The sequence below is a fragment of the Staurois parvus genome, unplaced genomic scaffold (assembly GCF_062004578.1).
Source record: "Staurois parvus isolate SC_StPar_1 unplaced genomic scaffold, SC_StPar_1.0 ptg000438l, whole genome shotgun sequence".
Classification (NCBI taxonomy): domain Eukaryota; kingdom Metazoa; phylum Chordata; class Amphibia; order Anura; family Ranidae; genus Staurois; species Staurois parvus.
The window spans coordinates 4,744,854-5,002,500 of NW_028318234.1; the positions used below are offsets into that span (position 1 = coordinate 4,744,854).

Here is a 257,647-nt window from a genome sequence, read left to right on the forward strand (position 1 = left end):
GGGACAGACAGAATTGTTACTGAGTGCCAGAGAATTGTTACTCAGGGACAGACAGAATTGTTACTGAGTGCCAGAGAATTGTTACTCAGGGCCACAGAAACTTTACTTAGGGCCACAGAATTTTTACTCAGGGACAGACAGAATTGTTACTGAGTGCCAGAGAATTGTTACTCAGGGACAGACAGAATTGTTACTGAGTGCCAGAGAATTGTTATTCAGGGACAGACAGAATTGTTACGGAGTGCCAGAGAATTGTTACTCAGGGCCACAGAAACTTTACTTAGGGCCACAGAATTTTTACTCAGGGACAGACAGAATTGTTACTGAGTGCCAGAGAATTGTTACTCAGGGACAGACAGAATTGTTACGGAGTGCCAGAGAATTGTTACTCAGGGCCACAGAAACTTTACTTAGGGCCACAGAATTTTTACTCAGGGACAGACAGAATTGTTACTGAGTGCCAGAGAATTGTTTCTCAGGGACAGACAGAATTGTTACTGAGTGCCAGAGAATTGTTACTCAGGGCCACAGAAACTTTACTTAGGGCCACAGAATTTTTACTCAGGGACAGACAGAATTGTTACTGAGTGCCAGAGAATTGTTACTCAGGGACACATAATCGTTGAATTAAAGAGTATGTCAGACAACATGCAGAGGAGTGGCAGAGGAGGCAATTTTTTAGGAGCGAGCAGACGTGGCAGCAGAGGAAGGGGTCGAGGCAGCACTATTCGCAGCCAGAGGCCAGTGCTCCCGGTGTCATCCAGCGGTCGTGTCTCCACCGACAACCCTGCCGTCATTGATTGGTTGGCTCGGTCGTCTTCCTCTTCCCAGGTCACCTCTGACACCTACAGCCAACGGTCGGTGGGTACGTCAGACACAACCATTAGTTGGCATGGCCCGGGAGCAAGCCCACTGAAATCACATGTCCTCTACCTGCCCCTGTCCTTTGCTGTTCCCTCACCAAGCGAAGTATCGCATGCTGTGGGCTCAGCCCCACTGTACAGTGAGGAAGAGCTAACAGAGGGCGGTCAGGAACGGGGGGAGACATCGGCCTTTTCAGCAGCCAGGCGAAGAAGTACTGGCGAGGAGAGTGGCTCTGTAGCCGGTCTAGAGACAGGTCTGTCTCCTGACCCAGACGCAGCCGAGGGGGCTAGTAGTGAGGCGGAGACCGTACCTGATGATGAGGAGGTTGATCGCACTTGGCTGCCTCGTCGTCATCAGGCAATTTCTTCCGCATCATCAGGAGAAGAGGGTGCCAGCTTGGCAGCGAGCGAAACAGTCGGTGGGTTGCCCAGGAGGCAGCAGGGTCGCATCACTGTCAGTGGAGCCAAACGGCCACGGAGTAGAGCACCAGCTCCACTGCAGCCTACCACCACGGCCAGTAGTGGTGCCGGTGCGCACGGAGGAAGTAGCAGTCAGCCAGTGAGGAGTAGCGGGGGCAAAGTTTCCTACTCGGTGGTGTGGCAATTTTTCGTCAAGCCGCCCGAGGAAGTAAACGTAGCCGTATGTCGACTATGTGGCCAGAAATGCAAGCGTGGCCAGGGGGCCCATGTTGGGACTACAGCGTTGCGTCAGCATATGCAGCGTCACCATTCGTTGGCCTGGGAAAACCGTGATAAAGATACGGCGGTTCTGCCTGCCCCAGCCCCCGCTCCATCACCCGCTCCGTTACTTGCTCCGTCACCCGACGTCGTCAATCACCCTCTATCAGCCAGTCAAGGCTCCAACACCTCTGCTGAGGGGAGTTGTCGCTCGTTGGCATCTTCCGCTCGTTCAGATGCTCCTTCTCCTGCTACTCCTCTTCTCGGATTCCGTCAACAGTCTTTCTTGGAATCCGTTTCCAAGAGACAACAGTTTGCGAGCACGCACCCGACGGTGCAAAAGCTGAACGTCCTCCTGTCCAAGTTGCTGGTGCTGCAGTCCCTCCCTTTCCAAGTGGTGGACTCAGCACCTTTCCGAGAAATGATGGCTTGTGCCGCGCCGCGGTGGAGAGTGCCAAGCCGGCATTTCTTTGCCCAAAAGGCAGTGCCAGCCCTGCATTCACATGTAGAAGAGATGGTGGGCCAGTCTTTGAGCATGTCGGTCTCTGCCAAAGTGCACGGCAGCGCCGACGTGTGGAGCTGTAACTACGGTCAGGGACAGTACATGTCATTTACGGCCCACTGGGTGAACGTGGTGCCGGCACAGCCGCACCAGCAACTTGGACAGGTCACGACGCTTTTGTCTCCACGTTTGCACGTCCTTGGTCCAGCAAACATGTCCGCCTCTACCACCTCTTTTTCCGCCGTGTCCTCAGCCGCCACCCCCGTGCCAAGTCCCATTACCCGACCGGCATATCACATGTGCAGGGCGCAACGGTGTCACGCTGTGCTGCACCTGGTATGCCTTGGCGAACGTAGTCACACAGGGGAGGAACTGCTGAGTGTAATGAACAGAGAAATCGACAGATGGCTGTCTCCGCGCAAACTTAAAATCGGAACCATGTTGACCGACAACGGAAAGAACATGGTGTCTGCTCTGCGTCAAGGAAGGTTGTGCCATGCGCCATGCATGGTTCACGTGTTCAATCTGGTTGTCAAGCGGTTCCTAAAATCCACCATCCCACTGCAAGACATCCTTAAAATGTCACGTAAACTGTGCATGCATTTCAGCCATTCCTACACCGCAAAGAACACCCTCATTGAGCTGCAGCGGCAGAACGGAATTCCACAGCATCGCCTGATCTGCGACGTTGCAACAAGGTGGAATTCAACCCTACACATGTTAGACCGCCTTTACGAGCAGCGAAAGGCCATCACCGATTTCCTTATGTTACAAGCGGATAAAGGTACTCCCCTGTGTAACTTAGATGTCAGCCATTGGCAGCTCATGCGTGACACCTGCCGCTTGCTCAGGCCCTTTGAGGAGGCCACGCTATTCGTGAGTCGGCAGGACTATGGGATGAACGACGTCATTCCTCTGTTGCACGTCCTGGAACAAATGCTGTTAACAATGGCTGGTCAGGGTGCGGTAGACGTGGCGCACAGATCTCAACGCCACATGACCCCTGTGGGGGCAGGACAGGAAGAAGAGGAGGAGGTAGAGGAGGACATTTGTGCTCAGGAATTATTGAGTGAAATGGGTGGTTTTTCCACTCAGCGGACAGGAGTGGAGGAGCAGGAGCATCTGGTAGAGGAGGAGGAGGAGGAGACAGAGGACCCAGACGCACCGTGGCAGTATGCTGTGGAGATGGAGGCAGGGAGTCCCTCGCATTCCTTGGCACAAATGGCCCATAGCATGCTCGCTTGCTTGCGTAGCGACAGCCGAATAATAACCATCAGACAGAGGGATGACTTTTGGCTGTCCACCTTGTTGGACCCTCGCTACCGGTCCAAAATGGTGGCCTTTTTCACACCTGCTGAGAGGGAGGCCAAAATTACGTACTATAAAAACCACCTATGTAGTCAGTTGGTCTCTGCCTTTGTGCGCCAACGTCCATCCTCAGACACTGTGGGCCCTGTGCGCTCGCGTTCCGCTGGCATGGCAGCAGGGGAGGGGTGGGGTGGTAGGAGCAGTGGCAGCTCCACCAGCAGCGGCTGCCTCAGTCTGCAGTCGATGATGAGTAGCTTTCTTCACCAGCGCAGTGAGGAAACTACTAACCAGCCGCAGCAGCAGCAGCAGCATCAGGTGGACCTGGAGCAGGAGCTCAAACAACAGGCTTGGGCCTACTTGGACAGCACCCTGCCAACCGAGGTAGACAATCCCCTTGACTACTGGGCAACGAAACTTGACCTTTGGCCCCAACTAGCTGAATTTGCCCTTGAAAGGCTGTCATGCCCGGCCAGAAGCGTGGCATCGGAGCGCGTGTTTAGTGCGGCAGGAGGTATTGTAACTCCGCGGAGGACATGACTGTCCACCCAAAGTGTGGAGAGACTCACGTTTGTGAAAATGAATCAGGCGTGGATTAGTCTGGATTTCAAACCACCAGTTCCTGACACAACTGACTAAATCCGCCATGAATCATGCCTCAAACATGTGCCACTTTCAGGTCTCCTCACACACTGCTGGTGTGTTGAATTTTTTGACATAGGGTGCTGGCAGATTACGGACCTCCCATAGCTGCTGCCAGGCCCCTAATCTGCCATGGGCCCCTATATACCGCCTCCTCATGCTGCTGCCAAGTCCAGAGTCTCTCATGGGTCCCTATACGGCCTCCCATTGCTGCTGTCTCCATCGCCACACTCTGCCATGTGCCACTTTCAGGTCTCCTCACACACTGCTGGTGTGTTGAATTTTTTGACATAGGGTGCTGGCAGATTACGGGCCCCCTATAGCTGCTGCCAGGCCCCTAATCTGCCATGGGCCCCTATATACCGCCTCCTCATGCTGCTGCCAGTTCCAGAGTCTCTCATGGGTCCCTGTACGGCCTCCCATTGCTGCTGTCTCCATCGCCACACTCTGCCATGTGCCACTTTCAGGTCTCCTCACACACTGCTGGTGTGTTGAATTTTTTGACATAGGGTGCTGGCAGATTACGGGCCTCCCATAGCTGCTGCCAGGCCCCTAATCTGCCATGGGCCCCTATATACCGCCTCCTCATGCTGCTGCCAAGTCCAGAGTCTCTCATGGGTCCTTGTACGGCCTCCCATTGCTGCTGTCTCCATCGCCACACTCTGCCATGTGCCACTTTCAGGTCTCCTCACACACTGCTGTTGTGTTGAATTTTTTGACATAGGGTGCTGGCAGATTACGGGCCTCCCATAGCTGCTGCCAGGCCCCTAATCTGCCATGGGCCCCTATATACCGCCTCCTCATGCTGCTGCCAAGTCCAGAGTCTCTCATGGGTCCCTGTACGGCCTCCCATTGCTGCTGTCTCCATCGCCACACTCTGCCATGTGCCACATTCAGGTCTCTTCACACTGCTTGTGTTTTCAATTTTTTGACATAGGGTGCTGGCAGATTACGGGCCTCCCATAGCTGCTGCCAGGCCCCTAATCTGCCATGGGCCCCTATATACCGCCTCCTCATGCTGCTGCCAAGTCCAGAGTCTCTCATGGGTCCCTGTACGGCCTCCCATTGCTGCTGTCTCCATCGCCACACTCTGCCATGTGCCACATTCAGGTCTCTTCACACTGCTTGTGTTTTCAATTTTTTGACATAGGGTGCTGGCAGATTACGGGCCTCCCATAGCTGCTGCCAGGCCCCTAATCTGCCATGGGCCCCTATATACCGCCTCCTCATGCTGCTGCCAAGTCCAGAGTCTCTCATGGGTCCCTGTACGGCCTCCCATTGCTGCTGTCTCCATCGCCACACTCTGCCATGTGCCACTTTCAGGTCTCTTCACACACTGCTGTTGTGTTGAATTTTTTGACATAGGGTGCTGGCAGATTACGGGCCTTCCATAGCTGCTGCCAGGCCCCTAATCTGCCATGGGCCCCTATATACCGCCTCCTCATGCTGCTGCCAAGTCCAGAGTCTCTCATGGGTCCCTGTACGGCCTCCCATTGCTGCTGTCTCCATCGCCACACTCTGCCATGTGCCACTTTCAGGTCTCCTCACACACTGCTGTTGTGTTGAATTTTTTGACATAGGGTGCTGGCAGATTACGGGCCTCCCATAGCTGCTGCCAGGCCCCTAATCTGCCATGGGCCCCTATATACCGCCTCCTCATGCTGCTGCCAAGTCCAGAGTCTCTCATGGGTCCCTGTACGGCCTCCCATTGCTGCTGTCTCCATCGCCACACTCTGCCATGTGCCACTTTCAGGTCTCCTCACACACTGCTGGTGTGTTGAATTTTTTGACATAGGGTGCTGGCAGATTACGGGCCTCCCATAGCTGCTGCCAGGCCCCTAATCTGCCATGGGCCCCTATATACCGCCTCCTCATGCTGCTGCCAAGTCCAGAGTCTCTCATGGGTCCTTGTACGGCCTCCCATTGCTGCTGTCTCCATCGCCACACTCTGCCATGTGCCACTTTCAGGTCTCCTCACACACTGCTGTTGTGTTGAATTTTTTGACATAGGGTGCTGGCAGATTACGGGCCTCCCATAGCTGCTGCCAGGCCCCTAATCTGCCATGGGCCCCTATATACCGCCTCCTCATGCTGCTGCCAAGTCCAGAGTCTCTCATGGGTCCCTGTACGGCCTCCCATTGCTGCTGTCTCCATCGCCACACTCTGCCATGTGCCACATTCAGGTCTCTTCACACTGCTTGTGTTTTCAATTTTTTGACATAGGGTGCTGGCAGATTACGGGCCTCCCATAGCTGCTGCCAGGCCCCTAATCTGCCATGGGCCCCTATATACCGCCTCCTCATGCTGCTGCCAAGTCCAGAGTCTCTCATGGGTCCCTGTACGGCCTCCCATTGCTGCTGTCTCCATCGCCACACTCTGCCATGTGCCACTTTCAGGTCTCCTCACACACTGCTGTTGTGTTGAATTTTTTGACATAGGGTGCTGGCAGATTACGGGCCTCCCATAGCTGCTGCCAGGCCCCTAATCTGCCATGGGCCCCTATATATCGCCTCCTCATGCTGCTGCCAAGTCCAGAGTCTCTCATGGGTCCCTGTACGGCCTCCCATTGCTGCTGTCTTCATCGCCACACTCTGCCATGTGCCACTTTCAGGTCTCCTCACACACTGCTGTTGTGTTGAATTTTTTGACATAGGGTGCTGGCAGATTACGGGCCTCCCATAGCTGCTGCCAGGCCCCTAATCTGCCATGGGCCCCTATATACCGCCTCCTCATGCTGCTGCCAAGTCCAGAGTCTCTCATGGGTCCCTGTACGGCCTCCCATTGCTGCTGTCTCCATCGCCACACTCTGCCATGTGCCACATTCAGGTCTCTTCACACTGCTTGTGTTTTCAATTTTTTGACATAGGGTGCTGGCAGATTACGGGCCTCCCATAGCTGCTGCCAGGCCCCTAATCTGCCATGGGCCCCTATATACCGCCTCCTCATGCTGCTGCCAAGTCCAGAGTCTCTCATGGGTCCCTGTACGGCCTCCCATTGCTGCTGTCTCCATCGCCACACTCTGCCATGTGCCACATTCAGGTCTCTTCACACTGCTTGTGTTTTCAATTTTTTGACATAGGGTGCTGGCAGATTACGGGCCTCCCATAGCTGCTGCCAGGCCCCTAATCTGCCATGGGCCCCTATATACCGCCTCCTCATGCTGCTGCCAAGTCCAGAGTCTCTCATGGGTCCCTGTACGGCCTCCCATTGCTGCTGTCTCCATCGCCACACTCTGCCATGTGCCACATTCAGGTCTCTTCACACTGCTTGTGTTTTCAATTTTTTGACATAGGGTGCTGACAGATTACGGGCCTCCCATAGCTGCTGCCAGGCCCCTAATCTGCCATGGGCCCCTATATACCGCCTCCTCATGCTGCTGCCAAGTCCAGAGTCTCTCATGGGTCCCTGTACGGCCTCCCATTGCTGCTGTCTCCATCGCCACACTCTGCCATGTGCCACATTCAGGTCTCTTCACACTGCTTGTGTTTTCAATTTTTTGACATAGGGTGCTGGCAGATTACGGGCCTCCCATAGCTGCTGCCAGGCCCCTAATCTGCCATGGGCCCCTATATACCGCCTCCTCATGCTGCTGCCAAGTCCAGAGTCTCTCATGGGTCCCTGTACGGCCTCCCATTGCTGCTGTCTCCATCGCCACACTCTGCCATGTGCCACATTCAGGTCTCTTCACACTGCTTGTGTTTTCAATTTTTTGACATAGGGTGCTGGCAGATTACGGGCCTCCCATAGCTGCTGCCAGGCCCCTAATCTGCCATGGGCCCCTATATACCGCCTCCTCATGCTGCTGCCAAGTCCAGAGTCTCTCATGGGTCCCTGTACGGCCTCCCATTGCTGCTGTCTCCATCGCCACACTCTGCCATGTGCCACTTTCAGGTCTCCTCACACACTGCTGTTGTGTTGAATTTTTTGACATAGGGTGCTGGCAGATTACGGGCCTCCCATAGCTGCTGCCAGGCCCCTAATCTGCCATGGGCCCCTATATACCGCCTCCTCATGCTGCTGCCAAGTCCAGAGTCTCTCATGGGTCCCTGTACGGCCTCCCATTGCTGCTGTCTCCATCGCCACACTCTGCCATGTGCCACATTCAGGTCTCTTCACACTGCTTGTGTTTTCAATTTTTTGACATAGGGTGCTGGCAGATTACGGGCCTCCCATAGCTGCTGCCAGGCCCCTAATCTGCCATGGGCCCCTATATACCGCCTCCTCATGCTGCTGCCAAGTCCAGAGTCTCTCATGGGTCCCTGTACGGCCTCCCATTGCTGCTGTCTCCATCGCCACACTCTGCCATGTGCCACATTCAGGTCTCTTCACACTGCTTGTGTTTTCAATTTTTTGACATAGGGTGCTGGCAGATTACGGGCCTCCCATAGCTGCTGCCAGGCCCCTAATCTGCCATGGGCCCCTATATACCGCCTCCTCATGCTGCTGCCAAGTCCAGAGTCTCTCATGGGTCCCTGTACGGCCTCCCATTGCTGCTGTCTCCATCGCCACACTCTGCCATGTGCCACTTTCAGGTCTCCTCACACACTGCTGTTGTGTTGAATTTTTTGACATAGGGTGCTGGCAGATTACGGGCCTCCCATAGCTGCTGCCAGGCCCCTAATCTGCCATGGGCCCCTATATACCGCCTCCTCATGCTGCTGCCAAGTCCAGAGTCTCTCATGGGTCCCTGTACGGCCTCCCATTGCTGCTGTCTCCATCGCCACACTCTGCCATGTGCCACATTCAGGTCTCTTCACACTGCTTGTGTTTTCAATTTTTTGACATAGGGTGCTGGCAGATTACGGGCCTCCCATAGCTGCTGCCAGGCCCCTAATCTGCCATGGGCCCCTATATACCGCCTCCTCATGCTGCTGCCAAGTCCAGAGTCTCTCATGGGTCCCTGTACGGCCTCCCATTGCTGCTGTCTCCATCGCCACACTCTGCCATGTGCCACTTTCAGGTCTCCTCACACACTGCTGTTGTGTTGAATTTTTTGACATAGGGTGCTGGCAGATTACGGGCCTCCCATAGCTGCTGCCAGGCCCCTAATCTGCCATGGGCCCCTATATACCGCCTCCTCATGCTGCTGCCAAGTCCAGAGTCTCTCATGGGTCCCTGTACGGCCTCCCATTGCTGCTGTCTCCATCGCCACACTCTGCCATGTGCCACATTCAGGTCTCTTCACACTGCTTGTGTTTTCAATTTTTTGACATAGGGTGCTGGCAGATTACGGGCCTCCCATAGCTGCTGCCAGGCCCCTAATCTGCCATGGGCCCCTATATACCGCCTCCTCATGCTGCTGCCAAGTCCAGAGTCTCTCATGGGTCCCTGTACGGCCTCCCATTGCTGCTGTCTCCATCGCCACACTCTGCCATGTGCCACATTCAGGTCTCTTCACACTGCTTGTGTTTTCAATTTTTTGACATAGGGTGCTGGCAGATTACGGGCCTCCCATAGCTGCTGCCAGGCCCCTAATCTGCCATGGGCCCCTATATACCGCCTCCTCATGCTGCTGCCAAGTCCAGAGTCTCTCATGGGTCCCTGTACGGCCTCCCATTGCTGCTGTCTCCATCGCCACACTCTGCCATGTGCCACTTTCAGGTCTCCTCACACACTGCTGTTGTGTTGAATTTTTTGACATAGGGTGCTGGCAGATTACGGGCCTCCCATAGCTGCTGCCAGGCCCCTAATCTGCCATGGGCCCCTATATACCGCCTCCTCATGCTGCTGCCAAGTCCAGAGTCTCTCATGGGTCCCTGTACGGCCTCCCATTGCTGCTGTTTCCATCGCCACACTCTGCCATGTGCCACATTCAGGTCTCTTCACACTGCTGGTGTGTTGAATTTTTTGACATAGGGTGCTGGCAGATTACGGGCCTCTTATAGCTGCTGCCAGGCCCCTAATCTGCCATGGGCCCCTATATACCGCCTCCTCATGCTGCTGCCAAGTCCAGAGTCTCTCATGGGTCCCTGTACGGCCTCCCATTGCTGCTGCCAGGAGGCAGCAGGGTCGCAGCAGTGTCAGTGGAGGCAAACGGCCACGGAGTAGAGCACCAGCTCCACTGCAGCCTACCACCACGGCCAGTAGTGGTGCCGGTGTGCACGGAGGAAGTAGCAGTCAGCCAGTGAGGAGTAGCGGAGGCAAAGTTTCCTACTCGGCGGTGTGGCAATTTTTCGTCAAGCCGCCCGAGGAAGTAAACGTAGCCGTATGTCGACTATGTGGCCAGAAAGTCAAGCGTGGCCAGGGGGCCCATGTTGGGACTACAGCGTTGCGTCAGCATATGCAGCGTCGCCATTCGGTGGCCTGGGAAAACCGTGATAAAGATACGGCGGTTCTGCCTGCCCCAGCCCAGGGTTCCATTTTGTCATAGGGTGCTGGCAGATTACAGGCCTCCCATAGGTGCTGCCAGGCCCCAAATCTGCCATGGGCCCTCGTACCGCCTGGTCACGCTGCTGCTGGGCCCACAGTGTGACCTGGGTCCCTGTACCGCCTCCCATTGCTCCCACTCTGCCATGTGCCACTTTCAGGTCTCCTCACACTCCTGCTGGTTTCCATTTTGTCATAGGTTGCTGTATGGCCTCCCATTGCTGCTGCCTCCACCGCCACACTGTGGCTCCAAACACTGGTTTTGGCCCCGTGACTGGCCAAATGAGTGAAGTGTGCGGTGATTCTAAGATCGACGGCACTCATCTGCATGTCATACTGAGTGACAGTATTATTTCTCTTCCCCAGCAGACTCCAAGGGCATTTAAATTAAAGGTACAGTGTTCTGCACTAATATTAAGTCTCTCTGAAGCCTAGAAACACCCTTTTTTAAGTTAAATTCACAGCGAATTTATTCGACTCGAATCGAATATTGTCCACGAATTCGCCGAATCAGTCGAATCGAATTTTTCATTTCTTCGCTCATCTCTATTCTTTTTAATCAATTTATTTTTCATGTGAGGGAAGTTTATTATACTTCCTTCTGAGCAACAAGATCTAATACTCATCCAGTAAGGCATTATTTTCCCCAACAGACATGAAGTGAGCTCTCATTTTTCTTTTGCTCTGAAGACGCAGCCTGAGTAGAAGCAAATAAATCATTACAAATCTCACCGAATGCCTGAAATGTAGATCATTGCCCTCCTCATCTGAATTGCTGTGTACTCTACTGTACAGCATCATCCTGCTGACTCCTCACCTACTCACACGTATTAGGAAACATATAGGATTCCTGGGATGTTCGTTTTGCCATTTTGTCTACTTTTTACCCAGCCTTGGGATAAGGTGCCAGCTGAGTCTTTCCTTATCCCTGCTAGTTATTCATGCTATTGGAGAAAAATCTGCCAAAATCCCATTAACTTGTACCTAAAGGCAAAACATATTTTTTTTAGCTTTGATTAGAGTAATGATGGGTTTAAACCCCTCTTACATTTTTTATTGCGTTTAAAGTATGTGTAGAGGCACTATAAATTAAAAAAGCCTACATGCAGTTATTTTAAAGAGAGAGGATAACTAAGGATTTGTTTTGTCTTTTTACTGACCAAACATAAGTAACATGTATTCCTTTTAACCAAATAACTCAAAACATTTTCACTATGTGTTAGACAAAAAAAAAGAGAGAGAGAGGTTACTAATTAAGGTTACCATTAATTCCCTACTCCACCCCCACTTCCTCCACCACCAACTTATTTACTGAACAGGACATTGCCAGTCATTTCAAGAACAAGATCGACACAATTCGTGATGAGATCTCCAGTATCAAGCTTCCGCCTCCAACCAACATACCAGGCCCAACACCACACTCAACACTCTCCTCCTTCGACCCTGTTACCACCAAGGAAGTTACCAAACTCCTTTCCATGGCCCACTTCACCACCTGTCCCCTGGACCCTGTCCCCTCACGATTATTGCAGCCTCCTTCCTGCTCTATCCTAAACTCTCTAACCCACATATTCAACCTCTCACTCTCCATGGGCACCTTTCCCTCCCCGCTCAAACATGCACTGGTTACCCCCATACTCAAAAAACCCTTGCTGGACCCAACCTGTTTAAAAAACTTAAGACCCATCTCCCTGTTCCCATTTGCCTCCAAACTTCTCGAGCGCCTTGTTCACAACCGTATGAGCTGCTACCCCACTGACAACAACCTTCTTGATCCCCGACAGTCCGGCTTCCGCCCACAGCATTCCACTGAAACTGCCCTACTAAAACTCACTAACGACCTACTAACTGCTAAAACCAATGGCCATTACTCCATACTCATACTCCTAGACCTTACCGCTGCCTTTGATACAGTCGACCACCCGCTCCTCCTCAGTAAACGCTACTCCACCGGCCTCCGTGACTCTGTTCTCTCCTGGTTCTCTTCTTACCTTTCTCAGCACACTTTCAGCATCACATACAACTCCTCCTCCTCCGCTACTCTCCCTATTTCCTTTGGGGTATCCCAAGGTTCTGTCCTTGGGCCCCTCCTTTTCTCTCTCTACACCTCCTCCCTGGGCCAGTTAAAAACCTCCCATGGCTTCCAATACCATCCCTATGCTGATGACACCCAGATCTATCTCTCCACTACCAAGCTCACCCCCTCAATCTCCTCACGTATCACAAATCTACTACGCAACATATCAGCATGGATGTCACACCACTACCTTAAACTCAACCTTTCCAAAACCGAGCTTGTAATATTTCCTCCCCTCCGATCCCTCACACATGATTTTACCATTGAGATCAACAGCACAACCATTAGTCTCCCCTCATGCCAGGGTATTAGGCGTAATCCTAGACATTGACCTCTCCTTTGGGCCCAACATCCAATCACTGGCTAAATCCTGCCTCCAAAACATTTCCAAAATCCGCCCCTTTCTGACCAATGACACCAAAAAACAACTTATCCACGCCTTGGTTTTATCCCGCCTTGATTACTGCAACTCCAAAGGCTATACTCCCTTCAGTCTACAGGTGAAACTCGAAAAATTAGAATATCATGCAAAAGTTCATTTATTTCAGTAATGCAACTTAAAAGGTGAAACTAATATATGAGATAGACTCATTACAAGCAAAGCAAGATAGTTCAAGCCGTGATTTGTCATCATTGTGATGATTATGGCTTACAGCTCATGAAAACCCCAAATCCACAATCTCAGAAAATTAGAATATTGTGAAAAGGTGCAATATTCTCGGCTCAAAGTGTCCCACTCTAATCAGATAATTAAGCCATAACACCTGCAAAGGGTTGCTGAGCCTTTAAATGGTCTTTCAGTCTGGTTCAGTAGGAATCACAATCATGGGAAAGACTGCTGACCTGACAGTTGTGCAGAAAACCATCATTGACACCCTTCATAAGGAGGGAAAGCCTCAAAAGGTAATTGCAAAAGAAGTTGGATGTTCCCAAAGTGCTGTATCAAAGCACATTAATAGAAAGTTATGTGGAAGGGAAAAGTGTGGAAGAAAAAGGTGCACAAGCAGCAGGAATGACCGCAGCCTGGAGAGGATTGTTAGGAAAAGGCCATTCAAAAGTGTTGGGGACTTTCACAAGGAGTGGACTGAGGCTGGAGTCAGTGCATCAAGAGCCACCACACACAGACGGATCCTGGACATGGGCTTCAAATGTCGTATTCCTCTTGTCAAGCTGCTCCTGAACAACAAACAACGTCAGAAGTGTCTTACCTGGGCACGATATTCTAATTTTTCGAGTTTCACCTGTAAGTGCAAAAGAACATGGGAGGGTGGGTGGAGTTAAATACTGCTTTGATATGCAATATGTCTTATCTACTTCACACCACAAATACCGTTTTGCATGCACATTTAGATGCATTTTTGACATGTTTGACACTTGAAACACTCTGTGCATGCTCAGTTATGTGTGTATTGCTACAGAGGTTGTTTTTTTTTTACTTGGTAGAGTGCATGTGATCAACACAGGGCCAATCAGCACTGTCCAGACAGAGGTCAGGGGTCCTGCATCCTCCTAGAGCAGAAAGAAAACTCCGCCTACAAACTTTAACATGTGCTTGGCTGGACACTGTCAGGGATCCCCTCGGTCTCCGCCGCGATGGTCCCGGCGCAGGCGCAGTGTGCCGCCCTGTGCTGGGACTCGAGCATTAGGTCCGGGCCGGCCGCGGCGTTCGAGTTCGCGCATGCGCAGTAGAAGCCGCGGCCGCCCGCTGGGCACCAATGGCAGCGCAGGGCGGGATATTTAAATGGCCCTGAGCTGTCATTCAGTGCCTTCTGGTCTTACCTGTATCCTGTATCTGCGAACCTGTGAATAGTAAGTTGCTGACCCGGATTGTGCTTGACCTTGCTGTATTTCTCCTGCCCTGACCCTTGCTTTGCCTGACCTCTCTCTTGAATGCCCCCTATTGGATCTGACCTGCTGTTGCTGACCTGGCGTGTGACCCGACTATTCTCTGCCCGCTGCCTTGTACCATACCGTCCTCCCTGTTACCGACCCGGCTTGTCTGACCCCGCACCTGCTCAGCCATCCATCCATCCATCCCTCCCAGTGGGGTCTCCTGACCTCCTCATATCAGGCTCTTCCCCGCAGGAGCCCTCGGCGAATACCACTACCACTAACGGGTTTGCCTAGTAGCCACGACCTGGTCTCGGGGGGCTCCAAGTCCATCCCCACCATCAGGGGCCCTGGTGAACAAGCCCCCTGGGACTTAGACTCCGTGCTCTGGAAACACCTATTTAGTGGAGTGCTAGTGGTACCGCCGGGCGGTCCCTTACAGTACCAGAAGGCCATGACGGAGCCTCGAGGAGGACCCTCCCCGCTGGAGGAAGTTTGTAGGCACCTGGCTTCCTTGAGGCAAGCGGTAAATGTATTACAGGACAGGTGTTTGCAGATTGAAAATCGGTTCCAGGCCTGCACGATATCTGCCCCTGCACCACAGGCCCCGACCCCTGCACCTCCGCCCGTAGCGGCCCCTGGGCCTGCTTCAGGGGTTCCCGCATCACTTCCTATGACCGAACCCCGGGTACCCCTACCGGAGCGTTTTCACGGGGACCGCACACGCTTCAGGTCATTCCGTGAATCCTGCCTTCTCTATTTTGAGTTGCAACCTCGTACTTTTTTGACGGAATCGGTAAAGGTGGGGTTTGTCATCTCCCTCCTGCAGGGTGAACCCCAAGACTGGGCCCACCGACTGAGAGGGAACAATGACCCCCACCTAGCCTCAGTTAACATTTTTTTTGACGCAATGGCCATCTTATATGATGACCCACAGCGGGCAGCTTCGGCCGAAGCTACCATTTACACACTCCGGCAGGGCCGACGGGCGGCGGAGGAGTACGCCTCTGACTTTAGGCGTTGGATGGGGGACACACGCTGGAACGAGTTTGCCCTTGTGCACCAGTTCCGCATGGGCCTGTCAGAGGCCCTGAAAGACGAGCTCGCCCGGGTAGAAATGCCTGAGGCGCTTGAAGACTTAATTGCACTAACCATCAAGATTGACCGAAGACTGCGGGAACGCAGGTTTGAGAGGTCCGGTCAGGGTCGAGGAGGTTCCTGGGGGTCTTTCCAGGGTCACAGCCAATCCACTAGGCCACAGTTCCTGAACCCACCACCGGAGGATGCTCCTGAACCCATGCAGCTAGGCCTGGCGCGACCTAAGCTATCTCCAGAGGAACGCCAGCGCAGACGCTCCCAGAACCTATGCCTCTACTGTGGTGAAGCTGGTCACATGGTACGATCCTGCCCGCAGAAACTGAGTAAGTGCACCTCTTCTTCCTTATCTGTTGGCGATGTTCATTCTTCCCAATACTTAGTTGTACCCCTCTCCTTTCAGCTGGCAGAAAGGACCGTGGAAGTGACAGCCATTATTGACTCGGGGGCATGCAGCTGTTTTGTAGATATTAATTTTGCTCACCAGCAGGGTATTCCCCTCCAACCAAAAGAAAAGGGGTTCAACATATTTCTGGCCGATGGGTCCCGGATAAGATCAGGGGTGGTTAACCAGGAGACCCCTTCCATTTCTACCACCATTGCCAGCCAACACCAGGAACTCCTCCGCTTGGATGCCATTGCATCACCCCTTTTTCCAGTCATTCTGGGGCTTCCGTGGTTACGGGCTCATAACCCCCAGATTGACTGGGAAACCAGGGTAGTCTCGTTCCCTTCCTCATATTGTCGGGAACACTGCCGCACTTCGGGCCCGGGGGTTCCCCAGGTCCTTGTGTGCTCAGAGGGGGATGCCGACTTAAGGCAGGTCATTCCGGCAGCCTACCATGAATTCCTTGATGTATTCAGTAAACGGGGAGCAGATACTCTACCCCCCCACCACCCGTATGACTGTCCCATCGACCTGTTACCTGGCTCAGAGATCCCTTTCGGGCGGATCTTCCCCCTTTCGGAGCTCGAATTGGGGGCCCTTAGGGAATACATTGAGGACAGCCTGCAGAAGGGATTCATCCGCCCCTCTACCTCTCCAGCAGGGGCAGGGATTTTCTTTGTAGAAAAAAAGGACAAGACCTTGAGACCGTGTATTGATTACCGGGAATTGAATAGAGTTACAATCAAAAACCGTTACCCCCTGCCGTTGGTACCAGAATTATTCCAGAGTTTAAAGGCGGCAGTGGTGTTCACAAAACTGGACTTAAGGGGAGTGTACAACCTGGTTCGCATAAGGGAGGGGGACGAGTGGAAAACGGCATTCCGCACCCGCTTCGGCCACTTCGAGTATCTGGTCATGCCGTTCGGTCTGTGCAATGCACCCGCCACCTTCCAACACTTTGTGAACGACATTTTTAGGGATTTCCTGGATGTCTTTGTTATAGTCTACTTAGACGATATTTTGATTTTTTCACCTTCTCTGGGGGAGCACAGGGTTCACGTAGCAAAGGTATTAGGGCGGTTGCGGCAGCATGGCTTATACGCCAAAGCTGACAAATGTTGCTTTGAACAGTCTAGTATTACTTTTCTGGGTCTGATTATCTCCACCGCGGGGGTCGCGATGGACCCTCAGAAAGTCTCTGCAATACTGGATTGGCCTGAACTCACAGACAGGAAGGGTGTCCAACGGTTTGTCGGGTTCGCAAACTTTTACCGCAAGTTCATCAAGAACTTCTCGGGTCTGGTCTCCCCCATTACTCAGCTAACCAAGCTTGGAACTCGATTCAGGTGGACGCCAGAGGCGCAGGAAGCTTTTGAAGCTTTGAAGAAACTATTCACTTCGGCACCCATCCTGGGTCACCCCGATGCCGCCTTACCCTACATCTTGGAGGTAGATGCGTCAGAGAATGCGGTAGGTTCCATCCTGTCCCAGCGAAAGGGCACCAGGGAATTGCTCCACCCTGTGGCATTCTTCTCACGGAAACTCACCCCGGCGGAAAGGAACTACGATATCGGCGATCGTGAACTTCTGGCGATTAAGACAGCGTTAGAGGAATGGAGGTACCTGCTGGAAGGTGCCTCACACCCCATCTTAATATTTACGGATCATAAGAATCTGGAGTACCTGAGGACCGCCAAACGCTTACGCCCACGACAGGCGAGATGGGCACTGTTCTTCTCAAGATTCAATTTCTACATTACATACAGGCCGGGATCAAAGAATACGAAGCCAGATGCGTTGTCACGAATGTACGAGGACGCCAAGGAGGCCCCAGCGCCCGACACTATCCTGTCTTCAGGAAACTTCTTGGCGCTCCAGACGGACCTTCGTTCCAAGATAATGGAGGCGTCCACGGCCTTATCCATCCCAGCCGGGGTGCCCCTCCAGAACAAGGGGGGACTCCTGTGGAAGGAAGATCGGATTGTGGTGCCAGAGGGAATCCGAACTCTGGTCTTGGGCCATTGCCATGACCACCCGATGGCAGGGCACTTTGGGTCGGCCAAGACCTTAGAGCTCCTCCGACGCTCCTTCTGGTGGCCGGACATGGCAAAAGACTGCAAACACTACGTCAACTCCTGCATCACCTGCCAGAGGAACAAACCATCAAGGTGCAAGGCTTGGGGTCTTCTGCGGCCTTTACCAATTCCCGAACGGCCTTGGCAGAAAATTTCGATGGATTTCATAGTCGAGCTCCCACCTTCACGGGACCACACAGCAATTCTTGTGGCCGTGGACTGTTTATCTAAGATGGCCCACTTTATACCATTAAGGAAGACTCCGTCGGCAGCCGAAACTGCGCGAGTATTCATTCGAGAGATTGTAAGACTGCACGGGGTCCCTGAAGACATCGTCTCAGACCAAGGGGTTCAGTTTACCTCAAGATTTTGGAGGGCTCTGTGTAAAGCTCTGAACATCCAACTGTCCCTCTCTTCTGCATTTCACCCTCAGTCCAACGGACAGACCGAGAGAACCAACCAGACTCTGGAGCAGTACCTGCGCTGCTATACATCTTTTGCCCAGGATGACTGGATACCACTTCTACCTTTGGCGGAATTCGCGTACAACAACGCGTGCCATTCGGCAACGGGGCAGTCCCCGTTCTTCTCCAATTGTGGGTTTCACCCTACCTTCCTCCCGGACTTGGTCCCGGAATGCCCAATTCCGGCAACGCAGGATACATTGACGTTCTTCTCCTCGAACAACAAGAAGCTACAGGAAGCCCTAATTCGGGCCCAAGATGACTACAAGAGGGCATTCAACAAGAGACGAAGGGGAGATCTGGTGTTGCGACCCGGTGAGAAGGTTTGGTTGTCTACTTCTAACTTAAGGATGCTTTGCCCCTCAAAGAAATTAGGTCCTAAATTTATAGGACCCTTTTGCGTTAAGCGGATGGTCAACGAGGTGGCCTACGAACTTGTCCTCCCTGACACACTCAAGATCCACCCAGTCTTCCATGTGTCCCTGCTGAAGCCAGTAGTCCCAGATACCTTCCCTGAACGAGAATCTGGGCTTCCGCAGGCCATATCGGTAGAAGGGGAAGAGGAATTTGAGGTGGAATCAATCTTGAAGTGCCGAAGGAGGGGGGGCCAGACCCAATTCCTAATCAAATGGAAGGGCTATGGCCCTGAGGATAATTCTTGGGAACCTGCCCATAATGTCCATGCACCTAGACTTGTCCGGAGGTTCTTTCGCGATCACCCGTGGTGGAGAGATCGGGTGGGCATCCGGAGGTTGCCCGTAGGGGGGGGGCAATGTCAGGGATCCCCTCGGTCTCCGCCGCGATGGTCCCGGCGCAGGCGCAGTGTGCCGCCCTGTGCTGGGACTCGAGCATTAGGTCCGGGCCGGCCGCGGCGTTCGAGTTCGCGCATGCCCACTGGGCACCAATGGCAGTGCAGGGCGGGATATTTAAATGGCCCTGAGCTGTCATTCAGTGCCTTCTGGTCTTACCTGTATCCTGTATCTGCGAACCTGTGAATAGTAAGTTGCTGACCCGGATTGTGCTTGACCTTGCTGTATTTCTCCTGCCCTGACCCTTGCTTTGCCTGACCTCTCTCTTGAATGCCCCCTATTGGATCTGACCTGCTGTTGCTGACCTGGCGTGTGACCCGACTATTCTCTGCCCGCTGCCTTGTACCATACCGTCCTCCCTGTTACCGACCCGGCTTGTCTGACCCCGCACCTGCTCAGCCATCCATCCATCCATCCGTCCATCCCTCCCAGTGGGGTCTCCTGACCTCCTCATATCAGGCTCTTCCCCGCAGGAGCCCTCGGCGAATACCACTACCACTAACGGGTTTGCCCAGTAGCCACGACCTGGTCTCGGGGGGCTCCAAGTCCATCCCCACCATCAGGGGCCCTGATGAACAAGCCCCCTGGGACTTAGACTCCGTGCTCTGGAAACACCTATTTAGTGGAGTGCTAGTGGTACCGCCGGGCGGTCCCTTACAGACACTGACAGAAGTCACAAGACTACTCTAACTGCTGATGAGAAAAGGTATTTAGCAGTTTGTATTTACTAAAATAATTGCATTTCCATGTTCTGTGTACTGTGGTAGACCAGATATAGTGAATGCAGGGTCCTGGGTTTAGTTACACTTTAAATCTGCTAGAATTTCTCCCACTAATCCCCCCCCCCCCCCAAACTTGCAATGCCATTGTCCAAATCTGCCCCCTGTGCTCCTTCATCCAGAGTGGTGTCTGTATAATACAGGAGGTGTGGTATTGGCCAGATCACTAGGTGAAAACAGAGGGAAAACAAGCCTAAAAAAATTATAGCGAATGCACCCACCACATCTAATGATTGGTAACCTGAAATATATTTAATTTTGGTTTGGGGCTTAATACCACTTTAAGTTTTTAGATCAAGAAATTGGGCTCATTTTAGCTATCTGGGTGGAAAAAAACTATTTTCAAATACCAACAGTGCTAGCACCATTTTTTACAAACAACTGAATGGGTTACAGAGGTGACTATTCATATTCTGTTGTGTTTGGCAGAGGCGGCCAGCTGAAAAGGACCAAGATGGTGGCGCAGAACCCACTGTGTGACACCCAAATAGCAGATAGCAGTGAGACAATATTGGATGTGCTGTGCAGGTGTGTTTACAGCACTACATGTAAGTGCAGAAGAACACGAGCAGGTGGGGGGAGTTGAATACTGGTTTGATATGCAATAGGTCTTATCTACTTCACACCACAGATACAATTTTGCATGCACATTTAGATGAATTTTGATGTGTTTTTGACACTTGAAAAATAGAACAATAGTTTCTGATGTGCGTTTCAATGCGTTTACATGTGTTTTGATGTATTCCGGACTAAATAATGCAGCAGGTTATGTTGAAAGCCTTGGCGCTGACCTCATGGATGTAAGCTAGAGCCATTGGAAGATATGGCATTTATTGCATGTGTTCTGGATGCATTTTAAAAATGCACTGGAAAGCATCTGATGTGAACTAGCCGTTAACAAGTTTGGTTCTTTGGATGAATTACGTACGTCCAAAGAGTGAACCGTTAAGCACAAGTTGATGGTTGTAGTAGCAGTCATCAGCTTGTGCTGGTTTTCCTCAGCTGGTTCCTGGCTTGAAGGTGAAAGTGATCTGGTGTTTCCATAGCCACCGATCACTTTCACTGTGTGGGAGTCTCTGTGCCCCTCCCCCTCTGGTGCCTCCTCCTTATGGTTCCTTGGTTCTTCGACTCCCAGGACCACATCCAGCCACTTCATAGAATGCATGAAGGTAAAAAACCTTGAGCCTTTACAACCACTTTAAGAATGCTTTCAGAAACAGAAGTGTTAATATTTTATTTGTATTAATTAACAAAATTGAAAGTAAATGACGAGAAGACAAATCCAAATCAAATCAATATTTGGTGTGACCACTCTTTGCCTTTAAAACAGCATCAATTCTTCTAAGTACACTTGCACACAGTTTTTGAAGGAGCTCGGCAGGTAGGTTGTCCCAAACATCTTGGAGAACTGACCACAGATATTCTGTGGATGTAGGCTGCCTCAGATCCTTCTATCTCTGTATATCCTGCAGATATAAGGTCCAACGTAGTGTCAATCCCCCTCACTGGTGGCCAAAAGGTGCCGTAAGCAGCCTCCTCAAAGATGTCCCGGAAATGGTTGTCGCAAACGCGCATCAGAGATGGACGCCGTTCAACCATTTTGGCTTCATCCTCCATCTTGGCGTAGAGATTACCCGTCCTGAAATATCTTTTTCCTTCATCCTCCCCCTTCCTCTCTGTTCAGCCACCGTGACACCTGGTTGTGGGTCACTGGCAGGCTAGAGCAGCAGGGAGCCCAGAGCTACAAAGCCCCCCTCAGGAGAGCTGGAATCCCACTGTCCTGAGAACCTGTGTAATTTTACGCCTCGTAAAAAGGTAACAGAGCCTTCCCCGGAGTTCAAGGCATTCCCAAGAAGCCCACACCAGATAAATATATTTTTAAAAGATCAATTTTTCCCCTATGTTTCATATCTTGGAATATGAGAGACTTACATAAAAACCAGACATCCCCTCAGATTGTCTAGTAGCAGGCGAACAGTTTGATGGGTCATTCGAATTATCTCGGACCATCAGGGGAGCCAAAACATAGAACTTGTGAACCGTGAAACATATAATTCCATAATTCATATCTAGATAATCCTCAGACTTCTCTGCATAATAATATACCCGCGGGTGGAATGTCACTTGTGCAGCTGGAAAGTTATGGACCAGAATATGAATTACGAAAGATGTTGGCTCCAGTTTAGGGTTCCACCTGGCGATCCCTCGCTCAACTGGGATTGGTCTTTTTACTTCAGCACCACCCCCTGCTGGGAAACTTTAAAGCAGGCTGTCAAGCCTAAGGGGGTGGAGTTGAAGAATTCTCCCATTTTTCCATTGTAACATAGGGAGATCAAAGCACCTTCCTGCTCTGACTTGGATCTACTAAACCCAGGACTTTGGCAAGTACTTTAACCCTTTCACCTCTCTCTGATATCTCTTTACTGTGCTATGGTTCTCTGTATATTTATGTTTGTTTAAACCTCTGTATAACCGGCCTGCGGACCGTTTTATATAGACGATTATTTCAATCATTATAGTGTTATAACTGATAACGCCGGGTTTCCTCTTTCTCTGTACAAAAAGGAGGTGGTGGCAGTGTGGAGGGTTAGTTGCGTAATTAACCCGACCCAGTAACAATCGCTCAGGTTGCAGGTACATAGATTGTAGTCCATTAGTTGGAAAATCTTTGTGCAGGGTGCAGCTAGGCGTGGTACTGTTACGTACGTCACATCGTGTTTTGGATCGGCCAGTCCTTCAGTCACGAGTTTGGTGAGAAGGTCTGGGATCTGACGCCGCGATCGTGACAATGGTCCCTGCTTGGAAGAAGCTTTTGAAGTTTGAGTTCTGCACGTGTGCTAGAAGCTGAAAAAACAGCAGGAATTGGACTGTGCTAACTTTGGGACCAACTCGATCAGGCAGTGAAAAATCAAATCCTTCCAAAAGACACAGAGGTCCTCTGCCTTCTACCTTTCCCTCCTGAAATTATTTCAAAATTAGGTAAGCTTTCCATCCTTCGTCTGAGTGTAAGCTACTTACGGGTAAAAAGCTTCTTCCAAGGAGTGACCATTTCCGGGACATCTTTGAGGAGGCTGCTTACGGTACCTTTTGCCCACCAGTGAGGGGGATTGCAGGAGGGGGTCCAGGTTCCCGATCGGTGTGGTATTTTTCTAAAAGGCGTTTTGACCCTGTGGGGTCGCTTCATGGAGGTGAGGGGCCATTCCACATAGTGTTGGACTCCCATTACCCAGCTCTGCATATACATACATTTAAAGGACTACAGAATACCTCCACCATTTAGGGGGTTTTTGGACTCTTTTTAGTTTATTCTTCTGAAGTTAGATTTACTTTATTTATTGATTATTTATGCATATTTTTGGAGGTTTTTTGATCTTCTAATTGTGTCACGGATTCACGTGTACGCCATTCTTAATCCCCGCAATTGGGTTCACTTATCACCTCTTTTTTTATATAGGCGGCGCAGCCTATCATTTTTCTCACCTAATTGATTGTGTCACGGATTCACATGCTTATCCCCGTTACTGGGGGTCACATATCATTAGTATTTTTTTCTTTGCTATATTTATAGGCAGTGCCTATATTCCTTTTTTTTCACTATATACAGTTATATTGGTGTCACTTAGTCACTATATTTCTCTTTATCCCCATTTGGGATCACTATTATATGGTTCTTATTTTTTCTTTAGTTTACATCAGTTGGTTTGTGTTGATTTATATTAATTTATGGTAAATGTGTGGCTTTTCGCTTATAAGCACTGTATTAGTCACCTATGGGCACTTTGAGTGTCTTTTTTTGGTAGTTTTCTGGATTATACCAGGTTGGCACCTATATATCAGTGGATATATCCTCACATCAGTTGTCCATTTGTGCTATTTAGCACAACAGTGGGGGGATTTCATTTATCACCAATATTTTTAGTTTAGCAGGGTGTCCCCTTACATCAGAGTTTAGCAGAGTGCCCCCTTACATCAGAGTCCAGCAGATTGCCCCCTTACATCAGGGTCCAGCAGATTGCCCCCTTACATCAGGGTCCAGCAGATTGCCCCCTTACATCAGGGCCCAGCAGATTGCCCCCTTACATCAGGGCCCAGCAGATTGCCCCCTTACATCAGGGCCCAGCAGATTGCCCCCTTACATCAGGGTCCAGCAGATTGCCCCCTTACACCAGCGTCCAGCATAGTGCCCCCTTACATCAGAGACTGGCAGTCAGAGCCCATGACAAAGAGATTTTTTACGGGCACTTTTCTCCTGTCCATGAACATTTGCGGATAGGAGAAAAGTGTCTGTTTTATACACACTGTCTGTAAATTTATGGGTGGTTGGCAACACAGGGTTAGGGTGTACACATACTGCCACTGTGATGTTTTATGGCCGTAGAAGAAATTGTATCCTCTGTCGCTTTCTGTGGGCGCAGTGCCTGCCAATGTGACCCATGAATGAGGCTGCTCTGTAAGCACCCCACAACTACGTGCAATGCGCGTGGTTGAAGTGCACTAGTGTGGAGTTCCAGGAGTTAAAGCAGGTGGTGAGGAGGTTATACATCTCCTCACTGCCTGCCAACTGCTCTCTGAAGAGAGATCTGAATGCAGATTGCTCTTCAGAGACCAAAGTTTATGTGAACAATCCCCTAAAGGGATGATGGGGCTGAGCAGGAAGGGTTAAACAGAAGCATCACAAACTTGTGAGTAATAACTCCATCAGTTTATCCAGCCTTCAGATTGTCAGCCAGCTCCAATAATAAACTAGAGTTGTTCCTGAGTGTTAACATGAACAGGGAGGTGGGAGGAGACACATGGGGGAGAGAAGGGGGGAGACGGGGGGGGAGAAGGGAGGGATATAGAGGGGGAGAAAAGGGGTAGATGGGGGGGGGTGAAGGTGGGGAGATGGGGAAGTGAAGATGGGGAGATAGAGGGGGGGAAAGAAGGGGGTGACATAGAGGGAGAGGGAAGGGGGGATAGAGGGGAGAGAAGGGGGAGGGATAGAGAATGGGGGGAGATAGAGGTGGGGGAAAAGGTGGGGAGAAGGGGGAGGGGTTGAGATGGGGGAGAGAAGGGAGGGAGATGAGGAGAGTTCAGTTGTAGTGCAGAGCTCAGCTCACTCACCCAGGTTGGTCTCTGCAGGCTCAGACAGAGGAATTAATCCTGCAGCTAACATGTAGTTGACTGCAGTGCTTCAAATTACCCGCCCACATATCTTCTTAGGCACAGCAGTGGCCAGGAACTGGAGTGTGGGCGGGGCAGACAGGAGGAGTGACGGGAGGAGGCAGTGTACATGTATTTCCTCTCTCCTCTCTTGTCAGTGCAGGGAAGGGGAGAGGGAGTGTGCTGCCTGGGCTGTGTGAGCCGCTGTAGACAGCTTCTCTTGGTGGACAAAGTCAAAGGATTGCCTGGGGGAGTGCAGCCGGAATTTGGGGACATAGCCCACCCCAGCACCCACCTAGATCCAGCCTTGCCTAATTTGCAAGGAACCTTTACCATGTTTCATTGTTGTCTGCAGACACTCATTATTGTACCACTCTCCAGCCCTTCCTAAACAAACTATATTAAGCATAGTGAACCCAAAGACATACGTCATATGTTGCTGTGTAACCTGTAAAAATTATAGCATGTTGAGTTAGATGATTCAAGAGGAAAGTGCCATCACCCGATGCGTGTCTGGCTGATCCATCCCCTCAGAAATGTTTTTTTCTATTTTTCTTTTTGTTTTTTTTCTACTAATTTTGGCTATGAAGGATGTAGTTATTTCGTTATAAAGATATAGATAGTTGTTCTTCAGCATGGGTTGAATCATCTAACTCAATATGTGTCAAGGTCCTACCTTTCCTCAGACCTTGTGCTGCTCCATGTGCTGGCATCCATCTTAGGTGTCTGCAAAGCATTGTGGGATCCTTTATGCTTTCAGCCCTCTGCAGCTCCTCCCCCAGGAGGTGGCGGCTTATCACATATAAGTCTCCTGTTTGAGGCTGTCCATTACATTCGTGTCCTGTCTGTTGCACAACAGCAAGCTCCTGTTTAGCTACTCATTGTTTTCCTGGATACCGACCTGGCTTTGGCTAAGACTCCTCCTGGCTTCTGACCCCGGCTCTGGCGACCATTCTTCCTGACTCCTGATCCCGGCTCTGGCGACGATTCTTCCTGGCTCCTGATCCCGGCTCTGGCGACAATTCTTCCTGGCTCTTGACCCCGGCTTTAGCTACGATTTCTGCTTTTGGACTTACATAGACTCTTGTCTTATTTTTATATTAATAAACCTACCTTTAATTGCACCTCCTTGTGTGTCTGGCTCCTCGCTCCCTGACAATATGGTATAATTATTACATTTTACACAGCAATTTATGATGAAGGAAGGGGTCTTGCGGTTCACTATACTGAGTATATTTTGTGAAATATCATCCATACACTGTTTTTATGGGTATATCCCTTAATTGTAATAATTTTTTGTAATAAAACGTAATGTCTTTTATATAAATTTGTGTTCAAACTATTTTTCCTGAGGGTGAGAAAGCACCTTAAAAGTCCCACACATGTTGATTTTCTCTTTTTTCCTTGATACAAACTTAACGGGGATGTGGTGCTAATGGATCAACCATTCCTTTTGTTGGTTTAAAATAATTTAGAAAGCATTTTTTACTTTAGAGCATTTCTTCACACCTGCCTAAAACATTTGCACAGTACTGTATTTAGAATTTTTATTTAATTGAAAAGACAATATATTATCTGTCCATTTTTAACACTATTTTCCATTTGAAGGGCATCAGGAGAGATAGACCTTTACTCCACTCTGAATACAGCTATGACCAGCAAGGGTCACATCCTTCTTATCTCCAATCAGCTGCTTTAGTCCCCCACATGCACGGGTGAACATCTATGGCCCCATATACAGTATGACGTGCGATGTAGGGCATAGTTGGTCCATGTTGTTGCACTACATACATAGAGCAGCATACACAATTGGCTGCCCTGCATGTGACAAACCTGTAGGTGGGGTGCAGTGTGTGCGGGGGCAGTAATTCAATGGTCAGCAATTCCTCCTCACTCCTTCACTCTCTGTGGCCTGACCCAGCCTGGACCTCTAGCGTCCAGAACAGCCTTCTCCTCACACCTGCTCTCCAGCTCTCACTGTCCACTTCCTGTTCTTGGGTTTCTGGGCTTCCATATTTATTTGCCTCCACCCATCAGCCAGCTCCTCTGGGAAATGTAGTTTGTTAGCTCATTATTAAGCAGTGAAGTCCTGCCATCAGCCCACAAGTCCAATAAAGTTTATCTTCAACAGAGTCTGTGTAACTGAGCTGCAGACAACCAGTATTACTGCAGGGTGTTTCAGAAGTAATGTAGTGATGGCTTAATACAACCTGGAGGAATGCCTGCCCAGCCAGATACACTCACAATTTCTAACAATGTAAAGATGACAAGAATCAGCCAGGCTGACAGAGTCTGTTAAGAGAGAGGAATGTGGCCTGGCTGTCTACTGTCCAATTGGGAAGTTGTCCAAAGGAATTTTGTCCCTATGCTTTCCCTCCTTGCCAGGAACCTTTCCCTACTGCGTGTACTGTTCCTAACACACACTGTTGACTGGCGAAAAGCATGCCAACTCTGGCAGCCATAAAGGATAAGTTCACCTTTTGACCAAAAACAATAAATGCACATTATTTTGCAGCTAAAAAAATGTGCATGCATTATTTTTGGTTGCAGGAGCCTGTAAAGCATTGCACCAGCAATCAGCAGATCGCTGCTGTCATGCATATCACCTGCAGACCTGTCAGTATATCTGCTTGCCCGTATGGGATGGACAGGCAAGCAGATATATTGACAGGAAGATTCAAAGAACTAGCACGGCACTCCACAGCGTGATAGCAGTTCATTGAGAACTAAAAGCCAACAGCTGCTAAGGTTGTCGAAACTTGTAGTTCATTCATTTACAGAACACTGTGAATGAATGACGAAGCTGTGTTTGCGGAGCCCTGTATGACAGCTCTGTTTTTAAAAAAAGTGGCAGCTTGTACGGGGAACTTTTTCTTGTACTTCTGTCATGGGGGGGGGGGGTGGGCAGAGGGCAGCTGCTGTAACATTGGGACCGTGTTACATGTTCCACCATACAAAAGGGTGGAACATGTAACATATTTCCAAAGGTGGTGAACTTATCCTTTAAATAGTCTCTGCCTGTCACAAGATGGCAACCAGAGTCACATGGAGCGACAGCATCCAATTGGGTGTATCTCCAGTGACCCAGGAACTGTGTTCCTCTTGACTTCCTCTCCAGCTGAGGTGCCGCTATGGAAGAGCGCCACCTTGCAGTGGAGAAACTAGACTGCACCTGCCTACAGACACACCAAAGTACAGTAGCATATGTATCTTTTTGACCATTGAGCTTTGTGCATGTTTTGACTCATTTGTCATGCATTTTTCTACATGGAAAAAAAATGCATCTGCTTGCTACTTTTTGGGTGTCATTAACAATGAATGGCACCACAAGCACAACATACATTTCCTGTGAGTTTTGTGAACGTACCCCAAATCGTGCAATTTTGTGCACATTCACAAAACGCTCAGGTGTGAATGGGGCCACTGCAGATTTGGTCTTGGAAGTGCACTGAAAGCAGCTGTCCAGTACATGAAATGATTCACACTGAATAATCCTGAGCAACTCTCACTTCTGTAAACCATACGTTAGAGTCCCTCCATATATATACCAACCCTGTGCATGTGACTCAGAGGAAAAGCACGAGATCCTTATAAAGGAGATTAAACAATACAAAGATTAAGTAATATAGCTAAAGTAACAGATAAGAATTAAAAGAAAAATACACACCCAGCAGAAATCAACTACAGAAGATTGGAAAGAAGAAACTCACAAAACAAAACACCAGTTGAGTTGTCAAGTCACAAGTGTTCCCTAGATAGAGCGACCAAAGTCACAAGTGGGCTCCAGAGACAACTCTGCCTTCCTCCACTTTTCACATAAAATCAGAGTAGGACTGAGGACAGAAAACCTTGTGCAGCGTTAACCATTCTCTGATAAGACCTAATGAACCAAAAAAAAAAAAGAGGAAGTGTGTTCCGAGCTTTGACTACGTGCAAAGGATAATTATTAAGCTCTGTCACTACATTTTACAAACAGATCCTGTGCAGGAGCAGCAATGGTGAGTACAACCAATATATAGTAGAAAGAATGAATATACAGTAACTATCCACACAGGTGAATAGATAGATAGAAAGAATGAATGTAACTATGCAGACAGGTGAACAGATAGATAGAAAGAATGAATGTAACTACGCAGACAGGTGAATAGATAGAAAGAATGAATATAACTATACAGACAGCTGAATAGATAGAAAGAATGAATATAACTACACAGACAGGTGAATAGATAGAAAGAATGAATATAACTATACAGACAGGTGAATAGATAGAGAGAATGAATATAACTACACAGACAGGTGAATAGATAGAAAGAATGAATATAACTACACAGACAGGTGAATAGATAGAAAGAATGAATATAACTACACAGACAGGTGAATAGATAGAAAGAATGAATATAACTACACAGACAGGTGAATAGATAGAGAGAATGAATATAACTACATAGACAGGTGAACAGATAGATAGAAAGAATGAATGTAACTATACAGACAGGTGGATAGATAGATAGATAGATAGATAGATAGATAGATAGATAGATAGATAGATAGATAGATAGATAGATACATTCTGACAACAGTTCTCTAAGAAGTCAATGGGGCTGATCACTTTGCTAGGGAAATTGCACTTTGCCAGAGATTTTGTCCCCCAGAGCTTAATGAGTGTTGTTAACGTTCATTTGCAAAGAATACCCAATCACATGCAAAGAAAATACAATTTTGGCTTGCACATGATTGGAAGAAGGAAGTCAGCACAGCTCATTTATTAAGCTCCAGAGAAACTTCCATGCAATCTGAAAAGCCTATTTGCCTTTAATAAATTAACCCCTAAGACTTTTGCTGCACTGCTTAAAAAAAGGTTGGATGAGTGTAGGAAATTTAAATGGCTGATTCATTTTAAAGGTTTATGAGAAATAATACTTTGGAATGTTGATCCAATTGTTTTATAAAATCAGTAAGGTTTTTCTTTACTTGGACTAAATTGGACCATGGTTTAAAATGGTTTTATGGCTTTTTCTGAATCAACTGCGGGTTTGGTTGATGGAATACAAAAGTGTCTTTTTTAATGTCACTATGGGGGGTTATATACTAATACTGGAGAGTGCAAAATCTGGTGTAGCTCTGCATAGAAACCAATCAGCTTCCAGGTTTTATTGTCAAAGGTTAATTGAACAAGCTGAAGTTAGAAGCTGATTGGCTACCATGCACAACTGCACCAGATTTCGAGTGCTCCAGTTTTTATTAAATCAACCCCAATGTCACTGCAATGTTTTCTGCACCGCATGTTCTTATTAAGAGAAATCAGCTGCAAAGTTGAGCTGCAATATCAATCCTCTTCTGAAGATGCAAATTGTCTGACTAGTACACTGATAACCTGGGTCCAATAAGGGGTGGGTAGCTGACCTGGAACAGGATGTATGTCTGTGAAGTCCAAGTGAACTCAGACATCCTTATTTGCATGCTTATTGCAGGTAAGGGACACAAAGTATTGAAGGGAGAAGGTAAACATGACAATCAGGATACTAGTATATCCACTTCCAGACCAGCGACGTACCCATATGTCACTGGACTTTCAGTGGTCATACCGGAGTGATGCCTGCAGCTGAAGGCATCACCCCGGGTCTGTTTTTTAGAGCCGGAGGTCGGCTCTCTTGTACAAACAACCGGAGCAACTAACTAGCCGCTCAATTGCTTGTACAAGCAGCAGGAGGGGACATTTCCCAACCACCACCACCATCACCCACCTCCCACTACTGTCTCGCGAACTCCCATCCCACGGGAGTCCCGAGCAACCAGCCGGCAGACGGACAGCAAAACAAAGTCGGAATCATCTTTGATCATCTCTCCTTTATTGTAAACCAGAAGCGATGACCTGACATCCCTTCCGGTTTACTAAAAAACTTTTGGCACCATTTAAAAACACCAATATTGGTGATTTTAGTGATTTCAAATGCAGAGGAGGGATTTGGGGTCTTATAGAACCCAGATCCCTCCATAAAAAATACCTGTCACGTGTCTATTGCTGTCAGAGGGGATGTTTACGTCCCTTGTGACAGCAATAAAAGTGATTTAAAAAAAAATAAAATGACAGCGTAAAAAACCAAAAAGAATTAAAAAAAAATTAAAGTGCCCCCCTGTGGTTGTGCGCAAAGATGAACGCATGCTTTGGTCCCGCATGCATGCACACAGTGGTCGCCCCACATATGTGAGGTATCGCCGCAATCGTCAGATCATCTAAAGTTGTAACCTGTATGACTTTTAAAGTGTTGCCTATGAATAGTAAAGTTTATGTTGTTTGTCATCGTTGCAGGGGTGTGCAAGTTTTAAAGTGTGACATGTTTGGCATCTATTTACTTGACATAACATCATCTTTTATATTTTTAAAAAAATTGGATTATGTTTTGTGTTGCAATAAAATTCAAAAAAGTGTATTTTTTACTGTATGACATAAACAAAATGTAAAAAAGCCAATGTATTCTCTAGGGCCTCTGCTTTAAAATAAATATATATATATATATATATATAGTGTGTATATATATATATATAGTTCTAAGACATTTTCTAGCAATAAAATACTGATTTTAAAATGTAAACAAAAAGTGTCAGAAATAGCTTGGGGCTGAAGTGGATATACAGAATGAGAAGTAGTAATGGCAGTCTCCATATTTCTCTCTGGAAAGCTTTCCTTTAACCCTTTTACTGCCACCACCATTGGGGGGTTTACAAACACTACGGGCAGCTATAGCCACCAGCAGTATGTGTAAATCTGACAATCTGGCAGTCAGATGGAATTGATCCAACCGCTTCCACACACCCCTGTTATAGTCAGTACCCCTTTCCCTGCCTTGCCACCACCATGTTTCCTGAGTTCTGCATGCCCATTGATGAATACCGGACCACCATGGTGCTGCCAAGTAGAGGGAAGGGAGATCAGCGAATGTCCATTTGCTGATCTCCCCTTCCTGTTACTAACCTGGAAGTGACGTGTAAAATGTTGTCACTGCCAGTATGAAATGGAGCGATCTGCATTTCATTAGATTCACCCAAGGGCAGGTAAGTCATCAGGGGTCTTTTAGCCCCCTGATGTCTTATTAATAAAGAGAACCTGTCATTAAAAATGCATCACATAGGAGACTTCTTGCCCCCTAGGTGATCAAAAAAAAAAAGGTTTAGTAAAAAAAAAAAAAGTGTAAAAAATTAAAGTTACACCCAAGCACTTAACCTCCCTAACGGTATTCCCGAGTGTAGCTCGGGGTAAAATGTCAGTGCAAAAAGCGGTAACCATGAGCTACACTCGGGCTTACCATGCGGTGCTGCATAGGGAGTCCCGCGATGTGTCCCCTGCAGCGTCCCCGGCCATCTCCTCCGGCAGATGCCGGCATCCGGCATCTGTGTTCCGGTCCCTGTGACGTCGGGACGTATGGGCGCCGCCGGCGGCGGGAAATTTAAAAATTAAAAAAAAGTCATTTTTTTCAAAACACATTTTTCATAGTAAAACATTGCTGTTTCAACCCATTTCACATACATATTGTCCCAAGTGCTTTGTCCTGTGCCCTGCCTGTGTTTTGTCTGTTCTTTCTGCCTGGAAACTGAGAAATGTCCATGGCGTCCAAAAAGTGTCCCTTTAGGTCAAAAGCGGTTTTAGACCAGCTAGAGAACAGCGATAGTAAATCAGAACCACTTGCAGAATTGAGTGATAATGATTCGTGGGGAAATTCGTCATCAGACACTGAAAACGATTTTGCGACTTTGCTCAGCAATGTGCGAACTTGGCGCTATATTTCATATTTCAGTGTTTTCGGTTTGATTATATTATTGAATTAAATGTATTATTATTATATTATTATTTTTTATGATTATTTATTAAATTATAATTTATGATTTCGTGTTTCATATTTTATCATACCCGAGATGTTTATTAGACTCTTGTTCGGACAGATTTCAGTGAGTTATTCCTAAAAATTACAGGCCTACAATAAAAAAACTACTTATTTCCATGCAAAATAATGGTACCGCTTTCAGCACCAAAAATCTGAAATAATCATACCGCTAGGGAGATTAAAATTCCAACACACACCATTTTTATTAGTATGCCCCCACCCCCCCTTATGCACACACAATGTACAAATTTAAATGCATGCATCTTTGCTCTGTCCCCACCTACACCTGAAAATATTAATATATACTGCGTGCTACATATCAGCCCACATGCTGGAGTGACATCAGTAATTCTAAGTCCATTATTTGCAGTTAAATCTCAATTGATAACCTGTAGGGGTTTTTTAAAAATGGGGAAAATAAAGGGTGCTAAGTTCTGTTGCAGTTTCACAAGCGCACACAATTTTAAGGATGGTATGTTGACATGTTGGGTATCTATTTACTCAGTGCAACCTCATCTTTTATATTTTACAAAAAAAATGTTGTAATTGTTTGCATTTGTGTGCCCTGAAACTAAAGTAGAGCTATAGGCAAAACTTTTTTTTCATTTTGAATAGAGTAAGGAAGGGTTATAACCCCTGTAAACTTATTTTTTCCCTCTTTGTCCCACTGGTAGAGATTTACCTTCACTCTGGCCCGTAGCCAAAACAGGAAGAGAGAGGAAATCCCTACAAATTAAGGGAATTCCTTAGGGAACCTCCAGGTCACCAGAACTAGTGTGCACAGATTTCCCTTATATTACTTTTCTGGGGACAATCCAAAATTTGGGGTTTCTTATACTTTCACTTTTGCTTTCAATGATAATGGTAAACAGGACAAAAACTAGAAAAAAAGTTTTGTCTTTAGGTATACTTTAACTTTAGTGTATTTTACTGAAAATTAGCATTTCTTAAACCGTTGCACCAACATCACATGACATAAAAAATTTAAACTACCAATATTTTATTCTCTAGGGTGTCTGCATTCACAAAATATATATACTTTTTTATACAATCTTCAGGCCTTAAATGTTTTTTTAGAAATGTGAAAAAAGTGAAAAAACTGCTCTGACAGTGAAAGCAGAGTTCCTAAAACAATTTAGTTCTAGCAGCAAGCTATGAAGGAAGACTAAAGTTGGTTATACACAAGCAGAATTTCATTACAGAATATACTTTTGAATTTCTAATGGTCAGTGGGGTCAAATCGACTGTCATCTTTTTTGAATGCAGGAAATTCGAAGGAGCATGTTGGAAATTTTTTCTCATACCAACAAATTTCTAACAGTGCATGTGGTTTTCATTTGAGGAAGTCTATTCACTCCAAAATTAACTGTTAAAAATGTGATTGAAGAATTTGACACTTGTCGTGGCATATTTCTGCTTTGGAAGCAGTGATGGCAAGGAATGCCTAACAGTGCAACGCCACGCACCTCCCGAAAAAGATACCAATCTGGCAGCACCTAGTCTTCATTGATCATCATAACTCTAGAAGTAAATAACAGTGACAGTCATTCATGATTGGACCAGCAAACATCATGATTTCTGTAGAAGAGGGTGTCATGCTCACAACATTTTTTATATTGTGCTACGATATATGTACTATTTATATTTATATATATATATATATATATAACATTTTTTATGTATTTGTATAAATGTACATCAGCACCCTTTGCTGTGTCTCCACCGCAATCAGCATGGCCATCCTACTTTCCCATTGTGTACATGTTGCTATGGTAGCACATTTCACACAGGTAGAAACATTTTCCGGATTTATTGGGTTTCTTGGCACTCTGCTGTTATATAACTGTATATTGGTGTAGCACCTTCCTAGTCAGCTAGGGGGAGCTAGACCTCAATTGTTAGCTAGGAGGGCTGAGTGTGTTAGCTAGCAGGGGTAAAACTTTGATCAGAGCTGAGAGGTTCTGCAGACCAGCCCCCTGCAATTTCCCCCTGCTCTAGAACTTTGGAGAAAGGTCTAGAAGCAGTGGGCGGATCTGAAAAGTGGCTGATCTGCACGTTTGAGGGAACCTGGCCAATCCCCAATAGGAGGCTTGGCAAGGGGCCAGGACAACTTGTCAAAGTGAGAGAGCCTGCTTAGCTGCAGGAGAGTTAGAGTGGAAGATGTGAGAAAGGCAGAGATGTAGGAGCCTGGGAGGGGGCCCAGTGTGATGAGGACTACCTACAGGCTGGGAGCTTGGAAGGAAGAAAACTCATGGCTTCTCCGGCCCCCAGAGTGAGGACAATCTGTGCAGCAGGGAAGGAGCAGTCCAGCTAAAAGGCCTGGTAGCAGACACCAACCCACCAGTAGCACAGGAGAAGGACTGAGTGAGTACTCCTGCACCCTCTGCACCAAATAGGGGAAGGAGCATTCTGGTGGGAAACCTGACTAGCTCCATATCTGGGACTGTTAACCCTTTCAAGCAGCAGCCACTAGATCCTCTTGCCTAGGGATTCCTCCAGACAGCTGGATAAAGAAAAGGATTTATCTAGGGTCTGGGGTGGTACACCAAGAGAGGCTGGAGAGCTCTCCTAGGAGAGAATTCTTTCTCATGGACTTGTACATAGTTGCCTGGATTTTGTCCTCGGTTATTGTTCCTTGGGCATCCCATACACCCCTAGCCCCATCCAAGCTGAAATCCCCCTAATAAAACATCAAAACAAAGCTCAAGGAATGGTTACTGACTCCTGGATGCAAGTCTGTGTGAAAATGTGTGTTGTCTGGCTATGCAGGACTATAGGGGGACCCAAATTCTCAGAAATTCCTAAGGGGGTAGCTCTACATTGGTGCAAGCTTGTTACTCCAACAGAGTGTTAAGCTGGGTATACATTGGTAGAATTTAATTTGACATTTAAAGAACATTCATTTTTCGAATCATTAGTGGGGTCAAATCAATGTTCATTTTCAACCACAGTGATAACAAAATTCAAAGGAGCAGCATGGAAACTTTTTTCTCAAGTGAACACATTTCTAAAAGTGAATGTGGCCCATTCACTCTAAAATCGAATGTTAAAAGCAAACAAAATCCTGAACAACTTTAAAACAACATACTGAGAATTTTGTGCAAATTTTCCTAATAATTTTTGTGCAAATTTGCGTACAAAATTCTAGCACTGCAAGGGTTAAATGCTTGTTTTTGCCTAATATACTAGGGTGCCAGTAAAAAGCATATAATGGGTAGGGACTTCAAAGCATAGGTACCAAGGTACTCAACATGCTTCCTTTGAAGTAATCTTTCATCCACGAATCCGAATAGTAACACACTAAAATTTTTAAATTCCACTACAGAAGCAGTAAAGTAATTTAGCACATGCAGATTCTAAATCTTTACTTCTCACAAAAAGGAGACCAAGTATGCCTTACTTAAGCTCCAAAGTGTAACACTTTTCCTTGCAGAGGAAACCTCTACAATTACAGGAGTACAGTTACAGTTGTTCTGCCAGCACACCTTGCAGACAAGCCTTCAGAGAGGGAAACCGACACCTTGGCTTCCCAGAGTTATCCGGTCTCCAACCCAATCCCAACTGATGGGGCAAAACATTTTCCAGAGCCTACTGTGCCTGCTTAGTATGGAGCTCTTCCCATGTCTCCGCTTCCTAATCCAGGGACCCTTAATGATACAAATTATGCTATTTATTGCATAACTGCATCCAAAATGGCTGCCAAAATCTCCTGGGAGCCCTGTGTATAAATTTGACACAGGCTTCTTCAAGATGGCATCTGGCACTCATAGCAGAACACATTAGCCCTATGGTTTTTCTTAGTGACCACTTTTGCTACCAAAAAAGGTAAAGTGAGCCACCGATCAAAAGACCACTGTATCGCTTCCCAATACAGCCAACCTGAGGTTATCGTGGAAGGAAAGACTACACCCTTCACTGTTGATTAGAGGCCACTACCCAACCCTGCCTACTCTTTTTTTTTTTTTAAAAGAATCTTTATTGGGTTTTCAATTATACAAAACCTGAGCAGGTTAAATATTCCAAGGATGTATCTCAACAACATAGCATCTTTAGTAGTTGTACTGACATAATAACCAACACAGGCGATAGTAATAGATTTGTACAGATAATCTAAACAAAGAAATTCACCAAGTGTGTGATATCTCTGAAGAGTTTTCAGAATAGGAAGAGAAGTCAGTTGTTTGCAGCAGTATCATCAGGAAAATCTGAGCAGAGATCCTGTAAAAAAAAAAAAAACTGTTTAGAAAAAAGAAAAAGGAGAGGGGTGTTGTGAGTCAGAGATGTAGAAGGATGCGTAAAGGTATGCGAGAATGTACCCTGAGGTATATAGGTGATAGCAGGTTGTGGTGTAATGGCTATGTGCCGAAGAACTGAGACTATGATGAGTGTCATTTACTGTATATGGGCCCTGCCTACTCTTCCTTATTTTATACTCGAGGCCCTTGCGGCCACTGCTCACCTCTTCTCTCCAACACTCCAGGTTGTGGCCAGGCCCTCTGTGTCTTCAATTACAATGCAGGGTTGGTGGTCCTGTGTTGTGTGTGATGACATCACAGCTGCTGGAGTACTAAAGAAAAGAGCCTTTGGTGGACTGGCTGTACAGAAGGAGGAGCCTGTGAGAGCAAGGAATAAGTTAAGAACTTTTTTACTGGAATCCTAGACAAAAACATTTAACACTTGCAGTGTGTGTGTGTAGGGGGGGGGGGGCACAGCAAGGGTATTTTTGTCATATTCATGGTGTTCAGCTTTAATTATCAAGTGGTTGGTGCCTGGTAACTGTTTCACTGATGGAACAACAGACAGTGGAAAATGTGTAATGAAATTCAGAAGCCTGTTTTAGTATGGTGGAACAATTTTGAAAAATTTATTTAAAATAAAGTTGGGCTCACCAATGTCTTTGGACAGAGAATGGAATGGGCAAACCCTCTATCATTTTTTTTATTGGATTTGGCTTTAGATATGCAATACCAAAAGTATAACCAAGTTAATTCCTTTGTAAATGTTCATGGTATTAAATATCAGCTTCGTATAAAGGAAAAAAATACTTTTTGACTTTTAATGTCACCTTCCACCCTTATTTGTATAAGAGCTTTTTTTCAGCTATTATCTTTGCTGATAGGGATGCCCTTTTGTGAACATTATTAAATAGTGTCACCAGTGATTTAAATACAGGGGATTAAGAAAAGGCATGTAAATATATTTTACATACTGTATACATAAGGTGTTGGAAGACTTTAGTGGTTATAAGGTTGAGAACCACTGTATAAATCAGTGGTCTCCAAACTGTGGCCTGGGGGCCAGATGTGGCCTCTTGCTTGTGTTTATTCGGCACTTGGAGTATGATTGCTCCCACTGATACAAGGTACTAATCCTCCCACTGACACCAACAACAGGGCACTATTCCTCACTCTGACACCAGCAATATCTATTCTATCTACTGACACCAACAATGGGACAGTATTCCTTCCCTTGATACCAAAATTGGGACATTATTTCTCCCAATGATACCTATCATGGAAGCATTATTACTCCCATTGATGCCAGGCCATGTTATATTCACACTGATTACAGTCTGGCCCCTTCAAAGTCTAAAGAACAGTAAATGTTCCTTTGTTTAGAGCCACAGAAAGTGGCACATGTCATCAAAGGTGGTCTCTCCTTCCTGTTTCTTTTGGTGGACACCAGTGTAACCCTTTCCACACTTTTGAAATACATTTTTTGCAGTTTATTGTCCGTATGCAGTTTATTAAGTAAGTCTGAAAAACACAATTGAAGTTATTATAATCAACAGGGTTTTCTAAATGTATACACACATGAGACAAAGCTGCAGCTCAGCACTAAATACAGTCAGTTATTAAATATTTGTTTTAGACTTCTATGGATCTGATGGGTTTGTTTGACTTTGTCAAGGTTGTAACTGGCTGTGAGACCTGACTAGAGGTGTAACTAAAACCTACCTGGCACTTGTACAAAATATGAGCACAGATGCCTTATGTCAAGGTAAACTGGTTTCTGTTTCACTAATATACTGTGATGCCTTGGGGATTGTTTAGCTCATTGCTAGTGCTTTGCAGTGAGTTCAGTCCACATAAGATATGCCATTTCAGGATTTGTTGGCCCACTTTTATTTGGCTGGAATGAGAAAGGACTAAAGCTAAACTCCAGAAATATTTTTTAATGTAGGGGAGGAGTCCAGCAGGCTGCATGCTTGGATAAGGTTTCAGTATGTACTTACTTGTGTTGTTTTTTTTTTTTTTTTTGCATAGGGTTCCCCTAAACCTTCAGGTCAACAAACTAAAATGCTGGTGCTTTATCTCTTTCTCATGGCAGAGGACCTTCCCTCATTGAGACCTCCTTCTCTTTTACGTGGATGCCCTACAGCTTCTCCAACTTAGTTATCAACCTTACAAAACATACGAAAACCCTCTACTAGGCCAATTACGCACCTATGCTCCAAGAGTCAACAACATCTCTATCTCAGTGGTCTCCCTAACTTACCACCTGGCTTAGAAGAGTTGTCGCAATCAAAAGGACGTTACCAAAATTTTTAAATTGCTTTCGAGTCCTTCCAGCCATTTTTTAAAGATACTTCAGAGATGCGTATTTCATTGTGCTTGAGGCATTTTAAAACACAGGTTGCCAAAGAGTACTCTATTTCTACATAGGTTCAATGGCTGTCTGGGCCTTCCCCACTTTCTTATTTATTACTACACCTTGCAGTTGGCCCAGCTAGTTACTATCATGCCACATGGGAGACTCCACTCAGGGTGGGTCTTGAAGTAACGAACTGTGACCCCTTCACCATAAATAACATTCTATGGCTTAACTCTTCCAAGTGTCCATGCTTAAAAAAATCCTATAACACTTCATTCCCTGCAGCTGTGGGAGCGATTAAAAAATATGTTTTCTTTTCTGTCTCTGCACCACCCTATGCTATCTTTTCTACTACACGCACAATTTTAATCGAGGAACCAACACATGTATTCACTCCCTGGTCTGTGCTGAACCACACTCGATTAAATCAGCTAGCAGGCCCTATGGGAATTCTACCCTTCACTGCACTTCAACAGAATCAAAAACTCCCCCACTCCTAGGTGATTACGTATCTTTGAATTAAACATTTCTATCTCTCTATGGTCTAATCATAGGAGTCTATAGATCAACTTTTGCTCTATGAAGGCATGTGCTCTATCTAGGTTATACTTCCGACTCCTTACTACGATATATTCATATCCCCTTCATACATGGCATAAGTGGGCAGCTGATCTTACATAGTTACATAGTTAGTCTGGCTGAAAAAAAGACAAAAGTCTATCCAGTTCGGCCATTAAAAAAAAAAAAGTTAGAATCCTATACCCACAGTTGATTCATAGGAAGGCAAACCCAGCAAAACATGATCCAATTTGCTCCTGCTGGGAAAAAAATTCCTTCCTGATCCCCCGAGAAGCAATCAGATATTCCCTGGATAAACGTTACCTATAAATGTTAGTATCCAGTTATATTCTGTGTATCTAGGAAAGAATCCAGGCCTTTTATAAAGCAATCCACTGAGCTGGCCAGTACCAGCTCTTGAGGGAGTCTTTTTCACATTTTCACAGCTCTTACTGTGAAGAAATCTTTCCGTGTTTGGAGATTACATTTCTTTCCCTCCAGATGTAGAGTGTCCCCTTGTCCTCTGTGATGACCTCAGGGTGAATAACTCTACACCGAGTTTACTATATGAACCACTGATGTATTTATACATGTTGATCATATCTTCCCTTAATCTCCTCTTCTCAAGAGAGAATAAATTCAGTTCCTGTAATCTTTCCTCATAGCTGATCTCCTCCATGCCTCGTATCAGTTTGGTTGTCCTTCTCTGTACTTTCTCCAGTTCCCCAATGTTCTTTTTGTGAATTGGTGCCCAAAACTGAACTGCATATTCCAGATGAGGTGTTACTAATGATTTGTACCGGGGTAATATGATATCTCTCTCTCTGGAGTCTATACCTCTTTTAATACAAGAGAGGATTTTGCACGCTTTAGAAACCGCAGCTTGGCATTGCATGCCATTATTAAGCTTGTGATCTACCAGAACCCCCAGATCCTTCTCCACCATTGATTCCCCCAGTTGTACTCTTAATGTCACTTTAGAACCCGAGGAATGGGCAGAAATTTGGGAGGCCACCAAATCTCGTTCTTGTGCTAAGGCCGTTATTGAAAATTACTTTAAGGTACTTTCGCAGTGGTACTTGGTCCCCACGCGGATCAAGAAATATGTACTAACATATTCTCCTGCCTGTTTTAGTGGTTGTGGGGAGTCAGAAACCAATCTTCATATGTGGTGAACCTGCCTGAGCCCACTGTAGTGCTACTCAACAGGAATGCCTCCCTTCCCCACTCTTTCTCCTTCTTTCCCTTCCTTATTCATGCATAAACTCAGAATTTGTGCAAACAGCTTGACTATAAGATTACTGCTATAATGGTAAATGTTAGGTTCTCGACTTCGTAACAAAAAAAAAACTTTGGAACAAAATCCATACCAAAGCCTTTTCTTGGCATGCAGCCTAAGTGGTCAGGAAAGTGGGCAGCAGTGAGCATGCACCCCTTCCCAACACAACCACCACCACTACATACCTGAACCAAGCCAGGACACATGCCCTGAAGAAAAAGGAAAAAATAAAAACATAAACAAGAAGAAAGGTGTGGGGTTCCCCCTAAAAAATCTATATCAGACCATTAAAAAAAAACATGTTTGGGTTCCTTTCAAATTTTTTTTAGATTTTTCTAGCAGAGGGAAGTGTTAAAACTAAACTTCAGGCAACATGTTTTTGTTAGTCTAGGGAAGAGCTAAAATGTCTGTGAGCTTTAATGTGGTTCCATTCCAATGTTTCTCAACATTTTCAACACAGAGGAAGCCTTGAAATAACTTTCTGGTCTCAGGGAACCTCTGCTAAAGTTACTATATCTACAACTCATGATACATTAGTGTGATGGTCAATGAGAAGAATGCTTTCTACACTTGTGGTAGACCATTGGGAAGAATTCCCCCCTACAGAAAGCGAAAAATATCAATGGTGTCAGTGGGAACTTATCTGAGAGGCAGAAATTGCTCATTGCTCAAGGAACCCATAACAACCTCTGGAGGAACCCTGGAGTTCCATGGAACCCTGATTGAAAAACCCTGTTCTATTCTATGCATGAAGGAAAAAAACCTTCAGTGTGCAGCTCCCTTAGCTACCCTAATACTTATCTTACCGATCCAGATCCAGCGATGTGCACAAGAGCAGAAGCTCTCCTGGGTCTCTCTTCATTGGCTGAGACACATTGCCTCCCACTGCTGGTATTCACAGCCAGTGAGGAGTGAGTGGTGAGTTGAGCTGAGCCAAGAGGAAGATCAGGTCTGATCTGTGCAAAACCATTGCACAGAGCAGATAAGTATCACATATTTGTTGTTTTTTTAATCTAAACCTTTACAAACCTTTTTTTTTAAATCTAAACCTTTACAAACTCTTTAATTTTTAATACTACTGTAACACTGTATCCATATTTTTAGAATTTTTTCACACAAATAGAAGTTTATTTTGGTGGTATTTAATCACCACAGGGTTTTTTACTTTTTGATTAAAAAAAAAAGACCAAATATTTTGGAAAATTTTTTGTTTTTGTTATAAAATTTAGTAAATAAATAATCGTTCTTCATAAATCTAGGCCAAAATGTAAATTTCTTTAGTAAAAATAACCCAAAACAGTTTTTATTATTTAATCTGTAAGAAAAGTTATAGAGTCTACAAGCTATGGTACATATATTTGAAAATCGATCAATCCTAATGTACTGACAGCCGATCTCATTTCTTGAGTCCCCTTAAAATGCCAGAGCAGTACAAATATCCCCCAAACGACCCCTTTTTGGAAAGTAGAACAGTCTGAGGTATTTAGTAAGAGGCATGGTGAGTCACAATTTTTTGGAAACTGAAGAAATTAAATCTTTTTTTTCACATTTTTTTTACTATCACCAGAGCAGTACAGCATCATCATATGACTGGTGCATTGTTCATGGATATTGACTATGTGAAATAAATAAATACATAATTTTTAAATTTTTTTAACAATACTGTCTTTAGAGTAGTTCAGTGTCACCATTGTGGGGGGGGGTTGGTGATCAGGGGTTTGTTTTTTTTGGTGATTGCTTATAACAATGATGACCACTGTTATAAGCAATCATTTTAACTGTCATGAATGACTTTTATTTATGACAGCTTGCTTACTATTGTGATGCTATGATTGGCTCACAGCTATTACATGGTACAGGGTGCTGTGATTGGCCCAGATACCATGTCATAGCTGTGGGCCAATCAGAGCATCACAATAGAAAGCAAGCTAACATGAATAAAAGCAGTTGGTTAAATATAAACACAACCACACATATGCCAAGTGCCAAGGTAATTCATTGACCATGGTACTTTATTTGGGGTATAAATGAATAACAACATTTTAAATGTATCAACTTTGACTTATAACAAATACAGGCTCAACAGTTCCAGCTCAAATCTAACGAGTCTTTAACCAACAAAACAAATAACCAACGGCTTAGCCATTGAAGCACAAGTCCACTGAGCAAATATACCTGTGAACTGTTTAAGCAGAACTAAACTCTCAATCAACATTAACTAGTGTTAATCCTCATGCTGCTATCATTAGTAAATAGATGGGAATGTAGAATATAGTATTTACTTAAACTTGTTTTTACATTTCAATTGCTTCCTGATTTCTGGCTTCAACAAAAATTATGTCATACATCCCAAGAGTTTTCATTGCATTTTTTTTTTCATCTGGAGGAGGGGTGGAGAGGCTTTCTCAGCTAAGCACGCCCTCCTGCCTGCATGCCGGAGCTAAAGGCAGATGGATTTCAGGAAGTAAATGCTACATGAATCATCTGCCCTTACTCAAGATGGCCATGGCCTGAAATGCTAGGCCAGGGTTTTTCAAGATACAATCTCAGCAAAATAAAGCATGAGACATAGGTGGATGAAGCAGTTTGCTTTGAATATTAAAAATGAATTAAATAGCATTTTCAGATTGTGGCGCTCAGATACAGTTTACTTGTTCAGTAAGTTAAAGTGATACTAAACACACACTTTTTAATTGACATTATCCTTTTTTTTCTGTATGTAAATGATGGCACTGTAATTATTTTAATTAAGAAAAAAAAATCTAAGTATGTTTTTCCTAATTTATATACAGCTCTCATATGACTCTTTCTCAGTCTGTCTGCAAGGAAAAATAATCAGGAAGAGCTTCAAGTCCTCTGCTGCTGGTCACATTTAAATAAAAAAGCAGCCTTTGGGATTAAAAGTAAAAATAAATATTTAATATCAATAAACTGTTTTAAATTGTCTTACACAAATATATATTTAATCAAATTGTTATTTTTTTGGTGTGGGCAGATTTCTGCCAGTCACATGTTGTATCACGCCCTTCCAGCCTGTGTCTTAGAAAAACATGTAGGTGAAGCCTCCATCAATCAAGATGCCATATCCCATCCCTATTGTGTTTAACTGGTTAGTGGGTATGGAGAAGAAGGGAGGGAATGGGCTGTCATTTACCACTATCTACTATGTATTGTAACAGAGCGTCTCAGAAGGAGCCTGTAAAAGTCCTGTTTGGGGTTTATACATCTCCCTTGCTTCTCTCATATACATTTAGGGATCTCTGATCCTTAGTCCATTTTGGGTTTTACTCCTCTCCCCTGTGGCAATTTAGACTCACCTGAAACCTGCAGTCAGTGCTCTCAAATCTGGGCAGTAGACAAGTCGTGTCTGATAGAACTGCAAGGATGGTGTAACCTGTAAAACTACATATGTGGAGATTGACAAGCATTAGGCTTGCTCAGTATGATCATCAGAATTTGTGTAGTGAGTGCCGGGACACGGCTAGGATTTTGTTTTGAAGTTTTCGCCCTGTTTATTTCCTGGAACACTGTACAGCACCTGTAAATAGCACCAGTAAACACAGCACTGTTTGTCACTACCTCACTGGACTGGTATCTGGGCCTGAAAGTGTGCTCACCCCATGGAGCTTTGTACCTGCTACCTATCCCCAGCTTACAGTATACACCTACATGTAGTCACATGGGCTGCTCAGATGTGATAAGGAGGAAATGCTCAGCATAGAAACTCACTGAAAACTGAGCATGTGCAAAGTTGCCTCTACAGCTGCAAACTCCCAAGCTGAATTGGGACATGAACAGAAGGTGGAGACAGAGAGCAGCAGGATCAACCAGGTTTTTGCAGAGTACAGAAAACAAATCTCATAGTGACTGAATGAGTATAAACAGCATGTAATGCAGCATTTATTGCTAGGTTTTTATTAAGTGGGTTTAGTGACACTTTCTTCTAGGCAAAATGCCTCCAGGTCATGCAAAGTCTAAGGCTTTCTTGCTTGAACTGTACGTTAGAGATCTCCCCAGAGTGGCTTGATGATATTAAGGTCAGGAGGCTGTGATGGCCACTCCAGAATCTTCACCTTTTTTTGCTGCAACCACTGGAGGATCAGCTTGGCCTTGTGCTCAAAGTCATTGTCATGCTGGAAAGTCTAAGAACGTCCCATGCACAGTTTTGGTGCAGAATGCAAATTGTCTGCCAGTATATTCTGATAGCATGCTGCATTCCTCTTGCCATCAATTTTCACCAGATTCACTGTGCTTTTAGAGCTCACACACCCCGAAAACATCAGTAAGCCACCACCATGCTTCACAGTGGGGATGGTATTCTTGTATTTTATGGTATTTTTCAGAAAATTAAAAAATTAAAAAAATTATTTTCACTATTTTTACATATTGTCACCAGTGCAGTACAGCGTCATCATATAACTGGCATGGCGGTGATCAGGGACACTGACTGATGACAGTATGAAGAAAAAATCATAATTTTGTTTTTAATTTTTACATTTTATAATTAGTTTTAATTTTTTATTACATTTTTTTCTTTTTTTTAAGATTTATTTTTCCTATTTCACTATGACCAAAGTAGTATAATTTTACCATAGTAACATTGTACTACTTTGGGAAAGTGATCAGTATTTTTTTTTTTTAACACAATATGCTTATAGCAAAGAATTACTTTGCTATAAGAAAGCATTTACCTGAATGACATCGATTCATTCAGGGGTTTTTTTTTGTGCTTAGCTGTGATTTGGCCACAGCTAATCACATGACACAGCTGGGCTGTGATTGGCCCAGCTTGTGCATGTGATTGCTGTGACCATTCACAGCTAGACACACTAGTATACAATATATGGCATGAAAGGAAGCCATTCATTGTATACAACTGTCATGTGACTTGCTGTGATAGGTCACATGGTACCAGCAACGGGGCCGGTACTCAGATCTGTCATCGGCTGTGTCCGAGGTACACGGCCGGTGACAGATTGCGCTGCTGCGCGGCTCTGCGGGCATGCAAACTGCACATGCACGAAAGGACAACATATGGTGTCCACCCGGAGGGACGAAGGGTTTTGCAGGCCTCCATCTGGCTATAGGCTGGGCGGGAACCTGTTAATAAAGCCAAACCTATGACAACAGAAAAAAATTACACATTCAACATTACACACACAGAAAGGGTTAAATACTATTAATATTATACAGGATTTATATAGCACCAACAGTTTCACAGCTCTTTACAACATAAGTATAGACAGTACAGTTACACTACAACTGAATACAGGAGGAATCAGAGGGCCCTGCTCATTAGAACTTACAACCTAAGAGGGAGGGTCAAGAGATACAAAAGTTAATAATTGTGGGAGATGAACTGATGGAGAAAATAAAAGTACAGTTGTTAGGTGGAGGTGGGGTAGGCTTCTACGAAGAGAAGGGTTTTCAGGGATTGTTTAAAAATGAACAGAGTTGGAGATAGTCAGATAGATTGGGGTAGGGAGTTCCAGAGGATGAGAGAGGCTCAGGAGACGTCCTGGAGGTGAGCATAGGAGGAGGTGACATATTTATTTAGTCTAGGAATATGCAATAATACTTACTGTAGCACCCTCCTAGTTAGCTAGGGGGAGCTAGGTGATTATTTTTCAGTTAGAAAGGCTGAATAGCAGCATGGGCAACAGTCAGCTGGGTCAACGTTGGGTCAGGGCTGAGAGGCTCTGCATATCAATTCCTTGATATCTCCCCCTGCTCTAGCATCTTGGAAAAGAGTTTAAAAGCAGTGGGCGGGGGAGAGAGCTTGACCAATCCCCAAGCAGGAGGCTTAGCATGGGGTCAGGAGAGCCCTTAAAAATGATTGAGTCTGCTCAGTGGTGGGAGAGTTTGAGTGGAAGATGTGAGGAAACTGAGATGCAGGAGCCTGGGAGGGGACCCAGTGGGATGAAGCCTACCTACAGGCAGGGCACTGGAAAGGGGGATTGCTCAGCCTCCCCAGCCCCCACAGTGAGCACCACCTGTAGAGCCTGGAAAGGAGTAACCCCAGTAGAAGACCTGAAGACAGCCACTACACCCCCTGGGCCAGTTAAGGGAAAAAGAGCACTCTGGTGGGAAACCTGATTAGCTCCTTGCCCAGGACTGTTTCATTTACAGTGGCAGGCACTGGTTTCCCTAGCCCTGGGATTCCCTCAGGCAGCTGGATAAGAAGGATTATCTGAGGTCTAGGGAGGTACACCAAGAGAGGCTGGAGAGCTCTCCAAGAAGAGTTTTTGCTGTGTAAAGACTTGTCCATAGCTGCTAAGTTTGAATGGTGGCATGGGTAGGGCGCGCACACCCCCTACCTGGAAGTGCAAAATCATCTATATATTATATTTATATACGTGATTTTGCACACCCCTTGCCGACCTGTAGCAGTATATCTGCTATAGGGCAGTCGGGAAGCGGTTAATGAATAAAATATATTAAAAGGCCAATCTACTCATAAAAGAACAAAACCAAGTGCATATAATATTTCCCAACAAGCCATCGGAAGTATGTCCATGTCCAGGGTGCAGCTTACATGTTTCAAGGGCAATGCTCTCTTCCTTGACCCTACTGACCTATGAACTCCACCCCACTTACTACTGTCTTATGATTAAATGGATATTGCATAGCTGTGATGTCACAGGCCAATGGTTACTAATATGGAAGGGGGCCCCATCTAAAATCCATACCAGATTTGATCGGGTTTATTATCACTCTAAGCAACAGTCTGTGTCTATTCTTCTTTTAGTGCCATATTGTAATGCACTCAGCAAAAAAACAAACTTTTTGTATAAATTGTTTTCATAACATTAAGAGAAGATCAAATTGGGTTGTCAAGGACACAAATTATTATGACAGAGACATTTTTACAGATCTGAGAACATTACTTCTCAATGCATTTGTAATGCTAGGGTAAAGAGTAAGTAATAAAGGAGAAGATTAACCTCCAAGTAGAACTAAAGGGAAAACATTTTAATTTATTTTGGCTAGGCCCCTTTCACACTGACGGTCCAATCGGGTCCACCTGTAAGTTTTTCAGGTGGATCCGAATGGACCTTCCATAGCTCTCTATGTCTGCTGACACTCTCCGGCATCCGATTCTATCCTGTACACTAAAAACAAACAGCAAAGCGGACACAGACCTGACATCCGCTTGCTGATCCGGAATCAGCAGAGAGATCCCCTGCTGAGTAAGTGGATCCATTGACAGGTCTGCTCCTTCTGACAGGGGCCATAGCTTAAGGGAGGGTTATAACTCCTACTAGTTTTTTTTTTAGCCATCTGTATTCATTTGGGAAGAATTCCCTTCATTTCCTGTCCCAGAGCCACAAAAGGAAGTGAGGGAGAAATCCCTCCAAAGTGGGAAATCCCTGGTTGTCACCAAAACTAGTGTGCTTGTTGGAAGATTTCACCTCAATCTCTGTTCTGGTGACAACCCAAAGTTTTGGATTTTCTTTCACTTTGAGGGCCAAGTCACACTGACTTGCGCTAAAATGTATGAAAAATGAAACGTTCTATCCATTTTAGTCACGCACTGACAATCGTTGACATACATTTTGACATCCGTTGACATGCAATTTAGCACACGTTAAAGCGTACTGCATTTTCACATTATATTCTGGGCATTGCATTGACATCGGTTTACATCAGTTGCGTTGCGCTAGAATGCATTTTAGCGCAACGCCGATCAACGCAGCATTATGGTATGAATAGAACACATTGAAAATTATTGTTTTTCAGATGACCTTCCGTTGATCTGCAGTTTACAGCTGCGCTAAAACACAGATCAATGCACTGTGTGAATTGGCCCTCATTCTTGTTGATCACAGTAAACAGGACAAACAGAGAGGGTGAATCTCATTAACGGGGACACAGAGAAGAATAAAAACCCAACAGGTGTTCTAATTCTTCTCCAGTATCTTCAAGGAGGCTTCCCAGCTGCTTCCCACATCCATAACATAAGTGGGACAGAACACCTTGGCTATTAGCCTGGAAAATTGAGAAAATTGATTCGACAGTTTCGGCTCCCATTGACTTCAGTGGGGTTTGAAATTGGTATCCCAAACTTTTGATATCAGACAAACCAACCCTAGGTGTGTTCAGCTCATACCTAGTGAAGTCCATCTAAATCTCATCATTTTGACAATGCTACTATCGAAATGTGTCTCTGTTTCTTCTTAATCCAGAGTGGAGACTCCTTAACCCTTTGAGGACCAGGGGACATATTTGTCCCATGTTTTTAATTGCCTGTATCATCTGATTAAGAACTTAAAATACTTTTTTTTTTGGTTTATTGGAATATTAGTTCTTATCAACAAATGGATCTAGCTTTTTGCCAATTATTTCATGAAATGGCTTAGTTACAGCAACTGAAGTGTACGAACTTTAAAAACAAAAAATTGATTCTTTTGGCGTTCCGTAATCTTATGGTCCTCAAAGGGCTAAGGCTGGCCATACATTATACAATTTTCTGGAAAATTTTACTTTAGATTTACCAAAAACCATATAATTTGAGGTCAAACCTAAACAACACTTTCAATTGTATCCTGTTAGGCAGGCCCTTGCACTACCTAGTTGAAGGTAAATCTAAAGGAAATTGGAGAGAAAATTGTATAGTGTATGGCCCCCCTAAGACATGGATTGTATTATTGCCCAGATCAAAATAGAGGAAAAGCCGAAAATTAATGAAGCCACCACATGGACTGAAAAAATGCTGCTTTAACTACTTCCCACCCATGGGATGTATCTGCAGCTGATTCTAACAGCATCTGATCAAACTGATCTAGGTGTGATCAGATGCTTTTAAAGACAGAGGAGAGATCTGGGGTCTAATAGACTCCAGGGGGTTTATTTACTAAAGCTGGAGAGTCCAAAATCACACTCACTTCTGCATAGAAACCAATCAGCTTCCAGGTTTCATTGCCAAAGCTTCATTGAACAAGCTGAGGTTAGAAGCTGATTGGTTTCTATGCAGAAGGGAGTCTGATTTTGGACTCTCCAGCTTTAGTAAATAAACCCCCAGATGTCTCAGTAAGGAGGACCTGTTGTTCATCCCTTGTGGTAGCAATAAAAGGGAGAAAAAAATTAAAAGGGAAAGTGTGAAAAAATTAAAATAAAATAAATAATAAAATTAAATGTTTTTAAAGTGATCCTGCTTTGCCATGCTCATGTGCAAAGGCAAACGCATACATGGGTCCCACACACATATGTGAACATTGATCACACCACACATGTGAGGTATCAGCGAAAACGTTATAGTGAGAGCAATGATTCTAGGTCCAGACCTGTGTAACTCTAAACTGGTAACCTGTAAAAGCTTTAAAAGCATAGCCTATGGAGATTTTTAGAGTTTGTCACTATTCCATGGGTTCACAGAATTTGAAAGTGTGATATGTTAGGCATCTATTTACTTGGTGTAACAACATATTTTATATATAAATGGGTTTTGTGTTGTGATTTTGTGTATTAAATTGCATTAATGTGCGCTTTTAAAAAAAATTAATTTGAAAAACCGCTGCACAAATAACAAAAAAAATAAAATAAATTAAAAAAAAATTGGAACACCCATCATTTTATTCTCTAGGACCTCTGCCTAAAACAATATATAATGTTTGGGGGTTCTAAGTAATCTTCTAGCAAAAAAATGTAGATATTTACATGTGTGAGAGAAGTGTCAGAATTGTCCTGGAATTGAGGTAGTTAAAATGAATTTTCATTTTGTTATGCTTCTTAAGCACTTGCCGTCCAGAGGATTTACCCCCCTTCTTGACCAGGCCATTTTTCGCATTATGGCGCTGCGTTCCCTTAACTGACAATTGCGCGGTCATGCAACGCTGCCCCCAAATGAAATTTACATCATTTTCTCCCCACGAATAGAGCTTTCTTTCGGTGATATTTTATTGTCTGTGTATTTTTTAATTTTTGCGCTATAAAAAAAGACCAACAATTTTGAGAAAAAAAATATTTTTTAAATTTTGCTATTAACCAGTTCCCAACCACACTATAGCCGAAGGACGGCTACAGAGTGGTTGTATAATTCTTGGATGACATTCATGGACGTCATTCCAGAACACGCCCTCCTGCACGCCCCCAGCGGCGCACATGCAGCGCAGCTGATCACGTGATACGGTAAACAGCCAATCATGGTGACCTTTTACCACGTGATCAGCTGTTTCCAATGACACAGCAGATCACCAGGTAAATACAGTTGCCAGTTATCAGCTGCACTTTCCCACACGCTGTCACAGAGTGAGGAGAGTACTGCCGAGAACCGTCAATTGTCAGCGAAAGGATTGGCACTGATGATCAGTGCCCTGATGATCAGTGCCACCCACCTGTGCCCATCAGTGCCATCCACCTGTGCCCTGCAGTGCCACCTATCAGTGCTGCCCATCAGTGCTGCCCATTAGTTCCCAGCAATGCAACCCATCAGTGCTGCATCATCAGTGCTGCCCATCAGTGCCGCCTATCAGTGCAGCATCATCAGTGCCTCCTATCAATGCTTCCTATCAGTGCCTTCTATCAGTGCCCATCAGTGCTGCCTATCCGTGTCACCTAATCAGTGCTTCCTATCAGTGCCCATCAGCGCTGCCTATCAGTGCAGCCTAATCTACGCACATCAGTGATGGAGAAAAATTACCTGTTTGCAAAACTTTATAATAGAAACAAAAACACTTTTTTTTCCAAACTTTTTGCTATTTTTTTTGCGGCAAGTACATACCACCTAAAGAAAGCTCAATTTATGTTAAACAAATGATAAAAATTTCATATGGGTACAGTGTTGCATGACCACGCAATTGTCATTCAAAGTGCGACAGCATTGAAAGCTGAAAATTGGCCTGGACAGGAAGGGGGTATAAGTGCCCGGTAGGCAAGTGGTTAAACATGTCCAGTGAAAAAAATTAAAAAATCTAATTTCGTCATAAATTTAGGCCAATATGTATTCTGCTACATGTCTTTTCTAAGAAAAAAATCACAATACGTGTAAATTAATTGGTTTACTTGGAAATTGGAAAGTTATAGCGTCTACAAATGGCGGTTTACATACTGAGATTTTTAATTGTTTTTATTTTTACTAGTAATGGCAGCAATCAGCAATTTATAGCAGACTGCGAGACTCTGGCAGGCATTCTGACACTGGGGGGAACTGACTTGGTGTCACTGACATCTCCAGTGACACCAATACAGTGATCAGTGCTAATAAAAAGCACTGGCACTGTACTAATGGCACTGGGCAGGAAGGGGTTAACATGAGGAGCAATCAGAGGATTAACTGTAGGATGTTTTACTGTGTTCTGTGTGTGTGCTTTACTGTAAGCACACTTGTTTGCATGGCTCTGCTATGCAAAGCCATGCATAGCAATGTGCAGGAACTCACAGGGGAGACAACTGTATTGCTTACTTAGGCTACAAACACACTAGCGTTGTGTGCAGGCGGCAGAAAGGCGTTTGGGAAGCGTTTTTACTGCTTCCCAAACGCCTCGGACAATTCTGCACATTGCAGCACATGGTGCTGTTCTAACGGGAGCGTTAAACGGATGCCTCTGGTCCAGTCAGGAGGCGTGGAAGCCTGCTATTCTAGTCTATGGTGCCGCTCTGCATACGCCCGGCCGGCGTTTGTGGTGTGGTTGCGGGGCATTTGCGGAGCGGTAACACCATTCAAACTTCATTATAGGCATTTGTAGGACGTTTTAAACGCTCTGCAAATGCCTAGCAAGTGCCGCTGAACCGTGCATGCGGCGTTTGCGGAGCGTTTGTCGAGCGTTAAAAAATGTTCCGCAAACGCCGGTCCAACGCTTGCCAAACGCTATAAGGGCGTTTGGCAAGAGTTGGTAAAACAGTCAAGTGTGAACGAGTCCTTACAGTTCTCTCCCTCCATCGGTAATGCTCCTAGATCACTGGGTGTCGGTGAGTGATCACCAGCTAGGACCTGGTGATTTAATGTCATATTTAGCCTGGGTTCACATACATGCGGTGCAGTACATTGCATGTGATTCACACAGGAACCACACCGCCGGGGCGGACTGACCATTTGGAAACTCGGGCACTGCCCGAGGGCCCGGGGTCAGTAGGGGGCCCCATGAGATGCCCCTGGTACCTTTTTCATAGGCTTTTTTGAGTTTGGGCAAGGTCACAGGGGCCCCATGATCCCCTATTGCCCGGGGGCCCCATGAGTTGTCAGTCCGCCCCAGCACACGGAATTCCTGTGCAAATCACATGCGATTTGTGTGCGGTGCGATTGGAGCCATACATTTTGTAACGTGAAGGGCCCTTTTTTTGGTCCACACTAAAATCGGATTGCATGGGTATTCACACCTATGCGATCCAATTCTGCACATCGCACCGCGTTTTGCGGACCGCTTTCGGGGCGTTGTTAACTTAACATACACACCCGTAGCGGTTCGCATGAATGGGATGCGATTCTGATGCGGTGCGGAATTTGCACTGAAAATGCTGCGAATTCTGCACTGCATCAGTGTGAATCAGGGCTTAATGTCATTTTAGATGGGGTGACATGACAAAAGAATGTGTACTTCTTACTTACAGAGAACTGCCAAGTGCAGTAGTACACAGTAGCTATCTTCTTTGGCGCCACCTGTGATGGTACTACAAAATACTAACTGGAAATAAACACCCCATAAAAACAAACACCAATGTAAGGGAACACCAAAATGTAAAGGGACATTGATCATCAATGTAAGGGGACACGGACCACCAATGTGCACGCAGATCACCATTGTAAAAGGAGCACTATCTCACAAAACACCAAGGTCAGGGGGCCCACTGACCACCAATATGAGAGGAAATACTTACCAGACCATCAAGTTAAGGAGGTACACTTTACAGGCTATATTTCATTGAATATACTCCTCAGGTTTGTATTATAATACACATACAAAGATTTGCATATGAAGTAGGAGACAGTGAGTAGACCTTTGTTATCACTCTGCCTGAGTACTTATACAGATTAACTGAGTTTCTGCAAACGTTACACACAGAAATGTCTTTGTGCACTAAGTGGAACTACAGTAATGTAGTGTCTGTGTTTTATGCCATACCATGTACTGTACTGTAGTTGAGAATACCACAAAGAGGAAGCTCCTTCATAGTTGCTGACACCATTAGGCGTAATTCCACACTGCTGCCAAATTTGGGCTGCTGATCACTATCTAGAAACAGTGAAGATCAAACTCACAGTCACATATGGTCTAATACTTTCAAGCAACTAGGAAGCTGTGGAGGTGAAAGAGCAACCAGACTCAGAATCATTTCCCACATTTTGGGCGGAGTGGGTGGATCTTCATTGTTTTGAAATGTCCCATGGTCACCTTCATGGCCATGACATCCTGAAAGCTTGGTTAAGGGTTGAGCTACTGCTATCCCCATGACTTCCCATTGCTTTTGTAACACTAGGGTGAAGCACAGTCTATAAATAAAACAAGATATTTACCTTCAGCTTACTATAATGTGACTACATGGTGAATGTCCCAGGCCCACTTACTTGCCAAAACATTTTCCAGCTATATTCCTCTCAGGCAGTGATTCTTTTCTCTGGATGTTCAGTCACTTTGGTTGAGGTTTATATAGATTTTTTGCACATGTACATGGAGAAATAAGGAGAGTGGAGGATGTACACAACACTTACAGGTTCTATTCTGGTCTTCTGAATGTCATTCTAACCTTTTGGGTCCCTCTCACGTGGGTCTATACTGGCTGGACTCCTAAACTCAAATGCAGCTCCTTGAGAACTCAGGTCCTACTGGTATCTCAGTCTTTAGAATTCAAGGCAGGACAGTGCGGAAAGGTTCCTGCACTTTTCTACTCAAACACTCACTCACTCTTCACCTCCATGTGGATGACAACTAGAGATGAGCGAATTATTCAAAAATTCGATTCGACTGATTCGGCGAATTCGTGAAAAAAATTTTGATTCGAGTCGAATATATTCGCTGCGAATTTAACTTATAAAAGGCTGTTTCTAGGCTTCAGAGAGCCTTTATATTAGTGCAGAACACTGTACCTTTAATTTAAATGCCCTTGGAGTCTGCTGGGGAAGAGAAATAATACTATCAGTCAGTATGACATGCAGATGAGTGCCGTCGATCTTAGAATCACCGCACACTTCACTCATTTGGGCAGTCACGGGGCCAAAACCAGAGTGTGGAGCCACAGTGTGGCGGTGGAGGCAGCAGCAATGGGAGGCCATACAGCACCCTATGACAAAATGGAACCCACCAGCAGTGTGAGGAGACCTGAAAGTGGCACATGGCAGAGTGTGGCGATGGAGACAGCAGCAATGGGAGGCCGTACAGGGACCCATGAGACACTCTGGACCTGGCAGCAGCATGAGGAGGCGGTACGGGGGCCCATGGCAGATTACGGGCCTGGCAGCAGCAATGGGAGGCCGTACAGGGACCCATGACACACTCTGGACCTGGCAGCAGCATGAGGAGGCGGTACAGGGGCCCATGACAGATTACGGGCCTGGCAGCAGCATGAGGAGTCGGTACGGGGGCCCATGACACACTCTGGACCTGGCAGCAGCATGAGGAGGCGGTACAGGGGCGCATGACAGATTACGAGCCTGGCAGCAGCAACTTGGACAGGAGGACGTTCAGCTTCTGCACCGTCGGGTGAGTGCTCGCAAACTGTTGTCTCTTGGAAACGGATTCCAAGAAAGACTGCTGACGGAATCCGTGAAGAGGAGTAGCAGGAGAAGGAGCATCTGAACGAGCGGAATATGCCAACAAACGACAACAGGGGCCCATGACAGATTACGGGCCTGGCAGCAGCATGAGGAGTCGGTACGGGGGCCCATGGCAGATTACGGGCCTGGCAGCAGCAATGGGAGGCCATACAGCACCCTATGACAAAATGGAAACCCACCAGCAGTGTGAGGAGACCTGAAAGTGGCACATGGCAGAGTGTGGCGATGGAGACAGCAGCAATGGGAGGCGGTACAGGGACCCATGAGACACTGTGGACCTGGCAGCAGCATGAGGAGGCGGTACAGGGGCCCATGGCAGATTAAGGCCTGGCAGCAGCAATGGGAGGCCCGTAATCTGCCAGCACCCTATGACAAAATGGAACCCTGGGCTGGGGCAGGCAGAACCGCGGTATCTTTATCACGGTTTTCCCAGGCCACCGAATGGCGATGCTGCATATGCTGACGCAACGCTGTAGTCCCAACATGGGCCCCCTGGCCACGCTTGACTTTCTGGCCACATAGTCGACATATGGCTACGTTTACTTCCTCGGGCGGCTTGACGAAAAATTGCCACACCGCCGAGTAGGAAACTTTGCCCCCGCTACTCCTTACTGGCTGACTGCTACTTCCTCTGTGCACACCGGCACCACTACTGGCCGTGGTGGTAGGCTGCAGTGGAGCTGGTGCTCTACTCCGTGGCCGTTTGCCTCCACTGACACTGCTGCGACCCTGCTGCCTCCTGGCAGCAGCAATGGGGAGGAGGAGGCGGTACAGGGGCCCATGGCAGATTAGGGGCCTGGCAGCAGCAATGGGAGGCCCGTAATCTGCCAGCACCCTATGACAAAAAATGGAACACACCAGCAGTGTGAGGAGACCTGAAAGTGGCACATGGCAGAGTGTGGCGATGGAGACAGCAGCAATGGGAGGCCGTACAGGCACCCATGAGAGACTCTGGACCTGGCAGCAGCATGAGGAGGCGGTACGGGGGCCCATGGCAGATTACGGGCCTGGCAGCAGCAATGGGAGGCCCGTAATCTGCCAGCACCCTATGACAAAAAATGGAACACACCAGCAGTGTGAGGAGACCTGAAAGTGGCACATGGCAGAGTGTGGCGATGGAGACAGCAGCAATGGGAGGCCGTACAGGGACCCATGAGACACTGTGGACCTGGAAGCAGCATGAGCAGGCGGTACAGGGGCCCATGGCAGATTAGGGGCCTGGCAGCAGCAATGGGAGGCCCGTAATCTGCCAGCACTCTATGACAAAATGGAACACACCAGCAGTGTGAGGAGACCTGAAAGTGGCACATGGCATGACACACTGTGGACCTGGCAGCAGCATGAGGAGGCGGTACAGGGGCCCATGGCAGATTAGGAGCCTGGCAGCAGCAATGGGAGGCCCGTAATCTGCCAGCACCCTATGACAAAAAATGGAACACACCAGCAGTGTGAGGAGACCTGAAAGTGGCACATGGCAGAGTGTGGCGATGGAGACAGCAGCAATGGGAGGCCGTACAGGGACCCATGAGACACTCTGGACCTGGCAGCAGCATGAAGAGGCGGTACAGGGGCCCACGGCAGATTACGGGCCTGGCAGCAGCAATGGGAGGCCCGTAATCTACCAGCACCCTATGACAAAAAATGGAACACACCAGCAGTGTGTGAGGAGACCTGAAAGTGGCACATGGCAGAGTGTGGCGATGGAGACAGCAGCAATGGGAGGCCGTACAGGGACCCATGAGAGACTCTGGACCTGGCAGCAGCATGAGGAGGCGGTACAGGGGCCCATGGTAGATTAGGGGCCTGGCAGCAGCTATGGGAGGCCCGTAATCTGCCAGCACCCTATGACAAAAAATGGAACACACCAGCAGTGTGTGAAGAGACCTGAAAGTGGCACATGGCAGAGTGTGGCGATGGAGACAGCAGCAATGGGAGGCCGTACAGGGACCCATGAGAGACTCTGGACCTGGCAGCAGCATGAGGAGGTGGTACAGGGGCCCATGGCAGATTAGGGGCCTGGCAGCAGCTATGGGAGACCCGTAATCTGCCAGCACCCTATGACAAAAAATGGAACACACCAGCAGTGTGTGAGGAGACCTGAAAGTGGCACATGGCAGAGTGTGGCGATGGAGACAGCAGCAATGGGAGGCCGTACAGGGACCCATGAGACACTGTGGACCTGGCAGCAGCATGAGGAGGCGGTACAGGGGCCCATGGCAGATTAGGGGCCTGGCAGCAGCAATGGGAGGCCCGTAATCTGCCAGCACTCTATGACAAAATGGAACGCACCAGTAGTGTGAGGAGACCTGAAAGTGGCACATGGCATGACACACTGTGGACCTGGCAGCAGCATGAGGAGGCGGTACAGGGGCCCATGGCAGATTAGGGGCCTGGCAGCAGCTATGGGAGGCCCGTAATCTGCCAGCACCCTATGACAAAAAATGGAACACACCAGCAGTGTGTGAGGAGACCTGAAAGTGGGACATGGCAGAGTGTGGCGATGGAGACAGCAGCAATGGGAGGCCGTACAGGGACCCATGAGAGACTCTGGACCTGGCAGCAGCATGAGGAGGCGGTACAGGGGCCCATGGCAGATTAGGGGCCTGGCAGCAGCTATGGGAGGCCCGTAATCTGCCAGCACCCTATGACAAAAAATGGAACACACCAGCAGTGTGTGAGGAGACCTGAAAGTGGCACATGGCAGAGTGTGGCGATGGAGACAGCAGCAATGGGAGGCCGTACAGGGACCCATGAGAGACTCTGGACCTGGCAGCAGCATGAGGAGGCGGTACAGGGGCCCACGGCAGATTACGGGCCTGGCAGCAGCAATGGGAGGCCCGTAATCTGCCAGCACCCTATGACAAAAAATGGAACACACCAGCAGTGTGAGGAGACCTGAAAGTGGCACATGTTTGGGGCATGATTCATGGCGGATTTAGTCAGTTGTGTCAGGAACTGGTGGTTTGAAATCCAGACTAATCCACGCCTGATTCATTTTCACAAACGTGAGTCTCTCCACACTTTGGGTGGACAGTCGTGTCCTCCGCGGAGTTACAATACCTCCTGCCGCACTAAACACGCGCTCCGATGCCACGCTACTGGCCGGGCATGACAGCCTTTCAAGTGCAAATTCAGCTAGTTGGGGCCAAAGGTCAAGTTTCGTTGCCCAGTAGTCAAGGGATTGTCTACTTCGGTTGGCAGGGTGCTGTCCAAGTAGGCCCAAGCCTGTTGTTTGAGGTCCTGCTCCAGGTCCACCTGATGCTGCTGCGGCTGGTTAGTAGTTTCCTCACTGCGCTGGTGAAGAAAGCTACTCATCATCGACTGCAGACTGAGGCAGCCGCTGCTGGTGGAGCTGCCACTGCTCCTACCACCCCACCCCTCCCCTGCTGCCATGGCAGCGGAACGCGAGCGCACAGGGCCCACAGTGTCTGAGGATGGACGTTGGCGCACAAAGGCAGAGACCAACTGACTACATAGGTGGTTTTTATAGTACGTTATTTTGGCCTCCCTCTCAGCAGGTGTGAAAAAGGCCACCATTTTTGAACGGTAGCGAGGGTCCAACAAGGTGGACAGCCAAAAGTCATCCCTCTGTCTGATGGTTATTATTCGTCTGTCGCTACGCAAGCAAGCGAGCATGCTATGGGCCATTTGTGCCAAGGAATGCGAGGGACTCCCTGCCTCCATCTCCACAGCATACTGCCACGGTGCGTCTGGGTCCTCTGTCTCCTCCTCCTCTACCAGATGCTCCTGCTCCTCCACTCCTGTCCGCTGAGTGGAAAAACCACCCATTTCACTCAATAATTCCTGAGCACAAATGTCCTCCTCTACCTCCTCCTCTTCTTCCTGTCCTGCCCCCACAGGGGTCATGTGGCGTTGAGATCTGTGCGCCACGTCTACCGCACCCTGACCAGCCATTGTTAACAGCATTTGTTCCAGGACGTGCAACAGAGGAATGACGTCGTTCATCCCATAGTCCTGCCGACTCACGAATAGTATGGCCTCCTCAAAGGGCCGGAGCAAGCGGCAGGTGTCACGCATGAGCTGCCAATGGCTGACATCGAAGTTACACAGGGGAGTACCTTTATCCGCTTGTAACATCAGGAAATCGGTGATGGCCTTTCGCTGTTCGTAAAGGCGGTCTAACATGTGTAGGGTTGAATTCCACCTTGTTGCAACGTCACAGATCAGGCGATGCTGTGGAATTCCGTTCTGCCGCTGCAGCTCAAGGAGGGTGTGCTTTGCGGTGTAGGAATGGCTGAAATGCATGCAAAGTTTACGTGACATTTTAAGGATGTCTTGCAGTGGGATGGTGGATTTTAGGAACCGCTTGACAACCAGATTGAACACGTGAGCCATGCATGGCGCATGGCACAACCTTCCTTGACGCAGAGCAGACACCATGTTCTTTCCGTTGTCGGTCAACATGGTTCCGATTTTCAGTTTGCGCGGAGACAGCCATCTGTCGATTTCTCTGTTCATTACACTGAGAAGTTTCTCCCCTGTGTGACTACGTTCGCCAAGGCATACCAGGTGCAGCACAGCGTGACACCGTTGCGCCCTGCACATGTGATATGCCGGTCGGGTAATGGGACTTGGCACGGGGGTGGCGGCTGAGGACACGGCGGAAGAAGAGGTGGTAGAGGCGGACATCTTTTGTGGACCAAGGACGTGCAAACGTGGAGGCAAAAGCGGCGTGACCTGTCCAAGTTGCTGGTGCGGCTGTGCCGGCACCACGTTCACCCAGTGGGCCGTAAATGACATGTACTGTCCCTGACCGTAGTTACAGCTCCACACGTCGGCGCTGCCGTGCACTTTGGCAGAGACCGACATGCTCAAAGACTGGCCCACCATCTCTTCTACATGTGAATGCAGGGCTGGCACTGCCTTTTTGGCGAAGAAATGACGGCTTGGCACTCTCCACCGCGGCGCGGCACAAGCCATCATTTCTCGGAAAGGTGCTGAGTCCACCACTTGGAAAGGGAGGGACTGCAGCACCAGCAACTTGGACAGGAGGACGTTCAGCTTTTGCACCGTCGGGTGCGTGCTCGCAAACTGTTGTCTCTTGGAAACGGATTCCAAGAAAGACTGCTGACGGAATCCGTGAAGAGGAGTAGCAGGAGAAGGAGCATCTGAACGAGCGGAAGATGCCAACGAGCGACAACTCCCCTCAGCAGAGGTGTTGGAGCCTTGACTGGCTGATAGAGAGCGATTGACGTCGGGTGACGGAGCAAGTAACGGAGCGGGTGATGGAGCGGGGGCTGAGGCAGGCAGAACCGCCGTTTCTTTATCACGGTTTTCCCAGGCCACCAAATGGCGACGCTGCATATGCTGCCGCAACGCTGCAGTCCCAACATGGGCCCCCTGGCCACGCTTGACTTTCTGGCCACATAGTCGACATACGGCTACGTTTACTTCCTCGGGCGGCTTGACGAAAAATTGCCACACCGCCGAGTAGGAAACTTTGCCCCCGATACTCCTCACTGGCTGACTGCTACTTCCTCCGTGCACACCGGCACCACTACTGGCCGTGGTGGTAGGCTGCAGTGGAGCTGGTGCTCTACTCCGTGGCCGTTTGCCTCCACTGACACTGCTGCGACCCTGCTGCCTCCTGGGCAACCCACCGACTGTTTTGCTCGCTGCCAAGCTGCCACCCTCTTCTCCTGATGATGCGGAAGCAATAGCCTGATGACGACGAGGCTGCCAAGTGCGATCAGCCTCATCATCATCAATTAGGGTCTCCGCCTCACTACTAGCCCCCTCGGCTGCGTGTGGGTCAGGAGACAGACCTGTCTCTAGACCGGCTACCGAGCCACTCTCCTCGCCACTACTTCTTCGCCTGGCTGCTGAAGAGGCGGATGTCTCCCCCCGTTCCTGACCGCCCTCTGTTAGCTCTTCCACACTGTACAGTGGGGCTGAGCCCACAGCATGCGATACTTCGCTTGGTGAGGGAACACCAAAGGACAGGGGCAGGTCGAGGACACGTGATTTCAGTGGGCTTGCTCCCGGGCCATGCCAACTAACGGTTGTGTCTGACGTACCCACCGACCGTTGGCTGTAGGTGTCAGAGGTGACCTGGGAAGAGGAAGACGACCGAGCCAACCAATCGATGACGGCAGGGTTGTCGGTGGAGACACGACCGCTGGATGACACCGGGAGCAATGGCCTCTGGCTGCGACTAGTGCTGCCTCGACCCCTTCCTCTGCTGCCACGTCTGCTCGCTCCTAAAACATTGCCTCCTCTGCCACTCCTCTGCATGTTGTCTGACATACTCTTTAATTCAACGATTATGTGTCCCTGAGTAACAATTCTGTGTCCCTGAGTAACAATTCTGTGTCTGTCCCTGAGTAACAATTCTGTGTCCCTGAGTAACAATTCTGTGTCCCTCAGTAACACTTCTGTGTCCCTCAATAACAATTCTGTGTCCCTCAGTAACAATTCTGTGTCTGTCCCTGAGTAACAATTCTGTGTCCCTCAGTAACAATTCTGTGTCTGTCCCTGAGTAACAATTCTGTGTCTGTCCCAGAGTAACAATTCTGTGTCCCTCAGTAACAATTCTGTGTCCCTCAGTAACAATTCTGTGTCTGTCCCTGAGTAACAATTCTGTGTCCCTGAGTAACAATTCTGTGTCTGTCCCTGAGTAACAATTCTGTGTCCCTTAGTAACAATTCTGTGTCCCTCAGTAACAATTCTGTGTCCCTGAGTAACAATTCTGTGTCTGTCCCTGAGTAACAATTCTGTGTCCCTCAGTAACAATTCTGTGTCCCTGAGTAACAATTCTGTGTCCCTCAGTAACAATTCTGTGTCTGTCCCTGAGTAAACATTCTGTGTCCCTGAGTAACAATTCTGTGTCCCTCAGTAACAATTCTGTGTCCCTCAGTAACAATTCTGTGTCCCTGAGTAACAATTCTGTGTCCCTCAGTAACAATTCTGTGTCTGTCCCTGAGTAACAATTCTGTGTCCCTCAGTAACAATTCTGTGTCCCTCAGTAACAATTCTGTGTCCCTGAGTAACAATTCTGTGTCCCTCAGTAACAATTCTGTGTCCCTCAGTAACAATTCTGTGTCCCTCAGTAACAATTCTGTGTCTGTCCCTCAGTAACAATTCTGTGTCTGTCCCTGAGTAACAATTCTGTGTCCCTGAGTAACAATTCTGTGTCCCTCAGTAACAATTCTGTGTCCCTCAGTAACAATTCTGTGTCTGTCCCTGAGTAACAATTCTGTGTCCCTGAGTAACACTTCTGTGTCCCTGAGTAACAATTCTGTGTCCCTGAGTAACAATTCTGTGTCCCTCAGTAACAATTCTGTGTCCCTCAGTAACAATTCCGTGTCCCTCAGTAACAATTTTGTGTCTGTCCCTCAGTAACAATTCTGTGTCTGTCCCTGAGTAACAATTCTGTGTCCCTGAGTAACAATTCTGTGTCCCTGAGTAACAATTCTGTGTCCCTCAGTAACAATTCTGTGTCCCTCAGTAACAATTCTGTGTCTGTCCCTGAGTAACAATTCTGTGTCTGTCCCTGAGTAACAATTCTGTGTCCCTAAGTAACAATTCTGTGTCCCTCAGTAACAATTCTGTGTCCCTGAGTAACAATTCTGTGTCCCTCAGTAACAATTCTGTGTCCCTCAGTAACAATTCTGTGTCCCTCAGTAACAATTCTGTGTCTGTCCCTGAGTAACAATTATGTGTCCCAGAGTAACAATTCTGTGTCCCTCAGTAGCAATTCTGTGTCCCTGAGTAACAATTCTGTGTCCCTCAGTAACAATTCTGTGTCCCTCAGTAACAATTCTGTGTCCCTCAGTAACAATTCTGTGTCCCTCAGTAACAATTCTGTGTCTGTCCCTCAGTAACAATTCTGTGTCTATCCCTCAGTAACAATTCTGTGTCCCTGAGTAACAATTCTGTGTCCCTCAGTAACAATTCTGTGTCCCTCAGTAACAATTCTGTGTCCCTCAGTAACAATTCTGTGTCTGTCCCTCAGTAACAATTCTGTGTCTGTCCCTGAGTAACAATTCTGTGTCCCTGAGTAACAATTCTGTGTCCCTCAGTAACAATTCTGTGTCCCTCAGTAACAATTCTGTGTCTGTCCCTGAGTAACAATTCTGTGTCTGTCCCTGAGTAACAATTCTGTGTCCCTCAGTAACAATTCTGTGTCCCTCAGTAACAATTCTGTGTCCCTCAGTAACAATTCTGTGTACCTCAGTAACAATTCTGTGTCTGTCCCTGAGTAACAATTCTGTGTCTGTCCCTGAGTAACAATTCTGTGTCCCTCAGTAACAATTCTGTGTCCCTCAGTAACAATTCTGTGTCCCTCAGTAACAATTCTGTGTCTGTCCCTGAGTAACAATTCTGTGTCCCTCAGTAACAATTCTGCGTCCCTCAGTAACAATTCTGTGTCTGTCCCTCAGTAACAATTCTGTGTCTGTCCCTGAGTAACAATTCTGTGTCCCTCAGTAACAATTCTGTGTCCCTCAGTAACAATTCTGTGTCCCTCAGTAACAATTCTGTGTCCCTGAGTAACAATTCTGTGTCCCTCAGTAACAATTCTGTGTCCCTCAGTAACAATTCTGTGTCTGTCCCTGAGTAACAATTCTGTGTCCCTCAGTAACAATTCTGTGTCCCTCAGTAACAATTCTGTGTCCCTCAGTAACAATTCTGTGTCTGTCCCTCAGTAACAATTCTGTGTCAGTCCCTGAGTAACAATTCTGTGTCTGTCCCTGAGTAACAATTCTGTGTCCCTCAGTAACAATTCTGTGGCCCTAAGTAACGTTTCTGTGGCCCTAAGTAACGTTTCTGTGGCCCTAAGTAACGATTCTGTGGCCCTAAGTAAAGTTTCTGTGGCCCTAAGTAACGTTTCTGTGGCCCTAAGTAACGATTCTGTGGCCCTAAGTAACGTTTCTGTGGCCCTAAGTAACGTTTCTGTGGCCCTAAGTAACGATTCTGTGGCCCTAAGTAACGTTTCTGTGGCCCTAAGTAACGTTTCTGTGGCCCTAAGTAACGTTTCTGTGGCCCTAAGTAAAGTTTCTGTGGCCCTAAGTAATGTTTCTGTGGCCCTAAGTAACGATTCTGTGGCCCTAAGTAACGTTTCTGTGGCCCTAAGTAACGTTTCTGTGGCCCTAAGTAACGTTTCTCTGGCCCTAAGTAACGTTTCTCTGGCCCTAAGTAACGTTTCTCTGGCCCTAAGTAACGTTTCTGTGTCCCTAACTCTCTCCCTCAATACAGACAGCTCTGCCTCTCTTGAATGACTGGAGGCAAATGGAGAATTCTAAAATGGCTGCCATTTATAGCTCGACCATTACACAGTGCTGGCTGGCTGGCTGCTGATTGGCTAATGCGATCACATGTCATGAATGAATGCATTATGGGTCAGCGCGCCTTGTCTGCGCGCCTTCCCAGACATCCCCGCTCCGTCGCCGCACATGTCGCCGCCATTTTAGGAAAAATTTTCCTAATATTCGAAACGAATTCCACTTCGCCAAGTTCGATTCGCTCATCTCTAATGACAACTGAAGGCTTTCATCTCTAGGCCCAAAGAAGCACTCCATGGCAGCCAGTATTTTCAAGGAGGCCTTCAAAGAGCGGAGATTATTACAGCTTCTCACATCCCTGTGATGTGGGCCTAGGAACACAACAGATGTTACAGATGTTACAGTTTCACCCTCGCCCAGGAGGGAAGACCATGTGCCAGGAAGTGACACAGATATTTAGTAACACTCCCAGCATGCATCAGCAGCACTACTTTCCAAAGCCTGCTGATCGGCCAAGTATTAAAGCGATTCTAAAGGTTAATTTTTTTTTTTTTAAATAACAAACATGTCTATACTTACCTGCTGTGTGCAGAGGTTTTGCACAAAGCAGCCTGGATCCTCCTCTTCTTGGGTCCCCCACAGACTCTCCTGGCCCCTCCCTTTTGTCGAGTGCCCCCACAACAAGCAGTTTGCTATGGGGGCACCCGCTGTTCCTTGTGTCCAATCACACACAGAGAGAAGCAGCTTGGCCCCACCCCTCTCTCTCATTGGCTGACTGGCTGTGATTGACAGCAGTGGGAGCCAATGGCTCCTGCTTGCTGTGTAAGGTGATGGGGGGTATCCACAAGTGACAGAAATGCGCACTCACCTCCTTGCCTTGACCCACACAGGGTCAAAACACTTGTAGGATCACTAATCCTGGATCCTTTATGTAAGACAACTCCTCCAGAGCAGCGTCACTTTCTCCTTGGTAATCTCCCCCTCTCAGGTAGGTAAAATGGTGGCAGACCTCCTCTTTCCATAATAACATGAAATGCCGCCAATATGATCGTTATGAAATACAAGCAGAAGCTCCCAAAGTATAATACAATTTATTAAAATAAAGTGCAGCAATCAAACTTCCACAAATGCAAACTCACATTTTCCTCCATCTTCTATAAAGCACAGATAGGAAAAACCTCATGTTCTGGGTGTAGTTGCATGGGTGTACAAAGATGGCGTCCAAACCGGAAGTGCGTCACCGCATGCCCAGTTCAGACAGCTCTGTATAAAAGCAAATATGCTCTCTTCACAAAACCATAACTCTTTATGAATCCTGTGTCATGGATGCACCCTGTAATAATTGTTTATTTTTTTAAAACACAGATTTTACAGGGCAGCACAGTGGCTAAATGTCTGCCTAACAGCACTAGGGTCATCCATTTGGATCCCAATCACAGCACTACCTGCCAGGAGTTTATATATGTGTAAAAGCACTGCAGGTGTTACACAGTTGTATCACCTATCTTCACAAGTGATTTCGTCTATTGAATGTATGGTGGTTTATACCAATTTGGACATTTATATGTGCTTATACGTTTTTACGTTACTTTATGACATGTCTTGTGTGTGATTACTGTTTTTCACTGCATGTGATTTAATTTATGCACTTTAAGCATGTGGATATTAATTTGATATTTCCTTGCCTGTTTTAGGGGAGCATATTTTTTATTTTTGCATTTTGCATTAACAGGTTTACACTTTGTGCATTTGTCACTATTTGTGAGTTTGGAGCACATTAGCAATTATAGTCCTATTTAGTTGGTTGGTTCACTTAAACCTTTAGATCCTTTTAGGATCAATTGGGCACAATTAGTCCTTTTATTGGAGATTTCTAGTCTTTATCACTATTTATGTGCACACACACATTTGTGTGGAATAATTTATCACCTTTTTACTTGTGTATAATTATTTATATTATATTATATTTTTATGCGGCATCTTCCACTTTTAGGTAGTATTAGTTGTAGCAGCACCACATCATTTATTCTCTGTATGAGCACATCCTTTGTCTTCTGATTTCCTTCATGTAAACCTGAAACTAAGAATGTATTTGTGGTATTCCGCCAATAAAAAAACATTTATACCTAATGATATATCACTGATGTTTAATACACTGTCACATGTTGTTATTCAAATCCACCACTTAGCGGCAGAAGTACAAAGATGCTGCATACTGTATGTGGTTAGAAGAGAAAAAAGAAATACCACTTAACCAAACTAAGAACAAAGTGTGCACCTTCAGGCCATAAATGCTGTACATTAAACCATTGTGTTTTTTCATAAAATACTGTTTTTTTTCTGTTCTTGGAATAATGTCCGTATACTATACAGGTGTTTAAGTGTGCACCAACATGAACCTTAGTAGAGCCATACACAGTCATTCGTGTCAGTGGGTGGCTGTATGCAGCACCTGGGCCTCCCAGGCAGGGGAAATACGCTGGAATTTACGTTGCAAGGGCTCAGGCACCCATTTGCAAGAATCCTACCTTATAAACTAAAGAATAATTATATATAATATTTACCGTATATATCAAATCTAATATTTATATATCAAAAAACTCATTAAAATCCACAGAGAGCTAACAATTTTTCTGGGCTTACCGTGGGCTCTGCCAAGGTACATTTATAAACGGCATGGTAGACATGTTAAATCAAGCCCACAGATAATTCTGCAGCTGTGAGCTTGGCAGTGGCTTTAAGAGTCGGTGAAGGGCTTTCTGATAAATGTGATAACTTCTATGGGATTCTCAAATGGCGTCCTCTTTGAATAGCTGCAGGAGAGACATTGTGGGTCTAATAGACCCCCAATGTCTCCATAAAGAATACCTATCACCTGCCCTTGCTATGACATTGCTTTTGTCACACTCTGCCCTGGGCTCCCAACCCACACACACCTGCAACATCATCCCCCGAGCCCCCTATATGCAGGTTCCCAGGCTCACAGTGAGCTCCCCACGGGTCTCAGACAATTATCCATACAGGTTGAGTTTGATAGGTGGGGTTACAGTCCCTGGCTGTACATCAGCCAATTCAGATCTTTTCTGCCCATTGTCAGGGGTGGACTTGTCCTAGGTTGCAGCAGCAACCAATGAATGCCATATTAATTTTTTTCTATTATTATTATACAGGATTTATATAGCGCCAACAGTTTACACAGCGCTTTACAACACAAGGGCAGACAGTACAATTACAATACAAATTAATACAGGAGGATTCAGAGGGCCCTGCTCATTAGAGGTTACAATTTAAGAGGGAGGGTTGAGACATACAACAGATAGTAACTGTGGGGGATGGGCTCATGGACAAAATACATGTACAGCTGTTAGGTGGGGGCAGGATAGGCCTCTCTGTTCAGGAATCCTCTAAAAGTGGACAGAGATGGAGATAATCTCCTTCTGTGCCCCCCTCCCCATCTCTTTCAATGTACTCTGTCAGGGCAGGAATAGAGAACCAGTCTATGGTGGAAGATTGCTCTGCCTGGTGGCTTAAAGGGACCACTGGCAGGTGCTATACATATGTGCAGTGCATTATCGCAACACAACACTGTGAATTTGTCCCTAATGAAAATTGCAGATATAAACAGATTGGAAACAATTACTTAAAACTGGACATTCCATGTAAATATAAATGGAAGGTCCTCTTTTATTCACATTCCCTCACCCTACAAATAGTTTCTGTAGCACTTCTGCCAAATGTTTAAGACCATTCTCTTTGCCTATAAAGTATATCTAAAGCGACAACTTTTTTTAACATTTTTTATTTGGTAGGGAGAATTACAGAAACAATTGAGTACTGTCCGTGATACTTTTTTTTATTTGCACTAACATACAATTTTGAGGACAAGCTTTCGGGTATGTCCCCTTCTTCAAGGTCCAGGCAGTACTACTTCACAAAGTTTTAGCAGAATGTTAGAAGAAATGTTAAAAGGGGGAGAAAAAAAAAACACACAAAAGAGGGGGTCGTAAAACTGTTGGACAATGAGTAAGGAATCCCATGTCCAAATTAAGGCCGTTATCTCTTGTATCAAATAGAAATATCATTCTTAGTTCAAAAGTTTTCATTTCCTGAATAGTTTTGAAATTTCCTTTAAGAACTAAAATATTGAGGTGTTCCATAGTGTGGTCTAGTTGTGTGAAATGGTGTCCCACAGGTGTGCAGAAGTCATCTTCTTTATGTTCCTTGATGGTATGTCTGTGCAAATTCATCCTAGTTCGCAACTTTTGTCCTGTTTCGCCAATGAAAGATCCTTTGCTACATTTTCTGCACTGAATAAGGTACACAACATTACTGGAGGTGCAGCTGTATGATCCGGAGATATTGAAGATCCCTTTTGAGTGTCTGACACTTTTTGATGGATTAATTTAGTTGCACAGTTTGCAGCGATTTTTATTGCAGGGTTTGCTTCCATTATTTGTGACCTCATAATCAAAAGGAAGTTTCCTATTGATTAGTTTATTTCTGAGGTTCGGGGGTTGTCTAAAAAAGAGAAAAAAAACAAACAACCGTGTACCTCTAGTAGCTACATACAACCCAGCAGTAGAAGGAAGAAAAATAATCAAAGATTTACAACTCATCATAACAGAGGATGGAACTCTGAAAGAAATATTTCTGCAACCCCCAGTATTGGGTTTTAGACAACCCCCGAACCTCAGAAATAAACTAATCAGTAGGAAACTTCCTTCTGATTATGAGGTCACAAATAATGGAAGCAAACCCTGCAATAAAAAACGCTGCAAACTGTGCAACCAAATTAATCCATCAAAAAGTGTCAGACATTCAAAAGGGATCTTCAATATCTCCGGATCATACAGCTGCACCTCCAGTAATGTTGTGTACCTTACCCAGTGTAGAAAATGCAGCAAAGGATCTTATGTTGGTGAAACAGAACAGAAGTTACGAACTAGGATGAATTTGCACAGACATACCATCAAGGAACATAAAGAAGATGACTTCTGCACACCTGTGGGACACCATTTCGCACAATCGGACCACACTATGGAAGACCTCAATATTTTAGTTCTTAAAGGAAATTTCAAAACTATTCAGGAAAGGAAAACGTTTGAACTAAGAATGATATTTCTATTTGATACAAGAGATAACAGCCTGAATTTGGACATGGGATTCCTCACTCATTATCCAACAGTTTTACGACCCCCTCTGTGAGTGTTGTCCCTCCCTCCAGTCTTTGTTATTGCTCTATTTTATCTCTAGTCTAATCCTAGTTTTATAACCATTGGTATGTACATTTGTTTGTGTGTTTGTTTTTTTTTATCCCCCTTTTAACATTTCTTCAAACATTCTGCTAAAACTTTGTGAAGTAGTACTGCCTGGACCTTGAAGAAGGGGACATACCCCGAAAGCTTGTACTCAAATTTGCATATGGGGAGCAGAGCGGCTGGCCTGTGGGTAAAGTGGATCTTTTCATTTTAATGGAAGGTCTGCTTTAACATGTAAACCTAAAGCTGGGTACACACTGATTTTTTTTTTTCATTCAACCACAGATTCCTGCATCCACACAAGTGAGGTGGATGCAGGAGTCTTCTGCACTGTGCTATTGTATTCTGACAGTGGGGACTGTTGGAGGTTTGTGTGAAATGGGAATCCTTGTGGCTTGTAACAGGACCCACACAGGGGAGGTATCTTGGCTTCTCTAATACTGCAGTGCACAGGAATGTATTGGGCTTTAAAACTCAATGAGATTAAGAGACATGAATGAATGCAGTCTCACAAAGACTTTCAGGCACTCTAGCTAAATTATAGCTATTATAATATCCAATTTCTTTGAAAGAAATCATGTCTAAACACGAAAAATAAATCTGTTTAAAACTGTCCAAGCACATTACAGTCTCAATTTACAATCTGAATCAGTCACTAAAATGTACTGTATATATAGTAGTATGGGGCCTATATGTTGGGATAGATTGTTCAGGAATCACACTACAATTAGGTACTGTATAATCCATATGTAACATATGTGACCAGCATACTCTATAACGATGGCCTCCAATAGTTTCCATTCATACGAGAAACTATTACTTTTACTGTCACCAACCTTGGGTCATAATTACTCCCACCGATATGATGGAACACTATTCCTCCAAAGAACACCAATGATAGGGCAATATTCCTCCCACTGACACTAATGATGGGTCAATATTATTCACACTGACACCAATGATAGGGCAATATTTCTCCCATTGAAATCAATGATGGGGCAGACACCAACAGATGGGCACAATTCCTTCCCCTGACACCACCATAAGGGCTCTACTTCTTCCACTGACACCAACAATGGGGGCACTATTCTTTCTACTGACAACAATGAGACATTATTCCTCCCACTAACACCAATGATAGGGCACTATAACTCCTTCTACTGACCACAGGCTCTATGTATTTTTTTACTATCACTGACCATCAAGCCTGAGGCATTGTTTATTCCCATTGATGACAGGACATTTTCTACTTCCACTGGCTACAGTCAGCCCCCCCTCCCTAAAGTCTGAAGGACAGTAAACTAGTATTTCCAGAACACAAAAAGTCACCTCCTGCGCTCAGAGATCCAGATCGGGAATCAGTGGACTGACCATCCTCCATGAAAACATATCCACCATATGATCAAAAGCAGTGCAGCCCTTATGAAAGGCTGGCGAAGCCTAGGACAATATTGCAATAAAGAACAAAAAAAGCACACCATCCTAGAGCATTACCTCAGCGACAAGAATTTTATTGAAGGATAAAACAGATGTATACTCACAAACATCACAATTTCATAAACATGTGCTATCCAATACTGGACAATCAGACCGGAGTCATGTGCGAGTCCCAAATGAAGAAAGACCCTACAGAAATCTGATGCTTTTCGAACGGACATGATCCCCTCTTTCTCAAAGCCAGTTTGACCAAATGTCAGCCTCCCTTATATACAGAAATGGTTTAAGACACACTCCCATTATATTCCAATAAAATATGAGAGATGTATAAAAGATGGAGAGATGTACATACCATATCGCCAAATAATATTAGGACGATGTTGGTCAAGAAAGTAATTAAACCACTATATATGAAAATACCATCTAAATGCTTCATGACAAAAACGAAAGGATCACTATGTATGGCTTTTAGGGACCCAAGGTAACTCGCCTTGTGTCTGCGGAACGCACTATGAAGAGAAAAAACGGAAGTGCGGCTGCGCAGTGCATTCCAGCCACAACTTCCGATTTCCGTTATCGTCACTTCCGGTAAACATCACATCAGTATTGCATTCCAAGTCTCTCTAACATGTAATATATGCAGATCGGAGCGATTTATGGGGACAGAACACAGGAGGATAGAACTAGACAGGATGCCATGTGCAATACTTTCACACTCAATTATAGATGTAAAACAAATAGGAATCTCTCCCTACTGACCCCGGGCCCTTGGGCAATGCCTGAATGGTCAGTCCGCCCCTGGGTACTGAATTAAATTCATGGAGGTCCAGTTGGTAACATTTTCTGAGGTCTGAATCTCATTTTTCTGCTATTACTCAGGTCTTTCACATAACAGCCCCTAATTAATGTCCTCAGTCCCCCCTTTCCCATTACAGCCCCCCGTACATCACAACTCCCCTTCACGTTAGAGTCCTCCCAACATTATAGCCCCACTTATATCACATCCCCCCATCACATTACAGTCCCTCCTTGACATCACAGTCCCCGTTGCAATCACAACCCACCACATCACAGTTCCCCCCGCTGACATCACAGACCCTTCATATCACAGCTACCCCTCTAACATCACAGTTCCCCCATATCACAGCTCTCCTTCTCACATCACAGGCCGCCAGTATTACAACTCCCACCTATCACAGCCCCCCATTTCACAGCTCCCCCACCCTCACTTCACAGCCCCCCATATCACAGCTCCACCCTCAAAGCCCCCTATTTCACAGCCCACTCACACTTCGCAGCCCCCCATATCACAGCTCCCCCTTTCACTTCACAGCCCCCCATATCACTGCTCCCCCCTCTAACAGCCCCCCCATATCACAGCTTCCCCCTCTCACAGCCCCCCCCCCCACATCACAGCTCGCCTACATCACAGCTCCCCATATCACAGTTCCCTTTTTCACAGCGCCCCCCATATCAAAGATCCCCCCTCTGACATCACAACCCCTCCCTCCATATTCTTCCACCTACCTTAACTCAGCATTGTGGAGGGCGGGAGGAATGGAAGGAAGGACTCCTCTTCTGAATGTACCGACTTTCCGCTGAACTCAGAGCAGGGAGGAGGGCAGGAGGCACAGAAGATCTCCACTGAGTGCGTGAGCTGCCCAACTGTTCTTGTTAAAAGGGTAGTGACCCAATTGTTAATATGAAAGGTTGGCTCCCCTATCCAGCTCCCCCTGTAGACCTGCAGTGCCTCCCGCTCTCCTCTCTGCACTGAGCTCAGTGGCGGCGGCAGCAAGCCAGTACATTCAGAAGAGGAGTCATTTCTTCCATTCCTCTCACCCTCTTCCCTGCTGTGACTTCAACAGCAGCGGCAACTACAGTGGTGGCAGGCAAGTACATACAGAATAGGAGTCCACCCTGCCATTCCTCCCGATTTCAAACAGCTGCAGCGGCGGGAGGAGAGGAGTCCACTCAGGCTGCTAAGTGGTGTGGCCGCAATCCGGACAGGGCTGTCACCTGGTCCATATTCGGACCGCAGTCCACCATTTAGTGATGCTTGATCTATACGGACATAGTTTTGAAAAATAAATTCATAAAAGGTTCTAGCTTATAATTCATGAATAAACATAATGTGAAAGCATATCAGAATATGTATAATAAATAAAAATGAAAAAAAATTATATATACTGTATATATATGTATATATATAAAAGGGGGGGGGAATTATCATACATATATATATAGGAGCAATTGTAATATTATATCAATATATATATATATATATATATATATATATATATATATATATTTGTGTAAAAAACTATGTATAATATCCTCCTACTCTCTAGCTTCCTAGTCTCCTCCTCCCATGCCTGACTCCAGGACTTTTCCCATCCTCTGGAACTCCCTACCCCAATCCATCAGACTGTAACCTACCCTCCTCACCTTTAGGCGCACCCTGAAAACCCATCTCTTCAAGGAAGCCTACCCCGCCCTCACCTAACAGCCAATCTCCTCCACTCCTCCTACCACTCCATCCCCAACAGCCACTTCCTCCTGTACCACTACCCCCTCCCTCCTAGATTGTAAGCTCCAAAGAGCAGGGCCCTAGAACCCCTCGTGTATTGTATTGTCACTGTATTGTCTCATGTACACTATAATGTACAGTGCTGAGCAAACTTTTAGATAATGTAAAAATACTCCTGCGCTGAATGGAACACCTATTAATAAGCAGCTCACACTCGCCTCAACCACAAGGAAAAAACAAAAATATTACAGAAAAAATAGTGCAGCGCTAGCAACCTATACTTAAACATAAATTATATAAATGAAAATATCACACATAGAATGCACAATAAATAATATCACAATATCTGGTGTTATGTGCTCATAGAGTAAATACTATGTGCAACAGTCCATAAATTCAAATGGTGAGAAATCACAGCAAACTCCGTGAGGTGATCACAGTGCCACTCAATGTGCAGACAATCCACAAATGGCCAAGGTGGCCCCTCACCTCCTTAATGCGACCCAATGGGCCAATCAGCTATTTAGGTGACCTTATACACCAGGGTGACACCTGAGGAAGTCACGTGGATTGTGACATAAACGCGTCGGTACGCACTGACATCACATCCGGTGGCGTCACGATCCACGTGACTTCCTCAGGGTGACACCTGGGGAAGTCATGAGGATCGTGACGTAAACGCATCGGTACGCACTGACATCACTTCCGGTGGCGCGGTGACTTCACTTCCAGCGTCAGCGCCATTTCTGGAGGGATTGTGGAGCCAGTGGAGCTGTATGTATATCTTAGCATCAGAACCATGGATACACATTGAGTGGCACTGTGATCACCTCACGGAGTTTGCTGTGATTTCTCACCATCATATGAATTTATGGACTGTTGCACATAGTATTTACTCTATGAGCACATAACACCAGATATTGTGATATTATTTATTGTGCATTCTATGTGTGATATTTTCATTTATATAATTTGTGTTTAAGTATAGGTTGCTAGCGCTGCACTATTTTTTCTGTAATATTTTTGTTTTTTCCTTGTTGCTGAGCAAACTTTACTGTATAATAATAATACACATTCAAGTGTTGCAATGTAGGACAGATACAAGGATATTTTTGGGTGACATAGATTTTTTATGGGCACTGTAAATTGAGTGATATTTCTCGCAGCTATTGAGTGAATAACCTCTAAAAATGAATCAAGTATTAAACTAAAGTATGAATTTCTAAATCATCATTCAACCCATTTGGAATTAAAGTATCCAGCGTGAAAATCCAATAGCTTTCTCTCCTACAGAGCTTTTGGTGTCTTCTTCCATTATCCCAACCACAACACCATCCCCGGCCTGGAGTTCACATGTTCTCCCTGTGCCTGCGTGGGTTTCCTCCGGGTACTCCAGTTAAGTCCCACACTCCAAAGACATGCTGGTAGGTTAATTGGATCCTGTCTAAATTGGCCCTAGTATGTGTATGTGAATGTAGGTTAGGGACTGATGTGAATGTACAATATATATGTTAAGAGCTGTGTAAATTGACAACACTATATAAGAACCTGAAATAAATAAATAAATAATCTAAATTCTTTGGGATGGCTTAGATGCCGAGGACCTTAATCCCGAAGTGATTACCCTGGTGTACTTCCTTGAAATGGCGAGGAACAGAATGTTTATCTTTCTCATTATTAGCGCTACTTTTGTGTTCACTAATTTGAACTCTTAATGGATGAGAGGTGTGCCCTACATATACCAGGCTGCATTGGAAAAGTAGCCCATAAACCACAAAGGATGTGCCACAATTAATAAATTGCTGGATTTTGTGTTTTTTGCCACCCAAATTTTTTCCTGGGAAGCCTATGGACTTACGCGGTCTACTCGGGGCTACTATACTTCTCGATTCCCGAGGTTTCCTGAAAATGTGATTTGGTTTATCTGGAAGGGAGTCACCAAAAGAAGGGTCATTTTTAAAGATATTCCAGCTTTTAGAAAGAACAAGTTTTATCTCCCAAGATCTACTAATGAACCTAGTGCAGAAAGTTTTCCCTGTATCCCATGAACAGATTTGCATAACTAGGGGCAAATCTCGGGACTTAAGAAGTATAGTAGCCCTAAGTAGACTGCATAAGTCCATAGGAAAGTCTCAAGAAAAAATTTTGTGGGTGGTCATCTCTTTTTGACCAAAAAGGAAGTTACAGATGTGGGGTAAAAAATTGTAGCACATGTGGTATTATGTGGCATGGAAAACAAGAGATAATAGGTACCGATGGCAAAAAACACGTCATCAAGCATTTTATTAATTGTGGCACATCCTTTGTGATTTATGGGCTACTTTTCCCAAGCAGCCTGCTATATGTAGAGCAAACTTCTCGCCCATTAAGAGTTCGCATTAGTGAACACAAAAGTAGCATCAATAATGGAAAAGATAAATATTCTGTTCCTCGCCATTTCAAGGAAGTGCATCAGGGCAATCACTTTGGGATTAAGGTCTTCGGCATCAAGCCATCCCAAAGGATCTGGATAATGGAAGAAGACACCAAAAGCTCTGTATGAGAGAAAGCTATTGGATTTTCACGCTGGATACTTTAACTCCGAATGGGTTGAATAACAATTTAGAAATTCATACTTTGGTTTAATACTTGATTCATTTTTAGAGGATATTCACTCAATAGCTGTGAGAAATATCACTCATTTTACAGTGCCCATAACAAAACTATATCCCCCCAAAATATTCTTGTATCTGTCTTACATTGCAACACTTCCATGCATTGCATTGCACTTCAATTACTACATGAGTGTGTATCATATTATATTATACATGTTTTTTTTTACATGATTTTATAATATACATACATACACACACTATATTGATATAATTTTACAATTACTCCTATATACATGCATTTTTCCCCCATATATAAAGAGCTTCATTGTCTAACAAAGCTCTGTTTGCTGTTCTATTCATTTAGACAGCAATTGTGTCTGGTGAGTGTGCATTTATAATTTAAGTGTTACTAACCCCAGGACCCTGCATTCACTATATATAGTCTCCCACAGTACACACAACATGGAGATGCAATTATTGTAGTAAATATAAACTGCTACTGTAAATACCTTTTCTCATCAGCAGTTAGAGCAGTCTTGTGACTTCACCAGAACACTGGTTAAAGCTTGTAGGAGGAGTTTTCTTTCTGCTCTAGGAGGATGCAAAACCCCTGACCTCTGTCTGGACAGTGCTGATTGGCCCTGTGCTGATCACATGCACTCTCCCAAGAAAAAAAAACCTCTCTAGCAATACACACTAAACTGAGCATGTGCATGTGGCTACGGGTTCAGTCTGTCTTATCAGGTGGACATCTGAACAAGAGGAGGGGCAGAGAAGACAGTATCAAACAACCTTTTTACACAATGTGCAGGATTAACAGTTCCACAGTGAGTATAGCAAGCATAGTTTACTTCATATACAGACTGATTTTACTGTTGTGGGTTTAGTAACACTTTAAGGTGGATGTCAAGCACTGTCCAAGTCACTATATGAAGAAAAGTTACAGAGGAGAAGACTGACCTTAAATATTTTGATATTGCTGGACTTTTTATTCCTTTTTTGAATAACCAATTAAATCAGTTGATAAGGAGGATGTCAGTTGCCTGCACAGCATCCTTGTTTGACCCTCCCCTGCCCCTCTCCATCAGTGCTGGGGTCACACTAGCTCAGTAGTGGAGAAAGACTGAGGGAGAAGAGAAACAGTGGAATACTGGTCAGTACCAGTGTGCAAAGGTGTACTTGCTTTGGAAGAACAAATCATTTATAACGTTGGTTGTTCTACATGTGTGGATGTTGCCGTGTTGTACGTTATATAAAACTTTTAGAATGTTTTTTTACATTTTAGAATGGGGTGCCTTAAGACTGTCCATCATTTTAAAGGGTGCCTCGGGACTGTCCATAATTTTAAAGGGTTCCTCGGGACTGTCCATAATTTTAAAGGGTGCCTCGGGACTGTCCATAATTTTAAAGGGTGCATGGGGACTGTTCATAATTATAAAGGGTGCCTGGGGACTGTGCGTAATTTTAAAGGGTGCCTGAGGACTGTTCCTAATTTTAAAGGGTGCCCTGGGACCATCCATAATTTTAAAGGGTGCCTCGGGACTGTCCATAGTTTTAGAGGGTGCCTTTAAATTGTCCATAATTATAAAGGGTGCCTGGTTTAATGTATCTACTCAAGGATTAAATGTGGGGTACTCAGGGCAGGGTAGGAACATGTAGTGAAATATATGTTAGAGGAAGGGAACAAAATGTGAGATACAACTGGTCATTTTATCCTTGAGTGGTACAGAACCTTGTCCCAGAACCATAAGATGTTGTTAAATATACTATATTCTTTTAATGTCCTGTTCTGGTGCCAGACCTCCAAGAGATACCTGGTACTTCTGGGTATAGGGCACATGTGATACTACCCCTGCCTCCCTGAATTTAGTATGTGGTGTCTAGTTGGCCAAGTGCCAGGCTTGAGTGCCGTCACATAAGGACCAGGGAGAATTCTTTTGCCCTGTATATATTTCGACTATTTGAGGTTTGCACAGGAAACTGGGTATAGTCCACAGTCCACAGCCCACATTCGCCTATATTCCACTTCAAACGTAAGGCAGATTTCTACATTATCTCAGCCTGCTCTACAACACTGCTATGGCGCTTCACATGTGATTTCCTTTAGGTCCGCAGGAATTGTTGCAAGAACTTTAGTTTCCCTTTCAGCTTCCCTTTATTAAGCCAGTTCCTATTTAAACAATGCCACCTGATGAGAAGAGCAATTGTTTCTCACTTGGCAACCTGCTAGCATTGCTCTCAATAGAAAACAAACGGCTACCTGGAATACACCAAATAGGATCTTTCCTGTTACCTGCGTTTGCCTTCCACCATTACTGCACTTCAGAATCACTGCATGTGTAAGTAGCAAGACATCTAAGTTAGTAATGAGTGAGTTATTATACTATTTGTGACTCTTTGATTAATACATTGTAGCAGTGGCAAACCAGCCGCAAATGTTACCTATGTGGCTGCTGTTGGGCCAGATAGGTAGCATTGCTCAGGTCTTTCCTATTGTTATTGATCTTTAAAAAATGATTGATAAATGTGATTTGTACAGCGTGCCTCGCAGTATTAGACACATATACTGTACATTGTTATAGCAAGAATAGTTACAAGGAAGCTGGCAGTAATAAATACGGAGAAATGCCCCACAGGCATCTGACTAATAAAAGCTAGCTGGATTTACTGTATACTTCAGGGGTCATGGCTGCTGAAAGGGACTCCATCACATCGCAAAACACTGGTGTGATTATGCTATTAAGAAAACGAACAGCTCAGTTGCTATACAGTATTTCTGGAGTGGGATTGCTAAACCTAAAATGATGTTAAACCCTCAGTTTATTAAGCACTTTCAGCAGCTGCATGAGTTATCTTCTTAATCTTTTAGTCCTTGCCTGTGTTCCAGTTTAAGGCCCCCTTTACATGGGCAGGGACGGACTGACAACTCTTGGGGTCCCCAGGCAATAGGGGATCATGGGGCCCCTGTGTCCTCACCCACACCAAAAAAGCCTATGAAAAAGCCAATGAAAGATACCAGGGGCATCTCATGGGACCCCCTACTGACCCCGGGCCCTTGAGCAGTGCCCGAGTGCTCGAATGGTCAGTCTGCTCCTGTACACAGGACACTTCTGAATGATGGAAACTGACCGATGGAAACCGTAGGTTAAAAAACGTCTGTTTAGCTGCGTTTGCATACCGCGGTTATACGTGATTATGCGCGTTTGCGTTTAGAAGCGTTTTTTAAAGATAAGCACAGGAGAACCTCTCAAATGCCCAGAATGCACTGAAAAGTGGTAAACTATTAACTATTTCAGACTGTTTCAGAGAAATACAGAGAGTAGAAGCAGAGAGAGCAGTATGAGATTATATTAGGTGAGAGTTGCTCATTAACATTTCTTTTGTTTCCAAGGGTGGGAAAGGTGTCTGGTGGAGGGAGTCATTAAGGCCACCTGGCAGGGGGTCCTCATGAGGAATTTGAGGTGGGAATGGTTATTAACATATCTTTTGTTTCCAAGGGTGGGAGAGGTCTGAGGTGTGAATTGGTCATTACAATGTGACAAGCTTGGTAGGAACATCCTGTGTTCAGTGTTTTATACCTTGAAAATGCTTTGCATGCATTTTTCATGATGAAAAAAGGCTCTGGACAGCATCGGGAACTGGAAGAGTTAAAAAAAAATTTCAGACGCAAATGCTTATAAACACAATTTGCCGCGTGTACAAGCATTTACAAGCGTTTTGTGTTTGAAACGCTGATAAAATCGACTGCTGAACGCAAGTTTTCTGCATTCAAAAAAATGACTGTAAACTCAAATGCCTGTAAACGACTGTAAACGAAGATGTGTACATGGACACATAGGAAAACATTAGGGTGAGTTCTGGACAGCTGAACAGCTCCTAAACGTGAGTTTATTAGCTGCAGTGGACATGCGCCCTAAGGCTGGTGCCACAATCATAGCCCCAGGTTTCCTGTTTCAGGGTGGCTCCTTTCTCCTTCAGCATCCTATGGAGCCACCCTGGCATGCAGAGACTAAAGTTGTACCTCCCTACACTGTGTATATCAATAGAAATACACAGCCCCATAGCCTAAAACGGTAAGGAACTCCCTTGCTTCTCCCTCCTTTTTCCCTCTCCCTTCTCCAAGCTAACAGACAAGTTCCAGGTTGCACTGTCCACAGTTAACTCTTTCCTGTGAAGACTGGAAGTTCAGGGAAGCAGCACTGAGAGAGCAGGAGTGGGAAGCATTGGAAGTTATAAGCTGCACGTTCTGGGGTAAGAATTGTAACAAATAATTTACTGGGGAATGTTTATTTTTTTGTGCTTAAACACTGAGTGTTTAATACTACATTAATCAGCTAATCCGTGCCCTGGAACGTGCAAGTGCTTTAGCCGCTTCCTGACTGCCCTATAGCAGAAGTATTTCTACAGGGCGGCAGGGATGCACAAAATCACGTACTGTATATATACCTAATTTTGTATGTCCGGGTAGGGGGCACGCACTCATGCGCATGCGCTTCCTACCTGCGCCACTATTGGCTCCTCAGCATGTCAATCACCTGGTCCCAGCTGCCGATTCTCAGCCAGGACTCAGTGATGGTCGGCGGTGCTGACAGGGGGGAGGTTTGTATATAAACAAGGCTGTTCGATCCTGTCTTCTCTAATCCTCCCCATATTCTACTGTCCCAAATCCATCTGCTGATAGAACAGAGCCTTGGGGGCAAGCTTCGCTTGCTCACTAGTGATGGGCCCCAAACACCCCACTGTTCAGGTTGGTGGTCAAACATTCAAACCTAGCAAATGTTTGTCCGCGAACTTCAAACTTAATGTAAATCTATGGAACTTGAATTTGTAAATTCAAAAGTGCCCATTTAGAAGGCTTATATGCAAGGTTCTGGCCATAAAAGGGGTATGGGGACTCGGGTACTGCCCTGAGGAACATGAATCAGCGAGAAAAAAAAATTCCATAAGTACTGTTTTAAAAGGGGCAGTCATTTTTCATTGCTTTAAGTAAAAAAAAATATATATGATGCCTGGGGGCCCCTTTAAATAAATCAAAACATAAAAACAGCTTGGGTTCCCCACCACCCAATCCATACCAGATCCTTTAGGTTTGGTAGGAAGGTTAGGAGGGACCACACAGTAAAAAAAAAAAAAGTGCGTGGGGTTCCTCCTAAGACAGGTCAGGCCCTTTAGGCCTGGTAGGACTTTTAAAGAGAACCCCACCCCCAAAAATTACAGCTAAAAAATCATGGGGTCCCCCTTAAATTCCTACCAAACCCTTGATCTGAGCACAGGCCTGGCAGGTGTGAGCACCCCCCCCCCCTCCTGAACCATACCAGGCCACATGCCCTCAACAAGGGGGGTGCTTAAGCACCTTGTCCCCATGGTGACCTCTTGCCCACAACCCTGGGCTGTGGCTGAGGGAGTCTGCGGGGGGTGACTTATCATAATCTGGAAGCCCCCTCTAACAAGGGGGTCCCCAGATCCTACCCCCCATTGTGAATGAGTATGGTGTAAATAGTACCCCTACCCATTCACCAAAAAAGTATAAAATGTTCAAACAGTCTGCCAAACGCCCTTACCGTTTGTTCGCCGAACACATGAACGTCCAATGTTCGAGTCAAACTTAGGTTCGACTTGAACATCAAGGTCATCACTAATGCTCAGTTTGGTGTGCATTGCTTTTTTTTCTTGGGAGAGTGCTTGTGATCAACACAGGGCCAATTAGCACTGTCCACACAGAGGGTCAGGGGTCATGCAGCCTCATAGAACAATCAGAGGAGAATGAAAACTACTCCTACAAGCTTTAACTAGTGCTGTGCTGGACACTGATAGAAGTCACAAGACTGCTCTAACTGCTGATGAGAAAAGGTATTTAGCAGTTTATATTTACTACAATAATTGCATTTCCATGTTCTGTGTACTGTGGGAGACCAAATATAGTGAATGCAGGGTCCGGGGTTTAGTAACACTTTAAAAGGGAGTGGTGGGTTTTTTGGGTGTTTCGTTTTTTCGTATTTTGTATCTGTGAAAAAAACGTAAAGTAATGAGGCTAACAATGAACAATTCATTTTGTAAAGCGCTGCGCAAACTGTTGGAGCTGTATAAATCCTGTATAATAATAATCAGTTACTGTGAAACACTAGAAATACAATGTAACAATGCTGTTACATTGTATTTCTAGTGTATTTCTCCGCATTTCTCTGTATTTCTAGTGCATTTCTCTGTATTTCTGTGCGAACTGTTGGAGCTATATAAATCCTGTATAACAATAATTTACTGTGAAACTCTGTAAATACAATGTAACATTGTTGTTACATTGTATTTCTAAATGTAGCTTCTGAACAGTTTTCTGCAGCCATTGCTCTGATAGAGAACAAATCCTGGCTGTCACTTTGATTTTTATTTGCTGACCAAAGTAGTGGGGGAGCTTCACAATGGATATTTTGTTGAAGTTTTTCAGGGCATATGTCGCACACTCAAAATTTGCAAGTGATTGAACAGAAATGCATATTGGTTGCAATATAGCCCAACCTTCTGAAAGCACATGGCATCCTCTTATAAAGGGAGAGTGACACTTACACAAAGAAGTTCAATAGGAATAAAAATATATCCAATGCCAAGTCATTAATGGCATCATTAGTAGTGTCACATCCTGGCCAAAACCAAATGTAGTAAACAGTTGCATCACAATACATAATGACAATTACAACATGATAAATGTAAATGTAACAAAATAATTATTTCACATTTTCCCTGATCCTTCTTCATTCTATCATTAATCATGAATCCAGAGAAGTCCAAGTGTGCGTATGGGATCTGTGCAAACGTCAGGAGGGAGCAGTCCTACACAGAACAACAAAAAGAGCATGCTCTACTGCAAATTACCTGGGAGACAGGAAACTGGTTCTCTGGCACAGATATCTTTGAAATGTAGCCATAATCCTCTAATCCACGGGTGTCAAACTCATGGCCCTCCTGCTGTTGCAAAACTACAAGTCCCATGAGGCATTGCAAGATTGACAGTTACAAGCATGACTTCCAAAGGCAGAGGCATGATGGGACTTGTAGTTTCGCAACAGCTGGAGGGCCACCAGTTTGACACCCCTGCTCTAATCAATGAAGCCGGCTACTCGGTAACATTCATTGCAACAATTCTTTATTAGCTACAAGGCAGGATACAGCAGTAACACCCTAACATTTCGGCTGAAGTCTTACTTGCAATGCGTAGAGCTTCAGCCGAAACGCGTTAGGGTATTATTGCTGTATCCTGCCTCACAACTGACCCGCGCACAAAGTGCAGAGCTACAGCGGGGAGCCGAGTGATAGAGCGGTCCCTGCACTCCTCTTGCACCCGGTCAGAACTACTAGAAGACACACATACATTTCTCTCTCTGTCCCTACAGATGATTTCTAGTCCTGGCCTCTAACATGATGTCATTCAAAGGCTGGGACAGTACAGAGAGCGTACTGGCCACTGATGCATTATCGTGATCAATGGCCGTGTTAATGAACCCCTTTGTGTGGGGGGAGCAGGTTGCCGTTTTCACCCTGGGCACCAGAGGACCTTGCCCCCTTGCCTCCTAATTAAGTCTGTCAGTCACAGGAGAGGGGGTGTGGCGACGCCAATTTTTTAAAAATCTGTTGGATTTTTTTACTGTAGGAAACCGGGAAGGATTGTAGATGACTGGCTGCTCCTTTCCCAGCCAGACTGGGACACATGACTTCTGCTGCTTTGCTGAGTCAGGTAGAATGTTCTGTTTAACCCCTTGGCACCGGCGCCTCCCGGCCTTTCAGGGTTTCAGAAGCCGGAAGGCGGGGCAGGGTTTTAGGGTCATGTGACCGCCGTGATTCACTGTCACGGCAGTCACATGATCGGGAAAGGTCTCGATCACAAGAGGAGATCAGGACCTTTCCATGAGTACCAGACATGTGTGCTGGGAGCGTGCAGAGCGCGCGCTCTCAGCACATATTTTTTTAATTATACGCAAATGTGTGGCCGCTCAGTGTCAAGTCCCAGATGCCGAGAGGCTGCACATTTGTGTGCGTTCGGCGTGAAGAGGTTAACCACTTGCCCGTCACCCTATAGTAGACTTACTGCTACAGGGTGGCAGGGCTGTGCAAAATCATGTATATATACATGATTTGCAAATTCCGGGTAGGGGGGCATGCACATGTACATGCCACCCTACCTGCACCACCGTTGATGGCTAAGGATGCCAATCACCGGGTCCTGGATGGAGATTCCCTGCCCGGTGATCACCAAGTAACACTGACAGGGGAAGAAACCTGTGTGTAATCAAAACGGGTCTCTCTCCCGCCAGCAAGAACATGCTGCTTTGTATCTCCCTGCACAGTAGAGAAATACAAAGCAGCACGTTTCCCTCTTAAAACACACAGTTAACCCTTTGATCACCCCAGATGTTAACCCCTTCCTGCCCAGTGTCATTAGCGCAGTGTCAGTGCTTTTATTAGCACTGATCACAGTGTTAGTGTCATTAGGATGTCAGTGGCAGTTAGTCAGTCCCCCCGTGTCAGAAAGTCCCGCTATAATTCGCTGATCACCGCCATTACTAGCATAAAAAAAAAATTAAACTTCCAGTATATATACCACCATTTGTAGACACTATAACTTTCACATAAACAAATTAATTTACATGTATTGAGATTTTCTTTAGCAAAGACATGCAGCAGAATACATTCTGGCCTAAATTTAAGAAGAAATTCGATTTTTGAAATTTTTTCACTGGATATGTTTTATAGCAAAAAGTAAAAAAAATATTTTTTTTTTTTCAAAATTGTCGGGTTTTTTTGTTTATAGTGCAAAAAATAAAAACCGCAGGGGTGATCAAATACCACCAAAAGAAATCTCTATTTGTGGGGGGAAAAGGACATGAATTCAATTTATGTATAGTGTTGCATGATCGCGCAATTGTCAGTTAAAGTAACGCAGTGCCGTATCACAAAAAATGGCCTGGTCAGGAAGGGGGGGGTAAATCTTCTGTAGGGCAAGTGGTTAAATTAGATTTACAATCACTTTAAGGATATGTTAGACTTTAAATGGAAGCTTCTTTCACCTATTGCGGACCTGTTCCTGTGTTTATAGAGGGGTCATTTTATTTTTTTTGTAGATAGGGAAAAAAGTTAATAAAAAGGTTAAAGCAATAAACACACTAAAGACGCAGAAAAAAAGACAAATACAAAGAACACTGAATTAAATCAATTTAAATACCCCCACAAAAAAAGCCCACCCAATAGATCTTTCAGGCACATTTCACCTAAACACCAATTTCTGGGAAATCATTCAACTTATTCTTACTTTCTGTATTCCACTGCAACTTTTTGAAGTATTATCCATGAAGAAACAACCTTTTTTTTTACACAAACCAGAATATCCATTTTAGGAAATCATCTAGGGGCAGGTGTAGTTCCTCAATCAGCTGCTAATCATGGACTGTCCTTGAATCTTTGGTGGTTGTTAAAACAGGTTCCCCTGCTAATCCTCCTGCTAATAATAATAAAGATACTAAATGCAGTACAGGCACATAAAATGGGGAAGAAACATGAAAAAGGGAAGCACCAGAAGGCAAAGTGAACATGCAAGGCGACGCTTTGCTAACTGCAGACGACTTCCACATTCAGCCAACACTGTCCCTTCCTGGTCAGAGAACTTGCTACAATTTGTCTCTCCCTGGAGATGTCTGTACAGGAGAAACCAGACTGTCGATGTGTCTAGGGATGGGTGCACCCGGGTGATCATCAATAAAATTGCGTGAATACGTGATTTCATATATGCATGATTATATGTTATGGTTTAGGAGTCGAAAGCAATTTTTTTCAGAAAATGATCAAAAGCAAACGAAGAGTGACACAACCTATTTCCTGTTGTAGACATTTAATGCAGTTTAACCACTTGCCTACCGGGCACTTTTACCCCCTTCCTGCCCCGGCCAATTTTCAGCTTGCAGCGCTGTTGCACTTTGAATGACAATTGTGCGGTCATGCAACACTGTACCCAAACTAAGTTTTTAATAATTTCTTTTTTTGGTATTTAATCACCACTGGAGTTTTTCATTTTTTGCTAAATAAACTAAAAAAATACTGTACATTTTTTAAAATAAAAGTTTCTTAGTTTCTGTTATAAAATTTTGTAAATAAGTAATTTTTCTCCTTCACTGATGTGCGCTAATGAGACTAATGAGGCACTGATGGGCATTGACAGGTATCACTGGTGGATATTGACAGGAATCACTGATGGGTACTGAAAGGCAGCACTCATATATGGCATTGATAGGTGGCACTGATAGGCTGCACTGACTGTAAACCCAACATTTCAGATTGCTAATATATGCCTGCTGTACCATGTATTTGTATGAAAAAGTCTCCTGCTTCCTTTGTAAGAAATCCCTGACGTTCCTGCCAGTCCCTCTATTTTCCTATTAAAAACTGACCATACTAGGCATGAGAGCACAGTGTGCTCAGTTCTCTAGCTGTGCTGGGAACTCAGCCTGCTCTCTTCCAATTATCAGACTTCTGCTGACACCCCCTCCCTGCACAGCCATTCACTGGGAAGATCAGTGTGGTGCTGTTTCTCCTCCCCTAGCTCAGTGTTTTTCAACCTTTTTTGTGCAAAGGCACACTTTTTTCATGAAAAAAATCACGAGTCACACCACCATTAGAAAATGTTAAAAAAATTTATTGAAAAACTTTTTGACTTGAGGGCCGCAATGGGTTCATATATTGGACCCGGGGGCCGGACCAAGAGTAGATGAATGATGTGTATATGTCATCCATAGTAAGTATAGTAATATTCCCCCATAGTAAGCATAGTAATTAATCCCCCATATAGTAATTCATCCCCCATAGTAATTCATCCCCCATATAGTAATTCATCCCCCATAGTAATTCATCCCCCATATAGTAATTCATCCCCCATAGTAATTCATCCCCCATAGTAATTAATCCCCCATATAGTAATTCATCTCCCATAGTAATTCATCCCCCATAGTAATTCATCCCCCATAGTAATTCATCCCCCATATAGTAATTCATCCCCCATAGTAATTCATCCCCCATATAGTAATTCATCCCCCATAGTAATTCATCCCCCATATAGTAATTCATCCCCCATATAGTAATTCATCCCCCATAGTAATTCATCCCCCATAGTAATTCATCCCCCATATTAATTCATCCCCCATATTAAGTCCCCAAGCCCCCCCTGTGTCAATTCACTTACCTTTGCTCCGCGCGTTCCTCTCGCCGTTCCGGTGTAGCATGAAAATCTGTCTCCTATGAGGATCTGTCCCCCTCGACGTATCTGCGCATGTGCCAGTTTCAGGCATTAGCAGCCGATCGGCGATCTCCGGCACATGCGCAGATACGTCGAGGGGGACAGATCATCCTGACAGTATCACGCTCCGCGGGCTGGATTAAAGGGTCCACCGGGCCGTATACAGCCTGCGGGCTGTAGTTTGCCCATTGCTGTTCTAATGATTGGTCTATTTGTGAGCCGAGGCCACATGTTACGGATGAAATTGCAATTTTTCCCACGGCACACCAGACAATATCTCACGGCACACTAGTGTGCCACGGCACAGTGGTTGAAAAACGCTGCCCTAGCTCTTATGGAGCTGAGAACAATGGAATATGATCACTTATAAATAAGGGGAAAAATATATATTTATATATTTACTTTTATATCTATAAACAAATATTTTGCTTTTCATTTCTATTTTAAAATGAATGGGTTCTTTTACAGCGAGATGAGGGTTTACAATCACTTTAAACTGGTTAGGAAATTTTGCAAAGGGTGTGTACTTATGAGTGCAAAAAGCGAAAATGCAACCACAAAGCTGAAATATATGAATGTTTAGTTACTTTTTAGCTAAAAAGTATACTTAAAGGGTGACACCAATATTCAGAGCCTGATTCCTGTGTCACCACCTGTCTAAATTGTTACTAGTATGTGTATGTATGAATGTGAGTTAGGGACCTTAGATTGTACGCCGTTTGAGGGTTAGAGACTGATGTGAATGTACAATATACAGTTGTGGCCAAAATTATTCAACCCCCACTGAAATTGAGTGTTTTGGCCAGTTTGACATTGCTTTTGATCATTCAGTCATCTTGCTTACATTTACATTAAAGAGGCACTTGTAGGTCAGACAAATATAACATAACAGTTATAATGAAATAACCACAAATGTCTTTTCTGTGCTCACAGCATTATCAGTTTTATTCAACCCCCAAGTGACATTCAATCTTAGTACTTAGTACAGCATCCTTTTACAGTTATAACAGCTTTTAAACGTGAAGCATAGCTTGACACAAGTGTCTTGCAGCGATCTACGGGTATCTTCGCCCATTCTTCATGGGCAAAGGCCTCCAGTTCAGTCACATTCTTAGGCTTGCGCACTGCAACTGCTTTCTTTAAGTCCCACCAGAGGTTCTCAATCGGATTTAAGTCTGGTGACTGCGATGGCCACTCCAAAATGTTCCAGCCTTTCCTCTGCAACCATGCTCTAGTGGACTTGGAGGTATGCTTGGGATCATTGTCCTGTTGAAAGGTCCAACGTCTCCCAAGCCTCAGGTGTGTGACGGACTGCATCACGTTTCCATCCAATATCTCCTGGTACTGAAGAGAATTCATGGTACCTTGCACACGCTGAAGCTTCCCTGTACCTGCAGAAGCAAAACAGCCCCAAAGCATGATTGACCCTCCACCATGCTTCACAGTAGGCAAGGTGTTCTTTTCATCATAGGCCTTGTTCTTCCTCCTCCAAACATAGCGTTGATCCATGGGCCCAAACAGTTCTAATTTTGTTTCATCAGTCCACAGAACACTATCCCACAACTTTTGTGGTTTGTCCACATGGCTTTTGGCATACTGCAGTCGACTCTTCTTATTCTTTGGAGACAGCAAGGGGGTACGCCTGGGAGTTCTGGCACGGAGGCCTTCATTACGCAGTGTGCGTCTTATTGTCTGGGCTGAAACTTCTGTACCCACATCTGACAAATCTTTTCTCAGTTCCTCAGCAGTCACACGGGGACTTCTCTCCACTCTACGCTTCAGGTAGCGCACAGCAGTCGAAGTCAGCATCTTCTTTCTGCCACGACCAGGTAGCGTTTCAACAGTGCCCTTTGCCTTGAATTTGCGAATGATGCTTCCTAAGGTGTCTCTTGGTATGTTTAACATCTTTGCAATCTTCTTATAGCCATTGCCCTTCCTGTGAAGAGAAATCACCTCTTCTCTTGTCTTCCTGGACCATTCTCTTGCCTTCACCATGTTTGTAACCACACCAGTAAATGTCTAGAAGGAGCTGAGTATCACAGTCATTTTAAAGCTGCCTAATTGGTGCTTATTATGCTTGATTGCTGCTCGGTGACATCCACAGGTGTTTTCAATACCTGATGGAAAGCACCTGTATGAACCTCTGTTCTTCAGAGTGGTAGTCTTTAAGGGGTTGAATAATTGTGGCAATGAAGAAACCACATAAGAACCATTTACTACTGTATTACATAAACAATTGATGTCATTTTAGTTGCATTTGGGTAGTTACAACGTCCTTGTAGGATTTGATTCTGAATACAATTCCAAATGTACACTATAGTCCCTAAACCCCTTTACAGCATTGGGGGTTGAATAATTTTGGCCACAACTGTATATATATATATATATAGCGCTGTGTAAATTGACAGCACTAAATAAGTAACTGAAATAATAATAATTACCCCATAGCAGGCTAGGTGTCTCTATATGAGGAGTCCGAGATGATGATGGAGTAGCCTCTTGCACAATTTCCCCCTGAGCACCCCTGAAGCTAAGATAGGGTTTGCAAGGGTGATGGAAGTGCCTGGGTGCAGAAACTGAAGACTGGAACTTTGGAGTGCCAATGTGTTTTGGAGACGAGCAGAAGTACAGCTGGTGGTACACCCAAGATCCACAAAGTTCAATTACGAATGGTCAGTCAGGCCACAGGCTGGGTTCAGTGATAGCTGAGCAGGAAGGCAGAATCAAGGTAAGAGACAAGCAGAGGTTGGCAACATGCAGGTAACGAAGTATTGAGACAGAAGTCCAGGCCAAGGTCGGACACAGAGATGAACAGCAATCCAGCAGAAGGTCAGCAACAAGGTCAAGCACAGGTTTCAGGATCAGGAACCACAGGAATACAGACTGAAAGACTGTTCAGCAATGATCCTATGCAAAATTCTGGATTATATAGCCTGCTAGGCACCAGTATCCGTGGTAGACATGCCTGTAGGTTTGCATACCATGATGCGCATTGTATTTCATGTATGTGTCAGTCAGCACATCTACTTAGGCTTCTATGCACCTTACTCAAACACTTTCACTTATGCCCACGTGCATGAGCCTTACAGCTGGCACGATCCTGATGGCTGGCACAATGTTCCTGACACTAGGGCAAGACATAAACTTGGCTACATTTTTTAATTGTAGATTCGTCTGCATCGAGGTCTCAGGGAGTCAAGGATATGTCTATGCATCTTGGAGTTCAGCTTACTTGTTACAAGTCCAATTTCATTTTCCTATGACTACTGCATATGCACCTGTTTGCTGCTAAATGGCAGGATGTGGGACAGGAACCAGTACGCCTTTAGATCAAAATCTAGATGAGTCGAATCACTTGATCTGGTTGAACCAGCTTGGGACTCAGTGCAGTGTTTTTGCTTAGTTTTCCTTTAATTAAATCTTAGTATTTAAAAGGAAACTTTATTCTCTTTAATTTACTCATATCACATTATAAACTTACATTTGAGAATTATACTATTTTATTGATATCTTGAATTACGCACAAAATGCAGCTGTTGAAGCTCGCATGCAAAGTTCATTGAGAAATAATCAAAAATGATCATAAATTATTATCAATGTTAAAAACAATTAGTTGCTATGTACGACTTGCAATGATAAAAGTATATGAGGCATCTCATACGGAAAGTTAAGGTGGAAGTAAAGGCAAAACCTAACTAATTCTAAACCTACTCTCATCCACATTCTAAGCCTAATCTATCTTGTAGAGATGGGCTGTATGTCGGCCCGAACATCAGCTGTTTGCCAGCTGCGCCCTACAATGCACTGCACCCTGACACAGGTCAGCTGCAATGCTTTGGCCAATCACAGCGCATGATGATGTCACAAGGGAGCCCCCTTGTGATGTCATCACACTATTTAAGAACTGTCATCCCAGAGCAGTTGTCAGACGGTGGGAGACGGCGTCGAGAGCAGAGCGTTTTTTTTATCTTTTTATGGGCTGGTGGTGGCGGCAGGCACCATGATTGATGTTGGATCTACTTCGGGGGACTATTTTTATTTTTTGTTTTTAATAAAGGACTTGTCGAAGATTGTCTTCTGTCATTTTTACACTACACTTTTTTTTTTGTGAATGGGTAGTGGCATCGTGTACCCTATACTCATTCACATGGGGGGGATCTGGGGGGCTAAAAGTGTTAAAGGGTACTTCCAGATTCTGATAAGCCTCCCGCTCGCAGACCCCCCCAACCACCAGCCACGGTTGTGGGTATGAGACCCTAGTCTAGATGCTTTGGGTGGGAGCTCATCTGCCTCAAGGCACCCCCCCATGTTAATGGCATGTGGCCTGGTATGGTTCGGGGGGGGGGGTGCTTGCTTATCTCTTTTTAAATTTTGCCGTGCGGGTTACTCTCAAAATCTTACCAGACCTGAAGGGCTTGGTATGGATGAGGGGGACCCCACGCAGTTTTTTCATTGCCGGTCAATGCCAGCAATTCTTTTTACATGCAGCTATCGGTGGGAAGCCCTGCTGATAGCTGAAACAATAAAGAATGTGTTTAGTAGCTGTGCAGTATCTTACCACATACTCCGATATGGTAGGATACCGCTTAGTGAATTGTCCCCTCTGTTCAAAGTTCTCGGTTGAACTTTTGTTATGTTCGAGTGTTTGACTGTGAACCAAACAGGGGGGTGATCGGCCCATCACTACTATCTAGCCCTGGAAAGAAAAAAAATCCCTATACTTACCTATACTTATGTTCTGCAGCAGCTCCGGTCCGGTCTCCAGCGGTGTCCTCTGTGTGCAGGAGTCAGCAACAACAGGAAAAGCCTTTAAAGTGACGTCAACCATAGAGTTACTATGGGGCTCCTGTTGTCAGCTGCCTCTCCTGCACACTCGTACACGCTGAAGCCGCTGCTGACAGCTCGGCGTGGGACCGGACCGGAGTGGCTACAGAACAGTTAAGTATAATATAATTTCCTAATTAGTAGTGCTACACAATGGATGTTCTCATATCTCACTGCATGTCCATGAGGCAGTTACTGTCTGATTGCAAAAATTAGACTGCAATCTGATGATATGAAATACACACAAAACCTGGTAGCCAGAGACTATGTTATCATTGCCTGGCTTTAGGTCACACAAAAGAGCTTGGGAGTAGTTTTTTTTTTTACATCAAGAAGAAAATAAAAAATGTTTTTTACAGAAAATAATGTGATAATTCTGATGTGTGCCCTATTATTTCATGGAAAATCTTATCTTTCATAAAGGTTCCCTATGTCATTCATACTATCCTCCCAGAGTATAAGGGTGTGCTTTCCAGGCATTTGCAGGTATTTGCAATACATGATAAGCTGCTCCTGCATTGCAAGGATTAAAGGTTATCTTCAACTTCTGAAAAAAAAAATAAATGCACTTTTTTTTTTTGCAGGTAAATAAATTTGCATTTATTATTATTTTTTTCTAAGGAGCCTGCAGAGCATTGTACCTGCATTAGCGGATCGTAGGTGCAATGTCAGGCTCCTGCAGGATAGCTGTCTGCCTGTACCTCCCATATGGGTAGGCAGTTGCTTAAAAGCAGGAAAATCAAGGAACAGAGCACTCACTAGCATCCATCTGTAGTAGTTCATTGAGAACTACAGGCCACCAGCCTCAATGGGTGATGGCACTTGTAGTCTATTCATTCACAGGAAACTGAACACGTCAGTCTCATCACACCGCCCCCACCACCACGCTCGCTTTTTTTTTTCTCTCCCTTTACTGTTATCCTGGGTTGTCATTCAGATACTCACCTGCCCAAAAAATCCAGCATTGTCCTGCTGCAGTCCTCTACTGAGATCCCACAGCCCACAGGCCAGAGTCCATGTCATCATCTTTCTCACTGACTTGTTTGTGTTCCCGGATTCCTCGGTTTCTGGCATCCGGGCCCCGATGGCGCATGCCAGGCTCATTCACTGTCAGCTCTTAGCCCCTATTTGTGCCACCTCTTGGGATATTCAGAATACTTTATTAATCTGAACAGGGAAATTATTCAATGACATGCATATCCTAGAAAGCTGAGGGAACAGGTATACATCATTCGCAACAGGGGGTGGAGCCGCAATATAAGAAAAAAAAATTAAAGAATGTAAACGAGCAAAAATTAAAAAATCCATTTTAGATTGTGGAGGAGGCGGTTGCTGGGAGGAAAACTCCCTTTGGACTGAAGGTCCACTTTAAGAGGACATATCATCAGTTACTCATTACAATATGATCCATAAAATGACTTCCTTTCTCTGGCCGGCTGCACTCGTATGATATGCTTGATTTTGTATTCACGTTTCTAAGGAAATGCACTTGTCACTTTAGAATATACACTGGCACACTGAGGAAGCAATATCCTAGATAAAGAGGGTGCAAAAAGACACTGCCATACTCGTGTATCCTCTTTAGCTTCCTGTAAAGACGATATACAGTAAGAGAGACTTGCTTCTTAGAATATTTAAAGTGAACCTGTAAGTTGTTTTAAAGTTTGAAAAGTATACAGAAAGTTCTGCCTAAACATAAGCACCACAAGTAGCATCAGTTACATAAAACCTCTTTGTGTTCTCCTCTGTTTTAGTTTTACTTTGTTGGAAAATTCATCTGTGAGAGGAGCCAACCTTTATTTATCCATTTTAAAGAGTGAGGTTTCTAAATTTCAGGGACTTGCAAGGATCTAAGCAGATTCTGGTATTCATGCGTAGACAGGTCTGCAGAGCAAACCAACAGGTTCCCTTTAATGGCAGGTAATACCTTTCCTTTGCAAATATGTTTGTAAGAAAAAAGGGGTGCTGTTGCGCTTAGGAAAAAAAAATAATATATATGTGAAAAAATTAACTATATATAAGAAACCTATATAGCCGCAGCCCTAAATGTGAATTTCTAAACACAAAATCATATACTTCAAAAATGGACCGCGCTAAGGTCACAAATTGACAAAATAAACTTTGCAATCTTTAAAGTGATAACACTAATCAAAATACAAATAAAATATTAATATTCAGTCCCAACATGTGAATAATTGGTGCAATGATGCTGTATCTTTAACGGTGATACTCCATACTGCAATGACAAGTGCTTCACTGTGTTCACATTGGTACCCCACATAGATGTAAACTCACCGTCATTTCATGACCACCTATCTCTAGGTAAGCCTCACTCGCTTTTTGGGACTATCCCAGTATGCAATCCGGTCCTGATGGCCAATATTCCTTCGCCCTTATAACCGTAGTTGCTGGTGGTAAGCAATAACTTTCCACTAGGACTGCATCAATGTTAGGCAACTCCTCTCCTCCACAGGCAGTATTTCATATTTTCAGCCATCAAGCGATTTCTAGACTGCTTGATTCCCTAACTCTCAGACTTAGGGTTTCAATCATCAAGACGTGAAAGGCAGCTTGAAGCTGGATGGCAAAAAAATAAAAACATTCTTTGGGAACAGATGATCCTGATCCAGTAGATTCCTCTCGATCCCTCCCTCCAGAACAACTGTTGGGTGTTCCTTTACGTTGGCATACCACATCTGCCAGGGAATGTCTTTCAGCTCTCCAGACAGGACTTGTCTGATCCCCAGGCAGAGAGCCTGCTGTCAGGGCAGGGCTGTGGAACGGACAGGTAGGCCTAGTGGCAGGGTAACGCACTGGCTGACGACAACCACCACCAACAGACCGAAGTCCCTCAGGGCGCGGAGTCTAAGTCCCAGGCTGCCCTTCACCAGGGCCCCTGATGGTGGGGATGGACTTGACACAGCCAGGTACCAGGTCGCGGCCCCCGTGACACCCCGGCTGCGGTAATGACCGCCGCCAATGGCGTGTAGCTGGTGAGAATGACAATAGCGTAGTCAGGCAAGCTGGGTCGACAACAACGGGACAAAACGGTACAGAACAGTAGACAGAGAATCACAGGTCACGGGCCGGGTTCAGCAACGGAAGGTCAGATCAAAGGAAAACACAGAGAATGGTCTTAATCACAAGCCGAGTCAGAATACCAGAAGAGTCACGAGCGTATACACAGAGCTGTAGGAAGACACAAGTGCAAAGAGCATGTGCAGATCCCAGGCTTATATGTACTCAGCCACACCCCTCTGGGGGATGGACCTCAGAGACCCGAAGGCATAAAAGATTCCCATCATGCTCAGCAGAAATCCAAGATGGATGCCAGCACATGGAGTAATATAACCTCTGGGAAAAGGTAGGACCTTGACACCTGCTTACCCATGGTGCCATTTGGCCACCAGGAGTACAGAACAACACTTGGGATTTTGAGAAGGGGGCTGCATGTAACTAACTCTCCGTTCCACCTATAAGCTTGGAGATTGGTTACTCAACCACCCAGCGTGATCATATGAGGGCAGGGAGGGTGCACTCATTCTTGTTTAGGCTACAAATTGCAAGTTTGGGCTTACACAAGGTCCCCTCCTTTTCCTCTTCATGTCTGCTGAAAGAGGCAGATAGGTAGATATTACCAGTTGGTTGGTCCACCATTGAGATGAACCTGTGGCTTTGAACTGCATGGGCACAAATATACTTTAAGGGTCCATAAACACAGGTGTCAATTGCACCCCAAGAGCTTGGCCAAAAGGGTATATAGGGCTAAATGGAAAGAAAAAGAGTTCAAGTCTCTACTTCTGTATGTAGCGACCTTCTAGTTAGCTAGGGGGGAGCTAGGTAGGTTTTTTTTAGATAGAGGCTGAGTAGCAGCCTAAGATAAGTCAGCCAGGTTACTCTAGGTTAGGACTGAGGGCTCTGCAGGTTAGTTCCCTGATACCTCCCCCTGCTCTAGAAGCTTGAGAAATTTCTAGAAGGCAGTGGGTGGGGGTGAGGAGCATACTCAAGGGACTCAGGAGGCTTGGCATGGGGTCCGGACAGCCCTTAAGTATGAGAGAGCCTGGGAGGAGTGGGTCAGTGTCGGGAAGGGACCCAGGGAGGGGCCTACATGCAGGCAGGATCTGGGAAGGAGGATCTCTCAACCTCAACCATCCCCAGAGAGAGGACAGTCTGGGAAACAGGGAAGGAGCCAGGCCAATGTAAGGCCTGAAGGCAGCCACCAACCCACAAGCTTACAGGAGAGGACTGAGTGAGTAATCCTTGCTCAGGGATTCCCTCAGGCAGCTGGGCAAAGAGGAGGAATCATCTGGGGTCTGAGAAGGTACACCAGAAGGGCTGGAGAGCTCTTCAAGGAGAGACTGTCTATGGACTTGTACATATTTGCTAAGGAGATCTGTTCTCATGTTAACAGTTCTTTGGGAATCCCATATACCCCTCAATCCCATCCAGGTTCAATACCCCTGCTTGTTGCCTGGCTGTGCAGGGATAAAGGGGGATCGAAAAACTCAGAGACTCCTAAGGGGGTAGTGCTACATGTACTATGACACTTTTCCAAGTGTCCCCTGTAGTTGGATGTGTGACATCAGCTCAGCCACATGATCAAGTCCAGAGTCACGTGATAAAAAAAACTTCCCGCAAATATCCCGTAGCTTTCTTAAGCCCCTGTCCATCCACAGCAGGATAGTAAGGACAAGGGACAATGTCTACAAAGGTAGAGGCCACGGGTGAGAATTTGCAAATTTCAAAATAAGGGGCTTCTTTTAAAAGCTCTATTTATTTGGCTATGGGTATCACTAATACTTTTGAGTCATGTACCCAAAGCAAGCATGCAGTAAATGAATGTGCAAGAAAAGTCAGAAACACATATTTATACATGTTCCAGGTCAGTGACTTAAAGGAGAAGTACAGACAAAACTTGTTTGGCTGTCCTTCTGTGGATAACAGGAGCTCAGTTCATTCTGCACTCCTGTGACCCATTTTCAGCCAACAAGGTCCTTAAGACCACTATCATCTGACGTCACTCAGCTGGTCAAGGCTGGGGAAAAATCCAGATTATATGATAGGAATCCACATTGTAGCCTAGACTGGCACCTGGCTCAGCCTCTCAGTGAGCTGCTGAGAGCCTGAGCCAGCCGCTCCACCCCCTCCAAAGTCCAGAGCTCCAGTGAGCGCTGGGGGGGGGCAGAGCAGACAGTCAGGCTGACAGTCACCGATCTCTGCTCAGAGTGGAGGGAGAGCACTGAGCGATCAGCAGTGTTTGATCGCTCAGTTCTCACCTTTAGAGCCAGCGGGGTACAGATGCAGCATCGGATCTATGCTGCATTCACCTAGGTAAGTACGATCAGAAAAAAAAACATACTTCTCTTTAAAGGAAATCTGTGGTCACAGCATGCACTGTCATTTTATTACATCAGCATTGTAATAATAATACAAACAATTGTTATTTTACAATCCAATAGAACTTACTTAAAAATTCTCCTTTAATGTTGTGGGTTCTGCCTGTCTGCTGGCTGTCTCTTTCCACAAATTCTGTAGTTCAGAAGACAGGTTCTGTGAAATGTGTGACACAGCAGTGCCTACTACAGGGCATAGTGACTACGGGTCAAAGAATTGCAGGAAGTAAATGTGTGGGGATCTTTACAAAGTAATTTTACAACCCTCAAGATTATTCATATTAATAGGAGTAGGCTAGAAATAATTGAAGTACAATGTAGAAATGAATATATGATTCAACATTTTGACCATAAATATGCTTTAAAGCACTGGTCCCCCCAGCGCCCTCTTATACTTACCTGAGTCCCATCGCGATCCAGCACTGTGCATGAGAGCAGCAGCTCTCCAGGCTCTGTTCCTCCTCACAGGGCAGATCAATAGCCATAGTCTACTGCTGCTGTCAATCAAACTCTGATGAGGGAGCAGTGGGTGGGGCCATGTCCCACTGTCTGTGTGTATGGATGCAGGTAGCGGGACTCTGGAGTGAGCCCGCACGAGTGCTAACATAGGAAGCCGCTGGATGACTAGCCAGGAGTATCGAAGATAGACCCGAGAAGAGGAGGATCAGGGCTGCTCTGTTCAAAACCATCGTATTGAGCTGGTAAGTATGGCATGTTTATTATTTTACTTAGAAAAAAAAAAAGCTTTACAACCACTTTAAAGTGTGACTCCAGTGAAAGCTTTTTTTCTAGTTTTGGAGAGAGTTGGGAAAGTTTGGAATCTCCCGTCAGGTTTTTCTTGCTGCCTGTGTCCCTGTAGGGGTGATTTCACCTCACTTCCTGTCTCTGTGGCAGCATTGTCACTATGACAGGAAGCAAGGGGTAATTTTTATATGGAAAATAGAAATAAAAAGCTGATGGAGGTTCCAACCTTTCCTCACTGCACTTAAAATGTATTTGTCACACTCTCCTGTTCCAGGTTTCAGCACAGGGTCTTTCCCTGAGTGTGCAGCTTCCAGCCAATCACAAAGGGGCTATTGTTTTAAAAGGCTAGTGTGTGGCTTGCTCAGAGTTTAAACAATGCTTCCGAATGCTAGCACTCGGGCCCCCTGCTTTCTCATCTTGTGGTTTCCTGTGTCTCTGTTACCCTCTGCATTCCTATTGCTCCTTGTTTTTTCCAGCTTGTTTTTAGCCTCGCTCTCAATGTGTCTCAGCCTCGCTCTCAGCACATCCCAGCCTCGCTTTCAGTATGTACCAGCCTCGCTCTCAGCACATCCCAGCCTCGCTTTCAGTATGTACCAGCCTCGCTCTCAGCACATCCCAGCCTCGCTTTCAGTATGTACCAGCCTCGCTCTCAGCGCATCCCAGCCTCGTTTTCAGTATGTAAATAGAGAAGAAAGAGAAGTGCGCCAGACTAAGTGCAGTAGGAATATAACAGTTTATTGCACACAAGATTATAAAAACTCACAAGACGTGGGTAGATATCAGGCATCAATATATAAGGAGGAGGATGTCATCTGTGCTGCACCTCACAAATGGATGGCTGCAATGCCAAGGTGTTGCGTGGCTGGCGCTCTAGGTGGGTCCCACAGGAGGAAGCGAGGATGGCAGGCGCAGTAACCGGGAGTCGCAGCACAGATAAGAACCGGGATCCAGGGCGGGCACTGCTGATCTCTCACATCAGCGTGGGTACAGGAGCCAGCTTGAGGCACATCCAAGATGGCCGCCGAGCAGGAAATGACATCAGGACGTTGCTGGGAATCCTCCAAGGGGGCGGTGACGAGTTTCTAGGCAACCTGCCTTTTCATCAGACCTCAGTTTGTACCAGCCTTGCTCTCAGCGCATCCCAGCCTCGCTTTCAGTATGTCCCAGCCTTGCTCTCAATGTGCATTGCCCCCACTGTGTCCCAGTCTTGCTCTCAGTGTGTCCCAGTCTTGCTCTCAGTGTGTCTCAATCTTTCCCCCACTGTGTACCAGCCCTGCTTTCAGTGTATCCCAGCCTCTTTCTCAGTGTGTCCCAGCCTTGCTCTTACCATGTCCCAGCCTCACTCACAGTGTGTCCCAGCCTTGCTCTCAATGTGCCTTGCCTCCACTGTGTCCCAGCCTTGCTCTCAGCCTGTCCCAGTCTCGTTCTCAGCGTGTCCCAGCCTTGCTCTCAGCATGTACCAGCCTTGCTCTCATTATGTCCCAGCCTCGCTCTCAGCATGTACCAGCCTTGCTCTCATTATGTCCCAGCCTCGCTCTCAGCATGTGCCAGCCTTACTCTCATTATGTCCCAGCCTCGCTCTCAGCATGTACCAGCTCTCAATGTTCCTTTCCCCAACTGTGTCCCAGACTTGTTCTCAGCGTGTTCCAGCCTTGCTCTCAGTGTGTCCAAGCCTTGTTCTCAGTGTGTCCCATCCTTCCTCTCAGTATGTCCCAGCCTCTCTCTCAGTATGTGCCAGCCTCTCTCTCAGTATGTGCCAGCCTCGCTCTCAGTGTGTCCCAGCCTTGTTCTCGGTGTGTCCCATCCTTCCTCTCAGTATGTCCCAGCCTCTCTCTCAGTATGTGCCAGCCTCGCTCTCAGTGCGTCCCAGCCTTGTTCTCGGTGTGTCCCATCCTTCCTCTCAGTATGTCCCAGCCTCTCTCTCAGTATGTGCCAGCCTTGCTCTCAGTGCGTCCCAGCCTCGCTCTCAGCGTGTACCAGCTCTCAATGTGCCTTGCTTCAACTATGTCCCAGCCTCGCTCTCAGTGTGTCCCAGCCTCTCTCTCAATGTACCTTGCCCCCACTGTGTACCAGCCTTATGTCCCTTTGCCTGTATCCTGATGTTGCCACTTTTCAGTTTGTTACTAGTTTCTTTTCACCAGTCAGTTTCCCCTGAGATTCCCAGCCTGCGTCTATATTCTCACCTGTTCTCTCCCAGCCTGTGTTACTCATTTGTCTCCTAATGTCTCCATGTGCTCTTTGGCTATTTCTCTGTGTACCTGAGGCCTGGTGAGTCTCTGCAAGACAGTTCTTTGAAGACCAAAACCTGAACTGAATACCACCTGAAGGTCAACATCTCTACCTCCAGGAGCTCTGGTGAAGACCTGGCAGTATCTTAGACACTGTGTCCTGGCCCTTCCCAGGGCTCTCACACCCTCTTAGGTTGTGGATGCGCAGAATTACATCTGTTCCCGCACCCACAACCACTTGCAGACAAATCGAGCTGCTCTTATGGACGCCTAGGGCGGCTGTTCATTCTGAATGGCACCCCCATGCATCTCAACCCGCAGCATGCATCTCAAGAGAGACCGTGCAATTTTCAGCCGCATTTTCATGCACCTTTTTTTTTTGCGGAAAATGCAGTCACGGTAGCCCATTCAAGTTAAACGCACAAAAGCAGGCCGCACAAGTGTGAACCAGGGCTAAACGAGCAGTCAGCTGAGTCCTCTGCCCTTTTCCACCATCCACCCAGCTGCTATCCTGAGCTCTGGTCAGCCACTCAACCCATGGTGAGAGTCCCAAGTCATGACAATTTTACAATGTCCCTATTAGACTGCTACTCACTTTACTGGTGGCAAGCTTATCCCTGGAATGGGAAGTAAGGGTAGCCAAAGACAGCAAAAAAAACCTGAACAGAGTTTCTAACTCTCTCATCCAATTAAACTCAAAGAAAATGCAAATGGAGTTACATTCTTGGGTCTATTTTTTTTTTATAAATCACTGTACAGATGTCACAGCATTTACACAGCCATCACAAATAAAGTATCATTCCCGTAAAGTATCAAATATGTTTATTTTCCATGATCGTCAGCTCCATCTACAGGCCATAATGCAGTATTTCCCTGAAATACCTCAATCAGGAAAATAACACAATATAGCAACTAGATGGTGCTGATGATCAAAGGAAATAAGAATATCAGACACATTACAGGGATTATCTGTGATGGCTATGTGAATGCAGTGACATTCGTACAGCCAGCTTTTTTTTTATAAATAGACCCCTCTATGTCAGTAACTACAACACTGGTTCTAAAGACATACTTTGCACAGGAGTCTGTAGCAATAATTTGCATGGAATAATAGTTCCTGGTAATGAAATAAAATGAAATAACGGCATTGCATAACAGAAAGAGGAACTTTCCTAATGGTGACCTGAAGGATATGCAGTCCAGGCAAAAAGCTTGGTGGTAAAATTTCAGTACCATTTGTAGAACAGCTGCAACAGATGAGAATTGTTCAGCAGACAACCTAAATGCCCAGTCAAGTCCACAGGACTTAGTCATGCTGTCAGATCTGGTAAAAGGTCCTCTGGAATGCATCTTGAAAATGCCAAAGTGTGCCCTTCACCCCTGAACTGAGATGGATGGAGCCTTCCATATGTACAGTGGTTGGGTCTGTGCGGGGTCTAGAAATGACAGACTTTGTCTGCGGGCCCTAGGGTTACTACCGTTGGCCCCTGGACAAGTGAAGAAAGAAGTTGTTGCAAAATGGTTAAATTAGTATGAATTTGTTCAAAATTTACTTCTCAATGTGTCCATGTTTTATAGATACACAATTTATATCTCTGCAAAAAGCAGAGGTAGGAGATGCCCCCATCACAGTTGCTTATCCACCACAGAGTCCATGGGGAAAGCCTTTCTTGTCTGGACCTGGCCCTGCAATCAGCATTATGATTGCCAACAGAGCTTTTTTTCTGCAGGATTGCCAGGGAATGCAGTTCCAGCACCTCCAGCACTGAACGTATGTAATGGCAAGGGGTGCTAGGGTGTGCTGGAAGGTCTATTGATGCTGGCTGCTGGGGAGTCTATTGTCACTGGAGGGGATCTATTTTTGCATAGCGGTCTATGGTTGTTGGGGGAGGTCCGCTGTTGCTGGGGGGATCAATTGTTGCTGGAAGGGATCTACAGTTGTGGGATGGGTCTATTGTTGCTTGTTGCTTGAGAGTCTATTAATGCCGACTGCTGGGAGATCTGTTGTTGGTGGGGTGGTCTGATGGTGCTGGCTGTGGGGGCTCAATTTTACTGCTTTTCTTATTATCATTAACACATTTTATACAAATTAATTAGCACCTCAAAGTTATACTTTTTTTCTGTATTCTCCAAAAGGAGCAGTACTGGGAGGTAGGTAGGGGGTGGAGCCAAGGAATGGTGTTCAGAAGTGGGCAGTGGGGCGGAGACAAGAAGTGACACAGATGGGGGAGTTCCTCTACCTATTTTCTGAGAAACAAAGCCCAGATTGCCAATATGCTGGTCCCACTATCTTACGCGCTTACAGCCTAACTCCACCATTAGGTTGCCATTAACCACTTTCTAACCGCCTGCCCACAATGTACTGCAGATCGGCGACCTCCACCTGTCCACTCCAGCTGTGATTGTACACAGAGGGAGTTTGTCATCAGGTTCTGGCCAATGAATCATGGCCAGAACCTGCTGATTGACTGTGTCTAATCACAACACAGAGTCCTGTGTTGACAATCAACAAGGGCTATGTACAGAGGGAATGATCTCTCTGTTTCTTCTCCCTGCAAAGCAGGGAGAAGAAACAGAGGTATGTTGTAAAAATCAGAACACATTACACAAATTAACATGTGTTAGGCACATATTTAACGCCTTCATTACAAGATGTTAACCCCTTCCCAGTTCACAGCCAGTGACACTGTAACATATCACTGATGATGTCAATGGCAGTTAGTCAGTTCCCACCCCTTGTCAGATTGGCTGCCACACAGTCCCACTATAAGTTGCTGATCACTGCCATTAGTAGTATAAAAAAATACCAGTATATATACACCATAGTTTGTAAATACTATAACCTTCACAAAAACCAATCAATATACACTTATTGGGATTTGTTTTATTACCAAAGACATGTAGTAGAATACATTTTGGCCTAAATGTATGAAGAAATTAGTTTTTTAAATTTATTTTTATTGGATATGTTTTGTTTTATAGCAGAAAGTTAAAAATAATGTTTTTTTTTTCAAAAAAATTTCTGTCTTTTTTGATTTATATAATAAAAATAAAAACCCAGTGGTCAGCAAGTATTACCAACAGATAGCTCTATTTGTGTGAAAACATTATATGAATTCCTTTTGGGTACAGCATTGCATGACTGCGCAATTACTAGTTAAAGTAGCGCAGTGCTAAATTATTATTTATTATTATTTATTTCAGGTACCTATATAGCGCAATCAATTTGCGCAGCGCTTTCCATATATATTGTACATTCACATCACTCCCTAACCCTCAAGGGGCATACAATCTAAGGTCCCTAACTTATTGTCATACATACACATATTAGGGCCAATTTATATAGCAAGAAATGGCCATGTCATAAGGGGGTTAAAACCTTCTGGAACTGAAGTAGTTAAAGAATGCCTAGGAGTGGTAAATCACCCCCACGAAGAAGCAGTAAGATGTTATCCTCTTTCCCGCTGCCCTATACTGCTACAGGGTGGCAGCGGTGTGCAAAATCACGTGTATATAGATGTGATTTTGCATTTCTGGGTAGAGGGCTCACAAGAGCTTGGCTGTCAGTCAGCGGGACCCAGCCGGTGATTATTTGCCGGCACCCAGTGATCGTTGAGTATTACCAACGCAGGGAGAGAACTCTACCTAAACAATACAGTTCTCTCCCCTGTCAGCTCCTGCACACTGCAGGAGCAGAGCCATGCAAAGCACTGTGCTTACAGTGTAAAGCACACAGTAAAACAGCACACAGTTAACCCTTTGATCGCCCAAGATGTTAACTCCTTCCTGCCCAGTGCCATTAGTACAGTGTCAGTGCTTTTTATTAGCACTGATCACTGTATTGGTGTCACTGGGGATGTCAGTGGCACCAAGTCAGTTTCCCCCAGTGTCAGAATGCCCGCCGCAGTCCCACTATAAGTCACTGATTGCCACCATTACTAGCAAAAATGAGAGAAAAAAAAATCCCAGTATATACAGTATACCGCCATTTGTAAATGCTATAACTTTCACGTAAACCAATTAATTTACACGTATTGGGATTTTTTTTTAGCAAAGACATATACAGAATACATTTTGGCCTAAATTTATGACAAAATTTGATTAAAACTTTTTTACTGGATATGTTTAATAGCAAAAAGTCAAAAATCATGTTTTTTTTCTCAAAATTGTCGGTCTTTTTTTCTTATAGCACAAAAAAATAAAAATGCACAAATACCACCAAAAGAAATTTCTGTTTGTGGAAAAAAAGTACGTAAATTTCATTTGGGTGCAGCGTTGCATGACCGCGCAATTGTCAGTTAAAGTAACACAGACACAGCGCCGTTGCGCAAAAAAATTACCTGGTCGGGAAGGAGGGGGTAAATCCTCTGGCAGGGCAAAGAGGCTCAGAAGGCAGATTTGGGCTGACCCTTTAAAGACTTGGCAGTGGAGATCCTAGCACCTCTGTAGATCTCCCTGCTCTGTTGCTCACTTGCCTTGGCTATGCCCACTGTCGTTGTATGAGATACTTGTTTTTTTTTCTGATGGAAGAATAATAAAATAAGTAGTCATTTAAGAGGCAATGCCGTAGTTTATGGTAGTCAAAGAAAGAAAATCTGCAGAAGCCAGTTCATCTGTGGTGTAATCAGGAAGTGGCTTCAACAACCATCACGTAGTCTTCAAAGTTACAGTGACTTGTCATCACACCAAAAGTGTGTGTGTGTGTGTGTGTGTGTACAGTAGGAGCATTACGCAAACCAAAAGCAGCTTCGTACTTCATTACTGATCATGTTTTTTTAGCTTGTTGAGTGGGAAGTTTCTGTAAAGGACAAGTACTGAATTATATTGTGTGGCAGTTCTGTTTCCTTTGGCTGTACCGAGTGATTTTTAGGAGAACATATGTTGTAGAGTACTATAAAGAGCAGCTGTGGTCACAGCCAATGCAAGCCCATCTGATGTGGTCTTTGTACTTAATGCAAAATACCATGGTCCCTGGCTCTTGCCTTAAAAGAGAAGTTCAGGTTTTTAAAAAGGTAAACATTTATACTCACCTAGGTGGATGCTGCATCGATTCAATGCTGTATCTGTTACACGCCGGCTCTGAGACTGAGAACTGAGCAATCAAACACCACTGATTGCTCAATTCTCCTTTTTAATCTGAGCAGAGAGTGGTGACTGTCTGCTCTGCCGCTCCAGTGCTCACTGGAGCGCCGGGCTGTGGAGGGGGCAGGAGCGGCTAGCTCAGTCTCCCAACAGTTTGCTGAGAGGCTGAGCCACCTGCCGGTCCAGGCATCTGGGTAGATCACGAGCATATGATTGGGATCTTTTCAGAGCCTGGACCAACTCGGACATCAGCCAACAGCCAGCTTTAGAGGGCTGAAAACAGGTCACATGAGTGCAGGATGAACTGTACTTGTAGGTTGGCGAAGTCTGTTGTCTCCACTGCAGGTGGTGCTTGTCTGGAGCTGTACTGCAGCTGGAGGGAAAGTCTAGGGAAACTTGGTTTCTCTATGGTTTCCCCTAGTAGCATTCAGGTTGGCACACTGAATTCAGGTGACCCTGGTGGCGATCTTTGGTCAGAGTCTTTTTAAATCCCTGCCTCCAGGTTTTGGTGCGGATTGGCAAAGTGGCTAGTGTAGGGAGAGCATTCCCGACTGTCAGGGACAACACTAGCGGTAGGGACAGGTTCTGAAGCAGTAGGGACAGCTCAGAGCCTACATCTATTCTTCAGCAAGCTCCCTTTTGGGTTGAGCAGGCCAGACCACATTCCACCCCCTTGGCAAGGGTTGTCTTCAGTTCGGGCATACTACTGCTACTCTCCACTGCATTGACTGTAAGTTCCCGGTTTGGTGAGCTTTTCTACCGGGTTGTTGTACTGTTTGCAAGTTCTTCAGTACATTTCACTGCACTCTGAACCTCTGTGTTTACTGCTGCTGCACCATGCTGCACCTACCCAACACACTCATGAAATCCCTAGGAGAAGAAAGTCCAGAATAGTGTTGGCTTTTCTTTTTATTTAATTTTGTAACCTCAGTCTGTACAGCCCCGTTATGTTTTCTCTGCAACCTTCAAACTTTCAAAATTATCAATGATAGACTATAATAAAGTGGAATTAAACCCAAACATGTAATACATGGCAGCTTACCCTTCCTTAGATGTGGTGGCTGCATTAGTTTTCTTTTTTTAGGAATTTTTCCTATATTTCACATTGTAATCGATCCATTAACACACTTATTGTCTTTGGGTGTCTCCATTCTGGGTGAAGTAGTAAAGCAGACACCTTTGGACAGCAACATTGTCAGTCTGGGGAGAAGAAAGTGTTGGACTAGCATGTTTAGATGAACTTGACTAACAAATTGAAGCTGAACTCCAGCTAACATTTTATAAGCAGGTACAGCAAACAGTTTTTTTCCTTTTGGGATAAAGGTTATACATACATAAATAAACGCTGATCATTGCAATCATCCCTGTCAGTGTTAAATGTTTTAGCTCAACCCTTGAACTGCTAATTTGTCTGGACAGCTTGGTCCAGTTGATAAATAACAGGCTTATTGGCGGGATCACTGAGTGAAAATAAAGGAAAAAAAGCCTAAAAAACAAAAATAATGAAGCCAACTTTATCTAAGATATGGTAAGCTGCAAATTCATACATTTTTTGGGGGGGGGATTAATTCCACTTTAACCCCAGGTAGTCCTTGTTTTTGAAAAATACATCAATTTTTGGCAGAATCTAGGTCTCAAGGCCACAGTCAGCATTAATCTTGTTGGGTCCCTATAGCAGGTACATGGCGTAGTTATAGCTTTAACATTCAGCCCCCTTGCAATCCATCAGGCATATATGCTGACTAAAACTGGAAATATTGCTTGTTACCCGATACAAAGATTGTTCATACAATAAGCCATTTTCTACGGCTTTATGGTTAAGATGGGGGATTATTAGCAGTGTTCCGCCAAGTGGCTGCAGAGAAAATATTCAGATATCTTGACTTTTATTTACTTGTATTTTATTGATTTTTACTTTTTTCATGGCTTTCATGGCTCATGGGACTCCCTGGAAAAAAACATTGTTGTAGAAGAATTCCTGTTCTTTTGTCCTGAGTAGCCTGAATATTGGTGGGGCCTCAGGGTAGACATAGTAGTCAATTAGTACTGAATGTATATATATAGTAAAGGCATTGCAGAGATATACAGTACATGTAACCCTGTTTTGGGGGTTCATATGAGATGACCATCACCATGAAATAATTACATTACATTGTAGTACCTGAGTAACAGTAGATGTTGAGCCTCTGCTAAGTGGGAGTTCTACAACCTATGTCCTGATGTTCCTAATAAAATAATGCCTCCATCTAAAGAGGTCTTGCATGTACAAGTGAGAATCCCTCTTAGGACATTCCTAGTCCCCAGTAATGACAATCACTTTCTGCTGAAGTAAAGGAGGTTCTTTGAAAGTAGTTTCAATGCTTTATTTTACCTTGATGTCGGACAAATGGATAAAGGAGCTGGAATACCTAAAACTGCAACAGTAGGCCCCTACAACTTCTTATCTAGTAGACGATGGGTGGATCTCAACACCCAGTAGCACCAGACAGCTTCCTCTGGAGAACAGCAGGTACAAACCTGAAACTGGAAATTCTAGCGTTTCTCTGCTTCAGTGATGACTCATTGGTGGTTATTTACTAAAACTGCATGGTGCAAAATCTGGTGCAGCTCTGCATAGAAACAAATCATCTTCCAAGTTTTATTGTCAAAGCTTAATTGAACAAGCTGAAGTTAGACGCTGATTGATTACCATGCACAGCTGCACCAGATTTTAAATGCTCCATGCGACAAAGGTGGTGCCAGACCCATGCCCTTCTCACCAACTTGTGACAAAGGACCAGCTGATCTCACACTGCGCTGTCACTTGCGTAACAATGCCACTCTCGGCTGCACCCTGCACAGAGATTTTCCAGCTCACACGACCACAATGTAGGTGCCAGCAGCCTGAGAGCAATTGTCACTGTGTTAAGTTAATTAGCAATTAATGTTTTAAACTGCCACCACCTCCTTTTTACAGAGAAGGAGGAAACTCACAAATCTGCAACACACACTGTCACCACAGACAGGTATATTCAGAGGATTATTACATACAGTAGCACTCTTCAGGAAACAGGGATTCTTTAGTTTTCCTTAAAAGCTTTAGAGATAGTTTTAACACTTTTTAAAATAGGGTGTATTAATGAAAAGATCAAATGATGCAATTAAAATATTTACAGAAAAGATGTTACAAAGAAATAAAGAGAACAATAACGCAACAGAGAAATAAAAGAAAGGAGTTAAGAAGGCAGAATACTTGCAAAGTCCTGGTTTTAGCAGAGTCCAATTGTCGCAGCAAAATGTTGCCATGGCTCTCTTGGATGTTCCTTAGTTTCCTTAACAGGTCCTCTCATCCCCGTCATCCCCTTTTCTGTGATATCAAAGGGGTGTGGGCAGATATCAAAGGGATGGGAGGTCACTATGTGTATGACCAAGTCCCAAATACAGTTTTGCACTAATATTAATATCTTGCAACATATGCAGGTTGTTTTCTAGAAATTGGCAGGATATTATTCAGAATTATATTTCGTATCCAGGGATACCAAACACTGCATACCTTGGAGGAATATGTCACCCATGAGGCAGGAGACTGCCTTCTCCCCTTTCGTATGTGCAAACATAATCCTGTATGACCTTGATTTACTCAGTATGATATTCCCCATTCAAATATATACCTACTATTAATGTGTCCTGTTCCTGTTGGATTTTAGGAATTGTGTGTGGATTGCTAAGTTGTAGAATAGACTTTTTACGGCACGCTCTGCATTCCTAGAGCTATAATGGCCTTACAGGTCATAAGTGACATGCTTGACTGAGTTATTATGGTTTTACGATAGGGGAGAGGGAAGAGCTTTTCATGGTTCATGGAAACAGATATCCTGCCAAGACTAATAAGCTGTTCACAGCTGGCATCCAGGCCTGGATTCTGGAGTGTGTTTTAGTGGAGATAAGAGGCTCTTTTGAAGTGTGTTACAAGTTACAGCTACAAATTCCATAGTTTGCAGGATGAGGGAGGGAGTAAGGTCACTGCTCATGAAAACAAAATGGCTGAGACCTTAACAAGATGACTGTTGCATACAGCTTCCATGTCCCAATTGCGCACAATCATTACACTCCAGTTTTTGTAAATCTCCCCTATTGGGTCATTACCTTTTGATCTGGTTTTCTTGATACATTTGCTGTGTAAATATAATGGTTCCTATTAGGTTGATAGTTATTGGTTACGTTTCTACTGTCAACTTATGCATAACACTGAAAACATGTCACTAGAAATTAATTCATAATCAAATACACTTATATGTCTTTGGATGTGATTTGACAATGTAACTAAAGAATAAAAAAAAAAAGAAGAATGATGGACAGGACAATATTTGCCCACCCTCTAACAGTTTCTTCATGTATCTTCACCCAACGAAAAAATATCCATTGTTAATTTTAAGATGCTTTTACATATTCTTAACATATACATATTCTTAAAATAAATGATTTAATGTATTTTAAAACAAGCTCTCACTCACCTGCATAACTGCAGGCACAGCGGAGTAATTCATCCTTAAATTTCACAAAAGAATCACTGATGTCATTCGAGTCTCTCTTTCAGCAAACCAGCTCCCCTTGCTCCCCGTCCCATTCGTTTATTAGCAGCTCAGTTTCCCCTGCTCTTGCCTCTCGGTAGTGACTCTGCACCTCAGAATCCTTCTGCCTGCCAGGGGTGTTTCTACCATGAGTCAAATTGAGCCCATTACCTACACACATGAAGGTGATTGCATTGAGACTGGAGTTTCTACTGGTAAAATCATAGACTCATTGTTACTGAGCTCCCTTCCCAGACGCTGCAACTGAGGCACAGGTGTAGGAATTAGGTGTGGGAATGTCTGCCTCAGGTAGCACACAATTCTGCCACACACTGCATAGCCAGATACATGATACTGAGCAATTATTTGGCAGAATGACGATGGTGAATTATTGTCCACTGAGCAGGCTAGAATTTGAAAGACTGTACAGTGAGGCAGAGCTATGCCTGGCTGAACAATCATGTTAAACAGGTCATATATTTATGTATTGCTACTGTCTACACAGCTGCCTGCCCAGGGCTCCCTGTCCAGCACTGTAATGATCCCTATGCTCACCCTTTCATTGTACAGTACTACTGAATTTATTGGCATGTTATGAACAAAACTTAAAGTGTTATAAAATCCAGTATACTGCATTCACTAAATCTGGTCTCCCGCAGTACACAGAACATGGAAATGCAATTATTTTAGTAAATATAACCTTCTAAATACCTCTTCTCGTCAGCAGTATATAGCAGTCTTGTGACTTCTATTAGTGTCCAGCTAAGCACTAGTTAAAGCTTTTAGGAGGAGTTTTCATTCCCATCTGATTGTCCTATGAGGCTGCATGACCCCTGACCCTCTGTCCGGACAGTGATGATTGACCCTATGCTGATCACATGCACTTTTCCAACGAAAAAAGAAACTCTTTAGCAATACACACCAAACTGAGCATATGCAGAGTGACTCCTAGAGCTCTGTACTATCAGCAGATGGACTGGGGACAGTAGAAGAAGGGGAGGGTCAGAGAAATCAGGATCAAACAGCCTTTTTGCACAATGCAGAGGATTAACCCCTTAGGTTCCACAGTGAGTATAACAAGCATGCTTTACTGCATATACAGACTGATTTTACTGTTGAGGGTTTAGTAACACTTTAATATAATAAAATAAAATTGTTATTAAACCTTTGTAATTAATGACTGCATCAGTTTACACTAATTTGGTTTTATGTTTGAATTCTGTGTTCCAACTCTCATTTTTGCAAAATTCCAAATTAAAATATCCCTATTCTTTTCTAAGGTTGGCTTCATTCCTCTGCAGGGTTCCCATTGAGCCCACCTTGGATCATATTCCAGATGTACCAAAGCTCCCTGCACCAGCAAAAACTGGCAGCTTGGAACCCCATGAATGTCATGTGAATTTATGTGATTTACAGTGCGCACCCCCCACACCTCCCCCTTTCTGCCACAACTTTGGAGGAAGCAAGGCTGGGAAGTAGAGCCAGCAGATTGGAAACATTTATCTAGAAAAAAATTATTGGGGTTTATTTACTAAAACTGCATGGTGCAAAATCTTGTGCAGTCCTGCATAGAAACCAATCAGCTTCCAGGTTTTATTGTCAAACCTTAAAGTGGTTGTAAACCTCAAACATGAAATATGAACAAAGCATATCCCTCTATAGTGTGTACTTGCCTCAATTAATAGCACTAAGTGTAATTTCTGTCTGCTGCATCATTCCCCTGCTATCAGCATTAATTACTTCTGACAAGTTTTTGTGACACCAAGGGAAAAAAGGTGATAGGGAGGGACCTTCAGCAGAGTGACAGCCTCAGTTCTGTTCCTGCATGCTCTGTGGTGGGGGGCATGCCTCATCCCTCCAATCTCAGGGTTCTCCTCACTGAGCTCTGCAGTGTGTAATTTCAGCCGTCCGCCCCTGTTTTCTGAATGCTCAGACACGCTTTATAAATTCTGGACTTTGAATGAATATTTAGAACACTGTGGATAAACAGGTACAACTTACATTGTCGATTTGTTTCAGCATTTGTGCATCACCTGAGGCCAGTCACTTTACTGGGTATATGTAAAGCTGGCCATACATTATAGAATTTTCTTTAAAAAATTGCTTTAGGTTTACCAAAAACCATATAATATGAGGTCAAACCTAAACAACACTTTCAATTGTATCCAATTAGGTAGGTCTTTGCACTATAAAGGAAATTAGGCAGACATTGGACAGAAAATTGTAAGAAATTGTATAGTGTATGGCCAGCCTAAGGGTTTACTACCACTTAAACTGAAGCTAAAGATCGAAGTTGATTGCCTACAATGCACAGCTGCACCAAATCCTGAGTGCTCCAGTTTTAGTAAATCCCCCTCATTGTGTTATGCCTCCTTTATGGGTATGGATTCTGTATTGTTAAAATAGTGGAGGGTTTATTACCACTTTATTACTCTTCTATATAAGTAAATAGATCTGATGTAAAATGTCAATGTAGTTTAAAACAATAAAGATGCATGATACTTGTGTACATAAAAGTTAATATGTGCCATTCAAGTAGCTCAAATTGCATAGGCACCTGTTAAACACCATAAGAAAGTTGCTAAAGAGATATGTTTATGTTATATAAAAAGAAAAAAACAAAGTATACTAAACTAAGTAAGAAAGCAGCATTATTTAGCCATACAGGAAGATACTTGTTAAATACATTCTACCAATCAGCTCTGTTGCAAGCCTCAGCTCAGGAAGCCTTTGAAAGAGCTGCGTGCGTGTGCTTGTGCTATGTGAAACCTTTCACTTGAGCTCTTTTCTTCCTTTCGGCTTGCAGGAGAAAAGCACAAATGTGAAGTCGATTGCAGCTATGTTCAGTGGAGTTCCCAGTCCCATGGAGGAGGCAGAGAATTCCCCAGGGTCACCTGCTTTAAAATCATTCCAAGCAAGAAGAAAAGGATTTGAATCAACAAGCAACACTCCACCAGGATTAACGCCTAAGAAGCCAGCAGTTCCAAAACCTGTACTGGCACCAAAAGCTCTGGCAAATGAATTCAAACCACCACTTGTCAAACCGGTTGGAGGCATCAACAGGACTGCTGTGTCTCCTAACACAAATATCCAAGCAAAAGAGGAGAAAACTACATTTCCAAAACCATCTGGATTTAAATCCCCCAGTCAACAGACAGAAGAACCAAAGGTCCTATTTCCAAAACCTGTAGCTGGTAAACCTTTTATCACAGCTAATAATGCTCCACAAGAGACTAGGTTTGGTGGGCCAAAGCCAACCTTTCCACCAGAGCCAAAGGCAATTGAAGAAAAACCACCTTTCCCTAAACCATCTCAATTTAAACCAGTTAATTCAACTTCAGAAAATGAGTCTAAGCCTCCTTTCCAAAAGAAGCCGCCATTTGGGGCGAAACCTCCTCTCAACATGGGCGGATCCCCAAGTCAGAACAGTTTTAACAGACACAACTTGGTAGCAAAGACAATTTCGGGTTCCCAGGACAACAAGCCTATAAAACTGATAAAGGAATCGACAGAAGAAAATATGTCTGCAAGTCCTTCTTCTCAACCTTTCCATGGAGTATCATTAAGGCCTGCTGGTATTAAACAGATCCAAAGCCCATTTCTGAATAAAAGTGCAGATGAGCCAAATGACAGCCCGAAATCTAATTCCATAGCCAAAGATTTTCAAATGAAAACGAACCTAAATGGTAACAGTTCTTCACCTTTCGGACTAAAACATTCTAGAATATCATCTGTCCAGGACAGTTTAGGAGAACCAAAAGATCCTAATGAACCAAAACGAAAGCCACTGCCATCTCTTGCCCAATTAGGTCCTCCACCTCAAAAGCCTGCAAGACCACCAAATGTGGATATAGAAAGATTCAGGAAGCGGGCCGGTAAGCTGGAATTTTACTATCAGTTTGTACATGAGAAACTAAACTGTTTATCTATAATTACATGGATAAAACAAGAGTATTCCAAATAAAGTTCAGGGGTTTGTCATTTTAGGTTAAGCCCCCAGTAGGCTCCATTTTGTTTCATTTCAAAATTTATAGGGCGAGTCTCTAGATTTCTTCCAAGATAATTAGGCTGGCTCCAAAGTTGTCTGCACAGTGTGTAGATATCCATAACAAGCACATAATAGATATCTATAAATTAATTGTTTGGCATCAGATTTTCCCTTTAATTCTGACTGTTACCTATTATTAATGCCAAGCTCCATCCCCTTTTACTATTCTATCAGAGCTTAAAAAACCTCTCATATTTGTTCCCTTTTAGCCTACTAAATATACTATTAAAAGTGTTTTTGTTTTATCTGTTCAATAAATGCAAAAATTACCTGTGGATCCTGCTAGATACCTTGTCAGCTGATTGCTCCCAAATATCTCTGGAAACTACAAGAAACCTCCCATCTATGTTATGGAAATGGAGAGAGATGGAGGTGTTCTGTAGTCCTGTCCTAGGGTGACAATGCTTTTGCTGCACTGGTAACAGTACAGTAAGCAGGTGTTTGTCACTGCAGGACAGGAGATGTGTTATTGGCACAATCGCCAGGTGAAAGTAAGTTAAAAAAAAAGCCTGCCGAAAAAGAAAACTAACTCAGCCACCACATCTAAGGACTGGTAAGTTGCAACATATTTTTGTTCATGTGTTTAGATACACTTTAAATGTATTTAAGGAGCATAGCACTAGCTACGTAGCATCATAGCCAAGTTTCCCTTGCAGTAGTATATTTACATGTTCTACAAAGTCCAGTCAGCCCAATTAGGCCCAGGAAATGATAAAATGAGTGAATCCTCTTTTTTATCCCACTGCTACACCTGCTATATATGCTTCTAATTTGGGCTAATTCTTGTTGTTGAACTGGTCAAAATTCATGGGCTGCCCTGCCGTCACCACCAAACATTCCATTGAAAAATTGAAGGTGCAGGGTGCAAAACTGTCAGTTGAACAGTGACTGCATCCAATCAGATGCAGTCACTGTGTAAGTATTCTGACAGCTGCAGGTGCTAGCCATCAGGATACAATAACTGGAATGGGAAAATCCTCCATCTATGCATTTGGCATAACTGAAAGAATCCTCTACATCAGGGGTGGGTAGTTAAATCTCCCAAGTGGCCACATGAGAAACTACCACTGTTGTGGAGTGCCGAACCAATAATGTGGGGATTTATATATTCCCTCCATAGTTAGACATGCCCCCATCATGTGATGACACTTCCGTAGCAAGGTGGAAGCTAAGGCTGACTAGTTTGGGCGCAGGCTCCACCATTTATCTGTGAGTGGGACCTGGCAACACCAACATATATTCCCTCATCTGCATCATATCCTTGGTGCCCACCTCCCATTGTCCAGCCTAGTCGCTTGAGGAATGGTACTGTGCAACTGCTGACATCTTGGGGATTTGCGGATCAACAAGAGCGGAAGCACAGCCACCATCTTGTTGACTGGCTGGCCTGGATCCAAAGAACCCACACTTCTACTCCAGAGCCATGGAGCAATGTCACATGCCCTAGGGGAGCCAAAGTTCAGCTACTACCATCTCTTGTAGACATCTGTTCTCCAACAAATTACAGGTCTGCTCAAGATTTATCTCATTAAGCCTGCAGAGATCTATGCGTGTATGGCCCGCCGAAGTATATTTTTGTAACTTGCAGAGATCACTGCCCAGTTATAGTAATAAGCACAATACATTTTGACTCTTTTTTTCCCACCTCACTAGAATCTTGAAAGGAACCTGTTACTTTAAAACAATAAGGGGAAGTGCACACCAAGTTACACAGAACATCATCTGGAATAATAAGAAAATAAAAAGCAGGTGTTTGCACGTACAATATTAAAACATGCTTGTGATATATTGCCACAAGTGCCTTTAGTTTGTGAGTGTGACCACTTGTCTTTTATTTAATAAATAAATAAGGTGATGTTCTGCGCAATTCGGTGCACTCTCTTTTAGTTCTATTGTACACTGCTCAAAAAAATTAAAGGAACACTTTGAAAACACATCAGATTTCAATAAGGAAAATATCATGTTGGATATCTATACTGATATGGACTGGGTAATGTGTTAGGAATGTAAGGATGCCCCATCATTTGATGGAAATGAAAATTATCAACTTACAAAGGACTGAATTCAAAGACACCCCGAAAATCAAAGTGAAAACATGATGCAGCAGGCTAGTCCATTTTGCTGAAATTTTATTGCAGCAACTCAAAATGGTACTCAGTAGTTTGTATGGCCCCCACGTGCTTGTATGCATGCCTGACAACATCGGGGCATGCTCCTAATGAGACGACGGATGCTGTCCTGGGGGATTTCCTCCCAAATCTGAACCAGGGTATCACTGAGCTCCTGGACAGTCTGAGGTGCAATCTGGGGGTGTCAGACGAACCAAAACATGGATTTAGGTCAGGCGAGCATGAGAGCTATTCAATGGTATCAATTCCTTCATCTTCCAGGAACTGAATGCATATTCTCGCCACATGAGACTGGGCATTGTTGTGCACCAGGAGGAACCCAGGACCCACTGCACCATCGTAGGGTCTGACACTGGGTCCAAAGATTTCATCCCAATAACCAATGGCAGTCAGGGTGCCATTGTCTAGCCCAGGGGTGGGCAAACTTTTTGACTTGAGGGCCGCAATGGGTTCATATATTGGACCCGGGGGCCGGACCAAGAGTAGATGAATGATGTGTATGTGTCATCCATAGTAAGTATAGTAATATTCCCCCACAGTAAGCATAGTAATTAATCCCCCATATAGTAATTCATCCCCCATATAGTAATTCATCCCCCATATAGTAATTCATCCCCCATAGTAATTCATCCCCCATATAGTAATTCATCCCCCATATAGTAATTCATCCCCCATAGTAATTCATCCCCCATATAGTAATTCATCCCCCATATAGTAATTCATCCCCCATAGTAATTCATCCCCCATATAGTAATTCATCCCCCATAGTAATTCATCCCCCATAGTAATTCATCCCCCATATAGTAATTCATCCCCCATAGTAATTCATCCCCCATATAGTAATTCATCCCCCATACAGTAATTCATCCCCCCTATAGTAATTCATTCCCCATATTAAGTCCCCAAGTCCCCCCTGTGTCAATTCACTTACCTTTGCTCCTGTCGCCGTGTTCCCGCGCCGTTCCGGTGTAGCATGAAAATCTGTCTCCTATGAGGATCTGTTCCCCTCGACGTATCTGCGCATGTGCCAGTTTCAGGCATTAGCAGCCGATCGGCGATCTCCGGCACATGCGCAGATACGTTGAGGGGGACAGATCCTCATAGGAGACAGATTTTCATGCTACACGGCGGACTGTGAGAGGAGCCTAGCGGGAGCCTAGCTCCGCGGGCCGGATTAAAAGGTCCGCCGGGCCGTATACGGCCCGAGGGCCGTAGTTTGCCCATTGCTGGTCTAGCCTGTAGAGGTCTGTGTGTCCCTCCATGGATATGCCTCCCCAGTCCATCACTGACCCACCACCAAAACGGTCATGCTGAATGGATGTTACAGGCAGCATAATGTTCTCCATGGCTTCTCCAGACCCTTTCACGTCTGTCACATGTGCTCAGGGTGAACCTGCTCTCATCTGTGAAAAGCACAGGGCACCAGTGGCGGACCTGCCAATTCTAGTGTTCAATGGCAAATGCCAATCAAGCTCTATGGTGCCAGGCAGTGAGCACAGGGACCACTAGAGGATGTCGGGCCCTCAGGTTATCCTCATGAAGTCTGTTTCTGATTGTTTGGTCAGAGACATTCACACCAGTGGCCTGCTGGAGGTCATTTTGTAGGGCTCTGGCAGTGTTCATCATGTTCCTCCTTGCACAAAGGAGCAGATACCAGTACTACTGATAGTTTAAGGACCTTCTATGGCCCTGTCCAGCTCTCCTAGAGTAACTACCTGTCTCCTGGAATCTCCTCCATGCTCTTGAGACTGTGCTGGGAGACACAGCAAACCTTCTGGCAATGGTACGTATTGACGTGCCATCCTGGAGGAGTTGGACTACCTGTGCAACCTCTGTAGGGTCCAGGTATCACCTCATGCTACCAGTAGTGACACTGACCCTAACCAAATGCAAAACTAGTGAAAAACAGTCAGAAAAGATGAGTAAGGAAAAAATGTCAGTGGCCTCCACCTGTAAAACCATTCCTGTTTTGGGGATCTCATCTTCTGCACCTGTTGTTAATTTCATTAACACCAAAGCAGCTGAAACTGATTAACAACCCCCTCTGCTACTTAACTGACCAGATCAATATCCCAGGAGTTTAATTGACTTGATGCTATACTCTGATTAAAAAGTGTTCCTTTCATTTTTTCAGCAGTGTACTACCTGTGAGTATGCTGTGAGTGCACAAGGATGAGCAGGCTGCAGAGAGACTCTAGCAGTGAGTGTGATCTTTGCTCTGTTTGAACCTGTAAAGCTGGCCATACATGTATAGAACTACCTAGCACAAATTCCACCACCACATTCTACCTCGTAGAACAAATCTATTTGTCTCTAAATCTGTCCTCCCAGCACTAACCTCACCCCTAAATCCCCCCTCCCAGCACAAATTCCCACCCTCCCCACACTGCACCTCCCTAGCACAAATCCTCTCCCCTCTGAATCACCCCTCCTAGCACTAAACCTCTCCCCCACCCCTTTCCCTGGAAACCTTCCGCAGCACCTCCCCCAGATTCTCTCAATCCCAAATTCCACCACAAATCCTCTAATTCCCCCCAGCATAAATCCTGTCCTCCCCAGAGTCCATCTCCCAGTACTAACCATCTCCCCCTCAAATACCCCCTCAACACTTATTCTTTCCCACCCTCCCCCTTCCCCAGCTTAAATTCTCTCTTCCTAACACAAATCCTCTCCTCCCCCAAAACCCTTTCACACAAATTCTCTCCTTCCCAATCCCCCCCTCCTCAGCACAAATCATCTCCTCCCTCCTAAATCCCTTTCCCCAAGACCTTATTTATTTCAGGTACTTATATAGCGGCGCTAATTTACACAGCGCTTTACATATATATTGTACATTCACATCAGTCCCTAACCCTCAAGGGGCTACACGGCACGGCTGCGCAGAATCACGTATATATACAGTTGTGTTCAAAATAATAGCAGTGTGTTGAAAAAAGTGAATAAAGCTCAAAATCCTTCTAATAGCTTTTATTTCCATACACACAAATGCATTGGGAACACTACACATTCTATTCCAAATCAAAACATGAAGAAAAATAGATCACATTTGTGTTGTTCCTCTAAACTCTAAAAAAATTGAAGAAAAGTGAATATTAGACTGTTCAAAAAAATAGCAGTGTTTGTATTCTTCTTTACAAACTCAAACATTCACTATATAAACTGAGAAATGTTTGAAGATTTTGCTTTCCTTTGAATCACTTAATGAATATTTCGTTGTATAGGCACTGTTTCTGAGAACTGCTGTACATCTGTGTTGCATGGAGTCACCCAACTTCTGGCACCTGTGAACAGGTATTCCAGCCCAGGATGATTGGACTACATTCCACAGTTCTTCTCTATTTCTTGGTTTTGCCTCAGAAACTGCATTTTTGATGTCACCCCACAAGTTTTTTATTGGATTAAGATCCAGGGATTGGGCTGGCCACTCCATAACGTCAATCTTGTTGGTTTGGAACCAAGATGTTGCACATTTACTGGTGTGTTTGGGGTCGTTGTCTTGTTGGAACACCCATTTCAAGGGCATTTCCTCTTCAGCATAAGGCAGCATGACCTCTTCAAGTATTCTGATGTATTCAAACTGATCCATGATCCCTGGTATGCGATAAATAGGCCCAACACCGTAGTATGAGAAACATCCCCATATCATGATGCTTGCACCACCATGCTTCACTGTCTTCACAGTGTACTGTGGCTTGAATTCAGTGTTTGGGGGTTGCCTGACAAACTGTCTCCGGCCACTAGACCCAAAAAGAACAATCTTACTTTCATCAGTCCACAAAATGTTGCGCCATTTCTCTTTAGGCCAGTCAATGTGCTCTTTGGCAAATTGTAACCTCTTCAGCGCGTCTTTTTTTCAACAGTGGGACTTTGCGGGGGCTTCTTGCAGATAGCTTGGCTTCACATAGGCGTCTTCTAATTGTAACAGTACTCACAGGGAACTTTACACCTTCTTTCATCTCCCTGGAGCTGATTGTTGGCTGAGTCCTTGCTATTTTGGCTATTCTTCTATCCATTTGAATGGTAGTTTTTCGCTTTCTTCCACATCTTTCGGGTTTTGGTTGCCATTTTAAAGCATTCGCGATCATTTTAGCTAAGCAGCCTATCATTTTCTGCACTTCTTTATATGTTTTCCCCTCTCCAATCAACTTTTTAATTCAAGGTACGCTGTTCTTCTGAACAATGTCTGGAACGACCCATTTTCCTCAGAATTTCAGAGAGAAATGCACTGTAACCAGCATGTACAACATTTGCTGCCTTCCTTCCTTAAATAAGGGCAATAATTGTCACCTGTTTTTTAAAGAATGAATCACTAATAGAACTCCACACTGCTATTATTTTGAACATGTCCCTTTGCATGTCTATTTGCCATGTAGAAATATAATTTCTACGAAAAACAGTGATTGATCAGGTTAGTGATGTCTGACAGCTATTATTTTGAACACAACTGTACATGTGATTTTGCAGTTCAGGGAGGGGGGGGCGTGCGTGTGCATAACCACACAGCCATTCGTGGCCTCAGCTGTCAATCACCAGGTCCCGGACAGTGATTTCTCGCCGGCACCCGGTGATCGCAGAGTATCTCTGACGGGGGAGAGACCTGTGTATAAATAACACAGATCTCTCCCTTGTCAGCTCCTGCACACTGCTTTGTATAGCTCTGCATAGCAGAACCATACAAAGCAGTATGCTTACAATGAAACACAGGACACAGCCTCATAGTAAAACAGCACACACTTAACCCTTTGATCGCCCAGCTGTTAACACCTTCCTGCCCAGTGTAATTAGTATAGTGTCAGTGCTTGTTATTAGCGCTGATCACAGTATTGGTGTCACTAGGGATGTCAATGACACCAAGTCAGTTCCCTCCAGTGTTAGAATGCCTGCCGCAGTCCCACTATAAGTCGCTGATCGCTGCCATTACTAGTAAAAAATAAAATTCCAGTATATATACTGCCATTTGTAGACGCTATAACTTTCACGTAAACCAATTAATTTACACATATTTGGATTTTTTTTCAGCAAAGACATGGAGCAGAATACATTTTGGCCTAAATTTATGCCGAAATTTGATTTTTAAAATTTTTTTACTGGATATGTTTAATAGCAAGAAGGCAAAAATATAGTTTTTCTCAAAATTGTCAGCCTTTTTTTGTTTCTAGCGCAAAAAATAAAAAATGCATAGGCGATCAAATACCACCAAAAGAAAGCTCTATTTGTGGGAAAAAAAGGACGTAAATTTAATTTGGGTGCAGCGTTGCATGACCGCGCAATTGTCAGTTAAAGTAACGCAGTTCTGTATCGCAAAAAACAGCCTGATCAGGAAAGGAGGTAAATCCTCTGGAGATAATGTGAGATAAAGTGAGAGAATGTCAAAAGCTCCTGCCTATGGGTGTGGGAAACTGGAAACAGATTTTTGGTGGAACCCAGGTGATATAGAAATTCCCAGGGGTAGGCCAAGCCTTGCTGCTCTCCTATATGACTGGGGGAGTCCAGAGGCAACTACAAAGAATATGAAACAAGAGCGCACAGGCCAAGAGCAATATCCCAGATACGAATTTATTAAAAAGGCTCTGAGGAAGAGGGGTTCCCCTTGAAGCACGTCAGCCTCTAGTTGGCCCTCGGATGGCACTACTTCGATGTTGGGGCCTTTGGTTCTCTATGGAATACATACTGAGTGACTATCACTTGCTATGCGATTTGTCTTCACTCGTTTGAGTGTATCTTATCTATTTTTTAAGAAATTTGTATCTGGGATAATGCGCTGGGCCAGTGCACTCTTGTTTTATTTTTGTCATACATAAACATACTAGGGCCAATTTAGACAGGATCCAGTTAACCTACCAGCATGTCTTTGGAGTGTGGGAGGAAACTGGAGTACCTGGAGGAAACCCACACAGGCACAGGGAGAACATGCAAACTCCAGGCATGGCTGGGATTCGAATCAACGACCCTAGTGTAGCACAGTGGCTAAATGGTTAGCAATTTCCCTCCCTGAAATCTTACCTACCAGTACAAATATGATTCCCTCCAAATCTTACCTAAAAAATTCTCCTCCCCCCAAATTCCCCTTCCTAGCATAAATCCCCCTCCCCCCAACATAAATTCTGTCATTTTTCCCACATTCCCTCTGGCTGCACTAATTCTCCCCCCCCCCTCTCCAAATTCTCTCTCCCCTCAAATTGCCTCTCTTAGCACAAATCCCTCCCCTTCCCCAACTTCACCCTCCTATCCAATCCTCTCCTACCTGCTAAATTCGACCACATCATCACGAATCATCTCTGCCCAAATCCCTTCCCTTAGCACAAGTCCGTCATCCTCCTCCCCAAATTCCATATCCCAGCACAGATCCGATCCACACAGAATTCCACTCCACCAGTACAAATTCCTCCCGCCAATCAACCTCCCAGCACTAATCCTCTCCAACATCCCCCTTCCTAGTACAAATTCCCTCTCCCCATTTCACCCCCTAGCACAAATCCTCTCCAACATTCCCCTTCCTAGCACAAATCCTCTCATTCCCCCAATCCACTTTCACAGCACAAATCCCCCTCCCAGCACAAGTCATCTCCCCCCCCCCAAACCCCCTGCATAGCACAAATCCCCCCGATAGTACAACACCCTCAACCTCAAGCTACACACAAACAAGGAACACCACTCCAGCTGATAAGTGTAACTATGAAGGTGGCAGTAGATCCAGAACAACACCTCCTTGCACTGATATCTTTTCCCCCATAAGCCTACGTTCACACTTGAGTATTTTTCAGTGCGTTTTCCAGTTAGCAGAAACGCACTACAGTCCATTTAACATGATTTCTGATGGATCTAGTTCACAACTGTGCGTTTTGAGCTGGTGTTTTATTTTCATTTTTTTTTAAAGGGTCAGGGACTGTTTTCCCGCACCAGATTGTGTTTTTTGTGCAATAGACTTCAATAGAACCGCACCAAAAATGCAAGTGTTGTGTCATATAGTGCAAATTTACACTCTCTGGCACTCAAGTAGCATCACAGTAGCATCAAAGTCGCGCCCATCCAAAGTTGCATCAAAGTCCCATCATAGTCGCACCCATCCAAAGTCATATCAAAGTCAATAAATTCTTACTGACTAAAAAAAAAGCAAAAACGCATCAAGCACACTTCACAAACGCATGTTCAAATAAACAAAAATGCACCATAAAAAGGCATCAATCACAAGATAAATGCAGAGGTTTGAACCTAGCCTTAATCCCCGTTAGCAAAAATCTTCTCAGCCCTAGCACCGATCATAGTTAAGCCTCTGTAGAATGGTGCTCTAATATTTTCTTGGTTTTTTTTTTATATTTTTTTTCCATCCCATACACCCTGTATCAGCGTTTTTCAACCACTGTGCCGCGGCACACTAGTGTGCCGTGAGATATTGTCTGGTGTGCCGTGGGAAAAATTGCAATTTCATCCGTAACATGTGGCCTCGGCTCACAAATAGACCAATCATTAGAACAGCAATGGGCAAACTATGGCCCGCGGGCCGTATACGGCCCGGCGGACCTTTTAATCCGGCCCGCGGAGTGTGATACTGTCAGGATGATCTGTCCCCCTCGACGTATCTGCGCATGTGCCGGAGATCGCCGATCGGCTGCTATTGCCTGAAACTGGCACATGCGCAGATACGTCGAGGGGGACAGATCCTCATAGGAGACAGATTTTCATGCTACACCGGAACGGCGAGAGGAACGCGCGGAGCAAAGGTAAGTGAATTGACACAGGGGGGGCTTGGGGACTTAATATGGGGGGTGAATTAATATGGGGGATGAATTACTATGGGGGATGAATTACTATATGGGGGATGAATTACTATGGGGGATGAATTACTATGGGGGATGAATTACTATAGGGGGGATGAATTACTATGGGGGATGAATTACTATATGGGGGATGAATTACTATGGGGGATGAATTACTATATGGGGGATGAATTACTATAGGGGGGATGAATTACTATGGGGGATGAATTACTATATGGGGGATTAATTACTATATGGGGGATGAATTACTATGGGGGATGAATTACTATATGGGGGATTAATTACTATAGGGGGGATGAATTACTATGGGGGATGAATTACTATATGGGGGATTAATTACTATAGGGGGGATGAATTACTATGGGGGATGAATTACTATATGGGGGATGAATTACTATATGGGGGATGAATTACTATATGGGGGGTGAATTACTATGGGGGATGAATTACTATATGGGGGATGAATTACTATGGGGGATGAATTACTATGGGGGATGAATTACTATAGGGGGGATGAATTACTATGGGGGATGAATTACTATATGGGGGATGAATTACTATGGGGGATGAATTACTATATGGGGGATGAATTACTATAGGGGGGATGAATTACTATGGGGGATGATTTACTATATGGGGGATTAATTACTATATGGGGGATGAATTACTATGGGGGATGAATTACTATATGGGGGATTAATTACTATAGGGGGGATGAATTACTATGGGGGATGAATTACTATATGGGGGATTAATTACTATAGGGGGGATGAATTACTATGGGGGATGAATTACTATATGGGGGATGAATTACTATATGGGGGATGAATTACTATATGGGGGTGAATTACTATGGGGGATGAATTACTATATGGGGGATGAATTACTATGGGGGATGAATTACTATGGGGGATGAATTACTATATGGGGGATGAATTACTATGGGGGATGAATTACTATATGGGGGATTAATTACTATGGGGGATGAATTACTATGGGGGATGAATTACTATATGGGGGATTAATTATTCGATTCCTGCCAGAATATCAGCTTTGTGTTCAGCCAAACAGGCCCAGGTTTCGCACTGAGTAAGTAAACAGAAATATGAACAATTATAAAATACTTTATTATTTCATAATAAAGTAATTATAAAATAATTTCTTTGTGTTTGATTCCTATTCAAGAGAATTACTTTATATATAGTCAATACAGGCACAGAGGTAAATTTTTTTAACATTTTCTAATGGTGGTGTGCCTCGTGATTTTTTTCATGAAAAAAGTGTGCCTTTGCACAAAAAAGGTTGAAAAACACTGTATTAGACCCAGGATGTTTACCTTGTACTCCGGTGCAGTTGATGGATCACAGATCACATTCATTAGCTGCTTCCCCAGGTAGCAATCCCAGTGATTGACAGCTCCGGACCAGGAAGTGATGTCATGCATGTCACTTCCTGGTCTGTACACAGAAGGGAGGCACAGCGGATGGTAGGGTTGTCACCTCATCTCTTTAAAACCAATTACATATTAATTACACAGGTTCTGTGGCTGATTCATGTGGTATTTAAACTCACTTAGTGCCTTATCTACATTAAATTAGCCTCAGAGTCTGTGTAATTAATGTGTGTTCGGTTTTAACCAGTTCCCTACCACGCTATAGCCAAAAGACGGCTACAATGTGGTCGGCCAGAACCACACACCCGCGCGCCCCTTGGGGTGCGCACTGCGCACGATCTTTGATCGCCGTGTCCTTCCGACACAGCTGATCATATGACTAAGGAACGGGCCAATCACAGCTGCTTTTACCATGTAAACAGCTGTGTCCAATCACAGCTGATCACCGGGTAAATAGGAAATACCGGTTATCGGCAGTCCTCCCCTCACGCTGACAGCACATGAAGAGAGGAGCGCCGGTAAGCGGCATTTCGCAGGGGGACATCTACACCGATCATCAGTGTCCTGGTGATCAGTGTAACCCCATCAGTGCAGCCAATAGTACCCATTAGTGCCAATGTTGGCTAGCAATCAGTGCCAATCAGTTGAATAAGTTACCATCAGCTGAATCAGTGCTGCATAACAGAGCTCATCAGTGCTGCCTAACAGTGCCCATCAGTGCCACCTATCAGTGCCCATCAGGGCTGCCCATTCTTGCTGCCTAACAGCGCCCATCAGTGCCGCCTAACAGTGCCCATCAGTGCTGCCCATTATTGCCACCTATCAGTGCCGCCTATCAGTGCAGCCTCATTAGTGCCGTCTATCAGTGCAGCCTATCATTGCCCATCAGTGAAGGAAATTACTTATTTACAAAACTTTATAACAGAAACTAAGAAAAACTTTTTTTTATTGTTTGTTTAGCACAAAATAAAACCCCCAGTGGTGATTAAACACCACCAAAAGAAAGCTCTATCTGTCTAAAAAAAATGATAAACATTTAGTTTGGGTACAGTGTTGCATGACCGCGCAATTGTCATCCAACGTATGAGAGTGCTGAAAGCTGAAAATTGGCCTGGGAAGGAAGGGGGTAAAAGTGTGCAGTAGGCAAGTGGTTAAAGGGATGAGGGATGATGACCAGACCCACAAGGTGGGACAGCAGAGCCTAATAAACATGGTGTGGGGGGGGTCACAGGGGCGGCACATCTTGGCAGTTGTGGACGTGATCGGCAGGCTTTACAGCCGCTTGTACCACTTTCACATTGAAAGCTGACAGTTGGCTTCACAAAAGTACACACACTGCTGGCTGGTATAGCGGCCAGGAATATGTTAACATACATCTGTTGCATGGTTACAAATCTGAATCCAAAGCAAGTGGCTGGGGATTCAGATTTTACCCCCCCATCCAGGCTCCCTATGGCAACTACCTAAGCTGCCTTATGCTGGCACTAGCCCTGGTGCAGGACTGAACATAAGGCTGGAGTTCAGGTTTAATTAGAAAAAAAGAATGAAAAATGAGAATAAAGATTTTTAACACATTTTTACTGATACAGATATTTATCTCAATACACAATCAACACAGTTACAGTATATGAATAAGGCTAGGTTCACATGTGTGCGGGTAGTGGTGCTGCACGGCAAATCCCGGAAGCCGGAGCCACCCATACAGAGAGAAAGGGGGGCCCATCGGCGAGTGGCATTAATCCCAATGGCATGTCGCCCGCACTGGAAATCACACCTATACTGGGAACCTCGGTTCCCATGCAGACTGTGATTTAAAAAATGGTGCAGTGACTCCTTTTCTGCGTGTTGCAGGCATTGGCAGCCCATTCAAATGAATGGGCTCTCGCTCCTGTGCAGATCGGGACCCATACGGCTGCACAGGTGTAAACCGAGCCTTCAGGGATATCACACAAGGGTGATTTTTACATAATGTGAGCAGAATGGCATAGCTCAAACTAAGGTTCACCTTAGAACTCTTTTCGTCTTTTGACGTGACGTCACGACGCACACAGTAAAAAAACAATCTATTTGCATCAATAGGCGTAACAAACACACAAGCACACTCGGGTTGAACTGGATGGACTGGTGTCTTTATTCAAGCTTACCAGTGATGTTACTATATATAAAGATCAAGGGTCCTTCCACACAGACGTCATCAGTTCCGGCGTGTTTTTGCTAAGAAAAAAAACAATTCAAATTACATCACTTTACATCAGTTTGTACATCCGTCCTCAGTTTAGTTCAGTTCAGTTTACGCATCCATTTTTTAAGTTGTTGCAGAAACAAATCATAGGTGACAAAAGTATAAACAAAAAATGTTTCTTGCATAAAACAGACCAGACTTAAATGGACAGCATCTATTTACATCCATTTACAGTTGTGCTCAAAAGTTTGCGCACCCTGGCAGAAATCATGAAATTTTGGTATTTATATTGAAAATATGACTGATCATGCCAAAAAAACTGTCTTTTATGTGAGGAGAGTGATCATATGAAGCCATTTATTATCGCATAGTTGTTTGGATTTATTTATTTATTACAGGTACTTATATAGTGCCGTCAATTTACTCAGCGTTTTACATATATTGTACATCCACATCAGTCCCTGCCCTTCTTTTTAAATTATAATGATAACAGAAGTCACCCAACCAAGTGGCCCTGATCAAAAGTTTACATACCCTGGAATGTTTGGCCTTGGTACAGACACACAAGGTGGCACACACACATGTTAAAATGGCAATTAAAGGTTCATTTCCCACATCTGTGACTTTTTTACGTTGCAGCTTAGGTGTAATAGTCAGAGGGGTCAAATTGTGCTCAGGGCTGAGAGGCTGTGAAGGTCAGCCCCTCTAGAATTTCCCCCTGCTCTGAGGCTTTTGGAGGAGGGCCCTGGAGGAAGTGGGTGGTACTGAAGAGTGGCTGGCTTGAGGGACATCAGCTATTCCCCAACAGAAGGCTGACAAGGGGCTGGGACTCCATTAAAAGTGATGGGGCCTGCTCAGTAGCAGGAGTGTGTGGTGGGAGAGGTGTAGAGAGTTGGAAGAAGATGTGAGGCTGAGGAAGGAGGCGGCCAGGAGGCCTAGTGGGCTTGCCTACAAGTCTGAAGCTGGAGAGGAGGAAATCTTGGAGCTCACTGGATCCCTGAGCAAGGGCCTGTTGTATGGCAGGGAAGGAGCAGACCAGCTAATAGGCCTGGTAACAGCAGCCAACCCGCAAGCGGTACAGGAGAGGATCTGAATGAGTACACCTACACCCCCTGTGCAGATAGGGGAAGGAGCACTGTGGTGGGAAATCAGATTTGCCCCCTACTAGTGACTGTTCATCTCAATTAAAGGAACAGGAGCCGGATCCCCTGCTCAGGAAAACCACCAGATTGCTGGGTGAAGAGGAGAATTTCATCTAGGGTCTGGGGTGGTACATCAAGGAGATGCTGCTGAGCTCTCCAACAGAGACTGTGTTGCAGAAGAGAAGCTTGTGAATAGTTCCAGGACGTTTGTCCTCAGTTGTCGGTTCCCTTGGGCATCCTATTCCCCCCTTATTCTATCCCAGTTCTAAATCCCCTCAATAAACAACAAAACAAAAGCTCAAGGACTGATTTCTGACTCTGAACACAAGCTTGTGTGGCCAAGCCAAACTAGCTTTGGCTGTACTTCTCCTTTAACCACTTGCCTACCAGGCACTTATACCCCCTTATTTACCAGGCCAATTTTCAGCTTTCAGCGCTGCCGCACTTTGATTGACAATTGCGCGGTCATGCAACATTGTACCCATATGAAATTTTGTTCATTTTTTTCTCACAAATAGAGCTTTCTTTTGGTGGTATTTAATCGCCACTGGGCGCTTTACTTTTTGCGCTATAAATTAAAAAATGTGCAAAAAATTTGAAAAAAAAAAAGTTTATTTGTTTCTTTTATAAAATTTTTCAAACAGGTATTTTTTCTCCTTCACTAATTTGCGTTGATGAGGCGGCACTGATGGGCACTGATAGGCGGCACTGATAGGCGGCACTGATGGGCACTGATAGGCAGCACTAAAGGGCACTGATAGGCAGTACTAATGAGGTGGCACGGATAGGCGGCACTGATATGCAGCACGGATAGGCGGCACTGATAGGTGGCACTGATGATGGGTACTGATAGACGGCACTGACTGGCATCACTTCTGGGCACTGACTGGCGGCACTGACTGGCACAACCCCTGGGCACTGACTGGTGGCACTGACTGGCAGCACTGCTGGGCTGCACTGGTGGGTGGCACTGGTGGGCAGCACTGGTGGGTGGGCACAGGTGGGTGGCACTGGTGGGCACAGGTGGGTGGCACTGGTGGGCACAGGTGGGTGGGCACAGGTGGGTGGCACTGCTGGGCACATGTAGGTGGCACTTCTGGGCACAGGTAGGTGGCACTGCAGAGTGGCACAGGTGGGTGCACTGCTGGGCACAGGTGGGGGCACTGCTGGGCACAGGTGGGGGCACTGCTGGGAACGGGTGGGCGGGGCTAGTGGGCGCACTGCTGGGCGGAACTTGCGGGTGTCACTGCTGGGCACCGATCATCAGGGCACTGATCATCAGTGCCCTGATGATCGGTGCCGATCCCCGCTCTGACAACTGCCGGTTCTCGGCAGTACTTTCCTCACGATCTGACAGCGTGAGGAAAGTGCAGCCGAGAACCGGCACTTGCATTTCCCTTTGATCAGCGTGTCATTGGACACTGCTGATCACGTGGTAAAAGGCCGGTGGGATCGGCCTTTCACCACATCTCGTGATCAGCTGTGTCCGTAGGACACAGCGATCACGGAGATCGCCGGGTGCGCGCGCCCAGCGCGTTCTGGGAGGACGTCATATGACGTCCACTCAGAACTGGCCGGCCGCGGTGAAGCCGTCATTCGGCTATGCGCGGTCGGCAAGAGGTTAAAAGCCTTCACAGGTTAGTTTCGAGTTAGATGTAATCTCTGGTACTAGAATTGTTATTCTTTCTCTGACAATCGCAGTGATACCGCACGTGTGGTGCAATCACTGTTTACATACATGTACAGCACCTAGGTGCACGTTTGCATTAGTGCATTAGTATGGGGGGGGTATGGGGTTGCTTAAAAAAAAAATTTAATTTGTTCTATTTAAATGTATATTTTTACACTTTTAATTTTTTTTCATTCAACCTCATTGCTGCCACAAGGGATGGACAACATCCTTTGTAATAGCTTGGGCAGTGACAGATACTCTTTATGTAGGGCAGCACAGTGGCTAAGTGGTTAGCACGTCCATCTGACAGTACTAGGGTTGCTAGTTTGAATCCCAACCATGGCACCTCCTGCCTGGAGTTTGCATGTTCTCCCTGTGCCTATGTGGGTTTCCTCTGGTGCTTCAGTTTTCTCCCACACTCCCACGCTCCTGTCTATATTGGCCCTAGTATATGTATGAATGTGAGTTAGGGACCTTAGATTGTACCAGGGGCGGACTGACCATTTGGAAACTTGGGCACTGCCCGAGGGCCCGGGGTCAGTAGGGGGCCCCATGAGATGCCTCTGGTACCTTTTTCATAGGCTTTTTTGAGTTTGGGCAAGGACACAGGGGCCCCATGATCCCCTATTGCCCGGGGGACCCATGAGTTGTCAGTCCGCCCCTGGATTGTACACCCCTTGAGGGTTAGGGACTGATGTGAATGTATAATATATATGTAAAGTGCTGCGTAAATTGACGGCGCTATATAAGTACCTGAAATAAATAAATGGTGAGATCTGAGGTCTATTAGACCTATGATCCTGCCTCTGCCCTTCAAGGCAGATAATCAACAGAGATCGGTTTGACTGGCTGCTTACCTGGCCGGTACCAGGTACGGGTTTAAAGAAGGAATTGATTTGTATACGCTCATCAACAGCTTACCTTTGGCACGGTTCTATGGTTGAACTGGATGGACTTTTGTCTATGTAACTATGCATGGAGTGATTGTGTTACTGTAGAACACTATTTAATTCCTTTTGGCTGTTCTTGACACTTACTTTGAAAGGAGGAGTATTCTCGAAAATGGATCTGATGTGTGAGCCCTGGTTCACAGTGATGCGGTGCAGAATTTGCTGCGTTTTCAGTGCGAATTCCGCTCCGCATCAGAATCGCACCATGTTCGTGCGAACCGCTGCGGGTGTGTATGTTAACAACACCCCGAAAGCGGTCGGCGAAACGCGGTGCGATGTGCAGAATCGGATCGCATTGGCATGAATACCCCATGCAATCTGATTCCAGTGCGGACCCAAAATAGGGGTCCTGCACCTTTTTGGTGCGGGTGCGGTGCGAATAGAGCCATACAAAATGTATGGCTTCAATCGCACCGCACACAAATCGCATTTAATTTGCACAGGAATGCGGCGTGGTTCCTGTGTGAATCACATGCGATATACTGCACCGCACATATGTGAGCCCGGGCTGAAGGTTGAAAAAAAAAACTTTTTTCAGAAGGCTCATTTTTGGTAGGGGAGGGTAAGAGCAGGGGGGGACTGACCATTTGGAAACTCGGGCAGTGCCGAGGGCCCGGGGTCAGAAGGGGGCCCCATGAGATGCCCCTGGTACCTTTCATAGGCTTTTTTGGGTGTGGTTTGAGTGTAGGCAAGGACACAGGGGCCCCATGATCCCCTATTGCCCGGGGGCCCCATGAGTTGTCAGTCCGCCCCTGGGTAAGAGTATATACTAGTGATAGAGGAGCTAAATGTGAGCACCATTTATTGGATTGAGCACATTTTGGAGTATCTACATACTGCACCATATAGTTTTTTATTTCTTTTCCCCCGAGGGCAATTCTCCTGCTGTTTGGAGCTTCATGGTGTTTCAAGAGAGTGGAGGACTTTGTGATTGGGACGTATCTTGAACTGATTGAGAGGCACATGAGTATTCAAGCGCTGCTTTAATAAATCTGTATAATCTACCTACTAGAGGCCAGAGGGCTTTCAACTGGCAAACATATGTTTACTAGCCCCCCCCCCCCCTCCATCCTGAGAGCTGGCAGCAGCTGCAGCTGGCAGAAGGGTAAGGAGGGGGAGGCAGCTGCGGCCGCTGACAGCTGTGACTTCCCCTTTGGTGCAAATCACCCCGCCCCCCTCGCGACACTTCCGGTTCTCCCGTGGCCCCCAATGCAGTGCTGTTAGCCGGCTCTCCCTCCTCACCCTCCCGTCAGCTGCAGCCACTTACAGCTGTCAGAATGGAGAAAGAAGAGGTGGGGGGCTGGAAAACATGTGTTTACCAGCCCCCTTTCCTGAATGAATACAGACAGCGATCAGTACAGATCGCTTCTGTATTCAATAATCACTGAATAAAAAGCGCCTCAAAAAGGGTTGAAGGCCAGGGAGTCCAATGAGTTGATAGCCTATGGATAGATTCTTGGTGGTGCAGCCCTCCTCAGACTGGGAAATCATCAAAAACTGAAAAGGAGGCACAAAGGTGGTGCAACACCTAGCACATTATCCAAGGTTTATTAGAAAAGAAAAAGACAAAAAACACACACAAAATGAAGTACATGCAAAAGCCTAAACGCCACAATGATGGCCCAGAATGATGGCCCACAATGATGGCCCACAATGATGGCCCACAATGATGGCAGTGTCCGACTGGTGGTGCGGTAGGCCCACTGACGCATTTTGGGAACGTATCCCCTTTCTCGGAGCTGAAGCCAACAAGTGAAGATACCCTAATATATATATATGTATGTGTGTATGACAAGTGCATAACAAGACCACACCACCAGTCGGACACTCTGCTATCATTGTGAGCCATCATTGTGGCGTTTAGGCTTTTGCATGCACTTCATTTTTTGAGTATGTTTCATTTTTTGAGTATGTTTTTTGTCTTTTTTTTCTAATATACCTTGGATAATGCGCTAAGTGTTTGCGCCACCTGTGTGCTTCCTTTTCAATAATCACTGACACCGGTCCCCCCCTTCCCAGTTATTTGAATGGGCTGCCGTGTCTGCGTTTCACACAAAAAAAAGGTACATGCACCTTTTCCAAAATGCATCCACACCCAAAATCACACTGTGGGCTGAGATGTGTGGGGGTGCCCTTCAGAATGACTGACAGTGTGATTTGGCTGCAGTTGGTTGCATATGAAAGAACAGGTGTGATTACTGCACCCCATTCCTTAGTGGAAATTTAAGATTTTTTTTACGTTATGTTGTGTTTATGTGTGCTAATAAGGATTTTAGTGTTTTTTAGTGAAAACAGTGATTTGATTAACATTTGCACAACTATTGCAGGGCCTGAAAAAAATCAGTAGCTTCATTTATTCTACTGGCCATGTGTTTTCAGAAAATATATGGTATGGGGTTTTTTTACAAACTCTGAAAGCTGTAAATGAAAAATTAAAACCTCGAGATTTTTAGAGAAATTTTTGTGCACGTTCGATTTTCAGCATTTTGCAAAAAAGGTGCAATTGATAATATACAAATATTTGTTTTTTATTAACTCAATACAGGTTAAGCTTTTATATTTAGTAGGAATTTAGCAGGAATTTTGTATAACATGCTGTGTTTTTATCTGCTAATATTGATTTTAGTGTATTTATAGCAAAAATATTGTTTTGATAAACATTTGCGCAAATATCGCCAGGCCTTAAAAATCAGTAGCAACTTTTTTTTATTCTGCCGGTCATGTGCTTTCATAAAATATATGGTTGGGGGGAGGGATCTTTTACAAACTCTGATAGCTGTAAAGGAAAACTAAAAAAGCAATCGAAAAATTTACAAAAATGGCCTGGAAACGTGAGTTTAAAAGTGGAGCGCAGGTCTGGCAGTAAAAGGGTTAATTCATGTTATCTGTGTCTCATTGAACAGGTTTCCCTTCCCTTCTCCTCCTGGAGTTGCAACAGGAAACCTCCCCACGATGAGGGGTATTCCCATCCTAGGCAATTGTCTTCATTGGTCTTCATTTGAAAAATTGAATGTATCTCTTTGTTCTGGATACAACTATAACATTTTGGATTTCCCATCACTTCCTGTCCTGGTGACAACCAGGACAACCAGAGAGATCGAGTGTCTACAGTGGGGACACAGCATTAAAAATGTTACAGGGGGTCGAGTGTTTCCCCAATTTTTCCAAAATCAAAACAAAAAGTTGTGCCTTTGTATACACTTTATGTGAATGTATAGGGTAATTCATGCTGGTGTAGGAGGTGTAAGTCTGACTCTTTCTCCAGAAATGCATTAACTTAGCAATGCTTCAGGTGAATTCTAATCTTACATAAGGAAGTTTTAAAACTAACCAAAGGAAGTTAAAAGGTATTTTGTCTAGCAGTGTGTGGCCAACTCTTCCTCTGTGTACAACAAGGCAAATTCTTTATATATGTGTAATACTATTGCGGCATTATAAGTATTTGGCATCTGGAGACGAGACAGGCAAGACCTGCTTGAAGCATGAAAAGTAATTGAACACCCCTCCCCAGCGGAGAGAGACTGACACCAACCAACATCAGACCCCCCCCCCACGGAGAGAGCCTGACAGTGACCAAAAACACCCCCACCCGAGAAAGCCTTCCACTAATCCCCCCCCACCCCCCCACCGGCGATAGAGAGAAAGACACTCACCTTCACAGCTCTGGGCATCCCCAAGAATGACAGTCTGGCTTCTGCATCCACCATCAAGCAGCCCGCAGTCTCTCTCGAATCCCACCTGGTCCCCAAGCTGCATATGTCCCTTCTTCTGGGGGGCAGTGCTACCCCCCTAAAAAATGCCTCCGTAGGCAAATGCCTTGTTTGCCTTGTGGTAAATACGCCCCTGTCCCCATCCCTTACTGACAATTCCTTCCTGTGGTAGGAAACCCATGCATGCACAGTGAGAACATGCAAACTCCATGCAAGTCATGTCCTGGTTGGGGTTGAAGTGTTGCAAGGCAGATGTGCTAATCACTGAGCCACTGAGCTGTATAAACTAGCTGCTGCATCTTTTTAAAAATCCATAAGGGGCAATCACTAAGGATGGCCATGCACTGTACAATTTTCTGTCCAATTTCTGCCCAATTTCCTTTAGATTTACCTTCAATTATGCAGTGCAAGAGCCCGCCTAATTGGATACAATTGAAAGTTTTGTTTACGTTTGACCTCATATTACATGGTTTTTGGTAAATTTAAAGTAAAATTCTCAAGAAAATTGTATAATGTATGGCCAGCCTAAAGCTACAAACATTAATGCCATGGTATCAGAATACAGGAATGCGAAGATTATAAAATATGATTGAGCTGTTAGAAAGACACCTCCACCTGGCTCATTACAGGCAAAGTGACAGTGTCTGTGTATATACTATTCTCCTCCATCCCCCCAATCACTTTATACTGTACTTACAGCTGCAGCCAGTGGCGTAACTATAGGCAAGGTGGCCCACTTGGCTGCAGTCTCTCCGTTATAGGGAGACCCTTGAGGCAAAGTCTGCAATGTAGAAATCATCAGGATCATTGCTATTCAAAGGCCCCACTTGCTTTATATGTGTTTAGCTTTCTTATCAGTCTAAATTTATTGCACTCAGAGCTTCTACTACAGCCCAGCCAGCACTGAAACTGACCTTCCATGCCTAATACAGTCTTCAAAAGGCTATAATAAATCCCGGAGTGTTTCCTGAGTTTAGTAATTCTGCAGAAAAGCCAGTTTAAAAACGTTTGTATTAGGTGTAGCACTACTGTCATTAAACAGTCATTGAGCTTGGTTTTATGTTTTATTAAGGGGTGTTGAACTTGGATGGAGTAAGGGGTTTGTGGGATGCCAAAGGAACAGTGAACTGAGGACAAACTCCTTACCAACTATATACAGTGCCTTGAAAAAGTATTCATACCCCTTGAAATTTTCCACATTTTGTCCTGTTACAACCAAAAACATAAATGTATTTTATTGGGATTTTATGTGATAGACCAACACAAAGTGGCACATAATTGTGAAGTGGAAGGAAAATGATAAATGGGTTTAAACATTTTTTACAAATAAATATGTGAAAAGTGTGGTGTGCATTTGTATTCAGCCCCCCGGAGACAATACTTTGTAGAACGATCTTTCGCTGCAATTCCAGGTGCAAATCTTTTTGGGGATGTCTCTGCCAGCTTTGCACATCTAGAGAGGGACATTTCTGCCCATTCTTCTTTGCAAAATAGCTCAAGTTCTGTCAGATTGGATGGAGAGCATCTATGAACAGCAATTTTCATGTCTTGCCACAGATTCTCAATTGAATTGAGGTCTGGACTTTGACTGGGCCATTCTACAGCATGAATATGCTTTGACCTAAACCATTCCATTGTAGCTCTGGCTGGATGTTTCAGGTCGTTGTCCTGCTGGAAGGTGAACCTCCGCCCCAGTCTCAAGTCTTTTGCAGACTTCAACAGTGTTTCTTCTAAGATTGCACTGTATTTGGCTCCATCCATCTTCTCATCAACTATGACCAGCTTCCCAGTCCCAGCTGAAGAAAAGCATCCCACAACATGATGCTGCCACCACCATGTTTCACAGTGGGGATGGTGTGTTCATGGTGATGTGCAGTGTTAGTTTCCCACCACACATAGCTCCTTGCTTTTAGGCCAAAAAGTTCAATTTTGGTCTCATCTGACCCCAGCACCTTCTTCCACACGGCTTTTCACAAACTGCAAACGGGACTTCTTATGGCTTTCTTTCAACAATGGCTTTCTTCTCGCCACTCCGCCATAAAGACCACATTTGTGGAGTGCACGACTAATAGTTGTCCTGTGGACAGATACTCCCACCTAAACCGGCTCAGTCACTCTTAAGGGCTGTCCTGACCTCATGCCAAGTCTCCTGCCTGGGGATTGACCAGAATCCCTCAAGAGTGCAGACCAGCTCCTCCTCACCCTGCCCACTGCTTCTAGAATCTTCTCAAAGATTCTAGAGCAGGGGGAGGTATCAAGGAACTGATCTGCAGAGCCTCTCAGCCCTAACCTGAATCTGACCAAGCTGACTATTGCCCAGGCTGCTACTCAGCTCTTCTGATTAAAAAAAAAAATCACCTAGCTCCTCCCAGCTAATTAGGAGGGAACTCCATGGGGTATTATAGTAATTTTGTGAAGAAAACTAGCAACTATGTAATTATATAAAACATTCTGATGATTATTAATGTTAAAAGGTAATTCCCTGCAATGCTGCTGCATGGCACTTACATCCACACTGGTCCCTAGAAGTGTACCGACTGACAGCTTTCCTATAACCTGTCCTTCATGTCAGCATATTTTATGTTAAAGGATAAGTTCACATTTTTAAAAAAAAATATAATACATGCACAACTTTTTGCTGGTAAACAAAATGTGCATTTATTATTTTTTTTTACTTGGAGCTTAGAAAGCAGATCGCGGGTGCCATGCAGGACTCCTGAAGACTTCTCAGTGTATCTGTGTGTTCATACCTGGTACAAGCAGGCAGATACACACTGACAGGGAGAGACAATCAAACTGACAGCCACAAAGGCTCACAGTACTTGTAGTTTTCCATTCACAGCACAGCACAGCACACCATAAAAATGGGTGGAACATGTAACATGTGAACATATCCTTTAACCTCTTCTTGTCCAGCCCATTTCGATAAACGGACGGACAGACGGGAGCGCTGCCAATACGGGTGGACGTTTCTAAACGTCCCCCCGCATCCATTGCATGTGTATGTTCCCTGGGAGCACACCGCACCACGATCAGCTCCATTGGGGCACCATTCCCCACACTGATACCAATCGCGCGGCACCACAGATTGCTGTACGGGACCTTTGTGTGAGGTACCGATTCATGTGATCACTGATTGGCCAATCAGTGATCACATGAATAGTAGTAAACAAGATATTCTTCCTGACATCATTGCTTACTACTTATGAAATCTGTGAATGATCACAACAGCCTTGTACCATGTGACAAGCTGTGACCAATCACAGCTCGCACAGTATTTCTCTATGGCTGCAGGAATGCAGCCAGAGAGAAGGAGAAATTATTGCTTTTACAGCCTTTATGGGTGTAAAAGCAATCAATGTAAAAAAATAAAAACAAATCTTCATCACCCCCCACAAGTAGTACAGTGTCACTATAGTGAAACTGTACTGCTAGGGTGACAGTATGGTAAAAATAATAATAATATAAAATAATATAAAATATTAAAATAAAAATGCAAAAAACTTTTGAAAAATTATAATTTTTGGTTATAATCTAATTTGGGTTATTTTTTTTTACTAATAATAATAATCTAAAATAATAAAATAAAAATGTAAAAAATAATTTTGAAAAATTATAATTTTTGGTTATAAACTAATTTGGGTTATTTTTTTTTTTTTTAAACTAAAAAGATAGATGAATACATTTTGGCCAAGATTTATGAAGAAAGATTATTTATTTGCAAAATGTTATAAGAAAAGCACTTTTTTTTCAAAATTTTCATTTATATAAAAATAAAACTCCCAGTGGTGAATAAAAACCACCAAAATAAAGTTTTATCTGTCTCAAAAAAATGCTAAAAAATTCATATGGGTACGGTGTTGCATGACCGTGCAATTGTCATTCAAAGTGTGATAGCACTGAAAGCTGAAAATTGGCCTGGACAGGAAGGGGGTAAAAGTGTCTGGACTTGAAGTGGTTATAGTGGAACTAAACTCCCCGATCTACTTATCTTCACCTTCCGGTAATGTGATGGTTACATTGCTCACCGGCCACTGTCATCTTCTTCCCGAGTACCAGGTTTTTGGCCCCTTGATTGGCTGGCAGGGGATGTCATCCCACTCATGCACACGGAAGTCAGCCATAGTGTGCCAGGAATGCACGGTGAGCTGCACAAACGCAGCTCACTGTACATTTAATAGAAAGCTGTGAGCAGGTAGGTAAGATTCACCATACACTATCCAATTTTCTGTGCAATTTCCTTTAGATTTACCTTCAACTATGTAGTGCAAGAGCCTGCCTAATTGGATACAATTGAAAGTGTTGTTTAGGTTTGAGCTCATATTATATGGTTTTTGGTAAATCTAAAGCAACATTCTCAAGAAAATTGTATTATGTATGGCCAGCCTTAGTGTTTATTATTGTAGAAGAGCCATAGTATACCTCTTTACAATAACAAGCTGCTGCTCACAATTTTCTAAAAATTAGTGTTAGTTTTGTTAGTACTTTGGACACAACTTCTGTTAGAGAACACTTCTCCCCAGGTGTGCAGCATTTCTGAGCCGGTACTGTGGAGCATGCTCCAGTCTCCACCAACATAGCAATCCTGTTACCGCACTCCCAGTGACAATGTACCGTATGTTACTATAGGACACAGGAAATGCACTTCTCCATAACTAGATGCTTTCCTCCTGAGGCCTCACTATACCGTTCTTGACTCCCAGGCTAGGTCCCTAGGTACTATGTGCCACAAGGCCACTCTCAGTATGTAGGGAACGGGTATATAGGGATCCAGTCGCTAGTGAAGGGGCCAAGCATAACACTCCATTCACTACCAGAGTATCCGTCACCTCTGTCATGTCACCCCTTTCCCCTTTCCTTGGCTGGTTGGCAGCTTTAGCAAGGGACACAAATACGTTAGTCATTAGCAATGGCAATATGGCCTCCCCAGGACAGCTCTCTGCTCTTTAGACTCTGTACTTTATTTTCTCTAACCTTTCCAGTCCCCTGTTAAACGGGGCCTTACTGAGGTAGTTGAAGGCCTCTCTAACCTTTCCATTCCCCTGTTGAACGGGACCTTACTGAGGTAGTTGAAGGCCTCTCTAACCTTTCCAGTCCCCTGTTGAACGGGGCCTTACTGAGGTAGTTGAAGGCCTCTCTAACCTTTCCAGTCCCCTGTTGAACGGGGCCTTACAGAGGTAGTTGAAGGCCTCTCTAACCTTTCCAGTCCCCTGTTGAATGGGGCCTTACTGAGGTAGTTGAAGGCCTCTCTAACCTTTCCAGTCCCCTGTTGTAGGCCATATTCTTTTGAAAAGCCGTATATGCACCCTTTTTGAGACTTCAGACCAGGCATTGTAGATGAACAAAAAAGATTTTTTAGGCCCCTTTCACACAAGCAGACAATGGGGTCCCCCAGTCTGTTTTTCAAGCGGACTCGATCGGTCCATCCTTAGACGTCTATGGACTGGCGGGTGTCAGCGGACACCCACCAGCATTTGATCCGATCCAGTACGCCAAAAAACAGATACGTTCCAGCAGAGCAGATCGTCCGACCGTCCCATTAAAATCAGCAGACAGTGTCTATGTCCGCTCTTCAGCAGCAGAGCGAGCAGAGACCTGTCATCCGCCTGTTCAGCGGGCATCAGCGGGGAGATCCCCCGCTGAGCAGGTAGGTCACGCTGACAGATGCGCTCCATCTGAAAGAGGCCTTACTGAGGGAGTTGAAGACAACAAACAGTTCAAAAAGACATCTTCCAGACTCCTTACTATATAAAGTTCTCCTGAATAGTGCCCCATGAGGTACTCATACCTTAGGCAGATGGAAAATTCCATAAAGAGTCCTTCTCAATGGAAGAGTCAATAATAGGCAGTAACCCACAAGAAGTAGCAATAATCCATAACAGGGTCCAGTGTAAGGCAGCACAAGCCCATATAAGTCCATAGGTTCCAGACCTCTGACTGCTCTCCCCCAAAGGATGGTACAGACCAACAGCATTACAGCTACATTTTGGCAGGCTTTCCCCTGGCAACCTCTGTAGGGGACTAATGAGCTCCTAATTATATGTTATGACCTGCAGGGGGCAGTAACCTTCCTGCTAACCTGTCCTGCATCATTAACCCTTCCTATCCAGGAACCACCAGCTCAGCCTAAGGACACTGTGTAACAAATCTACATTATAACAAATAGCTTTGACACATAAACATAGTTGACCTGATTAAGCTCAAAGCATGAATCATAGCAGAACAAAAACCTTAAGGGCCAATTCACACTGATGCATGTACATTTCCATCATTTTAGTTGTGTTTTATCCTCCCTAGCGGTCTGATTATGTCCATATTTCTGTGCTCAAAGCGGTACCTTTTTTTTGCATGGAAATATGTATTCTTTTTATTGTAGGCCTGTAATTTTTAGGAATAACTCACTGAAATCTGTCCGAACAAGAGTCTAGTAAGCATTCCGGATATGATAAAACTTGAAACACAAAATCATAAATTATAATTTAATAAATAATCATAAAAAATAATAATATAATAATAATAAATTTAATTCAATAATATAATCAAACCAAAAACACTGAAATTTGAAATATAGCGCCAAGTTCGCACATCGCTGAGCAAAGTCGCAAAATCGTTTTCAGTGTCTGATGATGAATTTCCCCACGAATCATTATCACTCAATTCTGCAAGTGGTTCTGATTTACTATCGCTGTTCTCTAGCCGGTCTAAAACCACTTTTGACCTAAAGGGACGCTTTTTGGATGCCATGGACTTTTCTAAGTTTCCAGGCAGAAAGAACAGTCAAAATGCAGGCAGGGCACATGACAAAGCACTCGGGACAAAATGTATGTGAAATGGTTTGATACAGTAATGATACCCAGATGACAGATGCCGGCATCCACCGGATTACATTGCTGAGGACACTGCAGGAGGGACATCGCGGGAGCGCAGGACAAGGTAAGTGATCAAGGGATCCCAGAGCAGCGCCGCATGGTATTCCCAAGTGTAGCTCGGGGTTACCGCTTGTGGTACTGAAACGTTACCCCGAGCTACACTCGGGAATACCGCCAGGGAGGCTACAGCATGCTGACCTCCAATGACATATATTATGATGTCCATTGACATGCTTTTTGACGTGCGTTGACATGCATGTGCAGTGTTATGGTGTGAATAGGACACATTGGAAATTTGTTTTCAGATGTCCTTCCATTGATCTGCATTTTACAGCTGTGCTAAAATGCAGATCAATGCACTGGTATGAATTGGCCCTAAATACACAGCACCTTTTGATTTGATCCTTCCTTTAGACTGTAAGCTCCAAGAGCAGGGCCCTCCTATTCCTTCTGTACTGAAATGTATTGTAATTGTACTGTCTCTCTTATATTGTAAAGCACTGCGCAAACTGTTGCCGCTATATAAATCCTGTATAATAATAATCTTTTGGAAGCACCTGCTTACAGGTGTATGGGTTTTCCACAAACAGTGTCACTTAGCCCTGGATGGGCTATGATAACCAAATAACTAGGATTGCCTTTACGTAAACTGGTCATAGATACTAGAGAAGAGTTGGACATGCATAAATGATCTAATAATTTTCTAATGTCTCATATCCATTTTTTTTCCTAAACAGGAGTACTTTACTCACACTGGTGTCTCAAATTGGGGTAATGGAAGATAGACGAGGCACCATGTGCAGACAGTTCCAGCACTGGGGTACATCAATGATCATTGAAACCCAGTTCACAGACATGGAAATTGGATGCGTTTGAACTGCATCTGATTCCTGTGATATGTGAACCAAATCTTTTTCTATGGAGATGGTTCACATATGTGCGGGACTTAAAAAAGAGTCAGGTATAATTTTGAGCCCGGTTCAGGTGCGATGTCCACTATCATACACTCTAACAATTCGTATTGGCATCACACCTGAACCGCTGAATGAAACTTCACTGGACTCTATTACAAATTTGCACTTCAAACCAGCCCAGCACATATGTGAATTCAGGCTCAATGTTTTCAAACATGCCTTATCGTTTTGATATTCACTCATTTGGAACTTTCATAGTCTGACCCATAAATATTGATTGCTGTCTGATTTGGCCAAAAAGGGGCAGATCCAGAGATTGTCATATACTGTCTATAGGCTCCTTTAGGTTGCAGTCTTATCCACTCAACCTCTGAGGGCCATGACACTTTTATCTTCTTCTCCTTTTGCACTATGTAAGACTTGGTGGATTTGTAAATTAGAAGCTGACTTTCTTTCCTACCCACTTCTCCATTTCCTCTCCAGGGATGTTACAAGTGCCCCATTGCAGAGTGGAAGTGTTCCATTGCAGAGATCATGGTACCTTCCACTTATTGGAGTGTAGGTGCAGTACATTGCTCAGGGTAAGTTCCCTGTTGGTGATCACAGAGGACTAAGACTGTGCAACATGTGTAGGTTGGGATGGCCACTGTTTTTTTCCATTGGGAAAAAGTAATCCAGAGTGACAACACAGGAGCACTAATGGGAGAGAAGAATATAGCGTTGTCACCGTATCATTAAAAATATGTATCAAGGACTTCATGGCGGGATCACTATGTATAACTTTTATAAAAGCTGCAGATTTAAAAATATCAAAAAGAACTTTTAAAATGACATTAACATGCAAAAGATACGAGATTTAAGAAACTGGGTTTAGAGATGCATTATAAATGTGATACATAGAATAGCCATCATAGCAATGCCATACATTAATTAATTTTAAATGGACCTCTCCTTATGTATCTGATTATGTGAAGCTCCTCAATGACAATATATGAAGGATATATGGTTACATTTATGGATGTTTTTTTTTTTCCCGTTAAAAAAAATCTTGCAAGCTGACATTGCAGTTTTCACTTCTTCCTTTCAGCTTGACTATTTATGAGCAGTGAGATAATAGGCTTGAGAAAAGAATATGAGGAACAATATGGAATCTACCAGAAAAGAGAAGTCATTTCAGTAACATCTAATGTAGCAAGTTTCCTTTAATGAAAATCCTCAGGGTAGTACAATCCTCTTTATACTGTAGCCACCTTCTGCCATTTTCAATGTTTCAGCGCCATCTTGCTAATTTACAGCATGGTTCTCCTAAAAGAGTGGTTCTCCTGCCTGTATGGGCTCATTCACACCATCAGGGCTGGGTTGCCCAATGAAGTCCCAATGCAAGGACAAGGCAAACAGCCTTATGTCCTATGGTTCAGTTCACACCAATGGGCATAGCATGGACATGCAGCAAATTTGCAGAATGCAGTGCAGGGTAAAAGAATTAGGCTTAAAAAAAACAGAAAACAGGTTCTTAAAAAGCATTTCAGCTTTTGTTAAAAAAAAGATTGCAGCACATTGCAGTGCAAGTTGAAAAACCATACCAGTGCTGTTGTATGAGTTATGGTGTGAATGAGCCCTTAAAGCATTTTAAAAAACAAAAAAAAGGAAAGAGTGCTTATTCTCCTTTAAAGCACTTTTAAAGTGTAAGCGGACTTACAATGTGACCTCACAGCAGTTCTATAAGAGCTCTTACCTGCCCTACTTCACTGAGATCTTTGCTCTGCAGTATGACTAACAATATAAAGCCTCTTCCTTCCTTAAACCCCTTTTTTTCTTCTCCTTTTTACACTTTTAAGTCTAACAGCAAATTCATTTTAAAACCCTGCTCCAGGAATTGGACAAATTTACCCTTGCGGTGGGGTCCCCTGTACTGCAAGGGTTGACTGCTTGTTCCAGGGGTGCAGAAAAATAGAGTCATACTTACTTTACTCCTCTCTTCTGTAGACTTCCTCCATCCGTTTGACTACTCCCATGAAACCTCCTCTCTAAGGCGCACCCAGCCACGTTCACACTCTTGCCTTCTCCATGTACAGTGCAGGATTAGCCCATCACGGTACATGGTGACTACCCACAGCCTGGAGCACCAGCAGGAGAGGAGAGCACTGGAGCTGGCTGGAGTGGGGCTTATGGTAATCAATGCAGCCTCTTCAACATTATCCATAGTGTGGGGAGGTGCAGTCTGATGCGGTGGCAGCAGGGGCGGACTGACAACTCATGGGGCCCCCGGGCAATAGGGGATCATGGGGCCCCTGTGTCCTTGCCCACACTCAAAAAAGCCTATAAAAAAGGTACCAGGGGCATTTCATGGGGTCCCCTACTGACCCCGGGCCCTCGGGCAGTGCCCAAGTGCTCAAATGGTCAGTCCGCCCCTGGGTGGCAGTAAACACACAGAGTCCAGTTGCAGTTAATGAAACTTGTATTAAATTAAGAATTCACCACACTTTGCAACTACCCAGTGGGAGGGCACCCGTTTGGGAACTCACAGATGTCGCTGCAATGTAGAATGGAGCAGGTCTTGGATGTACCGATACAGTCTGTCTCGGAGGGTGGAATGTGGCCTGGTCGGTCTGTACCCAAATAGGAGGATTCCAGGAAGGATGGCATGTCCCTATCCTTTCGATACTTATCTGGAACCTTTCCCCACCACTATTCACTGTAACTGTCAGACAGGTGACCTGTCCTTGCACTACCCACTCGCAGAAATGTCCAGGAGCCAGGGTCCTAAATAGGCTCTGCCTGACCCTAGATGGCCGCCAGAGTCAAATGGGATGGCAGCATCCAAACTGATAGCTTTCCCATTGACCCGGGAAACCATAGAGGAGAATGTTGCTCCTGACTTCCTATCCCTCTGCTATGCTGCTGCGGTTGAGTGTGACCTGCAGTGGAGAAATTAAACTGCACCTGCCTACACCCAGATCTACAGTATTCAACCCTTGCAGTGTGTGTCTGGAGGGGGGACTGCAAGGGTAGATTTTTTCAAACTCCTGGAATTGGACTCTGTCACCTTAATATTACTCTTTCAGAGACTTTGATAACATACCCTGATACAGGAAGTTTTGGAATCAAACTGAGGTCCACTGGGTTTCATACTACAATACAACCCAGTTCATAAGGCATAGAATGCTCCGCTCCCATGCATCTTGAGCATTCTATTTGCAAGAGCTCTTGGAGAGACGTTCAGATGCAGAGAATTGAATGGAGAAGGTCATATTGGGGAATACTGTAATATCACAATAATATTTCATAAATACGGTAGTAGCTGGGTCTTGTGGAGAAGCTGGTGCTATTAGGCTCCTGTCTAACTGTATGCAAACACACAGAAGCTCTGACAGTAGAGGGCCTCTCACCTGACTGCAGATCAGTTTCCCAGCTACCTTTATCTTATCACCTCTTGAGTCAAGGCCTAATATTGTTGATGTCCTCTCTGTTTTCTGTTTAATGGTGATTTTATATGTGAACATGTTGCTGTGCCCTAGAGAATGCGAAAAATTTATTTTTCTTTGTGAAGAAGCAGTTGCTGACCTGTGAAACGTGTTGAATATGGCGCTAACTACAGCTAACTACTGGGTGATATAGATACAGTATATATATACAGTTGCAAGAAAAAGTATGTGAACCCCTTGGGATTACGTGGAGTTGTGCATGAATTGGGCATAAAATGTGCTCTGAACGTCATCTAAGTCACAACAATAGAAGAACACAGTCTGCTGAACATAATACTACACAAACATAAGATGTTGCCATGGTTTAATTGCACATAACATGTAAACATTCACAGTGCAGGGAGGAAAAAGTATGTGAAGCCCTAGCTTAATGACTTCTCCCAGAGCTAATTGGAGCCAGGAGTGAGCCAACCTTGACTCCAATCAGTGTGATAATATTGGATGTGTTGCTGACAGCTGTCCTGCCCTTAAAAAACACACACCTGTTTTGGGTTTATTGGTTTCAAGAAGCACTGTCTGATGTGAACCATGCCTCGCAGAAAAGAGCTCTCAGAAGACCTACGATCAAGAATAGTTGACTTGCATGAAGCTGGAAAGGGTTACAAAAGTATCTCCAAAAGCCTTGATGTTCATGTGTCCACGGTAAGACAGACTGTCTACAAATGGAGAAAGTTTAGCACTGTTGCTACTCTCCCTAGGCGCGGTCGTCCTGTAAAAATGACTGCAAGAGCACAGCGCAGAATGCTGCATGAGGTAAAGAAGAATCCCAGAGTGTCAGCTAAAGACCTACAGAAATCTCTGGCACATGCTAACATTTTTGTTGACACATCTACAATAAGGAAAACATTAAACAAGAATGGAGTACATGAGAGGACACCACGGAGGAAGCCATTGCTGTCCAAAAAGAATATTGCAGCATGTTTGAAGTTTGCAAAAGAGCACCTGGATGTTCCACAGCACTACTGGCAAAATATACTGTGGACAGATGAAACGAAGATTGAGTTGTTTGAGAAGAACACACAACACTATGTGTGGAGAAAAAAAGGCACAGCACACCAACATCAAAACCTCATCCCCACTGTAAAACATGGCGGAGGGAACATCATGGTTTGGGGCTGCTTTGCTGCCTCAGGGCCTGGACGGATTGTTGTCATTGAGGGAAAATGAATTCCAGAGTTTATCAAGACATTCTGCAGGAAAACGTACGACCATCTGTCCGCCAACTGAAGCTCCGCAGAGGATGGGTGATGCAACAGGACAATGACCCAAAGCATACAAGTAATTCAAAAAAACAATGGCTGCAACAGCACAGAATACGCCTTCTGGAGTGGCCCAGTCAGAGTCCTGACCTCAACCCGATTGAAATGCTGTGGCATGACCTTAAGAGAGCAATTCACACCAGACATCCCAAGAATATTGCTACACTGAAACAGTTTTGTGAAAAAGAGTGGTCCAAAATTACTCCAGATCGTTGTGCAGGTCTGATCTGCAACTACAGGAAACGTTTGGTTGAGGTTATTGCTGCCAAAGGAGGGTCAACCAGTTATTAAGTCCAAAGGTTCATATACTTTTTCCTCCCTGCACTGTGAATGTTTACATGTTATGTGCAGTTAAACCATGGCAACATCTAATGTTTGTGTAGTATTATGTTCAGCAGACTGTGTTCTTCTATTGTTGTGACTTAGATGACGTTCAGAGCACATTTTATGCCCAATTCATGCAAAACTCCACGTAATCCCAAGGGGTTCACATACTTTTTCTTGCAACTGTATATATATATATATATATATATATATATATATATATATATATGTATAGAGGATGTGAATTGTTATTTCAGCAACATGTGTGATGGATCATTTTAATGTGTAATTTTAAGCTGTTACAATAAAAGGTTATGGATTTTATATATAAGACTAAACATGTCACTGCTAAATTTCTGTTGGTTTCATTTTGTTGAAAAGTGATGTTGCTGCCTTATATAAAGATTTGACAGAACTTAATTCATGCAAACATATTGAAGCGGCGCTCCAGTCAAATTAAAAGAAAAAAAAGTCAGCAGCTACAAAAACTTAAGCTGCTGTCTTTAAAAACCACTCATCTGTCCCTTGATCCCACTGTGTCCTCACACTAGCCAGTTTCACTGGCCGTCCAGCATTCCAAACACCAGCATTTTCATTGGGGGGACTCGGCTGCGACAGCTTGCAACTTCACAGCCAAGTGCCCACTGCGCATGAGCAAGTTGCGCTGTGCTTTGTGAATGGCCCTGTAGTCAACTGGGACCTGTCACATGTCCCAGAAGACTACGGGGAGGGGGTGGGGAGGACAATGTCTGCTTCTGATCGCCTAGGCAATTGCAGTAGAAGTGGTAGTGGGTACCTGTCAACTTTGGGTACCTGCTCTCCCCCCCGCTCCCCAATGGTGCAAATCCGTAACGGGGATCGGGGGGTGTAGCCTTAAAACAGAACTTCTCATTTGGGTGGAGCTCCTCTTTAATTAATTAGGTCCACTTTTATGTTGCATGTGTAGTAATGAATTTTGTGCGAAGTCTGAACTAGTTTCCCAAGGGACAGGTTCCAGTTTTAACAGCAGACTACATGTGTGGAAGGTGACTTCAGGTGTCCTGTTCAGGTGTCCTTTACACCTATCCTGCCCTATGTTACATGAAAAATACAGCAAAGTGTTAGATTTCTCAAAGCAAACTTCTAAAAAGCTAAAATGTTGATCAATCTGACACAAGGGCAAATTATTTGTGATGGCATTTCTCGTAAATGACACTCACACTTCACACTCTAACTACAGAAAGAGGTATTGTGAAACTGTGAAAGTGCTGCCATGTGGTCTGTCAGTCAGTGCTACAACTTCTTGGTTGTAGATTTTCACAAGATCCTTCACGAATACAGTGATGACTTGAACTGTCACCCAGGACTAAAAATGGAGATGTGACCACGGGGCCCAACCACGGGAACCAGTCGGCTTACAAAGTTGTCCAGAACTGTTTATTTGTATGAGATATTGACAGTATTTAAAGAGACTCTCTGGGGGTTTTGTGTGACTGTTGCAGGGATGAACTGCTGGAACCCAGATGTATGGCACATTCATATGACTGACAGTCTTTTTGGCCATTAGCCAAAGTTCTGCCTGTCAGAAGTTTTGAGGTTTGGTTATGAGGGGAGGATTTTGAAGTCTGCAGCAGGTATAGTTAGTCACCTATAGATTCCTGCACTTTACACCTACAGCAGTTTAATGCAGTGACATTTATCAGTCTGGTATACTTTAATGATTGTAAACTATGCCCAAGAAGAGATAGAAAGGTCCAACGATCAGTGTGACCCTCAACAACCCTGCTGTCACCCAAGAAGTGCACAGAAGCTAAAGTAGACCTTAACTCAAAATCAACATTTAAGGGGTAATTAATACAAAATTGCTAGAACCACAAAGTAATTTATTTGCCCATTGGGGTATCTCTGGAAACAGTAGATTGGGACCCTTTAGGGACAGATAATCTACCCTGAAAGGATAGATCAGTTTTGAAGAATCCCTTAATGACCCATTCCCCGAAGTTGTGGGATGGACTTAAATACTCAGGAGGTCTTTGGTCACCCCATCTTCCTGTTATGTCCTTCACTAGAAATTGCTCTTTTTTTCTCTGGCATTGACTCACTTACAATGTTCAAATGGTGGACCAGCTCCACGCTTACTTGCTTCCGTGACTTTGTAACGGCGAACGGACTGGAACCATTCCAGGGTCCCATAAATGTTCAAATGCAGAATTGTTCCGTTACAAACAAATCAAACACCCTCCTGTTCTTTTCCTGTCAACACTCAATTCTTCTAACCATGTAAATCTGTACAGCCTAGGATTTCAGTGCTACAATAGTCGAACTTCTTTGGTTAATCTTTGTTATTTCAGGTTCATAACTGGAAACCCCAAAAAGGCTTCAAGCTCTGTTAAGCCTTCACTTGTAGCAGAACCGTAAATCAACTTAATCTTGTCTTAATCTTTAATAAAAACTATTGAACAAAAAAAACTTTGCAGAGCTATTGGTCTTGTGAAACTGCATGCACATTTGTTCTGTGCAAATCGGAGTAAATGTTACTAGGTTATTTTCTTTCTGGATAGAATGTTTTTAAGTCATAAATAAGAGCGGCTTGGGAAAGTACTGCATTATGTCCACTAGATGGAGTTGACAAGCACAGTAAATAATGAACCACAAATTATGGTGCGCTACAAAAAAAAAATCAAATACAGTGGTTTACGAATTTAATTCGGTCTGCGGGATGTTTTGTATTGCAAAAAATTTGTAAACCGAAACGTGGTTTCCCATAGGAATGCATTGAAAACCAATTAATCCGTTTCGGAGGTCAGAAAAAAGTAAAAAAAAAAGTCTTTTATCTGTTCAAAACTCTTTCTAAAGTGCACTTTAAAGGCATAAATACTGTACAGGAACATTGATGATTCAAAAACCGCTCCAACACATTCACACTCGATGCCACGTGCTACCCACAGACTCCAGCATGCACGGGGCCAGCGCTATAAACCTCCCAGGCGCAATGCATCCTGGGGAAACTTGCTTCATATTGCGAAAAAAATTTGTAAACCGAGTCATTATTTTCAATGGATTTTTATTTGTAAACCGAAAATTACATTAACTGAGGCGTTCGTAAACCAAGGTACGCCTGTATGTATATAGCGATAATATAGAATCAATCACAAAGATAATTCATGTGAAACAAAATAAAAACTCTGCATTTATATACAATGGATAAACAAACAAAAGTCCATATTAGGAAAGTAATTAGAAGTCCACTTAAATGCTGATGAAAATCAGTCCATAAACACTGGTGATTGCAAGTGACCGGAAGTGATGTCACTGTAGGTGGAACAGGAAACAGAGGGGTGTGGTTACGTGTTTCAAAGCCCTGTGGCTTCTTCATCAAACCATCCCGGTGGTTTGGTTGGTTTCAAGTCGTTACTTGCGTTGGAGGATACTGGTATAATGGAGGATTTCCAATACCATTTTAAAATTGTCCATTACATGGGAGGAGAAGTGGATAAAGGAGATATTGCGAGGTCTGGATGTGTGTAGATGTCTTATTAAAAACACACAGTTTTTACATGCGTTGGAGGTGAGAGTTCTGTGAGCACGGAAGTTGCAGTATCTATTGCATGAAAATTCACACTCACCATGGATTTGCAGTTACGGTGTTGGATCGTGTGATATTTGGAAACATATGAACTTATTTATTGGAAGCACTTCAGCTCCGTTATTCACATTTATTAGTGAATTATATTCACATTTTTTTATTTTTTTTAGTCATTTATTCATATTATGAGCACCAATTATTATGACAGATTGATGCCTATTCATTAGCAGCACTGCATCACTTTGTTTATTTATTTAATTTGTTCTATTGTGGGAACACAATTGATGTTAGCAGTAGCATTCACTTTCATTTGTCACTTGATTGAAAAACATTCAATCTGGGAAAAAAAAGCTGTCATGCGCCTGTGGCAGTGAGTCCTTGTACATCGCCAACTCAGGGTTCCCCTGGGAGCTGAGTCTAAGCCCAAGCAGCCTGCTTCTTCACCGTAATGGTGGGGATGGACTTGCAGCAAGCTGGAACCAGGTCGCAGCCCCCAGGTATGCCCAGCTGTACTGCAGAGTACATACAGCAGTAAACAACAGGAAATCCAAGAGACAAACCAATGTCGGGATGGACAGAAAACAAGCACAGATGGTGGCCAAGGCTGGGATCAATACACAGGTAGCCAACAACCAGACACTCAGGGAATGTGGGCTAGACTGAGCATGTCTTATATACAGTGGATGTAAAAAGTCTACACACCCCTGTTAAAATGTCAGATTTCTGTGATGTAAAAACATGAGACAAAGATAAATCATTTCAGAACGTTTTTTATCTTTAATGTGACCTATAAACTGTACAACTCAGTTTAACAACAAACTGAAATCTTTCAGGTGAAGGGAAGTAAAAATAAAAAAACTAAAGTAATTTGGCTGCATAAGTGTGCACACCCTCAAACTATTACTATGCTTAAGCACCTTTTGATCTGAATCCAGCACTCAGTCTTTTTGGGGATGTGTTTATCAGCATAGCACATCTTGACTTGGCAATATTTGCCCACTCTTCCTTGCAGAAACACTTCAAATCTGTGAGATTGCGAGGGCATCTCCTGTGCACAGCCCTCTTCAGATCATCCCACAGATTTTCGATCAGATTCAGGTCTGGGCTCTGGCTGGGCCATTCCAAAACTTTAATCTTCTTCTGGTGAAGCCATTCCTTTGTTGATTTGGATGTATGCTTTGGGTCGTTGTCATGCTGAAAGATGAAGTTCCTCTTCATGTTCAGCTTTCTAGCAGAAGCCTGAAGGTTATGTGCCAATATTGGCTGGTATTTGGAACTGTTCATAATTCTCTCTACCTTGACTAAGGCCCCAGTTACAGCTACAGAAAAACAGCCCTAAAGCATGATGCTGCACCACCATGCTTCACTGTGGGTATGGTGTTTGTTTGGTGATGTGCAGTGTTATTTTTGCGCCAAACATATGGCGGCCATCACTTCCTGAAGATGCCGCTGGGCGAAACGTACGTGAAAGCGTGATTACGTCACTTCCAGGTTAGGGACTTAGAATGGTCTTAAATTTGTTTGGTATATTTGAGCAGCTTGGTACCACATCTCCGCAAGAAAGGAACGGTCCATATTCAGCACACAGATGAATTGGAGAGTTTGCTGTTAACCTTATTGCCATATCCTTGGGCTTGTTTAATGGAGAGCTGTTGGAGGGGAGAAACACCCTAGGAAAACCATAGAGGATGGCTCCATACCAGGGGCGGACTGACCATTTGGAAACTCGGGCACTGCCCGAGGGCTCGGGGTCAGTAGGGGGCCCCATGAGATGCCCCTTGTACCTTTTTCATAGGCTTTTTTGAGTTTGGGCAAGGACACAGGGGCCCCATGATCCCCTATTGCCCGGGGGCCCCATGAGTTGTCAGTCCGCCCCTGCTCCATATGCTACCAGAATGCACAATTGACCGTCTTAAGCGCGGTCAAAAGGTGTGGTGAGTGAACAATTCACTTATACCCTGTTGGCACGTGGTGAAGATATATACCTTTATGGGTTACAGCACAGTGTAGGACCGTCACTTCTCTAATATATATAGTCACTTATGGACTTTCATTTTATTTATATATATAATAGGATGACCTAGCACCTCCAATAGGTGCAATATATTAAGACGCTTGGATTCAGGGGCATGTTGTGAACCAGGCTTCTTTTACATATACTGTACATGCACAGTGTATCGGCTTAGCGCCTGTCTATTTAAAAATATTAGTTTGCACAACTGGGATCATCCACCATATAGAGGCAGCTGCAAATTTAATATCACATATTTAATATACAGTATCTCACGGAAGTGAGTACACCCCTCACATTTTTGTAAATATTTTATTATATCTTTTCATGTGACAACACTGAAGAAATGACACTTTGCTACAATGTGACGTAGTGAGTGTACAGCTTGTATAACAGTGTAAATTTGCTGTCCCCTCAAAATAACTCAACACACAGCCATTAATGTCTAAACTGCTGGCAACAAAAGTGAGTACACCCCTAAGTGAAAATGTCCAAATTGGGCCCAAAGTGTCAATATTTTGTGTGGCCACCATTATTTTCCAGCACTGCCTTAACCCTCTTGGGCATGGAGTTCACCAGAGCTTCACAGGTTGCCACTGGAGTCCTCTTCAATTCCTCCATGACAAAATCACGGAGCTGGTGGATGTCAGAGACCTTGCACTCCTCCACCTTCCATTTGAGGATGCCCCACAGGTGATCAATAGGGTTTAGGTCTGGAGACATGCTTGGCCAGTCCATCACTTTTACCCTCAGCTTCTTTAGCAAGGCTAAAGCAGTGGTAGTCTTGGAGGTGTATTTGGGGTTGTTATCATGTTGGAATACCGCCCTGCGGCCCAGTCTCCTAAGGGAGGGGATTGTGCTCTGCTTCAGTATGTCACAGTACAGTGGTTGCCGCCACCACGCTTGACACCATCTGAACCAAATCAGTTTATCTTGGTCTCATCAGACCACAGGACAGGTTCCAGTAATCCATGACCTTAGTCTGCTTGTCTTCAGCAAACTTTTTTGTGGGCTTTCTTGTGCATCATCTTTAGAAGAGGCTTCCTTCTGGGACAATAGCCATGCAGACCAATTTGATGCAGTGTGCGGTGTATGGTCTGAGCACTGACAGGCTGACCCCCCACCCCTTCAACCTCTGCAGCAATGCTGGCAGCACTCATACATCTATTTCCCAAAGACGACCTCTGGATATGATGCTGAGCACGTGCACTCAACTTCTTTGGTCGAACATGGCGAGGCCTGTTCTGAGTGGAACCTGTCCTGTTAAACCACTGTATGGTCTTGGCCATCGTGCTGCAACTCAGTTTCAGGGTCTTGGCAATCTTCTTATAGCCTAGGCCATCTTTATGTGGAGCAACAATTCTTTTTTTTCAGATCCTCAGAGAGTTCTTTGCCACGAGGTGCCATGTTGAACTTCCAGTGACCAGTACGAAAGAGTGAGAGCGAAAACATCAAATTTAACACACCTGCTCCCCATTCACACCTGAGACCTTGTAACACTAACGAGTCACATGACACCGGGAAGGGAAAATGGCTAATTGGGCCCAATTTGGACATTGTCACTTAGGGGTGTACTCACTTTTGTTGCCGGCGGTTTAGACATTAATGGCTGTGTGTTAAATTATTCTGATAGGACAGCAAATTTACACTGTTATACAAGCTGTACACTCACTACTTTATATCAAAGTGTCATTTCTGCAGTGTTGTCACATGAAAAGGTAGAATAAAATATTTACAAAAATGTGAGGGGTGTACTCACGTCTGTGAGATACTGTATATTCTGTTGGTGTTATCAGATACACTAGGTGCCATAATAATAATTTTTTCGAATTCACTTTAAATATCTTTTGAAATTCTGGCCAAAAAGTTCAGCCTTGGTTTCATCAGACCAGAACACATTTTCCCACATGCTCTTGGGAGACTTCAGATGTGTTTTTGCAAAATGTAGCCAGGCTTGGATGTTTTTCTTAGTAAGAAAAGGCTTCCGTCTTGCCACTGTATCCCATAGCCCAGACAGATGAAGAATACGGGGAATTGCTGTCACATGTACCACACAGCCAGTACTTGCCAGATATTCCTGCAGCTCCTTTAATGTTGCTGTAGGCCTCTTGGCAGCCTCCCAGACCAGTTTTCTTCTCATCTTTGCATCCATTTTGGAGGGAGGTCCAGTTCTTGGTAATGTCACTGTTGCGCCATATTTTTACCACTTGATGATGACTGTCTTCAGTGTGTTCTATGGTATATCTACTGCCTTGGAAATTCTTTTGTACCCTTCTCCTGATACCTTTTAACAATGAGATCCCTCTGAAGCTTTGGAAGTTCTCTGCAGACCATGGCTTTTGCTGTAGGATGTGACTAGGAAAATGTCAGTAAAGACCTACTAGAACAGCTGAACTTTATTTGGGGTTAATCAAAGGCACTTTAAAAGATGGCAGGTGTGTACTGACTCCTATTTAACATGATTTTTAATGTGATTGCTTAATTCTGAACACAGCTACATCCCCAGTCATAAGAGGGTGTGCACACTTATGCAACCACATTATTTTAGTTTCTTATGTTTTTATGTTTACTTCCCCCCCTGTAAAAGATTTCAGTTTGTTTTTCAATTGTGTTATACAGTTTATAGGTTGCATTAAAGGTGGAAAAAGTTCTGAAATGATTTATCTTTGTCTCATTTTGTTACATCACAAAAATCTGACATTTTAACAGGGGTGTGTAGATTTTTTATATCCACTGTATATGATTTTGTGCAGCCCTGCTGCCCTGTGGTATTTTTGCTATAGGTTGGCGGGGAATCAGTTAAAGTGGTTGTAAACTCTTCCATATACCCAGTGAAGTGACTGGCCTTAGGTGATACACAGAGATGAAATAAATCCTTTTACATAAGTTGTACCTGTTTATCTGCAGTCTTTTCTTCTCTACAGCTGTTCAAAGTACAGAATTTGTACAGTTTGTCTTAGCTTTCAGAAAGCAGGGGTCAGGGAGCTAAAGTTACACTCTGCAGAGCTCAGTGAGAGCAGATTGGAGGAAAAGGACACACACCCCTCCACACAGCTCACAACCTTTTAACAATGAGATCACTCTGATGCTGTGGAAGCTCTCTGAAGACCATGGCTTTTGCTGTAGGATGTGACTAAGAAAATGTCAGGAAAGGCCTACTAGAACAGCTGAACTTTATTTGGGGTTAATCAGAGGCACTTTAAAAGATGGCAGGTGTGTACTGACTCCTTTTTAACATGATTTTTAATGTGATGGCTTAATTCTGAACACAGCTACATCAAGCAAACTAGGAGGCGGGCCACAAAGTGATGGAAGGAGATAAAACCCACAGAATACCAAGTGACATCCATAAGTGAGCACAGACAAACCACACATGTGAAAGCAATCAGGGTAGGAAAAGCACTGCAGCAAAGACTGGCCATACATTATACAATTTTCTTCAGAACTTTGCTTTAGATTTACCAAAACCATATAATACGAGGTCAAACCTAAATAACACTTTCAATTGTATCTAATTAGGTAGGCCCTTGTACTACATGGTTGAAGGTAAATCTAAAGGAATATGGAGAGAAAATTGTAAAAAAATTGTATAATGTATAGCCAGCCAAAGAGATAAGAATACACAAGCAGGAAAGTGCAGGCTACCTTGTTGCATTAGCTTAATAACATTTGTGTTTGCCCCAATTCGTACAGAAAGAATGTGCAGACCAATTCAGAAGAAAAAGGAAAATTCTTCCCAGGGCTTTTTTTTCAGTGGGAATGCAGTTCTGGCACCTCCAGCACTGAGTGTATGTAGTGGGAAAATAGGACAGTAAAGAAAACCGTCCCCTATTTCTTCTGATTCCATTATTTGCCCATTAGCTGTGGTGATTTTTTTCTGTTTTACTCTGGACAAGGTGAATAAAGAAATTTCTATCATTGGTCATGTGACTCATAGCTCCTGAATCAACACACCATGCCTGAAAAGATTAGATGCAACTTTTGGATTGAAAAACATAATCATTATCTGAAGAAAAAGCAGTTTCTTTCTTCACACTTTTGGCCTTTCGTAATTTAGTTTATTTTTTCATTCTAGCCTTCTAGATTATCAATCTGTTTTTGGCCTTGTTTCTTGCACACAAAGTATTCACATGTTTCTTGTTGCATGTTACTGTTTTTATTCCTATATTTCATCTTTAAAGCAGACTCTGCTACAGAAGCACCATCACTATTAATGCTTTCTGTTTTATGCTTATATTCATCCATACGCTTTCCCTTAACATATTCCAATGTCAGTTCATCAGTTGGGCATGCATTAAATTGTTACTAAATCCACAAGTGTAAAATCAGTCTTTACATGCAGTAACGCATGCTTCTTATACTCATCGTGGAACCTAAGGGGTTAATCCTCTGCATTGTGTAAAAAGGATGTTTGATCCTGTCTTCTCTGATCCTCCCCTTCTTCTACTGTCCCAAATCCATCTGCTGATAGAACAGAGCAAGTTGCACATGCTTACTTTGGTGTGTATTGCTAAAGAGTTTTTTTTTTCCTGGGAGAGTGCATGTGATCAGCACAGGTGCAATCAGCGCTGTCTAGACAGAGGGTCAGGGGTTATGCAGCTTCACAGGACAGTCGGGGAGAAAGAAAACTCCTCCTACAAGATTACCCAGTGGTCTGTTGGACACTGATAGAAGTCACAAGAGTGCTCTAACTGCTGATGAGAAAAGGTATTTAACATAGGATAAAAAATAAATAATAAACAACATCAGCGAGCGCTAGCTATGATAGCAGCAAATGCACAGAAAAAGGAACTACAAATCCTCTCTAGAAAATCATAAACAAAAAACAGTAGTGCAGCGCATAAATAAGAATTCATCAGCAAATAAAATAGACATAATCATGTAGACCGATATAAAAGTCTTAGTGGTTAAAAAATGTCACTTCAAATGAGTAGATAAGATTTCAGGGAGTAATTACATCTGGGAGTGGATAATTAGCCAGGAAGATGTAAGACATCCGGTGGTGTGCGAGAAAATAGTGAGAATGCAAACTCACCAGAAGCGCTAAAGTAATGCGCATTGGATGATGTAATCCGGCTTAAGGGACTTCCATCAGATGGAAATTGGTCTGGTCTAGAAGTTGTCCATCTCTGATCGCATGGACATTAAGGAGGGTGTCAATCAGAGGTCCCTTTTTGGGGTCTTTATTAGAGGTCTGGTCATGTAGTATATTCCATCCTCCAATTTGGATAAACCAGGATCCTGGGGGTTAAGTGCACACAGCATGCGCACCTCTGATTGACACCTTCCTTAATGGCCATGCAATCAGAGGTGGACAACTTCTAGACCAGACCAATTTCCATCCGATGGGAGTCCCTTAAGTCGGATTACATCATCCAATGCGCATTACTTTAGCGCTTCTGGTGAGTTTGCATTCTCGCTATTTTCTCGCACACCACCGGATGTCTTACATATTCCTGGCTAATTATCCACTCCCAGATGTAATTACTCCCTGGAATCTTAGCTACTCATTTGAAGTGACATTTTTTAACCACTAAGACTTTTATATCGGTCTACATGATTATGTCTATTTTATTTGCTAATGAATTCTTGTTTATGTGCTGCACTACAGTTTTTTGTTTATGAAAGGTCTTTAACAGTTTATATTTACTAAGATAATTGCATTTCCATGTTCTGTGTACTATGGGAGACCAGATACAGTGAATGCAGGGTCATGAGCTTAGTAACTCTTTAAGTGCTGTGACAAGCATTTCACTACTTTCTGGTAAACCACTAGGTAATATTGCTGCGACATGAAAATATTTTATTTCTTCTCCTATGCCTCTCAGGCATTCAAACATTTACAAGGTGTGCTTTATGTAATCCAGCATACCTGGCCTTTCATCATCTTAGTTTGGTATAGCTTTCTAATCAAACACAGTTTATTGCTGAGATTACCTCTTTCATGCACCTTTTTTAATGCTTCCCACATTTCTTTAGCAGTTTCACACTTACGTATATGTATGATTTGATTAATTTTTATGCTAAGAGAGATTGTGCTCTGAGCTTTCTGATCTTTCTCTATCCATTCATCTGAAGGGTGTTCTGGCCTGATTTCATGTATACATTCCCACGTACCTTCTCTTGGCAGCATTTTTATATTGAATTTCCAAGACTGGTAGCTCTGGTTTGTCAGGTTTGCAAATGAAAGCTTTGTTACAGATCATTTTCTTTTATTATGTTGTAGTCTTCTTTCTGTTGCTGTTTCTTGCACTTATTTGCTGTAGTCTGCTATGTCAGAGCCCATAACCTATTAGAAATTTGGCATATAGCCCTACAGAACTGACAGTGCACAGTCCACATGTGCTTTCCTGTTTCACTTGCAAACAGGAAACTTTATTTCAGAGAAAAGACAATAGAATATATAATAGATGCAGCTACAAATTTATACACTACCATCTACTGGTTGAAGAATGTATCTCTACTGAATACTGACCTAGTTGTTGCACAAAATACATGTAATGGTTGGAGAACTGTAATGTGGAGATGTTCCGGAACTGTTTTTTCCTATACCTTTTATTCAAATAAAGAGAGTTCTGATTTAGTTAGAATGACTGGGCTGAACGAAAGTCAGAATGTGACAGTGAATGAGAACTAGGAGGAGTAGCCTGGTGGCTTTTTGGTCTACTCTTCTAAGTAGCAAGCTCTGTATGTTAACACCTGCTGTGTAACAGAACTCTCCTATAGATTGGACCTTGACCACAAGTGGTGCGGCCTCGTGAACCTATACAGCAGCTTCCCTCCATGCCTTCAGACTGAAGAGGGTAAAGTGTGATATGTGTAAAGATCTGGTGAAGGAAAATCAGCGTTCAAGGGTATTTGCCTCAATATGGCAGTCAGTTCCATGACAGGTGTCACTGGCTGGTGAAAAGATGTTATCCTTGTGGTGTGGGTTAAAGTGGTTTGGCCTCCAGCCATAAGGGGTGCTAACTCACACAAGAAAGCAGTAATACCATGCTAACACTTGATGAAAAAAATTAATAATAAAGCTGACAGCATGCAGTTTCCACATACTGCCCACATAATGCCTTGTACTGTATGGGAAAAGCACAGATTTGCTTTATTACTTGAAAAGAATGAAGATGTGGGCAGCACAATGACTCATAGCATCCAATCAGAATTCAGGTGTCTCTAGCAGTCAGCATAATAACAAGTTATTACGAGATATTGTAATTGGTTCCTAACATTCATAAATATGAACTGTATTTTTAAAACTCATCTCTAGCCATTATTTTTTTATTTTAGGTTTTGATAGAGTAAAAAATGGTTATAACGCCTACCAGGATTTTATCACGGTTTAGAGTTTCCCTCACTATCTGTTTGAAGAGTGTCAGGCAGGAAAGGAAATTAGGGAAAATCTCCCCAAAGAAGACAAAGCAATATAAATCTGTGTATGCACTGTATTGTTAACAGATCTATCTCTTGTGCTATACATTGGTAGGTGGAAAGGTACCCATCAGTGAACAGAAGTCATCTGCGTTAACATCCGCATTGCCTCCACCGCCCATCAAATCACCACTTGGTCCCTCGCCAGTCCCAAGTTTACCACCCAGGAACATCAAACTTCCAGAGCCCAAGTAAGTAATTCTAATATGTATTGTCTCCCGTTATATTGTAAAGTGCTGAGCAAACTGTTGGTGCTATATAAATCCTGTATAATAATAATATTAATAATAATATCTTCAGACAGTAATGTCCTATATTTGTATGATGCAAAGACTGTCTTCATACACAGCTGGTGGTCTGACCCGGGAAGGGGGGGGGTGTTAAAAGCAGCATTTTTGTAAATGATTATTTATTTAAAGTGTATTAAAATTTAATGAAATTAAACATTTCCAATAGTTTACCCACCGGTAAGCCCATGAACTAAAGAAACACTATAGTGAAACAAATGCTGAATGATAACCTACGATCTGAACTTGTAACGCTGGTATTCATTTAGTCAATTCCTTTTGTTATTCCCCCTGTCTTTAGGACGTGCAGTCTGAGCTGTCTAGAAAAAAATGATGTTCACAGTGAATAAGAGAAATGTTGAGCTTGCTTTGCATTAAAGCTTTCATAACACTTTGCAAAGCCAATTCCTGAACTAAACCGACAAAATGAATGCCACACACACAGGCAAAGAAGCCTAGATATAAGCTCTGTCTCATCAAAAAAAGTATTGATGTGGGTTTATACCAAAATTAATATATCCAAAAATTATACAAAACTGTAAAGAACAGACTGTGTAAAGTCGGTAATCAAAGATACCCATGCAGAGTAGTGTTGTAGAAAATTATATACAAAACTTTATTACATATCTAATACAGTGATTATTGGAAAAAAATACCTTGCAAAAGGGGACAAACAAGCACCAGTCAAAAATTGTGGATTAAAAAAGACAATCCGTACTAGAACGTCTGCATGTGGTCAGTGATATGAATCGGAGAGGCCCGTGGAGCGGTGTACATTCATGTGCACATCTCCAAGTGTGGAACCTTAAATATAAATAACACACTCTATGGCAATAAATACAACATTACAATAGCCAACTTCAGACAGGTAAGTCACATGAATTTGGTGAGATCAGCTAACTATGCATGGTTAATGGAAAATCTAATCAAAATAAAATTGCATTGAGCAACATGGAGATCAAATAGTGACAACTTACATGGAACTAACCATTGATATGATCTGAAACCTCATGAACTTTTGTCATTGACTGATCTCAGAGCTGTCAGTTCTTACAAAAGGACTATTTGATCTTCATGTTGCTTGATCCATAGTACGTACCCGAACATCCTTGGATAGAAATGGTGATAGCAGCTGCAGCAGCAACTCCACATCTAGTAAAAGTAATCCAAGCGGCTAAAGAGCCACTGGATCACTTTTAAAAGCGTTGAAAGCTGGTCTCCCCTCCCACCACCGCTGCCGCCTTTAGCAGGGTCTCCTGCACGATATGGGAACCTAGTAAGGATGTGACCAGTGGCGTCCTGTTCCTGAGATACAGTGGGAGGAACAAATTTCATTCCTCTTACTGTGTGACGTCAGAAATAGCAAGGATTGAATCACTTCAAGTTTCGATCGTACAGAAACAATCCCTTGTAAAAGCTTCAGATCACACCTGGCTGTGATCTGATGCTTTGGAAGCCAGAGGAGACATCAGACCCCAGATGTCTCCGTAAAGAGGATCCGTCACTGCTTATTGTTATCACAAGGGATGTTTACATTCCTTGTTATAGCAATACAAGTCATAAAAAAATTAGTGGTACAGTGTAAAAATAAATAAATAAATGGAAAAAAATGTTTTCAAGTGCCCCCATCCCACTGCGTTCATGAGTAAAGGCGAATGCATGCATATGTAAACGTCGATCACACCACACACAAGATTTTTAGGTACCATACTTTGGCTCCGTTCCACAGGCTTATGCAGTTTTAATGCATGACATGTTTGGTATCTGTTTACTCGGGTTAACTTCATCTTTTATAGTTTACAAAAAAATTGGGTATTATATTTTGTTTTGTGCATTACAATTCATTACAGTGTATTTGTTCCAAAAATACTGTGTGACATAGAAATATGCAAATCCCACCATTTTATTCTCTAGGGCCTCTGCTTAAAAAAAATAATGTTTGGGGGTTCCAAGTAGTTTTTTACATGTAGGAGAGGAACGTTAGAATTAACCTGGACTGGAAGTGGTTAAACACTTTCAGCAGCTGATTTAAACATTCACTGAGAATATACAGTAGCTCCTGTATCTTTTAATCTTTTCCTATGTTCAAGTTTAAGCTGATTGCCATGATCACTGCCCCAGGTTTCCTGTTTCAGGGTGGCTCCTTTCTCTTTCATTATCCTATGGAGCCACCCTTGCATGCAGGGACTAGTCGTGTACCCCTACAATGTGTGCATCAATAGAAATACACAGCCCCATAAGCTAGGATGGCAAGGTACTCCCCTACTCCTTCCTTCTCTAAACTAACAGACTGACTGTAGACTGCACTGCCCACTGTTAACTCTTTTTAGTGAAGACTGGAAGTGCAGGGAAGCAGCACTGAGAAAGCAGAAGCCAGCAGCACTGAAAGTTGTAAACTGCAAGTGCGGGTGTATGAATTTCAAACAATAGTTTTCTGGGGAATGTTTATTTTATTTTGCTCAATGTGTTGAGCTAAAAAACACTGAGGGTTAACACTATAGTAACAAACACTGCCAGAGGTATTTGAATAGATTTCAACCTTGATAATAAAGCTTTGCATGCATCCTAAGCTGTCCCACCCTCTGTCACTGTCACTTTCTCTGGACAGCTTGATCTGTATGTAAACATGGAGAATAAAATAAAAAGGAATTAATATACTGAATGCTATCACTGCTTATTAATTGTATGTGACAGGTGCCCTTGGGGCCTATTGGCGCAACTCTGTTTTTCTGCAGTACAAGATTAATTTTTCTGCATGAAAACATTCAAGTAGAAATCCTGTTCTTTCCTATGTGGCTGGTTCCCATCTATTGACTTGTGAACCTTGTAGCACTGCTCAAAGCCAGGCAATGTGAAGTAACCCTGCTGGTACACAGAAGATGGGAGCAGGCATCCCTACACTGGTTCAGAAGCAATGATGATCGAAAGAAATGGACGCCAGCTCAACCAGCCCACTGAAAGTAAAGGTGTTGGCCTTGCCGCTCCAGCCACGCCCATAACGTGTTTCACCCCACCCACTGGGAGCTTGGTCACAGGAGCGCCATCTATTACTTGTGAACCTTGTAGCACTGCTCAAAGCCAGGCAATGTGAAGTAACCCTGCCGGTACACAGAAGATGGGAGTAGGCATCATTACACTGGTTCAGAAGCAATGATGATCAAAAGAAATGGACACCAGCTCAGCCAGCCCAATGAAAGTAACGGTGTTGGCCTTGCCGCTCCAGCCACACCCATAACGTGTTCCACCCCACCGGGAGCTTGGTCACAGGGGTGCAGGGTGAAATGCATCAGGGGCTGTGGCTGGAATGCTGGCTGCTGAGGCCAACACCGTTACTTTCATTGGGCTGGTTGAGGCGGCGTCTATTTCTTTTGACCATCATTGGTTCACATCTATGTAGCAGTTCAGTGTGTTTATAAAGGGAAACTATAAGAGCCCACTCACACCTAGATGTGTGTGTTATCACACGCGTGTAGAACGCGCATGCGCATAGGTGCAAATAGGTCTTTAATGTACACAACATTTACTTACTCTCATTTATGAGGAGGAGCACTACCAACCTCATCACACAATGCTGCTTACACATATTTGAGCCCGCTCTGGAAGGAAAGTTGACCCATCGGTTAATGCTACTTTAAGTAAGAAAATGTGGAAGTACAAAGGTCAGCATTTGCATGCAGACTAACTGAGGGCTGCAACATAATGAGGCAACATCTGATGAAACCCTTTGACAGATCCTTTAAATCGCCATCAGATAGGGAAAATCTACAAATAGACCAAGCATGCAATCATTTCTGTAAAATGTTTAAAGCCTTGCCAGTGTAAGGCTGGCTATAGATTATTTTTTTTTTTTAAATCAGAAATAATGATCGGATTCCCTCATCTACACAAACAAGGTGGATAGAGGAATCCTCCCAGCTGTGCTATTGTGTTGTCAGAATACACTGATTAACACTGCAGCATCATTAGATCAACGTCTGTCAAGCCAGAACGGCCATTGATGGGACAAAATTTGTCTGGTCCCTGCTGAACCAGTTGAATTTTGATCCATCTATGGCCAGCTTTAACCTCCTTTTGAAACAGCCACAGCCCTTGCATGCATTCAAGGCTGGGACAGTGAGGAATGGGGGAGCAGGAGGGGCATATGCCCCGGACACAGTGTGTGTGTGTGCGTGCATGTGTAGGGGGGTGGGCTCTGTGGCAATGCCCTCTATACATCATTGCAGCACAAGGTGAGCCTGGTATCAGTGCTTCTCACCCCTGATTGGAAGCTGCTGACCCCACACCTCACCATCTCATCAAAGGATTCCAGGAAATCCACCACCCTCTCCTGCAATCAGTGCCACTTGTCAGCCCGGTTGTCAGCCTGGCAGCAGAGCAGCAGAGCCCATCACCATCCTGCAGAAGGCTGTCTGCTGCAATAACAATCCTTGTACTGCTGAACTGCAATGGAGGAGTTGTACATACCTGAAGACATTTCATTCCTGGAGTCTACTGCTAGCAAGCATCCTAATGGAGGTGTGCTGACAGCTCTGCTTTTGGGTCAGTACACCTCAATTCAGGGAGCTTGCAGCCAGAGGCAGACTGACAACTCATGGGGCCCCCGGGCAATAGGGAATCATGGGGTCCCTGTGTCATTGCCCAAACTCAAAAAAAGCCTATGAAAAAGGTACCAGGGGCATCTCATGGGGCCCCCTACTGACCCCGGGCCCTCGGGCAGTGCCCGAGTTTCCAAATAGTCAGTCCGCCCCTGCTTGCACCACAGTGTCACTAACTCCAAAAATTAAATCGCAGCAAATTCATTGACTCCCCCCCAATCCTGCACTTCAGCTGCAGTGCAGGGAGTGATATTGCAGAATGAGGGACAGGGATGGGCACTGCCACTGGTCCAGGCTGACCAGCAGCACTGATTACTGTAGGAAAGGGTTTTGGCTTTTCAGCAGCATTGGATCTAGAGGAGGAGCTTACTGAGCAGAATTTACCTCTGTTGGAAGCCGATGGGAGTATTAGCAAGGTCCCCTGGTCACGATACCCCCTCTAATCCCCTTTCATTACATTCCATCCCGTCTTTTAGTCATGTGACTCTCTAACACGTTAAATTCTCCTCCATACCACCTTAACTTCTCTACTTCTGGTGAAACCGGTTGTATTGAGGACACTGCTGGATCGAGGGACAGGTGAGTGTCTGTCTGTTTTTTAAAGGTCAGCAGCTACCGTTTTTGTAGCGGCTGACTTTTATTATTTTACATTTTGACTGGAGCTCCGCTTTACGTATAACATGTTTGTGATGGACTGCCTGGCTTCTTGCCTGGGTGCTTCCATCAGAGAGCTTCTTCCTTGCCGCTGGGGCACAGGAACAAGGTATTATAGCTGGGCATCACGCCCAAGAACTTGATGACGCTAGCTTAGGTGCAAACAGGAACTCCTTTATTGAACAGAAATACAGGGTTTTATACACTTCAGAAATAGGGGCAATCCGTACATGAACAATAAAAACAAATATTACACATTGGGATAAACATCACACACTGATTAGGTAACAAGGTAAAGTTGACATAAGACTAATTCCATCATGTAGGAACTTCCAGGAGCATTAGCCGGTGTTCCACAGTACACACAACATGGCAATGCAATTATTTTAGTATCTTCAAAATGCTAAATACCTTTTCTTATCAGCAGTATATAGATAGTAGTCTTGTGACTTTTATCAGTGTCCGCTTGAGCACTGGTTACTCTTGTGGGAGGACTTTTAATTCTCCTCTGACTGTCCTATGAGGCTGCATGACCCCTGACCCTCTGTCTGGACAGTGCTGATTGGCCCTGTGCTGATCACATGCAGCCTTCAAAAAAAAAGCTCTCATGAAGACTCCACCTCTGCAACATCACCAAAATACGCCCATTCCTAACCCCAGAAACCACTAAACAACTCATCCACTCCATCATCATATCACGACTCGATTACTGCAACTCCCTCCTCACTGGCCTCACTCACCACAGACTATCCCCGCTTCAGTCGATCCTGAATACGGCAGCCAGACTCATCCACCTCACCAACTGCTCCGTTTCTGCCACCCCCCTCTGCCAATCCCTCCACTGACTTCCGATTGCCCAACGGATCAAATTAAAAATGCTTACACTGACGTACAAAGCTGTCCATAATACTGCCCCAAACTACATCACTGACCTAATATCCAAATACCACCCAAAACCTACTCTCTGCTCCTCACAAGACCTCCTTCTCTCTAGTTCCCTGGTCTCCTCCTCCCATGCCCGCCTCCAGGACTTCTCCAGGGCATCACCCATCCTCTGGAACTCCCTACCCCAATCCATCAGACTATCACCTACTCTCCTCTCCTTTAGGCGCACCCTGAAAACCCACCTCTCCAGGGAAGCCTACCCCATCCCCTGCTAATTGCTGATCTCCTCCACTCTTCCTACCACTCCATCCCCCACAGCTTTTCCTCCTGTACCACTATCCCCCCCCCCAGATTGTAAGCTCCAAGGAGCAGGGCCCTCGAACCCCTCGTGTATCGCATTGTATTGTTATTGTACTGTCTCATGTATTATCTGCCATTGTAATGTACAGCGCTGAGCGAACCATTGGCGCTTTATAAATACTGTATAATAATTGTAATAGTAATACACACCAAACAGCATGTGCAGACTTGCCACTGCTGCTCTAACTGTGGCAGATATTGGTGACAGTGGAAGGGGAAGATTAGAGTAGACAGGATCAAATGGCCTTTTTACACAATGCAGAGGATTAACCCCTTAGGTTCCACAGTGAGTATAACAAGCATGTTTTACTGCATATACAGACTGATTTTACTGTTGTGGGTTTAGTAACACTTTAACAATGGGACAAAGTCACAACATTAAACACATAACACCTTGCTAAACAGATTATAGCAAGAGACCTCAGCATCAGGTTGTTTAGAGCTGATTATATTAACATCTGCTCTGAGTCTGGAAGGGGTGGGGTGAAGTTTGGGCAAAAAGCCTTCCAATTTGTATCCTGGTTCTCCAGTTCTCAGAGTTTCTGTGTTTCGGGGAGACATTAACACACCTCCCAAAGATCAGACCTCCCTCAGTTGCCAGGGCCCATGGTCAGTAGGTAAGAGTCTAGCCTGCAGTCCCCTCCAAAAGACCCTGTCCCAGCTGGACCGGTCACAATGTTTATTTTAATTAAAAAACAAACAAGGGTTTACAACCACTTTAAGCAGCTATTAGTGGATATACCTAGGTGTTACACTGTGGTGAACTAGTTTGGAGTGGTGAGTTGAGCTATGTATAGGGATCTGGTTAGTATTTTAGATGGTAGCACTACAAATAATATTTGGAAGAGTAAAGTAGGGAATATGAATGAAAATGAATAAAACAGAATACTGCTGCATGATGGATCCAGCTTACCTACTCTTTGAACAGGTTCAGGATTCCTAGTTCTTGCTTGACTGCAATACAAATTCCCAATACCAAAAAGATCCCTGATAGCCAGGTCCAAACACCAGTGAGCCTTTATTCAGAATAGTCATCGGCCAGCCCTTTTGTAATATACCGTTGGTTACATAGTCAGGTTGAAAAATGACCAGAAAAAAGACAAACACTATAAAAGTAGTTCAACCAATAGAAAAAATGAACAAATAAAAAACATCCACAAATATACGCACAGAGGAAGGCAAAAAAACCCAATGAGGCATGGTTCAATATGCTCCAGTGGGAGAAAAAAAATTCTTCCTGATCCTGCAGGAGGAGATTGGATATTCCCTGGATCAACAGTTCCTGTTTTTTTACCTATCAATGTTAACCACTTCATGCCAGCACCTCCTGGCCCTTTAAGGGTTTTCAGATGCTGGGAGGCAGGGCGGGGTTTTAGGGTCATGTGACCGCCTTGATTGCCAATCGCAAGGGGAGATCCGTACCTTTCCGTGAGACACTGACAGATGTGCTGGGAGTGCGCAGAGTGTGTGCTCTCATCACACATGTATTTTCAAAAGGTACGCAAATATGCTGCCACTCGGCGTCAAGGCTCAGCAGCCGAGAGGCCACATATTTTCATATGCTTGGCGTCAAGGGTTAAAGTAGAACTATAGACATTTATTGAAATTTCACTTTGGATAGAGTGAGGGAGAATTGTACTGTAACCCTATGTTTTTTTTATCCATCTGTTTCCCATTGGGGAGAATTCTGTTCACTTCCTGTCTCATAGCCAAAAAAGGAAGTGAGAGGAAATCCCTGCAAAATTAAGAGAATCCCTTGGGGGCCCCCCAGTTCACCAGAACTAATTCCTCCATTGGAAAATTCCCCTGCTATTACTTTTCTGGGGACAACCCAAAATTTGGGATTTTCTTTTTAAAGTGTTACTAAACCCAGGACCCTGCATTCACTATATCTGGTCTCCCTGGACCCGGCATTCACTATATCTGGTCTCCCACAGTACACAGAACATGGAAATGCAATTATTTTAGTAAACATAAACTGCTAAATACCTTTTCTCATCAGCAGTTAGAGCAGTCTTGTGACTTAAGCAGAACACTAGTTAAAGATTGTAGGAGGAGTTTTCTCTAGGAGGATGGAAATCCCCTGACCTCTGTCTGGACAGTGCTGATTGGCCCTGTGCTGATCACATGCACTCTCCCAAGAAAAAAAAAACCTCTCTAGCAATACACAACAAACTGAGCATGTGCATGGGGCTACGGATTCAGTCTGTATCAGGTGGACATTTGAACAAGGGGAGGGACAGAGAAGACAGGATCAAACAGCCTTTTTTCACAATGCAGAGGATTAACCCCTTAGGTTCCACAGTGAGTATAACAAGCATGCTTTACTGCATATACAGACTGATTTTACTGTTGTGGGTTTAGTAACACTAATACTTTTCTGCATTAAGGTAAAAAACTTTTACCTTTACAACCACTTTAATTTGCTTTTAATCAGCTTCATTCCTCTTGGCCTTTGAAGTTATCTTTAGTTTTGTAATTTTAGTATTGCAGTGCTAATAAACTAAAATGTCCTCTTTATTCCACAGTATGCCTGATGATGAAAATTATGATGACGTTGAAGGTATGTATGCTACACAACATTTACTGACTTTTCATGTTTTTGTTTAAATAATCTTGATTGCCATAATTCATTTTTGGATGGAGAATTGTCCCCGTGTAAATTTTACCTACAATTGTTTGACATCCCATGGTAGAACTGAGGTATTAGAGGTCACATAAAAGAACAAGGTTACAAAGGCCTATGCTAGAATAATACCATTAGAATAATATCCATTGCAGGTCTAAGCCCTGGTTCATACCAGTGTGCAGGGCTTTTTTTTTCAGAGAATAGGTGCAGGTACTCCCCCATTCCGAATCACCCCTTGTCTCTGTCCCTACCCAGTATTGCCCCTTTTAGAGAATACAGAACCAAGTATGATATTGTGATGCTCCGTAATTTTGTATGGTATTTTCTAATGATAACAAAAAAGCAGTAAAATAGATCCCCTGCAGCCAGCAACAATAGATCTCCCAGCAGCCAACATCAATAGACCCTCCAACAGCCAGCAACAAAAGACCCCTCAGCAACAATAGATTACCTACCAGCAACTATAACCACCCACCCACACACACAGAACAATAGATCCCCACCAACAATAGACCTCCCAGCAGGCAGAATCAATACACCCTCCAACACCCCTTGGTACTAGATACATTTAGTGCTGGAGGTGCCGGAACTGTGTTCCCCCACATTCCTGCTGAAAAAAAGCCCTGCCAATGTGCCTTGTCATGTGATTTGACATGACAAGTCACACTCTATTGCCAGTAATGGAACCGTTCAAATCAGTGTGACTTGGAGTCGCACCAATTTTAAAAGCAGTTGCCGCACTATTTTCAGGTGTCACTTGCATTGATATCTGTGCATAAAGTTGCACTGGTCTGTGGCTTTGAAACCGTGCTACTTGCTACAAGTACAGCTACAAGTGAAGTAGCAAGATTTCAATGTCGCATTCAATGTGAACCTAGTGTAAGTGACATTATAAAACAGTATACTCCAAACTGTGGGCTGGATGTGTCTCTTTGCTCATATTTATCTTGTCCATGAGGCAATATCCTTGCCATTGATACAAGGCACTATTCCTCCTACTGACACCAACAATGAGGCACAGTTTCTTCTACTGACAGCAACAATGGGGCATAATTCCTTCCACTGACACCAACAGTTGGGCACAATTCCTTCCACTGACACCAACAACGGTGTACTATTCTTTCCATTGACACCTACAATGGGGCAGTATTACTTTCACTGACACCAACAATGGTTTACTATTCCTTCCATTGACACCAACAATGGTTTCTTATTCCTTCCACTGACACCAACAATAGGGCACTATTCCTTCCACTGACACCAACGACAGTGCACTATTCCTTCCACTGACACCAACAATGGGGCACTATTCCTTCCACTGACACCAACAATGCGGCACTATTGCTTCCACTGACACCAACACACCAACAATGGGGCACTATTCTTCCCACTGAAGGCAACAATGGGGCACTATTGCTCCTCCTACTGATCAAAGGTGCTATGTAATTATTTTACTCCCACTGATGCTGGGGAATAGTCTACTCCCGCTAGCCCTTCTGAAGTCTGAAAGACGGTAAACTGGCCATTTGTTTAGAAAGTTTAAACCCTCAAGTGTTTTCCATATTCAGGGCTGTAATTGGATAGCATGCTGTTCTAGATATGTATAAATGATTAGTCTCCTTCATACCAGCTCCAGCCTTTGGTTACCCATCACAGTACTCTGAGTTAACAGCAAACAGTGGAAACCAGAACCTACTGTTTGGAACGCCATGTGGTGGATTTACTAAAGGCAAATAGAATCTGCTTCGCAAGTACAGTTGCACTCATTTTCTCCTTAGCTTAGTAAATGTGGTAAGGATCTGATGATTTTCATCATTCAATCATGCAAGAAAAAATGTTTTGTTTTTTTTTTCTTAAATTTTCCTTACACCTGGTTGGGTATTCATTACAAAGCGAATCTTTATCACATTTACGTTTACTAAGGAAAATGAGTTCAACTGCACTTGCCAATTGTACAGTCTATTTGCCTTTAGTAAATCAAACCCTATCTGTTGTATTTGTTGGGCTACCACTGGATCGAGCAGTGCCCTCCTCATGAGATTTCAAAGAATGAGTGATGTCTGTATGTTGAATAGAAAAAATGGCAGTATGACAAGTGCAGCACTGCCTGCAAAAAGTGGTTAATTGAAAACCCATGCGGAGTAATGTAACTGCATAGATAATAGCTACAAAAATATTTTATTTGATCACATGGATCATAAAGAGGTCAGACATTGACACGGTGAACAAATCAAAATAAAATAAAAATATTAAAAAACATTTGGCGTTTTCAAATCTGGTTGTTTGTCGGCAAAAAGGAATCCACATAAGGCAATAAAGTTCCCTAACCACATAATCAAAGAATTCCATATGATTCCACATGGTATCTGGATAGGGAGATCATTCTTCAGAAATATTCTTTGGTAAACACCACAATTAATGGAATGACTTCCTATAATGGAAACCAAAGAGGGATAATTGTAGTGGAAACATAAAAAATATATACACTGATCATGTACTAAAACAGGATAACCATACTTGGTGGTAAACTAATAATTCCATTACCTTCTCATGAGCTTGACCATCATAAAAAAATGAATGTAGAGCCTTCCTGGGTGACCACCCCAAATGGAAATGAATCCACAATAGCAAGTGATTCTAGGAATGTGTAAATATAAATCATGAATGACAAAGTACCTGAATAGAATAAATATAAGGGTAAAAAATAAATTACCATATATAAGATCAAGGAGACTCCACCTCACTTGAAATGAGATCAGGTCTTTGTGTTTCTGATGATGAATATGGGGGTGGAAAACCAGGTGGTCTATACATATAAAGTCCAGGCAGGTTATAGCGTCCAATATATTTACACATTCCTAGAATCACTTGCTATTGTGGATTCATTTCCATTTGGGGTGGTCACCCAGGAAGGCTCTACATTCATTTTTTTATGATGGTCAAGCTCATGAGAAGGTAATGGAATTATTAGTTTACCACCAAGTATGGTTATCCTGTTTTAGTACATGATCAGTGTATATATTTTTTATGTTTCCACTACAATTATCCCTCTTTGGTTTCCATTATAGGAAGTCATTCCATTTATTGTGGTGTTTACCAAAGAATATTTCTGAAGAATGATCTCCCTATCCAGATATCATGTGGAATCATATGGAATTCTTTGATTATGTGGTTAGGGAACTTCATTGCCTTATGTGGATTCCTTTTTGCTTACAAACAACCAGATTTGAAGACGCCGAATGTTTTTTAATATTTTTATTTTATTTTGATTTGTTCACCGTGTCAATGTCTAACCTCTTTATGATCCATGTGATCAAATAAAATATTTTTGTAGCTATTATCTATGCAGTTACATTACTCCGCATGGGTTTTCAATTAACCACTTTTTGCAGGCAGTGCTGCACTTGACATACTGCCATTTTTTCTATTTAGTATCTTAGGTTTATAAATCCACATTTATATTGTAAGTGAGATGGAGATATCACTATGACACGGATATACATGTCAAATTAGGTGTCTTTTTTCTTTTTGTTTGGGATGTCTGTATGTTACTTGAGAAAAGACCCCTCTAAGCAGCTCCATATCTGCTCCCCATTCAACTTTTTGACTGTATTGACCTACAAGTATTCAGCGGTAACCAAACAAAAACAATAGAAAAAAATAATCAAAAATCTGTACCTTGTGCTGCATCCATTAAGCCGGCCATAGATGGTTCGATTGTTGAACCAGCCAAGATTTGAACCATGTATTTGCAGGCTGAATGTACCTAAGCTGATCGATCAATCAATCAACTTGAGTGCAACCAGCCTTCTAGATTTTACATGTAATTGTTGCTAGCAGCAGGAAAGAAAATCGCTTCAATGGCTGGCGTTACCCTGCTGCCCTTATGGTAAATTACAAAATGTAAAATAAACAAATGGTATGACAGTACCTGCAAAGGGGAGACACCTTTGTCAAAGCGAAACTCCAACCAAACCTTTCTATTAGATTCCTGATGTAGGTAAAGCCCAATCTTTGTAACATGAATACTTTTTGTACTGGTGGCTTAAGAAAACAGAGTTGCTTTTGGGTTAGTGTTAGGGGCTAGTTTCAGAAAAAGTATTATGCTTAGTGGTTACGTTGAGGCTAAGATTCACAGACCTACCCATGACATTTATACCGTATATCTTTGATAAGGAAAGTTGGCATTCGGAAGAGAACACTGAGCTACTGGTGACCACATCATATCAACATAGGGTCATGTTTAAAAAAATCTTCTAAGATTGTCATTATTGCTCGGGGAAAAATATCAGTCTTATGATCTCATTCCAATTAGCAATATAAGCAACAATCCCCCCTTTTACTGGCCAAAAAAGTATTTACTGGTCAGGTGACAAGCCTACAAAATTGACAGTGCTACCACCCTGTCGTCCTTTTCCAAATGAGGTTAAATGCCTTGTCAGTTCCGGGTCAAAGCCACCGCAAGCCATAGGAGCCGGCAACTCGAAAGGTTAACATCCAATCTTCGTTATTGAAAAGAATGTTGGGGTAAAAATCCGGGAACAAAACAGTTGATGCGTTTCAACCTATGCAGGCCTTAAGTTATGAGTAGTCCTGCATACGCTGAAACGAGTCAACTGTTTTGTTTGTGGATTTTTACCACAACGTCATTTTCAATAATGAAGGTTGAATTTTAAAGTGTTACTAAACCCAGGACCCTGCATCCACTATATCTGGTCTCCCCGGACCCTGCATTCACTATATCTGGTCTCCTCGAACCCTGCATTCACTATATCTGGTCTCCTCGAACCCTGCATTCACTATATCTGGTCTCCCACAGTACACACAACATGGAAATGCAATTATTTTAGTAAATATAAACTGCTAAATACCTTTTCTCATCAGCATTATAGAGAAGTCTTGTGACTTCTATCAGTGTTCAGTCAAGCACTAGCTAAAGCTTGTAGGAGGAGTTTTCTTTCTGCTCTAGGAGAATGCAGAACCCCTGACCTCGGTCTGACCAGTGCTGACTGGCCCTGTGCTGATCACATGCACTCTCCCAAGAAAATAAAAACCTCTCTAGCAATACACACCAAACTGAGCATGTGCAAAATGCCTACGGTTCAGTTTGTCTTATCAGGAGATAAGAGGTGGTTGCTTGAAATAGGGGAGAAACAGAGAAGACAGGATCAAACGGCCTTTTTACACAATGCAGAGGATTAACCCCTTAGGTTCCACAGTGAGTATAACAAGCATGCTTTACTGCATATACAGACTGATTTTACTGTTGTGGGTTTAGTAACACTTTAACAATGGGACAAAGTCACAACATTAAACACATAACACCTTGCTAAACAGATTATAGCAAGAGACCTCAGCATCAGGTTGTTTAGAGCTGATTATATTAACATCTGCTCTGAGTCTGGAAGGGGTGGGGTGAAGTTTGGGCAAAAAGCCTTCCAATTTGTATCCTGGTTCTCCAGTTCTCAGAGTTTCTGTGTTTCGGGGAGACATTACAGACTGATTTTACTGTTGTGGGTTTAGTAACACTTTAACCTTTCGAGTTGCCGGCTCATTTGACTGTTATAAGCCTACATAAAGGATACCATCACTCATTTCAGTCATAATAAGGGCTAATTGTAAGTTTCATTATTTTTAGAGGTCTATGTATAAAACAGTAATTGTGCACATTTTCAGAATTATGTGTGGTTTCTATATCATCAGCTCATAAAGTGGCCACAATATGTTTTTGTTTCCTGATGGCATACCAATAACAAACACGCTAAATTTTGGTGTAACAAGTTGTTAAGAATTCTTGGAAAACATTTAAAAAATACATATGAATTTCTGTTTAATCCACTGCTATATAATAAACTGGTGTTCTCTTTTTCAGGCCCTGTACCCAATGATATTGTAAGTAACATTTTCACCTGTGAAATAGTGCGGTACATGTACATGCAAGTGGAAATATTGACCCCCTGAAGATGTTTCATTCTCAATGGTACCCCATTACAAATAAAGTTGCAAAAAAAGTACAGTCCCCCTCCTCTGTTATTTTTTTCCTTCCCATATTTTATCCTTGTTATCAAAGACTAATGTAGTCACCCATGCTGAACAAAGACTACTGAAGCCACCCATCCTTACAAAAAGAGTAGTGTAGCCACCCATGCTGAACAAAGACTAGTGTAGCTACCCAAGCTGAACAAAAACTACTGCAGCCACCCATGCAGAACAAAGGCTAATGTAGCCACCCATGCTGAACAAAGACTACTGTAGCCACCCATGCAGAACAAAGGCTAGTGTAGCCACCAATTCAGACCAAGGACTAGTGTAGCCACCCATTCAGAAAAAAAGACTAGTGTAGCCACCTATTCTGAACAAAGACTAGTGTAGCAACTCATGCTGAACAAAGGCTACTGTAGCCACCTATGCTGAACAAAGACTAGTTTAGCCACCCATAATGAACAAAGACTAGTGTTGCCACCCATGCAGAACAAAGACTAGTGTAGCCACCCATGATGAACAAAGACTAGTGTTGCCACCCATGCAGAACAAAGACTAGTGTAGCCACCCATTCTGAACATAGACTAGTGTAGCCACCCATGATGAACAAAGACTAGTGTAGCCACCCATTCTGAAGAAAGACTAATGTAGCCACCCATGCTGAACAAAGGCTAATGTAGCCACCCGTGCTGGACAAAGACTAGTGTTGCCACCCATGCTGAACAAAGACTAGTGTAGCCACCCATGCTCAACAAAGACTAGTGTTGCCACCCATGCTGAACATGCTGAACAAAGACTAGTGTTGCCACCCATGCTGAACAAAGACTACTGTAGCCACCCATGCTGAACAAAGACTAGTGTAGCCACCCATGCTGAACAAAGACTAGTGTAGCTACCCATGCTGAACAAAGGCTAGTGTAGCCAAGCATTGCACTGTTTTCTCTTTTTCTCTTTTTTTTTTGGTTGGAACTTTTTTGAAATGTCACAAGTGACATTTCAATAGGTTCTTATCACCCAGTGGTGTTGGAATATGGTAGTTTCTGCCGCAGCCCACTGCACTGAGAAAAGTACAGCATTCAGTACTTGCTTCTCCATGCGCACCACTGCAATGTTGTCCAGCTTATCCCAATGCAAATGGTGTGAATGGGCCCCATGAGTTGTCAGTCCACCCCTGATGAGGACTGCCATTGATGATCTCCTTCTGAAAATGCTAGTTGCCTGACTGTGTCTGACGTAAAGAGAAGCATCAGTCCCCTTGTGTGTGCATCCCCAACACTTACATCTGTCACTGCTGGTATCCACATAAAAATATCACATAGACAATCCAGGGTTGTCCAGCCAAGTCTTTGCTGGAAGCCCACATCTTTTTTTGTGACATCAACAGGAGACTGCTGTCTCCCCTGGGTTCAGACAGCCAGCCCCATGATGATGCCTGCCAGCTCTGTCCTCCTCCAGTGCCATGTCCATCCTCCACTGGCCACTGTCAGGAACCTGAAGCCTCCCGAAATAGGTGATGTGGATATCCCAGGAGGCTTCAGGAGCGGAGGAGACGTCCTTCTCAACTAGGAAAGAAAAGAGAAGAAAGATAGCTTAATAAATTTCAGAGGGGGGAAGGGATGCAACTTAAAGCAGTATCTGATTTAGAGAGGTACTTCACACTCCCCCCCATTTATTTTTTAATTCCTGCTTACCTGATGCTGGGTTGTTGTAGTCAATTTAGATACCCACCCAGCAGATCCAGTGTTGTCCTGTTGTGATCTGCTTCTCTTCTGCCACCGCTCCGGTCCCATGCCACCATGTTCTTATGTGATGTCATTGAGAAACTGCCTGCTTTTAAGTCACAGACCCAGAAAAAGCATTTTCTAAATGGGTTTGAGGAAAGTTTTAGACCTCTTTATCTATTTGTTTCCAGGTCCGTAATTCAGACAACACTGAAGCCATGTAACAACATGACATCTAGGGAACTAGCATGCCCAACGGAGAGCTCAGCAAAAAGTAGCTTTCAAGATCCTCTCATGACAGTACCCCTTTAAGGCAGAGAGCTTCTTCTGTATTCTTTAGATAATCTTTAGTGCTCTGGGAATCTTTGATCATGTGTTCAGTGTTTACTTGCTGAACAAACATTGTGTACATTTTGTAAAGGCTAAACTCTAAAAATAATCAAAGTGATCCTACAGCTATTCGTTTCTCTTTAAACCAAGCAAGGTGAAACATAAATATACAGTATATAATGTCTTTTCTTTTGTTTCTTTAAGAGTATATCTCTATATTACATTCTGTTTTATTTCTGAATAATTATTTTGTTATTCTACAGAGTGAGGAGAGTGAAGGAGATGTCTATGATGAACTTGACGAGCCAAGGTATATTTTATTATAGTGGTGTTTGTCCCTATGTTAACACAAAGGGGGATTCCTTTAAGCAAGGGAACAAAATGAAAAAAGTTGACAATAGCAAACAAGCAGGTTTTCTCTATTTTTTTTTTATATACTTTTATTCTAATTATTTTCTCTCCATTTCTAAATTGACACTGTTACAAGGAAAGCTGTCATTGTGCTGAGTGTCTGACTGTGTGAAAATCTCTAGTATAAAAAAGAGAAGAAAAACACCAACACATACTCCCCTGGGCGGCCCAGTGACATCACTGATCACTTTTCAACATTTTATCATTTCAGATAGAGTAAGGGAGGGTTATAACACTTGTCAGTTTTTTTGACATCTGTGTCCCATTGGAGAGATTTACCTCAACTTCCTGTCCCATAGCCAAAAGAGGAAGGGAGAGGAAATCCATGCAAATTTAGGGGAATTCCTTGAGGACCCTCAGGTCACCAAAACTAGTGCCCCATTGGAAAATTTCCCCTCTATTACATTTTTGGGGACAAGCCTAAATTTGGGGTTTTCTTTACATTCACTTTCGATGATAATGGTAAACAGGACATATAGAGAAGGTGAATCTCCCTAACGGGGGCACAGACTGCAGAAAAAAACCTAACAGGTGTTCTAACCCTCTTCACTCTTGCCAAAACTAAAACCTTTTGCCTTTAGTTATACTTTAGAGTGACACTAAGGAAGATCCTTATTCTACACATGCAGGTGACACATGGGTTAAAAACGGAGCTTACATGAAAAATCCTTCTTTTCGATTAAAATAATGCCTCATAGATCACAAGATCATATAGTACAACCGTTTCTGGAAAATGGGATAATTTCATTAATAAAATTGTTCACTTGGTTACTGATACTTTTTGGACCCTTACACTTTGTAGTTGGTTAATGATTCTGTCCAACACAGTGATGTGCCAATCGTAAAGCCCAAGAGGCAAGTAAGAGCCAATGACTGCAGGGTAATGCCTGATTTCTGGAATGCAGGAGATGGTGAAAATGTAGATTGCAAGTAATCACCCTGGTAGTAACATTTAATCATTTTAGAATGAATAACTGGACAAAAGTGTTTTTTTTCTTAATTTTATTTTATAAATGTGTATATTTTGTGTTCCAGTTAGATAACATTCACATTTTCATCACTGTACTCACTGCAGGAAAGATCAAGAAAAAGATGAAAAGAAGAGGAAGAAAGAACTGGAGCAAGCCAAGAAAGAGCAGAAGGACAAAGAAAAGAAGGAACAAGAGATACGAAAGAAATTTAAGGTGAGTTTATAATCTGCTTTATGTGTACAATCCCATGATGACTGAGAAAACATGGAAAAGAGAAGGTGGTAACGTGGTAAATGGCTGCTGTAGTTTTCTATGGTGAGAAAATAGAATGGGGTTGTACCTATTGACGTGCTGTTGTCTTTTATGTAATTTCGCAATTGTTAAAGTAGAAAATGTTTTTTCCATGTTGGATAGAGCAGTGGTGGGCAACCTTTTTTTTCAACTGAGCCAAATCTCGCCAAAACCACGATTGAAATTTATTTTGAGAGCCACATTTTTAAAACTGAAAATACATCCCCCATATAGTAATTCATCCCCCATAGTAATTCATCCCCCATAGTAATTCATCCCCCATATAGTAATTCATCCCCCATATAGTAATTCATCCCCCATATAGTAATTCATCCCCCATAGTAATTCATCCCCCCTATAGTAATTCATCCCCCCTATAGTAATTCATCCCCCATAGTAATTCATCCCCCATAGTAATTCATCCCCCATATAGTAATTCATTCCCCATAGTAATTCATCCCCGATATAGTAATTCATCCCCCATATAGTAATTCATCCCCCATAGTAATTCATCCCCCATATAGTAATTCATCCCCCATATAGTAATTCATCCCCCATAGTAATTCATCCCCCATATAGTAATTCATCCCCCATAGTAATTCATCCCCCCTATAGTAATTCATCCCCCCTATAGTAATTCATCCCCCATATAGTAATTCATCCCCCATATAGTAATTCATCCCCCCTATAGTAATTCATCCCCCCTATAGTAATTCATTCCCCATATTGTGTCAATTCACTTACCTTTGCTCCGCGCGTTCCTCTCGCTGTGTTCCCGCGCCGTTCTGGTCTTCAGGGCAGACTGTGAGAGGAGAGGAGTTCGTCACGCTGCCCCGCCTACATCCTGGCTGCCCCGCCTACATCCTGACAGCTGCAGAGTCCTGACTTTTGGGGCGGCCGCCCGAGAGGAGGGAGGGGAGCGGGCGCCCGGCACACAGGAGAGCCGCATTTAAGTTTGTAAAGAGCCGCATGTGGCTCACGAGCCGCGGCTTGCCGACCACTGGGATAGAGCAATGGAGGGTTATAACCCCTTTCAGGTTTTTTTTTGTTTGACATACTTCCCTGGGCGGCCCAGTGACATCAGTGGTCACTTTTCTACTTTTTTTTCATTTTGGATAGAGTAAGGGAGGGTTATAACCCCTATCAGATTTTTTTGCTATCTGTGTCCCATTCGTAAGATTTTCCTTCACTTCGTGGCCCATAGCCAGAAAAGGAAGTGAGAGGAAATCCCTGCATACAGTTGCAAGAAAAAGTATGTGAACCCCTTGGGATTACATGGAGTTTTGCATGAATTGGGCATAAAATGTGCTTTGAACGTCATCTAAGTCACAACAATAGACGAATGCAGTCTGCTGAACATAATACTACACAAACATTAGATGTTGCCATGGTTTAATTGCACATAACATGTAAACATTCACAGTGCAAGGAGGAAAAAGTATGTGAACCTTTGGACTTAATAATTGGTTGACCCTCCTTTGGCAGCAATAACCTCAACCAAACGTTTCCTGTAGTTGCAGATCAGACCTGCACAACGATCTGGAGTAATTTTGGACCACTCCTCTTCACAAAACTGTTTCAGTGTAACAATATTCTTGGGATGTCTGGTGTGAATCGCTCTCTTAAGGTTATGCCACAGCATTTCAATCGGGTTGAGGTCAGGACTCTGACTGGGCCACTCCAGAAGGCGTATTCTGTGCTGTTGCAGCCATTGTTTTGTTGAATTACTTGTATGCTTTGGGTCATTGTCCTGTTGCATCACCCATCCTCTGCAGAGCTTCAGTTGGTGGACAGATGGTCGTACGTTTTCCTGCAAAATGTCTTGATAAACTCTGGAATTCATTTTCCCATCAATGACAACAATCCGTCCAGGCCCTGAGGCAGCAAAGCAGCCCCAAACCATGATGCTCCCTCCGCCATGTTTTACAGTAGGGATGAGGTTTTGATGTTGGTGTGCTGTGCCTTTTTTTCTCCACACATAGTGTTGTGTGTTCTTCCCAAACAACTCAATCTTGGTTTCATCTGTCCACAGTATATTTTGCCAGTAGTGCTGTGGAACATCCAGGTGCTCTTTCGCAAACTTTAAATGTGCTGCAATATTCTTTTTGGACAGCAATGGTTTCCTCCGTGGTGTCCTCTCATGTACTCCATTCTTGTTTAATGTTTTCCTTATTGTAGATGTGTCAACAAAAATGTTAGCATGTGCCAGAGATTTCTGTAGGTCTTTAGCTGACACTCTGGGATTCTTCTTTACCTCATGCAGCATTCTGCGCTGTGATCTTGCAGTCATTTTTACAGGAGGACAATGCCTAGGGAGAGTAGCAACAGTGCTAAACTTTCTCCATTTGTAGACAGTCTGTCTTACCATGGACACATGAACATAAAGGCTTTTGGAGATACTTTTGTAACCCTTTCCAGCTTCATGCAAGTCAACAATTCTGGATCGTAGGTCTTCTGAGAGCTCTTTTCTGCGAGGCATGGTTCACATCAGACAGTGCTTCTTGAAACCAGTAAACCCAAAACAGGTGTGTGTTTTTTAAGGGCAGGACAGCTGTCAGCAACACATCCAATATCATCACACTGATTGGAGTCAAGGTTGGCTCACTCCTGGCTCCAATTAGCTCTGGGAGAAGTCATTAAGCTAGGGCCTCACATACTTTTTCCTCCCTGCACTGTGAATGTTTACATGTTATGTGCAATTAAACCATGGCAACATCTAATGTTTGTGTAGTATTATGTTCAGCAGACTTTGTTCTTCTATTGTTGTGACTTAGATGACGTTCAGATCACATTTTATGCCCAATTCATGCAAAACTCCACGTAATCCCAAGGGGTTCACATACTTTTTCTTGCAACTGTATATAGACTTGTTGCATGAAAGTTGCAAGCAAGTCAATGGGATTGCAGCAGTATGAACCGAGGATCTACAAATGGGCAGTCTAATTGAATGTAAATCTGGCCATAACTGTTTGTTGAATCATATCTATGCCATATGTATGGGCCAGAGTTCCAGGGAGCACATATATCCACTTTGCCAGTGTGCTAAATTTCAGTTGTGTTTAGCTTACCTGCTGTCTGAGGACTTCACAATTTATTGAAACCCAATTTCAGGAACTACACTTGTAGCATACACTCTCATTTTATAACATCAGCATTGTAATAACAATACAAAAAATAGTTATTTTTAGAATTCAATATAAGCCTACTAGAAAAATCTCCTTTCATGTTGTGAGTTCTGCCTGTCTGCTGGTCATCTCTTTCCACAACATCCTGGACTCTCTGCATGCTTTGCAGCTTCTCTTCTGCTGTTTGATTATAATTTCAAAGGACTACGTGTCCCATGGTACCTTGCTGCCTGCAGCAGTGATTCCTGTCCTGCCTCCACCTCCTGAAACTCCTCCTCTCAGCTCCTCTGTAGTTCAGAAGGCAGGCTCTGTGAAATGTGAGACATAGCAGTGCCTACTACAGGGCATAGTGATTATGTGTCCCATGGTACCTTGCTGCCTGCAGCAGCGATTCCTATACCGACTCCGCCTCCTGCCTGAAGGTCCTCCTCTCAGCACCTCTGCAGTTCAGAAGGCAGGCTCTGTGAAATGTGTGGCACAGCAGTGCCTACTACAGGGCATAGTGACTACATATCACAGAATTCAAGGAAGGAAATGTGTGGGGATCATTACCAAGTAAATTTGCAAACTTCAAGATAAATGGTAGGCCAGAATTAGATGAAATATAATGTGGAAATATGTCATTTTATCTTTTTATTATAGATGCTTTAAAAGTTCTGCTTTTCAGAAAAAAAATGAAAAGATGAGCTAACACTCTACACCCTCCCCACCCCCTGCTGTACCTATCCCCATGGGTGATGAGTTGTCAGTGCCCACAGATGGTGTACTGATCCAAGGATTTGAAATCCCCACTTTTGTCCCACTTATTTGTGTAGGGCTTTTGGGATGGGTCAGAGTGATTCTGATTGGTCAGCGCCAGCAAAAAACGTATACTTTAAATGTGAGTTTTTGGGTTTAAATATGCTTGAAGGTTTATGTTCTTTTTCTCCACAGTTAACAAGTGATATTGAAGTTATTCATCAAGTCAAGGCCAGCGTGGACCACAAAGGCGGTAAAAATGAACTCTCTTTCAAGAGTGGTGATCAGATTGAAGTCATACGTGTCACAGATAACCCTGAAGGAAAATGGCTGGGTAGAATGAATGGAATCTGTGAGTACATATCAAATCATTCATTTACCATCAAAATGGATGTTACTTTTACTGTCAGCAGGAGCGAAAGGGGAAATGTTCTCTGGAACACTGGATAGCAAGAAAAACCAGACAGCAGTTCAATTATAATAAATCAAAACTCTATAATTTCCCACATGAAAAGTCAAACTTTCACCCTTGAAAGTGCACAATACAAAATACCTTTGTATTGTGTTGTCTTTTCACTTCACATGTGTGATGTTTATTTATGTCACCAGTGTGGTTGCATGATATCACGTATATTTATTTTTATATAAAGATAATGCACTATATCTAGTATATTTTTTTTGAGGTGCTCTTTGGATTGAAGGGAAGATTTGGACATTTTCATAGTTGGAAGATTGGAGAGCGAGGACTATTATTTGCATATTTTTTATTTTTTTTTTTGTATTTATTATTTAAATTTTTGGACTTTTTGTATGTGGGACTTCATGATGGACATTATATTAGCAGTATGAGACTGCGGGATAGGGTGTATATGTTTGTAGAATATGGAAAAGGTATTTTGTAGCAGTTCAATTATGTTCACACTCTTTACAAAACTTTTTTAAAAAGTTTTTGGCTTGACATACACTTTAAGGAGTCTATTTATTGAAAAAAAACACTGTACAATTGTCTCATGCCTTTGCATAGCCATCACGAATAATCTCAGTAATTTGTCTAATATAATTATTTCCTATGATTGTCTGCTCCATCTAGTGGCCATAGTGCAGTATTTTCCTAATATTTCAGAAAAAGATCACATTGTTGCCACTAGTTGGATAAAGAGAAAACAGGTGGCGCACACACCTAGTGCATTATCCAAGGTTTATTGTGAGGAGTGAAAAAATAAAAACATACTCACAGACGAAGCATGTATCTAAAAAGCATAGAAAAATGACGATGGCCACAACGGCAGGCAAGGTGTTCTCACTGTCAGTGCGGTCAAATGGCTGACGGGTTTCGGGGACGAATCCCTTTCCTCAGAGCTAATGACCAGCCTCTGATGCAGATGTGTAATGAATGGAAAGTGGGAGCCTTGCTGGCGATGCCTCAACTAGTTGGAAATAAACGTATTAGGAAAAGTATTGCGATTATTTTTGTTATAGCTGTGCAATTGCTTGAGATATTCACACAATGATTTTTAGATCTGTAAGTGTTAGGTTTAAGGTCAGGGGTTTTGAGGGGGGGGGGGGGTTGGGGAATAAGTCTTTGATTAAATGAGGGGAAAAATTTAATGTGTATACAAAGCCAAAATATATTTTTTTTCAATTTTAAATATCATATGGGAGGACTAGACCTTCTGTCAGGTTTTTATTGTCTGTGTCCCCACTGGGGAGATGTTCCCTCTTTATTTGTCCTGGTGACCATTATCACTGAGAGATAGGAATGAGTAATCCAAATTTTGGAGTTGTCAACAGAAACATAAATAGAAGAAAATTCTTCTAATGGGAACACGTATTCCTGTGAAAAATGTCTCAAAGTGGATTTAAGCTGTTTTTGAGAGATTGAGAAAATTAAGCTGATTCAGAGACTGCAAAAAAAATTGACAGGGTTTTAGATATGCTTTATAGGATAAGTTCACCTTTTAGAAAAAAATAATAAATGCACAATTTTTTGCAGGTAAAAAAATGTGCATTTCTTATTGTTGTCTGCAGGAGCCTGTAAACCATTGCACCAGCGATCAGCAGATCACAGGATGTACAAGCAAGCAGATATACTGACAGGAGGAAGCTGCACAGCGCTGTGGTAGTTCATTGAGGACTACAAGCTGACATCCGCTAAGACTGCTGGGACTTGTAGTCTCTCATTCACAGATGATTCTGAATGAGTGATGTGGCCGTGTGGGCGGAGCCCCGCATAGCCACATTTCAAAAAAATTTGACAGCTAGTGAGAGGGGGAGATGATCCCCCACTAGCTGTCAAAGTGGGGATCTAGGGGGCACGGGGGCCGGTTTGATCGTAACAAGTTACAAAAGGTGAACTTATTCTTTAAGGAGCATATTTATAAAGCAATGGGGAGATTTACTAAAACTGGAGAGTGCAAAATCTGGCGCAGCTGTGCATGGTAGCCAATCCGTTTCTAACTTCAGATTGTTCAGTTAAAGTGTTACTAAACCCCGGACCCTGCTTTTACTATATCTGGTCTCCCACAGTACACACAACATGGGAATGCAATTTCAGTAAATATAAACTGTTAAATACCTTTTCTCATCAGCAGTTAGAGCAGTCTTGTGACTTCAGCAGAGCACTGGTTAAAGCTTGTAGGAGGCGTTTTCTTTCTGCTCTAAGAGGATGCAGAACCCCTGACCTCTGTCTGGACAGTGCTGATTGGCCCTTTGTTGATCACATGCACTCTCCCAAGAACAAAAAGAAAACCTCTCTGGCAATACACACTAAACTGAGCATGTGCAGAAGGGTTCAGTCTGTCTTATCAGGTGGACATTTGAACAAGAGGAGGGGCAGAGAAAACAGGATCAAACAGTCTTTTTACACAATGCAGAGGATTAACCCCTTAGGTTCCACAGTGAGTATAACAAGCATGCTTTACTGCATATACAGACTGATTTTACTGTTGTGGGTTTAGTAACACTTTAAGCTTTGGAAATAAAACCTGGAAGCTGATTGGTTTATATGCAGAGCTGCACCAGATTTTGCACTCTCCGGTTTTAGTAAGGCTCCATGCACACTAACATTTTTTTAAGCACCTAGAAGCTATTATGAGCATTTTTTCCCTGCTCCTATACACTAATAGTGTTCTCCATGTTATGTGTCCATGCACACTATTGTATGCTAGAAGCGAGATCCAAGCTTCAGTGTTTAGGAGCAGAAAAAAAATGTTTTTGTAGAGTTTTTGGGAGTGTTTTTCTGGCGGAAAAAAAAGCTGAATGCTCCTAAATTCTCCTAAACACTTCTAAACACTAATAAAAAGCTCCTAACAGCTTTTTTTTCTTTATGTACTATAAAAACGCTAATTAAACGCTAATGGTCCTAAACACTTCTAAAGGCTTCTAAATGCTTACTAAAACACTACTACAAGCTGGCACAAAAACACTATTATCAGCATTTTTCATCCAGCGTTTTCTCTAGCGTTTTTTGAGCTTATAAAAAATGTGTTCATGGAGCCTAAATCTCTCCCAATGCATCTGACATTCACCAAACATTTAGCATGTGAATAGACTGGTGCAAGACACACAGGATCGACCTGTAAGGCTCCAGTAGACTTCAACAAAATGGCAGCTGTCGACACACTGACATCAACTTCCTGTTGCATAAATATGAAAGAAATGGGTAAACGATGAATTCAGCTCCTGTTCTCCACCTGTACAGAACTCTGCAGATGTGTTTTGCCCTTTTTGGGGCTTAATTGTGGAGGCCCTCTATGATTAAGCCCCAAATAGGGCGAAACGCATCTGAGGAGTTCTGTACAGGTGGAAAGCTGAAGCCATCTTTTACTCATTTCCTTCATATTTGTGCAACAGGGAAATGGTGTCTGTGTACAGATGGACGCCATTTTGTTGATTTCCAGGTGCATCTGTTTTAGAGAATATTTGGTAAGTCACTGTCCCTGAAATATAAATAAACCCCTAAGTGTTAGAGCGAATGGATTGTCTTTTGAATGGTTAAAAAAAACAGAAAAAAGTTTTTTCTATTTTAAGTTGCAATAATAAATATACAAGCAAGTAGCCATATTTGCTCATTACATATAGTAAAAAGTGCTAGATGATGGTTGTGCTTTACCACTCCTTATCACCATACAAGCAGACTTATTAACAAGAAAAGAGATTGCAATAGGCCACTAAGCTCCTCTTAGTGCCTGATCTATACATCTCAAAATATAAACTAAAATCTCCCAAAAACTTTCTTTGTCTATTTTGTTTTCCACTCAAGTCTTTACCTAATTGACTCTGTCTTGGCAGTGCTGGACCTTGTCGAAAAAAGAGGGAAAAGGCACACAGTGTTCTTGTGAATGCAGATTGAGGAGCTCCAGTATAGCTGTTCTAAGCTGAGAAAATTGATCTTAGTTTTGTAATTCCTGAGGTGGGTTCAGGAATTTGGAGGCTTCAAAGAGTGTTGGGAGGGAGGACTCCTTTAATCCCATGTCCAGGTTTTATCGGACAAAATTACACAATTCCAATGCACACGTTCCTGCAACAAAGAGTGGCTATATGTGTAGGTGGGTGCTGCAGTGACCATCGGCTGGAACCAAGAAGCATCACAAGGGAAGATTGTCAACAGCACACCGAGGTTCTCCGGTATGGGTCCGAAGCTCTAATAAGTAATCACATAGTTACAGCAAGAATGTTTCGGAGTCTCGCTGGACCCCTTCATCAGGTATGTGACCATTACAGCAAGAACAACATTTCGGAGTCTTGAAGGACTCCTTCATCAGACATATGACCAATGTCAGATGCTTGATGGAGGGGTCCTGCGAGACTCCGAAATGTTGTTCTTGCTGTGACTATGTGATTGCTTATTAAAGCTTCGGAGCCATATTGGAGAACCTCGGTGTGCTGGTGGCATTCTTCCATTGTCAGGCTGTGTGTGCAGGTGTGCACTGCAGAAAAACTCTGTAAATTTCAGCACTGAAGAGGAAGATGACCACAGTATGTATGATATACAATGGATCATGAACTTGGCCAGGAATGTGTAGTAGATACTGCCCACCTCAACCGGGGAAGTCTACATAAAGAACAAACAGGAGGGCACAAATGCATAGTGCATTACCAATGATATATTGTTCACAAAACATATATGCCAAATGGATACTCACAGAAGTGGAATTTAATATTGCAAAAAAAACACAAGATGCCACTGCAAGGGGAATCACATATGTCCATGCAACCCAGCTGGACTGACCATCTGATGCATTTTGGAGGCATAACTCCTTCCCAGGGGTGAACTGACAACTCATGGGGCCCCCGGGCAATAGGGGATCCTGGGGCCCCTGTGTCCTTGCCCAAACTCAAAAAAGCCTATGAAAAAGGTACCAGGGGCATCTCATGGGACCCCCTACTGACCCCGGGCCCTCGGGCAGTGCCCAAGTTTCCAAATGGTCAGTCCGCACCTGCTCCTTCCTCCTGATATGCTAACCCCTTGGAGGGTCAGGCCTCCCTCTTTCCCCCTGCAGCCCACTGGGACACATCACAGGTCCCAGAAGACTGTGGCCCATTCACAATTTGCAGTGCACTTCACGTATGCTCAGTATGGGACCAGAGGTGAAGCCACAAGGCCTCACTACTGGTTTCCTTTAGTCAAGCCAGAAGCTGATTGAAGAATCAGCTCTTTTTAGGACACCGCTGGATCCCTGGACAGTTAAGTGCCCTAATATCTCTTGGACTGCAAGCTCCAAGGAGCAGGACTCTCCTAACCCTCTTGTATTGAACTGTATTGTTGCTTAGCTGCTGACTTTTCTTTTTTGGGAGAGGCAGAACTCCACTTTTATGTAATTTTTTTTCGTGTTTCAAGTGATGAAACCCCTGCAAGGGGAACTGTATTTGAACTTTTAGTTTATTTTGTAAATAAGAATGGGCCAACAAGCCCTGATCAGTATTTCCTGGCTACAGTGAACTCATTGGGAAGCACCACACCTTGAGCCAAACCCCAGAATATCACACTAGTTTATGCCAATTGCCTTCTTTTTATTTCTTTATATTTTTATTTTCTACCTTGACTATTATTATAACTTCTCTGAAGTAACACATAATTTCAAAGTCCCCAATTCCAAGCAGCCAATCAAATGTCATATTTTTATAGTGGTGTTCACAAGCTTTTTGCCTATTGATTGCTGTGTGTGCTACTGTTTGCATATCACCCTAATCAGTAAACCAGTGTGTTATTGAAAAATAATGTACATGATAATTGGAAGACTAAAGGAAGGGGAAGGAGTTCTTTGGTGAACTTGAGATGGACCTCGGCTTCTGTAATATTACAGAATTATACTAGAGAGCAGATTGAACATCATTATTGCCACATACTGCTGAAAAAGTAATGGCACATATAGTGATTTTGCCTTTTTTGACATTGTTTATGTTCTTAGATGGTTACATCAAAACGACAATGGTGAATGTTGACTATGACTCACTAAGGAGAAGAAAAACAGTAACTATGACCATTCCCATAAAACCAGATCCAGACCAGGAAATTTATGACGATGTTGGAGAAGATGAGGCCATCAACAAGTAAGAACCACAATTCGATCCTCTAACCATACCCAAAACTCTTCTCTGTTATTTCAATGGAAATTTAGTGCTGCTGGAGTCTGAGGTGTCTTGGATCTAAATAATGTTCTTCACCATGTTTTCTTTCTGTGATGTTTTGGCATGAAGTAGAACACTAGGAAAATCCAAGGATACCAGATATATTACTCACATATACCTTCTACATGCAGACATCCTCCAGGTGCACATTTAGGTTTACTAACCTCATCTCATGGTTAAAGAAACGTGGCCTTGGGAGAAACTCATATATACCAAGACACCAAATTGATGGGACTTTAAAAAAGTTTAATTTTTTTTTAATAAAACACCAAAAACATGGCTGAACACAGTACATTCCTGGGTATTAACTCATACGTATCTCAAAGCATTGCTCTACTATCAGTTTATAGAGAATCATTTTATGGTAAATATGCTCAACCAGACAATAAAAACGTTTAGAGCTGTTATTCACTGAGTCGACAAATACTTCTCAACGCATTTCACGAACCAACGTCCACTTCCTCAGAAGAAGTAGAGGTGTTCTATATCTACTGTACATGTACATTCAGTGTTTACAAACCAGCCAGCATAAATTACAAAAATGGCATCCAAACAAAAGAATGTCTTACCCAGGGACTTCCAAGCTACTGGAGAGGTTTGGTGTTGGTTTGTATATTGTTTCTGTTTCTTGTGTCGGGTTGGTCTTCCCCAAGGGGACATATACACTATATACCTATATTCCCCTGATGGAACATAAGCATCATCACCAGCAGGGTACAAATTACATCAAATGGAAGAAACCCTTCAGCAATATTCCCTCCTGCGCTTCAGCTCTAAAAGCAGTCTTTTCCTATTCTGGTTCCACGCACTTCTCTCTCTCTCTCTCTCTCTCTCTCTCTCTCTCTCTCTATATATATATATATATATATATATATACAGTGTTTGTATTTGTGTATATGAATGTGTATATATATATATACACACATGACTTTTTCTCAGTCGGAACATGGGGGAAAGCAATTCCAGAACCTCCAGTACTGGAAGTATGTAATAGAAAGGAGTGCAGGGTGTGCTGAAGAGTCATTGATGTTGGCTGCTGGGGGATCTATTGCTGATGGGGGGAGAATCTCTTGATGAGGGAAAGGTCTATTGTTTCTGAAGGGTCAATTGTTGCTGGAAGTGATCTACTGTTGAGGGAGGGGTCTGTTATTGCTGGTTGCTGAGAGATCTATTGTTGCTGGCAGCAGGGGATGTTTTTTACTGCTTTTTATGTTTTCTTTAGTAAATTCCATACAAATTACTTAAAGCCACAAAATGATACTTGTTTCTGTATTCACTAAAAGGAGTGGTACTGGTAGGTGGGTAGCCATTGGAACCAAAGGATGCTGCTCCTAGGTGGCTAGGGGACATAGACAATGGGTGACTCAGAAGGGGAGAGTTCTTGCACCTATTCTCTGGGAATTTTGCAATTCCCTATATACTCACCGACCACTTTATTAGGTACACCTTGCTAGTGCCAAGAAAATATCCCCCACACCATTACACCACCATTAGCAGCTTGAACCATTGTTACAAGGCAGGATGGATCCATGCTTTCATGTTGTTTACGCCAAATTCTAACCCTACCATCTGAATGTCACAGCAACCAGTCTGCCCATTTTCCTTTGACCTCTGACATCAACAAGGCATTTTCATCCACACAACTGCCGCTCACTGGATATTTTCTCTTTTGTAGACCATTCTCTGTAAACCCTAGAGATGGTTGCTCGTGAAAAGCCCAGTACTTCAGCCGATCTGGCACCAACAACCATGCCATGTTCAAAGTCACCTAAACCCCCTTTCATCCCCATTCTAATGCTTGGTTTGAACTTCAGCAGTTGGTCAGTGAGTGTATATTAATATATAAATATATTTTTTTTAATATACTGTATATATAGATATAAACTATAATTCCCAGACACTAGGTTCATCACTTAAAACACAACTGCCACAAATAGGGTGACTTGTTGGGCTTTGACTTTTGACCTTGTTGGTGTGATACTAAAGGTAGCGTTACTTAGTTAGATTTCTTGGACCTGAACTAGAGAAATCAGTCACTTCCCCCATTCATACTTAACAGTATGGATTAAAAAATCTATGCTGCTGGCTAGTGTATTCAGACAGCCGCAATACCTGCCTGAACACCTGAACAGTTTAGCCAACAATTTTCCTTCCAATTGGCCTCTGTTGTTTTAATTGAAATTTTTGAAGTCAGTTGGTGCTGACAGGGTCACCCACAGCTAAAATTTCTCCTGATTTTGCCGTAAACATCTAAGATTTATATGGCAAGGTTAAGGCTAACTAGGCAATCAGGGTAGGAGGGTGGTGGCAAAAAAAAAAACTTTGAAAGCTTGAAAATAAAGCCACATACACTATATTGCCAAAAGTATTGGGACACCCCTCCAAATAATTGGATTCAGGTATTCCAATCCCCTCCATGGCCACAGGTGTATACAAAACAAGCACCTAGGCATGCAGGCTGCTTCTACAAACATTTGCGAAAGAATGGGTCGCTCTCAGGAGCTCAGTGAGAGCCGTGATAGGTTGCCACTAGGGCAATAAGTCCATCCATGAAATTTCCTTGCTAATAAATATTCCACGCTCAACTGTTAGTGGTATTATAACAAAGTGGAAGCCACTGGGAACAACAGCAACTCAGCCACGAAATGGTAGGCCATGTAAAATGACAGAGCAGGGTCAGCACATGCTGAAGCGCACAGAAGTCGCCAACTGTTTACAAAGTCAATAGCTGAAGACTAACAAACTTCATGTGGCCTTCAGATTAGCACAACAACAGTGTGTAGAGAGCTTCATGGAATGGGTTCCATGGCCGAGCTGCTGCATCCAAAGCTTATAACACCAAGTGCAATGTGTCGAATGCAGTGGTGTAAAGCACGCTGCGACTGGACTCTAGAACAGTGGAGACATGTTCTCTGGAGTGACAAATCATGATTCTCTGTCTGGCAATCTGATGGACGTGTCTGAGTTTGGCGGTTGCCAGGAGAACATTACTTGCCTGACTGCATTGTGCCAAGTGTAATGTTTGGTGGAGGGGGGTTATGGTGTGGGGTTGTTTTTTATGGGTTGGGCTTGGCCCCTGAGTTCCAGTGAATGGAACTCTTAAGGCATCAGCATAAAAGACATTTGGGACAATTTCATTCTTCCAACTTTGTGGGAAGAGTTTGGGGATGGCCCCTTCCTGTTCCAACATGACTGCACACCAGTGCACAAAGCAAGGTCCATAAAGACATGGATGAGCGAGTCTGGGGTGGAAGAACTTGACTGGCTTGCAAGGAGTCCTGACCTCAACCCCATAGAATACCTTTGGGATGAATTAGAGCGGAGACTGTGAGCCAGGCCTTCTCATCCAACATCAGCGCCTGACCTCACAAATCTGCTTCTGGAAGAATGGTCAAACAATCCCATAGACACCCTCCTAAATCTTGTGGACAGCCTTCCCAGAAGAGTTGAAGCTGTTATAGCTGCAAAGGGTGGGCCAACTCAATATTGAACCCTACGGACTAAGACTGGGATGCCAATAAAGTTCATGTGCGTGTAAAGGCAGGCCGACCAATACTTTTGGCAATATAGTGTAAGTGTCTGCATATTATGTACAAGTCTACAAATCCATCCAGCACACTCATAGCACTGAATGTGGCTAATGTTTGAATATGGTGTATGCTTAAGAATAGTAATACAGCTTAACATTATTTTCTTTCTTAATTCACAGCTCTGGCGGGAACTCGTGTAAGTATCATATGGTTGTATGAAAAGGCTAATCGATCATACCGCTTATTACACAACTTCAGGTATACAACTATAACATAAATGGTAGAATGCAAACTGACAGACTATTACAGCTACACAGCATACAGTTCCAATATTAGGGTGCATCTATATGGGTGCAGGAAAGGGGCACAGGGGGGTTTTGACACCTACCAAATGGCCTCCAAACATGGAGCTCAGTATTCATGTCTGCATCTGGTGGGACTGGCTTTGCAATACACTGAGCGGAGTCATTCCAAGACATAAAGGTACAGTACAGTATATGCTTCTCCTGCCATGGTGTTTGTAGTGGGTAACACTACTGGATACTTTTCTCTATCTGTACAAGCACTAAATCACAATACATTTAACATCTCTTCCATTCATGATTTCATGTGGTGTGGTCACCTTTATTCTAATTATTTTAATGAAACATGTCATGACAGACATATTAGGGCCACCACTGATAATCTCCTTCTTCAGATTTTCCTTGTATGGGTCAAATTACATTCTAGAAGCACCCTAAGTGTCAGCCAGCAGTATTAAACCCAAAATTCAAAAATCAATTATATTGATTATATTGCAGCTTACTAAACCCTTAATGTGATGACTGTGTTATCACTTGGTGATCTGGCCAGTAAGTCTGTTGTTTTCCAATTTTCTTTACCAGACCAAGCCATCCAGAAAAAGTGGCAGTTAGAGGGTTGGGCCTAGTCATTTAACACTCGCAGGGGTGCTTACAATGGTCAACCTTTTATTCCAAAAGAAAAAAATAAGCTGTCGCTGTAACTGCTTAAAAAGTTTTAGCTGTAGTTCAGCATTAATTTGTTAGTCAAGTCCGTCCAAATTCTGTAGTGCATGTAAAACTACCCTCTCCCTAGGCTGATAATGCTGCTGTCCAAAAGTGTCTCCGAAGCTCCTCCATCCAGAGTGGAGACCCCCTAAGAAAGTATGTGTGTTACTGTAGGGATCACCAGGTGAAAATAAAGGAGGAAGAAAACCAATGCAGCCATTACATCTAAGAGCTGGAAATCTGCAATATATTACATTTTTGTACTTGAGTTTATACAGTATACGAGCTTTGGAAGACCAAACGTAGTGGCAAGGCATGGATGGCCGGATCACCCTAAAATCCTATGACAGCTATTTCCCTATGAAAACTTTGGTAGGTAGCCTGGGAAGACCCGCAGAGATTAGCCAGATTGACAGTCAGAGGCTGCAAATAGATCTAAAAACCTATTTCAGAGAGTCACAGATAAAGATTTTCTGGATAATAAAAGGAATAACATCTTGTAGTGTCTACTTCAATGCAAGGATTTTACTGTACATTTACCCTTGGTGCACACTTATGCGGTTTTCAGTGCATTTTCCAGTTCGCAGAAATGCACTACAGTCCATTTAACGTGATTTCCTATTGATCTAGTTCACATCTGTGTGTTTTGAGCCGGCATGTTTTTTGGAAAGTGCCAGGGATTTGGATGAGACTCTGTTTGGGTGCAACTTTGATGCGACTTTGGATGGGTGCAACTTTGATGCAACTTTACATTCTCTAGCACTCAAGTAGCATCAAAGTCACATCAAAGTAGTGCAGGAAACTTTTTGTGTCTAAAGTAACATGTTAGGGTTAAATGTTAGGGTTAGGGTTAAATGTTAGGGTTAGGGTTAAATGTTAGGGTTAGGGTTAAACCTAAACCTAGCCCTTAAACCAGGGGTGTCCAAACTTTTTTCAAAGAGGGCCAGATTGGATGAAGTGAACATGGTGGAGGGCCGAACATTTTTCCGAACATTCTTTGAACCATTACAATTAAATTCAAATAAATTATTTTATGCCAAGTTAATTGCAAACGACATACTTTTCATTTCATAACATTAAGATCAACTGACAGCTGAGTTTTCACAATGTATTGAAAATAAATTTAAAAAAAACTTACCTGCACTAATGTGAAGGGTGAAAAAGGGTGAAAAAGGTAGCTGGAGCTGAAGTCTCTGCTTGGCAGCCGGGAGGGGAAGAGAAACACACTTCACGCTGGAAGCCCGGCCCTGACGTCACCGCCCTCTGTAGCTCCCAGCGCGGCGCAGTCACGCATGCGCACTGCTCTCAAGCAGAAGACTGTCTGCCACAGAAGGGAGGGCCGTGCGACAGCCGCATTTACACAGACCAGGGAGAACGCGCCGCAGTCAGGCATGCGCACTGCCCTCTGCTCTCAAGCAGAAGACTGTCTGCCATAGAAGGGAGGGCCGTGGGAGGGCCACATTACACAGAGCAGGGAGGGCTGTTGGAGGGCCGTATTAAACCGACCCCCGGGCCGTAAATGGCCCGCGGGCCGGACTTTGGACATGCCTGCCTTAAACCTAACCCTAACATGTGACTTTGGACACATAATGGTTCCCGTACTACTTTGATGCTACTTGAGTGCCAGAGAGTTTAAAGTCGCATCAAAGTTGCACCCATCCTCCAACGTTGCATCAAAGTAGCACCCATCCAAAGTCTCATCAAAGTCAATACTTTCCTATTGGCAAAAAAACCCATCAAAAACACAAAATACACCACAAAACGCAGTGTGAAACTGCACAATCCGCAATCTGCATAGATGTGAACCTCGTCTTTTAATAGCAGACAGGTTTGCTTGATGAAAATAGCGCTGATTTAATGCTGGACATTTTGTTTGCCTAGTCTTCCCACCTCCGCCAAGTGATGATGACATTTATGATGGAGTTGATGACGACCCCCCTGACAGGTATGTGTATATTATTAAAAAAATACTAAATTTCCTACTATCACTTTGTGAATTCCAGTAGTTCAGCACAGGATAGTTTTTTCTATTATTTGCTGCTGTTGCAACTAGTGAGACGTACTATGAAAAAAACAAACTCACCATAATATGTCCCATGTTCATCTTTATCTAATAAATACCGACTTCTCATATTTCTCGGAGACTTTAACCAAAAGATTTCTTGTATTCCTCCGCTCTGCTCAAAGTGCCAAGGGATTGTTACTTCTCTGGCTGTATTCTGTGTAACATTAAAGGCAAATTCCAGGCAAATGCTAAATACATCATTCATTTGAGCTCTTTTACCTTCTAAATCATAGGTGTGAAACTGGCAGCCCTCCAGCTGTTGCTAAACTACAAGTCCCATGAGGCATTGCAAGATGGGCAGTTACAAGCATGACTCCCAAAGGCAGAGGCATGATGGGACTTGTAGTTTGGTAACAGTTAGAGGGTTGCCAGTTTGACACCCCTGTTCTAAATGATTTGTACTTCAGTCCATCTAGTCCCGACCTTTATGCAATTTGATAAGGTAGCACAGCCAGCCTTGTGACCTGCATTTCTCTACTGCATTTTAAAAAATACAGCTTGGTCACCTAGGAGACAGCCCTGTCCCCAGCCTTCCAGGACAAGGAAGGTGACTGACAGCCTCAGCTGTGCATGTTTCCTTGTAAAACTGTGTAACGGGGTATGTATATTCTCTCCACTCAGGTCTCAGATTACACTGAGCTCTGTGCTCTGTACTGTGCAATATGAGATGCCAGATTCCCTCTCCCTGCCTGCTGGTGCTGAGAAACAGCCTTTGATCGGTGTAGTTTGAATGGCTATAGAGATGAGAAGGCTGTGGATAGACAAGTACATCTTATGTTCAGGGATTTCTTTCAGCTTTCTGTATCATCTTAGGCTCACTTAGGTCACTTCAGAGGGTATATGTAAGGGTTTACAACCACACAGTACAGTTAGATCACCCCTGTCTCCAGTCTGTGGTTAAACAGTAATAGAGCTGCAGTACACCAAATGAGCTTCACCTTCTGCTCACTCTGCTCTTTCCTTCACTCAGCATGTTCCTTATCAGCACATGTGTATGCTGCACACCTGATTGGCCCCTACTCTTCCCCCATATCTCTTGGCCTGAGTTCTACTGTAAGCAAGATCACAGAAGGCTGATACCAAATTTAATTCAAATACTTACACAAGTCAAAACTTGATGTACACTCATTTATTTTTGTAATGAATGCACAACTACACTGATCTTTTTTTACATCTGCCTGGACTTCAACTTTGAATATACGAGGATTCTTCAAAACATTTTTCAAGAACCTTTTTTGAGTACCTCTTGTATGATTAATTCAGCCAGAAAAGTGAAACTCCTTGTATTAGGGCAGGTAAGCAGAGCCCATAGGCCTGGCCATCCACATCCCCATGAGATCTGAGAAGTAGGAAGTGATTCTATGCCTTTAGGAAATGACTCTGTCAGTTGGTGTTCTGATGTTGCTATGTCCCTTGAAATATGAATGTCTGAACTGAACGGTGTACTCTACACACTGCAAAGCTCTGTACCACAGGAGGAAGAGAAAAGCGGCGCGTGGTCCTGGTTTAAGAAGCGGAAGGGGACCCAACAAAAACAGAAACATGTCTCCGAGAAAACAGAGCCTGAAGACAGTGAAGAAAACGAGTTTGCTTTGTAAGACGATAAAGCCTTAAAAATGGCGGCACCTCTGCTTACAGCAATCAGGCTGTACTAATTCATTGACATAACTGTGCTACTGTTCCCAATCAATAGGTTCCTATCTGCCATTAATCATTCGCTTCTCTGTCAAAGATTAACCAAATTCACCTGATCTGTGTTTGATTCACTGTTAAACTGTAATCTAACAAAGTGACCCAATGCTGTTACAATGAAAGGAAATTTCAGTATGGAGGAAGCTACATTCCAATATGAAAAAAAACATTTGAAAGTGGGGCAAGGGTATAAATAAATTAGAATATCATCAAAAAGTTAATTTATTTCAGTAGTTCAAATCAAAAAGTGAAACTCATATATTATATAGATTCATTACTTTTGATGTTTATGGCTTACAGCTAGTGAAAACCCCAAATTCAGTATCTCAGAAAATTATTATATTACAGAAGACCAATAAAAAAAGGATTTTTAATACAGAAATGTTGGCTTACTGAAAAGTATGTCCATGTACAGTATAGTATGCACTCAATACTTGGTCAGGGCTCTGTTTGCATGAATTACTGCATCAATGTAGCATGGCATGGAGTTGATCAACCTGTGGTACTGCTGAGGGGTTATAGAAGCCCAGGTTGCTTTGATAGTGGCCTTTAGCTCATTGCATTGTTGGGTCTGGTGTCTCTTAGCTTCCTCTTGACAATACCCCTCAGATTCTCTATGGGGTTTAGGTCAGGCGAGTTTGCTGGCCAATCAAGCACAGTGATACCATGATCAGTAGCCTCCCTAGCGGTCTGATTATGTCAGTATTTCTGTGCTCAATGCGGTACATTTTTTTGCATGGAAATATGTTGTTTTTTATTGTAGGCCTGTAATTTTTAGAGATAACTCACTGAAATCTGTCCGAACAAGAGTCTAGTAAACATCCCGGGTATGTTAAAATTTGAAACACGAAATAATAAATTATAATTTAATAAATAATCAGAAAAAATAATAATATAATAATAATAAATTTAATTCAATAATATAATCAAACCAAAAACACTGAAGTTTGAAATATAGCGCCAAGTTCGCACATCACTGAGCAAAGTCGCAAAATCGTTTTCAGTGTCTGATGACGAATTTGCCCACGAATCATTATCACTCAATTCTGCAAGTGGTTCAGATTTACTATCGCTGTTCTCTAGCTGGTCTAAAACCGCTTTTGACCTAAAGGGACACTTTTTGGACTCCATGGACGTTTCTCAGTTTCCAGGCAGAAAGAACAGTAAAAATGCAGGCAGGGCACAGGGCAAAGCCCCCTAGACAAAATGTATGTGAAATGGTTTGATACAGTAATGTTTTACTATGTGATTTAGTGTATTTAGTGAATGTCACTTTATCGCATTTTAAAATTTTCCGCTGTTCCGTCCCCGTACGTATTGATGTCGCAGGGAACGGAACCCAGAAGACGGATGCCGGCATCGGCCGGAGGACATTGCCGGGGACACTGCAGGGGGGACATCGCGGGAGCGAAGAACAAGGTAAGTGAAGAAGAGATCCCGGAGCAGTGCTGCAAGGTATTCCCGAGTGTAGCTCGGGGTTACCGCTTGTGGTGCTGAAACGTTACCCCGAGCCAAGGGCGGACTGACCATTTGGAAAATCGGGCACTGCCCGAGGGCCCGGGGTCAGTAGGGGGCCCCATGAGATGCCCCTGATACCTTTTTCATAGGCTTTTTTGAGTTTGGGCAAGGACACAGGGGCCCCATGATCCCCTATTGCCCAGGGGGCCCCATGAGTTGTCAGTCCTGCCCTTCCCCGAGCTACACTCAGGAATACCGCCAGGGAGGTTAAACCAGGTATTGGTAATTTTGGCAGTGTGGGTAGGTGCAAAGTCCTGCAGGAAAATGAAATCAGCATCTCCACAAAGCTGGTCAGCAGAGGGAAGCATGAAGTGCTCTAGAATTTCCTGGTAAAGGGCTGCACTGACTTTGGACTTGAAAAACACAGTGGACCAACTGTGGAAACTTCACACTGGACCTCATACAACTTGGATTCTGTGCCTCTCTTCCTCCAGACTCTGGGACCTTGATTTCCAAATGAAATGCAAAAAGTTATCTTCATTCGAAAAGAGGACTGTGGACCACTGAGCAACAGTCCAGTTCTTTTTCTCCTTAGCCCAGGTAAGACAAGGAATGCGACAATTGTAGTCCATGTCCTGGATACATCTGTGTGTGGTGGCTGTTTTAGCACTGACACCAGCTGTAGTCCACTCTTTGTGAATCTCCTTAAAATTCTTGAATGGCCTTTGATGCACAATCCTCTCAAGGCTGCAGTTATCCCTGTTGCTGGTGCGTTTCTACCACACTTTTTCCTTCCACTCAACTTTCCATTAATATGCTTGGATACAGCACTATGTGAACAGCCAGCTTCTTTAGCAATTACCTTTTTAACTTACCCTCCTTGTAGAGGTGGGTCAATGACTGTCTTCTGTCAACTGTCAAGTCAGCAGTATTCCCCATGATTGTGTAACCTACTGAACTATACTGAGAGACCATTTAACCTCTTCCTTACTGTGCTATAGCCAAAAGAAGGCTACAGTGTGGTTGTCTAGTTCTGGGAAGATGTCCATGGACGCCACTGGTGATCACTGTGTTCTGTGGACGTGATACGGTAAACGGACAATCACATTTTATCACATGATCAGCTGTGTCCAATGACACAGGAGATCACCGGGTAAATACAGTTGCTGGTTATCGGCTGCACTTTCCTCATGCTGTCACAGTGCCACATATCAGTGCCCATCAGTGTCGCCTATCAGTGTAGTATCAGCAGTGCCAGCTCATCAGTGCCGCCTATCAATGCCACCTATCAGTGCCTCCTATCATTGCCCATCAGTGCTGCCTATCCGTGCCACCTCATCAGTGCCCATCAGTGCTGCCTATCAGTGCAGCCTCATCAACGCACATCATTGAAGGAGAAAAATTACCTGTTTGCAAAATTTTATAATAGAAACAAAGAAAAACTTTTTATAGTGCAAAAAATAAAACACCCAGTGGCGATTAAATACCACCAAAAGAAATCTCTATTTGTGTGAAAAAAAATGATAAAAATGATATATGGGTACAGTGTTGCATGACCACGCAATTGTCATCCAAAGTGCGACAGCACTGAAAACTGAAAATTGGCCTGGGCAGGAAGGAGGTATAAGTGTCCAATAGGCAAGTGGTTAAAGGCTCAGGAAACCTTTACAGGTACTTTGAGTTAATTAGCTGATTTTTCACAATATTCTAATTTTTGTTGATACCGAAGTTTGGGTTTTCACTAGCTTTAAAGAAATGCTTGACATATATCACTCTGTGTGTAATGAATCAATTTACTATGAGTTTCACTTTTTGAATTAACTTTTTGGTGATATTCTAATTTATTGAGATGCACCTGTATATGGCAATCAAGTCAAACCAGGACTTTTGAGTTTATATAATAAGAGAACAAATTTCAAGGAGTGGAAACTGCATTTATTTTTCATCATACTTCCCTGCTGTATACACTTATCCCAGCGTTAAATGCCTGGAAAGCTTTGGCATAGAATGAGTTGTCAGCATGCCTGAACCATCCTAGGACAGCCAGGCATTCCTTGTGCTGAATATTTACAGGAACGACTGCTGTGGGCTGGGAACCACCACGGCCGAGATTGTCACTGACGGATATACAGCAATCTTTGAAATGTTTACACCAATGTTTCAAATATTTTACCGTGGTTGACCTCCTCATCACCATACTTTACTTGAAGTCTTCTGTAGATATCCATGGATTTTACGACTTCGTACACAAGAAACTTCATCACCACACGCTGTTCCATGCACGCACTAACACTGTTGTCTGCCATTTTGATTAACAGTCTCTGGACTGGTCTGCTACATGTGCGCTGCCTATCAGTAATAGGACACACTTGCCACTTACTACTGCATGTCCTACCGCCATGCTAGCATTCCTTTTTATACCTGTAAGTTCCGGTCTGACTTGAATAAATATATATATATATATATATATATATATGCTTAGAGCAGTGACTTAATTTGACCTCACCATCACCTAATTAATTATACTTCTCAAGCCATATAGCAAAGAATCTAGAGCTTCTAAATCTTGCAATAAGAGCAAACAAGCCTGGAAAAGCCGATTTTATGTTGAGTAAGCAGATGTATAGTTAGGCTACAAACCAGCGGTGATGTGCATGCCTCCCCAGGGGAATATGTTTCTCTTAATTTTTTTCAGATGTTCAAAGCCAAAATATTGGCAAGGATGATGAGAGTAGAGTGAGTAGCACCTCAGAGGTGGGACCTTGTTCCAAAGGAGTGGCATTTTACCACTGCCTTAGTTGATACAAAATGCTTCTGGAAACTAGCTGTTCAAAAGTAGCACCTATAGGCTAAAACCACAATGATTCATTATCTGTAAACATCTGGAAAGGACAAGACGTACTTTTTAAGCCAAACCAGAATCATTGTCTTTAAAGTGGTTCTAAAGGCTGAAGGTTTTTTTACCAGTGGTCCTGGCTTCTCCCCCCTGCTGAGTGCCCACAATAGCAAGCCTCTTGAACAGGCTCCTTCCTGTGCTGAGCTCCCGTACATTCACAGAGTTTGGCTTGGCCCTGCACTCCGCTGTCTCCTCATTGGCTCACTGTTTGTTATTGACAGCAGCAGGAACCAATAGCTCCCATTGCTGTGTGAGCCAATGAGTAGAGAGCATGACCCAGGGAGAGACACTGCTCTTATCCCCAACACTGGTTTGAGGTGGGGCTCAGCTAAGTTTAGAGGGGGGGGGGACTGCACCCAGAAGGTTTTTTACCTTAATGCATAGAATGCATTAAGGTAAAAAAACATCTGTCTTTAGAACCACTTTAAAGCGGAGTGCCATCCAAAAGTGGAAGCTCCCTCCGCTTTTCTGCCTCCTCCCCCCCCCCCTCTGCTGCCACATTTGGTACCTTTTTGGGGGACGGGGAGAGCGGGTATTTGGTTTTGAAGGGTACCCGCTCCCACTTCCAGCTCAGTTCGCTGCAGCAAAGTGAGATGGAAGTTGACCTCCCTCCGCAGCCCTCTGGGACACTTCAAAGGTCCCAGATGACTGTGGCCTATTCACAAATAGGCGCTTGCCCAGTAGAAAGCCAGAGGTGAAGCCACAAGGCTTCACTGCTGGTTTCCCTTAGCCAAAATGACAGCACCAGCACCCGACAGCCAATTGAAGAATCGGCTCAGGGTGAGGACACTGCTGGATGCATGAACAGATAAGTGCCCTAATATTAAAAGTCAGCAGCTACAGTATATATAGCTGCTGACTTATACATTTTTTTTGGGAAGTGGCGTGGGCCGGAACTCCACTTTAAGTAATGTTTGGGGAAATCCTTCACATATAGATTAGCTATTGCATCGCTATTTAAAATGAAGTTCCACAGCATCCTTAGATCACATCTGAGTTAGGAATACCGTTATTAAAGAGACCCTGTCACCAGCTTGAAAAAAAAACAGTCAAGCAAGCACTGACAAATCAATCATTTCAAATGCTTACTTGCATTGTTTTTCCTTTCCATTATGATTTTTATTGACTTGCAATGTGCTTCGGAACGACTCCGGGAAGAGTCAATTACATAGCACAATCCCCTCCCTTCTTGCATGTCATAGCCTTTTCCCCTTCTGGGAGTGTCTAATATCTTAGTCTATCCAACTATTTCCCCACATAATCTTTTATGTAGCAGCTGTGGAAGTAGCAAAGGGTAAACTCTAGAGCAGTTATTTTCAACCAGGGTTCTGTGGAACCCTAGGGTCCTCCCAAAGATAGCAAAGGGTTCCTTGAGCTTTAGCTAACTGATCTCCCATCTGATGGCACCTGGCACCTGATGGCACCTGCATAGTTCCATGCACGATATGTTTTTCATGCCAGCTGTTGGCAGGTAAGGTGGAGAGTGGGCATGTTGGAGCATGGTGTGACAGCCCACTGGTTTCTAGCCACTTATCTGGGGCATGTGGCAAGTTCCCCCCCATACCACTGAGCCCATGGTGGCTTCCCCTCCTTCTCACCCCTTGTCCCAGTCCTGACTGCAAGGCAGTCGTGTAAAGAGCACTTTCCCAATGATCCTCGGTGGACTAATCTTACCAGGTGCTCCCCGAGACTTGAGAAAAGCTACTCTAGAATGTCATTTGGATTACAGCTCTGAATCTGCTGGGGCAGCTGACATACCACTCAAGATGGTGGCACTCAGCAGCACTCAGAACTTTTGAATGTCTACATAAGGGAGGATTTTACTGATAAATAACATACATAAAATATTTAAAATGCACACATCATTTTAAGGGAATATTGTTGTAGAAATTAGAGATCTGGGGACGTGGCTTCTTTAAATATACTCAGTTAACTCTACTGAAAAGGGTTGGTACTACTAGGTTCCACTGTCTGAATAGCAATTTTGAAAAGGTGTGCAGCTACACTGAATACTGGCATTGCATTACTGCCTGTTGAGTCAATAGTGTGAAAGGGGACATGTAAGTGATTTGCAACCCTGGCTGACTAGCCTGGCTCCACATTCTGCAAGTACAGAGAGAGATAAAACTGAGATTAAGCTGTGTATTTTACTTCTCATTTACAGCTTCCTGGTATTTTCACTGAACGTTATTTTTAACACTACAGCAAATAAATATATTGTAGACAATTGTGTGCTCCCAGCCTTGTGGGGAAGGTCATTTTCTGTTCCAGGATGACTGTGCCCATGTGTACAAAGCCTGCTCCATAAAGACATTGAAGAGGTTGGTGTGGAGGAACTCAAATGGCCTCTACAGAGCCCTGACTTCATTCCTATGAACACCTTTGGGTTTAATTGGAAGACAGAATATACACTAGGTCTTCTCATCTAACATAAGTACCTGACCTCACAAATGCTCCTTTGGCTGAATGGTCAAAATTTCCCACCAACACACTCCAAAATGTTATTGAAAGCCTTCTCAGAAGAGTAAAGGCTGTTATAACCACAAAGTACGGTACTAGAATGGGATGTCCGACAATATACAATATAGGAATGATGGTTGGGTGTTCCCATTTGGCTATGTATATTGGTTATAAAATATTATCATGAAGTTTTATCATCATATATTATCATGAAACTTCCACAAAAAACAACATTTTCATCTTTGAAAAACTGCCATTTGGTTTTCCTTTGAAAACCTTCGACATAAAAATATCACATGGGTATCTACACCTCTACGCCAATATACAGACCATGGATGTCAGCCACAACATCTCAGGTTGCTATAAACTCCAAAAGCATAAACTTGAAGAGAGAGCCGGAGTCTGATAACAGTCTTTCACAGTCATTTATCTGAAAAGAGGTAAAAGCTCTGGGACATCCAAACAAACTCAGCAGAATTCTAACGCATTTCAGCCATAGCCTTAGCATACTGTATGTGACTAAGTTGCAGGAAAGAAAATTGCTCGATTCCCCCATCAACACAGTCAGTGTTGATGGGGAAATCTCTCCTGCAGAGAGTTCTCCCGGCCTGGGGGGGGGAGCTATCCTTACCAGGGGAACACAGTGAATACTGCTAGGTGCTATAATAGCTGCTAGCAATAATTGCATGTAAAATCCGACAGGCTTTTTGTATCCAAGTTGTATGAACGATCAACTTGGGTTCATTCAGCCTGCCCACACATGGTTCGAATTTGAACCATCTATAGCCAGCTTTGGGCTTTGACTGAAACATGTTAGCGCTCTGCTGGGTTTGTTTGGATGTCCCAGATCTCTTATCTTTTACCAAATAAAGTACCATAGAGGTTTGTTACTGGACTTCAGATCTCTTCAGCACCGAAGCGAGTAAGATCCTACAATGAAGTTTGCTAAACACCTTGCAGTATTTATTGCATTTATACTGGGGGCTGCTTCAGGTTTTAAACAGATCCCAACTTTCAGTTTTTACATCTTACCTCCAGCTACTTTCTACTGATATCGTATCAATAGGACATAATCAGTAACAGCACTTGTTTCCTATCTGTTCTAATATTCACTTACTGTAACACATTTCTGTGATTATACTAACTGTGGTGTGCCATTGTATATAATATTAGATATCATGCCTCTTCTCTTGAAAATGATTGATTTTTATCATTCTACAATATTTATGTGACTTTCTTTTTAATATTGTTCTAACATAAAAAAACTATATAACTTTTATATAAAATCAATATCAATCAGAGTGGTAAATGCAAATATGACTGATGTAGATTTTGGAAGCAGCTTATTCTGACTGATGTCACTATATTTGGCCTTTCTCAGGCTGGAGGCTGCTGATTTCAGCAACACTACAAACTATTTTTACGTGTGCCTGTAGTGCTCAAAGGAGGAAGATAGAAAAGAGAGTTTTTTTTACTTTTTTAAATTTATTTTAAATATGTTAAACTCTTAGTCTTAAAATGGCTCTGCCATAAGAGAGGAATGGGCCTGCCATTATCTTTATCATTAGAAAAGTTGCTTGTTTCCCAACACTTTGTGAATCACAGACCCATAACAAGCATACTGTATGAGTTTTAAACTTTATCAAATACTAAGTGGCCCTCAGCGTACCAAATATAGAAAAAAATATATGTAATTATACTGTATTGTGAATCAACTTTAATAAACAAAACTACAGTGAAAGCAGTAAAATAATTAAAACATATTAGGCTCCATTCATACTTGTGCGACTTGTCATGTGACTTTGGGCACATAACACAGCCCATGTATTTCAAGTGAAGCCATTCAAATCTGTGCAACTTAAAGTCGCAGTGACTGTAAAAAGCTCCCTGCACTAATTTGATGCAACTTTCATGCGACGTGAGTGCCATAGACTGCAATGTAAACACTCAAAAGTCTCATGAAAGTTACATCTTAATGTTATCAATGTGACAGTTGTGCAACAGTAAAAGCCAAAGTCGCACCAATCCAAAGTTGCGTCAAAGTTGCAATTAAAATCACATGACTTAGGAGTTGCACAAGTGGGAATGAGGCCTAAAGGTAATATATTTTGAAATGATGTGTACAACTAGTAATCCAAATTGTTTTCTTTATATTTTACAGGTCACACTCATCCATTCCTGGTAAGCAATGTTAAAGTCTATTCTTTAGCTTGTCACTAAATTGTGCATTCTGGTTTTACTGAATCATTGGCTGTGCTTCATCAAAGGAGATATGGGCCACAATTATCATGGTCACACTTTCGGGGCTGATTTACTAAAGGCAAATATACTCAAATAGTTTTTTGGCTCCTTTTTAAATCATAATGATAACAGAAATCACCCAAATGGCCTGGATCAAAAGTTTCCCTCCCCTGGAATGTTTGGCCTTGGTACAGACACACAAGATGACACACACGGGTTAAAATTACAGTTAGAGGTTAATGTCCGCATCTGTGGCTTTTTAAATTACAATTAGTGTCAGTGTATAAATAGTCAATGAGTTTGTTAGCTCTTACGTGGAAGCACTGACTAGGCTAGATACTGAGCCATGAGGATCAGAAAATAACTGTCAAAAGTCCTGCGTAACAAGGTAATGGAACTTTATAAAGCTGGAAAAGGACATAAAAAGATGTCCAAAGCCTTGAATATGCCAGTCATCACTTCCACTAAGAAGTAGAAAATTCAGGGACCTTTTGATACCAAGCCAAGTACAGGTAGACCAAAAAAGATTGCAGCCACAACTGCCAGAAGAATTGTTCGGATACAAAGGGAAACCCATAGGTAACCACAAGAAAAATACAGGCCGCTCTGGAAAAAGACAGTGTGGTTGTTCTGAAGGAGCACAATATGATGACACTTGAACAAAAATAAGCTGCATGGTCGAGGTGCTAGAAAGAAACTTTTACTGCATCAATGACACAAAAAGGCCTGGTTAGGCATGTCTAGGTGTTGTCAGGCATATTGTAACCAGGCTTTTTTGTGGCATTGGTGCAGTAAAAGCTTCTTTCAGGCACCTCGAACAGTTCATTTTTGTACAAGTATCACCGTATTGTACTCCTTAAAAACAACCACACCATCTTTATCCAGAGCAGCCTGTATTTCTTTTGAGGTTGCTTGTGGGTTTTTCTTTGAATCCCGGACAATTCTTCTGTCAGTTATGGCTGCAATCTTTCTTGGTCTACCTGACCTTGGCTTGGTATCAAGAGATCCCCGAACTTTCCACTTCTTAATAAGTGATTTAACAGTACTGATTGGCATATTCAAGGCTTTGGACATCTTTTTATTTACTTTTCCATCTTTATAAAGTTCCATTACCTTGTTATGCAGGACTTTTGACAGTTCTTTTCTGATCCCCATGGCTCCATATCTAGCCTAGTCGGTGCTTCCACGTAAGAGCTAACAAAATCATTGACTATTTATACACTGACACTAATTGCTATTTAAAAAGCCACAGATGTGGAACATTAACCTCTAATTGGCATTTTAACCCGTGTCTGTCACCTTGTGTGTCTGTACCAAGGCCAAACATTCCAGGGGATGTAAACTTTTGATCATGGCCATTTGGGTGATTTCTGTTATCATTATGATTTAAAAAGGAGCCAAAAATTATTTGATAATAAATGGCTTCATATGATCATCATCCTTCAGTAAAAGAGCATTTTTTGGCACGATCAGTCATATTTTCAATATCAACTGTACTTCGGGGGACATTTTTGTTTTATTTTTGTTTTTTAATAAAGGACTTGTCAGAGACTGTCTCCTGTCATTTTTCCACTACACTTTTTTTTGTGTATGGGTAGTGATACCATATACCCCATACTCATTCACATAGGGGGGTGGAGGCGTGGGGGTTCATCTCAAAATCCATACCAGACCTGAAGGGCTTGGTATGGATGGGGGGGACCCACATGTTTTTTTTTTTTTTATTTGCTGGGTGGTGCAGGCAATTCTTTCTACATGCAGCTGTCAGCAGGGAACCCCGCTGACAACTGAAACAATAAAGAATGTTTTTAGTAGCAGTGTGGTATCTTACCGCATACTGAGATGTGGTAAGATACCACAGTGAATTGTCCCCTCTGTTCGAAGTTTGCGGTCGAACTTTTGTTATGTTGGAATTTTCGACCGCAAACTGAAATTGGCCCATCACTACTACTCGCAAGTTTTTAAAGGTGCATTTTGTTGACCCATTGTCCTTATTCTTCCTTCGCTGCCTAGTTGACCACTAAAATAAGCATCTGCATATCATCGCCCCCAACACTTTATTGGCTACATGGTTATGTCATGCACCTTCATAAACAGTAATATATTTAATGACTGCTTGTTTTTTTTAATCCAAATGTAGTTATAGCATATTTCTTGGTATTGAATAAACTCTAATCACCAATGGTAACCAGCACAATGGACAGGTGCCAGAGAGATACAGCAATGTGGAGAATTGTAAAAAAATGTTTTACAAAAAATAATGATTAAATGAAGGCTACACAGAGCAAATATGTTACAGCAAGAAAAAAAAAGAATACCCTCAGCTTTATAGCCTAACTGTCTGTTTTTGTTTTTTTTAGTTGTGGACATTTTTAGTGTGGAACATTTAAAACAGGGGTCTCCAAACTTTCTAAACAATTTACTGTCCTTCAAACTTTCAGGGGGAGGGGCAGTGGGAAAAGAACAAGTCCTGGCATCAGTGGGAGAAAAACAATGCCCCATTATTATTATTAGGGGAGGAATAGTGCCCCATCGTTGATCTCAATGTGAGGAATAGTGCCCCATCATTGGTATCAATGGGAGGAATATTGCCCCATTGTTTGTCTCAATGTGAGGAATAGTGCCCCATTGTGGGTATCAGTGGGAGGAATAGTGCCTCATCGTTGGTCTCAATGTGAGGAATAGTGCCCCATCATTGTTCTCAATGTGAGGAATGGTGCCCCATCGTTGGTCTCAATGTGAGGAATAGTGCCCCATTGTTAGCATCAAGGGGAGGACTAGTGCCTGATCATTGGTATCAATACGAAAAATAGTGCCCCGTCGTGGGTATCAGTGGGAGGAATAGTGCCCCATCATTGTTCTCAATGTGAGGAATAGTTCTCCATCATTGGTCTCAATGTGAGGAATAGTGTTCCATCGTTGCTATAAATGGGAGGAATAGTGCCCCATTGTTGGCATCAATGGGAGGAATAGTGCCCCATCATTGGTCTCAATGTGAGGAATAGTGCCACATTGTTGGTATCAATGGGAGGAATAGTGCTCCATTGTTGGCCTCAATGTTTGGAATAATGCCTTATCGTTAGTATCAATGAGATCAATCAAGTATCAATCAAGAGAAATAGTGCCCCATTGTTGATAACAATGTGATAAATAGTGCCCCATCGTGAGTATCAATGGGAGGACTAGTGCCCCATCATTGGTGTCATTGAGAGGACTAGTACCCCATTCTCAGAGTATGTGGCAGGAACTGTTGCTGACAGTGGGGAGAATAATTCCCTAAAAGTCTGATAAAAGCAAGCAAGGGGTCGCATCCGGCCCCTGGGCCGCAGTTTGTCGACCTTTGATTTTATTTCTGTCTGTAACCCTCACTTCCTGTCTTTGTAATGCTCCTACAAGAACTAGGGGGCATGATTGTCACAGAAGTGTGAAGGCACATACAGCATCAAAAATATTGTCATAAGTTCTAACACTTCCTCACTTAAATGTCATATTTCTTCCTGCAAAAATAAAACATTCTCTTCTTGAACTACATAGACTGTGCTTGTATGTTTCATACGGTTAATGTTCATGATGGACCTTCTTTTGATGTCACTTGAGCACCCACCCATGATCTAGGTGTGTGCACTGTATGAAGTTTATGATTTTCTATCCCATTCAAGAGATTTCCATTTCTGTCTGTCCTGACAGGAATTATGACAAAGTCTCCCTAATAGGAACACAGGCAGCAATACAAATCTGTAGATAGCTGTAAGGGCACCACTTTAATGGAGATAGAGTCTGGAATAATTTATTATTAGAAAATCAACAAGATAAGAAAGCCAATGGGGTTGATTTAATAAAACTGGAGAGTGCAATTTCTGGTGCAGCTGTACATGGTATCCAATCGGCTTCTAACTTCAGCTTGTTCTTTTAAGCTTTGACAAAAAAAAAACTGGAAACTGATTGGTTTCTATGCAGAGCTGCACCAGATTTTGCATGCTTCAGTTTTAGTTAATCAACTCCAATGTGTTGTGGGGGGTTCACAAAATGTTTTCCCTTCATCAAGACTTGTGTGTCCTTCAGGAAGCCTTCTCATCTTGCTGCTCTTCTAATAATAGGTGGCTAACTGGTTAGCACTTCCTCCTAGCAGCACTAGGGTCATCAGTTTGAATCCCAACCATGGCACCACCTGCCTGGAGTTTGCATGTTCTCCCTGTGCCTGTGTGGGTTTACTCTGGGTACTCCGGTTTCCTCACTCCAAAGGCATGCTGGTAGGTTAATTGGCTCCTGTCTAAATTGGCCCTAGTATGTGTATGTATGAATGTGAGTTAGGGACCTCAGATTGTATGCCCCTTGAGGGTTAGGGACTGTTGTGAATGTACAATATACAGTTGTGTCCAAAATTATTCAACCCCCAATGCTGTAAAGGGGTTTAGGGACTATAGTGTACATTTGGAATTGTATTCAGAATCAAATCCTACAAGGACGTTGTAACTGCCCAAATGCAACTAAAATGACATCAATTGTTTATGTAATACAGTAGTAAATGGTTCTTATGTGGTTTCTTCATTGCCACAATTATTCAACCCCTTAAAGACTACCACTCTGAAGAACAGAGGTTCATACAGGTGCTTTCCATCAGGTATTGAAAACACCTGTGGATGTCACCGAGCAGCAATCAAGCATAATAAGCACCAATTAGGCAGCTTTAAAATGACTGTGATACTCAGCTCCTTCTAGACATTTACTGGTGTGGTTACAAACATGGTGAAGGCAAGAGAATGGTCCAGGAAGACAAGAGAAGAGGTGATTTCTCTTCACAGGAAGGGCAATGGCTATAAGAAGATTGCAAAGATGTTAAACATACCAAGAGACACCTTAGGAAGCATCATTCGCAAATTCAAGGCAAAGGGCACTGTTGAAACGCTACCTGGTCGTGGCAGAAAGAAGATGCTGACTTCGACTGCTGTGCGCTACCTGAAGCGTAGAGTGGAGAGAAGTCCCCGTGTGACTGCTGAGGAACTGAGAAAAGATTTGTCAGATGTGGGTACAGAAGTTTCAGCCCAGACAATAAGACGCACACTGCGTAATGAAGGCCTCCGTGCCAGAACTCCCAGGCGTACCCCCTTGCTGTCTCCAAAGAATAAGAAGAGTCGACTGCAGTATGCCAAAAGCCATGTGGACAAACCACAAAAGTTGTGGGATAGTGTTCTGTGGACTGATGAAACAAAATTAGAACTGTTTGGGCCCATGGATCAACGCTATGTTTGGAGGAGGAAGAACAAGGCCTATGATGAAAAGAACACCTTGCCTACTGTGAAGCATGGTGGAGGGTCAATCATGCTTTGGGGCTGTTTTGCTTCTGCAGGTACAGGGAAGCTTCAGCGTGTGCAAGGTACCATGAATTCTCTTCAGTACCAGGAGATATTGGATGGAAACGTGATGCAGTCCGTCACACACCTGAGGCTTGGGAGACGTTGGACCTTTCAACAGGACAATGATCCCAAGCATACCTCCAAGTCCACTAGAGCATGGTTGCAGAGGAAAGGCTGGAACATTTTGGAGTGGCCATCGCAGTCACCAGACTTAAATCCGATTGAGAACCTCTGGTGGGACTTAAAGAAAGCAGTTGCAGTGCGCAAGCCTAAGAATGTGACTGAACTGGAGGCCTTTGCCCATGAAGAATGGGCGAAGATACCCGTAGATCGCTGCAAGACACTTGTGTCAAGCTATGCTTCACGTTTAAAAGCTGTTATAACTGTAAAAGGATGCTGTACTAAGTACTAAGATTGAATGTCACTTGGGGGTTGAATAAAACTGATAATGCTGTGAGCACAGAAAAGACATTTGTGGTTATTTCATTATAACTGTTATGTTATATTTGTCTGACCTACAAGTGCCTCTTTAATGTAAATGTAAGCAAGATGACTGAATGATCAAAAGCAATGTCAAACTGGCCAAAACACTCAATTTCAGTGGGGGTTGAATAATTTTGGACACAACTGTATATATCTAAAGCACAGCATAAAATTGACAGCTTTATATAAGTACCTGAAATAAATAAATAGTCTGTACTCTTATCTCCATTCTTGCGGCAGCCTTAGTACTAGCTAATGGATTTCCCTCAGCATGCTTCTTATTTACAGCAATAAAAAGGGTAATCTAATATTTTCCTGCTTCATCCAAAACAAACACAAAGTTTTAGCAGGGGTTAGGCTTTAATGAACCAGATCCACGTTAGTTGCCGATTTGGTATATATCAAAATTTATACTTAGAAAAAATGAATCATGGCCATGAATAAAACAAAGCTCATTAGTCCCATTTATTTCAATGTATTTTTCCCTTTATTTTTCCTTTATGCAGATAGTGATGTTTACGATGATGTGGAAACTGATTTCCCACCTCCTCCTTTAGAATCTAGGTAAGTGTGAAAAGCTGTAACATTTCCATGGTTTCAGTTTAATTATTTAACAGCTGCAAAAGAATGCTGTTTAGAGAAACAATCGTATTATTATAAAGAGTGCCAGTATGGAGATTATTGTCATAGCCTTGGGCCCCTTTCACATCGGGCAGAATCTACTTTGCTCCATAGAGGATCTAGCCCCTGATTACCTGCTGGGCAAACCAGCGCGGGTGGATGACAGGTCCATGACTGTTCAGTTTATGCCGAATGGACACAGACACTCTTCTGTATGGGTGGCCGGGAGTAAGAGGATTGGCTTCCAGACATGTCTATTGGAATGCCAGACAGAGAAGCGTGATTCGTCACTCCAGAGAACACGTCTCCACTGCTCTAGAGTCCAGTGGCAGCGTGCTTTACACCACTGCATCTGACGCTTTGCATTACACTTGGTGATGTAAGGCTTGGATGCAGCTGCTCAGCCATGGAAACTAATTCCGTGAAGCTTTCTACGCACTGTTGTTGAGCTAATCTGAAGGCCACACCAAGTTTGGAGGTCTTTAGCTATTGACTCTGCAGACAGTTGGCGATTTCTGCGCACTGTGCCCTTCAGCATGCGCTGACCCTGCTCTGTCATTTTACGTGGCCTACCACATTGTGGCTGAGTTGCTGTTGTTCCCAGTTGCTGCCACTTTGTTATAATACCACTAACAGTTGACCGTGGAATATTTAGTAGCCAGGAAATGTCACGGATGGACTTATTGCACAGGTGGCAACCTATCAAGGTACCACACTTGGATTCACTGAGCTCCTGAGAGCGACCCATTCTTTCACAAATGTTTGTAGAAACAGTCTGCATGCCTAGGTGCTTGATTTTATACACCTGTGGCCATGGAGGTGATTGGAACAACTAAATACACTAAATATAAATACTGTATGTATGTATATATATAGTGAGAACTAGCATCAATGGTAGAGCTTTAGAGGATACTGCCACTTGCTTTTTCTTCTTTTTAAGGGCTTTTCTTGTCCATTTTTTTTTAAGTTCAAAAGCATAACTCATCAGTTTTCAACATCTATCTTACATACAGTACAAGAACAAAGATATGCCTTCTAGCTTTCACTTGCAGCACTGCTGCTCTGGCCTCACTCTTAAGGCCCGCGTCTGTCTTTTTCAAGCCATTTGCTCACCAACTCTATCCATACAGCTAGCAACTCCTTGCTGCTCTGGCTGCCACCTCTCTCCTAAGTGGAGCCCTCCTGACTCCTGGGCAATAACCTCCTTACTGCCGGGGTGGAGCCCACAACCATGGCCAGGTCACTACTAAAAGCCCAGCACACACCTGACCAGGTAGTGTGCTGGGGGTTCTGAAAACCTGGACCCAGGATTGGAGATTCTATCCCTCCCAGACCACTTTGAAATCTCCAGGCTCCAGGTCCCAAAACAGATTTTACGAAAAAATTAGGAAACTGAAAAGTCAGTTTCCTCTGTATTAAGCTCACCCTTTGGAGCCCCTCCAACTGCCTGGGGGAGAATCCTGGGTTATAACCTCTATTTAGACCCTGGCAGGGTACCACACTGCCAATATACAGTATATATATATATATATATATATATACAATATATTTATATGCACTTTAAAGAAGTAGATTCCCATGCAGTTTAACTGTTCCCCTATTGCTTCTCCCACTGTAAGGTGCGGCTTTGTCACGTCGTCTGTTTGCCACAAATCTGTCCCAATCCTAGTAATATCCCCAAGTGGCAGCATCCAACTTTTTCTTACAAAAAGCTTCCTTTAAAGCAGAGCTCCTCCCAAAAGGGGAAGCTCTGCTTGTTTGCACCTTACTCCACTCCACTGCCACATCCACATTTGGCACATTTTGGGGGGGAGTGGGTACTGAGCCAGAATTTCAGCCTCGTTCCTTCCCCCAGCAGTCTTCTGGGACACTTCACCTGTGTTCTGTCCCAGAAGACTACCGGACCATTGACAAGGTGCAGCGAGACTTGCAAATATGCAGTAGTAAACTGGCTGTGAAGCCGCAAGGCTTCAGTTCTGGATTCCCTTACTTGCTATGCCAGCGCTGAACCCTGAGGCCCGGGTGAGGACAGCGCTGGACCCCTGGAAAGGTAAGTGCCCTTATATTAAAAGTCAATATAAGCTACAGTATTTGTAACTGCTGACTTTTAATTATTTGGGTGGGAACCTGGAGTTCCTCTTTAAGATCTGTATTCAATACTCCCAGACTGAAGATGAAGATAAACATGGAATCTGCCTTTGCTGACCTCTTCATCTAAAGATGCTAATTGCCTGCCTGTCAAGCTGACCCTTTTGCTTGAATAGTCACCAACCTGCTTGAGTCTCTAACCTAAAACAAGAATACATGCTAGGACTTCTGATATACACACTTGTTCCAGGCCAGTGATTCAGGAAGGAGCAAAGCCAGATGGTCAGCATAACAACCAGGAAACTAGTATTTTCAGGAGAAATAGCATATTTTTCTCCATATTTTCCTTAAGAAAGATTAGCTTTAAAGAGGCCCTGTCAGTCTCTAAAAAAATTATATCCAAGCTCCCTGTAAAAGAAGAGCTATTTTACTTACCATTCTGGCAGTGCATGTCAACTACTGCCCCTGCAGTGCTGCAGTCTCTGCCATTGTTTTCAAAACTTCTGTTCGCCGACGTATGCTGTGTCCTCCATCTTCTGACACCCTATATTACCACTGAGTCCTGTAGAAGAAACCACAGCATGTGGTGGGAGATACAGTTGCAAGAAAAAGTATGTGAACCCCTTGGGATTATGTGGAGTTTTGCATGAATTGGGCATAAAATGTGCTCTGAACGTCATCTAAGTCACAACAATAGAAGAACACAGTCTGCTGAACATAATACTACACAAACATTAGATATTGCCATGGTTTAATTGCACATAACATGTAAACATTCACAGTGCAGGGAGGAAAAAGTATGTGAGGCCCTAGCTTAATGACTTCTCCCAAAGTTAATTGGAGCCAGGAGTGAGCCAACCTTGACTCCAACCAGTGTGATGATATTGGATGTGTTGCTGACAGCTGTCCTGCCCTTAAAAAAGACACACCTGTTTTGAGTTTACTGGTTTCAAGAAGCACTGTCTGATGTGAACCATGCCTCGCAGAAAAGAGCTCTCAGAAGACCTACGATCAAGAATTGTTGACTTGCATGAAGCTGGAAAGGGTTACAAAAGTATCTCCAAAAGCCTTGATGTTCATGTGTCCACGGTAAGACAGACTGTCTACAAATGGAGAAAGTTTAGCACTGTTGCTACTCTCCCTAGGCGTGGTCGTCCTGTAAAAATGACTGCAAGAGCACAGCGCAGAATGCTGCATGAGGTAAAGAAGAATCCCAGAGTGTCAGCTAAAGACCTACAGAAATCTCTGGCACATGCTAACATTTTTGTTGACACATCAACAATAAGGAAAACATTAAACAAGAATGGAGTACATGGGAGGACACCACGGAGGAAGCCATTGCTGTCCAAAAAGAATATTGCCGCACGTTTGAAGTTTGCAAAAGAGCACCTGGATGTTCCACAGCACTACTGGCAAAATATACTGTGGACAGATGAAACCAAGATTGAGTTGTTTGGGAAGAACACACAACACTATGTGTGGAGAAAAAAAGGCACAGCACACCAACATCAAAACCTCATCCCCACCATGGCGGAGGGAGCATCATGGTTTGAAGCTGCTTTGCTGCCTCAGGGCCTGGACGGATTGTTGTCATTGATGGGAAAATGAATTCCAGAGTTTATCAAGACATTTTGCAGGAAAACGTACGACCATCTGTCCGCCAACTGAAGCTCCGCAGAGGATGGGTGATGCAACAGGACAATGACCCAAAGCATACAAGTAATTCAACAAAACAATGGCTGCAACAGCACAGAATACGCCTTCTGGAGTGGCCCAGTCAGAGTCCTGACCTCAACCCGATTGAAATGCTGTGGCATGACCTTAAAAGAGAGATTCACACCAGACATCCCAAGAATATTGCTACACTGAAACAGTTTTGTGAAGAGGAGTGGTCCAAAATTACTCCAGATCATTGTGCAGGTCTGATCTGCAACTACAGGAAACGTTTGGTTGAGGTTATTGCTGCCAAAGGAGGGTCAACCAGTTATTAAGTCCAAAGGTTCACATACTTTTTCCTCCCTGCTCTGTGAATGTTTACATGTTATGTGCAATTAAACCATGGCAATATCTAATGTTTGTGTAGTATTATGTTCAGCAGACTGTGTTGTTCTATTGTTGTGACTTAGATGACGTTCAGAGCACATTTTATGCCCAATTCATGCAAAACTCCACGTAATCCCAAGGGGTTCACATACTTTTTCTTGCAACTGTAAGTGTGGAATCCCAAAAAGTCCTACAGGAGCTGCAGCACTGGAACACATGGAAGGTAGTAGACTCCGGAGAGGTAACTCTTTCATGAACTGCAAGTATGATTTTTTTAGCGACATATTGTAGATGGTCTCTTTAGATACTGGAACATCTTTAAAATGCTTTGCAAATCCTGCTGAATCTGATCTTCAAGGCTTAACCTAGTCTTTACAAACCAAAGTGAAACAAATGTGTCAAGGGCCAAACATTCATACTATTTAACGGATCATTTTCTAAAGCAGAAAATTACAGTCAAGTTTATTCTGTTTTAGTTTATTTATGAGCAAAAGAACTGACACTCTGGGAAAGTCTCCGGATTACAAGACTCTCAAGAAGCTGGAAAAAGAAGAGAAGGATTTCAGGAAGAAATTTAAGGTAACATTTTGGTGAAATCTGACATTTCAGTCTTCTTTATGCACTGCAGTGTATTGCAATGTTATGTAGTGCATTGTAACATGCTGCAATGCATAAAAGTGCAGCATTTCCTACTTTTTTCAGTGAACTGAATTAACAGAAAAGAAGGCAGATTTCCCTATCTGTGTGCTGGTACTGGGTTGGGCAAGGCCACTCAGTGCAGCCCAATGTATGGTGTGGATGGGCCCTGAACAGGGGCGGACTGACCATTTGGAAACTCAATCACTGCCCGAGGGCTCGGGGTAAGTAGGGGGCCCCATGAGATGCCCCTGGTACCTTTTTCATAGGCTTTTTTGAGTTTGGGCAAGGACACAGGGACCCCATGATCCCCTATTGCCCGGGGGCCCCATGAGTTCTCAGTCCACCCCTGGCCGTGAATCAATTAATTATTATTATTATTATACAGGATTTATATAGCGCCAACAGTTTGCTTAGTGCAGACAATACAGCAACAATACAGTTCAATACAAGAGGGTTAGGAGGGCCCTGCTCCTTGGAGCTTACAATCTAGGAGGGAGGGGCTAGTGGTACAAAAGGTAATAACTGTGGGGGATGGAGTGGTTGGAAGAGTAGAAGATTCCAGTATTAGCTGAGGGCAGGATAGGCTTCCCTGTAGAGATAGGTTTTCAGAGATCGCCTAAAAGTGAGCAGAGTAGGCGATAGTCTGATAAATTGGGGTAGAGAGTTCCAGAGGATGGGGGAGGCTCTGGAGAAGTCCTGGAGATGAGCATGGGAGGAGGAGACAAGGGAGCTAGAGAGCAGGAGATCTTGTGAAGACTATTATACTAAATTATAGGGGTTTATTAAAGGTATCCTTTTAACTTCTTGAGATGTTATTTGGAGTTTGGGATATCTTTTTTTTTTTTTTAATTTGAAATATACTGCATATATCTGGTATGGTTATATATATGGACCAACTGATATTGGACATCCTCCTTGGGTGAAACTCGTAGAGATATGTTTCTTGATGCTGATGTTCAACATTACCACATGTACTGCTGGTCACACAGGTAGCGGCAGCTGCGTGGTTTTTTTTTTTGCATATTTGAGCATTTTTTCCTATATGCAGTTTGTATGTGGTTTTTACAATATAAAATCTTGGTTGATCCACACTATTGGATCTTTTTTCTTTCCAATGATGGTCAAATGAGACATCAGAAGCAGATGAGGTGACTGCTATCCATTTGTTAATCCTGTATGGGGAATGAACCATACTCATGCTTAGACTGACGTCTAGGCTCGGAGGTCCAACCTTCTGGTAAGCATTCGCTTGTGGTGGTGAGTCACCGAAGTATTGTTGAAGTCTCACTCATGCTTTGGTGGAGACCTTTATTTTACACTGTGGAAGATCCGTATTAGTATTGTTTGCATTTTTATTAAGGCTTTTTCCTTTTTCAGATTCCTTTTTCAGATTTTATTTCTTGCATTTTATATATGTTTAGTTTTCCCATTTAACATATAAGCATTTTTATGTAGAGGAGTTTCACTACAGTTGTTACACTATGATTAAGTGTTTAAAGCAATATTAAACCCAAAACCAAAAAAAAGTAATGTATTGCAGCTTACCAATCATTAGATGGGGTGGCTGCATTATATTTTTAGGCTTTTCCCTTCTGTTTTTACTTGGTGATCTGGCCAGTCACACATCTCCTGTGTGCCTCCACTCTGGATGAAGGAGCACAGGGGGGCACGTTTGAACAGCATCATTGTCAGTCTGGGGGAAGGAGACTGTTAGATGGACTAGCAGATTTAGATACACTCACATATTGAAGCCAAACTCCAGCTCACACTTTTTAATCAGTTACAACAGTTTTTTTTTCATATGGGATAAAGGTTTTACATACAGTAAATGAATAAAAGCAGATTATTGTAAGCATCTCTGTCAGTGGTAAATAGTTTGTCTCACCCCTGTCTTGCTACATCTGCAGGACAACTTGTTCTGTTGAAAAACAACAGACTTACTGGTCAGGTCACCAGGTGAAAATAAAGGAAAGAAATCCTAAAAAAAGAAACCTAATGCAGCCATCACATATAAGATTAGTAAACTGCATTATAATAAATGTTTACTTTGGGTTTAATACTGCTTTTAATAGAGATGCAGTTTATCATATATCATTTAAGTTAATGAGTACAAGACAGAGACACCCAGGAACAGTTCAAGCAGGCTTGTCCTGCACTTTTTTCAGCAAAGCAGCAAACCAGATAAAAGCAGAGGGTTATTCACTAAAATTTGAAAGTGCAAAATCTGGTGCAGCTCTGCATAGAAACCAATCAGCATCCAGTTTTTTTGTCAAAGCTTAAGTCCTCATGCACACGGGACGTTTTGATAATGCTGGTAACGTTAGCTGTGTACAGTCACGTTAAAAATGTGAGTTTTTCCATTTTTTTAGTGTTTTTGCATTAGCGCTCAGCGGCGTTTTGCAATGTTTAGCAGTGTTTTCCTGCATTTTTTTTTTCTTTGGACCAAAACATTTTTTTATTTATTTTGGTAAAAAAAGTCCTAAAATGCCGGTTTGCGGCATTTTACTGCGTTTTTCAGCGTTAGAGCATTTTTACAGCTAAAAACTACTCTAGAAACCCACTAGTCCTGGGGTTTTTTGCCAGCCAAAAAATGCTGTTTACGGTCTATGTGTACATGGACACATAGGATAACATGATGGGGGGGTTAACTGGCTGTAAAAAAAACGGCAAAAGCCAAAAACAGCCGCTGTAAAAACGTCCCGTGTGCATGAGGACTGACTGAACAAACTGAAGTTAGAAGCTGATTGGCTACCATGCACAGCTGCAGATTCTGAGTGCACCAATTTTTGTAAATCTACCCTGCAGTGTTAGGTTCCGTTCACATTTATGTAGTTTGCTTTTTGTCCATTTTGCAGTGCTTTTCGCAGTTTGTTTTGCGTTTTTCTGCACGTTTTTTTTGTACGTTTTTGATGTGTTTTTGACACCTTCTTACTGCGTTTTTACCGTGTTTTGTGTTTTATTCAGCTTTTTTTCTTTTGTGGATTTTTTTTTTTTTTTGCTGGGCAGAAAGCGCAAAACATGGCAAAAACACACTACCATGCCATACTACCATTGAACTCTATTGTAGCAAAAACGCTGATTTTTGCTTTTAAAAAAGTTCCTGACCCTTTCCAAAAACGCAGCAGCTCAAAAAAGCATAGATGTGAACATGTTCTATAGGAAACCATGTTAAATGGACTGTAGTGCGTTTCTGCAAAAAGCACTAAAAAATGCATTGGTGTGAACGGAGCCTTAATGCTGGAGGGATTTGTACAGAAAGTCCATGCTCAGCTCAATGCCAAAACAAAACATCTGCTTGTCTCAGCCACTCACTAAACTTAGGTCAGATCCTAACAAGGTGTCCCCTAAGGAAGCATGATCCGCATTCAGATCGCACTTCAAGGCTACTGATAGTGGGTGAGGAAGTGATGCGATGCCTCCTGTGTGCAAAGAAACAAACAGAGGGTGCACGGCCTAGTGCATTACCTTCTAAAAATGAGATTTATTGAATAAAAGGTAGTATACTCACAAAAGAATAAAATCAAAGACAGCCCTCAGGGCTCTAAAGAAGAGGTTCTGCCTCGATACGCGCCAGTATTTGGAAACCTACAGTCCCCCAACAGCCACCATCTAGGGAGATAGGACCATGCTGTCTTTTTTGTGATGTGCCTTTGATTTTATTCTTTTGTGAGTATACTACTTTTAATTCAATAAATCTCATTTTTAGAAGGTAATGCACTAGGCCCTCTGTTTGTTTCTTTGCACACAGCTTCTTTGGATTTCCCTGGTTCGTTGAGGGCAGCAAGACTTGCATTCCCAAAATGTACTCCATTGTTGGGTTACTGACATTGTGGAGCTCATCAGCGCAGGAGTTTCAGCATTCATTTGCTCAGGCTTTTTTTATGTTCTGCCTCCTCATTGTCTGTTTTAAGTCCATTGTTTCCACCAAATGCATTGCAGCCATGTGCGTTGTCCCATGTGCATTAACTCAATTATATTAGTAATGTCAAAAGCCCTAACTACCCACGTAAGGGTTAACCATCATCCTCGGAGGTAAAGCTGCACTCCATTCTTATATGTGAATAGATGATATCCCATAGAAATAGAGCACAAAGCAGCACATAGTGTAATGTGTTTAAAACCATCTATTAAAGGACTGCAAACTCTACAAACAGATGAAATGCACATTTTATGTGACTTTTATCTTCTATCATTTACCATCTTTCTAGAACACACTGTACTTTTTCCTATTATTCTCCAGGTTACTTTATTTTTCAAAACTTACTCCAAATTTTCTATCTCTGTTTTTTTTTTTTGTATTTCTATCCTTCCGATTGAAACTTGAGAATTAAAAATTGATAGAACTCGTGATAGAAGGATCAACTATGAAAAAAGAGATTTAGAGCAAGTTTTGTCAAATCAAAAAATAAACTGCTGGAGAGAAAGAGGAAAAAATATAATGGGTTCTGGAGATGGTACTCTAATAATGATAAAATTGGATTTAAATATAAAATAGAGATGATTATGTAAAAAAGGTAAAATAAACACACAAATTAGATCATTCGAAGAAAGATTTTATTTATGGAACAATAAAATTTCAATGTGATATGAACTGATAGACATGCAAAGTAATGATGTGCAGTGCATTCATAAAGTATTCAGATCCCCTTCGCTTTTTTCAACTCAGACACCTCTTCACTTTTTTCAGTTCAGACCCCCTTCACTTTTTTCAGTTCAGAGCCCCTTCACTTTTTTCAGTTCAGAGCCCCTTCACTTTTTTCAGTTCAGAGCCCCTTCACTTTTTTCAGTTCAGAGCCCCTTCACTTTTTTCAGTTCAGACCCACTTCGCTTTTTTCAGTTCAGAACCCCTTCGCTTTTTTCAGTTCAGACCCCCTTCGCTTTTTTCAGTTCAGACCCCTTCGCTTTTTTCAGTTCAGACCCCCTTCGCTTTTTTCAGTTCAGACCCCCTTCGCTTTTTTCAGTTCAGACCCCCTTCGCTTTTTTCAGTTCAGACCCCCTTCGCTTTTTTCAGTTCAGACCCCCTTCGCTTTTTTCAGTTCAGACCCCCTTCGCTTTTTTCAGTTCAGACCCACTTCACTTTTTTCAGTTCAGACCCCTTTCACTTTTTTCAGTTCAGACCCACTTCACTTTTTTCAGTTCAGAGCCTCTTCTCTTTTTTCAGTTCAGAGCCTCTTCTCTTTTTTCAGTTCAGATCCCCTTCACTTTTTTCCAAATTCCAAGCAGGCTTTCACTGAGAAGAGGCTTCTGTCTACTCACTCTGCCATAAAGCCCAGTTTGGTGGAGGGCTGCAGTGATGGTTATCTTTCAGGAACTTTGTCCTATCTCCACACAGGATCTCTGGAGCTCAGTCAGAGGGGCCATTGGGTTCTTGGTTACTACTTTTACTAAGGCCTGTCTCTGATTGCTCAGTTTGGAAGGGCGACCAGCTTTTGGAAGAGTCCTGATTGTGTCATCCTTCTTCCATTTAAGAATTATAGAGGTCACTGTGCTCTTGGGAACCTTCAGTGCAACAGAATTTTTTTTTAACTGTCCCCAGATTTGTGCCTTGCAATAATCCTATCTCTGACCTCTGCAGACAATTCATTTGACCTCATGGCTTTTGCTCATTGTCGGATTATAGAGAGGTGTGTGCCTTTCCAAATCTTGTCCAATCAATTTAATTTAACACAGGTGGACTCCAGTCAAGGCGTGGAAACATCTCAGCAACACTAAAGAGAATTGGGAGGCACTTGAGCTAAAGTTCACGTGTTGTTGCAAAGTGTCTGAATACTTATGCCAATGTAATATTTCAGTTTTTGCCTTTTTACTAAATGTGCAAATATTTTCTGTTTTCACTGTTTCATTATGGGGTCCTGACTCAAGTGTAGAATAATGAAAACTCGCCAAACAAATAAAATTCAAAATACTAACAACTACTTACAAAGCCATCCACAACTCTGCCCCAAGCTACATCACCAATCTGGTCTCAAAATATCAACCAAACTGATCCTCCCAAGACCTCCTCCTCTCTAGTTCCTGTGTCACCTCCTCCCATGCTCGCTTCCAGCACCTCTCCCGAGCTTCTCCCATCCTATGGAACTCCCTACCCCAATCTGGCCGGGCTCTCTCCTAATCCACCTTTAGACGATCCCTGAAAATCTTTCTCTTTGAAGGAGTTTATCTTGCTTCTAAGTAGTAAACTGCCTTTTATTTCAGTTCATCCCCCCACAGCTATTACCTTTTGTATCACTCAACCCTTCTTCCTAGATTGTAAGCTCTAACGAGCAGGCCCTCTGTTTCCTCTTGTACCAAATTGTATTGTAACTGTAATGTCTACCTTCATTTTGTAAAGTGCTGCGCAAACTGTTGGTGCTATATAATCCTGTATAATAATAATAATGAGAAAAAAAATTAATTTAAAGAACTGTATTATCGGGCTGCCAATTAACAAAATTGAAAGAAAGTGAAGGGGGTCTGAATACTTAACAGAAAAAGTCTTATTCTCTTATAAACACTGTTAATTATCCAGCTTGTACCATTGTTATATTTGTGGTCAACAATGTAATCCAAAGAGGTCTTTGTTGTGCAGTTCACAGGAGATATCCGAGTGCTCTCCATAGTCCAGGTAGTGTTAAATCTGTCAGCAAAGAAATGGGGATCCAAAGACTTACCTCTGAAGGCCGGAGAAATCTTGGATGTAATACAACATACAAGTGATACCACACTTCTGTGTAAGAATAATGAGGGCAAATGTAAGTACACAGTTGGAACATAATATATCCCTTAAAACGTCAAGATTTGGGCACAATGCTTGCTATAGGCCGACATTGATGAGAAAAACTGTACTCTGTATGTTTTGTTGTATCTCTCTAAGTCCTCATGCACACTGGACGTTTTTACAGCGGCTGTTTTTTGGCTTTTGACATTTTTTCTACAGCCAGTAAACCCCCCAGCATGTTATCCTATATGTCCATGTACACATAGACTGGAATCAATGTTTTTTGGCTGGAAAACCCCCTCAGAACTAGTGGGTTTCTAGAGGAGTTTTTTATCTGTAATCTAATGCTGTAAAACAGAGCAAACTGGCGTTTTTGGACTTTTTTGACCAAAAAAATAATTTTTTTTTGGTCAAAAAAATGCAAACCCAGAAAAATGCGGTAAAACTCTGCTAATCGCAGCAAACCGCCACTAAATGCTAATGCAAATGTTTTTGTAAATCTACCCCGCAGTGTAATGCAGGCCATAGATGGGGAGAAAAACGGCCGATTTTTCGTCCAAAAATAAAACCGGCCGATTATCTTATCGTTAGTGGACGATTTTGTCGGCCGTTTTTCGTGTATTTTGGACTTTCAGATTATCGGTGATGTTGGAAAATTTTCGAAAAACGCCCGACTTTATCCTCATTGATGGTCAAAAACGAACGATCGTTTTCCGAAAAAGGATCACAAAGGCCACAAAATGACATCATTTCCCGTTATAGGTTACTCATTAATCGGCCGATTTTCGTAATAATTGGTGGTCAGGTAAGTTTTTTAGACCGACCGATAGTTCGTTAATCGGCCGAAAATCTGCCGTTTTTCTCCTCATCTATGGCCTGCATTAGTCCTCATGCACATGGAACATTTTTACAGCAGCTGTTTTTGGCTTTTGACTTTTTTTTCTACAGCCAATATACTCCCCAGCATGTTATCCTATGTGTCCATGCACACATAGACTATAATCAACGTTTTTTGGCAGGGACGTTTTTTGACTGGAAAAAAAACCTGGGAATAGTGGGTTTCTAGAGGAGGAAAAATGCGGTAAAACACTGCAGATCGTGGTAAAATGCAAAAACGATAAAAAAAAGGTAAAAAAACACATTTTTAACATAACTTTACACAGCTAACGCTACCAGCATTATCAAAACACCCAGTGTGCATGGAGTCTAAAGCTTGCTTCCTGGAATCTATCTGCCGTTAGCTCAGGCATGATGGCAGGAGGGTGTGCTTAGCTTGGAAACCCCTCCTCCCCTTCTCCAGATGAATGAAGAAAAATGCCTCTGGGATGTATGACAGCATTTTAACCTAGGCCAGAAATCAGGAAGCCATTGAAGAAATTTAAAAATTGTTTTAAAAAAGTGAATACAGTGTACCTTCCTATTTATTTACTAATGCTAGCAGTATAGGAATTAAAAATAGCTAATGCTGATTGATATTAATAAATAAATTAGTGCTGCGCTAGTCACTGGAATCAAGTATTATGAGTAGCGCAGGACTAATTTACCGTATTCTCCGACGTATAAGACGACTTTTTACCCCTTGAAAATCTTCTCAAAAGTCGGGGGTCGTCTTATACGCCGGTATACGGCATGCTGACACTTTTTAGGGGGGCGGCGCGGTGCTGCTGCCGCCGCTGCCGCCACCCCCCCCTTCCAACGGAATTGACACTAAGTACAGGAGTGGGCAGGGGCTGCTGTCTCTTACCTGGCTCCGGTCCCATGACGATCCGGTCCAGGAATCGCGGCTGCTCCTTCATTCGGTTCGGCCACTGGATGTTCGCGCGGCTGCTCGGCTCCGCCTCCTCACCGGTGATTGGCCGCCAGAACTGTAGCTCAGGAAAGGCACACAGGCGGCCAATCACCAGCGACGAGGCGGAGCCGAGCGGCCCCGCGAAAATCGAGTGAAGGAGCGGCCGGTAAGTGTGCCGTGCAGAGGTGCTGCTGCAACCACATATGCTGGCTGCAGCAGCACCATACTAGAACAGGGGTCAGCAAGTGTAATTGGTGTTAGTAGGAGGAATAGTGCCCCATCATTGGTGTCACTGATACCAATGATGGGGCATTATTCCTCCCACTGACACAAACGATGGGGCACTTTTCCTCCCCCCCATTGACACCAACGATGGGGCACTATTCCTCCCCCCCACTGACACCAACGATGGGGCACTATTCCTCCCCCCCACTGACACCAATGATGGGGCACTATTCCTCCCCCCCACTGACACCAATGATGGGGCACTATTCCACCCCCCACTGACAGTAATGTTGGGACACTATTCCTCCCACTGACACCAATGATGGGACACTATTCCTCCCACTGACACCAATGATGGAGTACGATTCGTCGCTCTGACACCAATGATGGGGCACTATTCCTCCCGCTGACACCAATGATGGGGCGCTATTCCTCCCACTGACACCAATGATGGGGTGCTATTCCTCCCACTGACACCAATGATGGGGCACGATTCGTCGCTCTGACACCAATGATGGGACACTATTCCTCCCACTAATACCAATGATGGGACACTATTCCTCCCACTGACACCAATGATGGGGCACGATTCTTCCCACTGGTGTGCACTGGCAGAGGGGTAGTCTTATATGGTGAGTATAGCCCAAACACTACATTTTAACAGGAAAAGTAGGGGGTCGTCTTATACGCCAGAAAATACGGTATTTATTATTTGATTGTTTTATGTGTGAGACCATTTGGGTGTTTGCAGCAGCTCGCAGGATTTTATATTATTAGTTATTGGGTGGCAGCGCATGAGGACTATTATTCCTCAGTTTAATGCTGATTGAGAGAGTTTTGCTGTAAAGGGATCTGAAATGTGCCTGTGTGTACAAGGCCTTAGGACAAGTGCAACATACTCAGCGTGACAAGGTATCGTTTTAGCTCCATATTCTGTACAGATAGGTTCACACCTGTGCAGGTGACTGCCACTGGGAGATCGATCTTTTTCCCACAGCCGCAACCACCCACACAGAAAAATGCTTTGCCGCTCAGGAAATGCGTGGGGGTGCCATTACTCTTAATGGCACCGTCACTCACTGGAAACCGCTGCATGGCTTTTCGCTAGACATGTGATATGAATAGAAAAGAATAGAATAGAAAAGAAAAGAGTAGAATAAAATATAAAGGAATAGAATAAAAAAGAATAGAATAGAAAATAGAGTAGGATGGAAAAGAATAGAATAGGTAAGAAAAGAAGAGAAAATAAAAGAATAGAGTAGAAAAGAATACAATAGAACAGAAAAAAATAGAATAAAATAGAAAGAATATAGCAGTCGTCTGAAATTTGAATAGAAAAGAACCTGCCATTCTTCACAATGAATTCAGATCGGTTCAATATATGTTCCATTCAAATACTTCAAATCCATTAAAAAAATTTGAATCCTGGTGAAAACCAACAGAGTACTGGTTAAAGCTTGTAGGAGGAGTTTTCATTCTGCTCTGAACTGTCCTATGAGGCTTCATAAACCTTGACCCTCTGTCTGGACAGTGCTGGTTGGCCCTGTGCTGATCACATGCACCCTCCAAAAGAAAAAAAAAACTCTCTAGGAATACACACTAAACTGAGAATGTGCAGAGTAACTTCTAGAGCTTTGTGCTACAGCAGATGGATTGGGGACAGTAGAAGAAAGGGTGGATCAGAGAAGACAGGATCATACAGCCTTTTTACACAATGTGGAGGATTAACTCCTTAGGTTCCACGGTGAGTATAATATGTATATGCAGTAAAGCATGCTTGTTATACTCACTGTGGAACCTAAGGGCTTAATCCTCTGCATTGTGTAAAAAGGATGTTTGACCCTTTTCTTTTCTGATCCTCCCCTTCTTCTACTGTTCCCAATCCATCTGATAGAACAGAGCCTTAGGGGAAAGCTGCAGATACTCAGTTTGGTATGTCTTGCTAGGGAGTTTTTTTTTTCTTTGGAGGGTGCATGTGATCAGCACGGGGTCAATCAGCACTGTCCAGACAGAGGGTCAGGGGTCCTGCAGCCTCATAGGACAATCAGGGGAGCATGAAAACTCCTCCTACAAGGTTTAACCAGTGCTGGGCTGGACACTGATAGAAGTCACATGACTGCTCTAACTGCTGTTGATAAAAGGTATTTAGCAGTTTATTTTTACTATAATAATTGCATTTCCATGTTTTGTGTACTGTGGGAGACCAGATATAGTGAATGCAGGGTCCGGGGAGACCAGATATAGTGAATGCAGGGTCCAGGGAGACCGGATATAGTGAATGCAGGGCCCTGGGAGACCGGATATAGTGAATGCAGGATCTGGGGAAACCAGATATAGTGAATGCAGAGTCCGGGGAGACCAGATATAGTGAATGCAGGGTCCGGGGAGACCAGATATAGTGAATGCAGGGTCCAGGAAGACCGGATATAGTGAATGCAGGGTCCTGGAAGACCAGATATAATGAATGCAGGGTCTGGGGAGACCAGATATAGTGAATGCAGGGTCTAGGAAGACCGGATATAGTGAATGCAGGGTCCGGGGAGACCAGATATAGTGAATGCAGGGTCTGGGGAGACCAGATATAATGAATGTAGTGTCTGTGGAGACCAGATATAAAGAATGCAGGGTCCAGGGAGACCAGATATAGTGAATGCAGGGTTCGGGGAGACCAGATATAGTGAATGCAGGGTCTAGGAAGACCGGATATAGTGAATGCAGGGTCCGGGGAGACCAGATATAGTGAATGCAGGGTCTGGGGAGACTAGATATAATGAATGCAGTGTCTGGGGAGACCAGATATAGTGAATGCAGGCTCTAGGAAGACCGGATATAGTGAATGCAGGGTCCAGGGTTTAGTAACACTTTAAACCTTGCTTTACCTTCCCTGACTGAGCTAACTACTCCTTCATTTTGATCTCACACACTCCTCTCCCAGAAACTGCTGCTCATAGCTGGAGGGTTTCAGCAACAGAGGCAGTTCTGTCAATCCCAAAAGCAGTGGGCAGGACTAAGGGTGGCCAGATGCTGAATGGAATGCTGTAGGCATGTGAATGAGCAGTGGCAATGCTAACACCGTCACCCTTTGCAACATTTGTTAATCCCACTGTAGCAAGCAGCATACGTAAAAGTGACAACTCTGCTTTGAATTCAGGAGCAGTGCAGCAACGTTGCCACCCCATCATAGGAAGCTGCATTAGGTGAACTTCATTGGCAGGATCAATAGGTATTTGTGGGACTTTCTAAGGATGGCTAAGAGAAAATGAAGTGCATATGCAGTAATAACTAGAGCTGGGTTCACACTTTTGCAGAGCATTACCATGCACAATAATGCGGGTTGTGTTGGGGAAGCCAGTTCATTTCAGTAAGCACCCTAATGCAATAAAACGCATCAAAATGTGCATGTACTTTTTTTTTTTTTTTGAAATGCAACGTACTACAATGCACAGAAATGTCTTACCGCGCGTTGTGGTACGCTAGAAAACCTATTTGTTTTTCAGCATTATAATGGAAATGTGTTGCTTTGCAGATGGTTACGTATTAAGGAACAATATCATTGATCAGTAAGTATGCTTTCATTGTTCCTTCTCCCCCACTTAATCACCAACAATGTAGATGGTAAAATGAAAAATAATCCCCAGATAAGACTGAACACAGGGTTCACTTGTTGGGTGGAAATCCCTGTAAACTCCGCCCTCTGAACAAATTATACATTAAAAAGTAAGTAGCATCTTGAATAGCTGTGCAGGTAAAGCTCCATTCACACATGGGTGACTTTGGACACTAAAGTCGCATGACAAGTCACACACCATGATCTTCAATGATGACCGTTCAAATATGTGTGGCTTTAACCACTTGAGCTCCAGAGGATTTACCCCCCTTAATGACCAGGCCTCTTTTTGCTACTCGGCGCTGCACTAATTCAACTGATAATTGCGCGGTCATGCAATGCTGCACCCAAACCAAATTTACGTCCTTTTCTTCACACAAATAGAGCTTTCTTTCGGTGTAATTTGATCACCTGTGCGCTTTTTATTTTTTACGCTATAAACAAAAAAAGGCCAAAAATTTTGAAGAAAAACAATATTTTTTACTTTCAGCTATAAAAAATATATAGTAAACTCAAAGTTGGTTATAAATTTAAGCCAAAATGTATTCTGCTCCATGTTTTTGGTAAAAAAAATCCCAATAAGTGTATATTGATTGCTTTGTGTGGAAGTTATAGCGTCTACAAACTATGGTATAGATACTGCAATTTACGCCATTTTTCTGCTATACAGCACTGCGCTAATTTAACGGACAATTGCGCAGTCATGCAATATGATACATAAATGAAATTTACATCCTTTTTTTCCCCACAAATTGAGCTTTCTTTCGGTGGTATTTGATCGCCTGTGCGGTTTTTATTTTTTGCGCTATAAAAAAAAAGGCTGACAATCTTGAGGAAAAAAAAACAATATTTTGGACTTTTTGCTATAAAACATGTCCAGTAAAAAAAAATGCAAAAATCAAATTTAGTCATAAATTTCTGCCAAAATGCATTCTGCGACATGTCTTTGCTAAAAAAAAACCCAATACGTGTAAATTAATTGGTTTACGTGAAAGTTATAGCGTCTACAAATGGCGGGACAGATACTGGGACTTATGGCAGCGACCAGCGACTTATGGCAGGACTGCGGGACTGCGGCAGACATTTTGACATTGGGGGGTACTGACTTGGGGTCACTGACATCCCCAAAAACACTAATACAGTGATCAGTGCAAAAAAAAAAAACACTGACACTGTACTAATGACAATGGGGAGGAAGGGGTTAACTTTATTTTGCAGGGAAGGGTTATCTGAGTGAGGGGAGTGTTTTACTAGGGGGTGGGGGGTGTGTGCTGGACAGGACATGGCTGATCGAGAAAGAGAAACTGTTCTTTTTCGATCAGCTCATCCTCGAGCTGACAGGGAAGTGACAGACAGCACAGCTACTGCAGCTGTGCTCTCTGTCACTGTTTGCCGCCGATCGCCGGGAAACAGCCGCTAAGGAGCGGCTGTGACCCGGCGACTGACATCTGCGGCGGTGATCTGCGGGACAGATAGGGCGGCGGCGCGCCTCGTGCGCGCCCCCTATTTGTTTACAAAACACACGTTTTAAAATGTGGTTTTGCCTGCGAGTGCCGCCCTGCCACCGTATATGTACAGTGGCTGGGCGGCATGTAGTTAAAAAGGTTCCTGCTCTGACTTTCATGCGGCTTGAGTGCCATAGACTGTAATGTAAACCCTCAACAGTTGCATGAAAGTCCGTTATCATTGGTCAAAGCCAAGGGCACATCCAAGTCTCACCCATTCCAAGTTGCACTCAGAAGGCACTCTTGAAATCATGCTGCTTTGGAGTCGCTCTAGTGTATTTCAATGTGTTTAATAAAAGTTTGTTATCAGTAGATATCCGTTGTTCCATATATGTTGAAGTTACAAACACAATGAAGAACAAAACAGAATAAACATCTCCCACGTATAGGGAGACGGGTGCATTATATAAATGTTGGAAACAATTTTTGTTCCTAGAAAGCACACCTTGTGAACAGGTCAGACATCACATTAGTGGGAGCACCTGTCATACAGGGAGTCGCACTGCTGTGAATGGAGCTTTATTCTGCTTTATATGATCATCAAAGTGATGGAAGTCCAAGTATTCAGTCATCTTTATCCTCATCTTCAATATCCTAATGCAATTTCAGGTCAATTTCAATCTTTTTAAATCTGCAGTTCTCACTAAGGCTTGGTTCACACCTATGCACTTTGCGTTTGATCTGTTTCTGTAGTGCGTTTCGCATTGTGTTTTGCATTTTTGACTTGTTTTTGCCGCATTTTTGATGCATTTTTTTTCTTGTTGCTAAGCAGAGTTAAAAGCAAACCGCTGCAAAAATACACTACATGCTTTACTGCAGCTTTTCCATTAAATTCTATAGAACCAAAAATGCAACGTTTTTGTGTTTAAAAAAAGTCCCTGACTCTCTCCAGAACAAGCAGAAAAACGCAGAGATGTGAACGTGTCCCATAGGAAAATCATGTTAAATGGACTGTAGTGTGTTTCTCCAAAACGCTGCAGAAAATGCTTAGGTGTGAACCTAGGGTGAAGGTTAAGTTCAGCTCTATAGTATGAATAAAATAATATATGCACATTTTTTTTCAGGGAAAAATGCGCAGGTATTATTTTTTCACAGGAGCCCACAGAACATTGCACCCACGATCAGTGGATTGCAGGTGCAATGTCAGGCTCCTGCAGACACCACTCAGAGCTCTGCGCTCGTACCTCTGTCATGTCAGATCTGTAGGCAGTGTGCTACAAGTGTGCTAATCAGCATGATCACAGTCCATGGGAACTACAAGTCCATCTGCTGCGGTGAATCCCTGTGAATGAATGAAGAGGCTGTACAGGCTGGAATCTTCTGTCCTCTTTCCCTCTTCACACAGGGATTGAGAGGCAGCAGCAGGAGCCATTGGTTCAAATCCAGTGCCGGGGGTGGGGGCGGGATTGAGCCACGCTGTGTGTATGGAGGGACACAGCCTGGTTCAGGAGCAAGCCTGCACGTGTGCCACCATAGGAAGCTGCTTTCTGTGGTGGCCCACTGAGAAGAGGAGGAGTCTAGAGAGCCGGAGGGGACCTCAGAAGAGGAGGGTCAGGGCCGCTCTGTGCACTACCATTGCACAGAGGAGGTAAGTATGACAGATTTATTACTTCAAAAAACAAAAAACAATAAAAAAAAACCTGAGGCTTTACATTCATTTTAACCTTTATATGACTCTAGGCTAGTCTAGGTTATAATGGTGTATGTTATACTGAGGAAATGTAAAAACTCTTAATATTTCCTACTGTCCTATTATTATTATCATTATTATTATCATCATTATTATCATTATCATTATCATCATCATCATCATCATTATTATTATTATTATTATTATCATTAGTATTATTATCATTATTATTATCATTATTATTATCATTATTATCATTATTATTATTATTATCATTATTATCATTAGTATTATTATCATTATTATTATTATTATTATTATCATTATTATTATTATCATCATTATTATTATTATTATCATTAGTATTATTATCATTATTATTATTATTATCATTAGTATTATTATTAATATTATTATTATCATTATTATCATTAGTATTATTATCATTATTATTATTATTATCATTAGTATTATTATTATCATTATTATTATCATCATTATTATCATTATCATCATCATCATCATTATTATTATTATTATCATTAGTATTATTATCATTATTATTATCATTATTATTATCATTATTATCATTATTATTATCATTATTATCATTAGTATTATTATCATTATTATTATTATTATCATTATTATCATTATTATTATCATCATTATTATCATTATCATTATCATCATCATCATCATTATTATTATTATTATCATTATTATTATCATTATTATTATTATCATCATTATTATCATTATCATTATCATCATCATCATCATTATTATTATTATTATTATTATCATTAGTATTATTATTATTATTATTATTATCATTAGTATTATTATCATTATTATTATCATTATTATTATCATTATTATCATTATTATTATTATTATCATTATTATCATTAGTATTATTATCATTATTATTATTATTATCATTATTATCATTATTATTATTATCATCATTAGTATTATTATCATTATTATTATTATTATTATCATTAGTATTATTATTATTATTATCATTATTATTATCATCATTATTAGCATTATCATTATTATTATTATCATTATTATTATCATCATTATTATTATTATCATCATTATTATTATTATTATTATCATTATTATCATCATCATTATTATTATTATCATCATTATTATTATTATTATTATTAGTATCATTATTATTATCATTATTATTGTTAATAATAATAATATTGTTGTTGTTGTTACATCATGTATTCTTTAATTGCAGTGATGATGGGGAAATTTATGACGATATTGGAGAAGGTAAGTCCATGAATACTTACAGTCCTTATAATCAATGCAGATATTTTTGGGTTCACAATGAACATAAAACAAAGGGATTTACTAAAACTGGAGCACTCAGTCTCTGCCTAAGTATGTATCATTGTTTTGGGAAAATTGGTGATTGCTGATTGGTCAGCTGAAAATGTGACTTCTCCAAACCCTTCAAGATCAGTGCAAGATGATTACACTGGAATTCCATCATGTGATTGCTAAAAACTGTTTATTCCAGGATGTTTTTTATTTAATTTTTGGACAAAGTTTTTTTTTATTTTCAGGACAAGGCTTTTTATTTAATTATAGGGCAAGGTGTTTTTATTCATTTCAGGACAAGTTTTTGTATTTAGTTTCAGGACAAAGTTTTTTGATTTATTTTAGGGCAATGGTTTTTTATTTAATTTCAGGACAAGTTTTTTTGTTTGTTTTTTTTATTACAGGACAAGGTTTTCATTTTATTTCAGGATCAGTTTTTTTCCATTTAATTTCAGGACAAGGTTTTGAATTTTTTTTTCAATACAAGGTTTTGAATTTTTTTTTTTTTAAAGACAAGGTTTTTCATTTTTTTTCAGGACAAGGTTTTTGACATTCTTTTTGCTTTTTAAAAAAGATCATCGCTGATGCTGAGAATTAGGATAGATACGTCTTCAGACAGTATGGTTAGTTGATGGAGCAGACAAGTACACGGTTATGTTTGTTTCTTACTCTTTGTTTATTTCAGGATGTTTTTCATTTAATTTTAGGACAAGGCTTTTTATTTTATTTCAGGACAAGTTTTTTAATTTAATTCAGGACAAGGTTTTGTATTTAATTTCAGGACAAGGTTTTTTTTTAATTTATTTCAGGGCAAGGGTTTTTATTTAATTTCAGGGCAAGTTTTTTTTTAATTGTATTTTAGGACAAGGTTTTTTTTTCTGTCAGGACAAGATTTTTCATTTTTTTCAGGACAAGGTTTTTTAAAAAATTTTTCAGGAAAAGTTTATTTTATTTCAGGTTTTGTTTTTCCATTTAAATTCAGGGCAAAGTTTTTTCTTATTTTTTTCAGGACAAGGCTTTTTATTTAATTTCAGGGCAAGGTTTTGTAATTAATGTCAGGACAAGGCTTTTTATTTAATTTCAGGGCAATGTTTTGTATTTAATGTCAGGACAAGGCTTTTTATTTAATTTCCGGGCAAGGTTTTTTTAAATTTATTTCAGGACAAGTTTTTGTATTTAATTTCAGGACAAGTTTTTTTTAATTACAGGACACGGTTTTAATTTTATTTCAGGATAAGTTTTTTCCATTTAATTTCAGGACAAGGTTCTTAATTTTTTTTTCAAAACAAGGATTTTAAGTTTTTTTCAGGACATAGTTTTTTACATTATTTTGCTTTTTTAACTGATGCTGAGAATTAGAATAAACACATCTTCAGACAGTATGGTTAGTTGATGAAGAAGACAAATACACAATTATGTTTTTTTTTCTTACTCTTTGTTTATTTCAGGACTTTTATAAAATTTTAGGACAAGGCTTTTTATTTTATTTCAGGACAAGGTTTTGTATTTAATTTCCGGACAAGTTTTTTTAATTTATTTCAGGGAAAAGGTTTTTATTTCATTTCAGGTCAAGTTTTTTTTTTTAAATTTCAGGACAAGGTTTTTTTTTAATGTCAGGACAAGGTTTTTCATTTTTTTTCAGGACAAGGTTTATTTTATTTTTTCAGGACAAAGTTTTATTTTATTTCAGGATAAGTTTTGTTTTTTTTCCATTTAATTTCAGGACAAGGTTTTTAATTTTTTTTCAAGACAAGGTTTCTTCATTTTTTTAGGACAAAGTTTTTGATATTCTTTTTGCTTTTTTAACTGATCGTCACTGATGCTGAGAATTATAAAAGACACATCTTCAGACAGTATGGCTAGTTGATGAAGCGGACAAATACACAGTTATGGTTTTTTTCTTACTCTTATTTCAGGGCATTTTTTATTTAAATTTAGGACAAGTCTTTTTATTTTATTTCAGGACAAGTTTTTTTTTATTTTATTTCAGGATAAGGTTTTGTATTTAATTTCCGGACAAATTTTTTTTATTTATTTCACGGCAAGGGTTTTTATTTAATTTCAGGACAAGTTTGTTTTTAAATTTTATTTCAGGACAAGGCTTTTTTTTTATATCAGGATGAAGTTTTTTATTTAACTTTAGGGCAAGGTTTTTTTTATTTCAGGACAAGGTTTTTTCTTTTTCATTTTATTTCTTTTTTTTTTATTTAAATATTTATTCATTTTTCAAGTAAAACAATACACATTTCCATAATGTAAAATATAAGAGAACAGAATCTCATAAAACACTAATTTCGTATCATTTTCTTCCCTCAACTCCCTTCCTTTCAACCCTCCCACCTCCCTCCCCACTTCGATATACCCCTGACATCTATCTGATCGACTTTTATCTCACATCCTCTGGATACCGAGGTTTGGAAAAGAAAAAGACAGAAAGAAAGGCTAATTACTATGATTTCTCCTTTTCCTTATCCTTTCCCCTTTTCCCTTCCTTTCTTCTTCTCCTCTCTTTCCCTTTTCTTTGCGCTTACTTACGCAGTACCTTCCTTTACCTTTACTTTGAACTCCTCCCATTTCTCCCATTTCATATGATATGTCACCATCCTATCTTCCTGTATATAATAAAGTTTTTCCAGTCTAGCAATCTGGTCTACTCTATTCATCCAGTCCTCTTCCCTCGGTGCCTCAGCTTTACGCCAAAACCTAGGAATCAGACTTTTTGCTGCATTTAGGTAGCTCAATATACCTAGTTCTTTATATTTATTTCCAGATAATATTGAGTTATGAAAAAGGCAGGTTTCAGGGTCCAGTCCTATCTCCATTCCAGTGATAATCGTGATTTGATTTATAACTTTTTCCCAATATATTTGTATCTTTGAACATTCCCACCATATGTGATACATCGTGCCCATCCCTCCACACCCTCGCCAACACCAAGGTTGCTTCTCCTCACTCATCCTGTGCTCTATCACCGGTGTAAGATACCATCTTGTCAAACATTTAAAATTCATTTCCACCTCACGCATGCTAATATTTTCGTGTACCTTTCTATATATTTTTCATTTTATTTCATGAGAAGTTTTTTTGTATGTTATTTCAGGACAAGGCTTTTTTAATTTAATTTCAGAACAAGGGTTTTTTTTTTCAGGACAAGTTTTTCATTTTATTTCAGGACAAGGTTTTTAATTTTTTTTAGGACAAGGTTTTTTAATTTTATTTCAGGACAGGTTTTTAATTTTTTTCAGGACAAGGTTTTTAATTTTATTTCAGGACAAGGTTTTTAATTTTTTTCAGGACAAGGTTTTTTAGTTTTATTTCAGGGCAGGTTTTTAATTTTTTTCAGGACAAGGTTTTTTAATTTTATTTCAGGACAGGTTTTTAATTTTTATCAGGACAAGTTTTTCATTTTATTTCAGGACAAGGTTTTTAATTTTTTTCAGGACAAGGTTTTTTAGTTTTATTTCAGGACAGGTTTTTAATTTTTTTCAGGACAAGTTTTTCATTTTATTTCAGGACAAGGTTTTTAATTTTTTTCAGGATAAGGTTTTTTAATTTTATTTCAGGACAGGCTTTTAATTTTTTTCAGGACAAGTTTTTCATTTTATTTCAGGACAAGGTTTAATTTTTTTCAGGACAAGGTTTTTAATTTTATTTCAGGACAAGGTTTTTATTTTTTTTCAGGACAAGGTTTTTTAATTTTATTTCAGGACAGGTTTTTAATTTTTTTCAGGACAAGGTTTTTTCATTTTATTTCAGGACAGGTTTTTAATTTTTTTCAGGACAAGGTTTTTAAATTTTATTTCAGGACTAGGCTTTTCAAAGTTTCTGACATTTTTAATTTTGCTTCTTACTGATCATCACTAATGCTGAGAAATATTATAGACACATCTTCAGACAGTAAGGTTAGTTGATGGAACTGACAATTACACAGTTATGTTGTTTTTTTTTCTCTTTATTCACAGATTGCATCTATGACAATGACTGAGTCGACTTTGACATTTTCCTGCAACATCATACATCATCCACCCTACAAGATCTTGCTCTGCAAGAAAAGGATTGTCACCCCATACAAAATATTGTTGTAAATATGATCACTTCAGTTTCCATTTGTGTTTTCCTGCAAAAAAAAAGATGTTATATGCTGCAAGTATTTTCTAGAAAGGAAAATTACTCGTAGTATATACAAGTCCTAAACTGTTTGAAATCACATTTCTATCAATTTCCTGTTCAATGTGATGTATTATTATCTCAGCTTACAGGGTAACTATTGTATATGTTCTTCTCTTTGTACATGGCCAAACATTTTTTAACATGTTTCAGTGTTTTATGTTCTTGTTGTGCCATATTTTCCTGTTAATATCGCACATTCCAGCATGCAGCATTAGGGGGCGCACTTATTTGTATATTGACACAGTCTTGCAAAATGACAGTTACAGGCGTACCTCGGTTTACGAACGCCTCGGTTAACGTAGTTTTCGGTTTACGAATGAAAATCCGTTGAAAATAATGGCTCGGTTTATGACTTTTTTTTTGCAATATGAATGGATTAATTGGTTTTCAATGCATTTACGAAATTTTTTAATCATGTCCCTGTACAGTATTTATGCCTTTAAAGTGCACTTTATAAAGAGTTTTGAACAGATAAAAGACTTTTTTAAACTTTTTTCTGACCTCCGGAACGGATTAATTGGTTTTCAATGCATTCCTGCGGGAAACCGTGTTTCGGTTTATGAATTTTTCACAATACGAAAAGTCCCGCAGAATGCATTAAATTCGTAAACCGAGGCACTGACAGGTGGCACAGATGGGGCTACACTGATGATCAGTGCCCTGATGATCAGTGTAGATGTCCCCTCTGAGGAATGCCGATTACCGGCTCTCCTCTCCTTACGTACTGTCAACATGAGGAGAGGACTGTGGATAACTGGCATTTCCTATTTACATGTGATCAGCTGTGATTGGACACAGCTGATCACATGATAGAGCCGAAGTCATCAGCTCTTTACTGCGAACGATGATCTGCTGTATCCCAGGGACACATTGCACCACCGATCGCCGCTCTGTGCGCCCCCAGGAGTGCGCATGCACAGCTGGATTGGGAGGACATCATATGACATCATCCCAGAACGAGAGAACCGCCCCCCATTTCCTTATAGGGCAGGCAGGAGGAAGCTAAAGGAGAGTTGTTCAAAAAAAGTATTGTTTAAACCAGGGCTTTTTTCTAGCGCATCCATCACTGAATGTATGTAATGGCAAGGGGTGCTGGGGTGTGCTGAAGGTCTGTTGATGCTGGAGGATCTATTGTCCCTGAAGGGGATATATTTTTGCATAGTGGTCTATTGTTGTTGAAGAGGTCTGTTGTTGCTGGAATTGATCTACTATTAAGGGAGGGGCCCGTTGTTGCTCGCTGTTGGAGAGTATATTAATGCTGGCTGCTGGGAGGTCTACTGTTGCTGCTGGGGTAGTATTTTGTTGCAGGGATCCATTGTTGCTGGGGGGGTCTATTGTTGCTGGGGGTTTATTGTTGCTAAGGGGATCAATTGTTGCGGGGGGATTATTGTTGCAGGGGTAGTATTTAGTGGCAGGGATCCATTGTTGCTGGGGGGTCTAGTGTTGCTGGGGGGTCTATTGTTGATAGGGGAATCTATTGTTGTTGTGGGGTGTCTATTGTTGCTGGGATAGTATTTAGTGGCAGGGATCCATTGTTGCTGAGGGGTCTATTGTTGATAGGGGAATCTATTGTTGTGGGGGGTCTGTTGTTGCTGGGGTAGTATTTAGTGGCAGGGATCCATTGTTGCTGGGGGGTCTAGTGTTGCTGGGGGATCTATTGTTGATAGGGGAATCTATTGTTGTTGCGGGGGTCTGTTGTTGCTGGGGTAGTATTTAGTGGCAGGGATCCATTGTTGCTAGGGGGGTCTATTGTTGCTGGGGGTTTGTTGTTGCTAGGGGGGTCTATTGTTGTTGCAAGGGGTCTATTGTTGCTGGGGTATTATTTAGTGGCAGGGGTGCATTGTTGCTGGGGGTCTATTGTTGTTAGAGGAATCTATTGTTGTTGCGGGGGAACTATTGTTGCTGTGGTAGTATTTTGTTGCAGGGATCCATTGTTGCTGGGGGTTTATTGTTGCTAGGTGAATCTATTGTTGTTGCGGGGGGACTATTGTTGCTGGGTTAGTATTTAGTGTCAGGAATCCATTGTTGCTGGGGGGTTTATTGTTGCTAGGGAAATCTATTGCTGTTGCAGGGGGTCTATTGCTGCTGGCTTCAGGGGATTTATTTTACTGCTTTCCTTGTTATCATTAACAAATTCTATACAAATTATTTAGTACCACAAAATGATACTTGACTCCATATTCTCTAAAACGAGCAGTAGTTGGAGGTGGGTAGGGGGTGGAACCAAGGGACAGTGCTCAGAGGTGGGTAGGGGGTGGAACCAAGGGACGGTGCTCGGAGGTGGGTAGGGGGTGGAACCAAGGGACGGTGCTCGGAGGTGGATAGGGGGTGGAAACAAGGGACGTGCTCGGAGGTGGGTAGGGAATAGAACCAAGGGACGGCGCTCCGAGGTGGGTAGGGGGGTGGAACCAAAGGACAGTGCTCGGAGGTGGGTAGGGGGTGGAACCAAGGGACGCTGCTCGGAGGTGGGTAGGGGGTGGAACCAAGGGACAGTGCTCAGAGGTGGGTAGGGGGTGGAACCAAGGTAAGGTGCTCGGATGTGCGTAGGGGGGTGGAACCAAAGGACAGTGCTTGGAGGTGGGTAGGGGTGGAACCAAGGGACGGTGCTCGGATGTGCGTAGGGGGGTGGAACCAAAGGACAGTGCTCGGAGGTGAGTAGGGGGTGGAACCAAGGGACGCTGCTCGGAGGTGGGTAGGGGGTGGAACCAAGGGACAGTGCTTGGAGGTGGGTAGGGGGTGGAACCAAGGTACGGTGCTCGGATGTGCGTAGGGGGGTGGAACCAAAGGACAGTGCTCGGAGGTGGGTAGGGGGTGGAACCAAGGGACGGTGCTCGGATGTGCGTGGGGGGGTGGAACCAAAGGACAGTGCTCGGAGGTGGGTATGGGGTGGAACCAAGGTACGGTACTCGGAGGTGGGAAGGAGATAGAACCAAGGGACAGTGCTCGTAGTTAGGGGGTGGAACCAAAAGGACAGTGCTTGGAGGTTGGAAGGGGGTGGAACCAAGGAACAGTGCTCGGAGGTGGGTAGGGGATAGAACCAAGGGACAGTGCTTGGAGGTAGGTAGGGGGTGGAACTAAGGGACAGTGCTCGGAGGTGGGTAGGGGATAGAACCAAGGGACAGTGCTCGGAGGTAGGTAGGGGGTGGAACCAAGGGAAAGTGCTCAGAGGTGGGTAGGGGGTGGAACCAAGGGACAGTGCTTGGAGGTGGGTAGGAGTGGAACCAACGGACAGTGCTTGGAGGTGGGTAGGGGGGGCGGAAACAAGGAGTGATTTAGAAGAGGGGAGTTCCTGCACCTATTATATGAGAAAATAAGCCCTGGTTTAAACCTACATGTGCTTTTTTATCACTGCTATTCCTTTATATTGGCTTTCGGCATTTACAAATGCAGCAATTTAGAAATTGGATGCAAAGTATAGCACTGTAAAACACTTTTTGATAGATAAATAGTGCATTTTATATACAATTATATGGCTTAGACTAAAATGAGGGACATATGGGGATCAAAGAGGGACAGAGGGACATTGTTCCAAATGAGGGACAGTCCCTCGAAATCAGGGATAGTTAGGAGCTATCCCTGTTTTGCATTGTATTGGTATTGTTCTGTCACATGTTCTGTCCCCCACTGTAATGTACAGCGCTGAGCGAACTATTGGAGCTTTATAAATACTGTATAATAATAATATTAATATGCAATGGCGGAGAAGAGCAGATAAGACCTGCCTGCCTGAAGACTGGAGTGGAAGTAAACTTGTTTCTGGTGTTTTTACCTGTAGGTAAGCTTATAATAAAGCCTAGAGGTAAAATGAATATCTCCGTTTCAGAGCACTGTGTCGTGCCCTGGGACTCCCACGCGCATGTGTGGGGGTGACGTCATCGCGGCTCATCCATTTAGACAGCCAGAGCTCGCGAACCTGGTTGGAAGTATGGGTGAAGATGGAAGCCTCTGCAGCGGTGACAGTGCACTGCTGGAGGGCTTCATTTTAAGGCAAGTCCTTCATAATGACCCACATGGAAGAAAAAAATATTTAAAATATATTTTTAAAATATTCTTCACAAATATATTGACATATATTTGAAATACTACAATTTTGGCCATATTAAATATATTTATATATATGTACACTGTATATATACTGTATGTTGAAATGCGTTTTTATTACAAACTATATGAAAAATATTTAATATTTTTAAAAATACATTTTCAAATGTGCTGTATGTCTTAAAAAATACATTTAATCTACATTTTTGGAATGCATTTACAAATATATGTGAAAATATATGTTAAAATGACTTTTTATATGTTAAAAAAAAATCTAAAGAATATATTTAAAAAATATATATTTTTTAAAATATTTTTCATATATTTTGTAATATATAAAAAATGCATTTCAACATGCAGTATATATCTATATCTAATATAAAGCACTGAGCAAACTGTCGGCGCTATAAAAGTCCTGTATAATAATAATAATAATAATAATATATATATATATATGTATTGAAATATATTGAATACGGCCAAAATTGTAGTATTTCAAATATACGTCAATATATTTGGGAAGAATATTTTTAAACTATATTTCAAGTTTATTTTTCTTCCATGTGGGGTGCTAGTATAGGGTGCATAGTAGCACATTATGACGTTACCTTGCAGGGGATTTTTACATTATTTTTTTTTCGCTGCGGTTTACTACCGCTTTAAAGGTGAGGAATACGCTTAACCGTATGAAAATGTTACATTACAGTTCAGATTTGACTATATTACCCTATGTGGTCTCAGGGATTATTCTACTTGTTTCTTTTACTGTCTTTTAGAAAATGTTTGACCATACTGCCTGTGCCCAAGGTCAGACGGGTGACGTCAGAATCAGACATCAGAATCGTTGGGCTGCCTGCAGGGGCGGACTGACAACTCATGGGGCCCTCGGGCAATAGGGGATCATGGGGCCCCTGTGTACTTGCCCAAACTCAAAAAAGCCTATGGAAATGGTACCAGGGGCATCTCATGGGGCCCCCTACTGACCCCGGGCCCTCGGGCAGTGCCCGAGTTTCCAAATGGTCAATCCGCCCCTGGCTGCCTGTCTGTCCCTATGGAGTCATGTCCTTGTCAGCTGAGGCAACTGAATGGCCCTCTGAACACAACCGAATCTCTAGGGATCGGGAGATTCCATAGGCACATACAAGCAGCCTCTCAGTGATGCAGCCGCTGGTGATTACAATGGATCACCAACCACAGGATCACTAACAGCCAGGTTGCCCGTCTGACATCAGCCTTTCTGTTATATTGGGAATATTGATGTATGTACTGAAATATACTTTTTTTTTCTTTAAATCCTGAGATAAGCTGTAATATGATATTGCTCCTTTGTATTTACATTCTAAGAACAAAATAACTGTGCCATTAGTTTGTTAGTCATTGGTGAAATGTCATGCAACGGAACAGAATATGTTTATATAAGGGGTTTCTGTAAATATGCATTGTGCTTTCAAAGCGTTGCTCAAGTTATGGTGTTTTCAGCTCATGTGTGTGGACAGAGAATGAAGAATAAATGTCACATTTGAACCTCCAAAATTGCTGCCTGTCTCTGTGTTCATTAAATTCCAGATATTGAATTAAAAATAAAAGGAATATCATGCTTAAAGTGTTACTGAACCCATAACAGTGAAATCTGTCTGTATATGCAGTAAAGTATGCTTGTTATACTCACTGTGGAACCTAAGGGGTTAATCCTCCGCATTGTGTAAAAAGGCTGTTTGATCCTGTGTTCTCTGATCCTCCCCTTCTTCTACTGTCCCCAATCCATCTGCTGATAGAACAGAGCCTTGGGTCAAGCTGCACATGTTCAGTTTGGTGTGTATTGCTAGAGAGCTTTTTTTTCTTGGGAGAGTGCATGTATCAGCACAGGACCAATCATCGCTGTCCAGACAGAAGGTCAGGGGTCCTGCAGCCTCATAGGACAATCAAAGGAGAATGAAAATTCCTTCTACCAGCTTGAACCAGTGCTCTGCTGGACACTGATAGATGTCACAATACTGCTCTAACTGCTGATGAGAAAAGGTATTTAGCAGTTTATATTTACTAAAATAATTGCATTTCCATGTTGTGTGTACTGTGGGAGACCAGATATAATGAATGCAGGGTCATGGGTTTAGTAACACTTTAAAGTGAACCTGTACTTTGCTCATACAAGAAAAGCATTGGGTTCACTATAATGGTGGTCCAACCAACAGTTCATACGCATCTTTTCTTCCCTCTCATGCCACTTCGTTCCACAGAGCATATATATAATTAATATATATACTCACTGGCAACTTTATTACCTCTGGTTCACATCTGTGCAGTCCTCAATTATGGGCACGAGAGCACATTCGTTTGAATGGACTCCCATGCCCGAGACACACAGAGAAGAAGTCCCTGCACTGCTTGGGAAATTGCAGCCCACACGGGAATCGAGTTTCCCAGTATGGTTGTGATTTCCAATGCGGACGGCGTGCCGTTAGAATTAATGTCACCCGACTGCAGGTCCTACATTCCTCTGTGTGGGTGGTGCGGCTGAAGGTATTTGTGTGGGTCCCGCAGTGGCATCACCCACACAGATGTGAACCAAGCCTTAGGAACACCTTGCTAGTGCCAAGAAAATATCTCCCACAACCACCACCACCAGCCTAAACCAAGGCAGGATGGATCAATGCTTTCTAGTTGTTTATACCAAATTCTGACCCTACCATCTAAATGTCGCACAACCAGTCTGTCCATTTTCCTCTGATTTCCATGCACACAACTGCTCACTGGATATTTTCTCTTTTTCGGACCATTCTCTGTAAACCCTAAAGATGATTATGCATGAAAATCCCATTAGATCAGCAGTTTTTGAAATACTCAGCCCAGCCCACCTGGCACCAACAACCATGCCACAATCAAAGTCACTTAAATCCCCTTTCGTCCCCATTCTGATACTCGGTTTGATCACTGCCATGTGATTGGCTAATTGGCAATTTGTGTTACCAAGCAATTGAACAGGTGTACCTATTAAAGTGGCTGGTGAGTGTATATAACTTTCTTCCCCTCTTCCATGTGAAGGAAAATATCCTTGGTCTGATCCTGCAAAGATGCAGGGCCTGTTTTTAGAAAGAAAATTTGTAGAGAACCAGTTGTGTTACGTGATGCAACAGCCTGGCCCAACAGCACCATAAAAATCTCTAAACAAGGGGTCAAGGTATGGCATTGAGGCTGAACAAGTGAAAGTGTAATTGTCCTGGACTAATCTGAGAAGGGAAGGGTTTAGGTTTCAAATTCAGTACTTTAGATTTAGCTTCATTAACCTGAAGACTGGAAAAAGGAGGTGAATTCCGTAAGTATTATGAAGGGTGGTATGAGGGGAGGAAACATGCAACAAAATATTGGCTGCGAACATCAGTAATTTGAGGTGCTCCCTAGCAAGTTCTAGGCCTTGTATGTCTAGGTGGGCCCAATGACTTCTGCCAATGGCTTTAATGCCAAGATAAAAAGGATGGGCGATAGAGGGCAACCCTGCTTCGTGCTATAGTGAATGGGGCTGAAGGGTGAGTGTAGAACCACCCAGACCCAAGATTTAAAGCTGTCCCCAAGGCCCCATCCCTGGACAGCAAAAAGCAGGTATTGCCACAAAATAGTATCAAAAGCCTTGCGGACATCTCAGGAGAGCAGCTTTGATTCTATTCTAAACATTTTTACATGTTCTCCTGTACAGGACAAAGCCCTCCTGATCCTTGTGGAGAGAGATGACTGAGAAAGAAATTGAGCCTAAATGCTAACATTTTGGAAGGGTTTTATATCAATATTTAGGAGGGAAAATTACCATTACCAGGAATGTGGGTCAGAGGACAGTTTCAGGATTGTGACCACAGACGCATTAAGCAACTCTGGGGTAAAGGAATTGCTTAAGATGGTAAAAGACATTTTTCAGATTTAGGGTAAAATGTTAGAAAACCTTTATAACAAGGGCGTGATAACCGGCCTCCTACCAAATTTTAAATCTTTGATGACCAATTTAATCTTCCTCCATTATGTCTGCATTCAAGGCGACTAGATCCAAGGTACTAGGGTGAGGAAGCTGCACGTTGCAAATTAATTCCTCCTCTTTATTGGCTTGGAAGGGTTCTGGGGCCTAGTAGAGCTTAGAAAGATGGTGTTGAAATTCCAAGAGCACTTCAGATGGGCTACTAGTGAGTACTCCATCCACAAGGCAATGGGTTTAGATGGGGTGGTGGTGGTGGTGGTATATAACACAGGTTTGTTTTCAAGCCCCCTGATGGAGGGCTTGTTTTTGCTTCCACCTTGGTGACTTTGGTGACAAGGACAGTGGCATATTCTGCAGTGTATACAGAGAATGTAAGGAGAAAGGGGGTAGCCCCCATTGATTGAGTTAAATGGGGAGGGGGCAACATGATAGGTCAAAAGAGGTCAGGTGTTTAAGAATCTTCTGGAAGTTCTGGGAGGTTTTCTGTGATTCTTCACTCTATATGGTTGTAAACCCTTCAATATACCCAAGTGTCTGGCCTCAGGGGATACACAGAGATGAAACAAATCCTCCTACATACGTTGTACCTGTTTTATTTTCTCTTTGCTACATCTGTTAAAAGGCCATAATTTGTAACGTTTAGCTGAGCTGTTAGAAAAAAGGGGGCGGACAGCTGAAATTATACTCTGTAGAGCAAAGTGAGGAGAGTTCTGAGAGCTGATTGGAGGGAAAGGACACCCCCCTCCCTCCACACAGCACACAGGGACAGAGCTGAGGCTGTCAATCTGCTGGAGGTCCCTCCCGTCATCATTTTTCTCTTGGTGTCAGGAAAACCTGTCAGATATGACTCATGCTGATAGCAGAGGAATGAGGAAGCAGACAGAAATGACACTTAGTGCTCTGGATTGAGACAAGTACACACTATAGAGGGATATGCTTTGTTCACATTTCATATCTGAGGTTTACAACCACTTTAAGTTCATCTGAACCCCTTCAGAACATTCCAGAAAGCCTGAGGTCCCTATATAAGCGAGCAGTCAAAGGGGGTCTTTGCCAGTCGCCAGAGAGGGACACTTGAGAACCCCACCCATCCCTCCCTCGTTGCAGCCTGTGTTGATGTGTCCCTTTCGGGATGAAAGGGACGGGTAAGAAATTTTAAAGTTGAACAGCGAGTTGCAGCTCGAGTGTTAGTGGTTGGGCTGATGTGTTTACAGTTTGAGGTATTGATTGCTGAAAAGATTCATGGTTAATTGCCAATGTGTTACTATGAGATGTGTGTTGTGAAATCCAATAAAACAAGGCTGCGGCCGATAATAATCCAAAAATGGTGTGCAGTTGTTTTCTTTGCATGTTGGGAGACATGTGCCGCCTACGATCCCATAGGCTTACTTCATTAAATTATGTACAATATTATGTGTCACAGAATCCACCATGACTTGGACTCCTGAAGGGGCCAGCCTGCTTCCCACCGACTATGGACCCAGGACTAAGGAGACCCCTCCTCTTGGGGTTACAAGGAACCTTTTCCCCAAGAGGGTTATATCACATCCCTGGGTACCTGGCTGGCCGTGAATTATACCAGCTACCCTTTCCATGGAATTAGGGCTGCAAGGACTGTTTCTGGGACCCTTTGGCATACAGTGCTTAGAGGAACTATTATCCTGGAGCTGTGTTTTATTTATGTGCAGGGGGTGAATTCCAGCTTATGTGGGGTTAAGAAACTTTATTTTCTGTTACAGGCATCAACTATTGTTTGCTGTAATTAGGTTTAGGTAATAGGCGCTCACTTTGTTTAACCACTTGCCCTCCAGAGGATTTACCCCCCTTCCTGACCAGGCCATTGTTTGCAGTACGGCGCTGCGTTACTTTGACAATTGCGCAGTCATGCAACGCTGCACCCAAATGAAATTTACGTCCTTTTTTTCCCACAAATGGAGCTTTCTTTCGGTAGTATTTGATCGCCTCTGGGTTTTTATTTTTTGCGCTATAAATAAAATAAATTTGAGATAAAAACAATATTTTTTACTTTTTGCTATAAAACATATCCAGTAAAAAAAATAAAAAATCAAATTTCGTCGTAAATTTAGGCCAAAATGTATTCTGCTACATGTCTTTGCTGAAAAAAATCCCAAAACGTGTACATTGGTTTACGTGAAAGTTATAGCGTCTACAAATGGCGGTATATATACTGGAATTTTTTTTTATACTAGTAATGGCAGCAATCAGCGACTTATAGTGGGACTGCGGCAGACACTGGCCTGGTGTCACTGACATCTCCAGTGACACTAATACAGTGATCAGTGCTAATAAAAAGCACTGACACTGTACTAATGACACTGGGCAGGAAGGGGTTAACATCTGGAGTGACCAAAGGGTTAACTGTGTGCTGTGTGTGTTTTACTAGGGAGGCATGCTGTTTTGTATTGCTCTGCTATACAGAGCAATACAAACCAGCATGCTGGAGCTGACGGGAGAGATCTGTATTGTTTAGATACAGACCTCTTCCCTGTCAGTGATACTCGGCGTTCGCCGGGTGCCGGCAGAGAATCTCTGGCTGGGACCCTGTGATCGACAGCTGTAGCTGCCAATAGAGGCTGGGGTAGGGCGCGTGTCCCCTACCCAGAAATACAAACTCACACACACACATATATATATATACACACACATACACACATGATTTTGTGCAGCCCTGCTGCCCTGTAGCAGTATTTTTGCTATAGGACGACTGGGAAGCGGTTAGATTGCTAGGTGCCAGAAAGGAATATATTATTTTCATGTGTTTGATTGTTTATGTAATGTAACTTTCTCCTGAGACTTGTAATGTGGCCCATAGCTGTCTAGGGGGAAGGTTTTGTGTATAAATGCTGTGCTATTTGGCATTAAAGTCAGCCATGTTGACTTTAATGGGGTTAATTTATTATATTCTGGTTCCAGAGTGGAGGAAGCTGAAGTTTGGGGGAGATACCCCATCGGAGTGTCAGGCAGTCTGTCACATTATATTTGATGCTTCTCACTTTACCCTAGTTTGATAAAACAAAGCATGGGGGACAATAGAAGCCAAAAGTCGTGAACTTATGCACACTTTATTGTCCATTCCCTCATATCTTTGGCTGGCAACATCTGTCTTCTCAGGCCAAGTGTCATTCCTTATTACAGTACAGAAGTCCAGCATGGGTTCACACCAGACCCAGCGTTGAAATTGTGCGACCTCACTTGAAGTCAAACGATTTGAAAGTGGCATGTCAGTACGACTTCAGGTGTGTCTTGGCAGACATCTGTATGGCTTCATGCACAGATGTCAATGCAGGTTGCACCAGAAATCGGTAATAGTAGTGTATGAACTACTTTTCAAATTGGTGCAGTGACTTTTTCGGAGTCGCACCGATTACAGCGGTTCCATTGACGATCAGCGACTTATCATGCAACACTGTCAAATAGCATGACAAGTCACATCGGTGTGGACCAGGGCTTACAGTCACAAAAGAAAAAGTCCATTGAACTGTATGGTTTTGTCTTCCAGGTCTTTCTTCTATTTTTGCATGGAATAATTGGAAGTTGTGCCTGCAGCCTCTTTTAATTTTTATATATGAGATACGACTGACGTTCTTCTGTGCACCTCAATCACTGTGCCTGTGTGTTCCAGGAAGGAGGGTGCATGACTAATATCTGCTGATGTGTCCCCATGTACACCAATGTCACATAGTCACCACTAGGGGTCACCCAAGCATCAAAGCTGTAAAGCACAAGGAATACACCAATAATACTCCTATAGGATTTCTAGATCTGAAACAACACAATGTGCCTGAAGAGGAACCTCAAGCCGTATTAAACCCCAAAACCCAAAATGTAATACATTGCAGCTTACCAATCATTAGATGTGGTCGCTATGTTAGTTTCCCTTGTTTTTTTTTTTAAGCTTCAGCTAAGAGGAGGGGCGGCAGAGGGGAGGGTGCCTGGGCCAGTCTAGCAGCTGAGCTCTTTCCAGTGTTCCTCTCAGACTAGGTCCTTTACTGCAAGCCATTCAAATGTATGTGCAGTGCTAAAGCATAAGTGACAAATGAAATCATAGAGTGCTTATGTGATACAAAAAAAAAAATCTCAGATCATATAAAATCATAGAATCATAAAAAAAACTCTAAAAATCTAAACATAAATAGTGAATATAAATAGTCCGTGGCACTACAAGTCACAGAAGTGCCAAGAGATACGTGTGTGCTTTTTAGCAATATTAGTGATTATGCATAGTCCGTGGCACTACAGGTCACAGCAATGCCTGGTGTTCGTGGAACTACAAGGTACAGCAATTCCAGCTGGGATGCTCAAGCGTGCTCATGATCCAACATAGGAATCCACCACATTCTATGGATGTGCACTCACCAGAACACTACTTGTCTAATAGCGTTAATACTGATCCTTACGGGGGGTCTCAGGAAGCCATAAATAGGGACCGGACTTCTCCAGGGTGAGGACTATGCAAAACCAGCAATGGATCCTCCTAGGGGGAGAAGCTCACCACAGGAGCCGAAGGTATGGCAATATAGTGTAGTGTTTATTTTAAGTAGTTAAAAGTAATCCACGGGATACAGCAAAGAGTTCAATGCATAAAAGCATACGAAGATGGCCACAGCTCCAAACTCCAGCCGCGTCAGCACATAAGGTTCACCCAATGCGTTTTGTGCGCATGCACGTCTTCAGGGGCACGCATACATCATTAGTGTGGTGGCTATGTTAGTTTCCCTTTTTTTTTTTTTTAAAGCTTCAGCTAAGAGGAGGGGCGGCAGAGGGGATGGTACCTGGGGCCAGTGTAGCAGATGAGCTTCTGCTCTTTCCAGTGTTCCTCTCAGACTCAGTCATTTACTGCAAACCAGCTGGCGACTGCTGATCACTGTGGAGTTCCAGCCCTTCTCTTCCCATTCATCAGCAGAGGCGGAGCTGTGCCTGCGGAGGAAGGTAATGTCTGACTCTGATGTCTCGTGTCTGTGTGACCTGGCTGGCCATTCATCACATGTCAATGTGCAAATGAGTGATGACATCATCACAATCCCAAAGCCTGCTCTTCTAGTGCTTGCTGATCTGTGTCCGTGTTAGTGGTGGTGTGTTGTGTCGGATCTGTCACTGTGTGGGATCGCTCAGTTCAGGTGTTCTCTGCGTGTGGGGGCTGTGCTGCCTGTTGTCACAGTGTTTTATCTCCCCCCATTGCCTGGGGAATTCCAGCCTGAGATCTGTCTGAGTGTGGATCCATCATCCTCCACTCACTGCCACTATCACCCTGCCACTGCCAGCCACAGATACAGTCCATCCGTGACACTGATTTGGTCTTTAATACTGGTGCTGGTGGCATCTTATGGCACTTGTTTTTGCAAATTAAAAGAAATTGATCAGTTTCGTGTTTTGTTGATTTAATATTTCTACTGTCTTTCAAAATTTAAATTTTTTTGGGGGGGGGGGGACGCAAATAGCTTGTCTTGCCTAAGGGCAAATAAGTGTAGCAGCGGCCCTGCTGGCCAGCAACACACCTCCTGTTTTAGAGTGCCTCCACTCTGGATGAAGGAGCACAGGGGGTACCTTTGACAGCAGCACTACAGTATCAGTTTGAGGGGAAGGGAGTGTTGGATATACTAACAGATTTAGATACACCAACAAATTAAAGCCAAACTCTGATTAATACTTTATAAGTAGTTACAGCAAAGTTTTTTTAATTTTGGTATAAGGATTTTACATGAATAGATAAAAGCTGATAATTGTAAGCGCCCCTGTCAGTGTTAAATGATTTGTCTTATCTCTGTAACTGATACATTCTGCTGGAGAGCATGTTCTTTTGAAGAACAACAGACTTACTGGCCAGATCACCAGATGAAGATAGAAAGTCTAAAAAAAAGAAAACTAATGCAGCCACCACATCTCAATTGGTAAGCTGGAATATATTAAATGTTTAAAACCACTTTCAGTCCCTGTAATTTTGAGCCTGCCCCTCCTGAACCACTCTGCCATCTTCGAGTGTCTTGCTGCCAGGTATTGGGGATCTGACAGACACCTGCTGAAGAGCTGCGCATACATGGGTGTTTCCAGGGCATACGCACACAACGCTGGGGTCTGGAAGCTTGATACCTGAGACCTACATCTGCGCATGTGCAAGCTGTTTCCCACACAGATGCTGCAAGTCTCTGTTGGGTCCTAAACCTTGAGGTATATCTGCACATGCATGGAATCCCATGGCACGCATACACCTGTCACCTGGGATGTAGACATCACACATGATCACTCACATTAGTCTACCAAATGGGATGTGCAGGTGTTCCGTGCAAGAAGTCTGTTCAAATCAGTGAGAGGCGGCTGGCTGCATGGATCACCAAGCGCTTTCATGTACATCTATGCGGGTCTGATACACCAATCAGAATGCATCGGACCCACATGGCCGTACACTGCAGGGTGCAGTAGAGATCTGCGCAGGTCCATGCAGCCGGCCACCTGTCATTGATCTGAGCAGAATGCACAGAACACATGCATACCCCATGCAGATGAAGACGGCCCTTCACATTGGTGTACAGATTGGTATGTGTGTGAATGAGGCCTGAGGAATTTTATCTAAGGCTGCTTTCACACTGATCTGTTAAAAGAAGCTGAAGAAAACCGTATGGCCATGTATTCCTATGGAACTCCTCACACTGATCCATTGTGGGTCTGGTGCATTTTTTTAAATCCTGCTTGTTGCATTTTTGGTTCAGGTTTGGTGCGGAATAAAAAAAGCACCTCCCTATTGAAATCAATAGAAAACGCTGCAAAAACGCATCAAAAAAGCACCCATGTTGCGTTTTTGGTACGGTTTTTGAGTCACATGTCCTTTAAAAAAATGCAAACACGGTAAAAATGCATATGCAGTTTTGCAGTGGATCAGTGTGCAAGTAGCCCTACTGTGGTAAAGGGAGGGGGAGGAACCAGGTAGAAATGCATTGGTTTATTGGGTAAAGGCTGCTTTAAAGAGGAAATCCCCCCCACCTGGGTAATAGGCTTGTTTTTAGTTCCTCAAATCTGCAGTGTAAAGTTTAATTTAAAAAATAAAGGGGGTGGAAGAGGGCGCCACTTAGTGTAGACTGTATAAAATGTATTTAACCTCTTCCATACCGGGCACTTGTACCCCCTTCCTGCTTAGGCCAATTTTCAGGTTTCAGCGCTCTCACACTTTGAATGACAATTGCGCGGTCATACAACATTGTACCCAAAGTAAAATTTTAGCATTTTCTTCACACAACTAGAGCTTTCTTTTGGTGGTATTTAATCACCACTGGGGTTTTTATTTTTTGCTAAATTAACAAAAAAAGACCGAAAATTTTGAAATAGAAAACACGTTTTTCTTTGCTTCTGTTATAAAAGTTTGCAAATAAATAATTGTTCTTCATAAATTTAGGCCGAGATGTATTCTGCTACATGTCTTTGGTGAAAATAACCCAAATTAGGATGTATTATTTAGTTTGTAGGAAAGTTATAGAGTTCACAAACTACGGTATAGATCTGAATATTGATCAATCCTGAAGTACTGACAGCCAATCTAATTTCTTGAGGTCCAAGAATGTCAGAATAGTACAGATATCCCCCAAATGACCCCTTTTTGCAGAGTAGACAGTCCGACGTACTTCATAAGAGGAATGGCGAGTTTTATGAAGTTGTATTTTTTTTTGTAATAATTTTTCCAAAAATGAAAAAAATTATTTTCACAATTTTTTTTTTTTTACATACTGTCACCAGTGCAGTACAGCATCATCATATAACTGGCATGGCGGTGATCAGGGACACTGACTGGTGACAGTAAGAAAAAAAAATATATAATTTTTTTTTTAATTTTTTTAAATTTTTCTTTATTACTTTTAATTACATTTTTTTCTTTTTTTTTAAGATTTTTTCTTCATATTTCACTATGTCCAAAGTAGTACAATGTTACCATATTAACATTGTACTACTTTGGGGAAGTGATCAGTATTTTTTTTTTTTTTTTACACAATTTGCTTATAGCATAGAATTACTTTGCTATAAGCAAGCATTTACCTGAATGACATCAATTCATTCAGGGTTGTTTTTTTTTTGTGCTTAGCTGTGATTTGGCCACGGCTAATCACATGACACAGCTGGGCTGTGATTGGCCCAGCTTGTGCATGTGATCGCTGTGACCATTCACAGCTAGAAACACTAGTATACAATGGATGGCATGAATGAAGCCATCCATTGTATACAACTGTCATGTGACCTGCTGCGATTGGTCACAGCAGGTCACATGGTACCGGCAACGGGGCCGGTACTCAGATCTGTCATCGGCCGTGTCCGAGGTACATGGCCGGTGACAGATCTCGCCGCTGCGTGGCTCTTCAGGCACGCAAACTGCGCATGCCCGGGAGGACGCCATATGGCGTCCACCCGGAACGCTGAGGGATTTTGCCGGCCACCAAACAGCCAT

At 43.3% G+C, this 257,647-nt stretch overlaps 1 protein-coding gene across 2 annotated transcripts; it reads left to right on the forward strand.

The window, feature by feature from the left end:
- The first annotated feature begins 113,972 nt into the window (after positions 1-113,972).
- On the forward strand, positions 113,973-242,617 carry FYB1 (FYN binding protein 1). 2 transcript variants are annotated; one of them, XM_089687823.1, is made up of 18 exons: positions 113,973-115,059; positions 162,096-162,231; positions 171,350-171,384; positions 177,323-177,342; positions 179,747-179,793; positions 180,970-181,078; positions 185,215-185,371; positions 191,430-191,571; positions 195,359-195,375; positions 198,068-198,131; positions 199,714-199,845; positions 208,919-208,938; positions 215,342-215,399; positions 220,064-220,166; positions 226,795-226,957; positions 232,464-232,497; positions 236,944-236,978; positions 240,992-242,617. In XM_089687823.1, exons 1-18 carry the CDS (start codon positions 114,024-114,026, stop codon positions 241,012-241,014), a joined length of 2,331 nt encoding a protein of 776 aa, XP_089543949.1. In that variant the 5' UTR covers positions 113,973-114,023; the 3' UTR covers positions 241,015-242,617. The 2 variants fall into 2 exon arrangements, with proteins under 2 accessions (XP_089543949.1, XP_089543950.1); XM_089687824.1 differs by lacking the exon at positions 199,714-199,845.
- The last annotated feature ends 15,030 nt before the right edge of the window (positions 242,618-257,647 follow it).

What these genes read in the sequence shown, in the direction of transcription:
- FYB1 (XM_089687823.1), top strand. Translation starts at nt 114,024, where the DNA reads ATGTTCAGTGGAGTTCCCAGTCCCATGGAGGAGGCAGAGAATTCCCCA. An exon ending in GATGAACTTGACGAGCCAAG is followed by an intron (nt 179,794 to 180,969) that starts GTATATTTTATT and finishes TACTCACTGCAG; the next exon opens with GAAAGATCAAGAAAAAGATG. An exon ending in GTCACACTCATCCATTCCTG is followed by an intron (nt 208,939 to 215,341) that starts GTAAGCAATGTT and finishes TCCTTTATGCAG; the next exon opens with ATAGTGATGTTTACGATGAT.